Below are 288358 nucleotides of genomic sequence, written 5' to 3'. Positions count from 1 at the left end.
ATCTGAAGCATCAGCATTTGTGGGTTCGATTATAGGCTCAAAATGGCCAGAAACAAAACTTTCTTCTGAAACTTGTCAGTCTATTCTTGTTCTGAGAAATGAAGGCTATTCCATGCGTGAAATTGGCAAGAAACTGAAGATCTTGTACAACGCTGTGTACTACTCCCTTCACAGAACAGCGCAAGCTGGCTCTAACCAGAATAGAAAGATGAGTGGGAGACCCCGGTGCACAACTGAGCAAGAGGACAAGTACATTAGAGTGTCTAGTTTGAGAAACAGATGCCTCACAAGTCCTCAACTGGCAGCTTCATTAAATAGTACACGCAAAACACCAGTCTCAACGTCAACAGTGAAGAGGCGACTCCGGGACTCTGGTCTTTTCTTCACTGAAAAACAACCCCTGGAACTAAGGGAACCATGAAAACAGCCCCAGACCATTATTCCTCCTTCACCAAACTTTACAGTTGGCACTATGCATTCGGGCATCCATCAAACCCAGATTCGTCCGTCGGACTGCAAGATGGTGAAGCGTGGTTCATCACTCCAGATAATTAGTTTCCACTACTGCTCAGCCATGGAAACCAATTTCATGAAGCTCCTGACTAACAGTTTTTGTGCTGACATTGCTTCCATAGGCAGTTTGGAACTCGGTAGTGAGTGTTGCTGCGTGCTTTAGCACTTGGCGGTCCAGTTCTGTGAGCTTGTGTGGCCTACCACTTTACGGCTGAGCTGTTGTTGCTCCTAGACGTTTCCACTACAAAATAACCGCACTTACATTTGACCGAGGCAGCTCTAGCAGGGCAGAAATTTGACGAACTGACTTGTTGGAAAGGTGGCATCCTACGACGGTGTCACATTGAAAGTCACTGAGCTCTTAAGTAAAGCCATTCTACTGACAATGTTTGTCTATGGAGATTGCATGGCTGTGTGCTCAATTTTATACAGCTGTCAGCAACGGGTGTGGCTGAAATAGCCGAACCCACTAATTTGAAGGGGTGTTCATTATTTCTCATTCCCAAGACCATTCAAAGCGATGTATTCCCTTTAAATAGTCATAACAGGGACCCTGATCCTGCCTTTCTTCATGCCAGCTCTATGCAGCTGGAATGTACAATTTCACACCACACTAATTGAGATGTGCCTGTGTATGGCGAAAAGCGACACCCAACATTAATTGACATCATTTCCTCCTTCACTTTCTACTTGATGACATTTTTTTTCTCCACCATATTCTGATTGTCAATTACAGTAGCCTACAATCGGACAGCATGAACAGTTTTGTATCATTCTAAACTCCTTTGTTACCGCTTATTGTAACATCAAAAAGGCTCCCCTTTTCAATACTACAACATTACATAAGAGAGCTTTGAGACAATGATTGATTTGTGTCGCAGAACAAGCCCTTCAAATTAGTTTGGGAAAAATTAACCACAGCAGCCTCTGTTTGTTGTTTCTTCTCCCTTTCTCAACAGACTGTTGTTAATTGGTGTTTGAGGAGCCTTCCTAATTACATGATAAGACTGTAAGCAGTTTGCCCGCTTTTTGCCTGCAATTATCTGCCATGATAGCCGGTTCTTGAAAAGAGCCATTGTGCTAGGCATGGAGGTGAAACAAAGGGGCTTGTTTAATTCAGCAGAGTCAAGAGACAGGGAAGTGAAGTTAACGATTCAAAGCTTTCGTTCAGGGCATCCAAATTCATCATCCACCATGAAAGAGTGACGAGCTAGACCAAACACAGACAACTCTAGTCCATGGTGACCTGATTGGTGACCCACTTTTCCCCCATCCACTGTTGTCATACCTGACTCCAATAATCAACAAATCAGTTTTAGAATGCAATATGTTTAATCTGGTGTGTTGGCTATATGTCTGAGGGAAAAGTGTGACACCAATCAAGACCCCGAGGACTGTAGTTGCCCATTCCTGAGCTAGGCTATATGGAAGATAAAGATAAGGTACAGTGAATGTACAGCGTAGGTAAGTACATTGTACATATGCTCCTGTGCAAGGGTTTTTCGAATATGTCACACTTAATTGAAACGGCACTGTCCTCCCAACTTAAGCCACACTTTCCTACTCTAGTCTTCCCCAGCTTTACACGATCCATATTGAAATGAGTCCCCAAATGGCAGGATACATGTTCGTTTCTCGTGGCTGGGGAGCCCAGTTCTGGGGCACATGAATTCCCAACTATCGAGGCTGACTTTTATGAATGCAGGGCTCAGGGAGATGGATGAGCTAGCATTCCACCCACTACCAGAGAGGCAGCAGTGCTGAGGTCTAGCCTAGTTTTGGGAATGAGATGGAGGCAAAAGCAGCAAGCATAAGCACGCACGATGACCTACTGGCAATCTATTGTGACGGAATCCATAGTAGCATTACTGTACGTTAATTGCTTAGCCGGGTTTATGCAGCTGAATAGTGAAAGTCGACACTGGAGCGCACTTCGGGGACCTAATCCAGTCTCTTTATGAGGGATACAGTACATTATCACAATCCAAGGTACTGTATAATGGGAGAAAATAAAGCTACCAATCTGGAACAGGTTCTGACCCTAGCTACCGGTCTTGACCCATGTCCGACCCTCAAACACCAATCACTACCATTTGCAAATGTGTGTAACATCGCCTTTACAATACTCAATTGTGATGTATCTTTCAAAAGCACATTTGCTGCTTGTTAGAGACTTCCAGGAATGACAACACCTCTGTATCATGGCTAATGATCTGTAACGGTTTTCTTGTGTCGAAGGAGAGGAGGACCAAAATGCAGCACGGTAGTTGTCCATGGTTTTTTTAATTCAAAAACTGAACACATAACCAAAACAACAAAGTGAAAACCCGAAAACAGTCCTGTGTGGCACAAACACTAACACAGGAAACAATCACCCACAAAACCCAACACCAAACAGGCTACCTAAATATGGTTCCCAATCAGAGTCAATGACTAACACCTGCCTCTGATTGAGAACCATATCAGGCCAAACACAGAAACAGACAAACTAGACACACAACATAGAATGCCAACTCAGATCACACCCTGACCAAACAAAACATAGAAAAATACAAAGCAAGGCTCTGGTGCTGGACGTGGCCCCCACTTCACCATAGTCTTAGTCCGCCCCATTGTCCGCTTCCGTGGCCTCCTAACCACGGCGACCCTTCTAAATGAACCCACTGGACAGAGGGGCAGCTCGGGACAGAGGGCCTCTGGCTGCTCCATGCAGACTGGCGCCTCTGGCTGCTCCATGCAGACTGGCGCCTCTGGCTGCTCCATGCAGACTGGCGCCTCTGGCTGCTCCATGCAGACTGGCGCCTCTGGCTGCTCCATGCAGACTGGCGCCTCTGGCTGCTCCATGCAGACTGGCGCCTCTGGCTGCTCCATGCAGACTGGCGCCTCTGGCTGCTCCATGCAGACTGGCGCCTCTGGCTGCTCCATGCAGACTGGCGCCTCTGGCTGCTCCATGCAGACCCCGGCAGCGCTGGACAGGCGGGAGACCCCGGCAGCGCTGGACAGGCGGGAGACCCCGGCAGCGCTGGACAGGCGGGAGACCCCGGCAGCGCTGGACAGGCGGGAGACCCCGGCAGCGCTGGACAGGCGGGAGACCCCGGCAGCGCTGGACAGGCGGGCGACCCCGGCAGCGCTGGACAGGCGGGAGACCCCGGCAGCGCTGGACAGGCGGGAGACCCCGGCAGCGCTGGACAGGCGGGAGACCCCGGCAGCGCTGGACAGGCGGGAGACCCCGGCAGCGCTGGACAGGCGGGAGACCCCGGCAGCGCTGGACAGGCGGGCGACCCCGGCAGCGCTGGACAGGCGGGAGACCCCGGCAGCGCTGGACAGGCGGGAGACCCCGGCAGCGCTGGACAGGCGGGAGACCCCGGCAGCGCTGGACAGGCGGGAGACCCCGGCAGCGCTGGACAGGCGGGAGACCCCGGCAGCGCTGGACAGGCGGGAGACCCCGGCAGCGCTGGACAGGCGGGAGACTCCGGCAGCGCTGGACAGGCGGGAGACTCCGGCAGCGCTGGACAGGCGGGAGCACCTGTAGGGATGAGACGGAGAGACAGCCTGGTGCGGGGGGCTGCCACCGGAGGGCTGGTGCGTGGAGGTGGTACCGGATAGACCGGCCCGCGCAGGCGCACTGGAGCTCTTGAGCACCGAGCCTGCCCAACCTTACATGTTTGAATGCTCCCGGTTGCCCTGCCAGTGCGGCGAGGTGGAATAGCCCGCACTGGGCTATGCAGGCAAACCGGGGACACCATGCGCAAGGTAAGCCAGCCCAAGGAGACGCACTGGAGACCAGATGCGTAGAGCCGGCTTCATGGCACTTGGCTCGATGCCCACTCTAGCCCGGCCGATACGCGGAGCTGGTATGTACCACACCGGGCTATGCACCCGCACTGGGGACACCGTGCACTCCACAGCATAACACGGTGCCTGTCCGGTCTCTCTCGCCCCCCGGTAAGCACAGGAAGTTGGCGCAGGTCTCCTACCTGGCTTCGCCACACTTCCTGTGTGCTCCCCCCGAGAATTTTTTGGGGCTGACTCTCGGGCTTCCATCCACGCCGCCGTGCTGCCTCCTCATACCAGCACCTCTCCACCTTCGCCGTCTCCAGCTCTTCTTTGAGGCAGCGATATTCTCCAGGCTGTGCCCAGGGTCCTTTTCCATCCAACTCATACTCCCATGTCCAGTACTCCTCACGCTGCTCCTGCTGCCGCTGTCTGTCACCACGCCGCTTGGTCCGGTTGTGGTGGGTGATTCTGTAACGGTTTTCTTGTGTCGAAGGAGAGGAGGACCAAAATGCAGCACGGTAGTTGTCCATGGTTTTTTAATTAGAAAACTGAACACATAACCAAAACAACAAAGTGAAAACCCGAAAACAGTCCCGTGTGGCATTAACACAGGAAACAATCACCCACAAAACCCAACACCAAACAGGCTACCTAAATATGGTTCCCAATCAGAGACAATGACTAACACCTGCCTCTGATTGAGAACCATATCAGGCCAAACACAGAAACAGACAAACTAGACACACAACATAGAATGCCCACTCAGATCACACCCTGACCAAAGAAAACATAGAAACATACAAAGCAAACTATGGTCAGGGTGTGACACTATCTGTGCTCTGATATCGGTAAAATATTCATAGCAGTACAAAAGTGGGGGCACATATGCTGAAACTGAAGAGAAAAAAAATAGTTCAGAAAGGATTTGTAGATACTGAGGAAGACTACCCTTTGGTTGACTTACTGGCTGCATTAAGAGAAATGGTTCAATCAGCGGTTCAATCAGCAAATCAATCACATATTTGTAAAAGCCATTTTTACATCAGCAGTTGTCACAGAGTGCTGTTAGAGTAACCCAGCCTAGACACAAAATAGAAAGCAGGAGCAGAGACAGTGTCCATGAAAGACAACCTATAGAGGAACTACATGTGAGCCCTGCCTGCACACAAGTATGGCCTTCGCCTCTGAGCCATAACTGGGGTGAGTTAGCTACATGTTTGTTGTTAAAAGCTGGTTATGTCACGTTGCACTTGGCATCTAAGAACATCCTACGAAAGCATTCAAGTGAAAATGACAGATGGAACATTGCTGTGTTATTAAAGTGACAATTCATCTCGCACGCTACAATATCCTTCTAGAATCACTAATTGTGATGTACAGTACCAGGCAAACATTTGGACACACCTACTCATTCAAGGGTTTCTCTTTGTTTGCACCATTTTCTACATTGTATCAAATTACACATATGGAAGCATGTAGTAACCAAAAAAGTGTTAAACAAATCTAAATATATTTTAGATTTGTTTTACACTTTTTTGGTTACTATATTTTAAATTCTTCAAAGTAGTCACCCTTTGCCTTGATGACCGCTTTGCACACTCTTGGCATTCTCTCAACAAGCTTCACCTGGAATGCTTTTCCAACAGTCTCACACACACACATTGGAATGATAAGTAATGATTTAATACTTTTAATGTACAACCGTGAGTCATTATAAAACAACACTCCAAGTCACATAGCAACACACCGATCACATAGCAACACATCGATCACATAGCAACACACCGATCACATAGCAACACATTTCAAACCCCTCAAGTCATTCTCTCTCATCCGAGTATCATGTCAATAATCTCATTATTGTGTTGTGGAGTTAAAACTGGGACCGTTCTCTGGCTTCGTCTCAAAATGGCCCTCGATTCCCTATATAGTGGACTCCTGGCCCCCTATTCCCTATATAGTGGACTACTGGCCCCCAATTCCCTATATAGTGGACTCCTGGCCCCCTATTCCCTATATAGTGGACTACTGGCCCCCTATTCCCTATATAGTGGACTCCTGGCCCCCTATTCCCTATATAGTGGACTACTGGCCCCCTATTCCCTATATAGTGGACTACTGGCCCCCGATTCCCTATATAGTGGACTCCTGGCCCCCTATTCCCTATATAGTGGACTACTGGCCCCCTATTCCCTATATAGTGGACTCCTGGCCCCCTATTCCCTATATAGTGGACTACTGGCCCCCTATTCCCCATATAGTGGACTCCTGGCCCCCTATTCCCTATATAGTGGACTACTAGTAGTGAATAGGATGGCATCTGGGACTGCCATTCCAACAACCACATATGGTTGAGCACTTGTTGGCTGCTTTTCCTTCACTCTGCAGTTCAAACCATCTCAATTGGGTTGAGGTCAGGTGATTGTGGAGGCCAGGTCATCTGATGCAGCACTCCATCACTCTCCTTGGTCAAATAGCCCTTACACAGCCTGGAGGTGTGTTTTGGGTCATTGTCCTGTTAAAAAACTAATTAAGGTCCCACTAAGCGCAAACCAGATGGGATGGCGTATCGCTGCAGAATTCTGTGGTAGCCATCTGGTTAAGTGTGCCTTTAATTCTAAATAAAATCATTGACATTGTCATCAGCAAAGCACCCCCACACCATAATACCTCCTCCTCCATGCTTCACGGTGGGAACCACACATGCAGAGATCATCCGTTCACCTATTCTGCATCTCACATAGACATGGCGGTTGGAACCAAAAATCTCAAATTTGGACTCATCAGACCAAATGACAGATTTCCACCGGTCTAATGTCCATTGCTTGTGTTTCATGGCCCAATCAAGTCTCTTCTTCCTATTGGTGTCCTTTAGTAGTGTTTTTTTTGCAGCAATTTGACCATGAAGGACTGATTCACGCAGTCTCCTCTGAACAGTTAATGTTGAGATGTCTGTTACTTGAAGCATTTATTTGGGCTGCAATCTAAGGTGCAGTTAACTCTAATGAACTTATCAAATCAAATCAAATGTATTTATATAGCCCTTCGTACATCAGCTGATATCTCAAAGTGCTGTACAGAAACCCAACCTAAAACCCCAAACAGCAAGCAATGCAGGTGTAGAAGCACCTTATCCTCTGCAGCAGAGGTAACTCTGGGTCTTCCTTTCCTGTGGCGGTCCTCATTCGAGCCAGTATCATCCTAGCGCTTGATGTTTTTTGCGACTGCACTTGAAGAAACATTCAAAGTACATTTTCCGGATTGACTGGCCTTCATGTCTTAAAGTAATGATGGACCATTGTTTCTCTTTGCTTATTTGAGCTGTTCTTGCCATAATATGGACTTGGTCTTTTACCAAATAGGGCTATTTTCTGTATAGCACCCCTACCTTTTCACAACACAACTCATTGGCTTACACGCATTAAGAAGGAAAGAAATTGCACAAATTAACTTTTAACAAGGCACACCTGTTCATTTAAATTCATTCCAGGTGACTACCTCATGAAGCTGGTTGAGAGAATGCTAAGACTGCAAAGCTGTCATCAAGGCAAAGGGTGGCTACTTACTCTGCAATATAAAATAGATTTTGATTTGTTTAACACTTTTTTTGGTTATTACATGATTCCATATGTGTTATTTCATAGTTTTGATGTCTTCACTATAATTCTACATTGTACTGTATTTCCAAACAGTAAAATGACAGAAAATGCTATGGCATTTCTGTCCGTTTATCCATGAGTGGATCCATAATGTCCATAATCCATAATTTACCCTTGGAACAGCAAATCAATGTGTTCATCTACCGCTGACCAATAATCCACCACCAATCCATTTTAACATCAGCAGTTGTCACAGAGTGCTTTTACAGTAACTCATCCTAGACACAAATGAGCTGACCAATAATCACACTGATCCACCAATCCATTTTTACATTAGCAGTTGTTGCAGAGTGCTTTTACAGTAACCCAGCCTAGACATAAAAGAGCAAGTAGAAGCAGACAGTGTCTATTAAAAACTGTCTAGAAAGACAAAACCTATAGAGGAATTATGTGAGCCCTGCCTACATACATGTATGGCCTTCGCCATACTGTGTGCTGTATCATTCCAGAGTATAGGCTATTATATATAATTAATGATAATGATTAATGATGAGTGAATATCTGGCATTAGAAGGCACTTGAACCATGAAAGAGCTTGGGGAAACCCTGATCTAGACTGCATCTCCTACAGATGTTCTCTTCAGCTTAAGCATCTCTATCTCTCTCTCTCTTTCTCTCTCTTTTTCTCTCGCTCTTTCTCTCTCTTTTCTTTCACAGAGTATACCAAACATTAGGAACATCTACTCTGATTGAAGTGAATTTAACAAGTGACATCCACAGACTACTGTACCACAGTATGAGTCATAACCTAGCAGTCAAACAAGGAAATGCCATGATGATCTGGAAGAGACTGCTGAATCAAGGCAAAGGTAAGAATCTCTGGATTAACTGTTAGCCAAATTTAGTAATACATAAAATAGTTACATTTCTTTAAATTGATGAGCAGGAGCTGATGTCTACTTTGATGCTAATTAGCATTTTAGAATCTGAAAGTAAATAGAGCCGACTATATTGAGAAAGTCTTTAGTCTTCCTATGTATTCTCAAAGGATATTCTGCTTACTCGACAGTATACTATTCTAACCTCTTCAAGCCCTTAACATGTGCATGGTCGTGTCTGTGCTTTGAATTTAGTCAGCTATTTTAGTTAATCAATAGTTTGATTGGATACTTGCCTCTTAGAAGTCTTTTAAGGATGTCTGTATGTGATGTCACAGGATATAAAGTTGCACAATCTTCACGTTTAATGCGAGCTATATCTGTTTTTTCTCTCGTCCAAGAGCAGTTGTCCAGACCCTTATTATTTTGCCCCTCTGAGAACTGTTGAAGCGTATTCTATTGTGTCCAGTTGGCCTTGAGTTTTGACCTAGGTATTGTATTGCATTTGTGGCCTGAAGAGGCAAACGTACCAAAACCAACTCAGCTCGTTTGTCAGGATATCAATTGATCAAAAAATCTAAACGAGTTGCGGACCTCCAATGGTAGAACGCTTTATCAAAATAGTGTCCTACACCTCTCATAATTTTCACACAAATTTTAACAAATCAAATATTCACCAAACGCTGACCAATAAAAACACACATAGTTGATACAGCTATTACATCTCATGTTGAGCAGAAATCATTGGTGGGTCACACCAATGATTTCTGCTCAACATGAGATGTAATAGCTGTATCAACTATGTGTGTATTATCCTCTTCCCCAAGGCTGTAGTAACCTTTGAGGACTTCAGCGACATCAAAAGCACTTCAGTAAATAAATCTGTCAGTGAACGTTTAAGGTACTCTACCCCAGGGTCATGTTCATAAACGATTTTGTTATAGAAAACAAAAACCAGCCATTTCAGATAGAATGTCATAGTTCCAGACCTGTTTCGTGTCCACTTAATATGACCAAGAAATTGTCTTAGTTGGCAAACATCGCATGGACAAAAACAAAGGTACACTATAACGTTGACAACGAACATTGTTTTCCAAACTGGTATTTCCGAAAGCTCTAACTGGCTTCAAATGGCTCACCTGGTTGACACATTTGCTTCCAACACCAAGTCGTGGGTTTGATTCTGGCTTGCAACACTTAAATTAAATTGAGGTTTTTGTGTCACTGATCTCCACACAATACCCCATAATGTCAAAATAGAATTGTGTTTGTGGAACATTTATGAAAAAAATTAAATGTATTCAACCCCTTTGTCAATGTAAGCCTAAATAAGTTCAGGAGCAAAAATGTGCTGAACAAATCACAGAAGTTACATGGACTTATTCTGTGTTCAATAATAGTGGTTAGCATGATTTTGAATGACTACCACATACCCCACAATCGAGTAATGAATTTCAAACAGACTTAACCACAAAGACCAGGGAGGTTTAACAATGCCTCGAGAAGAACGGCACCGATTTTTATTTATTTTTTATTTCACCTTTATTTAACCAGGTAGGCAAGTTGAGAACAAGTTCTCATTTACAACTGCGACCTGGCCAAGATAAAGCATAGCAGTGTGAACAGACAACAACACAGAGTTACACATGGAGTAAACAATAAACAAGTCAATAACACAGTAGAAAAAAAGGGAAAAAAGAGTCTATATACATTGTGTGCAAAAGGCATGAGGAGGAAGGCAAATAATTACAATTTAGCAGATTAACACTGGAGTGATAAATTATTAGATGGTCATGTGCAGGTAGAGATACTGGTGTGCAAAAGAGCAGAAAAGTAAATAAATAAAAACAGTATGGGGATGAAGTAGGTAAATTGGGTGGGCTATTTACCGATGGACTATGTACAGCTGCAGCGATCGGTTAGCTGCTCAGATAGCAGATGTTTAAAGTTGGTGAGGGAGATAAAACTCTCCAACTTCAGCGATTTTTGTTCCAGTCACAGGCAGCAGAGAACTGGAAGGAAAGGCGGCCAAATGAGGTGTTGGCTTTAGGGATGATCAGTGAGATACACCTGCTGGAGCGCATGCTACGAGTGGGTGTTGCCATCGTGACCAGTGAACTGGACTTGTAGATGACCTGGAGCCAGTGGATCTGGCGCCGAATATGTAGCGAGGACCAGCCGACTAGAGCATACAGGTCGCAGTGGTGGGTGGTATAAGGTGCTTTAGTAACAAAATGGATGGCACTGTAAAAAACTGCATCCAGTTTGCTGAGTAGAGTATTGGAAGCTATTTTGTAGATGACATAGCCGAAGTCGAGGATCGGTAGGATAGTCCATTTTACTAGGGTACGTTTGGCGGCGTGCGTGAAGGAAGCTTTGTTGCGGAATAGAAAGCCGACTCTAGATTTGATTTTAGATTGGAGATGTTTGATATGAGTCTGGAAGGAGAGTTTACAGTCTAGCCAGACACCTAGTTACTTATAGATGTCCACATATTCTAGGTCGGAACCATCCAGGGTGGTGATGCTAGTCGGGCGTGCGGGTGCAGGCAGTGAACGGTTAAAAAGCATGCATTTGGTTTTACTAGCGTTTAAGAGCAGTTGGAGGCCACGGAAGGAGTTTTGTATGGCATTGAAGCTTGTTTGGAGGTTAGATAGCAGTGTCCACGGAAGGGCCAAAAGTATACAGAATGGTGTTGTCTGCGTAGAGGTGGATCGGGGAATCGCCCGCAGCAAGAGCAACATCATTGACCCGAGAATTGAACCTTGTGGCACCCCCAAAGAGACTGCCAGAGGACCGGACAACATGCCCTCCAATTTGACACACTGAACTCTGTCTGCAAAGTAGTTGGTGAACCAGGCAAGGCAGTCATTAGAAAAACCGAGGCTACTGAGTCTGCCGATAAGAATATGGAGATTGACAGAGTCGAAAGCCTTGGCCAGGTCGATGAAGACGGCTGCACAGTACTGTCTTTTATCGATGGCGGTTATGATATCGTTTAGTACCTTGAGCGTGGCTGAGGTGCACCCGTGACCGGCTCGGAAACCAGATTGCACAGCGGAGAAGGTACGGTGGGATTAGAGATGGTCAGTGATCTGTTTGTTGACTAGGCTTTCGAAGACCTTAGATAGGCAGGGCAGGATGGATATAGGTCTGTAACAGTTTGGGTCCAGGGTGTCTCCCCCTTTGAAGAGGGGGAAGACTGCGGCAGCTTTCCAATCCTTAGGGATCTCAGACGATATGAAAGAGAGGTTGAACAGGCGTTGCAGCAATGGCGGCGGGTAGTTTCAGAAATAAGAGGGTCCAGATTGTCAAGACCAGCTGATTTGTACGGGTCCAGGTTTTGCAGCTCTTTCAGAACATCTGCTATCTGGATTTGGGTAGAGGAGAAGCTGGAGGCTTGGGCGAGTAGCTGCAGGGGGGGGGCGGAGCTGTTGGACGAGGTTGGAGTAGCCAGGAGGAAGGCATGGCCAGCCGTTGAGAAATGCTTGTTGAAGTTTGGTAGATGTGTTAAAACAAAACGAAGACGTTGAATATCCCTTTGACCATGGTGAAGTTATTAATTAGGCTTAATCCACCCAGTCACTACAAATACAGGCGTCCTTCCTATCTCTGTTGCCGGAGAGGAAGGAAACTGCTCAGTGATTTCACCATGAGGCAAATGGTGATTTTAAAACCGTTACAGAGTTGAATGGTTGTGATATGAGAACAGAGGATTGTTCCACAACATTTTAGTTACTTCACAATACTAATCTAAAAGACAGAGTGAAAAGTAGGGAAGCTTGTACCGAATAAAAATATGCCAAAACATGCATACTTAAGTAATTATGCAAAAATAATTGGCAAAGAAATTAACTTTATGTCCTGAATACAAAGCGTTATGTTTGGGGAAAATCCAACACAACACATCACTGAGTACCACTCTTCATATTTTCAAGCATGATGGTGGCTGCATCATGTTATGGGTATGTTTACTATCAGCAAGGACTAGGGTTTTTATGATAAAAAGAAACAGAATGCAGCTAAGCACAGGCAAAATCTTAGAGGAAAGCCTGGTTGTCTTCTTTCCAACAGACACTGGGAGAATAATTCACTTTTCGGCAGAACAATAACCTTAAAACACAAGGCCAAATCTACACTGAAATTGCTTACCAAGACAACATTGAATGTTCCTGAGTGGCCAAGTTACAGTTTTGACATAAATCTGCTTGAAAATCTATGGCAAGATTTTAAAATGTCTTTCTAGCAACGATCAACAACCAACTTCACTGTGCTTGCAGATTTTTAAAAGAATAATGGGAAAATATTGCACAATCAAGGTGTGCAAAGCGCTTAGACTTACCCAAAAATACTTACAGTTGTAATTGCTAACAAAGGTATTGTTTCAGTAGGGTGAATACTTATCTAATCAAGAAACTAGTGTTGTATTTTTCATAAAATATTAATGTCATAATTTCTTTACACTTTGACATTGAGTATTTTGTGTAGATTATTGACCAAAAATGACAATTAAATCCATTTTAATCACAATTTGTAACACAACCAAATCTGAAGGCATCGTAGAGTGTAGTATATACTGTACTCTACCAGTGTAGAAGATGCAGTGGCAGAGATGGGAGAAAAGCCCTATAAGAAAGCAATACCACTGTACCTGAAACAAACCTTATAGAATGACGAATAAGACAATCTATCAAACCATTGCTTGATCTGACTACACTAAACAATGTCTCTCCATTGTGGCATAAGATCTAAATACAATCAGGCATCTACAGTTGAAGTCGCAAGTTTACTTACACCTTAGCCAAATACATTTAAACTCAGTTTTTTTTTTTTTACAATTCCTGACATTTAATCCAAGTAACAATTCCCTGTTTTAGGTCAGTTAGGATCACCACTTTATTTTAAGAATGTGAAATGTCAGAATAATATTTCTTTCATCACATTCCCAGTGGGTCAGAAGCTTACACAGACTCAATTAGTATTTGGTAGCATTGTCTTTAAATTGTTTAACTTGGGTCAAACGTTTCGGGTAACCAAGCTTCCCACAATAAGTTGGGTGAATTTTGGCTCATTCCTCCTGACAGAGCTGGTGGAACCGAGTCAGGTTTGTAGGCCTCCTTGCTCGCACATGCTTTTTCAGTTCTGCCCACAAATTTTCTGTAGGATTGAGGTCAGGGCTTTGTGCTTCAATATCTCCACATAATTTTCCTCCCTCGTGATGCCATCTATTTTGTGAAGTGGATCAGTCCCTCCTGCAGCAAAGCACCCCCACAACAATGATGCTGCCACCCCCGTGCTTCACGGTCGGGATGGTGTTCTTCGGCTTGCAAGCCTCCCCCTTTTTTCCTCCAAACAGAACGATAGTCATTATGGCCAAACAGTTCTATTTTTGTTTCATCAGACCTGAGGACATTTCTCCAGAAAGTACCATCTTTGTCCCCATGTGCAGTTGCAAACCGTAGTCTTGCTTTTTTATGGCGGTTTTGGAGCAGTGGCTTCTTCCTTGCTGAGCGGCCTATCAAGTTATGTCGATATGGACTGGTTTTACTGTGGATATAGATACTTTTGTATCTGTTTCCACCAGCATCGTCACAAGATCCTTTGCTGTTGTTCTGGGATTGATTTGCACTTTTCACACCAAAGTACGTTCATCTCTAGGAGACAAAACACGTCTCCTTCCTGAGCGGTATGACGGCTGCGTGGTCCCATGGTGTTTATCCTTGCGTACTATTGTTTGTACAGATGAACGTGGCACATTCAGGCATTTGGAAATTGCTCCCAAGGATGAACCAGACTTGTGGAGGTCTACAATTATTTTATGGCTGATTTCTTTTGATTTTTCCATGATGTCAAGCAAATAGGCACTGAGTTTGCAATACATCCACAGTTACACATCCATTTGACTCAAATTATGTCAATCAGCCTATCAAAAGCTTCTTAAGCCATGACATCATTCTCTGGAATTTTCCAAGCTGTTTAAAGGCATAGTCAACTTAGTGTATGTAAACTTCTGACCCACTGGAATGGTGATACAGTGAATTATAAGTGAAATAATCTGTCTGTAAACAATTGTTGGAAAAATTACTTGTGTCATGCACAAAGTAGATGTCCTAACCAACTTGCCAAAACTATAGTTTGTTAACAAGAAATTTGTGGAGTGGTTGAAAAATTAGTTTTAATGACTCCATCCTAAGTGTATGTAAACTTCCGACTTCAACTGTATGCTCAGACAATGCCTGTTGCATAATCATGTTGTCCAGCAGATCAAATATACTATCTGAAGAGTCACTCCCAAAATTCATGAGGGCTGATTGATGTTGGATCAGGAAGACATTGTTTACAATGCTTCACTTCCTTAATTAAATCCACTTTTATTTTGCTACAATAAATAACAAAATAAGCTGCCGGCAAGCGTATACTTTGTTGTCCACTTTATTGTCCACTTTACTAGTGACGAATGGATGCATACATTTTTTGCTTGGAACCAAACCCCCTGAGACCAAACCTGAGGGGTGTTCCACAGTGCAGCGTAGTTACAGTCTTGTCTCATTGCTGCAACTCCCGTACGGACTTGTGAGAGAGCCGTGCATCCTCCGAAACACAACCCAACCAAGCCGCACTGCTTCTTGACACAATGCCCACTTAACCCGGAAGCCAGCTGCACCAATGTTTTGGAGGAAACACTGTACACCTGGTGACCTTGTCAGTGTGCACCGTGCCCGGCCCGCCACAGGAGTCGCTAGTGCACGATAGGACAACGAAATCCCTGCCAGCCAAACCCTCCCCTAACTCGGACAACGCTGGGCCAATTGTGCGCTGCCCCATAGGTCTCCCGGTCGCGGCCGGCTGCGAGAGAGCCTGGACTCGAACCCAGAATCTCTAATGGCACAGCTAGCAAATATTTTTTTTTAAATTGATCAAATTAATCCCCAAATCACGGTCAGAGAAACATTTGAAAATTCTGAAAGGGATCAGCAGTTTTACTAAGTCTGCACATTTGACAATGCTGTATGTTGCTGGTTCTTCGCTGAAGTTTCACGGGAAACATTGAACGCATTATTTCATTAACCTTATCTAACACTTCCCAAGTGTAGCTCTCAAAAGTATTTGGATGAGTTTCAAAGAGCATGCACTTGTTGTTACAAATGGGACAACATTAGGGATATAGCATGGCGTATGTACAGTATACCCTATTGTTAATCTGGCTGTTTAGAATAAATAATCAGGATTAGAGAGATGGGCAAAAGGGGGGGTTCTATCAGATTTTCAACAATTCTGTTTTTGCCAACCGATGAGCCTACCGAGACAGTATCCATGGCTGTACACTGGGTATCAAATGCTGTACACTGGGCCAATATTGAGAACAGGACATTCTCACACCTATACCAAGACAAAATATTGAATCCGCAATACACTCTCATCGGTATATCACAATCCATGGCAATAAGAGAAACAGCTGGGTCCCATTATGCATGGACCGATGCCGACGTCTTTTGGACGTCTTTTTGGTCCTGTCCGGACCTGCCTTGATTTCAATGTCCATGCGTAGATTTTTGGTCCGGACCGTACCAAATCTGAACCAATCATAGGGTTGGGGAGTAACATGTAACGGATTACAAGAACAAACTTAATGATGGTGTTTGAGTCGTGCCTAGCCATGCATTCGTGGGTGAACAGGGAGTGTGTTGCTACCTACCCTCACCACCTGAGGGCGGCCCGTCAGGAAGTCCAGGATCCAGTTGCAGAGGGAGGTGTTTAGTTCCAGGATCCTTAGCTTAGTTATGAGCTTTGAGGATACTATGGTGTTGAACGCTGAGATGTAGTCAATGAATAGCATTCTCACATAGGTGTTCCTTTTGTCCAGGTGGGAAAGGGCAGTGTGGAGTGCAATAGAGATTGCGTCATCTGTAGATCTGTTTGGGCGGTATGCAAATTGGATTGGGTCTAGGGTTTCTGGGATAATGGTGTTGATGTGAGCCATGACCAGCCTTTCAAAGCACTTAATGGCTACGGACGTGAGTGCTACAGGTGTGTAGTCATTTAGGCAGGTTGCCTTCGTGTTCTTGGGCACAGGGACTATGGTGGTCTGCTTGAAACATGTTGGTATTACAGACTCAATCAGGGACATGTTGAAAAGTGAAGACACCTGCCAGTTGGTCAGCACATGCCTGGAACACACGTCCAGGTAATCCGACTGGCCCCTCAGCCTTGTGAATGTTGACCTGTTTAAAGGGCGTACTCACGTCGGCTATGGAGAGCGTGATCACACAGTTGTCAGGAACAGCTGATGCTCTCATTCATGCCTCAGTGTTGCTTGCCTCGAAGTGAGCATAGAAGTGATGTAGCTCGTCTGGTAGGCTTGTGTCACTGGGCAACTCGCGGCTGTGCTTCCCTTTGTAGTCTGTAATGGTATGAAATTCCTTCCAGATAAGACGAGCATCGGAGCCGCTGGAGTACGATTCAATCTTAGCCCTGCATTGACGCTTTGCCTGTTTGATGGTTCGTTGCAGGGCATAGCAGGATTTCTTATAAGCTTCCGGGTTAGAGTCCCGCACCTTGAAAGTGGTGGCTCTACCCTTTAGCTCAGTACGAATGTTGCCTGTAAACCAATGGCTTCTGGTTGGGGTATGCACGTACTGTGGGGACGACGTCCTCAATGCACTTATTGATAAAGCCAGTGACTGATGTGGTGTATTCCTCAATGTCATTGGAAGAATCCCGGAACATGTTCCAGTCTGTGATAGCAAAGCAGTCCTGTAGTTTAGCATCTGCTTCATCTGACCACTTTTTTATAGACCGAGTCACTGGTGCTTCCTGCTTTAATTTTTGCTTGTAAGCAGGAATCAGGAGGATAGAGTTTTGGTTGGTTTTACCAAATGGAGGGCGAGGGAGAACTTTGTACGTGTCTCTGTGTGGAGTACAGGTGATCTAGAATTTTTTTACCCTCTGGGTGCACATTTAACATGTTGATGGAAATTAAGTAGAACTGATTTAAGTTTCTCTGCATTAAAGTCTCCAGCCACAAGGAGCGCCGCCTCTGGGTGAGTGGTTTTCTGTTTGCTTATTTCCTTATACAGCTGACTGTCTGTGGTGGTAAATAAACAGCCACGAAAAGTATAGCTGAAAACTCTCTAGGCATGTAGTGTGGTCTGCAATTTATAACAAGATACTCTACTTCAGGCGAGCAAAATCTAGAAACTTCCTTAGATTTCGTGCACCAGCTGTTGTTTACTGAGTTTGGGTAATCCAAAAGTTACATTATTGATTATAATTTTGGATAGGTAACTAGTAACTAACAAGATTACATTCAGAAAGTAACCTACCCAACCCTGGACGTCTATGTTTGGTTCAGATTTGGTCCGGACTGGCCTTGATTTCAACGTCTAAACATTGGCCCAAACATAGATGTCTATAATTGGTTCAGATTTAGGCCTTGATGTGGCCTAAACATAGATGTCAGTGGAGGCTACTGAGGGGTAGACGGCTCATAATGGGTGGAATGGCGAGAATCTAATGGCATAAAACACATGGAAACCATCTGTTTGATGTATTTTATACCATTCCACTGATTCCGCTCCAGCCATTACCACGAGCCCATCCTCCCCAATTAAGGTGCCACCAACCTCCTGTGATAGATGTCTATGATTGGTTCTTCTGTTTCACAAGTTTGGACAGCACAGCACTGTACAATACAGTAGAGCACAGTAGAGTACAGTACAAGAAAAGTCAAGTAGAGTACAGCACAGTAGTGTATAGTACAATATCATGTACTGTATACCCTAGTTTACTCTAATCTACTATACTCTACTGAATAAAACTCTACTGTCCTGTACCATTCCATACTGTACTCTACTGTACTGAACTATGCAGTACAGTGCTGTTCAAACTTGTGTCCTGTACCATTCCATACTGTACTCTACTGTACTGAACTATGCAGTACAGTGCTGTTCAAACTTGTGAAACAGGCTAGACTTCTATGATTCATTCAGATTTAATTTGGTCCTGACCGACCAAATGTGTACTTGTTTAGAATAATACCCAGCATGCTTTGCAAGTGTTTGTTTTCCCAAATCCATTTTTGTCATTCAGAGCGACTTACAGTCAGTGCAACCAACTAAGGTAGATAAATAGCAAGAAAAAATAATGCTGTAACCGTTACTAAGAATGTTATTGTAGTGTAATTGGTATGTTGGTTTATTCTGTAGGGTGGACTACTCATTTTGGTCGTAAAGTCAGTCTCGTCTAAAACAGAGTTTGGATCCTCAGTGCGTCACAATGAGTAAATTAAGGTTGGGTATGGATTACAACTATGTCAACAAATCATGTACCCTTTTGCCAAGCTCCACATGCAAATCACCACTCCGCCCACTTCCCTTCATTCCCTTCTTTGTTGTTTCATCGCCCCCAACGCAATCAAAGGATGGTAGACTGAAAAGCCCTATATGGATTGACCATGCCTCCACAGCCAAAGTTCCTTGTTTGCATACCCTGACAAAGGATCCTAGTACACGGTGGTTGGGGTTAGTAGGTCCCCAAATCTGCACCAGTAATGCTAGCTTGGTGTGCAACGACCAGAGGTTGTGAGTATAATCAGAAAAACAGGAATATAATGACCTCTCTGGTATAATTTAGCTAACAACTTTAAATAACCACTTACAAAACCAGCAATAATGTTATCTTTTGATAAATTGAGGCAGGCTAGCGAATGTTAGCTAGTGAGGCAGGCTAGATAACTAGCTAGTTTGCTACCTCATTACAATTTAGGTCGTAGCATATACAAAATTATTGTGTGTTTAAATAAAGTTCCCGTGTGTTATAAAAGTAGTAGAGTAATTTTGGTTGTGAAGTGCATTATCAACATTTTGCTATTTATTACTTGGCTATCTACTGTATCACCATGTCACAGGCCCTCTCAGTCAACACCACCTCATAAGATGAGGAAGTACATTGTTTATGAGCATTGTGTGCTGCAATTGTTCGAGAGATGACCAGTTTGCAGCCGGACATGCAACAGAGAAGACCAGCAAGGGGACCCTCAGCATCATGCAGACTTGCCCTCACTGTGAGAATTCCAATAAATGGAACAAGTAGGACACTTGAATCAGGTTGGTGACATTGGACATGGTCAAAGGTCAAAACAGTTTAGAGTTTTTTTCCAATTCCCCTTCATAACCTAGACTGGTGGAACCAGCCTGATCACTGTGTTTTATCATTTTATTTTTTGTCACTTATCTTGATATCTGAAGTGAAATAGAAAGGTGAATGCAGCGATCAGGTTGGTTCCACCATGCTAATCATAACCACCATTGATAATGTAATCAGTGCTCTGTGTGACCGACCAGTATCACTGATGAGGGGCCATGAGCTGATCTACGCTGCCAAACCCATCAATGGGGCGCTGGCAAAGACCTTGCCGCCAGCCTCACCTCTTGTCTGCTCACCAACGGTCATTGATGGGGAGACCAGAATTAGGTAGGTTAAGTCTGTTCAGACTTCAACATAGTACCTGTCTGACATTGGTAATAGAACTGTGACTGTGTTTTCACAGAAACATGTATAGCCAGCACATGGAGACTTGCAAGATGATGTGGTGAAGTCCAGACTGATAGACGGGCTTGATACTGATGTCTCTAAATGAAAGACCTGGCACTCTGCATTAAAATGTACCAGATATAACTTTTACTTGTATTGTCTTTTTTATTATTGAATTGAAAGGTATCGGTCAATATGGGAAGGGAGAAATCCTGTGTATTCTGCACCAGGATCAGGCAACTCCTGATGTATACGGGACACCACTCTGTTATGTTTGCCAGGGTAGCCTCATTATCACCAGACAAAATGCAGATAGGCACAGTATCTGTACCGGCTGGGAATGACAATGAAAAGGTGAACAGTGCACATTGTTATATTAGCAGAACACTGCTTCTATGGGATTATGTAAAGGGTTGTTTGTTCTAAATGGACTTGTTACTACATTTGAAAGGTATAAAACAAAACTTTCAAATAGGCACATTCTGTTCTACCCTGCAAGTCTTCCCTGAGTTCCTGGTGTACAAGATATGCGTTTTCTGTCAATAATATACCTTGTAAAATAATTGCTAATAAACAACTCAGCGGCTCTTGTGTTTTCCAGAATTCTGTTTTCTCTGAATTTTCCTGTTTTTTTTGTTTCTTCTTTTTTTACTCTGAATATTACAATTATTCCTAGAGAAACAACAACCCGCTAGAGAATGTAGCCAGGTGTTTCCTTTAGCATATGCATTAGATTGTAACGCCTTTCGTTGGTTGAAGGAAGAGTGGACCAAAGCGTATCGTGGAAAGTGTTTGTGATATTTATTTTCAGGAAACACTCAAACAAAAATAACAACTTCAAAAACTAAAGCGAACAGTTCCGTTAGGCACAGACACTAAACAGAAAAAGGCACCCCACAAAACCCAAACGGAAAATTACAACTTATATATGATCCCCAATCAGAGACAACGATATACAGCTGCCTCTGATTGGGAACCACACTCAGCAAAACAACAAAGAAATAGAAAACAGATGTTCCCACCCAAGTCACACCCTGATCTAACCAGACATAGAGAATAAATAAGGATCTCTAAGGTCCGGGCGTGACCTTACATCTCCCCCCCAAAAGGTGCGTACTCTGGCCGCAAACCTGAACCTATAAGGGAGGGTCCGGGTGGGCATCTACTCTCGGTGGGGGCTCTGGTGCGGGACACAGACCCAGCTCCGCTTTAGGCTCCCCCCACTTCGGTGGCGCCTCCGGTGCAGGGATCGTCGCCGGGACCTCTGGACCATAGATCGTCGCTGCAAGCTCTTGACTGGGGACCGTCGCTGCAGGCTTCGAACGTGGAGCAGGAAAAGGTCTCACCAGACTGAGGAAATGTACTGGAAGCCTGGTACGTGGAGCTGCCACAACGCATCCTGGCTGGATACCCACTTTAGCTCGGTGAGTGTGGAGAGCTGGCACAGGACGCACTGGGCTAAGGCGGAGCACTGGAGGCATAGTGCATATAGCCGGCGCAGGATATACTGGGCCGTGGAGGCGCACTGGAGGTCTGGAGCGTAGAGCTGGCTCAACGAGTCCTGGCTGAATACCCTCTGTAGCACGGCATGTGCGGGGAGCAGGCACAGACCACACTGGGTTGTGCTGGCGAACTAGGGATACCGTGCGTAGAGCTGGAGCAGGATATCCTGGGCCGAAGAGACACACCGGAGGCCAGGAGCGCTGAGCCGGAACAATCCGTCCTGGCTGAATGGCCACTCTAGCACGGCAACTGCGGGGAGTTTGCACAGAGCGCACTGGGCTGTGGATGCACACTGAAGGCACGGTGCGCAGAACCGGAAAACGTGGCACTTGAACCGTGACCAACTCCTCATTCTATTGACAGGGAGTTGGTTCTCGTTCACCCCTTAGTTCCGCTCGCTCCGCTCGCCAACCCGTGTGCCGTCGCTGCCTCTCGTGCTTCCGTCGTTGAGCTAACTCTTCGTATAGTCGCCGTTCCGCTCTTGCTGCCTCCTTCTGCTCCCTTGGATGGCGATACTCCCCGGCCCGTGTCCAGGGTCCTTCCCCCTCCAGGATTTCCTCCCATGTCCAATCCTGGCCACGCTGCTTGGTCCTTTTTTGGTGGGGTGTTCTGTAACGTCTTTCGTTGGTTGAAGGAAGAGTGGACCAAAGCGCAGCGTGTAAAGTGTTCATGATATTTATTTTCAAGAAACACTCAAACAAAAATAACAAAATCCAAAAAAACTAAAGCGAACAATAGACAGCTGGCTCTGATTGGGAACCACACTCGGCAAAACAACAAAGAAATAGAAAACAGATTTTCCCACCCGAGTCACACCCTGACCTAACCAAACATAGAGAATAAATAAAGATCTCTAAGGTCAGGGCATGACACAGATGCTTATCAAGGTGCGCAAACATGCTTGATAAATAAATGCTTGATAAATAGTACATAAACTATTGCATGAAGAAATATTTGTGGGAATATATCAATTTAAAAAACAACAACAATTTGTTACAAGGACATGTTTTGTTCAACTCTACAAAGTTGTTTCCCTAACAATAAAAAACATTACAGTGAAATCCAGTCAATCAACTTTATTTGTAGATTTGATTAGTAATGGTTATAGTAATTAATAAAGTCCAGTTAGCTTATTTTGACCAAATAGAAATAAAAAAGATTTTGATAATAATAATATAACCAGCAAGGTGTGTAGGTTAATTTATTTGCTGTATTCAAAAACAAAAGCACCTGTGCATGAACAATTGCAAAGGATTAATTGCAGAAAGAAATATCAATGGAAATATATTCATGACAAAACAGTCATTTGTTGATTACATTGGACACTGTATTGTGCTGTTTTACCCATGCCTTTACACATGAATCAATCACGTCTTCTCTTTATGCTTCGGGTCCACAGTCAGCACACAGCTTCCGGGCTTTGTGTGAGCAAGCCTCACAAACAAATCGGTTGCACTGCACACAGTTTTCATAGGCCTTGTTTTGTGTGCACCTGCCAACTTGACATTGTCTTATTTTTCCCGAGTGGAAGCTGTGGTGCTTGGGGAAGAGGGAGAACAGGATCGGCCTGCTTGGCGGCTCACAAAGCTTACATGCCAGATCCAGTGGGATGCATGGTGCTGAGGATGCAAACACTCTTATTTATATTACATAAATTTGTTGGTAACATATGTAAGATGTTTCATATTCATCATATGTTTGTAAGTTACTTCTCATCAAGAATGTTATTTTTGTATAATACTGTGGCAGGGTTGCAGTATCTGTTCTATGTCAAGACTAAGTTGCATGGGCCGCAGAGAGGGGAGAGGTCAAGGGGTCATCATGTGTAAACATATATTTTGCTCCACTGTGTTTGTGTGCCAGTTCACTCCCTACTTTTCCCATCGGGGAAAGGAGGATGGCAGTGTCTGGAATCATTCTATCCTCTCCGTGAGTTTGTCCAGGATTGGTTGTATTTAGAGTTGGTTGTATCTAAATGACAATTTGATATATGCCTGTTGATATGGAGGATTGGTTTATGGTTCTGGGGTTTGAGTAAGGAGACAAAGCTGAACGATTTATTATGTCTATGCTGTCTGACTATGTGTGTTCTTTGCTATTAAAGGATGGCAGTTGCAATGCAGAGGGGGCTCTCAGAGAATTCATGGTTAGACACTGAATTGCCTGAGAGTCACGGGATTGTGATAGAGCTGATATAATTAAAGATGGACTTTGATAACTAACTCTGACTTGTGTGTGGTTTGCACTCATGATTTGGTAAATAGAGGAAATTTCCACGACATGTTTTGCGCAGAGGGGGTACCTCCCGCCTTTGTTTGTTCACTGTTCCTAGCAGGCTAGTCTCCTTTGCAATCAACTTGTCTGCCTGGAAAATTGATTTGAAGAAGTTGTCCAATAGTCACATTTCTGTCTTTGCCAATATAAGGCTCCATGAGTCTCAAAACCACAATCTTAGAAAGTCGCCGTTGAGCAAGTACTTTTTTTGTGTATTTTTTATTTTTTATTGAATACCCGAAACAAACAATATACTTGCAGTGAAACCACTCAACAACTACACCACACCAGTCATCCAACAGACTCCCATTCAGAGCGACACACAGAGGCACCCAGGGTCAGCCCAGCTCAAGGGCACGTTGACAGATCTCCCACCAGGCCAAAAAATATGAACCTGAACCCCCCAGGTTCCCCCCACAGTTCCCCAATAGCTGTCCCTCAACCATCCGAGACCCCTCCCACAGTCCCCCCACCAAAATACAATTAATTCCTTTCCCCACCCCCAAGAACCCCCCAATGCACCAACACCAATAAAATGAACTAAAGTGAAAAAAGAAAAAGACAGTAGAAAACAGCAAACAACAATGCAAAAAAAACAAAGGACATCAAGGACAACTAAAATCATAACAGCAATGCCAACTGTATATGTTTGAGTGCATGTCTGGCACTATAACGTGTGTGTGTGTCTGTGTATGCGTGTATTTGAATGAGAGTGGTGTGTACATGCATGTGTACAAACACCTGCACGGCATCAGCCTCAGGCAAACATGCATTAGTGGTAAAAACCCTGCCATTCAAACATGCTTTTTAGTATGTTTTATTTTTACTTTATTTTTTACTTTTATCATTGACATTGAGCAAGTACTTGGTTTCAACATCGGCGGCTAACCAAAACTTAACTGAAGTCACATGCACCATTATCAACCTGCAAGGTGCGCATGATTAACATGAGCGCCAACGCTGATGAATAGGCATAACACAAACTCATCATTTACACTTTTGTTGTTCTAAATTAAACCAACCTCTTCACCCCCATCATTCAGTTAGGCCTTATTTAAATCAGATTGTGAAGTAACTTGCACAATGATGGCATTCCATCCATTTTCATTAATTCAGTGGGCTGGCGTCGTTTGCGTCGCTGGATAGAGCCACGGATATGTTTAGCGTTATTCTAAAGGCCTATTGCAACATGTAGCATGTTCTCATTTCCCTAACAATATATTTGATTAGTAATAAGAGTTATAGTAAATAAAACAGTCCCATAACTGCTTCTTTACAAAGTAAAACATAAAAGAGAATGGTATCAACCTGCAAGGCGTGCAGTCAAATTATTTGCTGCTGATAAATAAATTCATCATTACACTATTGTCTTTCTAAATTATTCAACCTCTTCACACTCCTTGTCATTCAGGCCTAATTTAAATGAAATTGTGAAGTAAGGTGCACAATTATCTCCCATTCATCCATTTGTCAGTCATTCAGTGAGGAGAGAGAGACGCATTAACGCATGGCTGGGTACCAACGTCCTACAGCACATTGTCTTGGTGGATTAAGTTAGGAATAGGTGTGAAATACTTTTCTGTTTGTGATTTCAAAATTGACAAATGAGTATTGTAAAATACAAACATTTAGGAAAAGTCAGGGAAGGAGCAGGACATAGATTTTTATTTGTCAAAATCAAATGTCAGTGGCCTATGGCGGTTCTAGTGTTAAATATCATCAGAAGATGTGGTCTGGAGATTTTTTTTTTGTGCAATTCCCCTTTAATTGAGCATTTAGAAGAGGGGAATGTGTTGGTCTAGCGATGTTTATGTTGGGCCTACTGCTGCAGCACATCATGGCTGAGTTTGTAAAACAATGGCCATCAACTGATACAAATAATTATAATATTTTTCTGTTACTTAAGCCAACTTTTCAGTTGACATTTAATTAAGGGGAAATAATTTGTGTACACATAAGATGCATACGGTTGTCATTAGCATCACTAACTGACTACAAGAGGACGGTGACATTCTGAAGGATCAGGTTACAGGGGGGTCCGCTCTACAGCGTGCTCTCTCTCATAAGAGGGGGAGAGCGGGAAGTTGACTGTTTTATGGTCGGTTATAAAATATGCTGCCCCTATGCTCTGTAGTGTTCAAGATTGGAATGTAAACTTTGGAACACAGAGAGACCCTTGAACATCAAAAGTTTGAATAATTAAACAATATTTCTATTTTTGAGAATGTGGTAGTGGTCCGTGGACACTTAAGGGACAGTCATGTCAAGTGTGTTTCATTTGGTGATCTCATGAGGGACAGGAAACACATAACTGTATCTCTTAAATTGTACATTTCTCAGCTGTCAGGTTTACATCTAAATATTGTGAAACGTATGTGATTAAACATTAAACTATTTGTGAAAAGATGTAATGTGAGGTTAACCTTCTAAATGAGAGTATGGATTTTCATATAAAGATTAACTAGTTAGTGGCCACACCCCCGTGAGCCCAGACATCACAGTAGAACCACCCCTTCATCCACAGAGTATAAAACCCACTTCCTACAAAATGTACATTAAGTCAGAGAATGCCAGGATGGAGATCCACACATTGGAATGGCTACAATTCTATTGGCCACGGAGACCATACAGCGTGTAGTTTTGGCTACACGGCTGTAAATGGTTAAACTCTGAGACTATCGATGACTGCAGAATAAGAGCAAATCTTAGACGTACAATTACTAGTCTGCAGCTGGAAATTGTACTAGACGAGAAAACCGACAACCGCGGAAGCCTCTGTTCTATGCAACAACCATCTGTAGGCCTGACATATCCATTACAACAGACACTATCCAGAGCCGCGGAGAAAGATACAACCAGGAAGGACATTGTTACTTCTGGGGAAGTTAACCAGAGACTCTCTGATGAACTGACTCTCCAGCAGACGGACCGGTGATTCCAACAGAGAAGACAACAACAACATACGGGCGTAAATACAGACATTGCAATTATTCTCGAATGAGCGGCCGTTCATGTGCAAAGGATTTGCATTTCAATTAATATAATTATTAACTGTATGTAGTTAATCCATTTTGTCTTTCCCGCTCTCTCAGTCCCCACCCCTTTCCTTTGTCTACCAAGCCGTCATATCGGCTTCGTCCGCTAGGGACCTTTTCTTTGTATCATGTAGTAACCCAAATATCTACTGTTTGTTTATTATATAATTTTGTGTGATTATTTAGTTAGTAAATAAATAATTAAGCCATATTGTATATTGCTGGTTCATGATTTAGGCTAGGGTTTGTGCAGATATCCAATGGTTTGAGATGCTCAGTAATGAGAACTGATGAGGTAATAATTCATTAATAGAAGACTGCAATTGATCAGATATTAAAAAATCTGAAGAGTTATGTTTGGGAAATCTTAACATTTGGTGCTACGACTTCCTAGTTAATTAACGTTTACATGATTAGTTTAATCACTTAATCATTAAATCTAGAGAACTGATTTGATAGAAATCAGTCTTCACATTTAATGATAGTCCAGACACGACAAAGGGCTCATAGGAGGATGGGCTCATTGTGATGTCTGGAATCGAACAAATGGAATAGCATCAAGCACATCAAACATCTGGAAACCAAGTGTTTTACTCCATTGCCAAATTCCATTCGAGCCATTACAATGAGTCCATCCTCCTATAGCTCCTCCCACTAGCCTCCTCTGATTTCCAGGTATAGGGAAGGTAGACGATAGGTCTGACTAGAGAACCCACTGAAAGGTTCTGCGCTACTGCAGTTACTTACCAGTATGCAATCTTCTTAAGAGTCTGAGCTACATAATGCAGACAGCACAAGAAAACACAGCATACAACTCACAATGATTTATTCTGAGTCTCAAGACTCTATCCAAAGGTCACATCCACTCTATGAATTGTTAAAAAGCAGGCATATCCTGGCATCTATTAACTTTATATCCAGATAGATGAATACAGTGCCCAACTAAATGTGTTCAAGACTTGGCTGTCAGGCATAAAGTAAAGTGAAAAATATATACTTTACCATGTAAAAAATTACTTTTAATTCCACACATTTTGCGAGTGATTTGTAAACAACATCTTCACAATCAAGCCACTGTAGTATCATCCACATCCTTCCATGTTAGAAATTGAGTTCACATAAATGTCAGAACAAAAGATAAGGTACAGACAGCACAGTTTGTGCTGATGGCATTTACAGCACCCTTTAACAAAGGAATAAACAGCATAGACTGGAAATTGGCTTATAGGAGAAAAGTGTTGTCATTCGTGAATGAAGTGCTCTCTTTGAACAGATCTTTTTAGTTTTGCAGCTAAATTAACTTCATAAACAAACATGGAAAATGTGTTATCCTGTATTGCTTACTTGCTATGATCTAAAAACAAAGCCATAGACAAATGTGTTCCAACCATGAGATGGGACACTTAGAAAGTATATGATCATTCAAAACAGAAACAGCTTGGATTCACACTATCCCTAAGTAGTATGTCACTGTCCTGGCTGTTTTATCCTATCGAATATATTCAATTGTATCTATAAATAAATGTTACAATACATTGTTTGACTAACCCTATTACTCTTGACAGATATGTGACATTATCCTGAATAGAATTTGCCGGGAAATTATCTAATAACATATTAATGATTTGTTATAGGGATTAAGAATATAGGTTGTAAGGATGATTACAATTATAAGACGTCAGTCATGAGATGAGACCAAGCAAGAGTTGGACTACTGTGGCCTTTTTCTGCCTCAAAACACTAACAAGATTATAGATATAATATGATATGAACCGTGATATTAGTTGTTCATTTCCAACATTTTCTGAGGGCTATACTGTTGTTTGCCAAACTCTCCAACTAAAGCAAATACTCAGTTTCTCTACATAAGAAAAGAAAAAACAGACTACCCATATGTTTCAGATCAACACAGCTGCTTGAGTATTACATTATGGAATATTTAACTGGTCCTTAATGCCATAAGCTATGTTTGGAGAGGGCCTTTGTTACACAACCAATAACTGTAGAATGAACGTGAATCTCTGAATCAACTGGCTATATCTATCTGACGAAGATGTTAAAATTGGGATTTGTTATGCAGACAAAAAGATGACCATGAGATAGGTCTAGTATAACCATCATCAACTGAAAATTCAGTTTTGTTACTTTCTTGCTAAGGAACTATTCATCTTACAGATATTATCACTGTAGGTCCTAGCCTATAATATATCAAGACAAAGGAGATGATTGTGGACTACAGGAAAAAGTGGACCGAGCACGCCCCCATTCTCATCGACGGGGCTGTAGTGGAGCAGGTTGAGAGTTTCAAGTTCCTTGGTGTCCACATCACCAACAAACTAACATGGTCCAAGCACACCAAGACAGTCGTGAAGAGGGCACGACAAAACCTATTCCTCCTCAGGAGACTGAAAAGATTTGGCATGGGTCCTCAGACCCTCAAAAGATTCTACAGCTGCACCATCAAGAACTGGTTGCATCCCTGCCTGGTATGGCAACTGCTCGGTCTCCAACCGCAAGGCACTACAGAGGGTGCATACGGCCCAGTACGTTACCTCGACTAACCGATGCTCCCACACATTGACTCTGTACCGGTACTCCCCTTTGTATAGTCTCGCTATTGTTATTTTACTGCTGCTCTTTAATTACTTGTTACTTTTATTTCTTATTCACATTTTATTTTTATTTTTTAACTGCATTGTTGGTTAGGGGCTCGTAAGTAAGCATTTCACTGTAAGGTCTACACCTGTTGATTTCGGTGCATGTAACTAATAACATTTTATTTGATTTTGATTTGATCTCTTTCCCAGTTTCACTGTCTCAAAATCAATCAATTGCATGTGGGTAGAGCTCTCTTGAGGTAAAATTAACCACTGACATGAGCTATGTGTAATGAACTCTGTATTTGCTTGATATGGCTTAATTTAGGACCATATAAAAAAGTCACAAATTAACTATATTGGGTGAGCAAAGCCTATATTCCCAAATAATTTGACATCAGGTTCCTATGTCTCCCATACTACTGTTTCCAGTCACCTGGACATACTTGGCATAATTGTTTGAGGTTAGAGAAATCCCGAATAACTGTGCCGCCCCTACCCTAAAACCTGATCCCAACCCTTACCTTAATCATAACAATTACCTAACCCTAACCTTGACTCTGAACTTAACCATGTTTGCAGAGCTGGTTAATGATACTTTGAATTGAAGGATCCTGGGCGTGAAATGAGTTCTTGTCATATTGGTCGTTTCCTCAAGCCCAGGTACTGTTCCAGAACTAGACTAGATAAAGAATGTTATACTGAATTGCCATGTAGATTACTGGTATACACCCTCACATACAAATCGAATGCATTTATGTTAAAAGGAACAAATCATCTTACCTGCAAATGTCCCTGGTACATATTGAGCTCAAAGTCAGTTGCTGATTCTCCGACGATGGATTTGGAGGTTACTTTTAGGCGTGCAATACAGATACACTAGGCTACACTGGAAGTGTTCATATGTGCAAAGAGTTCTGGAAAAAGGAGCGGAATGTTTCAATTGCCCCCTCTAGTTGAGGCGTTGAAGGTTTCGCGAAAGGAAAGGAACTGTCCTTGTTTTAGGTGCTGAAACGCAAGAGTTCTTGCCATGTATTTTTTGCCGGTGTTTTAACTGAGGTAGCCCGCCGCGATAAGTGCGCTACCAGACCCCACTTCAACGCGAAGCGCCCAACAATCTTCACTGCGCTGCAAAAAGCTTCAGTGTCCTCAGCTTCAAATGGACAACAATTCAGTCAGTCAAGTAAAATCCCCCTTGTTATGTCTTCATTGTGCACACTGACTGCACTGCAATTGACCTACACAAACTGGTTCAGAGTACACTTAGTGCCAGTCAGTGCTATCATGCAAGCAACAAGTTCTCACAGCCTCACGTCAAAATTGGACGTTCATCCATGTTTCTCAACTGTAATAATTTGAAGTTCTTCCAAATGTAAAATGTTGACGTGTTTACGGTTAAGTTCAGGCATTAACTCCGAATGTTCAAGGTTTGGTTTAAGTTAAGGCATTAACTTCAAATTCTTAAGGTTAGTCATTAACTCTGAATGGTTAAGGTAAGGATTAAGGTTTGGGATAGGCTTAAAACAAAGTTATCAATAAAAACTTTATATCGCTGGATTCGACCTTCCAACCTTAATTTAGAATAAAAGGCAGATGCTTACGCCCATCCGCCATCCCCATCCACAACCCCCTAGCAAAACCGAAACCGACTTGAAGGTAACTGCGCTCACTGATGCCACTAGTGGCCAGGCTGCATGCACTCACAACCAAATCTGGTATCAGGCTAGGTTCAGAGACATTGAAAGATACAAGTTGCATCACACATTTCAACATGTTGAAGTCATATTGGATACTTTAGAAACGTTTTTGTCACAATCATGTTAGGCTAATAACTATTTTCCTGGTAAACATGTTTCTGCTAAGGTGCAAGTGTTGCTCCTAACTGTTTATTGATATGAAACAGATCTCCTTTGATGCCAACCCCCATGAACACTGAATAAGGTATGTAATGTATTCGCATTAACCCCACAAAATCACAGCCCCACTGATGATAATAATAATAATAATGAAAATATGAGCTATAAGCTATAATTACATAAGGATGAAAATGTATATGCAAACTTCATGTAAACAAGTGATGCTAAGGTTGATTGGGATGACACCCTTGAGTCTATACAGTGCATTTGGAAAGTATTCAGAACCCTTGACTTTTTCCACATTTTGTTACGTAACATACTTATTCTAAAATGTACTAAATAAAACATTTTCCTCATCAATCTACACACAATACCCTATAATGAATGATTTAAAACAGGTTTTTTGAAAATTTTCCACATTAAAAACAGAAATATGTTATTTACAGTACATACAGTACGTTTTCAGACCCTTTGCTATGAGACTCTAAATTGAGCTCAGGTGCATCCTGTTTCCGTTGATATTCCTTGAAATGTTTCTACAACTTGATTGGAGTCCACCTGTGGTAAATTCAATTGATTGGAAATTATTTGGAAAAGCACACACCTGTCTATATAAGGTCCCACAGTTAACAGTGCATGTCAGAGCAAAAACCAAGCCATGAGGTCGAAAGAATTGTATGCAGAGCTCCGAGACCGGATTGTGTCAAGGCAGAGATCTGGGGAAGGGTACCAAAAAATGTCTGCTGCATTTTTATTTATTTCACCTTTATTTATCCAGGTAGGCTAGTTGAGAACAAGTTCTCATTTGCAACTGCAACCTGGCCAAGATAAAGCATAGCAGTACGACATATACAACAACACAGAGTTACACATGGAATAAACAAAACATAGTCAATAATACAGTAGAAAAAAAGAAAACAAAAAGACCATATACAGTGAGTGCAAATGAGGTAAGATAAGGGAGTTAAGGCAATAAATAGGCCATGGTGGCGAAGTAATCACAATATAGAAATTAAACACTGGAATGGTAGATGTGCAGAAGATGAATGAGCAAGTAGAGATACTGGAGTGCAAAGGTGCAAGATAAATAAATAAATACAGTATGGGATGAGGAAGTTGGACGGTTAGCCAGATTGGCTATGTACAGGTGCAATGATCTGTGAGCTGCTCGGACAGCTTGTGCTTAAAGCTAGTGAGGGAGATATGAGTCTCCAGCTTCAGTGATTTTTGCAGTTCGTTCCAGTCATTGGCAGCAGAGAACTGGAAGGAAAGGCGGCCAATGGATGAATTGGCTTTGGGAGTGACCAGTGAGATATACCTGCTGGAGCGCGTGCTACGAGTGGGTGCTGCATTGAAGTTCCTTAAGAACACAGTGGCCTCCATCATGGCTCTTGCTGCCACAAACTGCAATTTACCTTACACATTTTGCCGACTTGCTTGTTCTATTTGTGTGCTGTGAATTGCTTTAATTAACATGCTGCTCCCCACGCCATAGGCGTGTGTTCTCTGCTAATTACCCTGCATTTTTTTATATCTTGTTCTTTCCCCTGCAGAGGGTCAAGGGTCAACACCCTTTCCCCTGGGTGTTGTCCACAATGATCGAGGGGTACGGGCGTGCTTCCTTCGTCTCACCACGGTGGCCGACACCCTGAAGAAGAAAACCATGCGACTGGAGATCCCCTCATGAGACATCAGAACGACTAGGTGGGTTCTATCGATTCTGGACCTCCGCAACCTCAATGGGTACCTGAAGGTGCTGAGGTTTCACATGCTGTCCCCAGCCTGTGTGTTGCAGGCCATGTCCAGGGACCAGTGGTTTGTGACACTGGACCTGAAAGATGCGTACTTCCATGTTCCTGTTCACCCAGCTCATTGGCAGTACTTCCGATTCGCTTTCGAAGGGATGGCTCATCAATTCATGGTTCTTCCCTTCGGCCTCTCCTTGGCACCCCACACTTTCACAGTGCATGGACGCTGTCCTGTCACCTCTCATGTCCCAATGATTGTTGATCCTCAATTACCTGGATGATTGACTGATTTGTGCCTCGACCAGGACCCAGGTCCTGTCAGACAGAGACATGCTCCTGACCCACATCGGCGGGCTGGACATTACTATAAATAACAAGAAGAGTCATCTGATGCCCACCCAGAGGGTGCCATTCATTGGCATGGAACTGGACTCAGTCCTCATGAGAGCAAGCCTGTAGACCAGAAGGGTTCAGGCGATCTTATCTTGCCTCGACCACTTGCGGCAGGGGTGGGTGGTATCTGCCCTGACCTGCCAACTCCTGTAGGGCTTGCTGACGGCGGCCTCGTTGCTGGTTCCCATGGGCCTGCTCCATCTCCCGCCTCTTCAAAGGTGGTTCAGCTCCCACCAGCTCCACCCGAAACGCCACCGTCACTGCCAGCTGTGGGTGACCGCACAGTGCCTCAGGGCATTGTTGAGGTGGAGCTGTCACTCCTTTCTCTCAAGTGGGGTGGTGATGCTGAGGATGTGCCGCCGGGAGCTGGTCAGCACAGACGCCTCCCAGATTGTCTGGGGGGGTGTCACCAAGGGCAGGTCGGCCAGCGGCTGTTGGCTACCCCCTTGGAGCGGAAGGCACATCAATACACTAGAGCTCCGAGCTGTACTGCTGTACATGTGGTCTTTCCTTCCACATCTGAAGAGAAGACATGTCCTAGTGAGAATGGACAACATCACAATGGTGGCATACATCAACCATCAGGGTGGACTGAGGTCCCACCGGCTCCATCTTATAGCACGGGAGCTCCTTCTCTGGGCTCAGGGACGTCTAGCATCTCTACGCAGAGCGCACGTACCTGGCATCCTGAATGTGGCAGCAAATATGCTCTTGAGGGAGGGCCCGCCACCTTGGAACACTGGAGCCTACATCCCCAGGGGGTGCAGCACCTGTGGGACAGGTTCGGGAGGGTGCAGGTGGACCTGTTTGCCTCCCTGGACAATGCACACTGCCCCTTGAGGTACTCCATGTTGGAGCCACCAGGGCCTCTGGGTTTGGATCCCCTGGTTCACGATTGGCCAGGGTTGGAGCTTTACACATTCCCTTCCTTTTCCCCTGATCCAGGCTGTGCTGGACAGGACCAGGATGTCGGAGCATTGTCTGCTGCTGGTGGCCCCATACTGGCCCAGGCGACCCTGGTTCAGCCTTATCCTGTCCCTGTTGTCTGGGACACCTTGGCAACTACCCCTGAGACCCAACCTGGTGTCTCAGGCTGGGGGAACTCTGTGGCATCCGAGACCGCACCGCCTCAGTCTGTGGGCTTGGCTGCTGAACGGAAACCAACAGTACATGATAGGACTACAGGAGGGTGTAATGAACACCATGTAGAGCGCAAGGGCACCGCTACCAGTTGCGCTGGCAGTTGTTCTGCTCTTGGTGCACTGGTATTGAGGTTGTTCTTGAGTTATGCAGGGTGCAGTATGTCCTCCAATACCTGCAGTCTCGCTTGGATCAGGGCTTGGCAGCCTCTATACTGAGATGGCCGTTATATCTTCCTGCCATGTGGGGTGGATTGACAGGCCAGAGGGGCGACATCCCTTGGTCTTCAGGTTTATGAAGAGAGTTTGTCGCTTGCGTCCAGCTAGGACCAGCTCAACGGCGAGCTGGGATCTGGATGTGGTTTTGGCAGCTTTGGCAAAGCCGCCTTTTGAACCCTTGCAATCGGCCTCCCTGAAACACCTCTCTATGAAGGTGGCTTTCTTGGTAGCGATTACTTCCATGAACCTCGCATAACCGTATCTGTCTCTCTGTACCAACCCTTCATTCCTCCCGAAGGTTCTGTCAGACAGGCATGTGAACATCCCTTTTGTCCTGTCTGCTTACGAACCCCCGGCAGTGGCGGGGGAGTCTGAGCCTCCCTCCGGCATGCTGTTCCCTGTGCGGGCACTGGCTGCCTGTGTGGAGTAGACACGGTCAGTGAGAACAACAGACCAGTTTTTTGTCTGCTATGGTGAGAGAGTCCTGGGGGCTGGGCTATCAAAGCAGAGGCTCTCCCACTGGATCGTGGACACGATTACGACAGCATACCGCCTGGCTGGCAGGCTAGTGCTGGGATCGGTGGTGGCACATTCAACACGAGGAGTGGCTGCGTCCTGGGCTCTACTGAGAGGAGTGCCCCTCGATGATATCTGTGCTGCCCTTCCTCTTGCGCCTTTGCTAGGTACTATAGGGTAATGTGGCACCTCTCTCTGCAGTTGGTTTAGCGGTCCTGGGTGTTGCCTCCCCGACTGTGCAAGGACCCCCTGCCTGCGTCTTGACCCCGCGCTGGGACTTCGCCGCTTGCTGGCCAGGTCTCTCTACTGTAGCACTGACTAAATCTGGTACGGGCATACCAATATATTGGAGTGATCCAATATAGTGAAACATAACGAAGGTTACGTATGTATATGGATCACTCCAATCTATATGGATCACTCCAATCTATATGGATCACTCCAATCTTCTACGGGGCTAGAGGCGCCTCAAAAATGATGTAGTGTCGCGGCCATGGGGTCTATATATGGAGGCGGACCCAGCCGTGACACAGGTAACTCCTCAACTCGGATGTATCCCTCCGCCACGGAGTGATACCAATAGCTCACATAACCGTGGTTACATACGTAATCTTCATTCTCAAGTCTGACTCCTCAAAATAAGTAACAAATGACATGAAAAAACATACACAATAGCACATTTGGTTAAGGGATCGTAAAATGGCAACCATCTCCTTCAGCGCCACTCTTCAGCAGTAGGATCCATTGCTAAAGGGCTAGCTAGCTAGATACATGCAATCCATTCAGAATGACACTATTAGGCCTGACATCTCTGACAAAATTAACAGTCCCTGCAATTTTGTACATTATTGTCGTCGGCACACAAACTCCACTCGTTGCACAAACAAAAGCAGAAGGTCAGAGGATTTCTATCCATCAACACACTCCTATGATCTGTTTTTTGATGAATGGGAAATAGCTCTCACCTTGAACCCTTTTCCCATCTCACCCCATCCCCCTTGTATGCTTTAACGCCAGACTTCTTTTTGTTAGTGGAGTGGCATGATAATGTTACGGATGTCCCTCCAACGTTTATCTGACATAGACATTCAAACCTGAGTGAGCGCTTTCTGGAGAGTGTACGAGAAAATGAAGGTTTTGACAAATAAACCATTCAGAAGATGGATGAGATTAAAGGTTGTTTGGTTTCCTTGTAGTCATCAAGGAAAAATGAGGAGACCTTAGTTTTGAGGTTATATGTAAAAAATTAAAAAATAACTAATTAAAAACAGACCCAGGCTTTCATCATAATGACGTAAACAAAGTCTACATACTGCAAATTGGATTTGATTGATTTGGATTTTCCTTGTTATATAAAACACACAAATAGGAAGAACATTGTAATGTCACTTTTTAATTTGAAAGATGTGTTCCTTTGAGTTGGAGCTGTGTACTGTATGGGTGAGCAATAACCATAGACATTAAATGGCAATTGCACTCCATCAAAGTATTTTGGATAAGTGTTATTTCCTTTTTTTGGGCGGCTAAAACCAGACCTCTTAGCCGTAAGCCAACCAAAATTGAACTGAGGGTGATAATTACAACGAGGTAATGGTGCATACAAATCCTGGCAAATGATCTCAAATGAAGGCGGGCGATATACTACTAGCCTCAGTGCACCATCTAGCTAATAAAGACCTTTCCAGCTGACAAAACTGGGCAAAACTGGTTGTAATTACAAAATTTCAACTGCTGGGATGCTTCATCCCTGGTATTTGACCAGTGTATATGGTTGTTTATAGCACTTTTACTCATTTACACACCACAGGATGAGACTTCTGGTTCCGGTTTACACAGTGAAACACTGCAGCTTCTTTCTTGGACCAAACTCTCATCTTTTTAATGTAAAAGTTTTCTTGACTTGCACAAAATAATTGTGTGTGTCAAATGTGTATGTTGAAAACACTGTATGTTAAAAGCGTTGTTTGTGTGAGTGTCCATTGCCAACATAAAAGAGCTGTGAATGGATCAGTGGTTCACCAATCAGAGCATTGATGGGTTCGGCCACAGTAATAAGGGGTGATGTGTAATGATGAAAGTTTAAAACATAAAGATCGGCCCATAAATGGAGGCAGCTGAAGTTTGAATCCTGTGAGGTTGAAAGACAGTCAACTGACAGACCTTTTGGGGATTGCTTGATGAGCTACAGTAGCTGGCTAGCTAGCCTAGGTGCAAACTAAGCTAGCTACCTTGAACAGCAATAACAAAAACACCCAGCCGCTAAAACACGTGGACTCCTGAGACTACGCAGTGGTGAAAAAAACATGGAGCAGAATTTATCAAAGAAAGTACCATCCGCATGGCTAATCTCATTATGGAAATAAAGAGCCTAAGTACAAAGATGGAAAAAAAGATGGACGAATTGAAGCTGAGCATTGAAAAAATAGCAAAGTTGACAGCTTATGTACATCTTTGGAGAAAGCCATCCAGGGCAATCACACAGCTTGGCTGACTAACCTGGAGAATAACATGAAGCAGTTACGAGACCACATAGCCCTCGATGTCTGGAGACCTGTGTAGAATCCTTATAGTCTGGGAGAACATGCGCTGCCAAAACAACAACGTTTGACGCAGATGTGTCCATTATAGTGACAGGACTACCAGCCGATGACAATGAGGACCTCATCTCCAAAGTGAACCAGCTGATATTGGCAAGCGTAGGCTGCGATACAGAGATGACCGGGGCTGAGAGGTTGTAGTCCCAGGATTGTGAAGGCGTAATGTTGCTCCGTCGAGGAGAAAGTGGCCCTGTTACGGAAGAACAAAAGCTGCGAGGCCTTCCTGATTATGACAGTCTTCCTTTGATCAGTCCCACACCAATTGCGTTATAGAACTGAACTTCAAGGCTTCTGAGGGAAATCCCAGGAGGAATGGACAACTTCGTGATGGGAAGTGGATGGATCATGAAACGAGACCACCTAGAGGGCCAAAGCTTACAAGGACATTGAGTGGACAGGCCTACTACGTACTGAGGGGCTTCCCATCCCCTACGGCAGTGCTATTCAAAGTTGGCGTCGCTATCCCAATTAGGGTCAAGGGGAACTGCAGTGGGGTCGGCAAAATTCAATGTATATTTAAAAAATTAGGAACATAAAAATAAGAGTACAGATTATTGTATGGGACAATATACAAACATTTTGGGGAAAGATAATTAGAAAAATACAATTGAATTAAGTTAAACCACGTGTCTGTTTTTCCCCTATGTCTGACTTGTGAAAATGTCAAGTGATTTTTTGGTTTGTAAGGGTGTGGCCCTTGTTAAGGTCAACAGCATCATGAACTTTACCCAGTACCAGGACATTTTTGCCAAAAACCTGTTTGCCTCTGACAGGAGACTGGAACATGGCTGCAAGTGGATCTTCCAGCATGACAATAATCCCAAGCACACATCAAAATTCACAAAGAAATGGTTAATTGGCCACAATCCAGTCCCCGGACTTGAATCCCACTGAAAACCTGTGGTTTCAATTAAAAAGGGCAGTCCATAAGCGCAGACGAAGGATCTGGAATAATTCTGCGTGGATGAATGGTCTAAGATCCCTCCCAATGTGTTCTCCAACTCATAAAATATTTTAGAAAAAGGATCAGTTATCCACATGTGAGGTATTGAAAGGTATTGAAAACGGGGGTGTCAATAATTTTGACCTCTACCTTTTTGAGAAAAAAAGTATAACGTGTTAAACTAAATCTCTTTATCTGAGCAATTGTATTGGTATAAAATAATATAATTTCCCAATTTGTTTGGAGCATATAACATAGATAAGTATTTGAGTAATACATTTTATACAGTCATTTTTTTGTCATCTTTATCAAGGGTGTCAATCATTTCTGACCCGACTGAATGCACATGCAGAAATCCTCCCACTCATATCTCATGCAAATGTAACATGTTTGTAATCGGAATAGATTAACCAAACCAAGAATAATCCAATGCATTTGTGATGGCATGTTTTTGTTTGTAAATATAGCTCATTGGGGGTAGCATTTTGAGACGATAGAAATGATAAAACACATATAGTGGTAGCTACTGTATTCGGTTGAACGTAAAGATCAAGTTTTGAGTTTTTATTCATTTATTTGTTTTTATTCGTTTTTATTAGTCGTATGAACGAGATACACATGATTGTATAAAATAACTTATTCAAATACTCAGCTATATTATTTGCTAAAAAAAAGGGAAATTATATTATCTTATACTAATAAAATTGCTCAGAGAAAGATATTTAGTTTAACACGTTATACTTTCTTTCTCAAAAATGTAGGGGTCAAAATTATTGACACCCCTGTTTAATGCAAGGAAACTTAAATATGTTTTACCAAATTTCTATCAGCATGTAACTGTGCAACCAGAGGGGAAAAAAACTCTAGACCACCTTTATTCCACACACAGAGACGCGTACAAAGCTCTCCCTCACCCTCCATTTGTCAAATCTGACCATAATTCTATAAAAAATTAAAGCAGGAAGCACCAGTGATTCAATACAAAAGTGGTCAGATTTACCTTTATTTAATTAGGCAAGTCAGTTAAGAAATAATTCTTATTTTAAATGACGAAGCAGATGCTAAGATGAAGCAGATGCTAAGCTACAGGACTGTTTTGCTAGCACATATTGGAATATGTTCCGGGATCCTTCCTATGGCATTGTGGAGTACACCACACCAGTCATTGGCTTCATCAATAAGTGCATCGATGACATCGTCCCCCCCAACCAGAAGCCATCGATTACAGGCAACATCCGCACTGAGCTAAAGGCTAGCGCTGCCGCTTTCAAAGAGCGGTACTTTAACCCAGAAGCTTATAAGAAATCCCGCTATGCCCTCCGACGAACCATCAAACAGGCAAAGTGTCAATACAGGACTAAGATCGAATCATACTACACCGGCTCCGACGTTCGTCGGATGTGGCAGGGCTTGAAAACAATTACACACTACAAAGGGAAGCTATCCGGAAACAAGGTAAGACCCAGATACAGACACATCGAATTGACAATGGTTTAATATTCCAACAGGGGCAGGCAATAGACAGGTCAAGGCAGACAGGGGTCAGTAAACCAGAAGTGGTACAACGGTACAGAGGTCAACAATCCAGAGGTGGGGGGTGAAGGCATAGGTCGGCAGGCAGGCTCAGGGTTAGGGGCAGGCAGAGTGGTCAGGCAGGTAGGCTCAGAGTCAGGACAGGCAAGGGTCAAAACCAAGAGGGCGAGTGTAGAGAGACTGGGAAAAGTAGGAGCTGAGAACAGAAAAACGCTGGATTACCAGGAAGTGTACTGCGAACATGCGCTGACCAACTGGCAAGTGTCTTCACTGACATTTTCAACCTGTCCCTGTCCGAGTCTGTAATACCAGCATATTTCAAGCAGACCACCATAGTCCCTGTGCCCAAGAACACTAAGGTAACCTGCCTAAATGACTACAGATCCGTTGCACTCACATCTTTAGCCATGAAGTGCTTTGAAAGGCTGGTCGTGGCTCGAATCAACACCATTGACAAAAGGAACACCTATGTGCGAATGCTATTCATTGACTACAACTCAGCGTTCAACACCATTGTGCCCTCAAAGCTCATCAATAAGCTAAGGCCCCTGGGACTGAACACCTCCCTCTGCAACTGGATCCTGGACTTCCTGATGGGCCTCAACAAGGAGGTAAGGGCAGGTAACAACACATCCGCCATGCTGATCCTCAATACAGGGGCCCCTCAGTGGTGCGTGCTCAGTCCCCTCCTGCAGTCCCTGTTCACTCATGACTGCATGGCCACGCACGACTCCAACACCATCATTACATTTGGTAGGCCTGATCACCAAAACGACAAGACAGCCTATAGGGAGGAGGTCAGAAACCTGGCTGTGTTGTGCCAGGACAACAACCTCTCCCTCAACGTGATCAAGACATAGTAGTTGTGGACTACAGGAAAAGGAGGACCGAGCACGCCCTCATTCTCAATGACGGGGCTGTAGTGGAGCTGGTTGAGAGCTTTAAGTTCCTTGGTGTCCACGTCACCAACAAACTAACAAAGCACACCAAGCACACCAAGACAGTCGTGAAGAGGGCACGACAAAATCTATTCCCCCGCAGGAGAATGAAAAGATTTGGCATGGGTCCTGAGATCCTCAAAAGGTTCTACAGCTGCACCATCGAGAGCATGACTGCCTGGTATGGCAATTGCTTAGCCTCTGACTGCAAGTCACTACAGTGGGTAGTGCATACGGCCCAGTACATCACTGGGGCCAAGCTTCCTGCCATCCAGGACCTCTACACCATGCTGTGTCAGAGGAAGGCCCTAAAAATTGTCAAAGACTCCAGCCACCCTGGTCATAGACTCTTCTCTCTGCTATCGCACGGCAAGCGGTACCAGGTGTTCCATGTTTAGGTCCAAGAGGCTTCTAAACAGCTTCTACCCCCAAGCCATAAGACTCCTGAACATCTAATCAAATGGCTACCCAGACCATTTTCATTGCCCCCCCCCCCCCACCCCTCTTTTATGCCGCTGCTACTCTATGTTATTATCTATGCATAGTCACTTTAATAACTATAGCTACATGTTCATATTACCTCAATTACCTCGACTAACCAGTGACCTCGCAGATTGACTCTGTACAGGAACCCCCTTTATATAGTCTTGCTATTGTTATTTTACTGCTGCTCTTTAACTACTTGTTACTTTTATTTCTTGTTCTTATTCGTATTTTTTTAACTGCATTGTTGGTTAGGGCCTTGTAAGTAAGCATTTCACGGTAAGGTCTACCTACACCTGATGTATTTGGCGCATGTGACTTGATAGACCGTCCAACAAAATTCTTACTTGCAGGTTCCTTCTCGAAAATGCAACAACAATAAGAAATAATCAAAGATAAGAATACAAATAGAAAGTAAATGGTTCAGTAGAATAGAATACACATTTTAGCATACGTACAATACAGAAAGGCACAATTTATAGTCTAGTATTTATACGTGTTTTGGGGAAGGGGGGATTGGGGTCAAGAGTTTAATTTGTGCAATCATAACAATAGTCTGGTAGCAGCAGTTGTGGTGTGTGTGTGTGTGTGTGTGTGTGTGTGTGTGTGTGTGTGTGTGCTAGCGTGCGTGCCAGCGTGCATGCTAAGGTGCGAAGATCAGAGCATGTGGTCAGTCCAGATCAAGTGCTCAGCAGTCTGACGGCTTTTAGACTGAAACTGTCTCTGAGCCTGTTGGTATCAGCCTCATGCTCCGATACCATCTGTCCGGCAGTAAGGGAGTGAACAGCTCGTGGCTGGGGTGTGTTGGGTCCTTGATGATGCTGCAGGCATTCCTCAGGCACCGTTTCGAGTAGATGTCCTGGATGTGTCGGAGCACAGTCCAAGTGATGTACTGGGCCATCTTCAGTGATGTACTGGGCCTTGTGGTTGTGGACAAAGCAATTCCCATACCAGGTCGTGATGCAAACGGTCAGGAAGCTCTCGATGGTGCAGCGGTTGTATTTGGAGAGTACCCGGGATGGCATGACAAATTTCTTCAGCCGCCTTCGGAAGTAGAGACGCTGTTGTGCCCTCTTGACAAGAGTGGTGGTGTTGTTCGTCCATGACATGTCCTTGGTGCCTATGCCCACCTATGTCTATTCTCAAATACTTCTCACATATTATCACATACTTTTAGCTCATATTGCTCTGTTTACCCTCAGGTTTGCATTTTAAACAAAGAATGATGTCTGATCAGAGGTTAGGATTAGACAATATTGAACCCTGAACAAGAATGCTAACTAAGACAAGGGGTCCTTGTTCTGAATTTATGTACAGTAAAGAAAATATAGGAAGGGAGGAAGTCCAAACACTATCTGTCAATGTAATGAAGGCTGTCGACTTTCCAGACCATATTGTGGGAACTAATTTCAATCTCCCACTGATGCTTTAAATTACTACCTATGACAAGTACAACAACAGGCCTGAAAAGGCCCCTGGAAATGGGTGTGTGGTACCATATAACAATTTATCAGATTGAACTCAAATTGATCATTCATTGCATATTACAATACACTTGCACTGTAAGAATATCAACTAGCTCTCACAGTCTCACTTCAGAATTAGACGTTCATCCATGTTTCTCAAAAGGTTTTAAGATTACTTTTAGGCATTAACTAACTCTAAAATATTAAGGTTGGGCATTAATGGTTAAGGTAAGAGTTAAGGGATAGGCTTAAACCAAAAATAACATTATATTGCTGGATTCAAACTTGCAACCTTTGGAATCAGAGGGAGATGCCTACGCCCATCAGCTATCCCTGTCCACAATGCCTTAGCATACCAAAACCTACTTGAACGTAACTGCGCTCACTGTTGCCCCTAGTGGCCTACGTCCTCAAACATGGATGGACATCGAATACTGACTTGTAATCATGGGTGACCTGGCTGAAGAATAGACAGAATGGTGTATCACTTTCACTTCATTGACTTCTACTTCTAATTTATTAACAAGGGAAGATGTAGCTATATCAAATGCCACTAAAATGATAACTGTGGATATTGACCAAATAAATACTATACTTAAACCGGTAGTTCATCCAAAATTATTTGGATCATATTCCTCTTACCTCGAGTTGTGTCTGTAAGCTAGTAGTGACAGCATCCACAATACTCACAGAGGGAGTTTCGGCCTGCTGTGCAGCTTTGCTAACATCGGTACCATAGATTACATATATTTTTGGGGGAAGATGCTAAGCATGCTCCTGGCTGTGGCAAAAGTAAACAACGGATTATTGTGGATGCTGTCACTACTGGCCTACAGACACAGCTCAAGGTAAGATTAATTAAACCCAAACATACATTTCTGATGAACTATCCCTTTAAATAAATGTGTTTTATTGATAAGAAGATTCAAACAAATCTGACATCCTATTCAGTGTTTCTCAGCCTTTTTGTACCAGGAACCAGCAAGCTATGGTCCTCCTTGAAGCACCCTGTACATTATAACTAACACTTTAGGCTACTATGAATAGGAAAGTGGACATTGCTCCAAAAAATCTGACCCCACCTGCTGCATTCGCATACACGTGTACACATGCTAAACTTGAATAAACCGTTAAGAGGACAACTTAGATTAAAAGAGGAGCACTAAACAACACCTGAGAACTGAATTAATAGGGGTCAAACAACTGTCTGAGGATCCAGTCAACAACACCCCAGGGGTGGAGCTAGTGCCATTAAAAACTGTATGGATGAAATACTGTTACTTGGCAAGTATATCCCCTTTATCTGTCTTCATCCAATACGTTGTGCATTTGATATGAAAAACAATGACAGTATTTTTGTTAAGATATGAATGTGATTTTAGGAGTCATAAGAGATGACTTCCGATCATATCCTTTGCACATTAGGTAGCCACGCCCCAAGTGAGGTCAGAAGAGCGTGTCAGCCTGATGGACCCGTTCTTTTCGACCAGAGTGCTTGAAAGGACTGACTAAGAATTAACATTTCAGACCGGAACATTGCCAGGTTGCAGCAGTGCGTGTGAAGTGGTCTGAATCTTGAAACCTGAATAATCAACACGAGGTGTAGGCAAAAAGCTCACCTCAGACAATCATTGGTGTAGCTGATTAGCTGTCCTGAGACAAATATCTCAAACATTTCAAACCATCCTACTACTCTTGTCAAATCACCGTAGTACGCTACTCTCACCACCCCACTGGAACCATCAGCAGTGCTGGCTAGCTTATCTTCAAATAATCAGCTTCAGGAGCGAATGGAACAGAGTGAACTCTATAGTTCTGGTTAGGACTACACGATGGACAAAAACGCTCACACGTAAATACATTCAACATTTCTTATTCCAAATGGGCGGCGGTTCGTATACAAAGTATATGATTAATGTGAGAATATTTCTAAAATATATCCCCGATAAGTGTCCCTTTTTCTCTCTCTCTTCCCCACCGTCTTCATTCGTTGTGTACAAGCCGCCATATTTTGTCAGTCCACTAAGGACCTTTGACTCATGTAAAGGGTGTTTGTTTATTCTGTGTTATTATTTATTTAGCTAGTAAATAAACATTTAACAAATTTGTGTAGTACTGAATCATGAGTAAGACTGGGGGTTTTGCTTATGCATGAGGTTACGACTGTTCAGAATGATGATATGATAAGAAGTAAGGATTAATACGTTGACTGTTTTATGAATGTGATAGGTAAAAACCTTTTAGAGTTTAATTCGGGAGATGGTCAATCTTTAAACAACCTCTTCCGTGATGCCCCAAATTCCTAATGAGTTAGTTGTTACATGATTAATTTAATCGGGTAACAATTAAACATAGTCAGTGAATTAAATAAATAACAGTCATCAGATTAATGAAAGTAAAGTCATGACAAAGCATTCTGTCCACAACAACGTGATACCAATACTTAATGCTCCTGGTGACTAAGCTATCTATAGAAGATGAACAAGATGGAGATCTATCACCGGAGCGCACGGACGCAGAGTGAGGTGGTGTCTTTCCCTCAGCTCTGGACCATTGGCAGGCTGGTGCCTTTGATCATTAGCTGTGAGGCCATTTCCCGTCACATCTTGCAGACTTGCAGACTTGTTTACGTGTTGCTGTGTGTTTTGTGCGTTTTGTTGCCAACCTTACTTTGCCAGCTGACAACTTTACGGTTTTTACTTTTTAATTACCGTTTATATTTTTGTTTTTTCCCTCACTCAACTTTTTGTCATTCAACTTTTTCACTCCGGACGCTTTATCTGGACGTGGTTTGTCAGGACCTCCAACAGCCGAAGCTAAGTAGTAACATTAACATGATACCTTCAAAATGCAGTCGCTGTACTCATAATATACAGGAGAACGATCACCTTACGGCGAGGATAGCTGTGCTGCAAGCCCAGCTTCAGACGCAATCGGTAGGCAAGGGTAATTTCAGTGTAGGAAAGGATGAAACAGCGTCTGTGCCACCAGTAAGTACAGATAGTAACGTTAGTATAAATCCCCTCGCACGTCCCCGCAGCCGGACAACTTTCTCATGATTTCTGGAGGGAAATGCTGTAGGAATGCTCAACCGGTGTCGCTTTTTCAGCCGACAGAAACTTTCAACCGGTTTTCCCCATTAAGCAGCGAGTCGGAGTCTGAGGCCAAGCCTTCTCTTGTCTCTACTCCTCCCGTTACGGGGTCTGAGACACCGAAGCTTCCCACCATTAGCTCTGACAAAATGAAAACCCTGGTCATTGGCGACTCCATTACCCGCAGTATTAGACTTAAAACAAATCTTCCAGCGATCAAACACTGTTTACCAGGGGGCAGGGCTACCGACGTTAAGGCTAAAGATGGTGCTGGCTAGCGCTAAAACTGGAACCAACAATGTTAGGATGAAACAGTCAGAGTATCACCAACATAGCTTCAGCGTGTAAATCAGCTAGAAAGATGTGTCGGCATCGAGTAATTGTCTCTGGCCCCCTCCCAGTTAGGGGGAGTGATGAGCTCTAAAGCAGTCTCACAACTCAATCGCTGGTTGAAAACTGTTTTCTGCCCCTCCCAAAAGATAGAATTTGTAGATAATTGGCCCTCTTTCTGGGACTCACCCACAAACAGGACCAAGCCTGGCCTGCTGAGGAGTGATGGACTCCATCCTAGCTGGAGGGGTGCTCTCATCTTATCTACCAACATAGACAGGGCTCTAACTCCTCTAGCCCAACAATGAAATAGGGTGCAGGCCAGGCAGCAGGTTGTTAGCCAGCCTGCCAGCTTAGTGGAGTCTGCCACTAGCACAGTCAGTGTAGTCAGCTCAGCTATCCCCATTGAGACCGTGTCGGTGCCTCGACCTGGGTTGGGCAAAACTAAACATGGCGGTGTTCGCCTTAGCAATCTCACTAGGATAAAGACCTCCCCCATTCCTATCATTATTGAAAGAGATGGTGATACCTCACATCTCAAAATGTGTCAATGAACTAATCACTGATCATAATCTTGATGTGATTGGCCTGACTGAAACATGGCTTAAGCCTGATGAAGCCTGATGAATTTACTGTGTTAAATGAGGCCTCACCGCCTGGTTACACTAGTGACCATATCCCCCGTGCATCCCGCAAAGGCGGAGATGTTGCTAACATTTACGTTTTCGTCTTTTGAGCTTCTAGTCATGAAATCTATGCAGCCTACTCAATCACTTTTTATAGCTACTGTTTACAGGCCTCCTGGGCCATATACAGCATTCCTCATTGAGTTCCCTGAATTCCTACCGGACCTTGTAGTCATAGCAGATAATATTCTAATTTTTGGTGACTTTAATATTCACATGGAAAAGTCCACAGACCCACTCCAAAAGGCTTTCGGAGCCATCATTGACTCAATGGGTTTGGCCAACATGTCTCTGGATCTACCCAATGTCAGAGTTATACTCTGGACCTAGTTTTGTCCCATGGAATAAATGTTGTGGATCTTAATGTTTTTCCTCATAATCCTGGACTATCGGACCACCATTTTATTATGTTTGCAATTTCAACAAATAATCTGCTCAGACCCCAACCAAGGAGCATCAAAAGTCATGCTATAAATTCACAGACAACACAAAGATTCCTTGATGCCCTTCCAAATCAAATCAAATCAAATTTATTTATATAGCCCTTCGTACATCTGCTGATATCTCAAAGTGCTGTACAGAAACCCAGCCTAAAACACCAAACAGCAAGCAATGCAGGTGAAGAAGCACGGTGGCTAGGAAAAACTCCCTAGAAAGGCCAAAACCTAGGAATAAACCAAGAGAGGAACCAGGCTATATGGGGTGGCCAGTCCTCTTCTGGCTGTGCCGGGTGGAGATTGTAACAGAACATGGCCAAGATGTTCAAATGGTATCCATGTTTCTCAAAAGGTTTTAAGATTACTTTTAGGCATTAACTAACTCTAAAATATTAAGGTTGGGCATTAATGGTTAAGGTAAGAGTTAAGGGATAGGCTTAAACCAAAAATAACATTATATTGCTGGATTCAAACTTGCAACCTTTGGAATCAGAGGGAGATGCCTACGCCCATCAGCTATCCCTGTCCACAATGCCTTAGCATACCAAAACCTACTTGAACGTAACTGCGCTCACTGTTGCCCCTAGTGGCCTACGTCCTCAAACATGGATGGACATCGAATACTGACTTGTAATCATGGGTGACCTGGCTGAAGAATAGACAGAATGGTGTATCACTTTCACTTCATTGACTTCTACTTCTAATTTATTAACAAGGGAAGATGTAGCTATATCAAATGCCACTAAAATGATAACTGTGGATATTGACCAAATAAATACTATACTTAAACCGGTAGTTCATCCAAAATTATTTGGATCATATTCCTCTTACCTCGAGTTGTGTCTGTAAGCTAGTAGTGACAGCATCCACAATACTCACAGAGGGAGTTTCGGCCTGCTGTGCAGCTTTGCTAACATCGGTACCATAGATTACATATATTTTTGGGGGAAGATGCTAAGCATGCTCCTGGCTGTGGCAAAAGTAAACAACGGATTATTGTGGATGCTGTCACTACTGGCCTACAGACACAGCTCAAGGTAAGATTAATTAAACCCAAACATACATTTCTGATGAACTATCCCTTTAAATAAATGTGTTTTATTGATAAGAAGATTCAAACAAATCTGACATCCTATTCAGTGTTTCTCAGCCTTTTTGTACCAGGAACCAGCAAGCTATGGTCCTCCTTGAAGCACCCTGTACATTATAACTAACACTTTAGGCTACTATGAATAGGAAAGTGGACATTGCTCCAAAAAATCTGACCCCACCTGCTGCATTCGCATACACGTGTACACATGCTAAACTTGAATAAACCGTTAAGAGGACAACTTAGATTAAAAGAGGAGCACTAAACAACACCTGAGAACTGAATTAATAGGGGTCAAACAACTGTCTGAGGATCCAGTCAACAACACCCCAGGGGTGGAGCTAGTGCCATTAAAAACTGTATGGATGAAATACTGTTACTTGGCAAGTATATCCCCTTTATCTGTCTTCATCCAATACGTTGTGCATTTGATATGAAAAACAATGACAGTATTTTTGTTAAGATATGAATGTGATTTTAGGAGTCATAAGAGATGACTTCCGATCATATCCTTTGCACATTAGGTAGCCACGCCCCAAGTGAGGTCAGAAGAGCGTGTCAGCCTGATGGACCCGTTCTTTTCGACCAGAGTGCTTGAAAGGACTGACTAAGAATTAACATTTCAGACCGGAACATTGCCAGGTTGCAGCAGTGCGTGTGAAGTGGTCTGAATCTTGAAACCTGAATAATCAACACGAGGTGTAGGCAAAAAGCTCACCTCAGACAATCATTGGTGTAGCTGATTAGCTGTCCTGAGACAAATATCTCAAACATTTCAAACCATCCTACTACTCTTGTCAAATCACCGTAGTACGCTACTCTCACCACCCCACTGGAACCATCAGCAGTGCTGGCTAGCTTATCTTCAAATAATCAGCTTCAGGAGCGAATGGAACAGAGTGAACTCTATAGTTCTGGTTAGGACTACACGATGGACAAAAACGCTCACACGTAAATACATTCAACATTTCTTATTCCAAATGGGCGGCGGTTCGTATACAAAGTATATGATTAATGTGAGAATATTTCTAAAATATATCCCCGATAAGTGTCCCTTTTTCTCTCTCTCTTCCCCACCGTCTTCATTCGTTGTGTACAAGCCGCCATATTTTGTCAGTCCACTAAGGACCTTTGACTCATGTAAAGGGTGTTTGTTTATTCTGTGTTATTATTTATTTAGCTAGTAAATAAACATTTAACAAATTTGTGTAGTACTGAATCATGAGTAAGACTGGGGGTTTTGCTTATGCATGAGGTTACGACTGTTCAGAATGATGATATGATAAGAAGTAAGGATTAATACGTTGACTGTTTTATGAATGTGATAGGTAAAAACCTTTTAGAGTTTAATTCGGGAGATGGTCAATCTTTAAACAACCTCTTCCGTGATGCCCCAAATTCCTAATGAGTTAGTTGTTACATGATTAATTTAATCGGGTAACAATTAAACATAGTCAGTGAATTAAATAAATAACAGTCATCAGATTAATGAAAGTAAAGTCATGACAAAGCATTCTGTCCACAACAACGTGATACCAATACTTAATGCTCCTGGTGACTAAGCTATCTATAGAAGATGAACAAGATGGAGATCTATCACCGGAGCGCACGGACGCAGAGTGAGGTGGTGTCTTTCCCTCAGCTCTGGACCATTGGCAGGCTGGTGCCTTTGATCATTAGCTGTGAGGCCATTTCCCGTCACATCTTGCAGACTTGCAGACTTGTTTACGTGTTGCTGTGTGTTTTGTGCGTTTTGTTGCCAACCTTACTTTGCCAGCTGACAACTTTACGGTTTTTACTTTTTAATTACCGTTTATATTTTTGTTTTTTCCCTCACTCAACTTTTTGTCATTCAACTTTTTCACTCCGGACGCTTTATCTGGACGTGGTTTGTCAGGACCTCCAACAGCCGAAGCTAAGTAGTAACATTAACATGATACCTTCAAAATGCAGTCGCTGTACTCATAATATACAGGAGAACGATCACCTTACGGCGAGGATAGCTGTGCTGCAAGCCCAGCTTCAGACGCAATCGGTAGGCAAGGGTAATTTCAGTGTAGGAAAGGATGAAACAGCGTCTGTGCCACCAGTAAGTACAGATAGTAACGTTAGTATAAATCCCCTCGCACGTCCCCGCAGCCGGACAACTTTCTCATGATTTCTGGAGGGAAATGCTGTAGGAATGCTCAACCGGTGTCGCTTTTTCAGCCGACAGAAACTTTCAACCGGTTTTCCCCATTAAGCAGCGAGTCGGAGTCTGAGGCCAAGCCTTCTCTTGTCTCTACTCCTCCCGTTACGGGGTCTGAGACACCGAAGCTTCCCACCATTAGCTCTGACAAAATGAAAACCCTGGTCATTGGCGACTCCATTACCCTCAGTATTAGACTTAAAACAAATCTTCCAGCGATCAAACACTGTTTACCAGGGGGCAGGGCTACCGACGTTAAGGCTAAAGATGGTGCTGGCTAGCGCTAAAACTGGAACCAACAATGTTAGGATGAAACAGTCAGAGTATCACCAACATAGCTTCAGCGTGTAAATCAGCTAGAAAGATGTGTCGGCATCGAGTAATTGTCTCTGGCCCCCTCCCAGTTAGGGGGAGTGATGAGCTCTAAAGCAGTCTCACAACTCAATCGCTGGTTGAAAACTGTTTTCTGCCCCTCCCAAAAGATAGAATTTGTAGATAATTGGCCCTCTTTCTGGGACTCACCCACAAACAGGACCAAGCCTGGCCTGCTGAGGAGTGATGGACTCCATCCTAGCTGGAGGGGTGCTCTCATCTTATCTACCAACATAGACAGGGCTCTAACTCCTCTAGCCCAACAATGAAATAGGGTGCAGGCCAGGCAGCAGGTTGTTAGCCAGCCTGCCAGCTTAGTGGAGTCTGCCACTAGCACAGTCAGTGTAGTCAGCTCAGCTATCCCCATTGAGACCGTGTCGGTGCCTCGACCTGGGTTGGGCAAAACTAAACATGGCGGTGTTCGCCTTAGCAATCTCACTAGGATAAAGACCTCCCCCATTCCTATCATTATTGAAAGAGATGGTGATACCTCACATCTCAAAATGTGTCAATGAACTAATCACTGATCATAATCTTGATGTGATTGGCCTGACTGAAACATGGCTTAAGCCTGATGAAGCCTGATGAATTTACTGTGTTAAATGAGGCCTCACCGCCTGGTTACACTAGTGACCATATCCCCCGTGCATCCCGCAAAGGCGGAGATGTTGCTAACATTTACGTTTTCGTCTTTTGAGCTTCTAGTCATGAAATCTATGCAGCCTACTCAATCACTTTTTATAGCTACTGTTTACAGGCCTCCTGGGCCATATACAGCATTCCTCATTGAGTTCCCTGAATTCCTACCGGACCTTGTAGTCATAGCAGATAATATTCTAATTTTTGGTGACTTTAATATTCACATGGAAAAGTCCACAGACCCACTCCAAAAGGCTTTCGGAGCCATCATCGACTCAATGGGTTTGGCCAACATGTCTCTGGATCTACCCAATGTCAGAGTTATACTCTGGACCTAGTTTTGTCCCATGGAATAAATGTTGTGGATCTTAATGTTTTTCCTCATAATCCTGGACTATCGGACCACCATTTTATTATGTTTGCAATTTCAACAAATAATCTGCTCAGACCCCAACCAAGGAGCATCAAAAGTCATGCTATAAATTCACAGACAACACAAAGATTCCTTGATGCCCTTCCAAATCAAATCAAATCAAATTTATTGATATAGCCCTTCGTACATCTGCTGATATCTCAAAGTGCTGTACAGAAACCCAGCCTAAAACACCAAACAGCAAGCAATGCAGGTGAAGAAGCACGGTGGCTAGGAAAAACTCCCTAGAAAGGCCAAAACCTAGGAATAAACCAAGAGAGGAACCAGGCTATATGGGGTGGCCAGTCCTCTTCTGGCTGTGCCGGGTGGAGATTGTAACAGAACATGGCCAAGATGTTCAAATGTTCATAAATGACCAGCATGTTCAAATAATAATAATCACAGGCAGAACAGTTGAAACTGGAGCAGCAGCAAGGCCAGGTGGACTGGGGACAGCAAGGAGTCCTCATGTCAGGTAGTCCTAGGGCTCAGGTCCTCCGAGAGAGAGAAAGAAAGAAAGAGAGAATTAGAGAGAGCATACTTAAATTCACACAGGATTTGAATGCTTCAGTCTGGTTTTAGACCGCATCATAGCACTGAGACTGCACTTGTGAAGGTGGTACATTACCTTTTAATGGCATCAGACCGAGGCTCTGCATCTGTCCTCGTGGTCCTAGACCGTGGTGCTGCTTTTGATACCATCGATCACCACATTCTTTTGGAGAGATTGGAAACCCAACTTGGTCTACACGAACAAGTTCTGACCTGGTTTAGATCTTATCTGTCGGAAAGATATCAGTGTGTCTCTGTGAATGTTTTGTCCTCTGACAAATCAACTGTAAATGTTGGTGTTCCTCAAGGTTCCGTTTTAGGACCACTATTGTTTTCACTATATGTTTTACCTCTTGGGGATGTCATTCGAAACATAATGTTAACTTTCACTGCTATGCGGATGACACAAAGCTGTACATTTCAATGAAACATGGTGAAGCCCCAAAATTGCCCTCGCTAGAAGCCTGTGTTTCAGACATAAGGAAGTGGATGGCTGTTCTAGGTCCCAAGAAACAAAGAGATGTTCTGTTGAATCTGACAATTAATCTTAATGGTTGTACAGTAGTCTCAAATAAAACTGTGAAGGACCTCGGCGTTACTCTGGACCCTGATCTCTCTTTTGACGAACATATCAAGACTGTTTCAAGGACAGCTTTTTTCCATCTACGTAACATTGCAAAAATCAGAAACTTTCTGTCCAAAAATGATGCAGAAAAATTAATCCATGCTTTTGTCACTTCTAGGTTAGACTACTGCAATGCTTGACTTTCCGGCTACTGGATAAAGCACTAAATAATCTTCAGTTAGTGCTAAATACGGCTGCTATAATCCTGACTAGAACCAAAACATGTGATCATATTACTCCAGTGCTAGCCTCCCTACACTGGCTTCCTGTCAAGGCAAGGGCTGATTTCAAGGTTTTACTGCTAACCTGCAAAACATTACATGGGCTTGCTCCTACCTATCTCTCTGATTTGGTCCTGCCGTACATACCTACACGTACACTACGGTCACAAGACGCAGGCCTCCTAATTGTCCCTAGAATTTCTAAGCAAACAGCTGGAGGCAGGGCTTTCTCCTATAGATTACCATTTTTATGGAATGGTCTGCCTACCCATGTGAGAGACGCAATCTCGTTCTCAACCTTTAAGTCTTTACTGAAGACTCATCTCTTTAGTGGGTCATATGATTGAGTGTAGTCTGGCCCAGGAGTGTGAAGGTGAACGGAAAGGCTCTGGAGCAACGAACCGCCCTTGCTGTCTCTGCCTGGCCGGTTCCCCTCATTCCACTGGGATTCTCTGCCTCTAACGCTATTACAGGGGCTGAGTCAATGGCTTACTGGTGCTCTTTCATGCCGTCCCTAGGAGGTGCGTCACTTGAGTGGGTTGAGTCACTGATGTGATCTTCCTGTCTGGGTCGGTGCCCCCCCTTAGGTTGTGCCGTGGCGGAGATGTTTGTGGGCTATACTCGGCCTTGTCTCAGGATGGTAAGTTGGTGGTTGAAGATATCCCTCTAGTGGTGTGGGGGCTGTGCTTTGGCAAACTGGATGGGGTTATATCCTTCCTGTTTGGCCCTGTCCGGGGGTATCATCAGATGGGGCCACAGTGTCTCCTGACCCCTCCTGTCTCGGCCTCCAGTATTTATGCTGCAGTAGTTTATGTGTCGGGGGGCTAGGGTCAGTTTGTTATATCTGGAGTACTTCTCCTGTCTTATCCGGTGTCCTGTGTGAATTTAAGTATGCTCTCTCTAATTCTCTCTTTCTCGCTTTCTTTCTCTCTCTCGGAGGACCTGAGCCCTAGGACCATGCCTCAGGACTACCTGGCATGATGACTCCTTGCTCTCCCCAGTCCACCTGGCCATGCTGCTGCTCCAGTTTAAACTGTTCTGCCTGCGGCTATGGAATCCTGACCTCTTCACCGGACGTTCTACCTGTCCCAGACCTGCTCTTTTCAACTCTCTAGAGACAGCAGGAGTGGCAGAGATACTCTTAATGATCGGCTATGAAAAGCAAACTGACATTTACTCCTGAGGTGCTGACTTGCTGCACCCTCGACAACTACTGTGATTATTATTATTTGACCATGCTGGTCATTTATGAACATTTGAACATCTTGGCCATGTTCTGTTATAATCTCCACCCGGGACAGCCAGAAGAGGACTGGCCACCCCTCATAGCCTGGTTCCTTTCTAGGTTTCTCCCTAGGTTTTGGCCTTTCTAGAGTTTTTCCTAGCCACTGTGCTTCTACACCTGCATTGCTTGCTGTTTGGGGTTTTAGGCTGGGTTTCTGTACAGCACTTTGATATATAAGCGGATGTACGAAGAGCTATATAAATACATTTGATTTGATTTGAGTGTGGTAGACAGAGAGTGTAAGTGGTGCGTACTGGCGGCAGAGAGGGGTGCGTACTGGCAGCGCGCCGACACCGGCCTCGGGGACGACCCGGAAGGCGAGGCGCAGGGCCATCCGGATGGAGATGGTGGAACTCCTGCAGCAATGAAGGGTCCAACACATCCTCCACCGGAACCCAGCATCTCTCCTCCGGACCATACCCCTCGTAGTCCACGAGGTACTGACGGCCCCTCGACCGACGCCTCGAATCCAGTATGGAACGAACGGAGTACACTGGTGCTCCCTCGATGTCCAGAGGGGGCGGGGGAACCTCCCGCACCTCAGACTCCTGAGGAGAGACACATGGAAAGAGGGGTTAATGCGGTAATCTGGGGGAAGCTGTAACCTGTAACTCACCTCGTTGACTCTCCTCAGGATTTTAAATGGCCCCACAAACCGAGGGACCAGCTTCCGGCAGGGCAGGCGGAGGGGCAGGTTTTTGGTCAAGAGCCAGAATAGGTCCCCTGATGCGAACACCGGGGCCTCACTGCGGTGACGGTCTCCGCCAACTTTCTGGCGCAGCACGGCGCGCTGAAGGTGAACATGGGCGGTGTCCCATGTTTCCTCCGTGTGCCGGAACCAGTCGTCCACTGCAGGAGCCTCGGTCTGACTCTGATATCAAGGAGCCAGAACCGGCTGATACCCCAATACACACTGGAAGGGGGAGAGGTTAGTGGAGGTGTGGCGGAGCGAGTTCTGGGCCCAGGACAAGAACACTGCCCCCCCCCCCCCCCCCCCCCCCCCCCAGGACCTCAGAAACCTACCCACATCCCGGTTAACTATCTCCACCTGCCCGTTACTCTCGGGGTGAAAACCCGAGGTAAGGCTGATCGAGACCCCCAGACGTTCCATGAACGCCCTCCAGACCCTCAAAGTTAACTGGGCACCCGATCAGACACTATATCCTCAGGCACCCCATAGTGCTGGAAGACGTGCGTAAACAAGGCTTCCGCAGTCTGTAGTGCCATAGGGAGACCGGACAGAGGAAGGAGACGGCAGGACTTAGAAAAACGACCCACAACAACCAGGATCGTAGTGTTTCCCTGTGATGGGGGAAGATCGGTCAGGAAATCGATCAACAGGTGTGACCATGGCCGTTGTGGAACAGGTAAGGTGTAAGTGTAGCTTACCTCTGGGCAGATGCCTAGGTGCCTTACACTGGGCGCACACCGAGCAGGAGGAAACATAAACCATCACGTCCTTAGCCAAAGTGGGCCACTAGTACTTCCCAGTCAGACAGCGCACTGTCCGACTGATGCCTGGATGACCAGAGGAGGGTGACATGTGGGCACAATAGATCAACCGGTCATGAACAGCAGACAGGACGTACAGACGCCCAGCGGGACACTGGACGTAACTCCTGCTCAATGTCTGCGTCAGGCTCCCAGACCACTGGCGCCACCAGGCAGGAGGCGGGGTGTATGTGGGATCCATGGGACGCTCCTCTGTGTCATAAAGCAGGGACAATGCGTCTGCTTTCACGTTCTGGGAGCATGGTCTTGTAGGAAAGGGTGAACACAAAACGGGTGAAAAACATGGCCCACCTTGCCGGGCGAGGGGTCAGTCTCCTCGCTGCCCGGATGTACTCCAGATAGCGGTGGTCAGTCCAGATGAGAAAAGGGTGTTTAGCCCCCTCAAGCCAATGTCTCCACGCCTTCAAGGCCTCGACGACAGCCAACAGCTCCCGGTCCCCCACGTCATAGTTTCTGGGCTGAGCTTCTTTGAGAAGAAGGCACAGGGGAAAAGCTTCGGTGGCATACCCGAGCGCTGAGAGAGCACAGGTGACCAAAAGCCCTGTCCACCTCAGCCGACCACTGCAAACATACCGGGGCCCCCTTCAGCAGTGAGGTAATGGGAGCCACTACCTAACCAAAACCCGTTTTTGGCAAACGCAAAAAAACGCTGCACCTCCTTTACCATGGTGGGAGTCGGCACTGCTGAAATGCAGTCACTCTCCATCTCCACCCCTGAGGTTTATCGCACAATCGCCCCATCGATGAGGTGGTAATTGAGTCTCCTTCTTTTTGGAGAAGGCTAGAGCCAAAGCAGCTTATTCAGGGGGAATGTATACGGTGGAGACCTGTTCTGGACTTTCCACCGTAGTAGCACCAACGGAAACTCCTAAACACCTCCCAGAGCACTTTCGCGACCACCCCGTGAGAGCCCTCTGCTGCCAGGAAACAGTGGGGTCATGACAAGCTAACCAGAGTAGTCCTAGCACCATGGGAAATGCAGGAGAGTCAATGAGAAAGAGACTAATTATCTTCTTGTGAACCCCCTGTGTCACTATGCCCAGAGGAGCGGTGGCCTCCCTAATCAACCCTGACCCTAATGGTCGACTATCTATGGTGTGAACGGGGAAGGGCACAGCCACAGGAACAATGGGGATCCCTAAACTATGAGCGAACGATCTATCTATAAAATTCCCAGCTGCGTCTGAATCGACAAGTGCCTTATGCTGAAAATGCGGGGAAAACTAATGAAAAGTCACATACAATAACATATGTGGTAACAGAGGGCTCTTGGTGAGAATGGTGCCGGCTCACCTGGGGTGACGCCGGAGCACCCTGCCTGCTGCCTTGATACCCAGAGGAACCAACCCGGCACCGACCGGCAGTGTGACCACTGCGGCCACAGATGGTGCACGAGCTGGAACCCCCTCCATGCGCACCGCCCCTCCCAGCTCCATGGGTATTGGAGAGGGGGTGCGGGGGGATGGAAACAACAGACCCCGATCTGAACGTCTGCGGGTAGCCAGCAGGTTATCCAGCCGGGTGGACTTGTCCACCAGCTGGTCGAATGTTATGGTGGTGTCTCTGCAGGCCAACTCCCGACGGACGTCCTTGCACAGACTGCAGCGATAATGGTCGATCAGGGCCCTGTCGCTCCATCCCGCGCCAGCAGCCAGGGTCCGAATCTCCAGAGCGAACTCCTGTGCGCTCCTCGTCCCCTGCCTCAGATGGAAGAGGCGCTCACCCGCCGCTCTACCCTTGGGCGGGTGGTCGAAGACTGCCCAGAAGCAGCGGGTGAACTCCTCAAACTGGTTCAACGCCGCATCTCCCTCTCTCCACACGGCATTGGCCCACTCCAGAGCTCTCCTGGTGAGGCACGAGACGAGGGTGGACACCCTCTCATGGTCCGAAGAAGCCAGGTGGACGTTTGCCAGGTATAGGTCTAGCTGCCAGGTATAGGTCTGCAGTTCGCAGCCGTCTCATCGTATTCCTGGGCAAGGGAGAGACCAATCCCACTGGGAGTAGGAGAAGAAGGGGCGCGTAATGGAGACCCCGGTTGTGCTGGTAGAGGCGCTGGTGGAACTCCCTGTCTCTCCCAGTGGTCCATTATCTGGACAACGCGGTCCATGGCGGTGCCAAGATGGCGGAGCATTGCTGCGTGCTCCCGGAGGCGCTCATCCACCCCTATACCCGGCATACATGCTCCTGCTGATTCCATATACAGTGGGGAGAACTGTTAATTAATTAATTCACATTTTTTTTGCATGACATAAGTATTTGATACATCAGAAAAGCAGAACTTAATATTTGGTACAGAAACCTTTGTTTGCAAGTACAGAGATCGTACGTTTCCTGTAGTTCTTGACCAGGTTTGCACACACTGCAGCAGGGATTTTGTCCCACTCCCCCATACAGACCTTCTCCAGATCCTTCAGATTTCAGGGTTGTCGCTGTGCAATACGGACTTTAAGCTCCCTCCAAAGATTTTCTATTGGTTTCAGGTCTGGAGACTGGCTAGGCCACTCCAGGACCTTGAGATGCTTCTTACGGAGCCACTCCTTAGTTGCCCTGGCTGTGTATGTCATGCTGGAAGACCCAGCCTTGACCCATCTTCAATGCTCTTACTGAGTGAAGGAGGTTGTTGGCCAAGATCTCGCGATACATGGCCCCATCCATCCTCCCCTCAATATCCCCAAAGAATGATGTTTCCACCTCCATGCTTCACGGTTGGGATGGTGTTCTTGGGGTTGTACTCATCCTTCTTCTTCCTCCAAACACGGCGAGTGGAGTTTAGACCAAAAAGCTCTATTTTTGTCTCATCAGACCACATGACCTTCTCCCATTCCTCCTCTGGATCATCCAGATGGTCATTGGCAAACTTCAGACGGGCCTGGACATGTGCTGGCTTGAGCAGGGAGACCTTGCGTGCGCTGCAGGATTTTAATGCATGACGGCGTAGTGTGTTACTAATGGTTTTCTTTGAGACTGTGGTCCCAGCTCTCTTCAGGTCATTGACCAGGTTCTGTCGTGTAGTTCTGGGCTGATCCCTCACCTTTCTCATGATCAATGATGCCCCACAAGGTGATATCTTGCATGGAGCCCCAGACCGAGGGTGATTGACCATCATCTTGAACCATTTTCTAATAATTGCGCCAACAGTTGTTGCCTTTTCACCAAGCTGCTTGCCTATTGTCCTGTAGCCCATCCCAGCCTTGTGCAGGTCTATAATTTTATCCCTGATGTCCTTACACAGCTCTCTGGTCTTGGCCATTGTGGCGAGGTTGGAGTCTGTTAGATTGAGTGTGTGGACAGGTGTATTTTATACAGGTAACGAGTTCAAACAGGTGCAGTTAACCTGTTGCGACTCTAGGGGCAGTATTTTCATTTTTGGAGAAAAAAAAAACGTTCCCGTTTTAAACTGGATATTTTGTCAGGACAAGATGCTAGAATATGCATATAATTGACAGCTTAGGATAGAAAACACTCTAACGTTTCCAAAACTGTAAAGATATTGTCTGTGAGTATAACAGAACTGATGTTGCAGGCGAAAGCCTGAGAAAAATCCAATCCGGAAGTGCTCCATATTTTGAAAGCGCTGCATTCCAATGAGTCCCTATTGAGCTGTGAATGTGCTATAAACCAGCTTACGCTTTCTACGTATTCCCCAAGGTGTCTACAGCATTGTGACGTAGTTTTACGCATTTATGTTGAAGAATAACCGTAGGCGGCTACATTGCGTAAGTGGTCACCTGATGGCTCCCAGGGTGACTCTTGCGTAAAATACAGAGGTAGCCATTACTCCAATCGGTCCTACTGAAAAATGAATTGTCCCGACGGATATATTATCGAATAGATATTTGAAAAACACCTTGAGGATTGATTATAAACAACGTTTGCCATGTTTCTGTTGAATTATGTAGCTAATTTGGACTATTGTTGGCCGTTTTCGTGACTGCAATTTCCGGGCGATTTCTCAGCCAAACGTGAAGAACAAATGGAGCTATTTCGCCTACAAAAATAATATTTTTGGAAAAAAGGAACATTGGCCATCTAACTGGGAGTCTCGTGAGTGAAAACATCCGAAGTTCGTCAAAGATAAACTATTTAATTTGATTGCTTTTCTGATTTCCGTGACCAAGTTACCTGCTGCTAGCTGGACAAAATTATATGCTAGGCTATCGATAAACTTACACAAATGTTTGTCTAGCTTTGGCTGTAAAGCATATTTTGAAAATCTGAGATGACAGGGTGATTAACAAAAGGCTAAGCTGTGTCTCAATATATTTCATTTGTGATTTTCATGAATAGGAATATTTTTTAGGGATATTTATGTCCGTTGCGTTATGCTAATTAGTGTCAGGCGATGATTACGCTCCCGCATGCGGGATGGGGAGTCAGTAGACGTTAATACAGGTAATGAGTGGAGAACAGGGGGCTTCTTTAAGAAAAACTAACAGGTCTGTGAGAGCTGGAATTCTTACTGGTTGGTAGGTGATCAAATACTTATGTCATGCAATAAAATGCAAATTAATTACTTAAAAATCATACAATGTGATTTTCTGGATTTTTATTTTAGATTCCGTCTCTCACAGTTGAAGTGTACCTAAGATAAATAATTACAGACCTCTACATGCTTTGTAAGTAGGAAAACCTGCAAAATCGGCAGTGTATCAAGTACTTGTTCTCCCCACTGTAGTTGGTGCGTACTGGGGGGGTGCGTACTGGCGGCAGAGAAGTCAGGCGCAGGAGAGCAAAAACTGACTTTACAACGGTTTCATAAGAAAAACCACCGTTAACAGAACAATAAATCAAATGGGTACAAAACCCATCACACACCAGCATAACGTGCACAAGCACTTACAACAAACAATTCCGGACAAAGACATGGGGGGAACAGAGGGTTAAATACACAACATGTAATGATGGAATTGAGAGAGAGCGAGAGAGAGCGCGAGAGAGAGGACGAGAGAGAGCGCGAGAGAGAAAGAGAGAGAGAGAGAGAGAGAGAGAAATCATGAGCTCCCACATTTTTCAGCATGTTTTTAAAAATAAAGATAGATTTGTATTTTCCAACAGGGACATATACAGGATGCTACCCTAAACAACATAACCTTCACTCCAAATCAAAGCTCCAAACCTACAACCTGATTTTGGATAGAATTACCTGGAATTACCTGGAATGCTTCCTACACCCAAGGATTATTATTCCCAAACTATACAGCAAATGCTCTGTCAAACAAATAGAAACCTGAAAACACCATCCAACCTGGAACGGAGACTGAATGCTAATGATACCAAGCTTGCCAGGACAAAGAGATACAACTTCAATTAGCACTGTGAAGCGCGAGTTGTCAAAGCCCTTGAGCCCAACAATGACAGGAGAGCCTCAACCAAATGGAGAGGCCTTAGATGCACCCTGCTGCTCTTCAGAGGTAATTAAAATACAGTACCCTCTGTATGTAAAGAATAATAAGACAAGAAAAGAGTACAAAATTAAGTTTCTTATTGATAATCAAGAGACATTGACTATTATAAAAATGGGAACATAAGCAACCTTATCTTCCACACAGACCATCCCCTGGCATGGCACAGTGCTATATTAACACACTACCCCTCTGTTAAGGGGGGGGGGGGGTGTTACCGATGGGTGGAAACTCAGGATACTAGACAATGAGGACTTTGAGTCAGCTAATATAAATCTCTATAAGTGTGGAACAGTATTGGTACTGGGCAACCACAAACAGTTTCAGCTGGACTTTCACCTAATCAAAGAAATAGCTCAGCAGGAGAAGCTCTCCCTTGAGAAAGATAACCCACCCCGAGCAGGTCAGACCAGACCTCTTCATTACATAACCCCAAAGACGAGCAACCCCAAGCGGAAAGTCAACCTCTCAGCACAGAATACTACTCCCTCATTGAAATGAGGGATACATTCCACCCAGCTGGAGGTAAGGCAGGTGGAGCTGAAACAGCAGGTGATTACACTCCAGTCAGCACAGACCCAGATAACAGTCCAGCACAACAACACCCCCTTAACTAGATCTGGAGGGCTGGAGGTGTAGAGAGACATATCTGCACTCTGGACTGTAGTAAGACAACATCTACAGGAGAAAAACAGAGCACTAGAGTAGAGGATCAGACTGCTGGAGGAGAGGGTGAGGGGGATGACGTGTGACAGAGAACCACCCGTTAGAGAGGTGGCCACCCCCGCAGAGAAGCCAGCATAACAGCTCACCTCAGCTCCCGACAAAAGCCTTGACACCACAGCAGAACAGTCCACTCCAGACCCTGACCACATCGACAACACAGCGGGACAGACAAACGAAGAACCCCAAGCCCAGGGCATCCCACCCCTCTGAGCACCCCCCCCCCCCCCCCCCGTCAGCCACCCTGGCAACCCCCCCACACCCACTGAGGACACAGATTGTACTACTTATTGACTCAAATGGAAAATATATACAAGAAAAAATACTTTTTCCCAAACACAGTGCCTAAACTCTGGTGTCCAAACACCCAGCTTGCCCTAGACCTTCTGTCTGAGGACCAACAAGGGTCACCCAGCCACATAATAATACACCCAGGCACAAATAACCTGAAAGCACAGCAGGAAAGGGTGACCACAGCATTCAAGGGAGTGATTGAAAAAGCTTCTTCTACTTTTCCCAATGCACAAGTGGTTATCTCCATCTTGCTACCATGAAAAACTTCCATCCTGCTATCATACAGCGGGTAAACGCAAGTATTTCCCATGACTGTGCCTCAAAACCAAATGTTTACCTGGCCTACCACTCCATCCTGGATTTGAACAGCCTTTACGACCAGGTCCACCTATACAAGGCAGCATTGCCCACCTTCGCCCGGATCCTAAAGGACATCGTTCTCAAATGCAGCCCCAACACTTCACACAGGAGCAACAGATCAATAGACACCCCGCCCAGACCAGCATGACACTCTCCCAGACCTGCGGGACCCCCTCCCGGACCTACACATAGAGGATCTACATCCAGACCACCAGCCACATCCACACCCCCACCCCAATCAATCAACACCCCCCCAAGTCAACCATGCCCACACCCCATTTAGGCCCCTCAGATCAGACATTTCCTCCTCCTGCCCACCCCATGCCCCCCCCCCCCCCTCCCTCAAAGAGGGCCTCAACATGGAAGTCATACATACGCCCAGGCTGTGAGCAGGCAAACAGGCCCAACCCCCACTCTTACACTAGCCCAAGCCAATGGCATGTACCAGATGCTCAGCAGGCTCTGCTCACACTTACTGGCCCAAGGCCAAACCACACGACCAACAACATTGCGCACTTTATGGAACACAAAGCCTTCACTATCTCATCCTGGAATATCCAAGGCCTGAGGTGATTTGCCTTTGGCCTAAAGAGCAGGAACCTGGACTTCACCAAAGATTTCGGAAATACAGACATTGTCAGCCTACAAGAAACATGTTATCGAGGAGACGGACCCACAGGTTGCCCTCTAGGTTACAGAGAGCTAGCTGGTAGTCCCATCAACCAAACTACCAGGTGAAAAACAGGGAAGGGACTAGAGCAGACCTAACTCACTCCATTCAAGTAATCCAAACAGGAACATTTGGTTATAAATTCAAAAGTAAATTATCTTCACAGAGAAAAAATGTCCTCCTGTGTGCTACCAATAGAATCCCCCATACTTTAATGAAGACAGCTTCTTCATCCTGGAGGGGGAAATCAATCATTTCCTAGCCCAGGGACATATACAGTGCCTTGCGAAAATATTCGGCCCCCTTGAACTTTGCGACCTTTTGCCACATTTCAGGCTTCAAACATAAAGATATAAAACTGTATTTTTTGTGAAGAATCAACAACAAGTGGGACACAATCATGAAGTGGAACGACATTTATTGGATATTTCAAACTTTTTTAACAAATCAAACACTGAAAAATTGGGCGTGCAAAATTATTCAGCCCCTTTACTTTCAGTGCAGCAAACTCTCTCCAGAAGTTCTTAAATTTCTTAAAGATATCCATAAAAAGTGTCGTTTAAAGTTTGCCCTGGGAGACACACCAAACATGTGGAAGAAGGTGCTCTGTTCAGATGAAACCAAAATTGAACTTTTTGGCAACAATGCAAAACGTTATGTTTGGCGTAAAAGCAACACAGCTCATCACTCTGAACACACCATCCCCACTGTCAAACATGGTGGTGGCAGCATCATGGTTTGGGCCTGCTTTTCATCAGCAGGGACAGGGAAGATGGTTAAAATTGATGGGAAGATGGATGGAGCCAAATACAGGACCATTCTGGAAGAAAACCTGATGGAGTCTGCAAAAGACCTGAGACTGGGACAGAGATTTGTCTTCCAACAAGACAATGATCCAAAACATAAAGCAAAATCTACAATGGAATGGTTCAAAAATAAACATATCCAGGTGTTAGAATGGCCAAGTCAAAGTCCAGACCTGAATCCAATCGAGAATCTGTGGAAAGAACTGAAAACTGCTGTTCACAAATGCTCTCCATCCAACCTCACTGAGCTCGAGCTGTTTTGCAAGGAGGAATGGGAAAAAATGTCAGTCTCTCGATGTGCAAAACTGATAGAGACATACCCCAAGCGACTTACAGCTGTAATCGCAGCAAAAGGTGGCGCTACAAAGTATTAACTTAAGGGGGCTGAATAATTTTGCACGCCCAATTTTTCAGTTTTTGATTTGTTAAAAAAGTTTGAAATATCCAAAAAATGTCGTTCCACTTCATGATTGTGTCCCACTTGTTGTTGATTCTTCACAAAAAAATACAGTTTTATATCTTTATGTTTGAAGCCTGAAATGTGGCAAAAGATTGCAAAGTTCAAGGGGGCCGAATACTTTCGCAAGGCACTGTATCAATGAATTGGCGAGGGCACTAATACAGTCTGCAGCACCCGGCCTCACCCTACTAGAATCTAAAGTCAAATGTCCACTGTTTGCTGATGATCTGGTGCTTCTGTCACCAACCAAGGAGGGCCTACAACATCACCTAGGTCTCCTGCACGGATTCTGCCAGACCTGGGCACTGACAGTAAAGCTCTGGTGTTCCAAAAAAGGTCCAGTTGCCAGGACCACAAATACAAATTCCATCTAGACACCGTTGCCCGAGAGCACATACAAAAACAACACATACCTTGGCCTAAACATCATTGCCACAGGTAACATCCACAAAACTGTGAACGATCTGAGAGACAAGGCAAGAAGTGCCTTCTATGCCATCAAAAGGAACATAAAAATTTGACATACCAATTAGGATCTGTCTAAATATACTTGAATCAGTTATAAAACCCATTGCCCTTTATGGTTGTGAGATCTGGGGTCTGCTCACCAACCAAGAATTCACAAAATGGGACAAACACCAAATTGAGAATCTGCATGCAGAATTCTGCAAAAATATCCTCTGTGTACAACGTAAAACATCAAATAATGCATTCAGAGCAGAATTAGGCCTATACCCGCTAATTATCAAAATCCAGAAAAGAGACGTTAAATTCTACAACCACCTAAAAGGAAGCGATTCCCAAACCTTCCATAACAAAGCCATCACCTCCAGAGAGATGAACCTGGAAAAGAGTCCCCTAAGCAAGCTGGTCTTGGGGCTCTGTTCACAAACACAAACAGACCCCACAGAGCCCCAGGACAGCAACATAATTAGACCAAACCAAATCATGAGAAAACAAAAAGATAATTACTTGACAAATTGCAAAGAATTCACAAAAAACAGAGCAAACTAGAATGCTATTTGGCCCTAAACAGAGAGTACACAGCGGCAGAATACCTGACCTCTGTGACTGACCCAAACTTAAGGAAAGCTTTGACTATGTATAGACTCAGTGAGCATAGCCTTACTATTGTGAAAGGCCACCGTTGGCAGACTTGGCTCTCCAGAGAAGACAGGATATGTGCACACTGCCCACAAAATGAGGTGGAAACTGAGCTGCACTTCCTAACCTTCTGCCAAATGTATGACCATATTAGAGACACATATTTCCCTCAGATTACACAGATCCACAAAGAATTCAAAAACAAATCCACTTCTGTTGTGTGCAGTCACATCAGCAATATTTGTGACCTGCTGCCTCAAGAAAAGGGCAACCAGTGATGAACAAACACCATTACAACCCATATTCATGTTTATTTATTTATTTATTTATTTATTTTCCCTTTTGTACTTTAACCATTTGCACATAGTTACAACACTGTATATATACAGTGTTTTAACTATGTGCAAATATATATATATATATATATATATATATATATATATATATATATGTATATATATATATGTATGAGAATGACGCAAATATTAATTTCCACAAAGTTTGCTGCTTCAGTGTCTATATATATTTTTGTCAGATGTTACTATGGAATGCTGAAGTATAATTACAAGCATTTCATAAGTGTCAACGGATTTTATTGACAATTACATGAAGTTGATGCAACGAGTCAATATTTGCAGTTTTGACCCTTCTTTTTCAAGACCTGTCAATTTTCTTCTGGGCCACTGATGGCAGCCCATTCTTGCATAATCAATGCTTGGAGTTTGTCAAAATGTGAGGGTTTTGTTTGTCCACCCGCCTCTTGAGGGTTGACCACAAGTTCTCAATTGGATTAAGTTCTGGCGAGTTTCCTGGCTATGGACCCAAAATATCGATGTTTTGTTCCCAGAGCCACTTGGTTATCACTTTCGGAGGATATGTTGGAACCATTCTTTATTCATGGCTGTGTTCTTAGGCAAAATTGTGAGTGAGCCCACTCCCTTGGCTGAGAAGCAACCACACACATGAATGGTCTCAGGATGCTTTACTGTTGGCATGACACAGGACTGATGGTAACGCCCACCTTGTCTTCTCCGGACAAGCTTTTTTCCGGATGCCCCAAACAATCGGAAAGGGGATTCATCAGAGAAAATGACTTTACCCCAGTCCTCAGCAGTCCAATCCCTGTACCTTTTGCAGAATATCAGTCTGTCCCTGATGTTTTTCCTGGAGAGAAGTGGCTTCTTTGCTGCCCTTCTTGACACCAGGCCATCCTCCAAAAGTCTTCGCCTCACTGTGCGTGCAGATACACTCACGCCTGCCTGCTGCCATTCCTGAGCAAGCTCTGTACTGGTGGTGCACCGATCCCACATCTGAATCAACTTTAGGAGATGGTCCTGGTGCTTGCTGGACTTTCTTGGGCACCCTGAAGCCTTCTTCACAACAATTGAACTGCTCTCCTTGAAGTTCTTGATGATCTGATAAATGGTTGATTTAGGTGCAATCTTACTGGCAGCAATATCCTTGCCTGTGAAGCCCTTTTTGTGCAAAGCTATGATGACGACATGTGTTTCCTTGCAGGTAACCATGGTTGACAGAGGAAGAACAATGATTCCAAGCACCACCCTCCTTTTGAAGCTTCCAGTCTGTTTTTCGAACTCAATCAGCATGACAGAGTGATCTCCAGCCTTGTCCTCATCAACACTCACACATGTGTTAACGAGAGAATCACTGATATGATGTCAGCTGGTCCTTTTGTGGCAGGGCTGAAATGCAGTGGAAATGTTTTTTGGGGATTCAGTTCATTTGCATGGCAAAGAGGGACTTTGCAATTAATTGCAATTCATCTGATCACTGCATAACATTCTGGAGTATATGCAAATTGCCATCATACAAACTGAGGCAGCAGACTGAAAAATAATATTTGTGTCATTCTAAAAACTTTCGGCCATGGCTGTAGAGATAATATGACATTTGAAATGTCTTTATTCTTTTGGAACTTCTGTGAGTGTAATGTTTACTGTTCATTTTTATTGTTTATTTCACTTTTGTTTATTGTCTACTTCACTTGCTTTGGAAATGTTTCCCATGTCAATAAAGCCCCTTGAATTGAATTTAATTGAATTGAGAGAGAGAGAGGCTGAAAGACATAGAGAAAGGCAAGTTGGGAGAGAAAGAGAGAGGTAAGAGCGGGAGAGAGAGAGAAAGGAAAACAAGAGAGGGAAAAAGAAAGAGAGGGTAAAGAGGAGGACTAAAGGGCAAGAAATAGAGAGAGAAAAAAGGAATGAGATAGAGGGTAGAAAAAGAAAAACTGGCCACAAGAGAGAAACCGAGTCCATGCATCATGGCTGTTTCCCCACAGTGGAACTGATAGTGGCTGACACTCTGATACTGTGAACCTCTCTGAGGCTGTCAGCTGGGAGAGCCTGTCACTCTGTCTCAATCCCTTGACCTCCCCACCAGCACTGTCACAGAGGGATAATTTGTTTGGGTAGACTTAGCCCTCCCTCCCTCCCTCCCTCACACACACACACGGCAATAACCTATACACACCAAGGTAGTCACACACACACAACCGCACACACACAAATGCACACATAAGATGTATGAACAAACTAAAGGTACACGCAGTGCAGACACATTAATTGAAAAGTGCAGACACAATTCCAACACCAATTAAAAAAAAACGCATGTTAAATTTGCAGTATAACATGCAAATTCACATGTGGTGGTAAAATAGTTTTATTCTCTTCACATGTGAAAAGGTTGTGTTGGAATAATTTTTTCCACATATGGAATGGCACATTTTGTAATGCCATTCTGTAAAAAGGTAACTTAGCCTACCTGAGTATAATTATTCAAGTGTATTAAAAATATTTATTTCTTATTTCTGAGCCAACCATTCGGAGTGCTGCAGGTGCACGCCTCTCTTCTTCATATGTTGGTCAGTGACCATTGGAAGAAGCCCAGTGAAAAGAGCAGAGAAGCTAGCACTCTGTGTCTCCTTAATTATAATTTGTAGCTCAGTTGGTAGAGCACGATGCTTGTAATGCCAGGGTAGTGGGTTAGATTCCCTGGGACCACCCATGCGTAAAATGTTTGCACCCATGACTGTAAGTTGATTTGGATAAAAGCGTCTGCTAAACGGCATATATATTATCAAGTTTAACATGTTAAAATTAGCACTGTTGGCTTGTCCTTTGGGAGGCCCAGGTTCTAATCCTACCACTTACAAAGCATGTTTTTTGATGCTGTTGTAATGGCACACAGGTGGCTTCACTCCATCTATTTTCTCACTGGAAATTATTTCTATACAATGCATTCAATTATGGCATGAGTTGCTTTATAAAAGGGTGTAAATCCTTGCATCCTTGAGGCTCAATAAATGAATCCACTGTACAGTCTTGTTCCAATCCACTGGCTTTCAATTCATTCTTGTGAAATTATGATTGATTTGAGTTTAGGTTCATGTTGACGATGCTCAAATCAACCTAGTTTCCACAAAAATCTCCTGCTTCAAATCATCACAGACAAACACCATCGGATCTTTTCTTCTGCTTGCTTTACCTTAAAGAATTCAGATAAAACTCTTCACAACATTTATTTTTTGAGATTTCATAGGATTTAGAGTGCATGCCGTCGTTCCCTATCCCCAATGCCATTTCTCACCTCAAACAATTCCCGGCTTTAGCCCATAAATTCCATGAACGGAAAGGAAACAGTTGGCAGAAATGAGTGGACGTGGAGAGCCCCACGACGGTGTTAATGAACATTGAAATGACAGCGGCAAGGACTATCCATTATGCTAAAAGCCCCCTCTGGTCCAGAGCCTGCCACATCCATCCCCATTAAAGCCTGTCCAAGATGAGCTTCATTAACCAGGCCTCCCCCTCCATAAAACCAAGAACAGGGTCCAGGGTATGGCCTTATCACAGGCTCCTACTGTGCTCAATGGACAATCAACTTTTGTCCTGCTCCTTCCCCACCACAAATTGGTATTGCTTGTTATTAGTGGTTGGCATTGATGGGATGATCTAGTATGAGCAAAAGGATGAAAGTCAATGGCTGAGATGAGGGATTTATTGAGAAAAGGCTAAAAGAGTATAATCTTTATTTGATTAGATGTGAATTTATATTGTCGAAATTTAGATGAAGCAACATACTGTAGATTGCAGCAAAAGGTGTGGTATGTATGTATTATGAATGTAATGATGAAGTCCACGTGTAATAATTCAAAATAAGCCAATTACATTTTATATATCACTAATAATGAACCTGAGTCAGTCTATGTGAGGACAGATGCTGGGAGACGAGAAGCAAGTACAGGGAGTGAATATTTAATAAATAACAGACATGAAACAGAACACAGACAGCGTCTGGACAAGGGAAACTGAGGAAGTGACAGATATAGGGGAGGCAATCAATAAGGTAATAGAGTCCAGGTGAGTCCCATGAAGTGCTGATGGTGACAGGTGTCATGATGGGGCGCCTGGCGCCCTCGAACGCCCTCGAGCGGGAGCGGGAGCAGGCGTGACAGTCTATGATCCAGAGTTTTGTAATTCAGACAGCAATGGAATGTTTCCTCCCTTACAAAAAAATATGAACAAATAATCTGAAAAACTATATATGTATTTGTTTTCAAAAGAGTCTGACACGTGGTTTTCAGACACATGTTATTCTATGTGCCATGTGCGTTTTTGTAACCGGCAAGAGGTTTAAAAATGTAATATTGAAGTAATAGCAGGATTTGGTGTGTTTAATCACAATTCATAGCAAAATCAGAATTTGCTCATATTGAGCTGTAATTTAAGACATATATTTTTTAAAGCATTAAACGAATATTGACGTCTTGATTTGGTCCAAAGTAACAGTTCGCAAAATCAGGTAAATTGATGAACGCACACTTTCTTTGACCTCAAAGTCAACCTGTTTTGAGATCGCACTGTTGTTTTTAGCTGTATAGGGGATATTTTCTGCGTATTTTGAACGCTTTCAGACAATGCAAAATATCACAATATTTTATTTTTTACAAAAGTTAACTTGAGTTAACTGATTACCTCTGATTATCTCTATCAGCCCTAATTCAAAATAATCTATTTGTAGAAAAGTGTCTGTTTACATTCATTCCAAAAGCAAAAACATTCACATGCAGTGCCTTCAGAAAGTATTCACACCCCTTTTTCCACATTTTGTTGTGTTACAGCCTGAATTTAAAATGGATTAAATTAAGATGTTGGGTCACTGGCTCATAGACAATACCCCATAACTTTCAAAGTGGAATTATGGTTTTCGGAATTTGTACAAATTGATTAAAAATTAAAAACTTAAATGTTTTTAATCAATAAGTATTCAACCCATTTGTTAAGGCAAGCCTAAATAAGTTCAGGAGCAAACATTTTCTTAACAAGTCACATAATAAGTTGCATGTACTGCAATAGTAGTGTTTAAAATTATTTTTGAACGACGACCTCATCTCTGTACAATTGTACATACAATTGTCTGCTTTTCTTTCAAAAACAAGGACATTTCTAAGTGACACCAAACTTTTGAACGGTAGTGTATATTTTTTATCTATTTTGAATTCAGGCTTTAACGCAAAAACATGTGGAATAAGTCAAGGGGTATGAATACTTTCTGAAGGCACTGTATTTACCACATTTTGATAGAAATCTATCTCCATAGATGTGGTGGATTGAGACGCAGCCCATATAGAAAAAACAGGCATCTCTAGCTTAAACTGGTGCGTCAATCAACTCTAGGGTGTAAATACCCTCTTACACCAAATGTAGACTACCTCCTACATTATCTCTAGTGTGCTTAACATTTTCCTTTGAAAGTGTAGTGATTGAGGGTTGAACAGCTGGCAAGGGAATTGAACCAGAAACCATGATTTTATAGGGTGGGTGCCCTTCCCCCTCTGCCATAAAAACCCAGGGTCTGAATTCACAAAGCATCTTAGAGTAAGAGTGCTGATTTAAGATCAGTTTTACCTTGATACACCATAAGGAATAATGTTACATGTACAGAGAGGGACCTGATCCTAAATCAGCGCTACTACTCTTGAGATGCTTTATGAATACAAGCCCAGAGTCTACAGTACGCTTAAATATAGGGAGGCGAAGTTTCACTCCAGCCACCTCTGATGAATCATCATTGCAGAGGCTAATTCGGATGCCTTTAACGCACATTCTGTAAATTAGAATGCGTCCTGGAGAGGACTCACATGCAATACCTACTAATTGCTCTGCATCTCTCCCCTGTCAATGCTTGGGATGCATTAGCAGCCAATTGGCGGATGACCTTCTGCGACCTTGCGTAACAAGTGTTGAATTTCATGTTGTATAATTACACAAAATCTGAATAGTTCACATGCCTGATATTAATGTACATTCCTTTTGTTGTTGTAAGTGCTCTTTTTAACGTTGCATACTTCCTTCTCCTTCATAAACATCATGTGCACCCCTTTATATTGTCACTGACATAGAAATATTATGGTTTCCTACTAGTATATTGTGGTATTTATGCATGTCATGCCTTTATGAAATGTGTATCTGTTGATTTTTGAATACTGTACATGCTAGATAGTTACTGTACTTTTCTCTGTACATGTCGTCATTGGGCTAGCATCGCTACTACGACGGTCGGTGCCATTAACGAAGATGGAGGATACTTGTTTTTATGAGAGTGGCCTTAATTCCATTACACCATATTGGATGACTGTCATTCATATTCAATTCACCCAGCTCAATGTAACATTGATAAGTTTAGGCTTCTACATGATACTCAAAGTTTTCCTACACCCATCATTAGGTTGCTACAACCTAGCCTATTTCACTAATCAAGGTGACAGACATTGACACATTCAACACCACCTTGCACACTATTTTCTGCATTTAGCTGATCTAGGGTGTAATCAATAGTTCAATAGCTGCAAACAAGAGTTTCTATTGGACAAATTCAGAATATCCGCGTTTCGTTCCATTTGCTTCGATTATAGAAATGTTTTTCAACACAGTCGGTGGAAGGAATACACCCCTGATCAAACACAGTTCACTATCATAGCAGCCACATATAAACAACATGATCCATTTGAACGTTGTTTAATTCCATCTCGCTTATACGCACTATCCTCCTCTTACATTTTCCCTTTGCTTGTAAACTTCAGCGAAAAACACATCAGCTGTCTGTGACCAGGCGTAAAAACCTTTCCAAGTCAAACCACTACACACCGCCTACACCGTTGTCACCGCGAACGTCGTAATCAATATAGCTACTAGAACTAACGTGTTAGGAAGAGTACAGGTGTTGGATATTAGCCATAGCCAGCTGCATCCCTCTCTGTTTGAGCCGGGTGTTTGAGTAGGCTAAACTAGCTAGCTGCATTCTCTATCTAGGTAAGTGAAAGTGAAAAAGAATATAACGAAATATAGCTAGCTCTCAAATTAATTTGTTCAAAACTGTTCGACTATTGTCTTTCTCTTTCTCAGTCAACTACTCATCACATTTTATGCACTGTAGAGCTAGCTAGCTGTAGCTTATGTAGCTTACAGATTTCCTACCCGATTCCACTCAGAACAGAGAGCGAATTTCCAAAGTGAACTCATCGCCGAAATCCTGGAGTTGGCCGAGAAGCCTCGGACCTCCCCTACCATCCTATGGGGAACGGTGTCATGGAGAGGTTCAACAGGACACTAGGCAACATGCAGAGATCCTTGAACCAAAAGTCAAAGCAGCAGCGGCATCAGATGATCCAGAACATGACCTTTGTGTATAACTGTACTGCTCATGAGACCACAGGCTTCGCACCCTTCTACCTGATGTTTGGTGAGTACCCAGGCTGCCTGTTGACCTGATGTTCTGCAGTGGAACAAAGACACCACTCTGACCAGTACAACAAGAAAGTTACGGGCCATTCTCTTTCCATTGGTGACCAAGTTCTCATTGCTAACAAGGGACATAGAGGAAACGCAAGCTCACCGACAAGCAGTGGGGTAAAGTACTTACAGTTGAAGTTGGATGTTTACATACACCTAAGCCAAATACATTTGAACTCGGTTTTTCACAATTCCTGACATTTAATCATAGTATAAATCCCCTGTCTTAGGTCAGTTAGGATCACCATTTTATTTTAAGAATGTGAAATAGTAGAGAGAATTATTTATTTCAGCTTTTATTTCTTTCATCACATTCCCAGTGGGTCAGAAGATTACATACACTCAATTAGTATTTGGCAGCATTGCCTTTAAATTCTTTAACTTGGGTCAAACATTTTGGGTAGCCTTCCACAAGCCTCCCACAATAAGTTGGGTGAATTTTGTCCCATTCCTCCTGACAGAGCTGGTGTAACTGAGTCAGGTCTGTAGGCCTCCTTGCTCGCACACGCTTTTTCAGTTCTGGCCACAACTTTTCTATAGGATTGAGGTCAGGGCTTTGTGATGGTCACTCCAATACCTTGACTTTGTTGTCCTTAAGCCATTTTGCTTCAACTTTGGAAGTATACTTGGGGTCATTGTCCATTTGGAAGACCTATTTGTGACCAATCTTTAGTTGATGATGTCTTGAGATGTTGCTTCAATATATGCCCATAATTTCCCTCTCTCATGTTGCCATCTATTTTGTGAAGTGCACCAGTCCCTCCTGCAGCAAAGCACCCCCACAACATGATGCTGCCACCCCTGTGCTTCACGGTTGGGATGGTAATATAAATAAATAATATAAAATAATGACTCGGAATTCTAAGCAAATCTTGTCTGCTAAATGAACTAGTGTAGCCCACAGCCATATGGCACAGCCAGATCAAGGCCTAACATAAGGACAACTCAGAATATGCTATTCTGTTCTTCTGAAATAGGCTACATTTTCTTCATATCATATTTCTTTAGACCTGTCTAAAATAAATAATGGATTTATGGACATTTCACACCTAACAGTGCTGAGCTGTGAAACAGTGCTCCATCCCCCTGATTCCACTTCCTGTAGCAAAACCAGATGGACAAAAATAACCTTCCGGCTTTTTGGGCTCTCTTGTCGTCCCCCATGGATATGACTAGACCATGCGTCTCCAATGCTGGCCCTGGAGATCTAAGACATCTGATTCAGCAAATCATAGTCCAGATCGAAGACTGATTTGTTGATTCAGGTGTGTTAGTGATGGACTGGAGAAAAAGCCTGCAGAATTTGCGATCAGGAAACAGACTACAGTGTCAAATCTGCTGAATTGGAGAATCGCTTCTTGAATCGGGGCTACAGCGCTCAGGTCCTGAAAGATGCAGGTCTAAGGGCCGGACGACTTGACAGAGAGAACTTGTTGCGAAGGGGAGTGCCTCGTGATACATCAGAGAGAGTTTACTTTGTTACAAAATAAAGCACAGAAGCAGAGAACATTAAAATAATCATTAAAAATAATTGGGGAATGATTTAAAGCGATACGCTACTACGCCAAGTCAAATCAAATGTATTTATATAGCCCTTCGTACATCAGCTGATATCTCAAAGTGCTGTACAGAAACCCAGCCTAAAACCCCAAACAGCAAGCTATGCAGATGTAGAAGCACGGTGGCTAGGAAAATCTCCCTAGAAAGGCCAAAACCTAGTGGGGTGGCCAGTCCTCTTCTGGCTGTGCCGGGTGGAGATTATAACAGAACATGGCCAAGATGTTCAAATGCTCATAAATGACCATTATGGTTGAATAATAATAAGGCAGAACAGTTGAAACTGGAGCAGCAGCACGGTCAGGTGGACTGGGGACAGCAAGGAGTCATCATGTCAGGTAGTCCTGGGGCATGGTCCTAGGGCTCAGGTCCTCCGAGAGAGAGAAAGAAAGAAAGAGAGAAGGAGAGAATTAGAGAACGCACACTTAGATTCACACAGGACACCGAATAGGACAGGAGAAGTACTCCAGATATAACAAACTGACCCTAGCCCCCCCCGACACATAAACTACTGCAGCATTACAGTGCCTTGCGAAAGTATTCGGCCCCCTTGAACTTTGCGACCTTTTGCCACATTTCAGGCTTCAAACATAAAGATATAAAACTGTATTTTTTTGTGAAGAATCAACAACAAGTGGGACACAACCATGAAGTGGAACGACATTTATTGGATATTTCAAACTTTTTTAACAAATCAAAAACTGAAAAATTGGGCGTGCAAAATTATTCAGCCCCTTTACTTTCAGTGCAGCAAACTCTCTCCAGAAGTTCAGTGAGGATCTCTGAATGATCCAATGTTGACCTAAATGACTAATGATGATAAATACAATCCACCTGTGTGTAATCAAGTCTCCGTATAAATGCACCTGCACTGTGATAGTCTCAGAGGTCCGTTAAAAGCGCAGAGAGCATCATGAAGAACAAGGAACACACCAGGCAGGTCCGAGATACTGTTGTGAAGAAGTTTAAAGCCGGATTTGGATACAAAAAGATTTCCCAAGCTTTAAACATCCCAAGGAGCACTGTGCAAGCGATAATATTGAAATGGAAGGAGTATCAGACCACAGCAAATCTACCAAGACCTGGCCGTCCCTCTAAACTTTCAGCTCATACAAGGAGAAGACTGATCAGAGATGCGGCCAAGAGGCCCATGATCACTCTGGATGAACTGCAGAGATCTACAGCTGAGGTGGGAGACTCTGTCCATAGGACAACAATCAGTCGTATATTGCACAAATCTGGCCTTTATGGAAGAGTGGCAAGAAGAAAGCAATTTCTTAAAGATATCCATAAAAAGTGTCGTTTAAAGTTTGCCACAAGCCACCTGGGAGACACACCAAACATGTGGAAGAAGGTGCTCTGGTCAGACGAAACCAAAATTGAACTTTTTGGCAACAATGCAAAACGTTATGTTTGGCGTAAAAGCAACACAGCTGAACACACCATCCCCACTGTCAAACATGGTGGTGGCAGCATCATGGTTTGGGCCTGCTTTTCTTCATCAGGGACAGGGAAGATGGTTAAAATTGATGGGAAGATGGATGGAGCCAAATACAGGACCATTCTGGAAGAAAACCTGATGGAGTCTGCAAAAGACCTGAGACTTGGACGGAGATTTGTCTTCCAACAAGACAATGATCCAAAACATAAAGCAAAATCTACAATGGAATGGTTCAAAAATAAACATATCCAGGTGTTAGAATGGCCAAGTCAAAGTCCAGACCTGAATCCAATCGAGAATCTGTGGAAAGAACTGAAAACTGCTGTTCACAAATGCTCTCCTTCCAACCTCACTGAGCTCGAGCTGTTTTGCAAGGAGGAATGGGAAAAAATGTCAGTCTCTCGATGTGCAAAACTGATAGAGACATACCCCAAGCGACTTACAGCTGTATTCGCAGCAATAGGTGACGCTACAAAGTATTAACTTAAGGGGGCTGAATAATTTTGCACGCCCAATTTTTCAGGTTTTGATTTGTTAAAAAAGTTTGAAATATCCAATAAATGTCGTTCCACTTCATGATTGTGTCCCACTTGTTGTTGATTCTTCACAAAAAAATACAGTTTTATATCTTTATGTTTGAAGCCTGAAATGTGGCAAAAGGTCGCAAAGTTCAAGGGGGCCGAATACTTTCGCAAGGCACTGTAAATACTGGAGGCTGAGACAGGAGGGGTCAGGAGACACTGTGGCCCCATCCGAGGACACCCCCGGACAGGGCCAAACAGGATAGATATAACCAAACCCACTTTGCCAAAGCACAGCCCCCACACCACTAGAGGGATATCGTCAACCACCAACTTACCATCCTGAGACAAGGCTGAGTATAGCCCACAAAGACCTCCGCCATGGCACAACCCAGACAGGATGACCACATCAGTGAATCAACCCACTCACTGCGTCACGTACCCCCTCCAGGGACGGCATGAGAGAGCCCCAGTAAGCCAGTGACTCAGCCCCTGTAATAGGGTTAGAGGCAGAGAATCCCAGTGGAAAGAGGGGAACCGGCCAGGCAGAGACAGCAAGGGCGGTTCGTTGCTCCAGAGCCTTTCCGTTCACCTTCACACTCCTGGGCCAGACTACACTCAATCATATGACCCACTGAAGAGATGAGTCTTCAGTAAAGACTTAAAGGTTGAGACCGAGTTTGCGTCTCTGACATGGGTAGGCAGACCGTTCCACAAAAATTGAGCTCTATAGGAGAGAGCCCTGCCTCCAGCTGTTTGCTTAGAAATTCTAGGGACAATTAGGAGGCCTGCGTCTTGTGACCGTGGCGTACGTGTAGGTATGTACGGCAGGACCAAATCAGAGAGATAGGTAGGAGCATGTAATGCTTTGTAGGTTAGCAGTAAAACCTTGAAATCAGCCCTTGCTTTGACAGGAAGCCAGTGTAGAGAGGCTAGCACTGGAGTAATATGATACATTTTTTGGGGTTCTAGTCAGGATTCTAGCAGCCGTATTTAGCACTAACTGAAGTTTATTTAGTGCTTTATCCGGGTAGCCGGAAAGTAGAGCATTGCAGTAGTCTAAACTAGAAGTGACAAAAGCATGGATTAATTTTTCTGCATCATTTTTGGACAGAAAGTTTCTGATTTTTTCAATGTTACGTAGATGGAAAAAAGCTGTCCTTGAAATGGTCTTGATATGTTCTTCAAAAGAGAGATCAGGGTCCAGAGTAACGCCGAGGTCCTTCACAGTTTTATTTGAGACGACTGTACAACCATTAAGATTAATTCATTGATTCAACAGAAGATCTCTTTGTTTCTTGGGACCTAGAACAATCATCTCTGTTTTGTCCGAGTTTAAAAGTAGAACGTTTGCAGCCATCCACTTCCTTATGTTTGAAACACATGCTTCTAGCAAGGGCAATTTTGGGTCTTTCACCATGTTTCATTGAAATGTACAGCTGTGTGTCATCCGCATAGCAGTGAAAGTTAACATTATGTTTTCAAATAACATCCCCAAGAGGTAAAATATATAGTGAAAACAATAGTGGTCCTAAAACGGAACCTTGAGGAACACCGAAATTTACAGTTGATTTGTCAGAGGACAAACCATTCACAGAGACAAACTGATATCTTTCCGACAGATAAGATCTAAACCAGGCCAGAACTTGTCCGTGTAGACCAATTTGGGTTTCCAATCTCTCCAAAAGAATGTGGTGATTGATGGTATCAAAAGCAGCACTAAGGTCTAGGAGCGCGAGGACAGATGCAGAGCCTCGGTCCGATGCCATTAAAATGTCATTTACCACCTTCACAAGTGCCGTCTCAGTGCTATGATAGGGTCTAAAACCAGACTGAAGCATTTCGTATACATTGTTTGTCTTCAGGAAGGCAGTGAGTTGCTGCGCAACAGCCTTTTCTAAAATTTTTGAGAGGAATGGAAGATTCGATATAGGCCGATAGTTTTTTATATTTTCTGGGTCAAGGTTTGGCTTTTTCAAGAGAGGTTTTATTACTGCCACTTTTAGTGAGTTTGGTACACATCCGGTGGATAGAGAGCCGTTTATTATGTTCAACATAGGAGGGCCAAGCACAGGAAGCAGCTCTTTCAGTAGTTTAGTTGGAATAGGGTCCAGTATGCAGCTTGAAGGTTTAGAGGCCATGATTATTTTCATCATTGTGTCAAGAGATATAGTACTAAAACACTTGAGCGTCTCTCTTGATCCTAGGTCCTGGCAGAGTTGTGCAGACTCAGGACAACTGAGCTTTGAAGGAATACGCAGATTTAAAGAGGAGTCCGTAATTTGCTTTCTAATAATCATAATATTTTCCTCAAAGAATTTATCACTGCTAAAGTGAAAGTCATCCTCTCTTGGGGAATGCTGCTTTTTAGTTAGCTTTGCGACAGTATCAAAAAGGAATTTCGGATTGTTCATATTTTCCTCAATTAAGTTAGAAAAATAGGATGATCGAGCAGCAGTAAGGGCTCTTCGGTACTGCACAGTACTGTCTTTCCAAGCTAGTCGGAAGACTTCCAGTTTGGTGTGGCGCCATTTCCGTTCCAATTTTCTGGAAGCTTGCTTCAGAGCTCGGGTATTTTCTATGTACCAGGGAGCTAGTTTCTTATGAGAAATGTTTTTAATTTTTAGGGGTGCAACTGCATCTAGGGTATTGCGCAAGGTTAAATTGAGTTCCTCAGTTAGGTGGTTAACTGATTTTTGTCCTCTGGCGTCCTTGGGTAGACAGAGGGAATCTGGAAGGACATCAAGGAATCTTTGTGTTGTCTGTGAATTTATAGAACGACTTTTGATGTTCCTTGGTTGGGGTCTGAGCAGATTATTTGTTGCAATTGCAAATGTAATAAAATGGTGGTCCGATAGTCCAGGATTATGAGGAAAAACATTAAGATCCACAACATTTATTCCATGGGACAAAACTAGGTCCAGCGTATGACTGTGACAGTGAATGGGTCCAGAGACATGTTGGACAAAACCCACTGAGTCGATGATAGATTAGAATATTATCTGCTATGACTACAAGGTCTGATAGAAATTCAGGGAACTCAGTGAGGAACGCTGTATATGGCCCAGGAGGCCTGTAAAGAGTAGCTATAAAAAAGTGATTGAGTAGGCTGCATAGATTTCATGACTAGAAGCTCAAAAGACGAAAACGTCATTTTTATTTTTGTAAATTGAAATTTGCTATATGGATTTCTCAGCTTTTCTGTAGGGTCCTGAAAGGTCCATTTGCTGTCATTTAGTGTACATTTTGCTCTATTGCCCTCAGCTATGTTTAGACTTGTTTTCCATGTTTGCTGTGTTCTAGTGTACTATGGAATAGATTGCCCAGTCATATTTAAGGTTAGAACTACCTTTTTAGGCGTTCTGATGCTTCTAGCTTGGAGTAAAAAAAAATTGATAACATATCTACAGTATTTTACTTTTTAATGTGTATAGAATTGCTTACTAGGTGTTGTCCAATCAATTTGTAACCACTCCCTCTTCTAATTAGGGCTGATTGGAAAAAGCTGTTCAAAAGAGGACATTGTATTATTATTTCTTTGTACTCCCTGACGAAGGCCATGCAGTCGAAATGCATCATTTAAGAAAAACTTTGTTTCTATTGAACATGCCAAACAAACAAAGGCATTTTAATTAATTATATGAAGAGTGCCTTGGTCCTGCTTTTTTTATTATAATATGAGTGTTGGGTGAGATGAACATTAAAAGAACTCAACCAGCTGTCGCCTACTATTGACAACCAATTTCCCCCATGCCAGTATCTGGCTCAGTTAGCAGCCATAATCATTGTACGGCGGTAATTGAAAAGTAAAGCAGAACTACAGAATCAAAAGATAAACAAAACCATTACAGTATGCGGCTTAAACAAGAAGGGGTGAATTTACTCCACGGACAATAGCGGTAAAGACAAGAGAATAATACCAGCCATGTCATTTACATCAAGCCATTATTGTCACTGCTTATCTGCACAGTATAATTGTTTCTGAACTGTCCCATACTCCAAGTTGAAGAGTCTAATTTCCATTTATATTGCTACTTATTGTGACCGCCCAGCGCGAGGTCAACCCTAAACCCACACTTATACCACATACAGGACTTCTTCAGCATTGAGTGAACACAGTCACTCTCCACATTGGGCATGCAAGGTTTGTCACCCTAATTAATGAGTCCTCACGGGTCAAAAGACTCTCACTGTGAGTGAGGTGGTGGAGAGGTCAACATGGCAAACTATTAATCTCCCTGTGCTCTTATTCAGTTTTCGCTGTAACAATTTTTTCCATATTAGATCATAACTATAGAAACTATGCTTCAAGGTTATAGGCCCGCTACAGTTAAAAACGTGTTTTCCTTATTTTTAAAATGATAATTCCACACTATGAATGATTAAAAAAATTATAATATAATAATGATTATAGGGATATCCCTGTCTCATCGCACACTAGCGACTCCTGTGGCCGGCCGGGCGTGCACGCCAACCAGGTCGCCAGGTGCACGGTGTCTCCTCCGACACATTGGTGCGGCTGACTTCCGGGTTGGATGCGCGCTGTGAAGCAGTGCGGCTTGGTTGGGTTGTGTTTCTGCGGTAATTGTAAAGTAGAGCAGAACTACAGAATCAAAAGATAAACAAAACCATTACAGTATGCGGCTGAAACAAGAAGGGGTGAATTTACTCCACGGACAATAGTGGTAAAGAAAAGAGAATATGGCTTTCAACCTTTGTCTCTCCCGAGCCCGTACGGGAGTTGTAGCAATGAGACAAGATAGTAATTACTAACAATTGGATACCACGAAATTGGCGAGAAAAGGGGGTAAAATTAGGTCGTGGTGTGATTTGGGTGGGCATTCTAGTTTTTCTATTTCTTTGTTGGCCGGGTATGGTTCCCAATCAGAGGCAGCTGTCTATCGTTGTCTCTGATTGGGGATCATACTTAGGCAGCCTTTTTTCCACCTTTAGTTTGTGGGATCTTGGTTTTTGTGTAGTGCCTGTGAGCACTCCAGTCGTTACGTCTCGTTTTGCTGCTTATTGTTTTTGTTGGTAAGTTTCAGTTTAATAAACATGTGGAACTCTATGCACGCTGCGCCTTGATCCGCTCATTTCAACAAATGTGACAGTGTAAGAAAAAAACTCCTAGGATTTCCGCCTGTTCAGGTGGGTTGGTGTTTTTGGCCTGCCGCATAACATCACCCGGAAGTCGGATTGTAATAGACCAATGACAGTTCATCTTTGATTTGAATATCTCCTCCTACTGCTGCCACCCCGCCCAGTGGAATTGGTACTCCTCATGTTGAGGAGGTAGAGGTATCTAGTTATGCACTTCCAAGAGCAAGAGTAGCTGGCTGCAAGGCAGCAATTGTTTGTTTGCACATTCTTCCCATCCGAACAATCACTTCATCTGATTTGGCATATGTAAGCTACACTTACAATAGCCAGTGGATTTGCAGCTTTCATCCTCCATCAAGGTTCTGTCCCATAAATCTTGCATCCGGCAGCAACCTTTCAAAAAGTATCTAAATATGTATTATTCTAGGTAGCTATTATTATTCAAAGTAAAGGACATGATAGTGTGGTGCTGCTGCTAGCTAGCTAGCTAGCTAACTACTATCCTCGGTCGCAACTAGGATAGCTAGCTAGCCACCATTAGCTACTGACCTGACATTTATATTTACATAGCTAGGTACCTGTAGCTTGCTACATACAAAGTAAGGTCAGAATCATAAATGGAAAACTCTGCCCTAGGGCCCAGCCAGACGTTGCCTACCACAACTTTATTTGGATAGTCCATCGGTAGAAGCTCTACAGACTATCAGTAACATTTCAACTAACTAGTTACTAATCCTAACCTTAAACTTAACCCTTACCCTAACCCTTATTCTAAACCTTACCCTAACCTTAGGACTTGTCAATGGTCTATCTGTGTATGACTATTTGAAAACACATTTGTATTGTGTGTAGGTGCAGTGGTCACCAAGTATCCTCCTGTAGATCTATTCTCTGGTAGATTTTCACCATAACCATCACATTTCACAACAGATTCTGACAAACAAGTTCTTGTTGAGAAGCTAAGTGTAGATGTGTGTGTGCAATAAGTGTGCAATACAAACCCTTCAACCTTTCCTGTCACAGGAGGAGATTATAGTTGTGTATCATAATGTCAGTCTTCAAGAAATCTTGTGATGACAATGTAAATAAAAACACTACTTTTTTGTACTTTATACCATCGATGACTACTCTGTTGCTGCTCTATACCTGCTATCTTATTATGTTTGTCTCTTACTTTAGCTCTTACTTTCACCATGATTTGTTTTCCTCTCACAGGAACACCTTCCAGAGCTAGAGCACATAAAACAATAACTTGAAAAGACACTTGTATGCCATGATTGAGACTTTCATTATAACCCTCTTTATTGTCTGTTTATTATGTTATGTAATAACTGACAAGATAATTTATGAAAAATTACAACCTTTCATTGTAGTATGTTTTTTTAAAAACTTTCAACAGCAGAAAACATTCAAAAATGTGTAATTCATTTTTATAAGTTATCATCTGTATCATCAAAGTCTTTTGTCCTGCTTTAAATGAAGTGCCGCTTATAAAGGCTTCATAAAGCCTTCATAAACACTACAAAAATGTGTTACAAGTCATCTATAACCGTATGTCATGCTTTATAAATGGTTCATAAATGCATAACTGTGTGACATAACCACCAATGTCAAATGTGATTTAAAAAAGTATTTATAAAGGGTGGAATAAGCACTGCTTAATAAAGACCTTATAAATCATATTAAATTGAGGCTTCAAAAAGCATTTTACAACCCTGTCATGCATCTTGGTAGAGCATTGCAACGCCAGGATATTGGGTTTCGATTCCTTGGATCACCCATATGTAAAAATAGATCCATGCATGACTAAGTCTCTTTGGATAAAAGCGTCTGCAAGATTGTATATTTTATATTATATTTCACTAAAACATTTCTAGGATGGCCCAACCTTTGTCCCTCTTGGGTACATAGTCAATATTAGACCTTACCTCAATTTCCCCCATAATGCTGTGCTGCAGGATGACACCCACTATAAAGTGCAGGTTTCTGGTTTACCCCACAGTTTTTTCACACCTTTTTAATAGAAAAACAATATTGGATTTTTGGTATTCACAACAGTGCTTAAACCACATCAGGGGATGACTTCTGAGATCTGGGAAAACTCTAAGAAATTTGTGTAGTTGCCCTTTAATTCCGTGAGCATGTAGTGCAGTAAGCACACTTGTGATGTGATTCGGTCGCCAATGGAATGGGTGGAGTAAAAGGCCAGCAACACTCCGTATTATTCAGAGCCCCATGAAATGACACCATATATACATTCTACAGACTGAGTATCCTACTGAGTATTCCCTACAATTATTTTATTGCTGCACCCAAAATAGTTATTGGGGGCATTTATTTGACGTTAGAACATGTTTTAAAACCCAAATTCATTCAAATGTCACTTAAATATGAATCATTGCTAATGTTTACACAATTATTTTTCATATATCATTAATGGACATTTATGAACATGGGGGACATTTATTTTGAAAATGTTCTAATGAGGTTTGTAAATGAAAGAGGAATATAATAATAGAAACTGAATGGAGTTTCATATCTTCCCATTTAGAGTTTCTGGCACAGCACAGAAATGCCCTTATCCAGATGGTGTGACAAAGCCATTTCCTAACAGACCAGCTAACTTTCTTTGTTGTTACTTTAAGGTTGGAGCCAACATGCAGTACTTCCAGCAGGAAGAGATGCAAGAATAATTTGTCCGTGTCATGCCCTGATCTGTTTCACCTGTCCTTGTGATTGTCTCCACCCCCTCCAGGTGTCGCTTATTTCCCCAGGTATATTTATCCCTGAAAAGCACATTTTTTTGTCTGTTAAAATAACATCAATTTGATCAGAAATACAGTGTAGACATTGTTAATGTTGTAAATGACTACTGTAGCTGGAAACGGCAGATTTTTTATGGAATATCTACATAGGCGTACAAAGGCCCATTATCAGCAACCATCACTCCTGTGTACCAATGGCACGTTGTGTTAGCCTTAAAAAATTATAAACTTGGATTAGCTAACACAACGTGCCATTGGATCGCAAGAGTGATGGTTGCTGATAATGGACCTCTGTAAACCTATGTACAAAAATACTGCATGGGTGCTTTAAATGTAAAAACAAAATCATTGCAACAGTATGGTGCCTCAAACCAGGTGGCAAGTCAATAAACTGGCATTTTGAGTCAATGATAACAGTAGGAATGATGTCGTGATTTCATCCACATCTGCAAGACAGAGAGCTGAGACGGGTATAATCTGATTATGGTGACAGCTCTTTCACATAATTTGTAAACATCCTCCACTGCATTCTTTTTTTTCAGTTACCTTCTGGAAGAGGAATCTTCCTGACAAACATTTAATATCTGATGAGCAATTAAACAGTTGTTGGCATCCCAGGAAGCTGTGCGATTCTGGGCAGAGTTTGCCTTTTACTTGTAGGAATTGAAAACCCCAGGCATCTAGACTCCTCTGAACTCTCATTTTGGAAGACTGAAGAATGGAAGTCTGACACATTATTGGGCACAAAAGAGAAGTTCATATCAATATATCACATCATCATCTCTTTATCCGTGTAAAGACACTTTGCTCTGGCAGGCATCATTACGTAATGCCTCACAGGGCATGTGTTGCACGTGTGTCATGACTGTGGAGAAGGTGAATAAAAAGCATGGGTTTTGATGATGTAAGTCCTTTTGTGGTGGAAGCCGGAGGTCGGTATCTGCGCTGTGACATAACGTCTAGATGCGCTGCTTGCTAGCCCAGGATACCACCGCCAGGTGGACTCGCCACAGGTGATTGGCCAGTCTACTGGGCCCGCTGCTGCCCAGTAGGACAGCAAGGCGACTAGGCGCATTGACCAGTTCCACACACTGGGCAAAATCCCTGTCAGTACATTCTTGCAGCGGCTAAGCAACAACGCTCGGGCACAAAGTTGGTTTCTGACTACTAGACCTGTAGGTTACAGCTGAACATTTTTACAGAATTTCATGTTTTAAAAGACTCAGCATATTTTAATTTGTTTTATTTATTTTTGTTCTTGTATTTTTGTACAAATGGTTTTAATTGCTGTGCGCATGGGTTATGGCTCATTGCATAGTCTCAGTTATCACAAACAATCTCTTCTCCTTACCCCAGAGATACGGCCAATCCCTACTGTGACTAATGGTATAGCAGCTGTAGTCGTTCAGAGGGGATTGATTATGTTACAATTTGACTCCTACTGTGACATGCTCAAAAAACTTTCTCATCTACAGGGTTTGGTCTGGCTTAAAACTGTGTTTGTTGTATCAGATGAACGTAGTTTGGAATATTGTAAATCATCTAAGTGTAGAGAGATTTTAGGAAGCAACAAAACCAAGGTGTTTTATTTTTCTTCTGCTTTTGGTGTGAGGAAACATTCACAATGTTATTGCGGGTGTAGCGAAATGCTTGTGTTTCTAGTGCAGTGCACTAGAACAGTGCAGTAATATCTAACAAGTAACATCTAACAATTTCACAACAATACACACAAATCTAAAATAAAGGAATGGAACTAAGAAAATATAAATATTTGGGCCAGCAATGTGGCTGGCTAAGATCCAGTAGAACAGGATAGAATGATCCTTCCGCAGGTTCACCTATGGAAACCTTGTTAAAACTTTTACTTCCTCTAGTCAAATTGAAGTCGGAAGATTACATACACCTTCGCCAAATACATTTAAACTCAGTTTTTCACAATTCCTGACATTTAATACTAGTATAAATCCCCTGTTTTAGGTCAGTTAGGATCACCACTTTATTTTAAGAATGTGAAATGTCAGAATAATAGTAGAGAGAATGTTAATTTCAGCTTTTATTTATTTCATCACATTCCCAATGGGTCAGAAGTTTACATACACTCAATTAGTATTTGGCAGCATTGCCTTTAAATTGTTTAAGTTGGGTCAAATGTTTTGGGTAGCCTTCCACAAGCTTCCCACAATACGATGGGTGAATTTTGGCCCATTCCTCCTGACAGAGTTGGTGTAACTGAGTCAGGTTTGCAGGTCTCCTTGCTCACACACGCTTTTTCAGTTCTGATCACTAATTTTCTATGGGATTGAGGTCAGGGCTTTGTGATGGTCACTCCAATACCTTGACTTTGTTGTCCTTAAGCCATTTTGCCACAACTTTGTAAGTATGCTTGGGGTCATTGTCCATTTGGAAGACCCAGTTGTGTAACGGCTTTCTTCTATCTCCTCCTCTGACGAAGAGGTGGAACAAGGATCGGACCAAAATGCAGCGTGTAGATTGCGATCCATGTTTATTCAACAAACGAAACACGAATCTAAATACAAACACTACAAAACAATAAACGTAAAGAAAACCGAAACAGCCTATACTAGTGTAAACTAACACAGAATAATGACATCAAGACACTAAGGACAATCACCCACGACAAACTCAAAGAATATGGCTGCCTAAATATGGTTCCCAATCAGAGACAACGATAAACACGTGCCTCTGATTGAGAACTACTCCAGACAGCCATAGACTTTGCTAGATAACCCCACTAGCTACAATCCCAATACATACACACCAAAACCCCAGGACAAAACACACCACAATACAAAAAACCCGATGCCACACCCTGGCCTGACCCAATACATGAAGAAAAACACAAAATACTTAGACCAGGGCGTGACAATTTGTGACCAGGCTTTAACTTCCTGACTGATGTCTTGAGATGTTGCTTCAATATATCCACATCATTTTCCTCTCTCATGATGCATTTATTTTGTGAAGTGCACCAGTCCCTCCTGCAGCAAAGCACCCCCACAACATGATGCTTCCACCCCCATGCTTCACTGTTGGGATGGTGTTCCTCGGCTTGCAAGCCTCCCCCTTTTTCCTCCAAACATAACGATGGTCATTATGGCCAAACAGTTATATTTTTGTTTCATCAGACCTGAGGTCATTTCTCCAAAAAGTATGATCGTTGTCCCCATGTGCAGTTGCAAACCGTAGTCTGTTTTTTTATGGCAGTTTTGAAGCAGTGGCTTCTTCCTTGCTGAGGTTATGTCGATATAGGACTCGTTTTTACTGTGGATATAGATACTTTTGTACCTGTTTCCTCCAGCATCTTTACAAGGTCCTTTGCTGTTGTTCTGGGAATGATTTGCACTTTTCGCACCAAAATACATTAATCTTTAGGAGACAGAATGCGTCTCCTTCCTGAGTGGTATGACGGCTGCATGGTCCCATGGTGTTTATACTGTACGTGTGTAATATAACCTTTTTGACTTGAGATTATTGTTTGTAGGGGTGCCAGGTAGGTTGTGCCTACCATAGAAAATATTGATTTCTCCTTTTGGTTTGGTGGGGAATGAGTCCCGTCTGGTCCATCAAGTCTACACCAATACAAAGGACACCTGAGTTTGAAGGTAGGCCTTGAAATACATCCACAGGTACACCTCCAATTGACTCAAATAATGACAGTTAGCCTATCAGAAGCTTCTGAAGCCATTACATAATTTTCTGGAATTTTCCAAGCTGTTTAAAGGCACAGCCAACTTAGTGTATGTAAACTTCTGACCCACTGGAATTGTGATACAGTGAATTATACGTGAAATAATCTGTCTGTAAACAATTGTTGGAAAAATTACTTGTATCATGCACGAAGTAGATGTCCTAACCGACTTGCCAAAACTATAGTTTGTTAACAAGAAATTTGTGGAGTGGTTGAAAAACGAGTTTTAATGACTCCAACCTAAGTGTATGTAAACTTCCGACTTCAACTGTATCCATGAGGCACAAAAAAAATTCAGATCCAAGTTAAATGTCAAATAGACCCTTCAATTTTGAAACTGGTTTTGTTGAGTGAGAATAACCAGTTCTATAGCTAAAGCCGAATTCACGATTCTAACTCGGGAACCTCATAGTCAAACTCCGCGTTGCTGAAAAACGTGTGTCGAGGCGGCATTTTCCACAACACTTTTCAATCACACCAACTTTTGATTTAGTAAATCAAATATATAGACGCAAAGCATCAAAAAGAGGGTCAAAGTGCTGTTTTTTATACTGATTTGCTTCACGATTTCCGCGCTTTTAAACCCAGGGCCGTTACAATATTTTCAAAGCGGGCTATCTATACGCTATATATACATTTGGTTGAGTTTTTTTCTCTCGCCTGAGTAGCATCGTTTCACAGCAAAAAATAAAAACCATCTAGTGTTCAGCGAAATAACAACAACACAATGTCAAATACAAAAAAGATTAAAGTTTTCTTTACTGACCATAATTTTCATTTGTCTGACCGCTTGCATGATGTCGAGTTTCTCACACGACTGGCCTATCTGGGTGATGTTTTTTCTCACGTGATTGATTTGAATCTAAGATTACACCGCTACTATATTCAATGTGCGGGACAAAATTGAGGCTATGATTAAGAAGTTTGAGCTCTTCTCTGTCTGCATAAAAAAGGAAAACACACAGGTCTTTCCATCATTGTATGATTTTTTTGTGTGCAAATGAACTCAAGCTTACGGACAATGTCAAATGTGATATTGCGAAGCACTTGAGTGAGTTTGGTGCGCAATTACGCAGGTACTTTCTTGAAACGGATGACACCAACAACTGTATTCATTGTCCCCTTTCATGCCCTGCCTCCAGTCCACTTACCAATATCTGAACAAGAGAGCAACAAGCGGTTCTGTGATAATTTAATTAGAAGCCACTGACAGATTTCTGGATTGGGCTGCGCTCAGAGTATCCTGCCTCGCGCTGTTAATTAAGACCCTGATGCCCTTTGCAACCACGTACCAATGTGAGAGTGGATTCTCGAACCTCACTAGCATGAAAACGAAATACAGGCACAGACTATGTGTGGAAAAAGACTGAGACTCTCTCCAATACAACCCAACATTGCACAGTTATGTACATCCTTTCAAGCACACCCATATAATTAACCTGTCGAGTTATTCACAATTTTTGATCAGCAAATACGGTTTTATATGTAAGATGGTTAAGTAAAGAGCAAAATTATTGATTATTATTATATTATTATTTGTGCCCTGGTCTTATAAGAGCTCTTTGTCACTTCCAACGAGTCGGGTTGTGACAAACTCACACTCATTCTTATGTTTAATAAATGTATTGTATAGTGTGTGTGTTGCAGGCTTACAATGATGGCAAAAAACCTTTGAGAGTGTGCTGACCCTGGTGCTAGAGGGGGTACGCATTGATGTTGAACGTTTGAAGGGGCAAGGGACTATAAAACGTTTGGGAACCACTGTTCTAGGGCATCAGTGTGTGTAGGTACACTAGCTCGTGTGCAGGGTGTTATGTTATGAAACACTTTTGCATGTGCAGCTAGCTAGTACACACTAGCTAGCTAGCTAGTACACACTAGCTAGCTAGCTAGTACACGTTAGCTAACTAGTACACTAGCTACTTCACACTAGTACAGTAGCTAGTACAACACTAACTCCCAATGAAGTACACACTAGCTACCTAGCTAGTACAAGACTAGCTACATAGCTAGTACACACTAGCTGTTACTTAGCTTCTAATTCTAAATATAATTTCACCACCTGCTGTTGGTGGCGGTAACGTAACATCCTCTCTGGCACCATTAGACCTGTCTGAGTATATATGTCTCACAGCATCTGTGTCTTGATAAGGTATCCACTGGAGCCAGACCATATTGGGTCGCCCGGGCCAGGCGCAACGCAGAAAGCTCAAGGCACGCTCACCCCTTTCCTCCTGTATTTATTTAGCAAGCGTGATAACACATCACTCCCAACAGACAAGAACAACTTTTACATGAAGGTAGCAGCCTACACCTGAACATTAGTGATCTGACATTGGGTATTGCATGAAAACAAGACTATTTTTCAGTCTGTAGGCTATTAACAGCAGCAGCTGCATAGTCTAGCCTACTATGTGCCCTTTCCCTCTGGCCAGGGTAAGCAAAGTGGTAACGTTGTGTATTTATAGCCCATTTGTTTGTGAGAAAATGAAAATGGGATAACATTTGTTTTATATTCAAACTTGGGCTAACTAGGCTACCTAGACTTTTTCCAATCAAAAATGATTAACTTCTACTGCAGCGCCAGCTGTGCCACCAGAGACTCTGGGTTCGCGCCCAGGCTCTGTCGTAACCGGCCGCGACCTAGCGTCGCCCGGGTTAGGGAGTGTTTGGCCGGTAGGGAAATCCTTGTCTCATCGCACACTAGCGACTCCTGTGGCGGAATGGGCACAGTGCGTGCTAACCAAGATTGCCAGGTGCACAGTGTTTCCTCCGACACTTTGGTGTGGCTGGCTTCCGGGTTGGATGGCACTGTGTTAAGAAGCAGTGCGGCTTGGTTGGGTTGTGTATCGGAGGACGCATGACTTTCAACCTTCGTCTCTCCCGAGCCCGTACGGGAGTTGTAGCGATGAGACAAGATAGTAGCTACTAAACAATTGGATACCACGAAATTGGGGAGAAAAAGGGGTAAAAAATTAATACAAATAAAAATAAAAATGATTAACTACACGATGTTAACCAGCATAAAGCAAGCTCAGCCCTGTGAGTTCCATTGTCCAATCATGTTTTTTTCTCTGTGTCTGTGTATAGGAACCCCCCCTAGTCCTGCTTTAAAATCTAATTCATATGAACAACTACAAAGATGCTGCAGTTTGACAAGGGTTTTCATCCTCCCCAAGGCCAGGAGTTTTCCCAGGAGTTATTTTAAACCATGTGACCTGATTAGCAAAAACTCTGTTCATATCATAGCCCACATTAAACCTTTTTTTTTACAAAAGCAGAATTACGCCATACCATATAAGGTCCAGAGTTTGACCTGGTGAGGTTACTAGACTAAAAAACTATGGGCCCCAAATACATTTTTCCAACACACCACTCTGGGATCTGTGGTACCACCTCTGGTCATACCAATAAAGGCAACTAGACTGAGCTTCTTGGTAATATATTTAGACAAATAACCTGAATTCTCAAACATGCCAATTGATGAAGATATTACTACCCGCTGGGCACAGATGTAATTTCATTGTCTAGTTGTCCCCCACAATAAAATCGGGAGGAGGGGGGGGCTGTGGATCTGTCTCCGTCTGTCCATTCATGCGTAGTCACACACGATATTGATGAAACTTGGGTGAAATATGTGTCTTGTCATTACGCTGATTGGGGCGGTATGGCACAAGATTGAAAATGCAGACTTTGAAAGGTCACACCCCTCACCACGTTTGACCTAAAGTCATTAAATTCGGTACAAGGGTCCCTCTCCTCACAAGGAATAAATTTGCCTCAGTGATCCATCTGCCATGATGGATTTTGAGCCATTTTGAATTTTTGGAAAAACACTTAAACCACTACTCTTCTGGCACCAAATGACCAATCTCCACGAAACCTGTCCATAGATGTGGCGTCTATGGACAAAGGTCTCTCAACGCAATATTTTCCAGACTAGTACCTAAAACACTGTGGCCACTATTGATCAATAAACATTCAGATGGGTGTGGTCTGGCACATAAATACATATAAATCAGGCAATGATATTCTTATTGTACAGAGTTTGGTACACATGTTGTAAACACTGTCAAGACGCAACATATACAAGAACAATCATATCGACTTCACGGTGGCTCTATAACTGACACATGTTTATATCTCTAGATCTGTATGACTCCACACATGCTCATGGATGAGTCTAGTTAACCCACACGATATCGCCAACACTACTGGCCAATTTTGACAACTTAGGTGAATGATGCGTCTGGCCATAGAGATCTGGCATTTTACAAAATAACACTGATTGGCCCAAGGGGGGTGATGTAGTAATCAACTGTATGTACGTTAGTCACGCGTGGTATCTCAGACACCACTGGCCCGATTTTCACTAAAGTGTGAATGATGCAACAACATGTTTAGATTTTGTTTGGTTGAGTTGTCAACGCAAAATCAACAAAACATTTCACCATGTCATTGGATTTAGGTTAAAAGATGGTTGCAAATCCAATCAGTTTTCCACGTGGATTTAACTGATCACATAGATCTTTTTTTTATTATGACGTGGAAACAACCTTGCTTCAATCAGTTTTTGCCTATTGTTACGTTCCCCTATTTCAGGAAATGGCTTTCTGGATTCCTAAAGCAGCTGATTGGTCGTCCCCATCGCTGATTGGAGCTCTGACCCCTCCTTCTCGTCAGGGGATACAGAAAGTTTTTTTTATATTATTTTGTAGCCGCTCATTCAGAGGTATGTGTATGACAATTGGACTTAGTGTTAGTGGTTATTGAAATTTCACACAAATTATTCTGTGTTTCATTTTGTTCCCGGGGGGGACGCACCTTGGGAGTGTTAGGCAAGAGGCCTGCGGGCATACATAACCAGTAGTATTTAAGCTGTCTACAATTTAAGGAATCCCCTCATACCTTCTCTGCCTTTCCACTTCTAACCTAACCTTTAGCACCACCTGGCACGCTAACCAAAATACATGGGCTGGTCCGCCCAGGTCTAACCTTTAGCACCACCTGGCACGCTAACCAAAATACAGGGGCTGGTCCGCCCAGGTCTTACCTATGCACACTAGGTAAGACCTGGGCGGACCAGCCCCTGTATTTTGGTTAGCGTGCCAGGTGGTGCTAAAGGTTAGGTTAGAAGTGGAAAGGCAGAGAAGGTATGAGGGGATTCCTTAAATTGTATTTTCTTTGCTTTGTGTGTTAGGAATAATAAATTCCATGTAAACAGTATTTTTCTCTGCCTCTGTAGTCCTTCCCCCGCACCTACGATCACAAACTTTTTTCGCTCCACGAGGAGTTGAGATGTGGCGAGGTGTTGCATTCCCTCCTCCAAGAGGCATTTGTAACACCCATACATACAGTATTTGTCAAGAGTCAGTGTGAGGCGGTGAGGACGGAGTAAGGCGCAGGACATAGAACTGAGTAAAAAACATACTTTACTCGAAAAGGACCAACCATAATATCCACGCAGGGAAAAACACACCAGCAACACAAGTCTAGAACACTAAACAAAGAAAAAACACGCACAAAACATTGTGGGAACCAGAGGGTTATAAATAGGGAAATAATTATAACGTAATGGGAACCAGGTGTGTACAAACAAAACAAATGGAAAAAGAAACGTAGATCAGTGGCAGCTAGAAAGCCGGTGACCACGACCGCCGAACGCCGCCCGAACAAGGAGAGGCACCAACTTCGGCGGAAGTTGTGACAGTATTGCTGTGGACATAGTTTACTATAGTGGGTAAAATGAGACTGTGATAGCAGTCAATAAAGCTGCAATTATTGTTCAATAGCTAAATCTGTTTGATGTTGACTGCACCCTTTGTACCCAGCCACCAGCTGTTCCTCTCTCCCCTGCAGCGCAGCATCACAAAGACAAATGTGGAGTGACAATATGAATTACAGACCAGAGACATCTTCATCAGCACCATGTGTTCACATGTGTACCCATCCTTGCAGCTGTATAATACAATGAGCCAGATTTGCCATCCCATCAAAGGTAATTCAGATGAGATTGTTCAGAAAATGTGTATGTTGTGACAGAATGGCTCTTTAAGCTCAAGTGTTCTAGATAGCAATTTTGTCATGAAATGAGGCACAGTAAACAAGCACAGATTCGTCTTCATAGAGGTTAAAGGTTATCCCAGTATTGTGTGGGCTCTAATTCTGTGGTTCTCTCTCCAAAAGGCACTTGCCAGAATGCACTTAGTTTGGTTACTGCAGTGACGTGTAGTCAGGTGGCGTAGTGCAGTTTTTGCAGGGCACCATGCAAGGTCCGCCACAGGGCAGTTTTATAGCTAATTTCATGCTATTTTACAAATTTTGCCATTGCGCCGTGGGGTCGCCTAGGCAGAGAGCTCCTGTACATTTTGTATTTTTTTGTATATTTTCAGTTTTTCGTTTGACTTTTATTTTCTTTTTAGTTTTGCATAGCTAAATGAGTACAGATTAAGTCTGGATTACATCTATTCTCTTTGTTTCGTGACAGTGAATTTGATGGCAAATCAGCTCTTTCAACATACATTTGCAAAGTATTCAGACCCCTTTAATTTTCCACATTTTGTTACGTTACAGCCTTATTATAAAATTGATTTAAAAAAAAAAAAAAACTCCCTCATCAATCTACACACAATACTCCATAATGACAACGCAAAAACAGGTTTTTAGAATTGTTGACATATTAATAAATAAAGAAACGGATATCAAATTGACGTAAGTATTCAGTACTTTGTTGAAGCACCTTTGGCAGCGAATACAGCCTCGAATTGGGTATGACGTTACGAGCTGGGCACACCTGCATTTGGGGAGTTTCTCCCATTCTTCCGAGCAGATCCTCTCAAGCTGTCAGGTTGGATGAGGATCATCGCTGCACAGCTATTTTATAAAGGAATACACACAGAATACTTTATGCTCCATACATGGTGCCTTCAGAAAGTATTCCCACCCCTTGACATTTTCAACATTTTGTTGTGTTACAGCCTGAATTTAACATGGATAAAATTTAGATTTTGTGTCACTGGCCTACACAAAAATGTGTACCACTTAATAAAAATGTAAAAGCTTAAATATCAACCCTTAAGTTCAGGAGCAGAAAATTCCTTAACAAGTCACAGTTGCAAATTAATTTGTTTTTGATTTAACCTTTATATAACTAGGCATGTAAGGACCGACGCTGGAGACGAAGCAAATACAGGGAGTGAACATTTAATGGAAAACGGCCATCAAACAAAACAAGAACAGTGTCTGGATGGAGGGAACAAAACGACATGACACAAATAATGCTGACACAGGGAGGAAACAGACAGATATAGGGAAGGCAATCAAAACGGGAAGTCCAATGAGCGTGTAATGCGTTTAATGGTGGTGACAGGTGTGCGTAATGAAGGGCAGCCTCGCGCCCTCGAGCGCCAGAAAGGGACAGCGGGAGTGGGAGTGACAGTACAACCCCCGCCCAACGGGCTCGGCCTGTCATGTATTGTCATATTATGTCTTGTTCCTATTCTTTCTCTTCACTCCGTCTCCCTCTGCTGGTCGTATTAGGTTACCTTCTCTTCCTCTCCTTCCCCCAGCTGTTCCTCATCTTCTCTAACTACCTCGTTCACCCTTTTCCCACCTGTTCCTTTTTTCCCTCTGATTAGGTCTCTATTTCTCTCTCTGTTCCTGCTTCTGTCTTTGTTAGATTCTCGTTTTAGTTTCTCATGCCAGAACCAAACTATCGTTTTGTTTGCTTCACCCTTGTCCCATCCTGTCGGAATCTGCCTGTTCATCTGATGCTACGTGTGATCAGGTACCTCTGTCCTCTACGACCCGCGCCTACCCAGAGAGACCAGCAGTCTGTCGCCGCTAACCCAGCTATTCTCCTCTGCTGCTAAGAAGGGGACTCTAACCCAGCTATTCTCCTCCGCTGCTAAGAAGGGGGACTCTTCTGTAAATATCAGAAGGACTTTATGATTCATTTGTCGCCCTCTCTGCGGGTTGTCTATTTTGCCATTATATACATCTGAAGAGGATCTATGTCTTCCCTGTGTTTTGACATTAAAGGACTCTGTTTTTGTTAAACCGCTTTTGGGTCCTCACTCACGTGCATAACAGAAGAATCTGACCAAGAATGGACCCAGCGACTTCGGATCCTCTCCACTCAGCCGTCGAGATCCAGGGAGCGATGCTAGGCAGACACGGGCAGGAATTGTCTGCTGCTCAGCATGCCGTTGAGACCCTGGCCGCCCAAGTCTCCGACCTCACAGAACAGATTCACCATCTCCGCCTCGATCCACCGGCCACTTCCAGGGCTTTCGAATCTCCGGAGCCCAGAATCAATAACCCGCCGTGTTACTCTGGGGAGCCCACTGAATGCCGCTCGTTCCTCACCCAGTGTGATATTGTGTTTTCTCTCCAGCCCAACACTTACTCCAGGAGCACAGCTCGTATCGCCTACGTCATATCTCTCCTTACTGGACGGGCTCGTGAGTGGGGCACGGCAATGTGGGAGGCGAGGGCTGAGTGTACTAACCAGTATCAGGACTTTAAGGAGGAGATGATACGGGTTTTTGATCGTTCTGTTTTTGGGGAGGAAGCTTCCAGGGTCCTGTCTTCCCTATGTCAAGGTAATCGATCCATAACAGATTACTCTATTGAGTTTCGCACTCTTGCTGCCTCCAGTGACTGGAACGAGCCGGCTTTGCTCGCTCGTTTTCTGGAGGGTCTCCGCGCGGAGGTAAAGGATGAGATTCTCTCCCGGGAGGTTCCTTCCAGCGTGGATTCCTTGATTGAACTCGCTATTCGCATAGAGCGACGGGTTGATCTTCGTCACCGAGCTCGTGGAAAGGAGCTTGCGTTCTCCGTTGCCCCCCTCTCCGCATCACTACCATCTTCCTCCGCCGGCTCGGGTGCTGAGCCTATGCAGCTGGGGGGTATCCGCATCTCGACTAAGGAGAGGGAACGGAGAATCACCAACCGCCTCTGTCTCTATTGCGGTTCCGCTGGTCATTTTGTCACTTCATGTCCAGTAAAAGCCAGAGCTCATCAGTAAGCGGAGGGCTACTGGTGAGCGCTACTACTCTGGTCTCTCCTTCAAGATCCTGCACTACCTTGTCGGTCCATCTACGCTGGACCGGTTCGTCAGCTTCCTGCAGTGCCTTGATAGACTCTGGGGCGGAGGGCTGTTTTATGGACGAGACCTGGGCTCGGGAACATGACATTCCTCTCAGACAGTTAAGGGAGCCCACGGCCTTGTTCGCCTTGGATGGTAGTTCTCTCCCCAGGATTCAGCGTGAGACGCTACCTTTAACCCTCACTGTCTCTGGTAATCATAGCGAAACCCTTTCTTTTTTAATTTTTCGTTCACCTTTTACAGCTGTTGTTTTGGGCCATCCCTGGCTAGTTTGTCATAATCCTTCTATTAATTGGTCTAGTAATTCTATCCTCTCCTGGAACGTCTCTTGTCATGTGAAATGTTTAATGTCTGCTATCCCTCCTGTTTCCTCTGTCTCTTCTTCACAGGAGGAGCCTGGTGATTTGACGGGGGTGCCGGAGGAATATCACGATCTGCGCACGGTGTTCAGTCGGTCCAGGGCCACCTCTCTTCCTCCGCACCGGTCGTATGATTGTAGTATTGATCTCCTTCCGGGAACCACTCCCCCCCGGGGTAGACTATACTCTCTGTCGGCTCCCGAACGTAAGGCTCTCGAAGATTATTTGTCTGTAGCTCTTGACGCCGGTACCATAGTCCCCTCCTCCTCTCCCGCCGGAGCGGGGGTTTTTTTTGTTAAGAAGAAGGACGGGTCCCTGCGCCCCTGCATAGATTATCGAGGGCTGAATGACATAACAGTGAAGAATCGTTATCCGCTCCCTCTTATGTCTTCAGCCTTCGAGATCCTGCAGGGAGCCAGGTTTTTCACTAAGTTGGACCTTCGTAACGCTTACCATCTCGTGCGCATCAGGGAGGGGGACGAGTGGAAAACGGCGTTTAACACTCCGTTAGGGCACTTTGAATACCGGGTTCTTCCTTTCGGCCTCGCTAACGCTCCAGCTGTCTTTCAGGCATTAGTCAATGACGTCCTGAGAGACATGCTGAACATCTTTGTTTTCGTTTACCTTGACGATATCCTGATTTTTTTCACCGTCACTCCAGATTCATGTTCAGCACGTTCGACGTGTCCTCCAGCGCCTTTTAGAGAATTGTCTTTTTGTGAAGGCTGAGAAGTGCACTTTTCATGCCTCCTCCGTCACATTTCTCGGTTCTGTTATTTCCGCTGAAGGCATTAAGATGGATCCCGCTAAGGTCCAAGCTGTCATTGATTGGCCCGTTCCTAAGTCACGCATCGAGCTGCAGCGCTTTCTCGGCTTCGCGAATTTCTATCGTCGTTTCATCCGTAATTTCGGTCAGGTGGCAGCTCCTCTCACAGCCCTTACTTCTGTCAAGACGTGCTTTAAGTGGTCCGTTTCCGCCCAGGGAGCTTTTGATCTCCTCAAGAATCGTTTTACATCCGCACCTATCCTTGTTACACCTGACGTCTCTAGACAGTTCGTTGTCGAGTTTGACGCGTCAGAGGTGGGCGTGGGAGCCATTCTTTCTCAGCGCTCCCTCTCTGACGACAAGGTCCAACCTTGCGCGTATTTTTCTCATCGCCTGTCGCCGTCGGAACGTAACTATGATGTGGGAAACCGCAAACTGCTCGCCATCCGCTTAGCCCTAGGCGAATGGCGACAGTGGTTGGAGGGGGCGACCGTTCCTTTTGTCGTTTGGACTGACCATAGGAACCTTGAGTACATCCGTTCTGCCAAACGACTTAATGCGCGTCAGGCTCGTTGGGCGCTGTTTTTTTCTCGTTTCGAGTCGTAATTTCTTATCGTCCGGGCTCTAAGAACACCAAGCCTGATGCTTTATCTCGTCTCTTCAGTTCTTCAGTAGCCTCCACTGACCCCGAGGGGATTCTCCCTGAGGGGCGTGTTGTCGGGTTGACTGTCTGGGGAATTGAGAGGCAGGTAAAGCAAGCACTCACTCACACTCCGTCGCCGCGCGCTTGTCCTAGGAACCTTCTTTTCGTTCCCGTTCCTACTCGTCTGGCCGTTCTTCAGTGGGCTCACTCTGCCAAGTTAGCCGGCCACCCCGGCGTTCGAGGTACGCTTGCTTCCATTCGCCAGCGTTTTTGGTGGCCCACTCGGGAGCATGACACGCGTCGTTTCGTGGCTGCTTGTTCGGTCTGCGCGCAGACTAAGTCCGGTAACTCCCCTCCTGCCGGCCGTCTTAGACCGCTTCCCATTTCCTCTCGACCGTGGTCTCACATCGCCTTAGATTTTATCACCGGACTGCCTTCGTCAGCGGGGAAGACTGTTATTCTTACGGTTGTCGATATGTTCTCTAAGGCGGCTCATTTTATTCCCCTCGCTAAGCTCCCTTCTGCTAAAGAAACGGCACAAATCATCATCGAGAATGTTTTCAGAATTCATGGAATTCATTCCGTCAGACGTCGTTTCGGACAGGGGTCCACAATTCACGTCTCAATTTTGGAGGGAGTTTTGCCGTTTGATTGGGGCTTCCGTCAGTCTCTCTTCCGGCTTTCACCCCCAGTCTAACGGTCAAGCAGAACGGGCCAATCAGACTATTGGTCGCATCTTACGCAGTCTTTCTTTTCGTAACCCTGCGTCTTGGTCAGACCAGCTCCCCTGGGCAGAATACGCCCACAACTCGCTTCCTTCGTCTGCGACCGGGCTATCTCCTTTTCAGAGTAGCCTCGGGTACCAGCCTCCGCTGTTCTCGTCTCAGTTCGCCGAGTCCAGCGTCCCCTCCGCTCAGGCTTTTGTCCAACATTGCGAGCGCACCTGGAAGAGGGTCAGGTCTGCACTTTGCCGTTATAGGGCGCAGACTGTGAGAGCCGCTAATAAGCGTAGAACTAAGAGTCCTAGATATTGTCGCGGTCAGAGAGTTTGGCTCTCCACTCAGAACCTTCCCCTTAAGACAGCTTCTCGCAAGTTGACCCCGCGGTTCATTGGTCCGTTCCGTACTTCTCAGATCATTAATCCTGTCGCAGTGCGACTTCTTCTTCCGCGATATCTTCGTCGCGTCAACCCGGTCTTCCATGTCTCCTGTGTTAAGCCCGTTCTTCGCGCCCCCGCTCGTCCCCCCCCCCCCATCCTTGTCGAGGGTGCACCTATCTACAGGGTCCGTAAGATTTTGGACATGCGTCCTCGGGGCCGTGGTCATCAGTACCTAGTGGATTGGGAGGGGTACGGTCCTGAGGAAAGGAGTTGGGTTCCCTCTCGGGACGTGCTGGACCGTTCGCTGATCGATGCTTTCCTCCGTTGCCGCCAGGTTTCCTCCTCGAGTGCGCCAGGAGGCGCTCGGTGAGTGGGGGGGGACTGTCATGTATTGTCATATTATGTCTTGTTCCTGTTCTTTGTCTTCACTCCGTCTCCCTCTGCTGGTCGTATTAGGTTACCTTCTCTTCCTCTCCTTCCCCCAGCTGTTCCTCATCTTCTCTAACTACCTCGTTCACCCTTTTCCCACCTGTTCCTTTTTTCCCTCTGATTAGGTCTCTATTTCTCTCTCTGTTCCTGCTTCTGTCTTTGTCAGATTCTCGTTTGAGTTTCTCATGCCAGAACCAAACTATCGTCTTGTTTGCTTCACCCTTGTCCCATCCTGTCGGAATCTGCCTGTTCATCTGATGCTACGTGTGATCAGGTACCTCTGTCCTCTACGACCCGCGCCTACCCAGAGAGACCAGCAGTCTGTCGCCGCTAACCCAGCTATTCTCCTCTGCTGCTAAGAAGGGGACTCTAACCCAGCTATTCTCCTCCGCTGCTAAGAAGGGGGACTCTTCTGTAAATATCAGAAGGACTTTATGATTCATTTGTCGCCCTCTCTGCGGGTTGTCTATTTTGCCATTATATACATCTGAAGAGGATCTATGTCTTCCCTGTGTTTTGACATTAAAGGACTCTGTTTTTGTTAAACCGCTTTTGGGTCCTCACTCACATGCATAACACGGCCGAGGCGTGGGACCCCGACGATCCCGGCCGAGGCGTGGGTGCCCAATGGGCCCGCCCGAAGTATGGCGTGGGATGGGAGCCCGACGAGCCGGCTGAGGCATTACCTGGGATGGGAACCTGCCGATCCAATCGAGGCAAGGAAACCTCATGAGCCAGCTAAGGCGTGGAAGCCCGACGAGCCAACTGAGGCACCCCCAGTTCCATCGGCAGCGGCACCTGGATCCAACGTCACAACCAAAATACAAGAACTCCCTGATGCTTCAAATAGTGCCGTCAGTATTGTGTAAGGAACGGCGCTGGAGACGAGAAGCAGGTACAGGGAGTGAACATTTAATGGCAAACGGACATCAAACAAAACAAGAACAGCGTCTGGACGGGGGGAACAAAACGACATGACAACAATAATGCTGACACGGAGATGAAACAGAGGAAACAGACCGATATAAAGCAATCAAAACGTGAGGGAGTCTAGGTGAGTCCAATGAGCACAGATGCGCAGAATGATGGTGACAGGTGTGCGTCAATAAGGGCAGCCTGGCGCCATTGAAGATCAGAAAAGGAGAGCGGGAGCAGGCAAGTCAGTTAAGAACAAATTCTTATTTACAATGACAGTCTACCCCAGCCAAACCCTAACCCGGACGACGTTGGGCCAATTGTGCACTGCCCTATGGGACTGCCAATCACGGCCTGTTGTGATACAGCCTGGCCTCTAGCACTGAGATGCAACACCTTAAACCTCCGCGCCACTCAGAAGCCACTCACCTTGCTACCATGGAAAGGACCTGTCTACAGTATTTGTGGGAAAAATCACTCTGATAAATGTTTTTGTCATATCCCAATTTACCTATTTATTTATGGACCCGCCTACCACTAATCACTTGTTTTAAAAATTATATAAGCAAAAAAATATTCCACTGTATTTGGAATGGCAAGCCAGACAAAATTAAACGGGCCTATTTATCTTGAATATGAATTTGCAGGGCATATATTATTAAATATTAAAGCATTGGACCTCTCACTAAAGGCTTCAGTCATACAAAATCTATAATTAAATCGAAACTGGTTCTCCAAGAGGTTTGGAAAGAATGGCTCACCCAGTGTTCAAGAATGGCCTTTTTCCTGTAATTCTCACTTTCTTTTAGTTGAAAATCGAATAATCTCCAAAATATCTCTATTTTTAAAACAAGGCTAGAAAGCTGGTTGCAATTTCGGTTTTTTATTTATTTCACCTTTATTTAACCAGGTAGGCAAGTTGAGAACAAGTTCTCATTTACAATTGCGACCTGGCCAAGATAAAGCAAAGCAGTTCGACAGATACAACGACACAGAGTTACACATGGAGTAAAACAAACATACAGTCAATAATACAGTATAAACAAGTCTATATACGATGTGAGCAAATGAGGTGAGAAGGGAGGTAAAGGCAAAAAAAAAAGGCCATGGTGGCAAAGTAAATACAATATAGCAAGTAAAACACTGGAATGATAGATTTGCAATGGAAGAATGTGCAAAGTAGAAATACAAATAATGGGGTGCAAAGGAGCAAAATAAATAAACTAAATACAGTAGGGAAAGAGGTAGTTGTTTGGGCTAAATTATAGGTGGGCTATGTACAGGTGCAGTAATCTGTGAGCTGCTCTGACAGTTGGTGCTTAAAGCTAGTGAGGGAGATAAGTGTTTCCAGTTTCAGAGATTTTTGTCGTTCGTTCCAGTCATTGGCAGCAGATAACTGGAAGGAGAGGCGGCCAAAGAAAGAATTTGTTTTGGGGGTGACTAGAGAGATATACCTGCTGGAGCGTGTGCTACAGGTGGGAGATGCTATGGTGACCAGTGAGCTGAGATAACGGGGGACTTTACCTAGCAGGGTCTTGTAGATGACATGGAGCCAGTGGGTTTGGCGACGAGTATGAAGCGAGGGCCAGCCAACGAGAGCGTACAGGTCGCAATGGTGGGTAGTATATGGGGCTTTGGTGACAAAACGGATTGCACTGTGATAGACTGCATCCAATTTGTTGAGTAGGGTATTGGAGGCTATTTTGTAAATTACATCGTCAAAGTCGAGGATTGGTAGGATGGTCAGTTTTACAACGGTATGTTTGGCAGCATGAGTGAAGGATGCTTTGTTGCGAAATAGGAAGCCAATTCTAGATTTAACTTTAGATTGGAGATGTTTGATATGGGTCTGGAAGGAGAGTTTATAGTCTAACCAGACACCTAAGTATTTGTAGTTGTCCACATATTCTAAGTCAGAGCCGTCCAGAGTAGTGATGTTGGACAGGCGGGTAGGTGCAGGTAGAGATCGGTTGAAGAGCATGCATTTAGTTTTACTTGTATTTAAGAGCAATTGGAGGCCACGGAAGGAGAGTTGTATGGCATTGAAGCTTGCTTGGAGGGTTGTTAACACAGTGTCCAAAGAAGGGCCAGAAGTATACAGAATGGTGTCGTCTGCGTAGAGGTGGATCAGAGACTCACCAGCAGCAAGAGCGACCTCATTGATGTATACAGAGAAGAGAGTCGGCCCAAGAATTGAACCCTGTGGCACCCCCATAGAGACTGCCAGAGGTCCGGACAGCAGACCCCCCGATTTGACACACTGAACTCTATCAGAGAAGTAGTTGGTGAACCAGGCGAGGCAATCATTTGAGAAACCAAGGCTGTCGAGTCTGCCGATGAGGATGTGGTGATTGACAAGAGTCGAAAGCCTTGGCCAGATCAATGAATACGGCTGCACAGTAATTTTTCTTATCGATGGCGGTTAAGATATCGTTTAGGACCTTGAGCATGGCTGAGGTGCACCCAAGACCAGCTCTGAAACCAGATTGCATAGCAGAGAAGGTATGGTGAGATTCGAAATGGTCGGTAATCTGTTTGTTGACTTGGCTTTCGAAGACCTTAGAAAGGCATGGTAGGATAGATATAGGTCTGTAGCAGTTTGGGTCAAGAGTGTCCCCCCCTTTGAAGAGGGGGATGACCGCAGCTGCTTTCCAATCTTTGGGAATCTCAGACGACACGAAAGAGAGGTTGAACATGCTAGTAATAGGGGTGGCAACAATTTCGGCAGATAATTTTAGAAAGAAAGGGTCCAGATTGCCTAGCCCGGCTTGATTTGTAGGGGTCCAGATTTTGCAGCTCTTTCAGAACATCAGCTGAAATGATTTGGGAGAAGGAGAAATGGGGAAGGCTTGGGCGAGTTGCTGTGGGGGGTGCAGTGCTGTTGACCGGGGTAGGAGTAGCCAGGTGGAAAGCATGGCCAGCCGTAGAAAAATGCTTATTGAAATTCTCAATTATGGTGGATTTATCAGTGGTGACAGTGTTTCCTATCTTCAGTGCAGTGGGCAGCTGGGAGGAGGTGTTCTTATTCTCCATGGACTTTACAGTGTCCCAGAACTTTTTTAGTTAGTGTTGCAGTAAGCAAATTTTTGCTTGAAAAAGCTAGCCTTGGCTTTTCTAACTGCCTGTGTATAATGGTTTCTAGCTAGGTTTAATCCACCAGAAAATACTAAATGAATATTACAACAAATATTATGGTTAAACTCAAATATACTAATTGATAAAAACATATTTTTGGAACAAAACATTAAAAACAGTATAATCTTTGTAAGTGATAAAGTGATCATAAATATTACTGTTGGAGTTATGTCCCACATGCAGTTAACAAAAATATATGGAAATGTCTGTTCTATCCAAAATTACAACCAACTGATTGCAGCATTACCACAAAAATGGAGGAGGCAAATGGAAAGGGGAGAAGGTAAGGAACTTGTCTGTCGACCCTGCATTAAAGACCAAAATTGTCTAAAGAAAATTGTGATGAATAAAAAAGTATACCTGTTTCATTTCAGGATCAAAAAATGTACAGCTGCGCCATACAGGTTGCAAAATAGTTGGGAGGAGATTTGCGCAGTACCGATTCCATGGCACAAGAAATGTGTATCTTTAATTTTCAGAAACTATGACAATAGAAAGTTTCAGAACCTTTGAAACAGGACAGTGGAAAGGGGTGGTAGGGTCAGAGGGAAATAATAAAACAATATTTTTATATATACAGTACATGTAAATACTACCTCAATAAGCCTGACTAACCGGTGTCTGTATATAGCCTTGCTACTCTTATTTTAAAAAGTATTTTTACTGTGGACATACCTACTCATTCAAAGGTTTTTCTTTATTGTTACTATTTTCTACATTGTAGAATAATAGTGACGACATCAAAACCATGAAACAACACATATGGAATCATGTAATAACAAAAAAGGTGTTAAACTAATCTAAATATATTTTAGACTCTTCAAAGTAGGCACCCTTTACCTTCATGACAGCTTTGCATACTCTTGGGATTCTCTCAACCAGCTTCATCTGGAATGCTTTTCCAACAATCTTGAAGGAGTTCCCACATATGCTGAGCACCTGTTGGCTGCTTTTCTTTCCCAACTCATCTCAAACCATCTCAATTGTGTTGAGGTCGGGTGTTTGTGGAGGCCAGGTCATCTGATGCAGCGCTCCATCACTCTCCTTCTTGGTCAAATAACCCTTACATAGCCTGGAGGTGTGTTTTTGGGTCATTGTCCTGTTGAAAAGCAAATAATAGTTCCACTAAGTGCAAACCAGATGGGATGGCTTATCGCTGCAGAATGCTGTGGTAGCCATGCTGGTTAAGTGTGCCATGAATTCACCCCCACACCATCACATCTCATCCTTCATCTTTCACGGTGGGAACCACATATGCGGAGATCATCCGTTCACCTACTCTGCGTCTCACAAAGACATGACGGTTGGAACCAATCTCAAATTTGGACTCATCAGACCAAAGGACAGATTTCCCCCAGTCCAACATCCATTGTTCGTGTTTCTTGGCCCAAGCAAGTCTTTTCTTCTTATTGGTGTCCTTTAGTAGTGGTTTGTTTGCAGTAATTCAACTATGAAGGCCTGATTCACACAGTCTCCTCTGAATAGTTGACATTGAGATGCATCTGATGCTTGAACTCTGTGAAGCATTTATTTGGGCTGAAATCTGAGGTGCAGTTATTCTAATAAACGTATCCTCTGCAGCAGAGGTAACTCTGGGACTTCCTTTCCTGTGGCGGTCCTCATGGGAGCCAGTTTCATCATAGCGCTTGATGGTTTTTGCGACTGCACTTCAAGGAACTTTCAAAGTTCTTGACATTTTCCGCATTGACTATCCTTCATGTCTTAAAGTAATGATGAACTGTCGTTTCTCTTTGCTAATTTGAGCTGTTCTTGCCCTAATATAGACTTGGTCTTTTACCAAATAGGGCTATCTTCTGTATACCACTTCTGTATTCAAGGCACACTTAACCAGCATGGCTACCACAGCATTTTGCAGCGATAAGCCATCCCATCTGGTTTGCGCTTAGTGGGACGATTTGTTTTTCAACAGGACAATGACCCAAAACACACCTCCAGGCTGTGTAAGGGATATTTGACCAAAAATGAGAGTGATGGTGCTGCATCAAATGACCTGGCCTCCACAATCACCTGACCTCAACCCAATTGAGATGGTTTGGGATGAGTTGGACCACAGAGTGAAGAAAAATCAGCCAACAAGTGTTCAGTATATGTGGAAACCACTTTAACACTGTTGTAAAAACATTCCAGGTGAAGCTGTTTGAGGGAATGCCAAGAGTGTGCAAAGCTGTCATCAAGACAAAGGGTGGCTACTTACATACAGATTTTTCAAAGGTTTTATGGACAGATTAAATGAGAGTGACTCTTGATGGACCAGATGGATGAGCCCGTGTGTCACGACTTTCACCGAAGCCGGTTCCTCTCCTTGTTCGGGCGGCGTTCGGCGGTCGGCGTCACCGGTCTTCTAGCCATCGTCGATCCACTTTTCATTTTCCATTTGTTTTGTCTTGTTTTCCTACACAGCTGGTTCTCATTTCCCTCATTAAGTGCTGTGTATTTAACCCTCTGTTCCATCCCATGTCTTTGTGTGGAATTGTTTGTTGTAAGTGCTTGTGCACATGTTTCTGGTGCGCGTCAGGTTTTGTACCCATGTTGGGAAATTCTTTATGCCGTTGGATTTGAAATTAAACTGCACTGGCTATTACCTAGTTCTGCTCTCGTGCGTCTGAATTCACTGCCACCAGTTACGCACCCCATTACACCGTGGCATTTGAGAGGCTGTGGTTGCTGCTTCAGCAAAAGTTGATCGTGAACAGATGTTGAAGGAATTTCATTCCTCTGTTTTAATTCCCAATTAAAATTAAACACTCTGTCAATTCATAGGGATTTGTAAGACCCTCATTTTATAGGAATGGAAAGAGTCCCGGTCTTAAAGTCAAGTAACAGTCTTTATTTCAAGAGAGTACTGAGTTCATACACATTTTACCACAGGTTATAAACTGAAAATGACATCAGCGTTTTCTAAATGTTCCGTCTCTTCTTGACACTGGTAGAAAGGCCCTATAGCTCACAAGCCTTCCCTCCTTGCCTAGAGCCAAGGTCAGTCAGGGTAGATAAGCATTCTAGACAGTCTGGAGATAGTTCATTCATTTGTACCAAGGAACAGACCGTCATTGTTCTAACTTTTGCCCACGTTCACACACACACATTATTTTCAGTACTGAGATCAACAATGAAAACTCATACATATACAGTAACATTTAGTATTCTGATTAGTACATGTATAGTAACATAATAGTATTCGGATTAGTCAGTCCTGATTGAAATGTATACATAATTAGTCATCATTGATAAAAATTCCCTTAACAACAGATTAAGAAACTGACAGACTCCATGGATGGAAGGCTCATGGAAGTTTTTGAAAAGAAGGGTGGCTATATTGGTCACTGAATATTTTGGAAAGGCCAAAAATGTTATTTCATTGTCATTTTGTGTTACTTATTTGTTACACTTACTCTAACAATTGAGAATAAACAGTTGGGAGAAATTACTTTTGTAATTTAGTTGCCTAATAATTGTGCACACTAATAGTTGCCTAATAATTATGCACACTTATATATTTCCCTGAGAAAGACTAAACTCACTTTTCCTTTGTTAAACATTCAGGTTTGAGGTTCAATAACATTTTGGATTGACTGAGAGCATTGTGTTTGTTCAACAATAAAATTCATCCTGAGGAATACAATTTGCCTATTAATTGTGCACGCAGTGTAGTTTCTCTTTTATGAGGCAAATCTAGTGGGCATCCATGGTGGGTGTCTTTTAGGTCCCTTTCTAGTTGCTTTGCCGACATTCAGTGGAACCCCCCCATGAGTGTCTTTCAGAACCCGTTTTTAAATGCAGGTTGATGTTTGTTGTCATGAATCTTGCCCTGGAATCAGAAGTGAGCGATTTTCGCTACATGGGCCAGCTGCTAAGTCAAAATTGTCTATATCATATATATATATATATATATATATATATATATATATATATATATATATATATATATATATATATATATATATATATCGTACTGTATATATCGTGATACACATTTCAAACATGGACAATGCAGGGGCCTCATTTATCAAACATGCACAAATCTGTGTGTAAACCATGCGTGGGTTAACTTCCACACAAAGTTTGAGATTCATCAATATGAATGTTTAATTGAGAGAGTGCATAAATGCAGGGGTCAGCTTTGGTTATAGTAGTAGAGGGGACATTATCCAGTCGGATAAACACTCCAAACAAGCCTACCTGAAGCCCGGAGGTGTCCGCACAGTCCTAAAGCACACTGTTGCCTCGTTATGTAACAGCGAAAGTTGCGCCCCTGCATAAGTGTATACACAGCCATGACCATGCACATGCATAGTCCAAAGTGGTGTAAGGGAACTGCTTGTCAAGCCTAGAATGGAAAAAAATAATGTTGAAAATGTCTGCAATTGTGAGAGCAGTAATTCAATCATTTTCGATTTCATTGTATTTCCATTGTGAATTCATGCAATATATCTTGACGGGCATATCATTTGACCACATCAGTGCATTTTTTAATGATAATAATCCATATAAAGTACAGTTAGAGGCACGCACGTGGGAAAGTGAAATGGTTGTTGAAATACTATAACATATAATGGGAAATCGAATGAGGTGGATCTTGATCTGTTGTAAGATTTGGCACATGCTCCATTTGGCAGAGAGCACATTTTTTGAGACAGGTGGGACTTATGGGGTGCAGAAAGTACAGTTTGGGTCATCAGATATCTTTTCCCGAAACCAATCTGATGGGATTTTTGCATGGATTTCAGACCTACTTTAAAAAGGCAAACATTCCGGTCCAGTGCTATCCAACCTCATGTATTTGTCAACAGGCACTTTTCAGCTGGGCACTTTTCAGCGGGAGCTTGCAGATCGGCATCTCCCAGCCCTCGATGAGACAATGTTTTGGATCCAATCATCAGCAAAACAAACTGTAACATACAATTTCCATGCACCATCGCACAATGAGTGTAGGTCCCAAGTTTCATGAGCTGAAATACAAGATCCCAGAAATGTTCCATACGCACAAAAAACGTATTGCTCCCAAATTTTGTGCGCATTTCTCCTTTTCCAAGATAATCCATCCACCTAAAGTGTATTGTTTTGTCACACAACATAATGCCACAGATGTCTCAAGTTTTGTGGGAGAATGCATTTGGCATGCTGACTGCAGGAATATCCACCAGAGCTGTTACCAGAAAATTGATTGTTTATTTCTCTACCATAAGCTGCCTCCATTGTTTTAGAGAATTTGAGAATATGTCCAACCGGCCTCATAACTGCAGACCACTGGTTACCACGCCAGCCCAGACCTCCATATCCGTCTTCTTTACCTTCACTGACAGCAATTGGCTGTCAGAAACCATCTCAGTGAGCTCATCTGCGTGCTCATCGTCCTCACCAGGGTCTTGACCTTACTGCAGGTAGATGTTGTAATCGACTTCAGTGGGCAAATGCTGACCTTCGATGGCCACTGACATGCTAGAGAAATGTGCTCTTCACTGATGAATCCTGGTTTCAGCTGTACCAGGCATAGGGCAGACAGAGTGTATGGCATCGTGTGGGCAAGCAGTGTGCTGATGTCAATGTTGTGAACAGTGCCCCATGGTGGTGGTGGGGTTATGGTATGGGCAGGCATAAGCTACGGACAATGAAGACAATTGCATTTTATCGATGGCAATTTGAATGCACAGAGATACCGCGATGAGATCCTAAGGCCCATTGTTGTACCATTAATCTGCTGCCATCACCTCATGTTTCAGCATGATAACACATGGCCCCATGTCGCAAGGATGTGTACACAATTCCTGTAAGCTGAAAATGTCCCAGTTCCTCCATGGCCTGCATACTCACCAGACATATCACCCACTGAGCATGTTTGTGATTCTCTGGATCACCAATATCCAGAAACTTCGCACAGCCATTGAAGAGGAGTTAGACAACATTCCACAGGCCACAATCAACAGCCTGATCATCTCTATGCGAAAGAGATGTGTTGCACTGTGTAAGGCAAATGGTGGTCACACCAGATACTGACTGGTTTTCTGATAAGGTATATGTGACCAACAGTTGCATATCTGTATTCCCAGTCATGTGAAATCTATAGATTAGGGCCTAATGAATTTATTTCAATTGACTGATTTCCTTATATGAATTCTAACTCAGTAAAATATTTGAAATTGTTGCATGTTGCCTTTATATTTGAGGTGGCAGGTAGCCTAGTGGTTAGAGCAATGTGCCAGTAACCGAAAGGTTGCTATATTGAATCCCCGAGCTGACAAGGTAAACGTCTGTTGTTCTGCCCCTGAACAAGGCAGTTAACCCACTGTTCCTAGGCTGTCATTGTAAATAATAATTTGTTTTTAACTGACTTGCCTGGTTAAATAAACAAATATTTGATCTCCAACCGATGTGCGTATGACACTCATAGTATTATTTGATAAATCACACTTTTTCTATGCCTATGAACATTTTAAATTCCGTTTGTGTGTATATATATATATATATATATATATATATATATATATATATATATATATATATATATATATATATATATATGTTTTTATATATAAGAATAGCCTACACCAATAGTAGTTTTCCAATCATAAAAGGTGTCATGTAAATTGGCTAAGTAGATGTGTTGTGGTGAACTAGGAAATACTTTATTTCAGTTGTACTGAATGACTGTCAAATAGACAAATCGGCCTTAGATCAAATTGCAGGATGAAATTGTTCAGTTGAATATATCCATCAGAGGGCGAAATTGTCGTGAAAAATGTTGGTTGCAATGAGGACAAAAAAATCAGTGGCCAATACTAGTTGCAATTGAGATCAGTTTAGCGGGTGATTTTAGTGCGTATTGATGGTTTAACAAAAGTTGATGGTTTAACCAGTTTTTAAAAAGTTATCTTGCTTTTTCATTTCGGATAGGATTAAATGCATAAAAATTTAATAAATAGAACGGAAGTCCCCATTCAAGTCAATGATTCATCCGTTCTATAAATGTTATTTCAATGTATTTAATCCTATCCAATAGGCAAAATCCAGATAACCTTTTTTTTAAACTGGGCCCTGCCAATAATCTGATGGCTTTCGATGGTTGCAATTGGCCCTTTATGTTTGACCATGCATCCAGAGATAAATGGGGGAAAGTTGTGTCCTGTCTTCTAAGCAAATGTAACACGAAACCCTGGGGAACAAAATAACTGGGCTGAAACATCTCATGAAGAGTAAAAGACAAAAATATTTTTTTCCTTCTCATAACTGGTGATTAAGATCAGATTGTAAAGGACTGAAAATGTTGTGGATTGATAAGGCACTACTTTCATTGTGAAAGTTTGTAAAGGAGATCCAACATCAGGTGTAGGTATTCCACTTGATTGTAGTGCATTGTGCTGCTCTATGCCATCTTGTCTGTGTGATATCTGTATTTGGGGTATTGGAAAACTGTAGAATATTGTAAATAATACAGTAACTGTTTCTCTGACAGATTTGGTTTTTAAAATCTATCTATAATTCACATAATAAGTAATAATATGTAAATATTACTGTGTATTGAAGTAGAGTCAGCCGTCATTGGTTCATATTTAAATATCAGTGTCAGCTATTGCGTGCCCATATCCACTAACATTTTAGTGACACTCCTTCAATTATGAAAGGAGGACGTTTTAGAAAAGAGTCCAAAATGCGAAGTCTACCAGATCACACAAATCCCCCAAAACAAAATAACATGTAACTTTCAGAACAGAACAATGCAAAAACACCTTTTCACAAAGAACTGACGTGCAATCATGTTTCCGCTATGAAAATAGCTCCCTCGAAGTTTCCCTCTCTGAAGATTTACACAGTGACGGTTCACACTGAATTAGATTGATAAGACCTCCGTTTGGCTGTCAGCAGCAGTAATTCTCGTCTCGAATTAGAAGAGGGAGAACTGTAAAACTAGACACAGCTATTTTCCTGACAAAATATTTTGTTCCCTTTTGCTAATGCAGATCTCATCCAAAGAACAATTATTTCCTGTCACGGCCTCTCTCCCGCTTTGGCGCCCGAGGGTGCCTGACTGCCTTCATAACGCACACCGGTCACCGTCACGTGCAGCAGTGGATCATTGGACTCACCTGGACTCCTTTAACTTGTTAATTGCCCCTCCTATATCTGTTTGTTTCTTTGGTTAGATCCCTGTGTCAGCGTTGTTGTCATTGTTTGATCCGGTCCAGACGCTGTCCTGTTCCATGTCCGTGGTTAATTAAATGTTCACTCCCTGTACCTGCTTCTCATCTCCAGCATCATTCCTTACAGAATTCTGACACCAAAATAGGTAGCATCAGGGAGGCCTGTTTATTTGTTGGTGACGTCGGGTCCGTGTGCCGTCGTCAATGGAACCGGGGGGGGTGCCTCAGCTAGCTCGCCGGGCTTCCATGCCCTAGCTGGCTCTAGATGTTTTTCTTGCCCCGGTGGGCTCGGCAGGCGCCCACCCCACATCATGCTTCGGCCGGCCATCGGTCTCCCAAGCCTCAGCCGGTTCGTCAGGCTCCCACGTCTCAGCGGGATCGTCAGGCTCCCATGCCTCAGCCAGTTCGCCAGGCTTTCCACACCCCAGCCGCATTGTGCAGTGCCCATGCCTTGGCCGGCCCTTCAGGCTCGCCCAGGTGGGACGCCTGGTGGCGCCTCTGGGGGGGGTACTGTCACGCCCGCTCTCCTGCTCTGCCGCTCGAGGGCGCCAGACTGCCTTCATTGCGCAAACCTATCACCATTATTACTCGCACCCACGCTTCATCACCGGTCACATCATGCTTCGGCCGGCCATCGGTCTCCCAAGCCTCAGCCGGTTCGTCAGGCTCCCACGTCTCAGCGGGATCGTCAGGCTCCCATGCCTCAGCCAGTTCGCCAGGCTTTCCACACCCCAGCCGCATTGTGCAGTGCCCATGCCTTGGCCGGCCCTTCATGCTCGCCCAGGTGGGACGCCTGGTGGCGCCTCTGGGGGGGGTACTGTCACGCCCGCTCTCCTGCTCTGCCGCTCGAGGGCGCCAGACTGCCTTCATTGCGCAAACCTATCACCATTATTACTCGCACCCACGCTTCATCACCGGTCACCATAACATGCAGCAGAGCATCATTGGACTCACCTGGACTCCTTATATTTGTTGATTGCCCCTCCTATATCTGTCTGTTTCTTTGGTTAGAGCCATGTGTCAGCATTGTTGTCATTGTGTGTTCCTATCCAGACGCTGTCCTGTCCTGTTCCGTGTCCGTGGTTAATTAAATGTTCACTCCCTGTACCTGCTTCTCGTCTCCAGCATCAATCCTTACAATTTCCCCTTATTTTGGCAGCTGTGCCACAGATCACATTAGTCAGATGTGTCTTCAGCTTGTGTACTTTGGTCTCCCCACCCTTGAGGAACAAAACTGTGTACTGTGAACACAGCCCCTCAGTCTGGTGAAAAGTGTTGAGGTCATATTACCTTCAAAGGCTAATGTTGCTAAAGGTGAATGATGGATGCTGCAGGTGCCAGTGCCCCTAGTGGCTCAGTTTTGAGAATGCAGTCAGGACCAGCAACAAAGGATGCCTCACAGCTTGGCCCAGGAGTTTTTGTGTGTGACCATATTACTTAAAAATGAGGCCTTAGAGTATCAAAGTCAACACAGAGTAATACCTTTTTTATTTAACCTTTCATGTTTTGCAGGCAAGTCAATTAAGAACAAATAACAATTTACAATTTTGACTATAGAGAGCCCCTGTGCCCAGTTTTTCAAAACTTTTAATCTGGATCAGAATGTTCCGGATTCTGTAATCTTTTTTTTTGCCATACAGAATCCGATCGATCTGGCTGTGTCTGATCCGTTTTTGTTCTGAAAATAATAGATCATGATCATTCTGATCCAGATACCACAATATCAAGATTTTACGTGCTTTGAACAGGCTAGCACCTTGCTATCTACTGGAAAAGTTATGGTACTACTTCTACACTGTCATAGGGAACCAGAGATGAGTAAACTAATGCATGAATAAAGGTGCCTAGATTACTTCTAAGTACATACATTTATTTGTACTCAATATAACTGACCACATACCTATACTGCGGTCAATTTAACATAATTAACCTTCGTTTTTCAGATGTAAGAAGGTTTTTAAACCTTGTCACCTTAGTTACATTGACCTTTCTTGGTTGTAGAGCCTCTCACCTGAATCCGCCCTTCTAGTGGGATCAAGATAATCCTGATGTTCAGTATCAAAACTCTCCTAATCACCTGGAAAACGCAAAAACAACATTTAATCCCGAATAAATGTCAGATTGGATTACCAAATCTGAACCCAATTTTAACATTTAATCCTATACAATTGCCGAAATCTGATCAGATAACTTTCTAAAAACTTGGCCCTGGTGGCAGTGACAGAGAGGCACCTATCCAGGCAGATATTTTAGCTTAGGTGGCACTATGGCACAGAAGAACAGTGCATTGACAGTGCAGGCTCCCCGGAGGGGATGCATGAGCCAGGTGCCAAGCCCCTGCTACTCTCGAGGCAAGGCACCCCTCAACCAGGGGGGAGATGGCAGCTCTGAGTGCTGGCTTCCAAATCATCAGTCAGCGGCTGCAGAGGAGCTCTCTGAGAGCTGGAGGGCAGCAGTGGCATGGTTTTCTTGGCTGGAGGATGGTGGGTGGCAGGAGGACAGAGCCAGTAGTGGGAAATAATGTCGTTGAGTCAGATTGCCTATACCCCTGAGTCTAGTAGGACAACACACTTAAATTGAGGTTTCAATTGTGTTTCTTCCTTTGTCTATTCATCTGCTATTTGTTACACATGTTTGTTTATAATTAAAGATTTTGGAATAGATTTTGGAACAGAATTTTCAGCGATATTTAATATAGAAGGTTCTTTATTCGCATTCCATGCATTTTTTTTTACTTCACAGCACAGGGCTTTCCATAGAGCTTGTATTAAAATTATGAGACAGCTGCATAACCCTTCTTGAGGAAAGACTGAGAAGACGTTTCTGGTCAAGTTTCCAGTCCAATCACTTACAGTGGCATGTATTCATGGATACCAAGGGAAGCCAGGCTTCCCAGAAAAAAATTATAAAAAAACAACAAAAAAACATACATTATTTTATCTTTTGTCTCTCTGTGTTTCATGATTTTCCTTCAATTCACAAGAGGCTGGATGTCATTCCTATCAAATCCCATTGAGAGCATTCATCATTGACAGAAAAGTTGAATTGTTGCATGTTGTTGTCCTCCGGTGGCTAGCTTGCTAAAATTGTCCCTTTCCTAAATTAGCCATGGATGGAGATAGGGATTTGGACTTGGGGTTTTACTTAACTCTCTGGCTGGCTAATGATTATAACAGGGATTCTGATCCAACCATTAATTCATACATTGTTGTGCCCCTGACCTGAGACGATGGATGTTCCATAAGTAGCTAGAAGTCGAATGCTAATTTTAATTAGCTAATGTTGCCCATGAATATAAGTTAGGCTAGGATTTTAATTTTAACCAGGTAACCTAGGACAACAAAAAATAAAAGCGTGTACTGTATGACAGAGTGATAGACCATTTCGTCAACATGAAAGAAAGGAGGATGGCAATTGGCATTGTTCTACAAGTAGGGTGAGTAAACCTGTTTTCTACTTGCACGAACGGGCACGCACATAGATATCAGAACCATGGACAGCCAAATCATATGTCGCTTACGCTGATTAGGCTAAATTGTTTTGGGCATGTTTTAGTTGTCATTTTATTAGACTAAGCAGAGGTGATTTCATCAAATCATGTGGAAATGTTGAAGTTGAAATGGTGCTGGAATAGTGGAGGCAGCTCCTGTTTTCTTTGCGACTTGCAGTAACTATCTGTGGTTCTAAATCAATAGTTGTTTAGTGGTCCAAAAATGTCAAAAACATTAACTTCCTTGCCCATGCTGTAGGTCATGTAACTGTCTGTTACTGTACATGCAATATGCTTTGTGGACTTAATCTGGAGAAAGGTTGCTATCCGCTTTTGTGATAAAACAGGTGTATAAATAAAATAGGTGTATAAACAATGTCCTTGTACTATACTAATTTAATATGTTTGTTATATACTTGGATTAAATTAGAACATATCATGATGTAAATAAATGTCCTAAATTTGGAGACTTAAAGTAGAAGTTTGCTTTTTTCAATCAAATCTCAATTTTTTTATGTAAGTTGCATGTTATAGAAGGGTACAATTTCCCTTGTTTTTGAGAAACTTACCCCAACAGGAGAGGCTATACGGACACGCTTGGTTCCCAAATTGATTACTTATGTTGCACAGCTGAGAGTCGAGACGAATGGAAACAGTTCAGTCAGTCATCCTGATGAACCCTTCCCAGCAAGCTAATTTATGCTGGCTAGCTGGGAGTAACAGCAGCATGGCGCTAGTTAAAAGAAAGTGGTGTTTATTTCGATGGGCGAGGGAAAAATTACTTCCATCTGGATGTCACTGTGACATGCCAATTAGCTAACATAACGACAAGCCGTTGTGAATGATCAGTGCAACGGTGTTGTTTCAAGGTGCTTGTTAGCCTCTCTGCTCCTGCCGACAGATCGACTAGTGGTTTGCCGATCTGAGCAGCAGTTTTTTCCCACCACAAAGCTGTATCACATGTTGCCAGTGTCCCATTTGTTCCATACCATTTCATTTTAGGATAACAGCCTACACAAGAAATAACTTGTAATATTGGTATTTTGTACTAGTAACCATCTGGATGTCACCGTGATACAGTATACTCCTTTGCGCTGCAAGCCGGCAACACAACAACACAGCACAGTGTCCTTCACTGCCGCTTGCTGCAGTAAGGAGAGGGAAGTAGCTAGACAGGGTACCTACTATCAGGCCAGGGTGAGAGCGAAAGCACATTTATTGTAGTGATTTTCCCAGAAAATGTACAGCTATGGCATTAACGTCAACATGTTTCTAAAAAGAAAATGAACAATTATTCCTATACAAATTTAATGATTCTGAACATGCTCCAGGGCCACATCTATAAACTAGCTAGCTGGGAAGAGCTCATCAGGATGACTGACTGAACCAAATCCGTTTGTTGCCACTCGACTCTCGCTGCGCAACATGCAGTATGTCATCAATTTGGGCACCAGGCATTTCCATATAGTCTCTCTCTATCCCAACCAGCAATTTACTTCTTTATCCTCGTGCAGTACGGGGCTCTGAAAAAACATTTTAAAAAAATGTTTCATATTGTAATGCAGGTTTTTAGATATTGTACGCATCAGCTGTTTCCCCCTATCCAGCTGTTTCAATATCTGTGTAACCTGCTGCTAGAATGGACTGAGAGGTATCGCTCGATTCGCAACAAAATGGAATATAACTTTGCAGATAAAATTTGGAATGACAAAATTACGTGTACAACATCTAAAGACCTGCATCACTATATTGAGAACTTGTCTGTTTCTAAAATTATGTATTTGTGTGTTTTTAGAGTAGTTGGTCATGTTTTTTCAGAGCCACTGTACTGCACAACGAGGAAGGGAATCGGTGTTTGGAGTAAGTTTCTCAAAAACAAGTGAAATCACACAAAAAACTTCTATAACATGCCATTTACATAAAAAATAGATTTGGTTGTAAAAAAGCTCAATTCTCTTTTAAAGACCCACCTCTGAGGAAGTTTGGACATACGCATGCACACGGACATTATCAAATAGCTATATTCTTTGTTATCTCTGTTATTTTTTGTTCTCTCTGTTGTCATTTCAGCAAGCTAGCTAGCTATATATCAATGCATTATCTAAATTGCGGCCGCGAATCGGCTAATAGAAGTAGAAAGAATATAAGCTCTGGTAATATGGAAAGCCTGACAATTAAAGCAATGGCCGAGTTCGTTTTGCATGGCCCGGTGTCCTGGGTGAGTAGAGATTTATTTTTAGGATCAATGGAATGTTAACAACATCAGAGCATTCTCAACACTTTTTTTCAGACCAGGTAGCGACTGCTCTCTTAAAATTCAAGACATAACTAAATCTATTGATATGACAGGGAGCAGAATTTACCATCCTTCGAGTTAGACTCAACCATTATTTTCATGGTAATCAACCCAATCATCTACTGGCTAACAAGCTTCACCGTAGTAATCAATTAGCAGATATTGCAACTATTGATTCTGAATGAGTTGAATTACTATCAGAACACAAATTAATCAACCAAACATTCTCCCATTTCTATAAAGAATTGTACACCTCTGATTGTAAATCAACACCAAGCCAGATCAAGTCCTTTTTAAAATATATAAGAACTCCTCTTCTCTCAACTGAGGAAGCCGGCTTGCTAGGAGCCCAAATCTCTCTCAATGAACTCAAAAGGGCATTGGATAACATGCAAAAAGGCAAATCACCTGGTTGTGATGGTATTCCTCCTGAGGTCTATTTAGCATTTTGGAACCAATTAGATCCACTGTTACTTGAAATGGTTAACACAGCCATTCTCAAAGGTTCAATTTGCAGGGATAATTACAGCACTAATTTCGCTTTTATTAAAAAATGTAAGGATGCCACCCAGTGCTCCCATTGCCGCCCTCTATCTTTGATAAACACAGATATTAAAACCTGTTAAGGATATGGCAGACTTATGCCCCCTTTGGAGGAATTGGGTACCCCTAGTAAACTGAAAAAAAAATATATGCATATAATAATCATTATTGGATAGAAAACACTCTAAAGCTTCTAAAACCGTTGGAATTATGTCTGTAAGTATAGCAGAACTCACAGGGCAGGCATTCTTCCAAACTAGTTTTTGTGGTCATGAAAGTTGGAGCAACTTTGACGTCATCGCCCCCACCCTTCCCAACCAGTTATGATTCTGGGGAGACTTTCTATGTCTTCCACTAGATGTCCTGATTCAGTAGAGCTTTTAATCGTTCAAATCCCGCGAGAATTGGCCCTATGGGAGTGAAATTAGTGCGTGCCATGAGAAAATATGTTGTGCGTTGTGGCGCGAATTGGTCCCAGCCATTCCTTTGTTCCAGCACTCAAAAGAAGGACAGACGATGACCGGTTGAATTGAAATTTGTTTTGTGTGTTTAAAACATCATAAAGCTTGCTTCTGCACTTAGTTTGACCTGTTTAGTCGACATATAATATGCAATTTTGAAGTTTTGATGCGCAACTTTTCCGGACCAGAGGACATTTTGGGTGCATTTCAGCTGATGTTATTAGCAGTAGCTAATACAAAGACGCAAGACTTGAAACCAAACAATGTATTGGGTAAGTATGAAGCCTTCCAGAACATTCTGAACGAAGACCATCGAAGGTAAGGGAATATTTATGCTGAAATCTGTGTTTCTGTTGACTCCAACATTACGGAGAAATGTAGCTTGTATCTGAGCGCCGTCTCAGAATATTGAATAGTGTGCGATTTCTGTAACGTTAAAAATAATTGTAACAAAGCGATTGCATAAAGAAGCAGTGTATCTTTCTAACTATATGTAGAACATGTATATTTAGTCAAAGTTTATGATGTCTATTTACGTTATCTTGCCGCGCTACCTAGATTTCCTGCTGACATTTTTTAGTAATTTCTGAACATGAACTCAATGTAAATGGACATTTATGGATATAAATGGCATATTATTGAAAAAAAAAATGTACTGTGTAACATGTCCTATTACTGTCATCTGATGAAGATTTTCAAAAGGTTAGTGAATGATTTATTTTTTAATCCTGCGTTTGTTGATTGCATGTTTTGGCTATTCAAATGAGCTGTGTCTGGTGGTGGTTTGACATATATATGTGCTATGTTTTCGCCGTAAACATTTTAGAAATCTGACTTGCTGGCTAGATGAACAAGGTGTTTATCTTTCATTTGAGCTATTGGACTTGTTAATGTGTGGAGGTTAAATATTTCTAAGAATATTTTTGCGTTCCATGCGCCACCGTTCCATCTGAACATGGGAGGGTAGAGTCCCAAATGGGAACCAATATCTTAGGAAGGTTAAACTATTTTCCAAAATTCTGTCGTCCCATCTCAAAACTTACATACCCACATTGGTACATCTGGACCAAAGTGGTTTTGTTTTACATATCTTACATGCTTCATCAAAAACCAAATATCCTTGGGCAGTTCTAACCTTTCGACACAGAAAAAGCTTTTCATAGACTAGAATGGCCATATCTTTGGTCGGTTTTGGAACATATGTTCTTTGCTCCAATTTCATTAATATGATTCAAATACTATATGCCAATACCCCAATCATAGTAATAGCAGGAAATACCTGCTCTGTTCCGTTCAGAATAACTAGAAGTAGCATGCGAGGTGATCCCATTTCACCTCTGCTATTTTTATTGTCTCTGGAGCCACTGGCTCAGGCAATTCATCATTCGATAGAAATTACACCAATATCTCTCAATTCTATGGATAACTTCATCTCATGATACGCTGACGATATCTTACTTTATCTAGACAATGTATCTCAAATAGTGAAGACATCAAAACTATGAAATAACACATATGGAATCATGTAGTAACCAAAAAAGTGTTAAACAAATCAAAATATATTTTATATTTGAGATTCTTCAAAGTAGCCACAATTTTCCTTGACAGCTTTGCAAACTCTTGGCATTCTCTCATCCAGCCCCCTGGCTGAAAAAAAAAAAAATATATATATATAGAAATATGGTGTCTCCTATTGCCCTGGAATACGTGGTCTTTACAGATATATCCCTTAAACAATGTAAACTAAGCTTTGGTCCTATTATTGCTAACACAATTTATTTTTGTCGCAAAATTGAAAAACAATATAACTGGGAATCAAAATGGCAGCCCATACTCCAATATTTCACAATAATGCTTCGTGATCTGGAGGGCAGCCTTTTGCATCTCCCCAATGGTCTAAATGTGGAATTGGAACATTCCAAGATTTGAAAGATACATATACATTATAGAGTTTGACCGATTATGATTTTTCAACACCGATACCGATTACTGGATGACCAAAAAAAAGCAGAAACAGATTAAATGGACGATTTTTATATATATATTTGTAATAATGACAATTACAACAATACTGAATGAACACTTATTTTAACTTACTAAAATTATTTTATTGATGTATTATATTATCAAATAAATGATGAAACATGTTCAATTTGATTTAAATAATGCAAAAACAAAGTGTTGGAGAAGAAAGTAAAAGTGCAATATGTGCCATGTAAAAAAACGAACGTTTAAGTTCCTTGCTCAGAACATACGAAAGCTGGTGGTTCCTTTTAACATGAGTCTTCAATATTCCCAGGTAAGAAGTTTTTAGGTTATAGTTATTACAGGACTATTTCTCTCTATACCATTTGTATTTCATATACCTTTGACTATTGGATGTTCTAATAGGTACTTTAGTATAGCCAGCCCAATCTCGGGAGTTGATAGGCTTGAAGTCATAAACAGCGCAATGCTTGAAGCACAGCGAAGAGCTGCTGGCAAATGCACGAAAGTGCTGTTTGAATGAATGCTTACGAGTCTGCTGCTGTCTACCACCACTCAGAATGCTCTATCAAATCATATAATAATAATATAATAACACACAGAAAAACGAGCCTTAGGTCATTAATATGATAAAATCCGGAAACTATAATTTCGAAAACAAAACGTTTATTCTTTCAGTGAAATAAGGAACCGTTCTGTATTTTATCTAACGGGTGGCATCCCTAAGACTATACCCTGACTCTGCTTGCACAGAACGCAAGAGAAGTGACACAATTTCCCTAGTTAAAATAAATTCATGTTAGCAGGCAATATTAACTAAATATGCAGGTTTAAAAATATATACTTGTGTATTTGCCACGACTTCCGCCGAAGTCGGTCCCTCTCCTTGTTCGGGTGGTGTTCGGCGGTCGACGTCACCGACCTTCTAGCCATTGCTGATTCATTTTTCATTGGTTTTGTCTTGTCTTCCTTCACACCTGGTTCCAATCACATCAATTACATGTTGTGTATTTAACCCTCTGTTTCCCCTCATGTTCTTGTCAGTGATTGTTTGATTGTATGTTATGTGCAAGTTATGTTCTGGTGTGCGACAGGTTTTTGTACCCACTTTTATTATTCTGTATATTTTGGTTTTCTGAGTTTTGTGAGCACTTATTAAACGACTCTGTTTATACCAAGTTCGTTCTCCTGCACCTGACTTCCCTGCCACCAGCACGCACCCATTACAGATTCACCGACCCAAACTATGGAGTCAACATAGTAGTCTCTCTCTATCCCAACCAGCAATTTACTTCTTTATCCTCGTGCAGTACGGGGCTCTGAAAAAACATTTTAAAAAAATGTTTCATATTGTAATGCAGGTTTTTAGATATTGTACGCATCAGCTGTTTCCCCCTATCCAGCTGTTTCAATATCTGTGTAACCTGCTGCTAGAATGGACTGAGAGGTATCGCTCGATTCGCAACAAAATGGAATATAACTTTGCAGATAAAATTTGGAATGACAAAATTACGTGTACAACATCTAAAGACCTGCATCACTATATTGAGAACTTGTCTGTTTCTAAAATTATGTATTTGTGTGTTTTTAGAGTAGTTGGTCATGTTTTTTCAGAGCCACTGTACTGCACAACGAGGAAGGGAATCGGTGTTTGGAGTAAGTTTCTCAAAAACAAGTGAAATCACACAAAAAACTTCTATAACATGCCATTTACATAAAAAATAGATTTGGTTGTAAAAAAGCTCAATTCTCTTTTAAAGACCCACCTCTGAGGAAGTTTGGACATACGCATGCACACGGACATTATCAAATAGCTATATTCTTTGTTATCTCTGTTATTTTTTGTTCTCTCTGTTGTCATTTCAGCAAGCTAGCTAGCTATATATCAATGCATTATCTAAATTGCGGCCGCGAATCGGCTAATAGAAGTAGAAAGAATATAAGCTCTGGTAATATGGAAAGCCTGACAATTAAAGCAATGGCCGAGTTCGTTTTGCATGGCCCGGTGTCCTGGGTGAGTAGAGATTTATTTTTAGGATCAATGGAATGTTAACAACATCAGAGCATTCTCAACACTTTTTTTCAGACCAGGTAGCGACTGCTCTCTTAAAATTCAAGACATAACTAAATCTATTGATATGACAGGGAGCAGAATTTACCATCCTTCGAGTTAGACTCAACCATTATTTTCATGGTAATCAACCCAATCATCTACTGGCTAACAAGCTTCACCGTAGTAATCAATTAGCAGATATTGCAACTATTGATTCTGAATGAGTTGAATTACTATCAGAACACAAATTAATCAACCAAACATTCTCCCATTTCTATAAAGAATTGTACACCTCTGATTGTAAATCAACACCAAGCCAGATCAAGTCCTTTTTAAAATATATAAGAACTCCTCTTCTCTCAACTGAGGAAGCCGGCTTGCTAGGAGCCCAAATCTCTCTCAATGAACTCAAAAGGGCATTGGATAACATGCAAAAAGGCAAATCACCTGGTTGTGATGGTATTCCTCCTGAGGTCTATTTAGCATTTTGGAACCAATTAGATCCACTGTTACTTGAAATGGTTAACACAGCCATTCTCAAAGGTTCAATTTGCAGGGATAATTACAGCACTAATTTCGCTTTTATTAAAAAATGTAAGGATGCCACCCAGTGCTCCCATTGCCGCCCTCTATCTTTGATAAACACAGATATTAAAACCTGTTAAGGATATGGCAGACTTATGCCCCCTTTGGAGGAATTGGGTACCCCTAGTAAACTGAAAAAAAAATATATGCATATAATAATCATTATTGGATAGAAAACACTCTAAAGCTTCTAAAACCGTTGGAATTATGTCTGTAAGTATAGCAGAACTCACAGGGCAGGCATTCTTCCAAACTAGTTTTTGTGGTCATGAAAGTTGGAGCAACTTTGACGTCATCGCCCCCACCCTTCCCAACCAGTTATGATTCTGGGGAGACTTTCTATGTCTTCCACTAGATGTCCTGATTCAGTAGAGCTTTTAATCGTTCAAATCCCGCGAGAATTGGCCCTATGGGAGTGAAATTAGTGCGTGCCATGAGAAAATATGTTGTGCGTTGTGGCGCGAATTGGTCCCAGCCATTCCTTTGTTCCAGCACTCAAAAGAAGGACAGACGATGACCGGTTGAATTGAAATTTGTTTTGTGTGTTTAAAACATCATAAAGCTTGCTTCTGCACTTAGTTTGACCTGTTTAGTCGACATATAATATGCAATTTTGAAGTTTTGATGCGCAACTTTTCCGGACCAGAGGACATTTTGGGTGCATTTCAGCTGATGTTATTAGCAGTAGCTAATACAAAGACGCAAGACTTGAAACCAAACAATGTATTGGGTAAGTATGAAGCCTTCCAGAACATTCTGAACGAAGACCATCGAAGGTAAGGGAATATTTATGCTGAAATCTGTGTTTCTGTTGACTCCAACATTACGGAGAAATGTAGCTTGTATCTGAGCGCCGTCTCAGAATATTGAATAGTGTGCGATTTCTGTAACGTTAAAAATAATTGTAACAAAGCGATTGCATAAAGAAGCAGTGTATCTTTCTAACTATATGTAGAACATGTATATTTAGTCAAAGTTTATGATGTCTATTTACGTTATCTTGCCGCGCTACCTAGATTTCCTGCTGACATTTTTTAGTAATTTCTGAACATGAACTCAATGTAAATGGACATTTATGGATATAAATGGCATATTATTGAAAAAAAAAATGTACTGTGTAACATGTCCTATTACTGTCATCTGATGAAGATTTTCAAAAGGTTAGTGAATGATTTATTTTTTAATCCTGCGTTTGTTGATTGCATGTTTTGGCTATTCAAATGAGCTGTGTCTGGTGGTGGTTTGACATATATATGTGCTATGTTTTCGCCGTAAACATTTTAGAAATCTGACTTGCTGGCTAGATGAACAAGGTGTTTATCTTTCATTTGAGCTATTGGACTTGTTAATGTGTGGAGGTTAAATATTTCTAAGAATATTTTTGCGTTCCATGCGCCACCGTTCCATCTGAACATGGGAGGGTAGAGTCCCAAATGGGAACCAATATCTTAGAAAGGTTAAACTATTTTCCAAAATTCTGTCGTCCCATCTCAAAACTTACATACCCACATTGGTACATCTGGACCAAAGTGGTTTTGTTTTACATATCTTACATGCTTCATCAAAAACCAAATATCCTTGGGCAGTTCTAACCTTTCGACACAGAAAAAGCTTTTCATAGACTAGAATGGCCATATCTTTGGTCGGTTTTGGAACATATGTTCTTTGCTCCAATTTCATTAATATGATTCAAATACTATATGCCAATACCCCAATCATAGTAATAGCAGGAAATACCTGCTCTGTTCCGTTCAGAATAACTAGAAGTAGCATGCGAGGTGATCCCATTTCACCTCTGCTATTTTTATTGTCTCTGGAGCCACTGGCTCAGGCAATTCATCATTCGATAGAAATTACACCAATATCTCTCAATTCTATGGATAACTTCATCTCATGATACGCTGACGATATCTTACTTTATCTAGACAATGTATCTCAAATAGTGAAGACATCAAAACTATGAAATAACACATATGGAATCATGTAGTAACCAAAAAAGTGTTAAACAAATCAAAATATATTTTATATTTGAGATTCTTCAAAGTAGCCACAATTTTCCTTGACAGCTTTGCAAACTCTTGGCATTCTCTCATCCAGCCCCCTGGCTGAAAAAAAAAAAAATATATATATAGAAATATGGTGTCTCCTATTGCCCTGGAATACGTGGTCTTTACAGATATATCCCTTAAACAATGTAAACTAAGCTTTGGTCCTATTATTGCTAACACAATTTATTTTTGTCGCAAAATTGAAAAACAATATAACTGGGAATCAAAATGGCAGCCCATACTCCAATATTTCACAATAATGCTTCGTGATCTGGAGGGCAGCCTTTTGCATCTCCCCAATGGTCTAAATGTGGAATTGGAACATTCCAAGATTTGAAAGATACATATACATTATAGAGTTTGACCGATTATGATTTTTCAACACCGATACCGATTACTGGATGACCAAAAAAAAGCAGAAACAGATTAAATGGACGATTTTTATATATATATTTGTAATAATGACAATTACAACAATACTGAATGAACACTTATTTTAACTTACTAAAATTATTTTATTGATGTATTATATTATCAAATAAATGATGAAACATGTTCAATTTGATTTAAATAATGCAAAAACAAAGTGTTGGAGAAGAAAGTAAAAGTGCAATATGTGCCATGTAAAAAAACGAACGTTTAAGTTCCTTGCTCAGAACATACGAAAGCTGGTGGTTCCTTTTAACATGAGTCTTCAATATTCCCAGGTAAGAAGTTTTTAGGTTATAGTTATTACAGGACTATTTCTCTCTATACCATTTGTATTTCATATACCTTTGACTATTGGATGTTCTAATAGGTACTTTAGTATAGCCAGCCCAATCTCGGGAGTTGATAGGCTTGAAGTCATAAACAGCGCAATGCTTGAAGCACAGCGAAGAGCTGCTGGCAAATGCACGAAAGTGCTGTTTGAATGAATGCTTACGAGTCTGCTGCTGTCTACCACCACTCAGAATGCTCTATCAAATCATATAATAATAATATAATAACACACAGAAAAACGAGCCTTAGGTCATTAATATGATAAAATCCGGAAACTATAATTTCGAAAACAAAACGTTTATTCTTTCAGTGAAATAAGGAACCGTTCTGTATTTTATCTAACGGGTGGCATCCCTAAGACTATACCCTGACTCTGCTTGCACAGAACGCAAGAGAAGTGACACAATTTCCCTAGTTAAAATAAATTCATGTTAGCAGGCAATATTAACTAAATATGCAGGTTTAAAAATATATACTTGTGTATTTGCCACGACTTCCGCCGAAGTCGGTCCCTCTCCTTGTTCGGGTGGTGTTCGGCGGTCGACGTCACCGACCTTCTAGCCATTGCTGATTCATTTTTCATTGGTTTTGTCTTGTCTTCCTTCACACCTGGTTCCAATCACATCAATTACATGTTGTGTATTTAACCCTCTGTTTCCCCTCATGTTCTTGTCAGTGATTGTTTGATTGTATGTTATGTGCAAGTTATGTTCTGGTGTGCGACAGGTTTTTGTACCCACTTTTATTATTCTGTATATTTTGGTTTTCTGAGTTTTGTGAGCACTTATTAAACGACTCTGTTTATACCAAGTTCGTTCTCCTGCACCTGACTTCCCTGCCACCAGCACGCACCCATTACAGATTCACCGACCCAAACTATGGAGTCAACAGGAGATGGTACCCCGGCCAGTGAGGTGGAGGAGCGTGTCCAGGAGCATGCAGTTATGCTTCACCATCTTGGCGCCGCCATGGATCGCGTTGTCCAGACAATTGACCACTGAGAGAGACAGGGAGTTCTTTCAGCACCTTCACCAGCACAACCAGGTTCTCTCCTGAGCGCCCCTTTTCCGCCTGAACCCAGTGGGATCCGTCTCTCCTTGCCCCAGGAGTACGATGGGAGGGCTGTGAACTGCCAGGGGTTCTTATTGCAAATAGACCTCTATCTGGCCACTGTCCACCCAGCTCCATCGGGTCGTGAGAGGGTGTCCGCCCTCGTCTCATGCCTCACCGGGAAAGCCCTGGAGTGGGCAAATGCCATGTGGAGAGAGATGCGGCGTTGGACCAGTTTGAGGAGTTCACCCGCTGTTTCCGGGCAGTCTTCGACCACCTGCCCGAGGGTAGTGTGGCGGGTGAACGCATCTACCATCTGAGGCAGGAGACAAGGAGCGCCCAGGAGTTCACCCTGGAGTTTAGGACCCTGGCTGCTGGTGCAGGATGGAACAACAGGGCCCTGTTCAACCATTACCACTGCAGTCTGCGTGAGGACATCCATCGGGAGCTGGCCTGCAGAGACACCTGTCCATCCGGCTGGACAACCTGCTGGCTACTCGCTGAAGTTCAGTTCGGAGAGTGGTGGTTCCATCCTCCCGCACCCCCTATCCGATACCCATGGAGCTGGGAGGGGCGGTGCGCAAGGAGACCGGAGGGGGTTCCCGCTCGTGCACCATCTGTGGCCGCAGAGGTCACACTGCAGGTTGTAGCCGAGTTGGTTCCTCTGGGAATCGAGGCAGCAGGCAGGGCGTTCTGGCGTCACCCCAGGTGAGCCGGCACCATTCTCCCCCAGAGCCTTCTGTTGCACATATGTTTGTGTCTGTCACGTTTCCTGAGTATTCCCCCCATTCCCAGCATAAGGCGCTCGTCGATTCAGGGCCTACCCTGGTTAGCTTGTCATGACCCCACTCTTTCTTGGCCACAGAGGGCTCTCACGGGGTGGTGGCGAGAGTGCTCAGGTAGGTGTTTAGGGGTTTCCGTTGGTGCTACTACGGTGGAGAGTCCAGACCAGGTCTCCACCGTGTGCATTCCCCCTGAAAATGCCGATTTGGCTCTCACCTTCTCCAAAAAGAAGGCGACTCAATTACCACCGCATCGACGGGGCGATTGTGCGATAGATCTTCTGGTAGACGCTGCACTTCCCAGGAGTCATGTGTATCCCCTCTCACAGGTGGAGACATAGGCTATGGAAACATGTCTCCGTATCCCTGCTTCAGGGGTACATTCGGTCCTCCACTTCACCTGCCTCTTCGAGTTTCTTTTTTGTGAAGAAGGGAGGTCTGCGCCCATCTATTGACTATCGGGGTCTGAATCAGATCACTGTGAGGTATAGTTAGCCGCTACCGCTCATAGCCACAGGGATAGAGTCAACACACAAGGCGCGCTTCTTCACCAAATTAGGAGCGCTTACACCCTGGTGCGTATCCGAGAGGGAGACGTGTGGAAGACGGTTTTCAGTACCACCTCTGGGCACTATGAGTACCTCATCATGCTGTACGGGTTGATGAATGCGCCATCAGTCTTCCAAGCCTTTGCAGACGAGATTTTCAGGGACCTGCACGGGCAGGGTGTAGTGGTGTATATTGATGACATTTTGATATACTCCGCTACACGCGCTGAGCATGTTTTCCTGGTGTGCAGAGTGCTTGGTCGCCTGTTGGAGCATGACCTGTAAGTCAAGGCTGAGAAATGCCTATTCTTCTAACAGTCAGTCTCCTTCCTAGGGTATCGCATTTCCACTACAGGGGTGGAGATGGAGAGTGACCGCATTGCAGCCGTGCGTAATTGGCCGACTCCTACCACGGTAAAGGATGTGCAGCGGTTCTTAGGGTTTGCCAACTACTACCAGAGGTTTATGCGGGGTTTTGGTCAGGTAGCGGATCCAATTACCTCACTGCTGAAAGGGGGTCCGGTGCGGTTGCAGTGGTCAGCTGAGTCGGACAGGGCTTTTAGTCACCTGAGGGCTCTGTTTACCTCGACTCCTGTGTTGGCCCATCCGGATCCCTCTTTGGCGTTCATAGTGGAGGTGGATGCGTCCGAGGCTGGGTAGGAGCTGTGCTTTCTCAGCGCTCGGGTACGCCACCGATGGTACGCCACCGATGGTACGCCATCTTCTTCTCGAAGATGCTCAGCCCAGCGGAGCGAAACTATGATGTGGGGGACCGTGAGCTGTTGGCTGTCATCAAGGCCTTGAAGGCCTGGAGACATTGGCTTGAGGGGGCTAGACACCGTTTTCTCATCTGGACCGACCACCGCAATCTGGAGTACATCCGGGCAGCGAGGAGACTGAACCCTCGCCAGGCAAGGTGGGCCATGTTTTTCACCTGTTTTGTGTTTACCCTTTCCTACAGACCAGGCTCCCAGAACGTTAAGGCAGACGCATTGTCCCGGCTGTATGACACAGAGGAGCGGCCCATGGATCCTACTCCCATACTCCCTGCCTCTTGCCTGGTGGTGCCGGTAGTGTGGGAGCTGGACGCGGACATTGAGCAGGCATTACGCGTAGAGCCCGCTCCCCTCCAGTGATTTATTGGGCCCACACGTCACCCTCCTCTGGTCATCCTGGGATCGGTCAGACGGTGCACTGTCTTAGTGGGAAGTACTGGTTGCCCACTTTGGCTAAGGATGTGAGGGTTTATGTTTCCTCCTGCTCGGTGTGCGCCCAGTGTAAGGCTCCTAGGCACCTGCCCAGAGGTAAGTTACAACCTTTACCCATTCCACAGCGGCTGTGGTCGCACCTGTTGGTAGATTTCCTGACCGATCTTCCTCCTTCACAGGGTAACACCTCAATCCTGGTCGTTGTGGATCGTTTTTTAAAGTCCTGTCATCTCCTCCCTTTGCCCGGTCTCCCTACGGCCCTACAGACTGCAGAGGCCCTGTTTACACACGTCTTCCGGCACTACGGGGTGCCTGAGGATATAGTGTCTCATCGGGGTCCCCAGTTCACGTCGAGGATCTGGAGGGAGTTCATGGACCGTCTGGGGGTCTCGGTCAGCCTTACCTCAGGTTTTCACCCCGTGAGTAACGGGCAGGTGGAGAGAGTTAACCAGGATGTGGGTAGGTTTCTGAGGTCCTATTGCTAGGACCGGCTGGGGGAGTGGGCAGCGTTAGTGCCCTGGGCAGAGATGGCCCAGAACTCGTTCCGCCACTCCTCCACTAACCTTTCTCCCTTCCAGTGTGTATTGGGGTATCAGCCGGTTCTGGCTCCTTGGGATCAGAGTCAGACCGAGGCTCCTGCGGTGGACGACTGCTTCAGCGCGCCGTGCTGTGCCAGAAAGTGAGGCCCCGGTGTTTGCACTGGTGGACCGGGTCTGGCTCTCGACCCAACACCTGCCCCTCCGCCTGCCCTGTTGGATGCTGGGTCCGCGGTTTGTGGGGCCATTTAAAGTCCTGAGGAGAGTGAACGAGGTGTGTTACAGGTTACAGCTTCCACCCGATTACCGCATTAACCCCTCGTTCCATGTGTCTCTCCTCAGACCGGTGGTGGCTGGCCTGCTCCAGGAGTCCGAGGTGCGGGAAGTTCCTCCACCCCTCTGGACATCGAGGGGGCCCCGGCGTACATCATTCGTACCATACTGGATTTGAGACGTCGGGCGAGGGGCCTTCAGTACCTCGTGGACTGTGGGGGGTATGGTCCGGAGGAGAGATGCTGGGTTCCGGTGGAGGACGTGTTGGATCCTTCAAATGCTGCGAGACTTCCACTGTCTCCATCTTGATCGCCCTGCGCCTCACCCTCCGGGTCGTCCCCAAGGTTGGTGTCAACGCGCGGCTGGAGGCGCGTGTCGAGGGGGGGGGGGGGACTGTCACGACTTCCGCCGAAGTCGGTCCCTCTCCTTGTTCGGGTGGTGTTTGGCCGTCGACGTCACCGACCTTCTAGCCATCGCAATTGCATTTTTCATTGGTTTTGTCTTGTCTTCCTACACACCTGGTTCCATTCCCATCAATTACATGTTGTGTATTTAACCCTCTGTTTCCTGTCCTTTTCGGTGATTGTTAGATTGTATGTTATGTGCAAGTTATGTTCTCGTGTGCGACGGGTTTTGTACCCACTTATTATTTTGTATATTTTGGTTGTCGGAGTTATGTGAGCACTTATTAACTTCTTATGGCTGCAATCCCGTTTAACGGGAGCGATTTGACAACAGCCAGTCAAAGTGTAGGGCGCCATTTTCAAAACATCAAAAATCTCTTAATTAAAATTCCTCAAACATGTATCTCATACCATTTTAAAGCTATTATCGTTGTTAATCCCACCACAGTGTCCGATTTCAAATATGCTTTACAGCTAAATATATATATTTTTTTAAAATAAAAATATGAGTTTACATTGGCACGTTACATTCACTAGTTCCAAAAACATCCAGTGATTTTGCATAGCCACATCATTCAACAGAAATACTCATCATAAATGTGAATGATAATACAAGTTATACACATGGAATTATAGATATACCTCTCCTAAATGCAACCGCTGTGTCTGATTTCAAAAAAACTTTACGGAATAAACCAGCTATGCAATAATCTGAGACGGCGCTCAGAAAAATCTGTCACAATAGCCGCCTTGTTGACGTCAACATAAACAACGAATTACATGATAAATATTCCCTTACCTTTGATGATCTACATCAGTAAGCACTCCAGGAATCCCAGGTCCACAATAAATGTTTGTTTTGTTCGAAAATGTCCGTTATTTATGTCCAAATACCTTGTTAGCGCGTTTGGTATACATATCCAAACGCTCATTCTGGTCAGCGTTATATCGGACAAAAACTTCAAAAAGTTATATTACCGGTCAAAGAAACATTTCAAACTAAGAACAGAATCAATCATTAGGATGTTTTTAACATATAGCTTCAATAACGTTCCAACCGGAGTACTCCTTCTTGTCTTCGTGAGCAATGGAACGCAAGTGACTACCATGAGGAATAAGCATGATCAGAAAATGGCTGACTGCCAGACACCTGACTGATTCTGCTATCATTCACTCCCACAACATCATAGAAGTCTCATTATAATTTCTATTGATGGTTGACATCTAGTGGAACCCCTAGGCAGTGCAACATCATTAATATCTCAAGGGGATTTCATTGGGGACTTTGGTGAATACATACAAAGCTCAGATTTCTCACTTCCTGTTTTGATTTCAAATCAGGATTTTGCCTGCCATATGAGTTCTGTTATACTCACAGACATCATTTTAGAAACTTTAGAGTGTTTTCTATCCAATACTAATAATAATATGCATATACTAGCAACTGAGACTGAGGAGCAGGCCGTTTACTTTAGGCACATTAATCATCTAAGCTACTCAATACTGCCCCCCAAGTTTGTTCACCTGCGCCTGACTTCCCTGCCACCAGCACGCACCCATTACAGTATTGATTTTAAGAAAGGCTTAGGTACACATTGGTGCAATGACAGTGCTTTTTTCGCGAATGCGCTTGTTAAATTACCCTTTTGGGGAATTAGGCTGTGATTCAATGATAAATTAACAGGCACCGCATCGATTATATGCTACACAGGACAAGCTAGATAAACTAGCAATATTATCAACTATGTTTAGTTAACTAGTGATTATGTTAAGATTGATATTTTTTTTATAAGATCAGTTTAATGCTGGCTAGCACCTTACCTTGGCTACTTGCTGCACTCGCATAACAGGTAGTCAGCCTGTCACGCAGTCTCTGCAATTTAATTGGCCATAATCGTATGTCCAAAAATGCAGATTACCGATTATGAAAACTTGAAATCGGCCTTAATTAATCGCCATTCCGATTAATCGGTCAACCTTTAAACAGTACCCAGCAAGTACCCTCTTTTTTTTCTAGATTTAGTACCCTCTTTTTTTTCTAGATTTACAACTGAAGTCAGCTATGCTGGCCTATGGAGTCCCTTGGGAAACCCAACTACCGAACTATCCAATGATGGGATTTATAAATAAAGGATCTGGACTCACGAAAGGATTTCTATAATATATAAATTACTAAATGACATTTTCTGAGCTGGCTATTAAACAAGTATGGTCCCCAGATCTAAGTGAATCTGAACAACCCTTTATTTTGTATTTTTATTGAACCTTTATTTAACTAGTCAAGTCAGTTATTTACAATGACGGAATAGAGTACAGAAATATATGACCTTGGCATTCCATAATCGGAACCGTCCACTTACACACTTTAAGTTTGTCCAAAGACACCAAGGAAAGGTTTTACGATGAAATTGGCCCCAACTACTACAGGAAAAGGTGGGCCGTACAGGCACCCATTAACATCAACATGGCTTTAGTGTAGCGGGTCTTGAGTTTAAAATTCCTTGGTGTCCACATCACCAACTAACTATCATGGTCCAAACACCCAAACACACTAAGACAGTCATGAAGAGGGCATGACAAAACCTTTCCCCCTCAGGAGACTGAAAAGATTTGGCATGGGTCCCTAGATCCTCAAAAAGTTCTACAGCTGCACCATCGAGAGCATCCTGACCGGTTACATTACTGCCTGGTATGGCAACTGCTCGGCATCTGACCGTATAAGGCGCTACAGAGGGTAGTGCGTACGGCCCGATACATCATTGGGGCCAAGCTTCCTGCCATCATGGACCTCTATACCAGGCGGTGTTAGAGGAAGGCCCTACAAATTGTCAAAGACAACAGCCACCCTAGTCATAGACTGTTCTCTCTGCTACCTTTAGGCAAGCGGTACCAGAGCGCAGTTGTGTAAAATATTTAAGTAAAAATAGTTTAAAGTACTACTTTAGTAGTTTTATGGGGTATCTGTACTTTGCTATTTATATTTTTGACAACTTCACTTTACTTCACTACATTTCTAAAGACAATAATATACTTTTTACTCCATATGTTTTTCCTGACACCCAAAAGTTCTCATTACATTTTTAATGCTTAGCAGGACAGAAAAACTGTACAATTCATGCACTAATCAAGAGAACATCACTGGTAATCCCTTCTGCCTCTGTTCTGGCAGATTCACAGACTCACGAAACACCAATTCTTCATTTGTAAATTATGTCTGAGTGTTGGAGTGTGCCCCTGGCTATCTGAAAAATGTGTGTAATATAAAGAATTTGAAATTATTTATACTTTTACTTTTGATACTTAAGTATATTCCTATTACATTTACTTATGATACTTAAGTATATTTAAAACCATATACTTTTAGACTTTTACTCAAGTAGTATTGTCACGTTCGGAGTTGACCAAGGCGCAGCGTGAATAGAGTTCCACATATTTTGATAAACTGAAACGCACTGAAGAAAACAAAAAACAAACAAACAAACAAACAAACAAACAAACAAACAAACAAACAAACAAACAAACAAACAAACAAACAGTGACGCTACTTGTGTGCACACAGGCACCTAACTGTAGACAAGATCCCACACCAGAAAGTGGGGAAAAGGGCTGCCTAAATACGATCCCCAATCAGAGACAACGATAAACAGCTGTCTCTGGTTGGGAACCATATCATGCCAACATAGAAATACAAGACATAGAATGTACAAAACCCCTAGACATGCAAAAACCCTAGACATACAAAACTAGAGTACCCACCCTAGTCACACCCTGACCAAACCAAAATATATAGAAAAACAGAGATATCTAAGGTCAGGGCGTGACAAGTATTTTAATGGGTGACTTTCTCTTTTACTTGACTTTTCTTTTAAGGTATCTTTACTTTTACTCAAGTATGATGATTGGATACTTCTTCCACCACTGCTGGAGCAACAAATCTAGGTCCAAAAGGCTTCTTAACAGCTTCTACCCCCAAGCCATAAGACTCCTGAACAGTTAATCAAATGGCTACCCAGACTATTTGCATTGTCGTTGCCTCCCCCCACCGCTCCCCACCCCTTTTTTACTTTGCTGCTTCTCTCTGTTTATTATCTATGCATAATCACTTTAACTCTAAATACATGTACATATTACCTCAACTTCCTCAACTAACCTGTACCGCTGCAAATTGATTCTGTACCGGTACCCAATGTATATAGCCTCGCTACTGTTATTTTACTGCTGCTCTTTATTTTGTATTTTTATTTTTTACTTATCTATTTTTTTTAACTTAATACTTAATTTTCTTAAAACTGCATTTTTGGTTAAGGGCTTGTAAGTAAGCATTTCACTGTAAGGTGAACCTGTTGTATTCAGTGTTTGTTGCAAATGCAATTTGATATGATTTGATGAAGAATGCTTTTCCAACAGTCTTGAAGGAGTTCACACATATGCTGAGCACTTGTTGGCTGCTTTTCCTTCACTCTGCGGTCCAACTCATCCCAAACCATCTCAATTGGGTTGAGGTTGGGTGATTGTGGAGGCCAGGTCATCTGATGCAGCACCATCACTCTCCTTCTTGATCAAATAGCCCTTACACAGCCTGGAGGTGTGTTTTGGGTCATTGTCCTGTTGAAAAATAAATGATAGTCCCACTAAGTGCAAACCAGATGGGATGTCGTATCACTGCAGAATGCTGTGGTAGCCATGCTAGTTAAGTGTGCCTTAAATTCTAAATAAATCACAAACAGTGTCACCAGCAAAGCACCCCCACACCATCACACCTCCTCAAAGCTTCACGGTGGGAACCACACATGTGGAGATCATCCGTTCACCTACTCTGCATCTCACAAAGACACGGTGGTTGCAACCAAAAATCTCCAATTTGGACTCATTAGACCAAGGGACAGATTTCCACCGGTCTAATGTCGTTTGCTCATGTTTCTTGGCCCAAGCAAGTCTTTTCTTCTTATTGGTGTCCTTTAGTAGTGGTTTCTTTGCAACAATTCGAGCAAGAAAGCCTGATTCACGCAGTCTCCTCTGAACAGTTGATGTTGAGATGTGTCTGTTACTTGAACTCTGTGAAGCATTTATTTGGGCTGCAATTTCTGAGGCTGGTAACTCAAATTAACTTATCCTCTGCAGCAGAGGTAACTCTGGGCCTTTCTTTCCTGTGGCAGTCCTCATGAGAGCCAGTTTCATCATAGCGCTTGATGGTTTTTGCGACTGCACCTGTAGAAACTTGAAAAGTTCATGAAATTTTCCGCATTGACTGACCTTCATGTCTTAAAGTATTGATAGACAGTCATTTCTATTTGCTTATTTGAGTTGTTTTTGCCATAATATGGACTTGGTCTTTTCCAAAATCTTCTGTATACCACCCCTATATTGCCCACCTCTAACCCTACCTGATTGGCTCATACGCATTAAGATGGAAAGAAATTCCACAAATTTACTTTTAACAATGCAGACCGGTTAATTGAAATGTATTCCAGGTGACTACCTCATGAAGTTGGTTGAGAGAATTCCAAGAGTGTGCAAAGCTGTCATTAAGGCAAAGGGTGGCTACTTTGAAGAATCGCAAATATAAAATATATTTAGATTTGTTTAACACTTTTTTGGTTACTACATGATTCCATATGTGTTATTTCATTGTTTGATCTCTTCACTATTATTCTACAATGTAAAAAATTGTAAAACATAAAGAAAAACCCTTGTATGAGTAGGTGTATCCAAACTTTTGACTGGTACTGTACATCGTCCTGTTTTGTACGTATTTAATGTTGTTTTTATGTTTCAGTTTATACTTCAATTAACATTTAGCCACTGATAGTTAGTTTGAGAAACATTGTTCTTTCACTCAGGCTACCCATGCTTTTAATTATTTTAATTATCACAATAAAAAGGAGTTAAAAACAATGAGAAACCAAGAAATATGTACAAATGTTGTGCCTTAGTTCAGTCTAAAAATAATAGCAATTGCACTAATCCAACCATTTATGTGTTATGGGTTTACTCTAACTTGTATTTATGATTTTAAACTAATGGTTGTATAATTGCATATTCATCCAATATTAAATAAAAATATACTGAATTTAGTTGTTGGATTCTACTCTGTCTTTCATGATTCATTCATTGTTTTCAGGCAATTCATTCATAGTTTTGAAGCCGCTGCTTGTTAACCAATTACAATAACCAAATCCTTCAGTTAACCAACTACAATAGACTTATCAAACATATTTTATTTTGAAAGAGCAACAATGTAAGTCACACACATCAATTTTCATTTAAAATACGTACTAATGATGATACAAAACTCGTCTAAAATAAACATTCACTGTCATTATTTCTGACTGATGATTACTAATATTTTTTTTCTCTCCAGCGCTAGGGTTGCATAAAAACGTGTGTATGACATGAAAAATAACTGATTCATGCGAGACTGGCAGAATAGAAGCCGGTTTGTGGAAACAAAATCATACTGAAATGATGCATTACATTTCTATAAGATTCGAAATATGCAGTCTTTTGACACTGATTTAAATCATAATTTTTCTTCGCCCTTTTCAAGAATCAGCCAATTTGACAACGATGAGCAGTAATTTCACCAGGCACTAACTATATATACCTAACTATGGGTCTTTCGGAAGGGGGCTTTCATTATTGAGAAAAACAATTATTTTCAAGAGACAAGTGTCCCTCTTGAGAACAATGGACACTTTTACGGTCCTTTCAAGATTTTGATTTTCCATAAGTTCATTGTTGCTAACAAACGGTACCTGGGTTCTTGGAGTTGAGGGGGAGAATAAAGAACCAAACATGATAACATCTGCCGGTAAGCAGTAACGTTAGCAAATGTGAGCATGGAATACGGGAAAGATGCCGAGTCACATAGCTGGCTACCTATTTTACAAACTTTTCAAGCGAACTAACGTTACCAAACTAACTAGCTAGAAACGGACAAATGTATTCCAAAACATTATTGTTAGTTAGCGTTAGCTATATTGTTTCCTGACTATAGTCGGCATTAGCTGCTGGACAAAAATTTAGCTAACGTTACCTAGCTAGTTGGTTAACGTTAACTAATGTTAGCTGGCTGGCTATCCAAACTTGGCTACCTAAACTCAGCAAAAAAGAAACGTCCTCTCACTGTCAACTGCGTTTATTTTCAGCAAACTTAACATGTGTAAATATTTGTATGAACATAAGATTCAATAACTGAGACATAAACTGAACAAGTTCCACAAACATGTGACTTAACAGAAATGGAATAATGTGTCCCTCAACAAAGGGGGGGGTCAAAATCAATAATAACAGTCAGTATCTGGTGTGGCCACCAGCTGCATTAACTACTGCAGTGCATCTCTTCCTCATGGACTGCACCAGATTTGCCAGTTCTTGCTGTAAGATGTTACCCCACTCTTCCACCAAGGCAACTGCAAGTTCTCAGACATTTCTGGGGTAATTGCCCTAGCCCTCACCCTCCGATCCAGCAGGTCCCAGACGTGCTCAGTGGGATTGAGATCCGGGCTCTTCGCTGGCCATAGCAGACCACTGACATTCCTGTCTTGCAGGAAATCACGAGCAGTATGGCTGGTGGCATTGTCATGCTGGAGGGTCATGTCAGGATGAGCCTGCAGGAGGGTACCACATGAGGGAGGAGGATGTCTTCCCTGTAATGCACAGCATTGAGATTGCCTTCAGTGACAACAAGCTCAGTCCGATGATGCTCTGACACCGCCCCAGACGGACCATCCACCTCCAAATTGATCCCGCTCCAGAGTACAGGCCTCGGTGTAACGCTCAATCCTTTGACGATAAACGCGAATCCGACCATCACCGCTGGTGAGACAAAACCGCGACTTGTCAGTTAAGAGCACTTTTTGCCAGTCCTGTCTGGTCCAGCGACGGTGTGTTTGTGCCCATAGGCGACGTTGTTGCTGGTGAGGACCTGCCTTTACAACAGGCCTACACGCCCTCAGTCCAGCCTCTCTCAGCCTATTGAGGACAGTCTGAGCACTGATGGAGGGATTGTGCGTTCCTGGTGTAACTCAGGCATTTATTGTTGCCATCCTGTACCTGTCCCACAGGTTTGATGTTGTGTTGTTACACGTGGTCTGCCACTGCGAGGATGATCAGCTGTCCGTCCTGTCTCTCTGTAGTGCTGTCCTAGGCGCCTCCTTGCAGCATGCCTAAGGCACGTTCACGCAGATGAGCAGGGACCCTGGTCATCTTTCTTTTGGTGTTTTTCAGATTCAGTAGAAAAGCCTCTTAGTGTCCTATGTTTTCATAACTGTGACCTTAATTGTCTACCGTCATTAAGCTGTTAATGTCTTAACGATCCTTCCACAGATGCATGTTCATTAATTGTTTATGGTTTATTGAAGAGGCATGGGAAACAGTGTTTAAATCCTTTACAATGAAGATCTGTGAAGTTATTTGGATTTCTACTGATTTATCTTTGAAGGACAGGGTTTCTATTTTTGCTGAGTTTAGTTAGTACCTGCATCACATTAGCTGTTACCTTGTTGTAAGGTGTCAATAAAAAAACACATATTTTGACCAATGGGTAAAATATGTTAATTGTGTAGGCAGTGATCAACGAAAACCAATGGCCGAAACCTTACTTATCAGTCATAATTAGAGGTCAACCGATTATGATTTTTCAACGCCGATACCGATTATTAGAGGACCAAAAAAAGCCGATACCAAAAAAATTGGCAGTTTTTTAAATTTTATTTTTTATTTGTAATAATGACAATTACAACAATACTGAATGAACACCTATTTTAACTTTAATATAATACATCAATAAAATACATTTAGCCTCAAATAAATAATGAAACATGTTCAATTTGGTTAAAATAATGCAAAAACAAAGTGTTTGAGAAAAGTAAAAGTGCAATATGTGCCAAATGTTCTCATGAGTTCCTTGCTCAGAACATGAAAACATTTGAAAGCTGGTGGTTCCTTTTAACATGAGTCTTCAATATTCCCAGGTAAGAAGTTTTAGGTTGTAGTTATTATAGGACTATTTCTCTCTATACCATTTGTGTTTCATATACCTATGACTATTGGATGTTCTTGTAGGCTATTTAGTATTGCCAGTGTAACAGTATAGCTTCCGTCCCTCTTCTCGCCCCTACCTGGGCTCGAACCAGGAACACATCAACAACAGCCATCAAGCATGCAGAGCAAGGGGAATAACTACTCCAAGTCTCAGAGCGAGTGACGTTTGAAACGCTATTAGCGCGCACCCCGCTAACTAGCTAGCCATTTCACATCGGTTACACCAGCCTAATCTCGGGAGTTGATAGGCTTGAAGTCATAAGCAGCGCAATGCTTGAAGCACAACGAAGAGCTTCTGGCAAAACACACAAAAGAGCTGTTCTAATTAATGCTGGTGCCTGACATCGCTCAATCAGACTGCTCTATCAAATATAGACTTAATTATGACATAACACACAGAAATACGAGCCTTAGGTCATTAATATGGTCGAATCTGGAAACGATCATCTAGAAAACAAGACGTTTATTCTTTCAGTGAAATCCGGAACCGTTCCGTATTTTATCTAACGGGTGGCATCTGTAAGTCTAAATATTCCTGTTACGTTGTACAACCTTCAATGTTATGTCATAATTACGTAAAATTCTGGCAAATTAGGCGGCCCAAACTGTTGCATACACCCTGACTCTGCGTGCGATGAACGCAAGAGAAGTGACACAATTTCACCTGGTTAATATTGCCTGCTAACCTGGATTTATTTGAGTTAAATATGCAGGTTTAAAATATATACTTCTGTGTATTGATTTTAAGAAAGTCATTAATGTTTATGATTAGGCACACATTGAAACAAGGACAGTCCTTTTTCGCGAATACGCACCGCATCGATTGTATGCAAAGCAGGACACGCTAGATTAACAAGTAATATCATCAACCATGTGTAGTTAACTAGTGATTATGATTGATTGATAGTTTTTTTAGAAGATAAGTTTAATGCTAGCTAGCAAATTACCTTGGCTTCTTACTGCATTCGCGTAACAGGCAGTCTCCTCGTGGAGTGCAATGTAATCAGGTGGTTAGAGCATTGGACTAGTTAACTGTAAGGTTGCAAGATTGAATCCCCAAGCTGACAAGGTAAAAATCAGTCGTTCTGTCCCTGAACAAGGCAGTTAACCCACCCTTCCTAGGCTGTCATTGAAAATAAGAATGTGTTCTTAACTGACTTGCCTAGTTAAATAAAGGTGTAAAAAAAAAAAAAAGAATCTGCCAAATCGGTGTCCAAAAATACAGATTTCCGATTGTTATGAACACTTGAAATCGGCCCTAATTAATCGGCCATTCCGATTCCGTTTGATGTGTGAACCTGCATTGTATAAAAGTCTTCATTGCTTGCTAGTAAATCGGTCTGACTATTTATAAATTATTCAATAGCAGTCTAAAAAAGGTTGTTCAGGCTCTTAGGCCTGTAATGCGCTAATGTTTCAAATGAATAATGAGCCAATCCTCTCCAACCTAACATGTAAGTATGTTAATGGTTAATCGGTTAGCTGCAAATACATTTGATGGTTCAGGCTTATCGGTCTATAGGTTCATTTGTATAATTTTATGTAATGAAATTGCTGTGTGTGTGTTCGTTAGTCGTCATGCATCTTTTTTTTCACACGCACAGCATACAGAGCCTAATTTGAGGAGAGGAATAGCCTACCAGCTGTCAGACTGCGCAAGAGTAGCTCCTCTTAAAGCTTGTAGGCTACTGGAGTGAACCTACTTTTATAATCACAGTCATTACGCAACAAATAACAATTCTAAATGCAATCGCTTGTTAACTTTCGTGATGACAATGACAAAGGAGATTTTTATTTCTCAATCTCAACTCACAATTAAAGCGCTCCTCCCATTGACCTTTCGGGTGCATAGGCTATATATAGTCTACCTACCGCATCATCCACCACTTTGCAATGTGAGCTTCAGGCAGTATAATTCTTTGAAACCTGAATGTTTTACTTTACTTCAAATAATGAGACATTTCGTACTGGAGGCAATTATTTAATGCCATTAACCAGCATTTCTCTCCTGTTCTATTGGTTTTCATATCAACCCTCAATCTTTCATCATCCAGAAGCTAAAGTCACAATCCTAGTCGTACTAGCAACCCATTGTAGTTGTTGCTATTAGATTCCCCCTTTTCTAGGTTTCTAACTGAGATTTTCATCTGTCACAACTTCTCCTATTAGGTGCGCTGTTTAGAATGGTATTTTCCCCAAAATGCCTTTTGGCAAAATCTTTGAAAATGATATTTTTATTAGCTGCTTCATTACATGTTCAATAATAGTTTATAGCCTTTTGACTTTAAGATGATAGGCTTGCTATTGTTGCATTTTTCCATTAAGTGCTTAATGAAACATGTCCGGTCGTTGTATGCATGCATATATTTCGAGATTTTAGGGACAAGGTAATTTGGCCTTCAAGAGGTACCCAATCTGCCAGGGCACCAAGGCCATGTTCTATGGCACCAAGCCCATTAACCAAAATAGCCAATTATATTTATTTGAAAAACACTAGCTATTCTTTTATGAAAAAACTTTATGTAAATGTTGATAAATCATTTGCCTGTCAAAGTGTAGGTGATGTATGCATGTTGGCTACAGCTTCACTGATGCTGACATGAGGGAGGCACCAGAAAATGTAACCTAACTTTAATGAGACTTAATTTACAAATCGGCTTAAAGCCAGTCATGTTTCGCAAATATAATATAGGATAATAACTTCTAAAGGTTGGATTCTGTTGACATAGCTGCAGGGGTGTAGCCAGAAATGTGTTGGTGGGTGGGTTTGCAGAAATTTGGATGGGCCAACAGAGTATTTTTGCTCAATCTGATTGGATGGGCCTGTGCCCCCCCAGACCCACCCATGCCAACGCGTCTGCATGGGCCTACTGGAGGCACTGTTAGTTAGTAGAGAAAGGACATTGCTTGTTTCAAACCGCAAAATCACACACCGTGTAATCTGAGCGGATGCAGTCAACATTTTGAAACCATTTCGTCATTTCATGAGGCATGTCTTACCTTGTTCAAAGTAGATTAGCCAAATTCCAAATGTAGGGATATTGAGTGAATTATTAAATGAACACTTCTTCATATGCCATTGAAACCAGTAGGCTATTTATCTCATGTTCTATTGGTTTTCAAATCACTTTCTTCCATTGTCCAGCAGCCATGGACACAATCCTAGTCATATTAGCAACATATGCTAGTTGTAACATCTTTAGGTCTTCCCTCTTTCTAAATTTCTAAAGGATATTTTCATCTCTGTCACATGCAACAGCTCGTATTTGCGGTGGGCTTTTGAGAATGGTGTTTTCCTGCTAATTTGATTTTGGAACATTTGCACATATTTGTACATAATGCCGTGTGTGCATTGCTGCGCTTATGTGAAGAAGGAATAGTTTGTCAACATTTTAAGTTATATGTTTTGATCTGTTGCATCAGCCTCGTTGCTGTTATTAATAGTTTGTACAGTGGTTGTATGAATTAGGGATCTGTTTGGAATATTTATTTCTGGCACAAAACGTCAAGTTGGCCAGCTAAACTTTTGTACTACGGTGGATAGTAACTTGACATAAGCTAGTGCTTTTGTTGTTCGTTACTCATCTTGTTGGCTAAGGTAAAGTAAATGTGGACAGCTCTTCTAACACAGGGCTGTCAAATTCATTCCATGGAGGGCCTAGTGTCTAAAGGGTTTAAGACAGCAAAAAAAGAAACGTCTCTTTTTCAGGACCCTGTCTTTCAAAGATAATTAGTAAAAATCCAAATAACTTCACAGATCTTTATTGTAAAGGGTTTAAACACTGTTCCCCATGCTTGTTCAATGAACTATAAACAATTAATGAACATGCACCTGTGGAACGGTCGTTAAGACACTAACAGTAGACAATTAAGGTCACAGTTATGAAAACATAGGACAATATAAAGAGGCTTTTCTACTGACTCTGAAAAACACCAAAAGAAAGATGTATAAATATTTATTTATTTACACCTTTATTTAAGAACACATTCTTATTTTCAATGACGGCCTAGGAACTGCCTTGTTCAAGGGCAGAACGACAGATTTTTACCTTGTCAGCTCAGGGATTCAATCTTGCAACCTTACGGTTAACTAGTCCAATGCTCTAACCACCTGATTACATTGCACTCCACGAGGAGCCTGCCTGTGATGCGAATGCAGTAAGAAGCCAAGGTAAGTTGCTAGCTAGCATTAAACTTATTTTATAAAAAAGCAAATCAATCAATCAATCATAATCACTAGTTAAAACCTCTTGCGACGAGCAATCCCGGATCCGGGATCGTAATCATAGCCTCAAACGAATTAGCATAACGCAGCGGACATAAATACCCCTAGAAACTTTTCCTATTCATGAAAATCGCAAATTAAATGAATTAAATATATTCAAACACAAGCTTAGCCTTTTGTTAATAACACTGTCACCTCAGTTTTTCAAAATATGCGTTACAGCCAACGCTAGACAAGCATTTGTGTAAGTTTATCATGGCATAATGCTATGCTAGGCTCTGCTGCAGCAGGCAACATTTTCACGAAAATAAGAAAAGCAACCAAATTAAATAATTTACCTTTGAAGAACTTCGGATGCTTTCATTCAGGAGACTCCCAGTTAGATAGCAAATGTTCCTTTTTTCCAAAATTATTATTTTTGTAGGCGAAATAGCTCTCGTTTGTTCATCATGCTTGGCTGAGAAATCGACCGGAAAATGCTACCACTACAACGCTGAACTTTTTTCAAAATGAACTCCATAATATCGACAGAAACACGGCAAATGTTGTTTAGGATCCATCCTCAAGGTTTTTTAAACATATATATTCGATAATATATCCGTCGAGGCAATTGGTTTCTCATAAGAAGCGATTGGAAAAATGGCTACCTCAGTATTTTACGCAAGATTTTCTGCGGGAGACACCATGTGACCACTTGCTATATATGGTCCCTTACGGCTAATCTTCAATGGAAATGAGTAAAAATACGTCACAATGCTGTAGACACCTTGGGGAATACGTGGAAAATGTAAGCTCATTCGTAGCTCATGCACAGCCATATAAGGAGTCATTGGCATGAGGCGGTTTAAAAAAATGCGGCACTTCCTGGTTGGATTTGTATCTGGGTTTCGCCTGTAACATCAGTTCTGTGGCACTCACAGACAATATCTTTGCAGTTTTGGAAACGTCAGTGTTTTCTTACCAATGCTGTCAATTATATGCATAGTCAAGCATCTTTTCGTGACAAAATATCTTGTTTAAAACGGGAACGTTTTTCATGCAAAAACTTTAATAGCGCCCCCTAATGCATAACTGGTTTTAACTACACATGGTTGATGATATTACTAGTTTATCTAGCGTGTCCTGCTTTGCATATAATTAATGCGGTGCGTATTCGCAAAAAGGACTGTCGTTGCTCCTAACCATAAACAACAATGCCTTTCTTAAAATCAATACACAGAAGTATATATTTTAAACCTGCATATTTAGCTAAAAGAAATCCAGGTTAGCAGGCAATATTAACCAGGTGAAATTGTGTCACTTCTTGCGTTCATTGCATACAGAGTCAGTGTATATGCAACAGTTTGGGCTGCCTGGCTCGTTGCGAACTAATTTGCCAGAATTTTACGTAATTATGACATAACATTTAAGGTTTTGCAATGTAACATGATTATTTAGACTTATGGATTCCACCCGTTAGATAAAATACGGAACAGTTCCGTATTTCACTGAAAGAATAAACGTCTTGTTTTCGAGATGATAGTTTCTGAATTTGACCATATTAATGACCAAAGGCTCGTATTTCTGTGTGTTATTATGTTATAATTAAGTCTATGATTTTATATTTGATAGCGCAGTCTGACTGAGCGATGGTAGGCACCAGCAGGCTCGTAAGCATTCATTCAAACAGCAATTTTGTGCGTTTGACAGCAGCTCTTCGCAATGCTTCAAGCCTTGCGCTGTTTATGACTTCACGCCTATCAACTCCCGAGATTAGGCTGGTGAAACCGATGTGAAATGGCTAGCTAGTTAGCGGGGTGTGCGCTAATAGCGTTTCAAACGTCACTTGCTCTGAGACTTGGAGTAGTTGTTCCCCTTGCTCTGCATGGGTAACGCTGCTTCGAGGGTGGCTGTTGTCGATGTGTTCCTGGTTCGAGCCCAGGTAGGAGCGAGGAGAGGGACGGAAGCTATACTGTTACACTGGCAATACTAAAGTGCCTATAAGAACATCCAATAGTCATAGGTATATGAAATACAAATGGTATAGAGAGAAATAGTCCTATATTTCCTATAATAACTACAACTAAAGACTCATGTTAAAAGGAACCACCAGCTTTCATATGTTCTCATGTTCTGAGCAAGGAATTTTTTCTTTTTTTTTACATGGCACATATTGCACTTTCTTTTCCAACACTTTGTTTTTGCATTATTTAAACCAAATTGAACATGTTTCATAATTTATTTGAGGCTACATTTATTTTATTGATGTATTATATTAAGTTAAAATAAGTGTTCATTCAGTATTGTTGTAATTGTCAATATTACAAATAATTAATAAAAAAATAGTCTGGTTAATCGGTATCGGCTTTTTTGGTCCTCCAATAACCAGTGTCGGCGTTGAAAAATCATAAGCGGTCGACCTCTACCAGGAACTTGCAGGTGCCTTGGTGGAAGAGTGGGTTAACATCTCACAGCAAGAACTGGCATTTCTGGTGCAGTCCATGAGGAGGAGCAGGTGGTGGTGGCCACACCAGACACTGACTGTTACTTTTAATTTTTGACCCCACCTTTGTTCAGGGACACATTATTCCATTTCTGATGCTTGAGAAGGATCCGATCACGTGACTGGCATTGGCTTATAGGAAATTAGATATCTGAGCGAGCCATGTGAGTGAGAGATGGCTTCGGAGCACTGCAATTGGCAGCTAGGAGAAAGGATGTATAATGATTATGTTCAGCCCAAGGGCATAATGTCCAATTTGGCCGCAAGGCATGGAAATTCAAAGCCCTAAATTGCAGCCCTCCTATCCTCGTGAAGTAGAATAGTAGCCTAGGCTATACAGTGTCGCCCGGCAATACACTTTTATAAATGCCCATGTGGTAACCTACCGTTTGTATAACAGGCAATTTACCGTTAATCACGGTCATTTGGTTACATTAATTTCTGTTAATGCATTTATTAAGTACAGTAATTTACTGTTCTCATTCTCGGGGTGGAAATGTTATTTGCAGAGTTCACAACCTGCTATACTTATGAGAAATACGTTTTGGTTTGTTTCATATCATTTATGTGCTCCTTGTGGGTATATCTCTGTCCTGTTGATGGAGTGCACACACCTGAAATGCTGTACACACCACTTGCGTGCGCTGCAAAATAAATGTACACGTTATTCAATTATTGCACCCACACTGCTTGCGTGCGACAGCGAGCGCCTGCGTGGCCAGGCACTGAAATAGAAGTTGGTTCTATTTGTGACGTTTCTTTTTACTTCCATTTAAATTATAATAGTTCTTCACAATGTTTTAAAAATGTTTCCAACAACCTCCCCCTCGATAATCAGCATTGCTGATCAATAGGCTATGGACATGTTACGTGTATTTGTTTCAATTTTAGTGATGGTCAATTTCATCTTCATATTATAGCATAGCTGTCCCTTTCATGCTTTCCTTGTCAATTCATTATCTTCTAGGCTACATTCGGAAACTCTAAGAGATGCCTAGGTTTTTTAATACGTTTTAAAGAAAAAAATATTTGCTATTGTATCCGACATAGGCTGGTGGCTTTTGATCCTCTCCAACCTGGCATTTCTTAATTTGTTCATTAATATTTATAAGTAATAACTTGAATAATAATAGTAATGAAATGCCATAATGGTAACAAAGTGTAATGGCTTGTTTCAAATAGGTTTTATTAAGAAGCATATCCATGTAAACAAGTGTACAAACAGAATTTTGACCTCCCCTTTTTTGACCTCCCTTATTCTGTTGCCGCAGAGGGAGGAAATGGCTCAGGGATTTACCCATAATGCCAATGGTGACTTTAAAACAGAGTTTATAGGTTGTGATGGGAGATAACTAATGATGGATCAACAACATTGTAGTTACTCCACAAAAGTAACCTAAATGAGAGTGGGGGGAAAAAAGGAAGCCTGTAGAGAATATTCCAAAACATGCATCCTGTTTGCAATAAGGCACTAAAGAATAACTGAAAAAATGTGGCAAAGAAATTACCTTTATGTCCTGAATCCAAAGCCTTATGTTTGGGGCAAATCCAACACAACTCTTCACTGAGTACCACTCTTCATATTTTCAAGCATGGTGGTGGCTTCATTATGTTATCGGTATGCTTGTCATCAAGGACTAGCTTGTCCCGTCATACACAGGAAGACTTAAGGCTGTAATTGCTGCCAAAGGTGCTTTAACAAAGTACTGAGTAAAGGGTCTGAATACTTATGTAAATGTAATATTTATTTGTTAAATCTGAACCTGTTTTTGCTTTGTTATTATGGGGTATTGTGTGTTGATTATTTTTTTCATTTGGTTGGTTTAACATTTTCAAACAAACAAAATTCCTAAACAAAACCACGTGACCATGCAAGTCATTTGTTTATTGGACAAAAATGCTCACGTTAAATCCATTGATGACTATCATCACTTGTGTCCCAATCTTCATATTACTTTCGCTTTGTAAACTGCACAATAGTCGCTCTAACTGCGATGTGAATAGGCTATATTCAGTAGCCTATATCCCCGGGATATAGCTCTGTCTTCCCTAATCTGCATCAGATGCTCTCATAAATGCACCGCAACTCATAATGTTTCAGAGACGGGGCCTAAAACGAACACCCCCCACCACCAAATGCGGTTAGATTTTGGCATTGGCGGGTAAGAATGTTTAATATACCAGCCACGTTGACGGGTGGTCACACTCAGGGCTCTACAGTGAGCATTTCATAAAAATGGTCAAAAGTCAAGTATGAGCACGTGAGTTGTGTAGTTAAATAAATGCTACAGTAACTGTTTTCAAAGTATGTCTGTTAGGGGTGTGGGCGCAACTCAATATTAGGAAAGTGTTCCTAATGTTTGGTATATGCAATGAAATTATACAGAATTGCAAGGAATTATACGTTTATAGACTATTTTAATGTATTGTTTTCTCTTTATTCAACCCACCCTCCCTTCATCTACACAATATTTCATGACCCTAAGCCCGCCCATCCCGTGGATGGGGACAAAGGGGACATCGGCTGTGCTGGTACGCACTTGATCAATGAGACACATTTGACATAAGTTCCGAAAGTAACAATTCTCCTACCTAGCAGTTTTTCATGTTCTATTATTAAAAAAGTACCGAAGTTTCGGGATACGGTGCAGCAATAAGTTAGTACTTCGGTAAAATTGACTGAATGCTTCCAGAAACGTTTATTTTGATGATGTACCAGTAGTCACCAAAACTGGTTTGCCCTGCTCATCTAGCTAGTAGGCAAACTAGATAATGTAAAACAACATGCTGTATAATTTGTTTTCAAAGCCTGGTTAACGCGGCTACCATTTGACCTGTTTGGGCTTCACATGTAGCTGATAGCTAGGAAACTATGACAAACGTTAACTAGCTAGGTACACATATGTATCAGGTTTTATCCATGATGTTGAAACTGACTAGCTACATATTCTTTGATTTCAGCTGGAATCATTTCGCTCCTGGATGAGGAGGAGCCCCAGCTAAAGGTATCATAAACACAGCTTGTTATCCAGTGAGAATACACCAGGGGTCACCAATCCTGGACCTAGAGTACCTAAAATCCTATTAGACCATGATCTTTACATTTTATTCTAACGTTGGGATTGTTTTGCTTGTAGGAGTTTGCTCTGCACAAGCTGAACTCCATTGTCAATGACTTCTGGGCTGAGATATCAGGATCTGTTGACAAAATGTACGTATTTATTTTTTTTGATAAGGAAATGATGCACAAAGTTGTCCGTTTTATTGGAAGAGACGCATGACAAGGTAAACTTCTTCATGATAAATGGGTTTATTTCGAAATGGTGTTCTCTCCTCACAGCGAAGTCCTGTATGAAGATGAGACGTTTCGGAGCAGGGCGTTTGCTGCCTTGGTGGCTTCTAAAGTGTTCTACCACCTCGGGGCATTTGATGAGTCGTTGAACTATGCTCTAGGTGCAGGAGACCTTTTCAATGTCACAGACGACTCTGAGTATGTGGAGACCATTATCGGTGAGTGATGTCACAACTGCATGTGTCCCTAAGTACACAATCTTGATGATGACCTCAGGGTCCTGCTGATCTTTAGGCTTCCCTTTTGTTACATTACCCATAGACACCTCAATAACGTTAAATTGATGTATACCCACTGACCAGCATTGCTAATTCAGATATCAACTCACTGATACCACAAATCACAGCGGTTAATTATTCCTCAGCGGTATAAAGCAGTTATTTGATGACCTCTGTCTCGCCCTCTTAGTCAAATGTATCGACCACTACACCAAGCAACGGGTGGAGAATGCTGAGCTTCCCGAGGATGAGGAGAAGAAGAGCATCGATCCCCGGCTCGAGGGCATCGTCAACAAGATGTTCCTGCGGTGCCTGGGCGACCACAAGTACAAGCAGGCCATCGGCATTGCCCTGGAGACGCGGCGCCTGGACATCTTTGAGAAGACCATCCTCGAATCGGTCAGTGGTTCCCCTGGTCGTCTTCTGAAACAATTCTGTTTTGGTTACACAAATTAAGTTTAATTAGACTACTTAATGTAATTATTAAAAAATTATTATTAAAAAATTATTAGCTTCATGAAAATCCACAGATCATTGTCTTTTTGGTTTTGCCTACATTTGAATGGAATGTTGTGGTGTAAATTTATATCTTCCAGTAACAACTTGCAATCCTAACCCTCTTCCTTTTTTTCGTCTTCAACGGAATGACGTTAGTGGCCTACTGGCCTACAGCTTGAAGGTCTGCATGTCACTGATGCAAATTAAGAAGTTTCGCAATAAGGTACTCCGAGTGCTAGTCAAGCTCTACATGAATCTGGAGAAGCCTGACTTCATCAACGTTTGCCAGGTAACAGGAAGAAAGGACACTTCGATTTGGGCTTAGATTTTTTTTGGTATCCATTCAGCTTCCCACAGTTTGGTGGTAGGATGGTGGTTCTCTGATTTCACCAGCTGAAACTAACATCTTGACCCAGTGGAATTAGTCATTCAATGACAAATTACTTTGAAAATTAACATTATCACATGCACACCTTATTGTTAGGGGGGTTTGTGAGAAACTGCACGAGGAAACGAGAAGACAAACACTATAAAGAGAAGACAAACACATAAACCACTTTTATTTGTAGCAATGTTTTGGTCTGAGGTGGGTCTTCATCAGGACAAACAGGTTGCCCATACTCACATGTATTGCCAGCAGACTCAGTCGCTTTGAGGCTGACTAGAGATTACCGGTCTTCATTCCCCCACCTAAATCTCTTTTTGTTTTGGTTACTGCAATTCAGGTTTTAGCTGCAAATGTGTTCAATGTCAAATAAATACACTTTACTAATACAAGGAAGTAACCACTTGACCACCATGCATCACACTCAAACTTTGTCTCACTCCTCCACAGTGCCTGATCTTCCTGGATGACCCACAGGCGGTGAGTGACATCCTGGAGAAGCTGGTGAAGGAAGACAACCTGTTGATGGCCTACCAGATCTGCTTCGACCTGTATGAAAGCGCCAGCCAGCAGTTCCTCTCCTCGGTCATCCAGAACCTGCGCACTGTGGGCACGCCCATCCCTGCCGTGCCCGGCTCTACCAACACGGGCACCGTGCCCACCCTGGACAACGACAGGTAGGCGAGTTGGAGGGTACAGCCTCAAGGTCTGAAGGGTAGGTAAAGGAAATAAAAAAAGGTTACGGAAAGATTGAGGGAGCAGGGAAAATGGGTAGAAAATGTAGTAAGATGTGTTAAAATTGAACGTCGGTGTAGGCAGAATATCTTGACATTTCACAGATAATTTACTGTGAAACTAAGTTGATTTTGCCAATAAGTTGAAGTTTAGCCAATCAGGATTGTATTTTATCTTTGAAGTTGCATGGAAGTTATCATATTTTCTCCTTGGTCTCAGTGATGCTATGGAGACGGACGATAAGGCCGGCAGCTCCCCTGCAGGAAAAGCAGCAGACGTGAGTACGAAAGATCCAATGTTACCCCCACCTCTACCAGGTGGTTGTCTTTTGCAATTTTAAATGGTTGTTGTCACCCAAAATAATTGGTCAGCCCTGCCTCTGTTTGCATAGAACGATGAGCCAAAGGACCAGAATGCAAAGATGACAAAAATTCTCAGCGGCGAAATGGCCATCGAATTGCATCTACAGTTCCTCATCCGGAACAACAACACAGACCTAATGATTCTCAAGAACACAAAGGTAAAGGATGCCAGTATGAGTATTAGACATACAGTACCAGTCTCAAGTTTGGACACCTACTCACTCAAGGGTTTTTCTTTATTTTTTACTATTTTCTACATTGTAGAATACTGGGGTAGACATCAAAACTATGAAATAACACATGGAATTACGTAGTAGCCAAAAAAGTGTTGAACAAATAAAAATATATTTGAGATGCTTCAAAGTCCAACTCAACCCAAACCATCTCAATTGGGTTGAGGATGGCTGATTGTGGAGGCCAGGTCATCTGATGCAGCCCTCCATTACTCTACTTCTTGGTCAAATAGCCCTTACACAGAATGGAGTTGTGTTGGGTCATTGTCCTGTTAAAAAACAAATGATAGTCCCACTAAGCGCAAACCAGATGGGATGGCGTATCACTGCAGAATGCTGTGGTAGCCATGCTGGTTAAGTGTGCCTTGAATTCTAAATAAATCCGCAACAGTGTCACCAGCAAAGCACCATCACACCACCACCTACATGCTTCACGGTGGGAACCACACTTGCAGAGATCATCAGTTCACCTACTCTGTGTCCGACGAAGACACGCCGGTTGGAACCAAAAATCTCCAATTTGGATTCATCAGACCAAGGGACAGAGTTCCACCGGTTTAATGTCCATTGCTCGTGTTTCTTGGCCCAAGCAAGTCTCATTTTCTTATTGGTGTCCTTTAGTGGTTTCTTTGCAGCAATTCGACAATGAAGGCCTGATTTACATAGTTTCCTCTGAACAGTTGATGTTTAGATGTGTCTGTTACTTGAACTTAGTAAATTTGGGCTGCAATTTCTGATGCTGGTAGCTCTAATGAACTTATCCTCTGCAGCAGAGGTAACTCTGGGTCTTCCTTTCCTGTGGCAGTCCTCATGAGAGCCAGTTTCATCATAGTGCTTGATGTTTTTTGCAGCTGCACTTGAAGAAACTCAGTTGTTCAACTTTTCTTCATTGACTGACCTTCATGTCTTAAGTATTGATGGACTATCGTTTCTCTTTGCTTATTTGAGCTGTTCTTGCCATAATATGGACTTGGCCGTTTACCAAATAGGGCTTTCTTCTGTATGCACAACTGATTGGCTCAAACACAATAAGAAGGGAAAGAAATTCCACAAATGTACTTTTAAGAAGGCACACCTGTTAATTGAAATGTATTCCAGGTGACTACCTCATGAAGCTGGTTGAGAGAATGCCAAGAGTGTGCAACACTGTGAAGGCAATGGGTGGCTACTTTTTAGAATCTCAAATATAAAATATATTTTGATTTGTTCAACACTTTTTTTTTGTTGCTTACTACATGATTCCATATGTATTATTTCATAGTTTTGATGTCTTCACTATTATTATAATACAATGTAGACAATAGTGAAAATCAAGAAACTCTTGAATGAGTAGGTGTTCACACTTTTGACTGGTACTGTATATATTGGATATATACAGGATTTTTTTTTAACCTCTACCTATTCCAGGATGCAGTTCGAAATTCAGTGTGCCACACAGCCACGGTCATAGCCAACTCCTTCATGCATACGGGAACCACAAGTGACCAGTTCCTCAGGTATAGCCACTATGCTTTAACATCAACAGCTATAACATTAACAAATGGAGACTATCATCTTCTGTTTTGCCAGTCCAGTTTTACATTTCTCTTTTATTGTGAGGGTGGTAGTGGGGTACATTTACCTAGTGGTGTGAGGACATAAAGGAACAACGCTGTGTTTAAATGTGTGATGTGATTTTATTCATTATTTTAACAGAGAGAACTTGGAGTGGCTTGCAAGAGCCACCAACTGGGCCAAGTTCACAGCCACTGCCAGTCTTGGCGTCATTCACAAGGTAAACTTTTGCTGAAACAATTTTGGATAATAAATAAATAGATATCTGAGACCTCTTTTGTTTTTTTTATATAAAGAACCACATTTCACCCACATCTCTGTTTCAGGGCCACGAGAAAGAGGCGCTGCAGTTGATGGCCACATATCTGCCCAAAGACACCTCCCCTGGATCGGCCTACCAGGAGGGAGGTGGCCTGTACGCCCTCGGGCTGATCCACGCCAACCACGGGGGGGACATTATCGACTACCTGCTCAGCCAGCTCAAGAACGCCAGCAACGACGTGAGTGGCAACAAGATGCGTGACATTTATTGTGCCCAATTCCAAATCAACCCATAGCCTCCCTACCCCTTTGGTCACTTAGATTTGATCTTGTGTGTAAGCAGTATAGAAATAATTATCCGAAGCCCATCAGAGGGATATCATATCACATTTGAGTTGAATACAAAGTTGTCTTCGTGTCTGTGGTTTGCTTTGTTTCCTTCCACAGATTGTCCGTCACGGCGGAGGTCTAGGCCTGGGATTGGCTGCCTTGGGTACGGCCAGGCAGGATGTTTACGACCTGCTCAAGTCTAACCTGTACCAGGATGATGCAGTAACAGGTACATGAACCTGAACAGACAATAGGGAATTCAGTGCTATTCAAGTTTAAATGTAGCCAACTAGCATCTCTATGTAGCCTTTATAGAGTGTAACATGGGATGTCAAATCCCCATCGGTAGTGAATTCAGAAAAACATTTTGATAAGAGTTCAGTGATACTAGAAAAAACAACATAGGAGCACCGTGTTGTCCTATTGTATATCCTATAGGAGCACTGTGTTCTATATGTAGAGGGCAGAGATCATTGAGGCGTGGTCTGCATTTTTCATACAGACAAATATGGAAACGGTCATCTTTCTGTTTTGTATGCGTTCTCCAATATATTGTATTAAAAGCACATTTTTGTTGCACTATTCTCACACACACAAACACTCATCATTCGCTGCTTCAAGTTCAGTAGCCTATACCTCTCCTCTCCTAGTTGGGCATGCAAGATCGTGTGTGACAATAGGCTAAATGTGTGATCTCAATTAAATGCATGGGCAGAGAAGCATGGTACAGTTTCTTTCCAAGGAAATTCACTTTAATACGATTAGGCTACAGTTTACTACAGTATCTTGAAATAAATATTGATAATGGAAAGAAGTGGAGGGCGCTCAACCAACAGATATACTTTTGAGAAGTTGGGGAAATGTTGCCCATGCTCTGTCAATGGGTTGTGCAGTGCATTCTGGGCAATTCTGGGAAAAAAGGAGCGCTCTCCTTCAAGGGGTGAAGGGGAGTTTATTGGGCGCTAGCTCAAAAACCCAACATAAGCACGAATTTCGTCAACAAGAAGTACAACATTACAAATCTTTTAGTATTATCGTATAGCTTTATAATCGTGACATTACATACTTTTGAGGAAAATAGGCACGTTTATCGACATATACACTGACTTTGAGAAGGGGATTGTGTGACAATTAGCTTAACGACTACGTGACTCGCATGACAACTTGAACGCGATTGGTTGACAATCTGCTGCGTGGGGCGTTATACATTTCTTTATTCATTGTATTCCTATCTGCTTTCTATAATATATCTGGCAACAGCACAATGCAAATCACCCTGGACTAAAAAGGCAGACACAAATAGGAAAAATTAAGTTCAATTACACATTTCTCAAGGTAGGAATATCGCAAAAATATGATCAATGGCTCATTCGAGAGAAGAAATCCTTCTGAGTAAAGACATCGGCCAGTATTGAAATTTGACATGTATGATACATGTTTTTGCGATCTAAAAGTTGTATTCCTGTTAACTTCCAGTGTAGTCAATGACTTCATCATGGTGCTACGTCATACCGGATGGATTTCTGGCTGCTTAAACGCTGTTAAAACTTCTTGCTCCTACTTGAGACGCAGATGTCTCAACTAGGCACCTGGAAATGCAAATGCGCTACGCTAAATGCTAAATGTACTTGTTAAAACTCAAACGTTCATCAAAATACACATGCAGGGTATAGAATTAAAGCTACACTCGTTGTGAATCTAGCCAACAAGTCAGATTTTTAAAATGCTTTTTGGCGAAAGCATGAGAAGCTATTATCTGATAGCATGCAACACCCCAAAATGCCTGATTGCGACCTAAACAAAATATTTAGCGTAGCCGGCGCTACACAAAACGCAGAAATAAAATTAAAACATTCATTACCTTTGACGAGCTTCTTTCTTGGCACTCCTATATGCCCCATAAACATCACTATTGGGTCTTTTTTTCGATTAAATCGGTCCATATATACCCAAAATAGCCATCTATGGAAGCTGTGTAATTCAGAAAAAAACATAGTTTTAAAACGCAGCGTCATTTTTAAAAATTAAAAAAGTTGACGATAAACTTTCACAAAACACTTCGAAATACTTTTGTAATCCAACTTTAGGTATTAGTAAACATTTACAATCTATCAAAATGATCACTTGGCGATGTGTATTCAATAGCTCCTCGTCTTCAAATCAATGGCTGAAAATGTGCACTTCAAAACATCCTGGCGGAGACCGGAAGAAATGGAATCCAGTTAGTTGGATTTACCAACAAAAAACTCCCCGGATAATGACGACAATGGCGACATGTGTGGAATCTGTAGGAATTGCATGCAGGTCCATAATTAATTTTGTGCCCTTTTAACAATCCATGAAAGTGACGCATGGATATTATTTTTAGCTTTCAGTGAGCAGTTTTTCTTGCGCTTTTCGATGAAACACACGATCTGTTATAGTCACAGCCGTGATTTAACCAGTTTTAGAAACTTCAGAGTGTTTTCTATCCACACATACTAATCATATGCATATACTATATTCCTGGCATGAGTAGCAGGACGCTGAAAAGTTGCGCGATTTTTAACAGAATGTTCGAAAAAGGAGGGGGTAGGATGAAGAGGTTTTAACTCAAATACAGATGAAAACATGAAATGACCCAGGGAATTGATAGAACATCACTCAGAGATGCACAAAAACAATATAACATTCAAAATGGGTGAACCTTTCCTTTAAGGTAGGCTAGATTATGGAAAACGTAGCTGAAGTAAAAGCGCAAGTGTCCGTTCTCTTTCCAACTCTGGCTCTTTCAACCTGTCAAGCCTATTGGCTGATATAGCCCAGTAATACCGATAGCTTAATATAATTGGCCACGTGAGAATTTCTTGGTTATTTTTGCCCATTTTGGTTTTGACTATAAGGCACAAAAATTGCTGGGACCATGGCTGCCAAGCAAGCTGTGTCACATACGCCTAAAATAACAATTGCAGGACTGCGGTTTGGTACGGGACCAGTTCTTGCGGGTGGGAGTCGGACAAAAGGCCAGCGGGAGTAGGCACGTGAGGTATGAAAAGTTGTAGGAGTGGGTGGGATAAAGAAATCAGTCCCGCACAGACCTCTACCATCATGCGGTGCTCATGTCTGCGTCTGCCCTCTGTTCCCAGGTGAAGCTGTGGGGCTGGCCCTGGGGCTGGTCATGCTGGGCTCGAAGTCGGCACAGGCCATTGAGGACATGGTGGGCTACGCCCAGGAGACGCAGCACGAGAAGATCCTGCGCGGCCTGGCCGTTGGAATCGCCATGGTCATGTACGGACGCATGGAGGAGGCAGACACGCTCATCGAGAGCCTCTGCAGAGACAAGGTAACAGTCACACGCACACACTCTTCTTCAATTATACCTGGTGATGATGGGTATATGCATTCTCAGCACTTTGCATTGTAATTTATTCACATTTATTCCTTGGCTATGCACCCATGACAGTTAACCCTTTTGCCTATTGTTGCCAAATGTGGTTGCTTTTGCTTTTTTCCTGCCCGTATTCATCTGTATTAATTTACTGTGACCATGAATACCTCTCTTGAACTGTACAGCTCTGGAAAAAATTAAGAGACTGATGGATATTTTTCTTAAATCAGCATCTCTAAATGTATGGCTTCCATTCCAGTGTCTGTTGAATTCCAACACAGGCACACCTCATTCTACTGAATGAGGTACTAATTAGGTGATCATCTGAACCTTATTTAACTAGGAAAAGTATAAAAAACACTGCTGTGGTCATCACTCTCCTCTTGCAATAGGACCAGCTGGATGGCAAAAGCAGTGCTAGTAGTACCTCAAGTAATTGGAATTAAAAATAACAATTGACCATGCCAAAAGAGTTGAAAAGGAATGTTTTGAGTGAGCGAAATAAGGGTTCAATTATGGCTTTACTGGCAGAGGGATACAGTGAGTGTCAGGTTGCTTCCATCCTTACAATTTCAAAGACGGCGGTTCATAAGGACAAGGTCAAGCAGCAGACATTGGGGACAACAAAGCTACAGACCGGCAGAGGGCGAAAATAACTCCACTGACGGGGATGACCGACAACTCATTTGAATGTCACTCAACAACCGTAGGATGATATCAAGTGACCTACAAAAAGAATGTCAAAAGGCAGCTGGGGTGAAGTGCATGGCGAGGACGGTTCGAAACAGGCTCTTAGGGGCGGGGCTGAAGTCGTGCAAAGCTAGAAAAAAGACCAATGAGAAGAAAAGAGCCAGGCTGAGGTTTGCAAAAGACCATAAGGATTGGACTGTAGTAAGGAGTAAGGTCATCTTCTCGGATGAGTCCAATTTTCAGCTTTGCCAAACACCTGGTTGTCTAATGGTTAGACAGAGACCTGGAGAGGCCTACAAGCCACATTGTCTCGCACCCACTGTGCAATTTTGGAGGATCTGTGATGTTCAGGGGGTGCTTCAGCATGGCTGGAATCGGGCAGATTTGTCTTTGTGAAGGACGCATGAATCAAGCAAACAAGGTTGTCCTGAAAGAGAACATGCTTCCTTCTGCTCTGACAATGTTCCCCAACTCTGAGGATTGTTTTTTCCAGCAGGACAATGCCACACAGCCAAGGTGTGGATGGAGAACCACCAGATCAGGACCCTGTCATGACCAACCCTGTCAGGGCCTGAACTCCATTGAAAACCTCTGGAATGTGATCAAGAGGAAGATGGATGGTCACAAGCCATCGAACAAAGCCGAGCTGCTTGAATTTTTGCGCCGGGAGTTGCATAAAGTCACCCAACATCAATGTGAAAGACTGGCGGAGAGCATGCCAAGAAAATCCAGGTTATTCCACCAAATATTGATTTCTGAACTCTTCCTAAGTTAAAACATTATTGTGTTTTAAAAATGAATATGAACTTATTTTCTTTGCATTATTCGAGATCTGACAACACTGCATCTTTTTTTGTTGTTTTGACCATTTTCTGCAAATAAATGCTCTAAATGACTATTTTTATTTGGATTTGGGAGAAATGTTGTCAGTAATTTATAGAATCAAACAAAAATTTTCATTTTACCCAAACACATACCTATAAATAGTAAAACTAGAGAAACTGATCATTTTGCAGTGGTCTCTTCATTTTTTCCCAGGGCTGTCTATTTCTACACTGAGGTTGGAATAATATTGTGAAAATCCGCTTTTAGTGTAAAAGCTGTTCAATTGAAATAACAGCCTGTTTTGGTGGGTGTCGGCCTGCCCGGTGACGACATCAGACGGTAAATGAGTTAATAGACCAATAAGAGTGTTCAATACCACTGCCAAAAACAGCTAAATTTCAGTTTTCCCCTCCCCATTTAGACCACTCCCTGACAGTTCTATCAAAATGCTTGCTTGAGAAATGACTCTTTGCTAAGAAGTTGTTTTTTTTTCTTCTTTTTGGCTATTTTGATTGAGAACGATCACCGTAAGGTTCTTAATTGTTACCCAGAAATGATTTGATATTGAGATGAAAATGTCTGCAATGGACCTTTAAAAAAAAAATGTGCTAGATGTCAAATAAGATGTAGATGTTGTTGACCACACATTGTTGCCATGGCTAGACTTACTGCTGCAGACTCGTCTCTTAACTAAGGCTTTGTGTTCTGTCACTGTGTCTGCTCTAGGACCCGATCCTGTATGTACACAGTGGGCATGGCCTACTGCGGCTCCGGAAACAACAAGGCCATCAGACGTCTGCTGCATGTGGCTGTAAGTATCCTCCTTCCCCTTTCTCACGCAAGACACCGACAACCAGGTAACAGAGCACGCCATGGATAGCCAAGCTATTAAGTATTGTAATTGTGAGGATGGTTATGACAGTGTGTTGGTATACTATATACAAAAGTATGTGGACACCCCTTCAAATTATTGGATTCCAAACTGCCTCTGGAAGCAACTGAGAAAGCCCTTTCCTGTTTCAGCATTACAATGCCCCTGTGCACAAAGCGAGGTCCATACAGAAATGGTTTGGTGTGAAAGAACTTGACTGGCCTGCACAGAGTCCTGACCTAATCCCCATCTAACACCTTTGGGATGAATTGGAACGCCGATTGCAAGACAGGCCTAATCGCCCAACATTGGTGCCCAACTTCACAAATGCTCTTGTGGCTGAATAGAAGCAAGTCCCCGCAGCAATGTTCCAACATCTAGTGGAAAGCCTTCCCAGAAGAGTGGAGGCTGTTATCACAGCAAAGGGGAGACCAACTCCATATTAATGGCCATGATTTTGGAATGAGATGTTTGACGAGCAGATGTCCACATACATCTGGTCATCTAGTGTATATTTTTCACGATAATTAAATCCTTTGGTAGTACAGAAAGCCCAAATAGATTAATTAATGTTATTGTTACTGGGTCAGATGGTTGTTCCTACAGATGGCAGCCTGCATAAGTGAAAGTTGTGATTAAGCTTTGATATGAGCTGTTTATGAACAAAAGTATGGACTTCTCCCAAATCTTTGATATTTTGGCTGATTGGGAGTTTTTCGTTTTTGCTTTTGTGCAGCAAAATTATTAGTAGTGGATGTTACATTATCATCTTGCCCCAACGCATTCTTCCTGCTGTTAATTCATCATTCTCTACCTTTTCAGGTGAGCGACGTGAACGATGATGTCAGAAGGGCAGCGGTGGAATCCATTGGATTCATCATGTTCAGGTAAGGCCTTGGCTCTATACAAACCTGTATACCTCTATGTAATCCCCTTTTTGCCCAGCTGAGGTCCCCCTACTTTCAGCCTCTTAGTCCACTGTGAGTCTCAGCCAAGCGAACTCTGATTAATCAGCCCCTACTTGTATACACATAGATGGCATTCTTCCCATATCCCGGGAATACTTTCCAAATGCGTTTGGAGTATGTCCTCGAATGGGTATTGTTGGCCGTTTATGTAGCCTCCTCCCCCTTATCCCGACCGTTAAAACATCCAAAGCAAACAGTGAGATAGATATCTTCCGCCCAGACCTCAGATTAATAGATGGGGCTTTTCCACTTGTGAATGCCACTGGGGCTGTTACCCACCTTCTGCCCAGAGGTTAATCCATGTTCTCCCGTCAAGTATTAGGTTTTCACATGTCTTCACCACAGCCTGTGGAATTGTCTTCTTGCTTGGCTAGAGAGTTAATGTTGTCTGAACACTTGTTTTGGGTTTTAAGTAACCAAGGGCATGCAGTATAGTTACATTTAAGCCCAGTTGGAGCTCTGGGCTGATCTGTTTTCTTATAAACTGAATTGTTTATGTAAGTGATGGGTGTTAAATGTTTTGAAAGTGTGATTAAGTTTCTGAAATGTGAGAACTTGTTTGATGTTCAAGTTAAATCTATTGTGCATGAAAACCCTTTGAACCACCCTTGTGTTGGTCCGTGCAATGGTTTTCGGTAGTCTTATCCAATTATTAAGTATTAATCATGATCAAAGATATGACACATTTTGAAGTGATTTTACTCTTAAAGTATTTCATTGCATCGTTGTAGCTTAGCCTACCTCAAGGAGCTGAAACTATCCCTCACTTTCCTACAGGGTTGGCACTCTTAAGTGATCCCCATGTGATTGGTTTTCATGCGGAATATCAACATGACGTAATGACCAACATCTCCCCTGTCAACATCTCCCCTATCACTCATTCTCTGACGTGAATTTACCCATCAGGCAGCACTGCAGCATTAAACAGTGCGCTGGGCCAAGTGGAGGAACATGGCGGTCTATTTTAAGCCCAAAAAAGGTTATGTGATATTCCCATGATCAATTGGCTGTTAGATAAACCGTGTGTAAATCCTTCATGTGTTTAGAGAGCCTCCCGAGCAGCAACAACCCCCCCCCCCCCCCCCCCCCCCCCACACACACACACACACACACACTCCCTTCTCTGTCTTGGGAAGCCAGGATGTGGTGCTCAGAGCCGCTGTCTCTGAGTGGGCCTGAAGTCAAAGGTCAGCTCCAAAAGACCATGGGTATATTCTTCCCCATTGGCTGATCTCAGAACTTTCAATGCATATATCTGCAAAGGTTCTGTATGAATCAAATGTGGGCTTATTGCATTACATTTCAATGCAGGGTGGTACACCCTGTGTACTTAATAATATTATTATAGATTTTATGCTATGGACTCCAGAATTAGTTAAACTCACCCAAAAATAATACCCTTTTTGTTTTATTATGTCAATTCCTTCGTTGTTTTTGCTTAGTGACGTCACTTCATTCACTGGTATGGATTTTGTAATGGAGAATTTGTCAAAATGCCCTCTTTTATGGCCACTCCTAAAGTGATCATGACACTAGGCACTTAACTTCAGGATTTGGCCTCCCTGTAGTCGTTGTTTGGGATTATGAACTCCAGAGTTAGCGTGGGGGTTTATGGTGGGATTATTTTGGCTCCCCTATCCATTTAGCGAAATGTCCTTTCATAGGGTAGCCGGAGGCAAAGTCATTAATATTCCTGAGTTACTTTGGTTGATTGGTTGAGCCTTCTTGGATGTGACGTCACACAGATGCCCTGAAGAGCCATCTGTTTAGTTTGCTTACGGGTATGACCAGTCAGCACCGAACGACTTGGGAAACCCAGCTTCAGCTGAATTAATGAACTGGGAAATAAATGAAAGCCCCACCAGATAGCTACCAATCTATTTTAGTTTCATTGTCCGACCTTTCATAAAGAGTCCACTAATTGCTATTTGTACCTTCCCACAAACTGTTGGCTAGTATCTTCCCACAAACTGTTGGCACAAACTGTTGATTAGTTGGCTAGTAGCTTACTGGCCTGTCAGTAGCCACTATCTAACGTTAGCTACATTTCAGACAGTAGCTATCCTTCTAAATACGGTGGTCACTGGATAAACTAACTATGAATTGAACATTAACTACTAGTCAAAAGTTTTAGAACACCTACTCATTCAAGGGTTTTTCTTTATTTGTACTATTTTCTACATTGTAGAATAATAGTGACGACATTAAAACTATTAAATGACACATGGAATAATGTAGTAACCAAAAAGTATTAAACAAATCAAAATATATTTGAGATGCTTCAAATAGCCACCCTTTGCCTTGATGACCGCTTTGCACACTCTTGGCATTCTCTCAACCGGCTTCACCTGGAATAGTTTTCCAACAGTCTTGAAGGGGTTCCCACATATGCTGAGCACTTGTTGGCTGCTTTTCCTTCACTCTGCGGTCCAACTCATCCCAAACCATCTCAATTTGGTTTAGGTCGGGTATTGCGGAGGCCAAGTCATCTGATGCAGCACACCATCACTCTCCTTCTTGGTAAAATAGCCCTTACACAGCCTGGAGGTGCGTTTGGTCATTGTCCTTTTGAAAAACAAATGATAGTCCCACTAAGCGCAGACCAGATGGGATGGCATATCCCTGCAGAATGCTGTGGTAGCCATACTGGTTAACTGTGCCTTGATTTCTAAATAAATCAGACTGTGTCACCAGCAAAGTACCATAACACCACCTCCTCCATGCTTTACGGTGGGAAATACACATGACAAGATCATCAGTTCACCCACTTTGCGTCTCACAAAGACACGCCGGTTGGAACCAAAAATCTCCAATTTGGACTCCAGACCAAAGGACAAATTGCTTGTGTTTCTTGGCCCAAGTAAGTCTCTTCTTCTAATTGGTGTCCTTTAGTAGTGGTTTCTTTGCAGCAATTCAACCATGAAGGCCTGATTCATGCAGTCTCCTCTGAACAGTTGATGTTGAGATGTCTGTTTAACTTTTTGAAGCATTTATTTGGGCTGCAATCTGAGGTGCAGTTAACTCTAATGAACTTATCCTCTGCAGCAGCGGTAACTCTGGGTCTTCCATTTTTGTGGCGGTCCTCATGGGAGCCAGTTTCATCATAGTGTTTGATGGTTTTTGCGACTGCACTTGAAGAAACTTTAAAAGTTCTTGACATTTTCCGTCTTGACTGACGTCTTAAAGTATTGATGGACTGTCATTTATCTTTGCTTATTTGAGCTGTTCTTGTCATTATATGGACTATCTTCTGTATACCACCCCTACCTTGTCACAACACAACTGATTGGCTCAAACGCAATAAGAAGGAAAGAAGTTCCACAAATTAACTTTTAACAAGGCACACCTGTTAATTGAAATCTATTCCAGGTGACAACCTCATGAAGCTGGTTGAGAGAATGCCAAGAGTGTGCAAAGATGTCATCAGGGCAATGGGTGGGTTTTTGAAGAATCTCACACATAAATGGTGGCCATTTGAAGAATTTCATGATTTAACACTTTTGGTTACTACATGATTCCATATGTGTTATTTCATAGTTTTGATGTCTTCACTATTATTCTACAATGTAGAAAATAGTCAGAATAAACAAAAACCCTTTTGAATGAGTAGGTGTTCTTAAACCTTTGACCAGTAGTGTATTTTGGTGAATACTAACTAGTAGCCAGTTTGTTGTTGCCCATGGTGGAGTCATATCTAACTAGCTGGCTCCTGAAACCTGTTGTCGTGTTCCCCTGCTCAGATGTTGCATGCATCAACCAATGTTTGCGTGCCATGTCATGGACTGTCATCGAATGACCGATAGCATTAACTAACATATATGATGTGTTTAGCTGTTACTTAAAATACCTAAGTCTGTGTCCATGCATGAGCTCTTCAGTATACCTAACGTTATGGTACAGACACACCAATAGATCTGACTGCCAATAAGGACTTTGCACAGTAGGAGGCCATTTCTTCTCTTGCTAGAACAAAAAGTCTCTGCTGTGTACCGACCTGGTACCGACGAACCTGCCGTTTCTACTTAGAAGCTATAGAAGCTGATGCGTACCTTTGGAACATATTTAATAACAAAAAAAAAGTTAGACATCTGTTTAATATACACCATCACAATAAATCAATTTATATTAGGCAGGTCTAAAGAAACAATATGATTTTATTTTTTCTCAGAACAGAATATGAGTTGGCCTACTGTATGTTATCTGGCTATTTGCCGTATGTTCGTTCATTTAGTGGACTAAATATGCTTACGTGCCATTATTTTATATTTTATAGTAAGAACAATATAATTGAACTTTGCTGAAATAAAATAGAAAGGATATTTTTCCCCATTCTGGAGCGAGTGTGCATATGATGTGTCTGTCATAATTTCAAACAAGTCCTATATGCTAGATTTAGTTATTTGGGAATGATACAAACCGTAGTGTTTTAGAACTCCAAAACAAATATGGGCTGCATGATGCGACTATAAGCTTTTGATGATTTGTCGCAAAAAAGCTTGCACTCTGTTCTTGCCTCAGGCTACACACGCTGTTCTCTCATCAAGTGATCATACTTTCACACATCAGACTATTCTCAATTGAATCTTGTCTTTACTAGTATGTGAAATTTGTTTTGATTTAGAAAAGCCCATCCCATTATCAAATTTGCAGTGGAATAAAGACATGTAATCCGTATGCAACTCGAATAGCGAATGAAGACCGCTTTCTCGCAGTTAGTTTTTCAATCATGCCGGGTAGACTACTCCAGTTTTATAGCTGAGCATGTGCTTAATATGAGCAGCTGAGAAATAAATATAGTAGCCGGTAGGATCCTCCTTTTTAGTGGCAACTATCAAAGGTCTGCTTTAACACAGGATTGCAGATAGAAATGTCTGGGTTCATAAGAACCCTTACAGTACATGGCCAAAGTATGTGGACACCTGCTCGTCGTACCCCATTTGCTGCTATAACAGCTTCCACTCTACTGGAAAGGCTTTCCACTACGATGGAACATTGCTGCGGGGACTTGCTTCCATTCAGCCACGAGCATTAGGGCGGTCGTGCACTGATTTTGGGGGCGATTTAAGCCTGGCTCGCAGTCGGCGTTCCAATTAATTCCCAGAGGTGTTCGAGGTCAGTTCTCTCAGCAGACCAGTTAATTTCTTCCACACCAATCTCGCCAAACAGTTTCTGTATAGACCTCGCTTTTGCACAGGGGCATTGTCATGCTGAAACAGGAAAGAGCATTCCCTAAACTTTTGCCACAAAATTGGAAGCATGGAGTTGTCTAGAATGTCATTGTATGCTGTAGCGTTAAGATTTCCCTTCACTGGAACTAAGGGGCCTAGCCCGAACCATGAAAAATAGCCTCGGACCATTATTCCTCTTCCACCAATCTTTACAGTTGGCACTATGCATTGGGACAGGTAGCGTTCTCCTGGCATCCCCCAAATCCCAGATTAGTCTTGTCGGACTGCCAGATGGTGAAGCGTGATTCATCACTCCAAAGAATGTGTTTCCACTGCTCCAGAGTCCAATGGACTTTACACCACTCTAGCTGCTTGGCATTGGTCATGGTGATCTTAGGTTTGTGTGTGTCTTCTCGGCCATAGAAATCCATTTTGTGAAGCTCCTGACGAATACTTCTTGTTCTGACGTTGCTTCCAGAGGTAGTTTGGAGCTCGTTCTTGAGTGTTGCAATTGAGGACAGATAATTTTTTACGCGCTTCAGCACGTGGCGGTCCCATTCTATGAGCTTGCATGGCCAACCACGTCACGAGTGAGCCGTTGTTGCTCCTAGATGTTTTCACTTCACAATAACAGCACTTACAGTTGACCGGGGCAGCTCTAGCAAGGCAGAAATTTGATGAACTTATTTCGTTTGAAAGGTTGGCACGCTATGACAGTGCCACGTTGAAAGTCACTGAGGTCTTCCTTGCGGGCCGATCTACCGTAAATGTTTGGCTATGGAGATTGCATGGCTGTGTGCTCGATTTTATACAGGTGTTTTATATGTTTTATGTGCTCGATTTTATACGGGTTAAACGGGTGTGGCTGAAATGGCCGAATCCACAAATTTGAAGATGTTTCCACATACTTTTGTCCAACCACTGTTTTGAGTAGCATGTACAGTGCCTTGCGAAAGTATTCGGTCCCCTTGAACTTTGCGACCTTTTGCCACATTTCAGGCTTCAAACATAAAGATATAAAACTGTATTTTTTTGTGAAGGAAGAATCAACAACAAGTGGGACACAATCATGAAGTGGAACGACATTTATTGGATATTTCAAACTTTTTTAACAAATCAAAAACGGAAAAATTGGGTGTGCAAAATTATTCAGCCCCCTTAAGTTAATACTTTGTAGCGCCACCTTTTGCTGCGATTACAGCTGTAAGTTGCTTGGGGTATGTCTCTATTAGTTTTGCACATCGAGAGACTGAATTTTTTTCCCATTCCTCCTTGCAAAACAGCTCGAGCTCAGTGAGGTTGGATGGAGAGCATGTTGTGAACAGCAGTTTTCAGTTCTTTCCACAGATTCTCGATTGGATTCAGGTCTGGACTTTGACTTGGCCATTCTAACACCTGGATATGTTTATTTTTGAACCATTACATTGTAGATTTTGCTTTATGTTTTGGATCATTGTCTTGTTGGAAGACAAATCTCCGTCCCAGTCTCAGGTCTTTTGCAGACTCCATCAGGTTCTTCCAGAATGGTCCTGTATTTGGCTCCATCCATCTTCCCATCAATTTGAACCATCTTCCCTGTCCCTGCTGAAGAAAAGCAGGCCCAAACCATGATGCTGCCACCACCATGTTTGACAGTGGGGATGGTGTGTTCAGCTGTGTTGCTTTTACGCCAAACATAACGTTTTGCATTGTTGCCAAAAAGTTCAATTTTGGTTTCATCTGACCAGAGCACCTTCTTCCACATGTTTGGTGTGTCTCCCAGGTGGCTTGTGGCAAACTTTAAACAACACTTTTTATGGATATCTTTAAGAAATGGCTTTCTTCTTGCCACTCTTCCATAAAGGCCAGATTTGTGCAATATACGACTGATTGTTGTCCTATGGACAGAGTCTCCCACCTCATCTGTAGATCTCTGCAGTTTATCCAGGGTGATCATGGGCCTCTTGGCTGCATCTCTGATCAGTCTTCTCCTTGTATGAGCTGAAAGTTTAGAGGGATGGCCAGGTCTTGGTAGATTTGCAGTGGTCTGATACTCCTTCCATTTCAATATTATCGCTTGCACAGTGCTCCTTGGGATGTTTAAAGCTTAGGAAATCTTTTTGTATCCAAATCCGGCTTTAAACTTCTTCACAACAGTATCTCAGACCTGCCTGGTGTGTTCCTTGTTCTTCATGATGCTCTCTGCGCTTTTAACGGACCTCTGAGACTATCACAGTGCAGGTGCATTTATACGGAGACTTGATTACACACAGGTGGATTGTATTTATCATCATTAGTCATTTAGGTCAACATTGGATCATTCAGAGATCCTCACTGAACTTCTGGAGAGAGTTTGCTGCACTGAAAGTAAAGGGGCTGAATAATTTTGCACGGCCAATTTTTCAGTTTGATTTGTTAAAAAAGTTTGAAATATACAATAAATGTCGTTCCACTTCACGATTGTGTCTCACTTGTTGTTGATTCTTCACAAACAAATACAGTTTTATGTCTTTATGTTTGAAGCCTGAAATGTGGCAAAAGGTCGCAAAGTTCAAGGGGGCCGAATACTTTCGCAAGGCACTGTATACCTACTTACGTTTTGGAAGCTAATAGATTACAATTATTGTCGCATCTTTTAACTAAATGCAATCTGAAAATACTAATAACATGTAAATATTATTGGTAACAGAATAAATAGCAGAAGAATAACTGCAGATGAAATAATGCTGTAATTTATAATTATATTATATATACATTATAATTCCAGCGCACTGTGCGTCCTATTGTAGGCTATTGCCCCTTTTAAGAACTATAATTTATTTTGTAGGCAGACCTTGTGTTGTGATTCTTACCAAATATTTTGTATTTTCACCCCAATTAAATAAACAGCTGATGAAGCTATTTTAGCCTATAGTTCACATACTGCAAACAAATCATCTGAACTAAAGTCTTTACACATATTTTGGAATTTCTGTGCATTCTTGACAATCCCTAATCTGTATCTAAAAACGGCACGTTTTTTCCGCGAACCTGCACATCTTCTCTCTTGTGGCACCAATGTGAGGGTTTATGGCAGGGGAAACAGAATTTGGAGAGCATTTCGAGAGGTTGTCTGACCTGAACTCAGACCACCTCTTAATTGTATTTTCAGTTCGCTTCAGGATCTCTTTTGAGGGGTCTGAGTTCATACTAGACGTGGCGGTAATACTGTCACCGCAATCGCTCTAGTCTCATCTAGCTATTTTAAAGCGTAATCTACTCCCAGAAATTAAAATCATGAAACTTCTGTCAATTTGCTGAAAGCCTGTGTTTTATCAATGGGTAAAAAAAGAGAACTCCCCATGATTTAACTTCTAAGTGGTCCTTCTGTGAAATTAGGAAATTGTGTAGGAACGCGTCATAGCTACATGGTTCTCATCACTGGAGATGGGGGATAACACACTATCACATTTCATAGCCCTTTGAAAACAATTACCTGCACTCCAGATTGTCAAAAGGCCAATGGATGGTATGGGCATACTTGTCTAGAACACATCCATCCGTTTTATATCGTCATGACAAAGTATATATTTCACTTGGATGTGTTCAATATAAACAATGTACCAAATTATTCAACTCTGTTTGTCCTTCAAATACCACCTCGCAATGCGCCCTGTGCCTCTGTGGGAATGGGCCGTTGATGCCATAGCAACATACTCTGATTAATGACAAAAATGTCAATATAGTATCAAGGGCTTTCTAAAAATTCTAGCTAGCTAGCAACAAAATTAGCACAGCTTGCTAGTTAGCGTACATTAGCTACAGCAGGCACATGCTAAACAAGCTACTGCCATCTTGTGGCCTGGAGTATTCTAAAAACTATTCCACTGTAAAATGTCAATTTAACAGCCTTTGCGTTTTATTTGTTTAAATTACTGAACAAAACGGGCGCTTATTAGAGACAGGTTTCTATTTGAGCCTGGCGTCTGTTTCCTGAATGCACACATCTTTTGCTCATTTGCATAGTTAATTGTTTAATTCCAACATTCACCTCCAAGATTTTAAACAATTTCTTAATTATCATTTAGTGTCATTTTTTTTGTCTAAGTATGCCTCCATACAAATTATACATAAAAATGTTTTATTTTACCACTTGAGGGAGATCGGATGATTTCTGGGGGTCTGTACTCCAGAAGTTCTTACTGGCAATAAAAATTGATGATTGCCAGAACTTGGTGTAGTTTTTAAATGCATTGGGGCCTGTAGATTGCCATGCTTCTCTCTATATTCAGCTATTAATAGGCTACATCTAGTTATTAAAAAGCTGTGTAATATAATGTTGCAATGCAAGTCCTTTCTATATTCTTTAGAATTGTATTAAATGCATTCATTTTATTCTAAAGTATGTCATTTTGAGACGATTTTTTACATCCCAAAATAGGACACTGCCCCTTTTTAAGACAAACATTCCAAAATATATCAACTCGCTACAGTAGGCTAGCCAAGACACATGCTAGGTGTCTTTTTGTAGCTTTATTTTAGCAGACTATCAACAGTAGCCAGCATATTGCTATTGCTTGTAAATCCCTTTCCCTAAAGTAAAGGAGCTCAGCGAATGGATTAATTACCATTTATTTTGCTCAGGATAGCTCGTGTGTGTGTGTGTGTGCTGTGTAAAGGCCATCAGCTAATAAAACATTTTTTACATTTAATGTGCTGTAGTTGTGACCTGCGGGAACAAGTGGAGCTTCAATGAACGGTCAATCATATTGCTTGACTTTATTGCGTGTAGTCTTCAAGTTACTGGGCCAGTGACTGACGAGATCCATCGGGCATAGTCAATGTCAGACCCTGTTTATAGCTTCAAAACGTGGCTAAAACAATAGTTTGGATATCGTAGATGGTCAGTCCTTGCATCCATAGCTCTGCCTATGAATTTGAGTGGTTACATTTCTCCAGACCCATCCCTCAGCTTTTTACTGGAACAGGGGTGGGGATAACATTTTTTATGTTTCAACTGCTGATTGCCCCTTTAAGAACTGTAAAAAAAAAAAAAAAGACATACTTTTGGCTTTTCTTATAGCAAAGCACTGTTTTATCAATTTATGAACCAGGAATGTTATGCTAAATACATATCCATCTGTAGGCTATACATTTGTATTTTACAAGCTTCTCATTTGCAAAGGTTTTGTCTTTGTTGCATTTTATATATAATAATCCATTTGGATGCTATAACAGTTTGGGAAATAGGACCTGTGACTATACAATAAATCTGTTAATATTCATAAAAGCACTTACCAAAAAATTGCGATTAAAATGGGTGGTATTCATAAACTATTTTGTGTGAAGGTGAAGTGTTTGTCCTCTCAATAGGTAAGAATGCCATCTCCTCAATGGAAATTGTCCATAGCAGAGAACTAAATGGCCCAAGGTGACAGGATTAGCATTGGAATATACATTGTATCCACTGAGAGAGTTTCCAGACAGTCATATGTCTTCATTCCTTATGTATTTATCTCTCTGGCGGCTTTCTTAAGAACAGTCCGACCTGACCCTTGTCAGCTTATCTTTTACTGAGGGCAACCACCTCAACACACCTGTTTGATGTCTCATTTTACGCATAATGTTCATCTATCTCTGTACGGAGGACCTCTTATTTGTTTGACAGAAATCTACATATTTTTGTTTCCCCCCTGAGAGCACACTGTTTTCTTGACTAGAAAATAATCCATGTGATGCTCATGGAAGGTAATCCCCTGGGGAGCTCACAACTCAAGCCTTGGGTGCCTCTTACATCTGACTTTCTGGTTCTAATTGTTTCCCTTTTGCTGATTGCATTTTCCGAAAGGCCTTACAAGTAACTGACATGCTCTTCGGATTTGCAATCCTCATTCTCGGTAAGGAGCAGAGTGTCCAGTAGAACGCTGCCAGAGGACTGTATTGGTGCTTGCCTTCGGCTCAGTTGACTCTGATAACACACTGGCCCGATGCCGTTTTTCATTCCCCGCTTCATGAACAGCTTAGAGTTCTCCGCCACAGATGAACGGAAGGAGATCCTTGTTAGATTCCTGCAGCCATGCTGTTCCCTTGTATGGCTGGCTGGCCCATTACTGATGCTGCTGTAGTTAAAGGTGATGTAGCGTGTGAAGGCCTGGCGGAAAGTCTTGTTGAAGAGGGTGTAGACCAGCGGGTTGATACCAGATGACACGTAGCCCACCCACACAAAGATCTCCATCAGACGGCCGATCACATTGACGTTGCAGCTCGCACAAAGCACAGAGGTGATGTTGGTGATAAAGAATGGGCACCACATGACCACAAACAGCAGGAAGACGATGCCCAGCACCTTAGAGGCACGCTGCTCATTGGTCAGGTTTTGCATGGACTTCTTGCCCAAGGTGGACATGCGACGGATGGGGATATCTTCATTTGTCATGGGGTTGGTAGGAGCGGTGGGATTTCCTGGCAGTTTCTCAGTTGTGGGAGAGGCCATGTACTGCTCCCTCTGGAAGACTGTGGAGACTGTTGGGCGAGTGAAGCGCTGGGTGACCTTTGACCTGAGCAGAAAAGCTTTCTTGCGCAACACCTGAATGGTGAGCAGGTAGATGACCATCATGATGGTTAAAGGGATGAAAAAAGCTGTCATGGAGCCATACATGATGAACTCTCGGAAGCTGTCTGGTTTCAGTAGGCAGGTGTGGTTGCTGTTAAAGGTGACATTGTTTGGAAGATGGTAGTTTCTCAGCCCCTTGATGGGAATGGGGATTGCGATACCTGTGTAAGAGCGAGAGAGAGAAGTTTGGTTAATCAAATCATCAATGCAAACTTTGCATCCTACTCTTGGTGGTTTGAGATTCAATGTGTTTTGGGAGTAGATGCAGTATCTTCTCACAGCTTAGTTTTCCACTGTGGTCACTTTATGCTGCCTTTTTGTTTTTTGCATTTTATTGTTGACATGAACTCTTCATATCTGCTTTTCCTTTTGATGTTGCAGGCATATAAAACTGTATAAAGCCTCATGCTTTCACAACTGAGGACAGCAGAGGTAGCGCAAAAGGTTAGGAAGAAAAACTGCTTTCTGTGAGTCCTGGAAGTTATCATTCTTTGCTTAACAATCCAATAAACTAACCATATATCGCCAGCTATAATACAGTGACAATGAACACACACCCTGGACAAAGACACTCTTCCACAGTTGTGGCGTCTAAGTGCTGCCCCTGTAACTCTAAGCAATCTGGTTTTGCTCAGCGAAAGAAAGTAAATGTGTAGAACCTAGCCCTGAGTGAAAAGTAGGGGTGTGCTGTTGTGAAGATGTCCGAACGCTCCATAACTACCACTATTGCCAGGCTAAACTCTGCCAAGTCCTCACACCGCAGTCTCACAAATGCCTCAGCCAGAGGAACCGTCTAGGCTGACGATGTTAACGAGCATAGGGGTGTTTAATTTCATTTCCTAATGGAAAGCTAATATTTAACGGATAACAGATAATTTAAAAGCAAACCAGTATGCTTATATACTGAGGGTTCACTGGCCAGTCATCAGTAATACAGACTCGGGCAGTGGACTCTAAAGTAATATCATCAATCAGGAAAATAAAACGATGTTTGTCTCAACTGTCAAACTATCTCTTTGGACTATGGCAAATGACATTTGGGTCTAGGCTTACATTGGGCCAAAAATGGGAAACCAGTTTGAGTCTGGAATTCCCTCGTATGAAATATGCCCTGTGAGAAGAGGATTCCAGTGTTTCAGCTCCATCTGCACCTCATTTATAGTCTAATAATAGGCTAAGAAAATGGATGCAATGATCAGGGGCCCTTCGAGTTCATTAAGGTAGGGGCTATCAATGAGAAGGCTAAGCTATTCTACACACAACAGACCTAAGATTTGATCTGAGATTAATAGCAAAGAGAGAGGGGCAGACAGACCGACAGTCGGAACCGTGCGTATAGGTGATAACATGGTAATCTTTATCTCGCATTGTCTTCTCTTGCAATGCCTCAAATTCAGTCTATTAAAATATATACACTACCAGTCAAAAGTTTTAGAACACCTACTCATAACGGAGTCGCCTCTTCACTGTTCACGTTGAGACTGGTGTTTTGTGGGGGCTATTTAACTTCTTTGGGATAGGGGGCAGCATTTTCACTTTTGGATGAATATCGTGCCCAGAGTAAACTGCCTCCCACTCAGTCCCAGATGCTAATATATGCATATTAGTAGTAGTATTGGATAGAAAACACTCTGGAGTTTCTAAAACAGTTTGAATGTCTGTGTGTATAACAGAATTCATATGGCAGGCAAAAACCTGAGAAAAAAATCCATACAGGAAGTGGGAAATCTGAGGTTTGTAGTTTTTGAACTCACCCCTATTGACTACACAGTGGGATATTGGTAATGTTGCACTTCCTACGGCTTCCACTAGATGTCAACCGTCTTTAAAACATTGTTTCAGGCTTCTACTGTGAAGTGGGAGCGAATGAGAGCTGTTTGACTAAGGGGTCTGGCAGCAGCCTCGTTCTGTCACGCGCGTTCACATGAGAGGTATCTCTCGTTCCATTGCTTTTCTACAGACAATGGAATTCTCCGGTTGGAACATTATTGAACATTTATGATAACATCCTAAAGATTGATTCTATACTTAGTTTGACAAGTTTACTTTTTTGAGTAACTTTTTGAACTTTTCGTCCGACTGGATCTGAACGTTCGTTTGGATTTGTTTACCAAACGCCCTAACAAAAGAAGCTATTTGGACATAAATGATGGACATTTTCGAAAAAAAAACAAAAAAACATTTATTGTGGAACTGCGATTCCTGGGAGTTCATTCTGATGAAGATCATCAAAGGTAAGTGAATATTTATAATGCTATTTCAGACTAATGTTAACTGCGCAACATGGCGGATATTTGTTTTGGCTGGTTTGGCATAACACTTGAATTTTCATCAACATTTATAATGATTATTTCTGTGAATTCATGTGGCTCTCTGCAAATCACAGCATGTTTTTGAACTACTGAACATAACACACCAATGTAAAATGAGATTTTTGGATATAAATATGCACTTTTTCGAACAAAACATACATGTATTGTGTAACATGAAGTCCTATGAGTGTCATCTGATGAAGATCATCAAAGGTTAGTGATTCATTTTCTCTATTTATGCTTTTTGTGACACGTCTTTGGCTGGAAAAATGGCTGGGTTTTTCTGTGAGTTGGTGGTGACCTAACATAATCGTTTGTGGAGCTTTCGCTGTAAAGCATTTTTTAAATCAGACACAATGGCTGGATTAACAAGAATTTTATCTTTAAAATGGTGTCTAATACTTGTATGTTTGAGACATTTGATTTGACATTTCTGTTGATTGTTATTTGGCGCCCTGCAATTTCATTGGCTGTTGGCGAGCGGAACGTTCCTAGACAGGTTAATGAAGCTGCCAGTTGAGAACTTGTGAGGCGTCTGTTTCTCAAACTAGACACTCTAATGTACTTGTCCTCTTGCTCAGTTGTGCACCGGGGCCTCCCACTCTTTCTATTCTGGTTAGAGCCAGTTTGTGCTGTTGTGTGAAGGGAGTATAGACAGCTTTGTGTTGATGTAAAATTAATTTCCTTCCTGGAGGAATACTTCAATCTCTTATCATTTTTCATTTTCTGCTTCTTTTGGTCAAGTCTTTCAGGATCATTTACTGGGTTTTCCCACAGGTTACCTTGACTGCTATCACTCACTAGAAAAATTACAGACTGCTCCTGATCTCAACAGTCAACACAGGACAAAAAAACAGCACTGCTTACCAATGGATATGAGCCACACCACTGCTATCTTGGCCATGGCTTTGGACCTGGACTTATACTGGCTGTGCTGAATGGGTTTCTTGATGGCTATGTAGCGGTCCAGTGAGATGGCACACAGGTGCATGATGGATGCTGTGGAGAACAGGACGTCCAGGAAGAGCCAGATTGGGCAGAGGAACTCCGGAAGAGGCCACCCGGAATCTGAGAAACAGAAAAAAGATGGAAAGAATTGGATTGTTAACTGCTCTCATAGGCCAGTACAGAACCATTTGAGATGAAAAGAACACAGTTCTCAAACTTGATTACTGTGGTGCTGAATCTTTTGTTTTCACCTTACATCAGATAAGCCTTATTGAATTTAGATTTCAGTGACTAAGTCATGATGATTTTGTTTTGGATTAAATTGCTATCTATTTGGATTATTCCCATTGAAAACAGGACTACACTGAACAAAAATATAAACACAACATGTAAAGTGTTCGCTCATGAAACATGGGACCGAAATAAGATCCTATACATTTGCCATGCGCACAAAAAGCACATTTCTCAAGTGGTGTGTTGAGGATTTCTGTTTATAATAAAGCCCTTTTTTGTGGGGAAAAACTAATTCTGACTGGGTGGGCCTGGCTACCAAGTGGGTGGGCCTGGCTACCAAGTGGGTGAGCCTTGGAGGGCATGGCTACACCCCTGCCCAGTCATGTGAAATCCATAGATAAGGGTCTAATGAATTTATTTCAACTGACTGATTTCCTTTATATGATCTGTAACTCAGTAAAATATTTGAAATTGTTACATGTTGCGTTTTATATTTTTGTTCAGAAATTGTACTGATATGTCCTCAGCACACCTATTATATTCTAAATAGAGCTTGTGTTGTTGACCCCACCAGCATTGGGGAGATACGCTTCAATAGTGGATTAAAACCAGCTCTGATGTAATGAATTCTGTTTGTTTATTTTAGTAAAGCATGAATTCACAGCAGAGATGCTTCTCTTTTGACTGTGTATGGAGCTGAAAGCTCTATGCTTTTGATGTAGATGTGTTCAAGCACCCTTCTCTCCAGAACTGTTTATACTGGGTCTCGGATGTGAAATTAGCGAGTAATTGGGCTGGATTATATCCCATTGCACACCAGCATTATAAAAGATCCTGTTGTTGAAAAAGTTGTTGAATGATTTCTTTAGTGATTGCTTGTACTTCATAACGCAAGCATTAGTGAATACATCACATTTATTTTTGTATCGAAGTATTACTTCTAATATTGTATCTTCGTATACAATTATAAAAGAAATGCGCTTTTGAAGAAATGGTTCTTAAACACAATATTTGAGTGTCCTCCCTTCATGTTTTACATGCACCCTAGGACTGTAATGGACACTCCTTACCCACTTTATTGGGTTCCATGGCACACCATTTCAGGTGCTTTGTTCAGCTTGATGCACGATTTTGCCATTTCTCCTTATTTAATTCTTATATTTTTGTTTATATTTAAATAAACTTTTATAGGGACTTTCTAAGAGTATTTTTGTGGGCCGTTTTGTAATTCCTATCATCTGTCTACTTAACATGGACAAAGAGAAAAACAATTCTCTCATACACTCAACATATTCTATACATGTGGTGATTATTATGTGCATAGACCAGAGTTTAAATCTGGCTGCAGGCAAAGTTTCTGAAGATGTACACTGACTAATAATATAAATGCAGCATGCAAAACTGTACAGTTCATATAAGGAAATAAATACATTAGGCCCTAATGTATGGATTTCACATGACTGGGAATATAGATATGCATCTGTTGGTCACAGATACCTTAAAAAAAAGGTAGGGGCGTGGATCAGAAAACCAGTCAGTATCTGGTGTGACCATTTAGCCTCATGCAGCGCGACACATCTCCTTCTCATAGATTTGATCAGGCTGTTGATTGTGGCCTGTGGTCCCACTCTTGGCTGTGTGAAGTTGCTGGATATTGGCGGGAACTGGAACGTGCCGTTGTACAAGTCAATCCAGAGCATTAACCTTTATTTAACTAGGCAAGTCAGTTAAAAACAATCTTATTTACAATGACGGCCTATCCCGGTCAAACCCAGACGACGCTGGGCCAATTGTGCGCTGCCTTATGGGACTCACGGCCAGATGTGATGCAGCCTGGATTTGAACCAGGGACTGTAGTTGCACTTCTTGCACTGAGATGAAGTGCCTTAGACCGCTGTGCCACTCAGGAGCCCATATGTCTGGTGAATATGCAGTCCATGGAAGAATTGGGATATTTTCAGCTTCCAGGAATTGTATACAGATCATTGCGACGTTCTCATAGAAAACAGCTGGTTTCAATTGGGACAAGAATGTGCAATTTTGTGCATTATTATGCTGAAACATGAGATGATGGCGGATGATGAATGACACAACAATGGGCCTTAGGATCTCATCACGATATCTCTGTGCATTCAAATTGCCATCAATAAAATGCAATTGTGTTCGTTGTCTGTAGCTCATGCCTGCCCATGCCATAACCCCACCACCACCATGGGGCACTCTGTTCACAATGTTGACATCAGCAAACTGCTCGCCCACACGACGCCATACAATCTGTCCGCCATCTGCCCGGTTCAGTTGAAACCGGGATTCATCCATGAAGAGCATATCGAAGGGGAGCATTTGCCCACTGAAGTCAGGCAAAAGGTAGGCCGTCATTGTAAATAAGTGTTTTGTTCTTAATTGACTTGCCTAGTTAAATAAAGGTTAAAAAACATTCAATTCTCTTGCAACAGCTTTGGTGGACATTCCTGCAGCCAGCATGCTAATTTCCCTCACCTTGAGACATCTGTGGCATTGTGTTGTGACAACTGCACATTTTAGTGGTATTCTATTGTGCCCAGCACAAGGTACACTTGTGTAATGATCATGCTGTTTAATCAGCTTCTTTAATATGCCACAGGTGGATAGATTATTTTGGCAAAGGAGAAATGCTCACTAACAGGGATGTGCAAAAAATTTGAGGGAAATTACCTTTTTTGTGCATATGGAACATTTGTCATGGAGATTTTGTTTCAGATCATGAAACATGAGACCAACACTCTACATGTTGCATTTATATTTTTGTCCATTATATGTGTTGCCAATGCTATAGAGGTGTCCATCCAAGGCCACATTTCTAGGTTAAACTTATAAAGCCATTGCAGTGGACCGGCTACTCTGTGAGAGCGAATACTTTGAAAACCGAGCTACAAACCTCTAGTGTAGGGTGAGGTTATCATTCCAAAGTGGGAGAAAGCCAGTTAGTACTAAAACAAAGCTGAAAATGCTGTCTTATTAAAGGGCTGTCTTCTGAGTATTATTGTCTTAACGATAATTATTATTGCTTACTTTAGAAAATGTCTCCGTTCCAGCAAATACCAGGATATAAACGCTCTGTCCTGCGCCATTGATGTCTGTCAAGGCTCTCTGATTACACAAGACATGCACACAGTTCTTAAGGGGCTCCATACTTTATATGGGAATCCTTTTTTCCCTCCCCACTCTGAGTGCATCTGTAAACTCATCCTAAACCTTAAACACTCACCTGCCATCACAATTGTTTTAATTGGTCTTTCTGGACACCCGTATTAGTGGATTCGGCTATTTAAGCCACACAAGTTGCTGACAGGTGTATAAACTTGAGCACACAGCCATGCAATCTGAATAGCCAAACATTGGTAGTAGAATGTCCTTTCAATGTGGCACCGTCATAGGATGCCACCTTTCCAACAAGTCAGTTCATCAAATTTCTGCCCTGCTAGAGCTGCCCCGGTCAACTGTAAGTGATGGTATTGTGAAGAGGAAGCATCTAGGAGCAACAACGGGTCAGCCACGTAGTGGTAGGCCACACAAGCTCACAGAACGGGACATCCGAGTGCTGAAGCACTTAAAAATTGTCTGTCTTTGGTTGTAACTCTCACTACTGAGTTCCAAACTTCCTCTGGAAGCAATGTCAGCACAATGACTGTTCATCAGGAGCTTCATGAAATGGGTTTCCATGGCCAAGCAGCCGCACATAAGCCTAAGATCACATTGTCAAGTGTCAGCTGGAGTGGTGTAAAGCTCGCCGCCATTGGAGCAGTGGAAAACTGTTCTCTGGAGTGATGAATCACGCTTCACCATCTGGCAGTCCGACGGACTAACCTGGGTTTGGGGGATGTTACCTGTGCCAACTGTAAAGATTGGTGGAAGAGGAATAATGGTCTGAGGCTGTTTTTCATGGTTCGGGCTAGGCCCCTTAGTTCCAGTGAAGGGAAATCTTAACGCTACAGCATACAATGACCTTCTAGACTATTCTGTGCTTCCAACATTGTGGCAACAGTTTGGGAAAGACCATTTTCTGTTTCACCATGACAATGCCCCTGTGCACAAAGCGAGGTCCAAAAATAAATGTTTTTTTGAGATTGGTGTGAAAGAACTTGACTGGCCTACAAAGAGCCTTGACCTCCACCCCATTGAACACCTTTGGGATAAATTGGAACGCTGAATGCAAGCCGGGCGTAATTGCCCAACATCAGTGCCTGACATCACTAATGCTCTTGCGGCTGAATGGAAGCAAGTCCCCGCAGCAATGTTCCAACATCTAGTAGAAAGCCTTCCCAGAAGAGTGGAGGCTGATATAGAAGCACAGGGGGTACCAACTCCAAATTTGATTCCCATGATTTTGATATGAGATGGATGACAAGCAAGTGTCTACATACCTTTGGTCATGTAGTGTTGCTAGATACTTTGTTTGACAATGGAGGTCCCACAGATGAAAGCAATTAATTGTAGTTTTTTTGAAGGCTGTAAGAACTTCCAGAGTTTTCTGTTTGCACTGAGGTACTTTAAGGCAGCATTCATTCATAAAAGGTATTGTTCTTGTTTTAAGCTCTCCACTGGAGCACTAATTTGATATTCTGGAGGTGTCTCAAAGCTTTAAATCTAGCATGTTTTGACCCAGGATTCTCCAAACGAATTATGGTTAAGCCTAAATTAAAAGACAGCTCTGGTTGAGTGGGAAATATATATCTATGCCTACCTGTTGTGTGTGGGTAGACTGGGTGAGTCTGGGACCGAGGCATGCCTTCTAAAAGCGTGACCTCTCCCTGAAACAGACAGTATTGAGCTCATTAGTGAAGAAGGATAAGAATGGTCTGTCATCCCCTTGGTTCAGAGGAGCATCGACCATAGTGACACTTGTGGGCTATTTCGTGAAATCTTAATCATCACTCTACTTTTAGAAAAATGTACATAGTTTCTGGAATGTCAGGTCTTGTGACCCAGTTGTCCCAAGGCCCAAACATATTTAAGTAAGCATTTATCTCTGTCCTCAATATAAACACATCTCGTCGTGCTACCTCGCAAACATGGCACTAGGGTAGGCGCCTCCCTGCCCGAATCGTTCAAATAGCTTTTCTTAATGGGTCTCTATGGTTTCCCGAGACTTATTCAGCTGTATATTTAGGTTTACTCTGTAGTGTAGTCAGTTTAAAGTGCACCTTTTTAAGCAGTGCAACCATTACATTTTTCAAGGTGTTGACTGTAAGCCTTAAATTCATCTGCTAGGCAGATGTGGAAAAGGACCTCAAGGACACTAGCCATGCCCTCTTTCTCAGTAAAATGTTTAATTTTTGAGGAAGGTCTAACTATGATTGGGTTCACCATCTCATTAATATTGGATGTTTGATGCAATAGCTAGGCTAATTGTGATTTAGTCTGGCACTTCCTCCACAGCCAGGGCTTGGGATGGAGAGGAGATATTTATCCAGCCAGACACAGAAGAAAGTGTTCAACAACCATCTCTACGCTATGTAGTTGTGGTTTATTTGGAGTTTAGAGAGTCTTAGGTTTAATGGCAGTGGTATATTAGCGGTCACGATACTGTGGTTATATAACATGTAGCTGCTACAACATGTCGTCTCTGTCCTCTGGTAAATGTCTTGTATTATTTTGATGTGAACAGTTTGCCTTCACACACTGTTCATAGCGCCGCTGGGCCTGGATGTACACACGCCTTAACTGGCCCACTGTGTCGAGAGGCTCTAAAGGCTCGGCGTGAAGCACTAAACTCTGTTTATGTGTGTTTATGTCTCCCTGACCCCCCCCCCCACTGTGTGCTCGGTCTCCAGCCAGGAGAGAAATGACAGCTGCCTCTGCACAGTCGTACTTTGCATCCATTCCGTACATTCACACATTGACATACTCTTACACGTGCGTACGTATACTCACACACACACACACAGCCCCCCTCCATCCTCTGAACAAAGGCTACTTCTCTTCAAAAGCCACTAGCTGTTTAGTCTTGGCCCTTTCTGTCAACTATAAACTATGGTCACTGGAGACAATCTATCCATCTGCTCATGTTCTCCAGATTTAGAACTAAGACCCTCGAAAAAGACACAGGGATTGTCTGACATGTTAAGCATGAGGACATGGCTTTGACTTTGTTTATCCCCTCCTTTCCATGTGTCTAGCCCCGAAGACTGCATTAAGATGTGATGGAAGGAAGCAGCTTCCCCCCCTTAGCAGTTTGCCTCATTCCCGCAGTTTGCACGGCACATTATGCAAAGAAAGTGCTTGTTTTTTGAAAGCATGACTTTTCCTTTCAGAAAGGTTGGTTTGTGATTTGGAAAATTGTCTGTGAAAGTCGTGCAGAAATCATGATCATTGGTAGCTGATAGGGTTGTGCTACGGTCGTGATTACATAGCCCAAGGAAGTAGTTTGTTTATTGTCCATTATCTTGTGTATTTGTCATCTGCTATAATTTGTTTATAGCTGGCGGAGTTTCAGCAGCATCTCTGTTAGTGTCCTATTAAACTCTAGCGCTCTTGAATTATCGTAAATATGCATGCCTATTATTTTTTTGTTCTGTTAACAAATGAACACAATTCTTGTGGTCAACAGATGAGTCTGCTTGATGCAATTTCCATTTTTAGGCAACCTACTGTAATGGCTTTCTGCGTTGCAATGCACATTTATTGAACCGGTGCGCTCAGGTGTTTACCGAGGCTCTCGACTGACAGCAGCTTTATAATGGCAGCTCCATGGGGACTGGGCTATTTAGACCTAATTTATAGGAGCCAAGCTAAGCATACAGTGGGGCAAAAAAGTATTTAGTCAGACACCAAAAAATCCAGAAAATCACATTGTAGGATTTTTAATGAATTTATTTGCAAATTATGGTAGAAAATAAGTATTTGGTCACCTACAAACAAGCAAGATTTCTGGCTCTCACAGACCTGTAACTTCTTCTTTAAGGGGCTCCTCTGTCCTCCACTTGTTACCTGTATAAATGGCACCTGTTTGAACTTGTTATCAGTATAAAAGACACCTGTCCACAACCTCAAACAGTCACACTCCAAACTCCACTATGGCCAAGACCAAAGAGCTGTCAAAGGACACCAGAAACAAAATTGTAGACCTGCACCAGGCTGGGAAGACTGAATCTGCAATAAGTAAGCAGCTTAGTTTGAAGAAATCAACTGTGGGAGCAATTATTAGGAAATGGAAGACATACAAGACCACTGATAATCTCCCTCGATCTGGGGCTCCATGCAAGATCTCACCCCGTGGGGTCAAAATGATCACAAGAACGGTGAGCAAAAATCCCAGAACCACACAGGGGGGACCTAGTGAATGACCTGCAGAGAACTGGGACCAAAGTAACAAAGCCTACCATCAGTAACACACTACGCCAGTACATGTCCAGGCCCGTCTGAAGTTTGCTAGAGAGCATTTGGATGATCCAGAGGAAGATTGGGAGAATGTCATATGGTCAGATGAAACCAAAATATAACTTTTTGGTAAAAACTCAACTCGTCGTGTTTGGAGGACAAAGAATGCTGAGTTGCATCCAAAGAACACCATACCTACTGTGAAGCATGGGGGTGGAAACATCATGCAAGGGACCAGGACGACTGATCCGTGTAAAGGAAAGAATGAATGGGGCCATGTATCGTGAGATGTTGAGTGAAAACCTCCTTCTATCAGCAAGGGCATTGAAGATGAAACATGGTTGGGTCTTTCAGCATGACAATGATCCCAAACACACAGACCTGGGAAATGAAGGAGTGGCTTCGTAAGAAGCATTTCAAGGTCCTGGAGTGGCCTAGCCAGTCTCCAGATCTCAACCCATTAGAAAATCTTTGGAGGGAGTTGCAAGTCCGTGTTGCCCAGCAACAGCCCCAAAACATCACTGCTCTATAGGAGATCTGCATGGAGGAATGGTCCAAAATACCAGCAACGGTGTGTGAAAACCTTGTGAAGACTTACAGAAAACGTTTGACCTCTGTCATTGCCAACAAAGGGTATATAACAAAGTATTGAGATAAACTTTTGTTATTGACCAAATACTTATTTTCCACCATCATTTGCAAATAAATTCATTAAAAATCCTACAATGTGATTTCCTGGATTTTTTTTCTCATTTTGTCTGTCATAGTTGAAGTGTACCTATGATGAAAATTACAGTCCTCTCTCATCTTTTTAAGTGGGAGAACTTGCACAATTGGTGGCTGACTAAATACTTTTTTGCCCCACTGTAAGTACTAGGCCAGCCTTTTCACTCGAATCAGCAATATGTCGCCGTATTGAGGCTGGAAGGGAATCTTAAGGGAATTAAGATGATGAGACAATCATCGGGTCACAGTTCTATTCACACTTGTAGGACCAGTAGATTTGAGTATAAGCAGTGTCTTGAGTTTCAAGTGAATGTACCAGATCTTTTCTCATGGCAAGACGAACAGGCAGTCATGTTGGGGTGACTTACTGTATAGCACAGTGATGAGGGCGATGGGCATCACCAGGAGTCCCACCAGCAGGTCGGCCACTGCCAAGGACATCAGGAAGTAGTTGGTGGCGTTCTGCAGCTTCCTCTCCAGCGACACGGCCAAGATGACCAGGATGTTGCCCCCGATGGTGGGGATGATAACCATGATGATGAGCAGAGCAGCCCAGTGCAGCTGAGCCCCGGCCACCTCCCCGGCCCCAGAGTCGTTGGTCCCCAGCGGGACCGCATCTGGCTGGGACATCCTGCTGTGGAAGGGATGGCTGACCTGGGCACGGATCGTGGTTCTGCTCTGGCTGGCTCAGGGGGCTTGGCCAGCATGGTCACAGGGTCCCACAGGCACGGGGGAGGGCAGTGGAGGGCAGCTCAGAGCCAGCACACAGGGCGGTAGCTCATCCTCAGACTCCGCGTACAAACCAAAAGGGCCACGTCACAATCGACAAAGCCCCGCCGCTCCAAAACTGAACAGATCGCCTTGAGCTTGTTCCAGGCAGTAATCCAAGCACAGATTGTACCACCACAGTAAAGGGGATGTTAGGTGAAGAGTTGGTTCTCTGACTCGTAGTCGAGGCGCCGGTGTCTTTTGGTTTGTGTACTCCCTAGAACATACCAGTTTCTACTAAAAGTTTTAAAAGGAAACAAAAGTGACAATGTTAAACCCCTTGCTCTAAAGAGGACATTAGTTTCAGTTTGAAGACTTAATGATGATTGACATTTATGGTAACAAATGTTATGTATTTTTCCTGTATATTCACTAGTATTGGGTTCCAGTCCATGGCTAAGCACTTAACCAAGGAAGCAGATATCAGCTGTAATCAGTGCTTGCATTCTTAACTCTGGCATGTTTGTGTGTGTGTGTGTGTGTTGGTTAAAAAAAATATACTGCTAATATGTTCGTTCTAGGTCTATTTCTGTAGTTTTCAAACGACTAACTTACAAAACAACTTTTAACCCATGATGTTTAAAACCAATTGCATGTCATTTAAAAAACAGCAAACTAATATTAAATTATGCATGGTTTACTTTTGAACATACAATTTAATTCAGCTTTTATTTTTGTTTTCAAATGCGATTTTAATTGGCTTATTTCCTTAATTTCCCTATGTTTATAGGAACTTAAAACTTTGCTTATTTTTGCATATCCTAGTGGCTTTTTTTCCTTTCATATTTCTAGATCAAAGTCATTGTTTCATTGGCAATAATATTACTCTAAATAGATTCATTGCATTCTCTAAATATACATACTTTTCCCAACAATTTATCTTAGAACTTTTAATGTTAATTTGTACATACTCCAAGAGTCTTTTTGAAGTGTAGAAAAATTATTTGACCCTCCTTAGCCTCTAGTCCTCTAGTTGAACCCGCTCTCTAGAAACAAACTGCTTATCCCTATTTAATTTGTCACTGTTTTATCATTTGTCTACAACAGTCGGTGCACCTATGTTGATAACAGAAAAGACTTCAGGGTCTTAGCAAAAATAAACTGTTTTTTTTAGACGTGAACTGGAATGGTATAGTCCAACGTTAGAATGAACAAAGCTCAGAAGTTCTTACAAATTGTACACTATTTGAACACATTAACAATTTTCTGTAGATTTGCGATTATTTTTTTTATTTTAGAATTATGAACAAACAGTAAGTGATTTTACTGAGTTTCTCTTTCTTACCTTCAGCTAACGCAGAAGCCTGTGTGTTCTCCTTTAGTTTGTCCAGTTCATTTGCATCGCATTCAGAGCTGCTAAATCCTTACATTTCAATCACGCAATACCTTGCGCATTGGATGAACAGTGCTGTTCATCACCAAACAACTCAATCCTCAGACTCCTTCTGTGGCAGCTTTTTTTTCTTGTCCCTGCTCTCGTTTTAATATACGTAGAACCCCTCAAAAATCATAAAATGTCATAGGCAGCCCTCCCCTTGTGGAAAATAATTGGCTAATATTATCTCACTTCGGTGCATTCCATTCTGAGGAATTTCCTTTATCCCCGCATGTTGGATGAGCCCCTGGTTTGGATTCGCATCACCTACCGTTATCACAGGTTGAAAACATTCAGATGTCCTCTCTCTGTCTCACGCTCTGTCTCACGCTCTCTGTCGGTCTTTCGCTCTCTCAGGTTCTCTGTCTTGCTCTCTCAGGTTCTCGCTCTCGCTCTGACGCTGTCTGTCTCTTTCTCTTGTCTCGCTCTTGCTCTCTCTGTCTTTGGTCGACTTGCTATTTCTCACTGTTTCTTCCTCCCACCTCCATGCTTACCCTTGAGTCATGCTAAGGAGAAAATAGATGAATGTCTCAGAGTTGGCCAAATGCCAATGGTTCTGGGAGGTAATTTCCTTCAACACAGTCGTCCTACTGTTTATTTGTCACTTTCTGCTCTCCTCCAGTAGGGACTGGGGATGGAATTTGGAGGAGGAGGGAGTTGTTAGTGATGTCCTATTGAAACTGCATTTTCACTTCTTGAAAATATTTTTGTCTGCCTAGTCTCAAACGTTCATTGACATTTTTATTTTTTATCAAAGATAAAATTATAGAAAAAATTGCCTTTATATTAGAAATTGCAGAGCTAACCATTATTGTTAGTATTGATATACATAAACCTAGCATCTCCTTGCATGCTTATTACTTCCACTGCTGTCTCATTGCATTGCTTTTAAAACCAGATGAAAAGCCATGAAGATGAGTATACATTTGATGTTCCTGAAGTATACTGTGCTCCTAATGCACCTCAGGTGTCTAGACAGGAGTTGGACCAGACAAGGTATTTTATAAGCTCCCTTTCAGTGCCTGTTTAGCGTCTCAAATCACGGGAGCCAAGAACATTTAATCTCAGTCAGATACCAGGCAGATACATTTTTGATAGTGCTCTAATTCATGACCACTTGTGTTAAGGACTGCCCTACCTTCACTGGCCAAGCGATTGCCTTTTAATTTCAGCTAAAGGTCATTCCTGATTCCTGTGTGGATCACTTGGATGCTCCTGATCCTCTGATGTAAGGAGTTGCTGAGAGACTTGCTGCTAGCACCTCAGACATCTGTTCTCCACTTTGCTAGGCCAACACTGCGGATGCTACTAGAAAACATTCTTGAAATAAATGCAATTTGAAGTTTCAGCTTACTTAGATATTCAGACTATGACATGCCCAATTCTTTAGATATCTTCTAGCTATACAGGATAACAATGGACATGTTTTCACTTAGATTTTCAGCCCTTTCAACTCTTGATTAAGTCTGCAGGCATTTCTAATTGGAGTGGGATTGATGGTGCACAAAGAGAACAGCTACAAAAGTTTCTTATGTCTGTTTGTGGAAAGAAACACTACACAGGTGCTTTTCATGGCACATTTTAATCATATGGATTGACAAAGCGAATCAAATCTGCTTTTTGGCATTGCAAAAATGAACTGGTACTAGTTTCATTAACCTTAGTGTTTCCCTGCTTCCTTCATCTACTATGTTTGCCACTTCACTGGCCATCTCTGGAGGCTGAGAGTGGAAGGGACAGGGTGGATTGATCTGGCGCTATTGTGCTTTTTTGTCTTTCCTTTTCTCTAAGCGTCAGACACCGTCTGGACGTCTGGTGAAATTAAACATGAGGTGTGCACTAGGGTTGGTGCGATGTCATTCAAAATAAAGCTGTGCTAGAGAATCACCTATAGACTCTGACTTTCACAATTGTTCCCATTTGAAAGCTGCAACTTTAGGGCAAACACTTATCAAATAAGCCTATTTGGGAAATACTTTTCATAACTTGTCTTAAAGGGATACTTTGGGATTTTGGCAATGAGACCATTTATCTACTCCCCCAGAGTCCGATGAACTCTTGGATACCACTTTTATGCCTGTGTCCAGTATGAAGGAAGTAGGGGGTAGTTTTGTGAGCCAATGCTAATTAGCATTATCGCAATGATTGGAACTCTATGGGTATCTGCTAGCGTGACGACTGTACAATTATTCTATAATGATATTATAAGCCATGGACCTGGTGCAATTGGATGAATTCTTCTAGAATGACCCGCAATGTTGTTATGACCCCATTCTCTTCAAAGATGGCCCCATTCAAAGATGGATGAGACGGGTCAGAGAAAAAAATATTATATTTTTGTTAAGCCTATTTATGTTGTTTGTGTGCAAGGCACAAGACCATGGCTCTGATAGCACTTCCAGTCCGGGGCTTGACATAAACCTTTTTTGCCATTTTGGACAAGTAGGACAGATTCTTTACTTGTCTGAAAGCTGAAGTCGCCACCCCAAAAATAATACTTTAACACCATTGCACAAAATGGTGACTAAAAATGTGTGAAGTACATAGGAGGGATCTGAAAGAATGTTCTGCACTTGCCCATCGTCCCCTAGATGCATATACGGGCAAGGGAGGAGAGGAATCATGACCCTAACCAGGATTTCATCCAACCTTTTTATGATAGTAAAGTACACGTCGGATAAAAAAAAGTTCTGATGGAAACAGAAACATTTTCGGTAAAATTCCCAAATGTTCCTCAAAACAAAATACGCTAAACAGGATGGGATCTTTTTGAGTCTAAAATTATGTGAAAAATGTTGGTGGAAAAGCTTTCATGCTCAAATATTGATATAAAAACCATCATATCGAAGTAAACTTGAAGTCATGTGATGCCGTGTGATCCACCCACTACCACTGATTGGGAAAGCATGTTTTCTGTAAGGTTACAGATTCAATAAATTAGGATGAACTTCACAGGGTGATGCTTACTGATGTTCATTCCCAGTAAATATCGAGGGTCTTATTCTGGTGACATGATAATCGATGCTTGGCTGCCGTATGACTACGAAAATTATCTTTCTTTTGTTCATAATCTCATCATGTAGGATATACTTGCACTGTAACCAACCTTTCCTTTCCTGCACCAGGTCCATAGTAACCTTTTATCTGCAACAAGAGAAACGTGGATTTTAGAATACTTGCACAAAAATCTGTCGCCAATTGGATGGAAACCTAGCTTGTGACATATTTAATGCAGCTAAATCTTTTTGAATAACCTATTCCACTCTGGTGGAGCTGTGGCACAAAGGCCTAGGCTACAACACATTTCCTATCTGGTTGTATTTGTGTCTGTGTGGAATGAAGCGCGCAGATTGAGCAAGTGACAGTCAGCGAGGCTTGCTGGCAGTGCGGCTTGTGATGGGTTGTAAATCATCATGGGCTGCAGAGCAACTGTGCCGTCTTCAACACTGGATAATTATGAACTGATTTGCATGTTTTAATCATTTTAAACTGATTCACATATTTGCCTCACCCTGCTCTGTCTTTAGGCCTAGGCTACTAAACTCAGCAAAAAAAAGAAACATCCTCTCACTGTCAACTGCGTTTTTTTTCAGAAAACTTGTGTAAATATTTGTATGAACATAACAAGATTCAACAACTGAGACATAAACTGAACAAGTTCCGAACAAGACTAACAGAAATGGAATAATGTGTCCCTGAACAAAGGGGGGGATCTAAATCAAAAGTAACAGTCAGTATCTGGTGAGGCCACCACCTGCATTAAGTAATGCAGTGCATCTCCTCCTTATGGACTGCACCAGATTTGCCAGTTCTTGCTATGAGCTGTTACCCCACTCTTCCACCAAGGCACCTGTAGGTTCACAGACATTTCTGGGGGGAATGGCTCTAGCCCTCACCCTCCAATCCAACATGTCCCAGGCGTGCTCAATGGGATTAAGATCTAGGCTCTTTTCTGGCCATGGCAGAACACTGACTTTCCTGTCTTGCAGGAAATCACGCACAGAACGAGCAGTATGGCTGGTGGCATTGCATGCTGGAGGGTCATGTCAGGATGAGCCTGCAGGAAGGGTACCACATGAAGGAGGAGGATGTCTTCCCTGTTACGCACAGCGTGGAGATTGCCTACAATGACGACAAGCTCAGTCCGATGATGCTGTGATACACCGCCCCAGACCATGACAGACCCTCCACCTCCAAATCGATCCCGCTCCAGAGTACAGGCCTCAGTGTAACGCTCATTCCTTCGACAATAAACGCGAATCCAACCATTTCCCCTGGTGAGACAAAACTGCGACTCATTAGTGAAGAGCACTTTTTGCCAGTCCTGTCTGGTTCAGCGATGGTGGGTTTGTGCCCATATGTTGTTGCAGATGATGTCTGGTGAGGATCTTCCTTACAACAGGCCTACAAGCCCTCAGTCCAGCCTCTCTCAGCCTATTGCGGACAGTCTGAGCAGAAGATGGAGGGATTGTGCATTCCTGTTGTAACTCGGGCAGTTGTTGCCATGCTGTACCTGTCCTGCAGGTGTGATGTTCGGATGTTCCGGTCCTGTGCAGGTGTTGTTACACATAGTCTGCCACTGCAAGGACGATCAGCTGTCCGTCCTGTCTCCCTGTAGCGCTGTCTTAGGCGTCTCACAGTACGGACATTGCAATTTATTGCCCTGGCCACATCTGCAGTCCTCATACATCCTTGCAGCATGCCTAAGGCACGTGCACGCAGATGAGCAGGGACCCTGGGCATTTTTCTTTTGGTGTTTTTCAGAGTCGGTAGAAAGGTCTCTTGAGTGTCCTAAGTTTTCTTAACTGTGACCTTAATTGCCTTCCGTCTATACGCTGTTAGTGTCTTAACGACTGTTACACAGGTGCATGTTCATTAATTGTTGATGGTTCATTGAACAAGCATTGGAAACAGTGTTTAAACCCTTTACAATGAAGATCTGTGAAGTTATTTGGATTTTTACAAATGATCTTTGACAGGGTCCTGACAAAGGAACTTCTTTTTTGCTGAGTTTATATGCTTTGTAGGTAGGTTGCATATTGCTAGAATAATATAATAATAATAATAATAATAATAATAATAATAATAATAATAATAATAATAATATTCATATTCATATATTTTTCTCAACTATAGCCTAAGTTTTCATTAGAATCTTTGTTATATTTTTCCATCTTGGTATTGTTTGCTCAATTTTAACTTCTTGTGGCCTAAAATATGTCATTCAAAATACATCTGTGATTGAGAAACAGCCTACTCTGATTTACGTAATTATTTACATTTTTAAAAGCTACAATTTTAAGGACATTATAAACACCTTTTCTAAGAATAATTTTGGGAAATAAATTACTTCAATGTGTCTCAATGCTTTTATGATATTTCATTTCGGCAAGGAGAGATTTTCTTTCGGCCTCGCATGCATAATTTCTTTTTTATGCTCGACTGTAAGGTTTGTTCATATTTTTATATCTTGCTATTGTTTCTTCTGTCTCATGATTTGGGGTTATTCAAAAACAACAACTTTCTGAACTCTGTTAGATTCATTCATTGTTTGATCATGACGGGGGTGAGAAGGTGATGAAGCGTACTCCATGAGCTGTAACCGAAAAACAACTGGCATTTTAAACGTTTGAGGTGAGGGAGAAAGTGTGGTGGAACAAGTATTGTTAGCATTGTTAAGTATCTTGCTAGCTGGATTGAATTATCCGTTTGCTAGACAGAGAAATGTTGAGCAACATTAGGCAATTTAACTGATTAAATAATTGAGTTGAAAATTAAAATGAGCTGGTAATAAAGTCCAACAGCAACATCAGATGAGCTAACTTTAGTAACCTAACCAATTCTCTATAGTATTAACTGGTAACATTATATTACTTATATTATATTACTGCCTTTCCTCAAGTTATAACACGTTAGTTGCTTACTGGACCATGGCAATCTGTGTGAAATGTTAACTAGTTAACGAGCTATCTGTGAACTCATCTTTTTCCTCTACAGTATTAGGCTAGACACTACATTTTTAACAATGCTTTTTTATGATAAAAAATGTGCATCCACCGTGGAGCCCAGTTTTATAATATTACTATATGTCCCAGCTGCCTGCCATAATTTTGAAGTAATCACGAAAACACAGGCCTTATTTTAGGGAATTTTCCACCCTGCCAGCTCCTATTAGCTCTATTGAGCACCGTGGCACTAACTCGCCTTCCGAACGTTTGATTCCCAGTTTATTGTCCCCAATTTCGTGGTATCCAATTGTTGTAGTAGCTACTATCTTGTCTCATCGCTACAACTCCCGTACGGGCTCAGGAGAGACGAAGGTTGAAAGTCATGCGTCCTCCGATACACAACCCAACCAAGCCGCACTGCTTCTTAACACAGCGCGCATCCAACCCGGAAGCCAGCCGCACCAATGTGTCGGAGGAAACATTGGTGCACCTGGCAACCTTGGTTAGCGCGCAGTGCGCCTGCCACAGGAGTCGCTGGTGCGCGATGAGACAAGGACATCCCTACCGACCAAGCCCTTCCTAACCCGGACGACGCTAGGCCAATTGTGCGTCGCCCCACGGACCTCCCAGTCGCGGCGCGAACCCAGGGACTCTAATGGCACAGCTGGCGCTGCAGTACAGCGCCCTTAACCACTGCGCCACCCGGGAGGCCTGGATACCATTTTAAACATGACAATCTCCTCTTTCAAATTATGTAAGGCTGGGCAGTGTGTTCCGTTGTCATCAAACGCTAGCCCCGAAATACCTTTTGCCCTTGGAACGCTGAGTTCCCGCGGTTGTTTTCCTATGGAGAGGCATGCTAGTGTATTTCGCGAAATATCTCGCAATGTGTATATTTAGCTGTTTTTCAAGTTGGACACCATTTTAATCATGATAATCTCCTCTTTCTAATTATGTAAGGCTGGGCAGAGTATCTCGTCGTTAAACGCTAAACCAGAAATAGTCAGAAGTTGCCATTTTATTCCTACTTCCTCATTATGCAGACATAATCACACTTGGCACCAATGAGGTGCGGATGTTTACTTTCTACACAAGTTATTTTTCAGTTTCGTCCTAAGAACAGATTGTAGTGGTAATATAAAAAGGGATAAAAAAATGTTTGTGCCATTTAGGCGAAATGGAGTTCTAAGCGTCGCTCCAGTCAAAACGGGCTCTGCAAGCTTTTGATTCCATGAATTTGCTTTGGGCTCGCGCTAGTGTTACAGTTTTGCCAACATTCTTTTGCCATTTTCAGCCTTGGGTGAATGTTGACTCGTTCTATTTTCCAGCCTAACAGTATGTGGTTATTTTTCAGAATGAGAGAATTAGGTGAAAATTAGGTATTGCTTGTTAAACAGTGTAGCTGGAGCCGGGCCTGGCTTAAGCTGGATGCCACTATAGAGGTGAAAGGAACACCACACACTTTCCCTCTTTCTCAATACATTGGATAAAGAGGGGTATCCCAGGTGTACTCTGCCTGAAAGAGATAAATTATGCCAACAAATGGTATCATGCTCTGCTGGCACATTGTAGAACAGATGTCCACAGCAGGCAGAAAGTGTACAATGTAATAGTGTAGCCCAAAGATATTGCTTTTGTTGTGTTGAACTTGACAGTAACACTTGTGTGAGTGAGGGGGAATTATTACATTTTTTTACTCAGTGAATTATATTTTTGCACACATCGATGTCTACTATAGTGGCCACTATAATAGAGCAAAAATAGAATGCCTATTTGTTTCATTCTATTTCTACTTGAGATGGGTTTTTTTTTTCCCTCAAGTGCAATATTTAGATGTATGTGTGTGTGTGTGTGTGTGTGTGTGTGGTCACAAGTGTTATATTATAAAGGCTGTCATGGCTAACTGCAATATTAGTGTATTGTTTTTTTTTTCTCAAGACTTGTGTCATTTAGTAATGTCTAGGCGAAAATAACATTGCTTTCTTTACATTTTTTAGCTGAGAGTTAGGTTCACATGAACCACTTATTTTACACACAGAGACTGATCATGTAGATCATATTCTTTGTTTAATTAGTTAACCTGCATTTCCCCCTAGCAGGGATTTTTTGCATGTTTCAGTGCAACAAAAAATGTGTCACCTTTTTGGGCCCGCACTTGATTAAATTGAAAGAGTAGTGTAATAGGCCAGTCATCATATCAAATGGAGAGGAAATTGACTTTGGCTATTGGCCCAGATCATTTGAGAGAGAGAAAAAAAACAACTTATTTACTGACAACATATTTTGCGCTGCTTTGTTGAAACTCTTCGCTCTCTCTACCTTCTGCTTTGTGTAAATATATTATGTTTATTGAAATAAGCTATAGGAATATGGGCAATTTACTCAATGTCAACCATGCACTGCCACATTACTGGAGTAATTATTTGATATTTATGTGCAATTGTGTATAAAAAAAAATCTATTTTCTAGTTGTCCAGCAATTTATACATTTTTTACTTGCCCCGGACAAGCCTTAATGTCATGCAGTCATTACCCGACTTCTTTCAAACTGCACACAGAGACATAAAAATGAGATCATTGGGCTTCATTGCCAAAATCCCGAAGTATCCCTTTATTGCTTTTGATAAGCTATTTTGATTAGTATGTTTTGTATGTTTTGTATGTTCTTCAACAAGTAGGAGGGATGCATACATTTATCTTGTAATAGACTAAGCTTTGATCAACTGTAAAATTTGTTCAAAATACTCGTTAGAAAAATCTATCTTGCTATTGCTTGTTCTACCTCTCTCATTATTACCTTAGCCCTATCATGTTTTTAAGTTACAGTAATAACCTAAAACTTTCTGAGAGACCGTAGATCGCCGTTGGCTAAAATGATTGTTTAATCATGAAGTAGCACCTTGGGAGAAAGCCAGCATGCATAAAAATTGTCATTCATATCAAATGGACAGAAAATACAAAATGGGGCTTTTATAGAGTGTCAGCTATATGGACCAGATCATCTGACATTGAGAGAAAAAAATATATATATATTTTCTGACTGGACATTTTACACTGCTTTGGTGAAAATCTTAGCTTTGTCTACATTCTTCTCTTGCATTTGTAAATTGTTTAACATACAGTGCCTTGCGAAAGTATTCGGCCCCCTTGAACTTTGCAACCTTTTGCCACATTTCAGGCTTCAAACATAAATATATAAAACTGTATTTTTTTGTGAAGAATCAACAAGTGGGACACAATCATGAAGTGGAACGACATTTATTGGATATTTCAAACTTTTTTAACAAATCAAAAAATGAAAAATTGGGCGGGCAAAATTATTCTGCCCCTTTACTTTCAGTGCAGCAAACTCTCTCCAGAAGTTTAGTGAGGATCTCTGAATGATCCAATGTTGACCTAAATGACTAATGATGATAAATACAATCCACCTGTGTGTAATCAAGTCTCCGTATGAATGCACCTGCACTGTGATAGTCTCAGAGGTCCGTTAAAAGCGCAGAGAGCATCATGAAGAACAAGGAACACACCAGGCAGGTCCGAGATACTGTTGTGAAGAAGTTTAAAGCCGGATTTGGATACAAAAAGATTTCCCAAGCTTTAAACATCCCAAGGAGCACTGTGCAAGCGATAATATTGAAATGGAAGGAGTATCAGACCACTGCAAATCTACCAAGACCTGGCCGTCCCTCTAAACTTTCAGCTCATACAAGGAGAAGACTGATCAGAGATGCAGCCAAGAGGCCCATGATCACTCTGGATGAACTGCAGAGATCTACAGCTGAGGTGGGAGACTCTGTCCATAGGACAACAATCAGTCGTATATTGCACAAATCTGGCCTTTATGGAAGAGTGGCAAGAAGAAAGCCATTTCTTAAAGATATCCATAAAAAGTGTTGTTTAAAGTTTGCCACAAGCCACCTGGGTCAGATGAAACCAAAATTGAACTTTTTGGCAACAATGCAAAACGTTATGTTTGGCGTAAAAGCAACACAGCTCATCACCCTTGGGCCAGCATCATGGTTTGGGCCTGCTTTTCTTCAGCAGGGACAGGGAAGATGGTTAAAATTGATGGGAAGATGGATGGAGCCAAATACAGGACCATTCTGGAAGAAAACCTGATGGAGTCTGCAAAAGACCTGAGACTGGGACGGAGATTTGTCTTCCAACAAGACAATGATCCAAAACATAAAGCAAAATCTACAATGTAATGGTTCAAAAATAAACATATCCAGGTGTTAGAATGGCCAAGTCAAAGTCCAGACCTGAATCCAATCGAGAATCTGTGGAAAGAACTGAAAACTGCTGTTCACAAATGCTCTCCATCCAACCTCACTGAGCTCGAGCTGTTTTGCAAGGAGGAATGGGAAAAAATGTCAGTCTCTCGATGTGCAAAACTGATAGAGACATACCCCAAGCGACTTACAGCTGTAATCGCAGCAAAAGGTGGCGCTACAAAGTATTAACTTAAGGGGGCTGAATAATTTTGCACGCCCAATTTTTCAGTTTTTGATTTGTTAAAAAAGTTTGAAATATCCAATAAATGTCATTCCACTTCATGATTGTGTCCCACTTGTTGATTCTTCACAAAAAAATACATTTATGTTTGAAGCCTGAAATGTGGCAAAAGGTCGCAAAGTTCAAGGGGGCTGAATACTTTCGCAAGTCACTGTATTTATTGATATGTCATGCAGGCTGCAAAGGAATAGGCCACTTTGCATGGCCCTGCTTTGAGCTACCAGGTCATATCTCTACTGCGTGGTGCTAGTCAAGTTGAAATAGGTTATAAAGTGCATCGTCTGTCACATCACAATGTCGTCACCATCGATGATGGCTGTCAATCATCTTCGATATCCGATACTATCGTAAATATCGCTGAACCCTAGTTTGTGCACGCACACACAGACATATCCTGGAGCATTCTGTTTAACTGTTTATGAATGGCTCTAAATTATTAGTTATTTATCTGCAGTAGCAAAGCAAAAGGCACATTCAACCTCAAGCCATTGCATTGCCACAATGGTCGTAATCCTTACATTTAGAAAGCATTGGATCATTGGCAAGTTCTTATTTTACCACACCCTCATTCATATTTTGTAAACATTAGCTTGATGGATGAGAATTGTGGCATTGACAATTTTGGCACTGGCAGGAATGTTTTGTTTTGCCATACAATAGACTTTACAGGCTACCTGACGACCCTATCCACAAAGCCTGTGTTTGGCTTCACAGGTCTCGCTCTACTCTCTACAAGTTGCGGTTGATCCAAGAATAGATTAGTGGTAGTCATATATGTACCAGAGTAGCATCTCATATCCCTGCTGGCGAAATTGAAAGGCAATCCAGATCTTCTAGAGATTTGCCATTTGTGATCAATGAAAGCCCTGGTTGGCCAGTTGAGATGAGATGCTAAATCCAAACAGGCCAGTTGACATTAGGCCGCCGGAATTCACCACTGCATTAATGGAGAAGACTGAATGAATGACCCTGGGAGGTTTATCGATTTCTGTGCATAGAACCTTCTGGGCTTTATCATTGACACTGAAACAGTGTTTCAGACCCTTTCCGAGTACCCTAAGGTGCTTCATTTAGCGTTTGATTACAGCGAGCCAATTCTACTCTGATAAAAGCTGAAGTCAAATCACTCTATTTTTCCTGCTTGTGTGTAATTGTGTGTAAAATCAAGACGGCGCAACTCACAAACATCAACGCATTCTGACGGTTTTCGTGAACTACTCCTATGTTGTTTTCATAAGTCTGTTTTTATAAGTCTAATCAGGCTAAAATATGTTCTGAGTGGGAGCGCAACCATATGAATGTGTACATTGTATTCAGTGTCTGGCAACAGGGATCCATCTTTATTCCTCCTTACCTCTTCACTCCTTCACTCCAATAAGGTTTTGTTTTCTCTGAGAAGCAAAGGACCTCTTCAATTGCAGCAAAGCGTCACATTTCTGGGAGAGAGTGGCAAATGTGACATTTTGTGAGTTAGTGGCATGGGAGTCATCGACGATGATGCCTGTTTTTTGGAGAAAGCTTAGGAGTCTGTTTTATAGAGGATTGGTTTACCTCCTAGCGTTTTTTTTGAGTGAATGACGATTAATACCTGACTGATAGACTCCCAATTACCATTACAAGGAACTGAACCTTTCTGGGAAATCTGAAGACGCATGGTAATCTGTTTCACTGTTCATGCCGAGGCAATGTTGGTCTTATTAACCTCCTTTCACAGCATAGCAAGCTGTATAACACGCTCAATATGATGTGCTTACCTCATCCCATTGTCAATTATTTGCTCCTCTATGGTTTCAACCATGTCTGTGCCTGAGAGACTCCCTAATTCAAGACATTACAGGCTATACCGTAATACATTTCCAACACTGGTAATATAGCACACATTATACTGATTTGAGTGACTTGTACAGTTATGTCATTACTTCAGAGGAAATCCCTCTCTTTCTCAGGCAGTATTATTCCATGCCAGTTGTAATTTATTGCATTCCTTTTTTGTGACCAAATATGATTCATTAAACATTTAATTTAGCTGACAGGTTTGGCTAACTGTCGGCAGGAATTTTCACTAAAAGATACACTGGAACACACAGTACAGCCTACAATCGACAGCACATTTGTATTTTTTTTTTAAATGTCACTTTAATTTCCCCTCACGTTATGAGTGGTTCAAGGTTGAAAGCCATCCGCAACTTTAGAAGAATTGGGAAAGCTGGAGACTGCTCGCATGTGATGGTTGGCCACCGACTGTTTTTGGCAGATCGTCGTTCATGTGTGTCCTCTAAGACCTACCTGTCTTGTCCCAGCAAGAGTCCCAGCAAGAGTCGAGTAGCCCAGATTTTCCTCTATCTGGTCCCGCTTCATTCCTCTTAGAACAGAGCCCATTAAATTCAATTCACATCTCAAGCGCCTAATTGCAAATGGCCCTTACCCTAACGGCACATTAAGTGCTACGTAAAGATGCAGTTACAAGAGGTTAGGGTCCCAAATCTACATCCCCTGGTCTCTGCCCGTACACCCCACACTGCTCTTACCTCTATATTCTCACACCATACTCCTGTAAGGGTTCTAATGTCCCAACCTGAACAGGGAAGGCAGCGGGTTAGGATGGGAGGAGGATTGACCATAATCACCTTGTGTAAATTGTTTAAAGAAACCATCTTGACACAGCTGCCTGGACTTGGGAGAGTTTGTAAAAGGTTTTTGAGTCTTGGTTCAAAATGAACATGTGAGGAGGCTCCTCATAGTGAGACGGTTGGGCCCGTGGAAGCCAGGAAAATGTGATGGGGAAGAAGCCCTGGCAGTTACACGTGAAACACAAGATGGTCGAAGGTAGTGGAGTGGAAGGGTTAGCCAGAATATTCACTTCATTACCACTTCATTACCACATAACCACATTATCACTTCATTGGTGTTAGACTTGGTGTAATATTCTGCCAAAATACACTAAGTTGGCAGTTTTCTGCAAAAATCCCATCACCTAAATGAGGGTGTCCTTTATTATTATTTAATAAAAAACATTATTTTATTAACTTTGACTGTTGGGTGGATGTTTGTGTGCTTGTTCTTTTTGTAAGACTAAAAGGGATTTTGACAAAGTGAACGAGTTAAGAGCCTGGCGTCGCCCCTGCTGTACGTCTTAGTTGACTTTGCTCAGTCCTCACTTAAGTAAGCAAAGAAATAACAATTTATACTTAGCAGAGAATTTTTGTTCTCCATTCTGCGCTAGACTCATGCCATTATACTTCAAGCCATAGATTTCAATCTAGCAAAATGGTTAAGCACAATGTTTTCCCTTTCCCATGCAGCACAGATAAAATGCATGAGGACTTTGAGAGGTGTCAGGCCTATAAATCACTGCCCCTATTTCACACAGCACACATGCCCCCCAAGTTCCCCCCTCCAACACCGGTTCAGGGTTAGGTTGTGACAATTCCTTATGATGTGCTGTAGCTTTGAGCCACCTGTCACCTATACAATTATTCTATAATGATATTAAAGCCTTGGACCTGGTGTCAATTGGATTAATTCTTATAGAATGACCTGCAATGTTGATAAAACCCCAGTCTCTTCAAAGATGGCTGAGACGGTTCATCATAATAATAATAATGATGGTGATTGGTAATGGATTTTTATTAGGCCTATTTACATTGTTTGCAAGGCTCAAGACCGTTGCTCAGATGTTTGATGTAAATAACAATGAGCGTAACTGAATTACAATGTCTTTCTCTCTCTTTGTGTGTACAGGACCCCAGAGCAGTGTCCTAGTGTGGTGTCCCTCCTGTCAGAGAGCTACAACCCCCATGTGCGCTGCGGGGCCGCAATGGCCCTTGGCATCTGCTGTGCCGGGACAGGCAACAAGGTGAGTACCTCTTCCACCTCATGTACTGTACATCCTTTCCCGACCTCCCTCCCTTCCCACTCTGTGAACAAACTGCACATTCTATTCTCCAGTCCAAAATCAGCCCAGAGGCTTACCTGTAGACACTTAATGCAGCTTCATGGATCTAAAATAAAGGGTCTATGAAGTATTGCAAAAGCTCCTCCTAGCCTACCACAGGGCTGTGTTGTATCCCTCCCACACACAATGAGTGTAGCAAAATAACGGACACCACCGAATGAATACCTGAGGCTAACCGAGACTAACTACTAGAAAACTCAACCTCTGCTAGGAACATACGGAGAAGGAACTGCCAGATGTGTCATAATAGCCCGGAGGTAAAGCTGCACTTGGAGCCAAATTTGAAATTGAATACATGGAGCAGGTTGGAAAAAATGTAAATGTATTTTCAGAAGGGCTGTGGTCAACGTTCAAGGAATACATTCAATGTAAACATTACATTGGTAGTGGGGAGCTATTTTATACTTTTTTCACAGATCCATTATTTTCCCATTTGTCTTATAGCAACCTTATATTTTTGGCAGCCCTGGTTTGAAGGGGAGAAATGGCAGAGCAGACCGTCATATGACCCTAAATATTTTTGCTACTTGGAATTACAGTTTAAGAGGACCAGTGCTTCTACAGTGAAAAATAAAATCTTACATCTGTGCTGTTTGGGAGCAGGTTCTGAAGGTTTGCATTAAAAGAGTGTGTAGGCTAATTATGTTCTGGCCTGCCGACTAGCTACATACAAGCTCAGGAAAAAAATGAATGGCTGCCAAACCTCGTTGCCAACCCTGTTGTATATTGTATTCAATCACCCCCTTCATCACATATTTTCCAAGATGGTGTAGCAGAAAGACGTGTTTGTTTTTGTCCCGTGTAAATATTAAGCTTTTTGGGGGGAGTTTTTTTTTCTTATTATTTTTCTTATTTCAATCTTATTTTTTTACCTTTATTTAACTAGGCAAGTCAGTTAAGAACAAATTGTTATTTTCAATGACGGCCTAGGAACAGTGGGTTAACTGCCTGTTCAGGGGCCGAACGACAGATTTGTACCTTGTCAGCTCGGGGATTTGAACTTGCAACCTTTTGGCTGCTAGTCCAACGCTCTAACCACTAGGCTACCCTACCGCCCCATTAAATATACCTTCCAACATGGTCAGATCAGAAGCTAGCCTTCAGGAGCTAGCCAGCTAATTAGCTACTAGCTATTCAGTCATTGTTAGCCACTGCTAGCAGTCTTTAACACAGACACCAGCCGCTTTAGCCCGGATAATATCTGCCAGTCTGCACAGCGTGATATAATCCCTGAGCATATCGGACGGCTTTTTCCCCCCCACTACATCACCGGATTCCTGCCGCAGGCTCTGGACCATTATTCATTAACACGGTACACGGTACTTCATTTTTATTAGTCGGCCACAGCCTCGAACTCAGGCCCTGTGTGTAGCTAACTGACCCCCCTCTGCCCATTCATCGCAGCCTGTCTCATTGTCACTCAATGCCTAGGTTTACCTCCACTGTACTCACACCCTACCATGCTCTTGTCTGTGCATTATGCCGTGAATCTATCCTACCATGCCCATGTCTGCTCCTTTTACTCTCTGTTCCGAACGCACTAGACAATCAGTTCTTAAAGCCTTTAGCCCATACCCTTATCCTACTCCTCCTTTGTTCCTCTGGTGATGTAGAGGTTAACCCAGGTTCTGTGTGTCCCCAGGCGCTCTCATTTGTTGACTTCTGTAACTGAAAAAGCCTTGGGTTCATGCATGTTAACATCAGAAGAAGTTTGCTTTATTCACTGCTTTAGCACACTCTGCCAACCCTGATGACCTAGCTGTGTCTGAATCCAGGCTTAGGAAGGCCACCAAAAATTCTGCAATTTCCATTCCCAATTACAACATTTTCCTTCAAGATCGAACTGCTAAAGGGGGAAGAGTTGCAATCTACTGTAGCGATAGCCTGCAGAGTTCTGTCCTACTATCCAGGTCTATGCCCAAACAGTTCTAGCTACTACTTTTAAAAATCCATCTCTCCAGAAATAAGTCTCTCACTGTTGCCACTTGTTATAGACCCCCCTCAGCTCCCAGCTGTGCCCTGGATACCCTATGTGATTGCCCCCCATCTATCGTCAGAGTTTGTACTGTTAGGTGATGCTTAACACCGCGGCCGTCCTACAATCTAAGCTAGATGCCCTCAATCTCTCAAAAATTATCAAGGAACCTACCAGGTACAACCCCAAATCCATAAACATGGGCACCCTTATAGGTATCATCCTGACCAACTTGCCCTCTAAATACACCTCTGTTGTTTTCAACCAGGATCTCAGCGATCACTGCCTCATTGCCTGCGTCCGTTATGGGTCCAGGGTCAAACGACCACCCCTCATCACTGTCAAACGCTCCCTAAAACACTTCTGTGAGCAGGCCTTTCTAATCGACCTGGCCCGGGTATCCTGGAAGGATGTTGAACTCATCCCGTCGGTAGAGGATGCCTGGTTGTTCTTCAAAAGTGCCTTCCTCACCATCTTAAATAAGCGCCCGCCCGCCTAGCATCACTACTCTGGACGGTTCTAACTTAGAATATGTGGACAACTATAAATACCTACGTGTCTGGCTAGACTGTAAACTCTCCTTCCAGACTCAAATTAAGCATTTCCAATCTAACGTTAAATCTAGAATCGGCTTCCTATTTCGCAACAAAGCCTCCTTCACTCATGCTGCTAAACATACCCTCGTAAAACGGACTATCCTGCCGATCCTTGACTTCGGCGATGTCCTTTACAAAATAGCCTTCAACACTCTACTCAGTAAATTGGATGCAGTCTATCACAGTGCCATCCGTTTTGTCACCAAAGCCCCATATACTACCCATCATTGCAACCTGTATGCTGTCGTTGGCTGGTCCTCGCTACATATTCGTCGCCAAACCCATTGGCTCCAGGTCCTCTAAGTCTTTGCTAGGTAAAGCCCCGCCGTATCTCAGCTCACTGGTCACCATGGCAACACCCACCCGTAGCCCGCGCTCCAGCAGGTATATTTCACTGGTCATCCCCAAAGCCAACACCTCCTTTGGCCGCCTTTCCTTCCAGTTCTCTGCTGGCAATGACTGGAACCAATTGCAAAAAACACTGAAGTTGGAGACTTATATCTCCCTCAATAACTTCAAGAGTCAGCTTACCGATCGCTGTACACAGGCCATCTATAAATAGCCCATTCAAACAACTACCTACCGTATCCCCATATTTGTTTTTTGTTTTTTTCTGCTCTTTTGCACACAAGTAATTCTACTTGCACATCCTCATCCTCACATCTATCACTCCAGCGTTAATTGCTAAATTGTAATTACTTCCTCTATTGGCTTTTTTTATTGCCTTACCTCCTTACTTCGTTTGCACTCACTGTATACAGATTTTCTCTTGTCTTATTGACTGTACGTTTGTTTATCCCATGTGTAACTCTGTTTTTTTGTCACTGCTTTGCTTTATCTTGGCCAGGTCGCAGTTGTAAATGAGAACTTGTTCTCAACTGGCCTACCTGATTTAAATAAAGGTGAAATAAAAATACATTTAAAAAAATTCAGATCATTAAAACATTGGTGGATAAAGTGCTAAACTTTAACTCGTGGATGTCTCGGTGAAGTGAAATTATTTTGTTGCTCACCACTGCGCTCTGAAGAAGAAACAACGATACAATGTAGCCTAACATCGCTCGCAAACTGGACTTATGTGAGATTTGTTTCACTTTAGAAGCACTGGTCCTCCTTAATTTTAATTCCAGGTTCATATCAAAATATTTCCAGGTGTATCGGATGGTCTCCTCTTCCTATAACAGTCACACCAAGCATAGGGTTGCTATAAGACTGAAATGGGAAAATAATATATCTGTGAAGAAACTATGAAATATTTCCCCAATAACTTCTGATGTATATATTTGCATACGTCTGGTGTGTGTGTGTGTGTGTGTGTGTGTGTGTGTGTGTGTGTACACTGCTCAAAAATATAAAGGGAACACTTAAACAACACAATGTAAATCCAAGTCAATCACACTTCTGTGAAATCAAACTGTCCACTTAGGAAGCAACACCGATTGACAATAAATTTCACATGCTGTTGTGCAAATGGAATAGACAACAGGTGGAAATTATAGGCATTTAGCAAGGAGTGGTTCTGCAGGTGGGGACCACAGACCACTTCTCAGTTCCTATGCTTCTTGGCTGATGTTTTGGTCACTTTTTAATGCTGGCGGTGCTTTCACTCTAGTGGTAGCATGAGACGGAGTCTACAACCCACACAAGTGGCTCAGGTAGTGCAGCTCATCCAGGATGGCTCATCAATGCGAGCTGTGGCAAGAAGGTTTGCGGTGTCTGTCAGCGTAGTGTCCAGAGCATGGAGGCGCTACCAGGAGACAGGCCAGTACATCAGGAGACGTGGAGGAGGCCGTAGGAGGGCCGCTACCTCCGCCTTTGTGCAAGGAGGAGCACTGCCAGAGCCCTGCAAAATGACCTCCAGCAGGCCACAAATGTGCATGCGTCTGCTCAAACGGTCAGAAACAGACTCCATGAGGGTGGTATGAGGGCCCGACGTCCACAGGTGGGGGTTGTGCTTACAGCCCAACACCGTGCAGGACGTTTGGCATTTGCCAGAGAACACCAAGCTTGGCAAATTCGCCAGTGGCGTCCTGTGCTCTTCACAGATGAAAGCAGGTTCACACTGAGCACGTGACAGTCTGGAGACGCCGTGGAGAACGTTCTGCCGCCTGCAACATCCTCCAGCATGTCCGGTTTGGCAGTGGGTCAGTCATGGTGTGGGGTGGCATTTCTTTGGGGGGCCTCACAGCCCTCCATGTGCTCGCCAGAGGTAGCCTGACTGCCATTAGGCACCGAGATGAGATCCTCAGACCCCTTGTGAGACCACATGCTGGTGTGGTTGGCCCTGGGTTCCTCCTAATGAAAGACAATGCTAGACCTCATGTGGCTGGAATGTGTCAGCAGTTCCTGCAAGAGGAAGCCATTGATGCTATGCACTGGCCCGCCCGTTCCCCAGACCTGAATCCAATTGAGCAAATCTGGGACATCATGTCTCGCTCCATCCACCAATGCCACGTTGCACCACAGACTGTCCAGGAGTTGGCGGATGCTTTAGTCCAGGTCTGGGAGGAGATCCCTCAAAAGACCATCCGCCACCTCATCAGGAGCATGCCCAGGCGTTGTAGGGAGGTGATACAGGCACGTGGAGGCCACACACACTACTGAGCCTCATTTTGACTTGTTTTAAGGACATTACATCAAAGTTGGATCAGCCTGTAGTGTGGTTTTCCACTTTAATTTTGAGTGTGACTCCAAATCCAGACCTCCATGGGTTGATACATTGATTTCCATTGATAAGTTTTGTGATTTTGTTGTCAGCACATTCAACTATGTAAAGAAAAAAGTATTTAATAAGAATATTTTATTCATTCAGATCTAGGATGTGTTATTTTGGTGTTCCCTTCATTTTATGGTGGAAAATAAGTATTTGGTCAATAACAAAAGTTTTTCTCAATACTTTGTTTATATACCCTTTGTTGGCAATGATGAGGTGAAACGTTTTCTGTAAGTCTTCAAGGTTTTCACACACTGTTGCTGGTATTTTGGCCCATTCCTCCATGCAGATCTCCTATAGAGCAGTGATGTTTTGGGGCTGTTGCTGGGCAACACGGACTTTCAACTCCCTCCAAAGATTTTCTATGGGGTTGAGATCTGGAGACTGGCTAGGCCACTCCAGGACCTTGAAATGCTTCTTACGAAGCCAATCCTTCGTTGCATGGGCGGTGTGTTTGGGATCATTGTCATGCTGAAAGACCCAGGCACGTTTCATCTTCAATGCCCTTGCTGATGGAAGGAGGTTTTCACTCAATCTCACGATACATGGCCCCATTCATTCTTTCCTTTACATGGATCAGTCGTCCTGGTCCCTTTGCAGAAAAACAGCCCCAAAGCATGATGTTTCCACCCCCGTGCTTCACAGTAGGCACGGTGTTCTTTGGATGCAACTCAGCATTCTTTGTCCTCCAAACACGACGAGTTGAGTTTTTACCAAAAAGTTATATTTTGTCATATTGTCAAATGAAACCATTCTCCCAATCTTCTTCTGGATCATCCAAATGCTCTCTAGCAAACTCCAGACGGGCCTGGACATGTACTGGCTTAAGCAGGGGGACACGTCTGTCACTGCAGGATTTGAGTCCCTGGCGGCGTAGTGTGTTACTGATGGTAGGCTTTGGTCCCAGCTCTCTGCAGGTCATTCACTAGGTCCTCCCGTGTGGTTCGGGGATTTTTGCTCACCGTTCTTGTGATCATTTTGACCCCACGGGGTGAGATCTTGCGTGGAGCCCCAGATCGAGGGAGATTATCAGTGGTCTTGTATGTCTTCCATTTCCTAATAATTGCTCCCACAGTTGATTTCTTCAAACCAAGCTGCTTACCTATTGCAGATTCAGTCTTCCCAGCCTGGTGCAGGTCTACAATTTTGTTTCTGGTGTCCTTTGACAGCTCTTTGGTCTTGGCCATAGTGGAGTTTGGAGTGTGACTGTTTGAGGTTGTGGACAGGTGTCTTTTATACTGATAATAAGTTCAAACAGGTGCCATTAATACAGGTAACGAGTGGAGGTCAGAGGAGCCTCTTAAAGAAGAATTTACTGGTCTGTGAGAGCCAGAAATCTTGCTTGTTTGTAGGTGACCAAATACTTATTTTCCACCATAATTTGCAAATAAATTCATTAAAAATCCTACAATGTGATTTTCTGGATTTTTTTTCTAATTTTGTCTGTCATATTTGAAGTGTATCTATGATGAACATTACAGGCCTCATCTTTTTAAGTGGGAGATCTTGCACAATTGGTTTCTGACTAAATACTTTTTTGCCCACTGTATGTGTGTGTGTGTGTGTGTGTGTGTGTGTGTGTGTGTGTGTGTATTACATGAATAGTGACCACATCCCTTCCCGAAAATACATTTAAATGTTGTTTTAATGTGATTTTTTTCTTTTCCAACCTGCTCCATGTATTCGATGTATTCCATTTCAAATTTGATCCTCCTTGATGTTTCTACAACTTGATTGGAGTCCACCTGTGGTAATTTTGGAAAGGCACTAACCTGTCTATATAAGGTCCCATAGTTGACAGTGCATGTCAGAGCAAAAACCAAGCCATGAGGTCAAAGGAATTGTCCATAGAACTCCGACACAGGATTGTGTCTAGGCACAGATCTGGGGAAGGGTACCAAAAAATGACTGCAGCATTGAAGGTCCCCAAGAACACAGTGTCCTCCATCATTCTTAAATGGAAGAAGTTTGGAACCACCAAGACTTTTCCTAGAGATTACCGCCTAGCAAAACTGAGCAATCGGGGGAGAAGGGCCTTGGTCAGGGAGGTGACCAAAACACTGATGATCACTCTGACAGAGCTCCAGAGTTCCTCTGTGAAGATGGGATAACCTTTCAGAAGGACAACCATCTTTGCGGCACTCCACCAATCAGGCCTTTATGGTAGAGTGGCCAGAGGGAAGCTACTCCTCAGTTAAAGAAAGGCACATGACAGCCTGCTTGGAGTTTGCCAAAAGGCACCTAAATACTCTCAGACCATGAGTAACAAGATTCTCTAGTTTGATGAAACCAAGATTGAACTATTTGGCCTGAATGCCAAGCGGCACGTCTGGAGGAAACCAGGCACCATCCCTACGCTGCCAAAAGTGCTTCAACTAAGTACTGAGTTATGTACAGTGCCTTGCGAAAGTATTCGGCGACCTTTTGCCACATTTCAGGCTTCAAACATAAAGAAATAAAACTGTATTTTTTTGTGAAGAATCAACAACAAGTGGGACACAATCATGAAGTGGAACGACATTTATTGGATATTTCAAACTTTTTTAACAAATCAAAAACTGAAAAAATGGGCGTGCAAAATTATTCAGCCCCCTTAAGTTAATACTTTGTAGCGCCACCTTTTGTTGCGATTACAGCTGTAAGTCACTTGGGGTATGTCTCTATCAGTTTTGCACATCGAGAGACTGACATTTTTTCCCATTCCTCCTTGCAAAACAGCTCGAGCTCAGTGAGGTTGGATGGAGAGCATTTGTGAACAGCAGTTTTCAGTTCTTTCCACAGATTCTCGATTGGATTCAGGTCTGGACTTTGACTTGGCCATTCTAACACCTGGATATGTTTATTTTTTAACCATTCCATTGTAGATTTTGCTTTATGTTTTGGATCATTGTCTTGTTGGAAGACAAATCTCCGTCCCAGTCTCAGGTCTTTTGCAGACTCCATCAGGTTTTCTTCCAGAATGGTCCTGTATTTGGCTCCATCCATCTTCCCATCAATTTGAACCATCTTCCCTGTCCCTGCTGAAGAAAAGCAGGCCCAAACCATGATGCTGCCACCACCATGTTTGACAGTGGGGATGGTGTGTTCAGCTGTGTTGCTTTTACGCCAAACATAACGTTTTGCATTGTTGCCAAAAAGTTCAATTTTGGTTTCATCTGACCAGAGCACCTTCTTCCACATGTTTGGTGTGTCTCCCAGGTGGCTTGTGGCAAACTTTAAACAACACTTTTTATGGTATCTTTAAGAAATGGCTTTCTTCTTGCCACTCTTCCATAAAGGCCAGATTTGTGCAATATACGACTGATTGTTGTCCTATGGACAGAGTCTCCCACCTCAGCTGTAGATCTCTGCAGTTCATCCAGAGTGATCATGGGCCTCTTGGCTGCATCTCTGATCAGTCTTCTCCTTGTATGAGCTGAAAGTTTAGAGGGACGGCCAGGTCTTTGTAGATTTGCAGTGGTCTGATACTCCTTCCATTTCAATATTATCGCTTGCACAGTGCTCCTTGGGATGTTTAAACTCCGAACTCTTCATTGAGACAGTGCTGAAACATCAATCCATGGTTGAGTCAGTACCACATTTTCATTTGTGCCGAAATCAAAATGAAAGACGAGTAATCTTGCAAATTCTGCAGGCTACGGTGTGAATAAGGCTTTTAGAAGTGCCATCTTTATTATTTATCGTTAATGCCGTGTTTTGTGTGCTTATCAATGCACAAGTACCTTTTTTCCCCCACTCTTATCGATACTTTTTTATTTATTATGTCATACAAAAGTTTAATTGGGTGAAGTTTTAAATACATTCTGCCATTACTAAATATGTAATGTGAAATATCTTAACATTACTAATTTCTATCACAAAAAAAACATTTGATTAATAAAATATTAAATCAGTCATCTTCAAATGATGGGGACAGTGGTGATGCGTAATTCAGGGCAGGTAGGGCAGTACTAGTGAAAAACATTTGATTAATAAAATATTAAATCAGTAATCTTCAAATGATGGGGACAGTGGCGACCCAGTAATTCAGGGCAGGTAGGACAGTACTAGTGAAAATTTGGAGACTTACTCATTCAATTTTTTTTTCTACATTTTCTACATTGAAGACATCAACACTATGAATTAACACATTTGGAATCATGTAGTAACCAAAACAAGTGTTAAACAAATCAAAATATAAAAAATGCCTTGATGATCGCTTTGCATACTCTTGGCATTCTCTCAACCAGCTCCACCTGGAATGATTTCTTGAAGGAGTTCCCACATGTGCTGAGCACTTGTTGGCTGCTTTTCCTTTTATTTTGCGGTCCAACTCATCCCAAACCATCTCAAATGGGTTGAGGCCGGGTGATTGTGGAGGCCAGGTCGTCTGATGCAGCACTCCATCCCTCTCCCTCTTGGTCAAATAGCCCTTACACAGCCTGGACATGTTGGGTCATTGTCCTGTTGAAAAACAAGTGAGCGCAAACCAGATGAATGGCGTTTCGCTGTAGAATCGCTGCGGACTTGGTGGTGCGCATGTAGCCTATAGCCTGTTTTAGAGAGATGTAAATCATCGAATATTGTAAGTCCTTTCATTGTCTGCTTATATACCCCCTTTATTTATCCTACGGTTCTGACTTGGTGAATACTGTAAGAACGGTCCATGTTCTGAATTCTGTCGCTGTACATTTCAAAAGTGCTGAACAAATAGTTATATTGACCACGTCCATCTTAGCTCGCTCATTATTGTCTTAATAAATATTAATGATTGCCTCTTATCAGCTCATCGTTCCCATGCCAAAGTTTGTACATATCAGTTGTCAGTAGAAACTACATTTGTTTAAGCAAGTCACCTATGTTTTTAAAAAAGGCAGTAAATGAGGCAGAATTAACTGTTTCGCTGTGACAAATGCTTTTTAAATTGTCAATATGAGCATTTGACTTTGTGCCGTTATCAATGAAAACACTTACATCAAAAAGACAAGAGAAGACCTAAATCAAGTATGCTAGCTAGTTTCCTTGTCTCGTTTAGGCTGATTCAATTGTCTAACGTTACTCGGCTTGTTATCAAAAGTGAATTTCACAGACTCATCAATCGGAAAAGTACTCAAATAATTAACATAAAAACAGATTGTATACAGTTTCTTACCTTAATATTGTTGTTCTGGTCTCCATGACAGAGCTTTAAAAGATGTGAGAAACATTACTGGTCTAGTAGAGGTGTGGCAGCATTCACTTTCAGTCTCCGCGCAAACATTCACAATTTGCGCAGTCCTACCAATGACCGATTGGCATCAGTTGTTACTATGGCAATTCAAGATGGCGCTACCCATACCTCTAATAGTAAATGTTCACAATCTAAACACAAAAAATGCGTATGTTTCCATGTTAAAAACACTTGTTTCGTATTAGTGGATTGAATACATCTCTTTGAAAACACTTTAGAAAGTAAAGCTAAGCAATCTATGAATCTGATAGAGATCTCAAGTGTAGGCCTCATCTTGGGTCCTCACTGCTGAGTGCTGAGGTTTGCCCTGGCACAGCTGAGCCCGCCCTTCCTCAGAAGCCCCTGGTAACTTGTGCCAAGCGGCTGAGCTGGCACCCTCTGCCAGGCTTACTTCTTAATACCCAGGAGAGCGCTGGTCCAAACACAGGCCTAGAAGTTCCTAACTGGACTAAGAGAGCTCACTGTTTACCCACCTGAGCCTCTTCTCCCTTAAGGAGCTGGAGCTTATCCTCCTGTAGAACAGCAAAGTACTGTGCTCGTACTTAGCGAGTAGCATCTAACTTTATCTATGCATTTATTTGGAGTCTAAACAACACGATAACCTCGTCTTGTTTTCTGTTCAAGTGGTCATCCTAGGTATTTGTTTAGTTTGTGTATTGTATTATCATTGAAAAGTTATTTTGTTCTTTCTCTCTTCTCAGGAGGCCATCAACCTGCTGGAGCCCATGACTAATGACCCGGTGAACTATGTGAGACAGGATGCCCTCATCTCATCAGCACTCGTCATGATCCAGCAGACCGAGGTCACCTGTCCCAAGGTGAGTGGAAGTGAAACAGTCCATCCCATTCACAGCCCACATTTAGGAGAGAAATTGGCGACCAGTAACTTTGTTATTCACTGACTTTAATATATCTTTGTTGTATCGCTGATGGTGGAATCATCTGTTTGCATGGTATGCTACTGTAGCCTATTGAAATGTTCTCAACATTGTCTAGAATGTTACTTTTCGTTGCCTGGCTTGCTAGATTGACATACAGTGCCTTGCGAAAGTATTTGGCCCCCTTGAACTTTGCGACCTTTTGCCACATTTCAGGCTTCAAACATAAAGATATAAAACTGTATTTTTTTGTGAAGAATCAACAACAAGTGGGACACAATCATGAAGTGGAACAACATTTATTGGATATTTCAAACTTTTTTAACAAATCAAAAACTGAAAAATTGGGCGTGCAAAATTATTCAGCCCCCTTAAGTTAATACTTTGTAGTGCCACCTTTTGCTGCGATTACAGCTGTAAGTCGCTTGGGGTATGTCTCTATCAGTTTTGCACATCGAGAGACTGACATTTTTTCCCATTCCTCCTTGCAAAACAGCTCGAGCTCAGTGAGGTTGGATGGAGAGCATTTGTGAACAGCAGTTTTCAGTTCTTTCCACAGATTCTCGATTGGATTCAGGTCTGGACTTTGACTTGGCCATTCTAACACCTGGATATGTTTATTTTTTAACCATTCCATTGTAGATTTTGCTTTATGTTTTGGATCATTGTCTTGTTGGAAGACAAATCTCCGTCCCAGTCTCAGGTCTTTTGCACTCCATCAGGTTTTCTTCCAGAATGGTCCTGTATTTGGCTCCATCCATCTTCCCATCAATTTTAACCATCTTCCCTGTCCCTGCTGAAGAAAAGCAGGCCCAAACCATGATGCTGCCACCACCATGTTTGACAGTGGGGATGGTGTGTTCAGGGTGATGAGCTGTGTTGCTTTTACGCCAAACATAACGTTTTGCATTGTTGCCAAAAAGTTCAATTTTGGTTTCATCTGACCAAAGCACCTTCTTCCACATGTTTGGTGTGTCTCCCAGGTGGCTTGTGGCAAACTTTAAACAACACTTTTTATGGATATCTTTAAGAAATGGCTTTCTTCTTGCCACTCTTCCATAAAGGCCAGATTTGTGCAATATACGACTGATTGTTATCCTATGGACAGAGTCTCCCACCTCAGCTGTAGATCTCTGCAGTTCATCCAGAGTGATCACGGGCCTCTTGGCTGCATCTCTGATCAGTCTTCTCCTTGTATGAGCTGAAAGTTTAGAGGGACGGCCAGGTCTTGGTAGATTTGCAGTGGTCCTTCCATTTCAATATTATCGCTTGCACAGTGCTCCTTGGGATGTTTAAAGTTTGGGAAATCTTTTTGTATCCAAATCCGGCTTTAAACTTCTTCACAACAGTATCTCGGACCTGCCTGGTGTGTTCCTTGTTCTTCATGATGCTCTCTGCGCTTTTAACGGACCTCTGAGACTATCACAGTGCAGGTGCATTTATACGGAGACTTGATTACACACAGGTGGATTGTATTTATCATCATTAGTCATTTAGGTAACATTCAGAGCTTCACTGAACTTCTGAATTCACTGAACTTCTGGAGAGAGTTTGCTGCACTGAAAGTAAAGGGGCTGAATAATTTTGCACGCCCAATTTTTCAGTTTTTGATTTGTTAAAAAAGTTTGAAATATCCAATAAATGTCGTTCCACTTCATGATTGTGTCCCACTTGTTGTTGATTCTTCACAAAAAAAATACAGTTTTATATCTTTATGTTTGAAGCCTGAAATATGGCAAAAGGTCGCAAAGTTCAAGGGGGCCGAATACTTTCGCAAGGCACTGTATCTTAAATACATTTTTTTACTTTTTTTTGTTGTAGCTGGTGGGGGTGCAAAAAATTATGCAGACTGCTGTTTTTGTGATTATACTTTTTCATAATGACAAAGACAAGTTTTATGTCGGACAACAAAAATAGAATGTTCATGATTTAATCCATGCCAAAGATGGTAAGATGAAAGGCAATGTTGATACTGAGGGGTTGGCGAGACTTCGAAATTCCTTACCGCAATCATGACTATGCTGGTTGGCGGAAATAAAAGTACAGGCTTTGTCGCCAGTAATACCTTTCAGATATAAAGAAAAGTTGGCAGGTTTTCGGTTCTTTTTGAAAGGGATATCAGTCAGCAGAGGGTAGGAAAGAGAAGGGTGGGGAGGCTAGCTAAAAGGAGCTGCTCTCTCTCTCCCCGTTTTGCACAACAAGCTCTGTCACAGCCGTTTAAGAAATGCCAGACTCATTTTCAAAGCGTCCTCTGGTCTCGGCCTGTACATCAACAGCCTTTGAGCTCGGGGCGGTGTGAAAGATTGTGCAAGAGACTCTTAAATTGGAAACGGCAGGAGGCACAACACGTGTGCCTGTGTAATTTTCAGCGTCTTTCCAGATTTTGTTTGGTGTGCTCTTACACTGGTGATGGTGACATGCAGCTAGCGTGACAGTGCGGCAGGTGTGTCAGTACACCTTGGGCATAAAGGTTGTTTATGTAGGCCTACACTGCCATACTGTTATGGACTGCCCGCCTGCTGTTTTTTTTTCTCAGCACTTTTACTTTGTGCCCCACACACGGTATATATGTGCCAATAACGTAAACGCACATGCTCAACTAAACTTTTCTTTCACACCCTCTCTGGGTTATTTCGTTGCATGACATTTTTTATGATTGAAGCCACGCTGTCATTAATTGCGGTGGGCCTGTTTAAATGTGAAGCCACACTGATGTTTTCAAGTGTTCTCGAGACAGGAAGGCGATTCGGTGCAGTTGTGTTAAATCGTGTTCGTCGAGTATGTGCCCCGGTGCCTCACACTCCCAGGTGGGCCACTTGCTTTACAGGACTCATTTTTTAAATATCTTACATGGAATTATAAATGGTAATGTTTTAACCATATAACCCTTCTTAAATCTTTATTATCGAGAAGTGTGGCTAGTGAGTTTTTAACCAGCTAATAGTGGCTCTCACTTCATGTCAGTTCCAAATGTGGGCCTTGGCATGCATATTGGCTTTATCAAAGCCAAAGTGACGTGGCAGCCAAAAGGTCTCCCATATGCAGCTGAAAAACCGGACAACAAAGAATTTAAGTATATTTCATCGAATACGAGTGCTAGATTGTATTGTGGAGGCCCACAAAATAAACTGAACAATGAGTTTGAGTCATAATGGTTTTCGTTGCTTTCCCGGCACAGGTGAACCAGTTCCGGCAAATCTACTCCAAGGTCATCAATGACAAGCATGATGACGTCATGGCCAAGTTCGGGGCCATCCTGGCCCAGGGCATCCTGGATGCAGGTCAGTGTTTTGTGTCAAGTGTGTGTGTGACTGATATTTGGTTGCAGCGGTGGGATTTCTTCAGAAAACTTGTTGGTGTATCTGTTTCAGTCTGCTCTTTAGGGGAAGTGTGTGTGTGTTGGCAATATTTACAAGGGGTCCAGTTCCAGCCGCCCTACTGGGCTTGACCACCCCTGTGTCCTGCAGTTTCTTGTCATTCTTGCTAGTAATCTGGCCATCCGGTGTCACAACAACACACTGACTTCTGCCCCATGGGAGCGCGCATGTCGTTTTCGTGACGTTGTAAGCTAACCCATCTAATGGTTTTCAAGTCCACTTTCTTTCATTGTCCACTAGCCAAAGGCACAATCCTAGTTATATTAGCAACCCATGCTAGTTGTTGCAACTTAAGCTCTCCCCTCTTTCTAAATTTCCAATAGATATTTTGATCTCTGTCACATGAAACTGCATAAGTACTCAAACCTTTTACTCATTACTTTGTTGAAGCACCTTTGGCAGAGATTAAAGCCTCAAGTCTTCTTGGGTATGACGCTACAAGCTTGGCACACCTGTATTTGGGGAGTTTCTCCCATTTTCTCTCTGCAGATCCTCTCAAGCTCTGTCAGGTTGGATGGTTACCCTTTTCAAGGTAAAAATTGAGGGGGCTGGTAACTAAATCAACAAAGCCACCAGTTTCACTAAATCACAATGATTTCTCTTAATCCCAGACCAAGGGCCTCGCTAACGTTTCCATTAGTAATTTATGACAATTTTAGCTTAACAAGCTTTTAAACGTGAAAAGGGAACAAATGTCAGTAAAACAATGACCTGGCACAGCTAGTATAAGAGAAGAGTGGGTGGTGTTTGCTGTGATTAGGCGGTCAAGGGCTGGGGGTGCAGAGTTAGAATAATAGACTGCCATTGCCCTCTGGGAGACAAATACGGAGAGGAGGATGGAGGGAGTGGGAGGAAGAGGTGCGGAGGAGTATCAGGATGAAAGAAAAAGCAGGGTGATTGGAATCAGTGTTGGGAGAAGGGGAGGTCCTTCCCCATATAAATAATGTAAAAAGTCCTTTCAAAACGAGTTACTTTGGAGGAATCCTTTGATTTAAAATACATTATTACACTGGAAATGGTTCCAATGTAAAATCAAATCAGACAATAGTGGTTAAATCACGTGCCGCTTCAGACCAGTTTTTTTTCTATGTAATTACAGTGATGATGACTTGTTGGTCATTTAATTCCTTTATTTTGACATCTGAAATGGCCCCTCCTAATGCCCGAACAAATGGATTTTGTCGCCAGAGTGACTCACAGATTCGAGTTGCTGCGCCTAAATGAGTGTCACACAAGTCTCTTTTAAAATTTAAGACACCTCTGGAAGGAGGGGTATGCTCTGTTTTTATCAACCTATATGGAATTGAATTGTAATTTTCCTTGGGGAGGGGACTTCTTTTCCCAGAGTGTTATGTGATTACTAGCTAGATCAACTACCATTTTTTTTTGTGGTGGCATAAGGTCCTTTGGCAGTACAGAGCAGAGGGATTTCTTTAGAAAGTTGCCCTGGATAAGCACATCTTCTACATTATTTTCAAAAAAAAAAAAAAAAAAAAAACGTTTTGGAGGAGCTTTGAGAACTGAATACATGAGCAGACACTGAAAAGCTTCACATTTAGGGCCGAGATTAAAAGGAGTATAATTCTACGTAATGAATGAGGGAACGTCTGGCGAGACGGAGGGAACGGTTGGGTGTGCGGTTTCTTGCGAGAGCTGCTTTCGAAAGCTAAACCCTCAGTAATGAGCACCAGAGATCATGAAATGGAACCCTAATGGTTTCCGCATGTCACATTTCATATGATTATCCAACCCCACTCATAACTTTGACTAATACTCCACATCCACATCTGAAATCAAAGTGATACACTAGAAGTGAAGTGATGGTTCTTTAGGTGGAAGCTGCCTTTACAGTACTCAACACATAGCTGTCAGCATTGGCCTGACAGTTAAGGGTTGTAGAGGAAGAAGCGATAGCTTCAGTGTGCTATCTGGCTTACGATCCCATATTACGATCTTGTCTGGGCGGTCTAATGCGACAGAAAACAGAGGGGACTTGGGAGTTCTTTATCTTGGCAAGAGAATGGGGGATCCCGGTTTGATCTTGTCTGTTGCTGTAGTGGCACGGATCGGCTAAAAGCATTATGGGAACACGAATATTGCAAAAGCCCCACTGCAGTATGAGTGCAATATAGGCTCCTTTACTCTGACACACACACACACACACACACACAAACACACACAAAGTGCACATGCACAGCATAATTCTGATTTACACTTGTTGCCAGTGTTAAATTTGACTAAGTATTCTTCAAAATGAAACAAGGCTTGGTTGTGTATACACCAGGTTGTATACACCCTCACCTGATGTGTATTTAGACATCATTTAACACATAGAGGGACCTGCTGGTCTCGATCGAGGTAATACACAAGGCCCAATGTTAGCAGTGTGACGTATGCCTTTCTGCTCCAGCCTGTGTTTGGGGTATGCGTATACACATCTGTGAGTGTGTGTGTGTGTGTGTCAAGTGTTTGATGTGCAGCTCTCTGGGACCCCACACACAAACACACATGTAGACTGTATGCTTGCACGCACACACAAAAGCACTCACTTTACCCTTGCGGGCACAACAGAGTTTACAGACGTTTGACCAAAAGCATTTTTATTTCACGGATATTTGAGAAATTTACCGCACCCATATGAGCAACGTGGGCATCCACACAAGGTGCTCAGAATGACAGAAATAGTGCAAGTTGTAGATTCCTGTCACGGCCGTCCTCCTCTTCATCTGAAGAGGAGAGGCGAGATGGATCTGAGGACCAATACGCGGTGTGGTAAGTGTCCATGGTCAATCTTTAATAAAGAAAGTAGTGATAACTGAACACTATACAAAACCAGTAAACAAAATAACAACCGTGAAGCTAATCATATGGACTGTGCTGAAACAAGCCATCAACATAGACAAACAAACATAGACTGCCCACCCAACTCACGACCTGACCATACTAAATAAATACAAAACAACGGAAATAAAGGTCAGAACGTGACAGTACCCCCCCCCCAAAGGTGCGGACTCCGGCCGCAAAACCTTGACCTATAGGGGAGGGTCTGGGTGGGCGTCTGTCCGCGGTGGCGGCTCTGGCGCGGGACGCGGACTCCACTTCATCATTGTCTTAGTCCGCTTTATTGTCCGCCTCCGTGGCTTCTCCACCATGGCCACCCTACTCAATGACCCCACTGGACAGAGGGGCTGCTTGGGACAGAGGGGCAGCTCGGGACAGAGGTGGGGCAGCTGCTCGGGACAGAGAGACAGCTCGGGACAGAGGTGGGGCAGCTGCTCGGGACAGAGGTGGGGCAGCTGCTCGGGACAGAGGTGGGGCAGCTGCTCGGGACAGAGGGACAGCTGCTCGGGACAGAGGTGCGGCAGCGGCTCTGGGCAGAGGGGCTCCGGCAGCGGCGCCGGACAGGCGGGAGGCTCCGGCAGCGGCGGCGGGAGGCTCCGGCAGCGGCGCCGGACAGGCGGGAGGCTCCGGCAGAGGCGCCGGACAGGCGGGAGGCTCCGGCAGAGGCGCCGGACAGGCGGGAGGCTTCGGACAGGCGGGAGGCTCCGGCAGAGGCGCCGGACAGGCGGGAGACTCCGGCAGAGGCGCCGGACAGACGGGAGGCTCCGGCAGAGGCGCCGGACAGGCGGGAGGCTCCGGCAGAGGCGCCGGACAGGCGGGAGGCTCCGGCAGAGGCTCCGGACAGGCGGGAGGCTCCGGCAGAGGCGCCGGACAGGCGGGAGGCTTCGGACAGGCGGGAGGCTCCGGCAGAGGCGCCGGACAGGCGGGAGACTCCGGCAGAGGCGCCGGACAGGCGGGAGGCTCCGGCAGAGGCGCCGGACAGGCGGGAGACTCCGGCAGAGGCGCCGGACAGGCGGGAGACTCCGGCAGAGGCGCCGGACAGGCGGGAGTCTCCGGCAGAGGCGCCGGACAGGCGGGAGGCTCCGGCAGAGGCGCCGGACAGGCGGGAGACTCCGGCAGAGGCGCCGGACAGGCGGGAGACTCCGGCAGAGGCGCCGGACAGGCGGGAGACTCCGGCAGAGGCGCCGGACAGGACTCCCGCAGACGCGCCGGACAGGCGGGAGACTCCGGCAGAGGCGCCGGACAGGCGGGAGACTCCGGCAGAGGCGCCGGACAGGCGGGAGACTCCGGCAGAGGCGCCGGACAGGCGGGAGACTCCGGCAGAGGCGCCGGACAGGCGGGAGACTCCGGCAGAGGCGCCGGACAGGCGGGAGGCTCCGGCAGAGGCGCCGGACAGGCGGGAGGCTCCGGCAGAGGCGCCGGACAGGCGGGAGACTCCGGCAGAGGCGCCGGACAGGCGGGAGACTCCGGCAGAGGCGCCGGACAGGACTCCCGCAGACGCGCCGGACAGGCGGGAGACTCCGGCAGAGGCGCCGGACAGGCGGGAGACTCCGGCAGCGGCGCCGGACAGGCGGGAGACTCCGGCAGCGGCGCCGGACAGGCGGGAGACTCCGGCAGCGGCGCCGGACAGGCGGGAGACTCCGGCAGCGGCGCCGGACAGGCGCCGGTCAGGCGCCGGACAGGCGGGAGACTCCGGCAGCAGCGCCGGACAGACAGGACCACCTGCAGGGAGGAGACAGAGAGACAGCCTGGTGCGTGTGGCTGCCACAGGAACCACCAGGCTGGGGAGACCTTCAGGAGGCTTGGGGTTAGGAGGAGGCACCTGAAGGACCGGGCTGTAGGGGAGCACTGGAGCTCTGGTGCGCAACCTTGGCACCACTTCCCGAGGCTGGATAACCACTCTAGCCCGGACCCTCCAGAGTGCAGGCACAGGTTGAACCGGGCTGTGGGTAAGCACGCGAGATCTAGTGCTTACTACATGCACCTCTCCCTTAGGCTCCACTCCCACATTCGCCCGGCACGAGCGGAGCGCAGGCAGAGGACGCACTGCACCCTCCCAGCGCCCCGGAGACACAGCACACAGAGCCGGCGCAGGATACCCTGGACCAAAACTGCGTACCGGCGACCAGACCCGCTGAGCAGGCACCATACGCCCTGGCTCGATGCTCGCACTCGCATGACACTCTCGGGGGGCTGTCCTATAGCGCACCGGGCTATGGACACGTACTGGCGACACCGTGCGCTTAACCGCATAACACGGTGCCTGCCCAGTATCACGCTGCTTATAATAAGCACGAGGAGTGAGCGCAGGTCTGCTACCTGGCTTAGCTCCACCCCTCGTGTGCCCCCCCCAAAACAATTTTGGGGCTGTCTCTCGTACCTGTCGCACTGCCGTGCTGCCTCCTCATATCGCCGCCGCTCAGCTTTCGCTGCCTCCAGCTCTGCTTTGGGGCGGCGATATTCCCCAGCCTGTGCCCAGGGTCCCTCTCCGTTCAGTATCTCCTCCCATGTCCAGGAGTCCTGTGATACCGGCCGCTGTTGTTGCTGCTGCTGCTGCTGCTGTCGTCGCTGTTTTCTACCACGCTGCTTGGTCCTTGGTTGGTGGGTGATTCTGTCACGGCCGTCCTCCTCTTCATCTGAAGAGGAGAGGCGAGATGGATCTGAGGACCAATACGCGGTGTGGTAAGTGTCCATGGTCAATCTTTAATAAAGAAAGTAGTGAACACTGAACACTATACAAAACCAGTAAACAAAATAACAACCGTGAAGCTAATCATATGGACTGTGCTGAAACAAGCCATCAACATAGACAAACAAACATAGACTGCCCACCGAACTCACGCCCTGACCATACTAAATAAATACAAAACAACGGAAATAAAGGTCAGAACGTGACAATTCCATCAATGTAATTGTCGGCATTATTTCCAATTCCCCATATATTTATGTAAAAGTGATAATTAAATTTGCTAACATTTCGAAAAACCTGTTTTTGCTTTTTGTGTGTGTGGAGATCAGTACTGGACAATTATTTTCCATGGAGGGCCATATTAGAATATATTTTTGCCATCGTGGGCCAGAATCATATTACAGGATTATACATCATGTGTATGACTGTGTTGACAGATATATCTACTGTAAATCACGTCCAGATATGCTACTTTTTAACATGCACAGAAATAAACCACATCCATGTTCTCCTTTTGGTAGGTATTTTCATTATTAAACATGCAATTAACTACACGGAGGGAAAAGTACACTGTGCATTCAGCACCACGGACAGAACTCTTGTTAACAGGTATGCACAAAACACAAAGAGAGCGCTCAACACTACATTTAAACTACTCAATCAGTGTGAGGAGTGAAGTCTCTGATGGGCATTGACTAGAGCAGTGAAGTCCGGTATAGTTTCTGATGTTGCTATGCGCAGGATTGGTGAGAGTCTATAAGAGATGATCTGTGCCTTGACTTGTTATATTTCATCACTGAAAATATCTGTTCACATACATAGGTTGACCCAAACAGTACAAAAATCTTCTGCGCATTACTCCTAATCTTTGGGAAGTTTTGTTCATCGAGAGATGCATAGAACCTCGTCAGTGACATTGTTTTGAATACTTCTCCAATCATTGCATCAGACTGAAGATCGATAAGGTCAGTGGGAGCGTTATCCACATTGAAGGTGAAAGGAGAGGAAACCAACAGCATGTCATTTTCCAACACTTTGAAACACTCAAAACGACTAGAAAACTCAGTTCAAAGCAGCGTTGTATACTTCTCCCGCTTGTCATCTGATAGGGAACAGACTAGAGTTTGACCGATTAATCGGCATGTCCAATTAATTAGGGCCTATTTCAAGTTTTAATAACAATCGGTAATCAGCATTTTTGGATGCCGATTATGGCTGATTATATTGCTGACCACTTGTTACGCGAGTGCAGCAAGGAGCCAAGGTAAGTTGCTAGCTAGCATTAAACTTATCTTATAAAAAACTATCAATCTTCACATAATCACTAGCTAACTACACATGGTTGATGATATTACTAGGTTAACTAGCTTGTCCTGCGTTGCATATAATCAATGCGGGTCCTGTTAAATTATCATTGAATCACAGCCTACTTTGCCAAATGATTTAACAATAGCGCATTCGCGAAAAAAGCACAATTGTTGCACGAATGTACCTAACCATAAACATCAATGCCTTTCTTAAAATCAATACACTGTAGTATATATTTTTAAACCTGCATATTTAGCTAAAAGAAATCCAGGTTAGCAGTTTGGACCGCCTGGCTCAATGGAAACTAATTTGCCAGAATTTTACATAATTATGACATAACATTGAAGGTTGTGCAATGTAACAGCAATGTTTAGACTTATGGATGCCACCCGTTTGATAAAATACGGAACTGTTCCGTATTTGACTGATAGAATTAACATTTTATTTACGAAATGATAGTTTCTTCATGATTTGATGATATTAATGACCAACGGCTTGTATTGCTGTGTTTATTATAATTACGTCTATGATTTGATAGAGCAGTCTGACTGAGCATTGGTAGGCGGCAGCAGGCTTGTAAGCATTCATTCAATCTTTAGTGTTTGCCAGCAGCTCTTAGCAATGCTTGCTTCACAGCGCTGTTTGGGACTTCAAGCCTATCAACTCCTAAGATTAGGCTGGCAATGTTAAAGTGGCTATTAGAACATACAATAGTCAAAGGCATATGAAATACACATGGTATAGAAAGAAATAGTCAACGCGTCATAATTCTTATAATAACTACAACCTAAAACTTCTTAACTTAACTGGGAATATTGAACCACCAGCTTTCATATGTTCTGAGCAAGGAACTTAAACGTTAAACGTTACCTGGCACATATTGTACTTTTATTTTCTTCTCCAACACTTTGTTTTTGCATTATTTAAACTAAATTGAGAATGTTTCATTATTTATTTGAGACTAAATAGATTTTATTTATGTATTATATTAACAGCATTGTTGTAATTGTCTTTATTACAAATGTATATATAAAAATCGGCCAATTAATCGGTATCTTCTTTTTTTGGTCCTCCAATAATCGGTATCGGTGTTGAAAAATCATAATCGGTCGACCTTTAGAACAGACTAGTAGTGTTGGAAGTTGGGTGAGATTGTTGACTTCTACTTGGCGGGTCAGGAGGAGTAAGTTTCCCTTGAAGGCTTTGACAAGGCTGTACATCTGATGTGCAAAAAGACCCTTCCCTTGTAGTTTGGAATTCAGTTCATTCATGGGGGCCACGGTGAAGGCAAAATCAGCCAACCATTCTTTATCTTGTAACTGAGGGAAATCCACATTTTCCTTTCATTTGCAAAAACTCAGCAATCTCTGACTTCAGGTCCCACACCCTTTTAAGCACCTTCCCCAAACTCAGCCATCTCACATTTGTGTGGCAGGGGAGATCTGCATGACCTGACTGTCTCATCCAACAGTGAGACAAACTGTCTGTGATTTTAAAGATTTTGCTCTTTTGAAGTTTACCACTTTACTGACTGTATCCACAACATGGCTAATTTTCAGAACACATTTACAGAGCAGCACCAAATGAATAATGCAATGCAGGAAAATAATTTTCTTATCTGGTTTCAGCTCAGCTGCTTGATCTTGTATCCTTTTCAAAAGACCAATGTTTTTTCCTGTCAAGTTTGGGCACCCATCAGTGGTCACACTGGATAACTTTTCAAAACCTCTTCCAATAAATGTTTCCCTGCGGTTGTGCTCTTCATTGACTGCACTGAAGCAAGCTCCTCTGTAATTTTAAAGTCTGGGGTTATGTCTTGTAAGAATATCAACATCTGCGTCTTGTCACGTGCATCACTGCTCTCATCCAGGGCCAAGGAGAAATATGTGAAATCCTTTACCTTGTCTTTCAACTGTTGTTCCATATTCTCTGCAATGTCCTCAACACGCCGTGTCACTGTTTGTCTTGACAGGGAAACATTTTCAAACCGCTCTTTCTTGTCGGGGCAAGTATTGCTGCAGAGTCAATTAAACATTCTGTAATGATTTCATTTTCAGTGATTGGCTTGCTATGTTTAGCAATTTTGTGGGACAGTACATAGCTAGCTCTCGCAATTCTGTCGTTTGCTGAATGCAGTTTTGTGAAAAGTCCTTGCTGATTTTTCCAACTGAGAAAGCAACTCTTTCAATGCACTTGCCCTCTGCTCAGAATACCATATTCCTATATTTTTCTGCATGCTTCATCTGGAAATGTCGGGACAAGTTGTCTTTCAAGACAGCGATGCTCTCTTTGCACATTAAGCACACAGCTTTCCCTGATACCTCAATAAATAAATATTTCGATGTCCACTCTTGCCTTCAAAATAAATGTCCCACAAGCGGTGGGCCTTAAATCGTTACGCAAAGGCGAGTATTCATTGGGCTTTTAATTTGACTAACATACGTTTTTCAAAACTTTACTATCGCAAATTCTCTATGTGATCTGAGCATGATTCCGTGGCCCGTATTGAATCATGTCACTGACCGTATACTTTCCCCGGGCTGGCCTTTGCCCAGGCTTGGTGTAGATTGATGAGTGGGGGAAAAACTATTAAATCCATTTTAGAATAAGGCTGTAACGTGGAAAAAGTCAAAGGGTCTGAATACTTTCCGAATGCAACTGTAAGCCTGGGACATCAACAATTAAAAGTTGGCATTAGTTGGAGTGACTATAGAATTCTGTATTTGTCCATTTTTGCAAATCACACTACTGTGAAGCGTGGCTCCATAACCGAGGTGCACAAGACACATACTGGGGAAGATTAGGGGAAAGATGTTATAGGAGATGGTTGGTTGGTAGATTAAACCAATTCTCCCTGTCTTTCTGTATTGGCTGATGAAGGCCAAGTTTGACTCTTTGGTCCACCAGACACTTAGCGCATTTGGGTGGAAGTGTCTGAGAACGAGATTAGTTTCATTGTATCCCCCTTTTGCACCTAATTCTGTCTTTTTGTCTCTCTATTTCTCTGATTTATGGTTGACTGAAGTGGAAGATCATTGCTGCCAAAGCACAAAGATTATCACAACTGTATTATCACGAATATGTCAAAACTCTCCTTCGTGTGTGTGTGTGTGTGTGTGTGTGTGTGTGTGTGTGTGTGTGTGTGTGTGTGTGTGTGTGTGTGTGTGTGTGTGTGTGTGTGTGTGTGTGTGTGTGTGTGTGTGTGTGTGTGTGTGTGTGTGTGTAGGTGGCCGTAACGTCACCATCTCGCTGCAGTCGAGGACGGGCCACACCCACATGCCATCAGTGGTGGGCCTGCTGGTATTCACCCAGTTCTGGTTCTGGTTCCCTCTTTCCCATTTCCTCTCCCTGGCCTTCACCCCCACCGCCATCATCGGGCTCAACAAGGACCTCAAGGTAAACAACGTGTGTGAGTGGGGTGCATCTGAAGGATGCAGTTGAAGTCGGAAGTTTACATATACCTTAGTCAACTACATTTGAACTCAGATTTTCACAATTCCTGACATAGAATTCAGTGAGGATCACCCCTTTTTTATTTTAAGAATGTGAAATGTCAGAATAATAGTAGAGAGAATTATTTATTTCAGCTTTTATTTCTTTCATCACATTCCCAGTGGGGCAGAAGTTTACATACAGTACACTCAATTAGTATTTGGTAGCATTGCCTTTAAATTGTTTAACTTGGGTCAAAAGTTTTGGGTAGCCTTCCACAAGCTTCCCACAATATGTTGAGTGAATTTTGGCCCATTCCTCCTGACAGAGCTGGTGTAACTGAGTCAGGTTTGTAAAGGCCTCCTTGCTCGCACACGCCTTTTCAGGTCTGCCCACACATTTTCTATAGGATTGAAGTCAGAGCTTTGTGATGGCCACTCCAAAACCTTGACTTTGTTGTTCTTAAGCCATTTTGCCACAACTTTAGAAATTGTCCATTTGGAAGACCCATTTGCGACCAAGCTTTAACTTTAACTGATGTCTTGAGATATTGCTTCAATATATCCACATAATTTTACTCCCTCATGATGCCATTTATTTTGTGAAGTGCACCAGTCCCTCCTGCAGCAAAGCACCCCCACAACATGATGCTGCCATCCCCGTGCTTCACGGTTGGGATGGTGTTCTTCGGCTTGCAAGCCTCCCCCGTTTTCCTCCCAACAAAACGATGGTCATTATGGTCAAACAGTTCTATTTTTGTTTCATCAGACCAGAAGACATTTCTCCTATATATAGATGTATAGGTATGTTTACAAATTAGCTATGACATAGCCAATGAATGTATAAGCATCTTTTGGGATTTCACCCCCAACCCAAAATCAAATTGTTTTGACTATTTGGAAGTTTTTAGTGAGATTATTTTCCCCTCCAGCTTTGGCCATGCATTGCGCCTCGCAAAGGGATTGCTGTCCTCGTTATACAGGGTAAAGTTGATCATTTCATATCTAAAAATGACCATATACTCTGATTGTTAATAACCTCTTGCAGCTCCCCCCTACTTTGTGCAATTTCCGCCTAAAGACATACCCAAATCTAACAGCCTGTAGCTCAGGCACAGCACCATGCATATTCTTGGTACCATTTGAAAGAAAACACTCAGAAGTTTGTGTAAATGTGAATTGAATGTAGGAGAATAACACACAAGAGATCTGTTTTAGATAAAACAATGAAAAAAACACGTTTTTTATGTTTGTCATCTTCTTTAAAATGAACAAGATAAAACAAACATTCAGATAGGATTATGGGGACACTTTCAGTGAACAATATAAGAGGGCAACAGTACTTGTGCAAAGTTTCAGAATGATAACTTCCAAAATGAGTGCTACATGACATTTATCATGAAGTCACCCAGGTGTCCCACACAAGTAGCCCAAATGTACCCAAGTGGCCAAATTGAAGGTATACATTTTGAAACAAATAACTATATACAAAATACCAAAATGGTATTCTAACACACACCCCCAAAAAATGGAGAAAAAAAAATGAAAAATAAAAAAAAATGGAAAAAATGTATATATATACATTTACAAAATAACATGGGTAACTATTTACATACTTTCAATATTTGGATGACACTCAGTCCTCTATCAAATCAAATCTATTTATATAGCCCCAGCCTAAAACCCCAAACAGCAAGCAATGCAGGTGTAGAAGCACGGTGGCTAGGAAAAACTCCCTAGAGAGGCAAAAACCTAGAGAGGAACCAGGCTATGAGGGGTGGCCAGTCCTCTTCTGGCTCAGCCGGGTGGAGATCAGTGGTTGTAGAGGTTGCAACAGGACAGCACCTCAAGAGTAAAAATGAACAGTTTAGGGTTCCATAGCCGCAGGCAGAACAGTTGAAACTGGAACAGTGGCAAGGCCAGGTGGACTGGGGACAGCAAGGAGTCATCATGCCAGGTAGTCCTGACGCATGGTCCTAGGGCTCGGGTCCTCCTCCTCCGAGAGAGAGAATTAGAGAGAGCATACTTAAATTCACACAGGACACCGGATAACACTCCCATTCGGAGTCAGTGTCACTGTGAAAGAAAATGTTCAGTTAGAATAGTTTCACATATGAGCCCTGTATCAACAGGTATAATAAACAGATATATATAGAGAGTTGAAGGTTGTGTATATATATAATATATTATTATATTATTATTACCTGCTAGATCTACTGTCTCTTTTATATTATGACATTTCAGCTAGATCTACTGTCTATTATATTATGACAGACCAGCTGTATCTACCGTCTCCATTTCACCTTTGGCCATTGATGTGGTCCTGCCCTCTCCTCAACAGCCTCAAATAGGCTATTTCATGTGGGTTGGGGTGGGGCGGCAGACACGCATCTCACATTTCATGACATTAAATGTTTATATATTGCTTCTAAAATAAATAAAAATCACAAATAATATTTTATATTATTAATTTCAAACAAGGGCATTAGCAGTCCAAAACGATGTCCTCTCCAGTTCAAAAAATATTCCTCCACAATCGCTAAATTAAGCGTCCTACAACAATCTCTGTCTCTGTCAGGTGCGTGAATGAGGACCCAAAAGCGAATTAACAAAACAGAGTTTCTTTAATGACGAAACACATGTAGGCTCAGATGGACAGGCAGATTCCGACAGGACAGGACAAGGTTAGATGAACTGGCAGATTCCGACAGGACAGGACAAGGTTGCAGCAAACACGACGATAGTCTGGTTCAGGCATGAGAAACACAAACGAGAATCCGACAAAGACAGGAGCAGGAACAGAGAGAGATATAGAGACCTAATCAGAGGGAAAAAGGGAACAGGTGGGAAAAGGGGTGAACGAGGTAGTTAGAGAAGACAAGGAACAGCTGGGGGAAAGAGGGGAAGAAAAGGTAACCTAATACGACCAGCAGAGGGAGACAGGGTGAAGAGAAAGAACAGGAACAAGACACAACATGACAATACATGACAGTACCCCCCCACTCACCGAGCGCCTCCTGGTGCACTCGAGGAGGAAACCTGGCGGCAACGGAGGAAATCATCGATCAGCGAACGGTCCAGCACGTCCCGAGAGGGAACCCAACTCCTTTCCTCAGGACCGTACCCCTCCCAATCCACTAGGTACTGATGACCACGGCCCCGAGGACGCATGTCCAAAATCTTACGGACCCTGTAGATAGGTGCGCCCTCGACAAGGATGGGGGGGGGGGGGGGGGAGACGAGCGGGAGCGCGAAGAACGGGCTTAACACAGGAGACATGGAAGACCGGGTGGACGCGACGAAGATATCGCGGAAGAAGAAGTCGCACTGCGACAGGATTAATGATCTGAGAAATACGGAACGGACCAATGAACCGCGGGGTCAGCTTGCGAGAAGCTGTCTTAAGGGGAAGGTTCTGAGTGGAGAGCGAAACTCTCTGACCGCGACAATATCTAGGACCTTAGTTCTACGCTTATTAGCGGCTCTCACAGTCTGCCCCCTATAACGGCAAAGTGCAGACCTGACCCTCTTCCAGGTGCGCTCGCAACGTTGGACAAAAGCCTGAGCGGAGGGGACGCTGGACTCGGCGAACTGAGACGAGAACAGCGGAGGCTGGTACCCGAGGCTACTCTGAAAAGGAGATAGCCCGGTCGCAGACGAAGGAAGCGAGTTGTGGGCGTATTCTGCCCAGGGGAGCTGTTCTGACCAAGACGCAGGGTTACGAAAAGAAAGACTGCGTAAGATGCGACCAATAGTCTGATTGGCCCGTTCTGCTTGACCGTTAGACTGGGGGTGAAAGCCGGAAGAGAGACTGACGGAAGCCCCAATCAAACGGCAAAACTCCCTCCAAAATTGAGACGTGAATTGCGGACCCCTGTCCGAAACGACGTCTGACGGAAGGCCATGAATTCTGAAAACATTCTCGATGATGATTTGTGCCGTCTCTTTAGCAGAAGGAAGCTTAGCAAGGGGAATAAAATGAGCCGCCTTAGAGAACCTATCGACAACCGTAAGAATAACAGTCTTCCCCGCTGACGAAGGCAGTCCGGTGATAAAATCTAAGGCGATGTGAGACCACGGTCGGGAGGGAATGGGAAGCTGCCTGAGACGGCCGGCAGGAGGGGAGTTACCGGACTTAGTCTGCGCGCAGACCGAACAAGCAGCCACGAAACGACGCGTGTCATGCTCCCGGGTGGGCCACCAAAAACGCTGGCGAATGGAAGCAAGCGTACCCCGAACGCCAGGGTGGCCGGCTAACTTGGCAGAGTGAGCCCACTGAAGAACGGCCAGACGAGTAGGAACGGGAACGAAAAGAAGGTTCCTAGGACAAGCGCGCGGCGACGGAGTGTGAGTGAGTGCTTGCTTTACCTGTCTCTCAATTCCCCAGACAGTCAACCCGACAACACGCCCCTCAGGGAGAATCCCCTCGGGGTCAGTGGAGGCTACTGAAGAACTGAAGAGACGAGATAAAGCATCAGGCTTGGTGTTCTTAGAGCCCGGACGATAAGAAATCACGAACTCGAAACGAGCGAAAAACAGCGCCCAACGAGCCTGACGCGCATTAAGTCGTTTGGCAGAACGGATGTACTCAAGGTTCCTATGGTCAGTCCAAACGACAAAAGGAACGGTCGCCCCCTCCAACCACTGTCGCCATTCGCCTAGGGCTAAGCGGATGGCGAGCAGTTCGCGGTTTCCCACATCATAGTTACGTTCCGACGGCGACAGGCGATGAGAAAAATACGCGCAAGGGTGGACCTTGTCGTCAGAGAGGGAGCGCTGAGAAAGAATGGCTCCCACGCCCACCTCTGACGCGTCGACCTCGACAACGAACTGTCTAGAGACGTCAGGTGTAACAAGGATAGGTGCGGAAGTAAAACGATTCTTGAGGAGATCGAAAGCTCCCTGGGCGGAAACGGACCACTTAAAGCACGTCTTGACAGAAGTAAGGGCTGTGAGAGGAGCTGCCACCTGACCGAAATTACGGATGAAACGACGATAGAAGTTCGCGAAGCCGAGAAAGCGCTGCAGCTCGACGCGTGACTTAGGGACGGGCCAATCAATGACAGCTTGGACCTTAGCGGGATCCATCTTAATGCCTTCAGCGGAAATAACAGAACCGAGAAATGTGACGGAGGAGGCATGAAAAGTGCACTTCTCAGCCTTCACAAAAAGACAATTCTCTAAAAGGCGCTGGAGGACACGTCGAACGTGCTGAACATGAATCTGGAGTGACGGTGAAAAAATCAGGATATCGTCAAGGTAAACGAAAACAAAGATGTTCAGCATGTCTCTCAGGACGTCATTGACTAATGCCTGAAAGACAGCTGGAGCGTTAGCGAGGCCGAAAGGAAGAACCCGGTATTCAACATGCCCTAACGGAGTGTTAAATGCCGTCTTCCACTCGTCCCCCTCCCTGATGCGCACGAGATGGTAAGCGTTACGAAGGTCCAACTTAGTGAAAAACCTGGCTCCCTGCAGGATCTCGAAGGCTGAAGACATAAGAGGAAGCGGATAACGATTCTTCACTGTTATGTCATTCAGCCCTCGATAATCTATGCAGGGACGCAGAGACCCGTCCTTCTTCTTGACAAAAAAAAAACCCCGCTCCGGCGGGAGAGGAGGAGGGGACTATGGTACCGGCGTCAAGAGCTACAGACAAATAATCTTCGAGAGCCTTACGTTCGGGAGCCGACAGAGAGTATAGTCTACCCCGGGGGGGAGTGGTTCCCGGAAGGAGATCAATACTACAATCATACGACCGGTGTGGAGGAAGAGAGGTGGCCCTGGACCGACTGAACACCGTGCGCAGATCGTGATATTCCTCCGGCACCCCTGTCAAATCACCAGGCTCCTCCTGTGAAGAAGAGACAGAGGAAACAGGAGGGATAGCAGACATTAAACATTTCACATGACAAGAGACATTCCAGGAGAGGATAGAATTACTAGACCAATTAATAGAAGGATTATGACAAACTAGCCAGGGATGGCCCAAAACAACAGGTGTAAAAGGTGAACGAAAAATCAAAAAATAAATGGTTTCGCTATGATTACCAGAGACAGTGAGGGTTAAAGGTAGCGTCTCACGCTGAATCCTGGGGAGAGGACTACCATCCAAAGCGAACAAGGCCGTGGGCTCCCTTAACTGTCTGAGAGGAATGTCATGTTCCCGAGCCCAGGTCTCGTCCATAAAACAGCCCTCCGCCCCAGAGTCTATCAAGGCACTGCAGGAAGCTGACGAACCGGTCCAGCGTAGATGGACCGACAAGGTAGTGCAGGATCTTGAAGGAGAGACAGGAGTAGTAGCGCTCACCAGTAGCCCTCCGCTTACTGATGAGCTCTGGCTTTTACTGGACATGAAGTGACAAAATGACCAGCGGAACCGCAATAGAGACAGAGGCGGTTGGTGATTCTCCGTTCCCTCTCTTTAGTCGAGATGCGGATACCTCCCAGCTGCATAGGCTCAGCACCCGAGCCGGCAGAGGAAGACGGTAGTGATGCGGAGAGGGGGGCAACGGAGAACGCGAGCTCCTTTCCACGAGCTCGGTGACGAAGATCAACCCGTCGCTCTATGCGAATAGCGAGTTCAATCAAGGAATCCACGCTGGAAGGAACCTCCCGGGAGAGAATCTCATCCTTTACCTCCGCGCGGAGACCCTCCAGAAAACGAGCGAGCAAAGCCGGCTCGTTCCAGTCACTGGAGGCAGCAAGAGTGCGAAACTCAATAGAGTAGTCTGTTATGGATCGATTACCTTGACATAGGGAAGACAGGACCCTGGAAGCTTCCTCCCCAAAAACAGATTGATCAAAAACCCGTATCATCTCCTCCTTAAAGTCCTGATACTGGTTAGTACACTCAGCCCTTGCCTCCCAGATTGCCGTGCCCCACTCACGAGCCCGTCCAGTAAGGAGAGATATGACGTAGGCGATACGAGCAGTGCTCCTGGAGTAAGTGTTGGGCTGGAGAGAAAACACAATATCACACTGGGTGAGGAACGAGCGGCATTCAGTGGGCTCCCCAGAGTAACACGGCGGGTTATTGATTCTGGGCTCCGGAGATTCGAAAGCCCTGGAAGTGGCCGGTGGATCGAGGCGGAGATGGTGAACCTGTTCTGTGAGGTTGGAGACTTGGGCGGCCAGGGTCACAACGGCATGTCGAGCAGCAGACAATTCCTGCTCGTGTCTGCCTAGCATCGCTCCCTGGATCTTGACGGCTGAGTGGAGAGGATCCAAAGTCGCTGGGTCCATTCTTGGTCGGATTCTTCTGTCAGGTGCGTGAATGAGGACCCAAAAGCGAATTAACAAAACAGAGTTTCTTTAATGACGAAACACATGTAGGCTCAGATGGACAGGCAGATTCCGACAGGACAGGACAAGGTTAGATGAACTGGCAGATTCCGACAGGACAGGACAAGGTTGCAGCAAACACGACGATAGTCTGGTTCAGGCATGAGAAACACAAACGAGAATCCGACAAAGACAGGAGCAGGAACAGAGAGAGATATAGAGACCTAATCAGAGGGAAAAAGGGAACAGGTGGGAAAAGGGGTGAACGAGGTAGTTAGAGAAGACAAGGAACAGCTGGGGGAAAGAGGGGAAGAAAAGGTAACCTAATAGGACCAGCAGAGGGAGACAGGGTGAAGAGAAAGAACAGGAACAAGACACAACATGACAATACATGACAGTCTCACCGTCCCAATCAATTTATTCTAAAGTTGTGTGTACATCTGTATATCTAGACTTGACTTAGTCGCCATAATGATTGATATATAAACAGCTGAATCTGTGCGTTCACCAAACAATGCAATGCGTAATATGTGTTTCTCCTTCCGGTATGAAAATTCAATAGCGCATGACTCTCTTTACGCTGGAGCTTACTACATGGGTTGGTCTTGCAACACATAAACATGGCGTATTGCCGTGTCCTGCATTGCATATAATCGATGCAGTGCGCATTCGCGAAAAAGGACTGTCGTTGCTCCAACGTGTACCTAACCATAAACACCAATGCCTTTCTTAAAATCAATACACAGAAGTATATATTTTTCAACCTGCATATTTAGCTAAAATAAATCCAGGTTAGCAGGCAATATTAACCAGGTGAAATTGTGTCACTTCTCTTGCGTTCATTGCACGCAGAGTCAGGGTATATGCAACAGTTTGGGCCGCCTGGCTCATTGCAAACTAATTTACCAGGATTTTACCTAATTATGACATAACATTGAAGGTTGTGCAATGTAACAGGAGTATTTAGACTTAGGGATGTCACCCGTTAGATAAAATACGAAACGGTTCCGTATTTCACTGAAAGAATAAACGTCTTGTTTTCGAGATTATAGTTACCGGGTTCGACCATATTAATGACCCAAGGCTCGCATTTCTGTGTGTTATTATGTTATAATTAAGTCTATGATTTGATAGAGCAGTCTGACTGAGCGATGGTAGGCACCAGCAGGCTCATAAGCATTCATTCAAACAGCACTTTTGTGTGTTTTGCCAGCAGCTCTGCTGTTTGACTTCAAGCCTATCAACTCCCGAGATTAGGCTGGTGTAACGATGTGATGAGAAATGGCTAGCTAGTTAGCGGGGGTGCGCGCAAATAGCGTTTCAAGCGACACTCGCTCTGAGACTTGGAGTAGTTGTTCCCCTTGCTCTGCATGGGTAATGCTGCTTCGAGGGTGGCTGTTGTCGTTGTGTTCCTGGTTCGAGCCCAGGTAGGAGTGAGGAGAGGTACGGAAGCTATACTGTTACACTGGCAATACTAAAGTGCCTATAAGAACATCCAATAGTCAAAGGTATATGAAATACAAATGGTATAGAGAGAAACAGTCCTATATTTCCTACAATAACTACAACCTAAATCTTCTTACCTGGGAATATTGAAGACTAATGTTAAAAGGAACCACCAGCTTTCATATATTCTCATGTTCTGAGCAAGGAACTTAAACGTTAGCTTTCTTACATGGCACATATTGCACTTTTACTTTCTTCTCCAACACTTAGTTTTTGCAATATTTAAACTAAATTGAAAATGTTTCATTATTTATTTGAGGCTAAATTGATTTTGATGTATTATATTAAGTTAAAATAAGTGTTCATTCAGTATTGTTGTAAATGTCATTATTACAAATACATTTAAAAAATTGGCCAATTAATCGGTATCGGCTTTGTTTTGTCCTCCAACAATCGGTATCGGCGTTGAAAAATCATAATGGGTCGACCTATAATACAGTTATCTGCAAGGGCCCTCAGTCGAGCAGTGAATTTCAAACACAGATTCAACCACAAAGACCAGGGAGGTTTCCCAATGCCTCGCAAAGAAGGGTAGATGTGGTAGATTAAATTGGTAGATGGGTAAAAAAACATATTGGATATGTTCCCTGTGAGCATGGTGAAGTAAATAATAACACTTTGGATGGTGTATCAAATCACTACAATGATACAGGAGGCCTTCCTAACTCAGTTAGTTTAATGGCTGTGATGGGAGAAATCTGAGGATGAATCAACAACATTGTAGTTACTCCACAATACTAACCTAACTGGCAGAATGAAAAGGAAGCCTTTAAATAATACACATATTCCAAAACATGCATCCTGTTTGCAACAAGGCACAAAAGTAATACTACAAAAAAATTGCCAAAGCAATTCATTTTCTGTGCTGAATAAAAAGTGTTATGTTTGGGGCATATCCAATACTGAGTACCACTCTCCATATTTTCAAGCATAGTGGTGGCTGCATCATGCTATGCACAATAATGGAAAACAATGAATGTGTTTAAGTGCAGGAATTACAGTCTTGACTTAAATCTACTTGGAAACCTATGGCAAGACCTGAAAATGGTTGTCTAGCAATGGTCAGCAACCAATTCAACAGAGCTTGAAGAATTTTGAAAAGAATAATGGGAGAATGTTGCACAATCCCAGTATGGAAAGCTCTTAGAGACTTACCCAGAAAGACTCACAGCTGTAATCGGTGACGTACCTTCTACAAATTATTCACTCAGGGGTGTGAATACTTATGTACTGACAATGAGATATTTCTGTATTTCATTTTCAATAAATTTGCAAAAATGTCTGTTTTCACTTTGTCATTATGGTATTGTGTGTAGATGAGTTAAAACAAAAATCTATTTAATTTTGAATTCAGGCTGTAAAACCACAAAATGTGGAATAAGTCAAAGGGTATGAATACTTTCAAGGGGTATGAATACTTTCAAGGCACTGTAGACAATGATCCCTCCTGCCTCCACCTGTTCCAGCCTTAGCAGTTGCCCAGATCAGCAGTTGTGCATGGTGGCTTTGTGCGCCTTAAGGAGAAGACGTTGTTTACCAGCACTCATATTGCGCCACCCTACTGCAGCCATGGCATTCCATGCCAGCCTTTTATCGCAGGTGAAGTCACCCACTGCTTTGACAGCCAGAGAAGCACTTTATGTTCCCCTTCCCTCTCATACTTACCACCCTGCAGAGAACAGAAGTGAGTTATGACATGACATAAACTAAATGAAAGCCTCTCTGGTCAGTGGTGGCTCCCTACATGGTGCTGTTTAAGAATTTGACGGGAAATGTTAACACATTAATTTCCTGTGGGCATTATCAATTGGCGACAAGAGAGTAGGCGCTATACTATTTTGTTCCTGTGAAATAAATCATTTGTATTATTTACAGCTGACTTTCCATGAAAACGCATTTCAGATACAACGCTCAATGCGCTCGTATATACACACACACACACACACACACACACACCGTAACTACAATGCTCACCAATAGCTTTTTCATTTTTGTTTAAATGCTGAGTGGTATTCGTATCAATGTGGCCAAAGGAAGAAGGTGGTGTTTTCAGCGTTTCTTGTTGTCAAACCAGTCTATGAATAAGTCAAACGGAACATCCCTTTTCAATGAGTGATGGGTCGGACTTTACAATCATTGCTTTTTTTTGGTGTTTGACCACACTCTCCCCCCCTATCCAGATGCCCAAGGTACAATACCGCTCCAACTGTAAGCCCTCCACCTTTGCCTACCCTCCGGCCCTGGAGGTGCCCAAGGAGAAAGAGAAGGAGAAGGTGAGAGTTCCCCAACGGCGAAAGGATGTCACATTGTTTTGATCAGTTGAAGTCATATTTGCTGCTACTCTGAATGCTGCCATTCTGAAGTTTCCTCAGCCGAGATCAATTTCTTGGATGGTTTTGTTATTAGTGTCCCTTTTTGAAGTCTTTGTCATCATTTTAATTTCATTGCCATGTTCGCAGTCTGAGACCAAGTTATTTTAGCTGCTCAGTCTAGGGCCTAAATTTGGTTTCATTTTAGAACCGAGGTACAATATAATAACGTAATAAAAAAACGGGGTATTTTGTGGTTCATGCGTTTTTTTGGATCGGCCTCAGTGCCTAAAGTATTGCAATACTCCCTTCATTTAGTCTCTCACTCCCTCTTTCTCCATGAAATGTGTCTACTGCTCTTCTCTCCATCACAGCTAAAGCTAAGAAGAAGGAAAAGGAGAAGAAGGAGAAAGAGGAGGATAAGATGGAAGTGGTGAGTGTGTGGAAACAAAACCCATCCTTTTACGACGGCGAGACCATTTAGAGACCACATTCTATTTTTATATTATTTTTTAACTTCAAATGAAGTCTTAGTTTCTATGTAGTTGTTTTCAACTATCCTCAAGCAAGAATCCTGTAGCCCCCGTATCAAACAGAGCTCTGCTCATATTGAACAGCCTAATTGAGGAACGGTCCGTGTAATTGATAGTGAGGTGCTAATGCTTCACAGACCTGAACCACAGTCTGAGACGTTTTGGGCCCGGTACCAGGGCTCTTTAAAGGGGTAGTTCACTCCAAATCCATAAACTGCTCGATCGATTTCTTACCTCAGAAGTCATTTCCAGGCACATAGACTAAATCAAATCTAATCACATTTTATTGGTCACATACACATGGTTAGTAGATGTTAATGCGAGTGGAGCGAAATGCTTGTGCTTCTAGTTCCGACTACTGCAGAGAAGACCATTTCAAAGGTAAGAAAACGATAAATTAAAATGTGAGTGAACTATCCCTTTAAAGGAGCAGTTATTACAAAATATGAAATGAGGGAACTATCCCTTTAAGGAGCAGCTATTTCTCAGCATTGGCAGGGTCCCACAGCCCCTCTCTCCACTGATGTGACCATTGATGTGACCCATGAAGCACACAGCTGGAATACACCAAACAAATCAAATTGTATTTGTCACATGCTTCATAAACAAATGCTGAAATGCTTACTTGCGGGTCCTTTTCCAACAATGTAGAGTAAAAAAATATATGTATTTTGGAAAAGGACCCGCAATAGTGAAGACATCAAAATTCTGAAAAAAAACATATATAGAATAATCTAGTTACCAAAAAAAGTGTTAAACAATGTTTTTTTTAAAACAAAGTAGCCACCCTGTGCCTTGATGACAGCTTTGCACACTCTTGGAATTCTCTCAACCAGCTTCATGAGGTAGTCACCTGGAATGCATTTTATTTAACAGGTGTGCCTTGTTAAAAGTTAATTTGTGAATTTCTGACATGGAGTTTTTCTGTCAATTTCTGACATGGTTGGGGTAGTATGCAGAAGATAGCCCTATTTGTTAAAAGACCAAGTCCATATTATGGCAAGAACGGCTCAAATAAGCAAAGAGAAAAGACAGTCCGGGGCGGCAGGGTAGCCTAGTGGTTAGAGCGTTGGACTAGTAACCGTAAGTTTGCAAGTTCAAACCACCGAGCCGACAAGGTACACATTTTTCGTTCTGCCCCTGAACAGGCAGTTAACCCACTGTTCCTAGGCCGTCATTGAAAATAAGAATTTGTTCTTAACTAACTTGCCTGGTTAAATAAAGGTAAAGTAAAAAAATTTATTAAAAAAATTAAGACATGAAGATCAGTCAATGCGTAACATTTTAAAAACTGTGGAGTCGCAAAAACCATCAAGTGCTTTGATGAAAAATAGCTCTCATGAGGACCGCCATAGGAAAGAGGATGCAGAGGATAAGTTCAGTAGAGTTAACTGCACCTCAGATTGCAGCCTAGATAAATGCTTCACAGAGTTCAAGCAACAGACACATCTCAATATCAACTGTTCAGAGGAGACTGTGTGATTCAAGCCTTCATGGTCGAATTGCTGCAAAGAAAATACTACAAAAGGACAACAATAAGAAGAAGAGACTTGCTTGGGCTAAGAAACACATCAGACCGGTGGAAATCTGTCCCTTGGTCTCATGAGTCCAAATTGGAGATTTTTGGTTCCAACCGCTGTGTCTTTGTGAGACGCAGAGTAGGTGAACGGATGATCTCCGCATTTGTTGTTCCCACCGTGAAGCATGGAGGAGGTGTGATGGTGTGGGGGTGCTTTGCTGGTGACACTGTTGCTGATTTATTTAGAATTCAAGGAACACTTAGGCACACTTAACCTACCACAGCATCCTGCAGCAATATGCCATCCCATCTGGTTTGCGCTTAGTGGGCCTATCATTTGTTTTTCAACAAGACATTGACCCAAAACACACCTCCAGATTGTGTAAGGGCTATTTGACCAAGAAGGAGAGTGATGGAGTGTTCCATCCGATGACCTGGCCCCGACAATCACCAGACCTCAACCTTGAGAGGGTTTTAGATGAGTTGGACCGCAGAGTGAAGGAAAAGCAGCCAACAAGTGCTCAGCATATGTGAGAACTCCTTCAAGACTGTTGGAAAAGCTTCCTCATGAAGCTGGTTGAGAGAATTCCAAGAGAATGCAAAGCTGTCATCAAGGCAAAGCGTGGCTACATTGAAGAATCTCAATATAAAAAATATTTTGGTTAGTTGAACACTTTTTTTTGGTTACTACATGATTCCATATGTGTTATTTCATTGTTTGTCTTCACTATTATTCTACAATGTAGAAAGGAAAAAAAAGAGGAAAAAATAAGCTTTTGAAAGAGTAGGTGTGTCCAAACTTTTGACTGGTACTTTATAAATAAAAAAAATGTGGGTTCACAGTGCAGATCGAACCGAGGTCCCAGTACCGAACGGTACTGATACGTGTACCATTATGCACCAGTATTGCTTTTAGTAGGATGTCGACCACAGGGTATTATCGCCATGTTTGGTTTCATGTCCTCGTTGAGGAATGGCTTTGCGATCTAAAGCGAAGTTGGATCGTCTTATTTTGATTGATTGGGCTTGCTGTCATCAAGGTTAACGAGAAGGGCCTTATGTTATATCAGTGTTTTAGTTTAGCCATTTTCTCACACAAACACTGTATGGGAGTGCTTGTTCAGCAGTAAACACACACACAGACAAACAGGTGTGCTGATTGATACGAGTCGCTGCACCCACTAGCGTCAGACAGTGCAGGGCTTCCTGGTAAGCAGCCGGTTCCACACATGCAATGGTAGAGGCCTGGGCAGGGAACAGATGAGAGGCAGGGATAGGTAACACCGGGAGGGCATACATAGAATGACAGGCCAGGTTCTGATAAGTGCCACAAGGTTTGTTTGTTTATTTGGATCTTTTACAGAAGCATCAGCTACTCTTCCTGGGATCCACAAAAATGCTAAATATGACAAGTAACAAAACACTGATGCACTGATAGACTAGGACATTCACACAAATGTAAAATAGGATATACAAACAATACAGAAAAACAATTATACAAACAATGCATAAAACAATTGTGTGTGCATGCATTTGTGTGTGTTCTCAGTCCCTGCCATACCATTAGATATTTAATCTGTTTTTTAAAGGCAATTTTGCTGTTTGCTTGAGTAATTGGAGACGGAAGGAAGTTCCGTACGATCATGGCTCTATATAATACTGTGTGTTGCCGTGAATTCTGTTTGGACTTGGGGACTGTGAAGAGACCCCTGGTGGTATGTATTGTGGGCTATGTGTGGCTGAGCTGAATGTTCTTTGATTATGTAGACAATCTGGAATATTCAATGCAGTAATATTTCTCATGAAAACTAGCATGAATGTTGTTAGTTCTGTTTGTGCAGTTAAGGGCAAGACGTGCTGCTCTGTTTTGAGCCAGCTGCAACTTTACTAGGTTTTTCCATTGCTGCACTTGACCATATTACCAGACAGTAATCAAAATGGGACAGATCAGAGCCTTAACATTTGGTGCAGTTGATTTGTGTCAACTTTTGATAAGACATACCCCTTCCCATCTTCACAACAAATTTGTCAATATGACTTGACCAATATAATTGAACATTCAATGTTATATCTAGGAGTTTAGCTTCCTCTATTTGCTCAATGGTTACACCCTTTATGCACAACATGGGCTGTAGCGGTCACAACATTTCTTCAGCCGGTGATGGTCAAGCAAATAACTGTCGGTCTCACTGTAAATTATGTTAATTAACAAACACATTTAGCATCTCCTGGCTTCCACACACCGATGTCGACCTTTGAAACATCTACATTTTAAAATATCTAATACATCCATGTAATATAGCCTACCCCTTCACAATAAATCCATTATTTATTTTAGATGGTTCGAGGGAAAAATAATGTGGTCTATTTCAGAACAGAATAGCATACTCTGAGTTGTCCTTATGTTTTGTCCTGATCTGGCTATGCCATATGGCTGTGGACTAAACAAGTTAATTTAGCAGACAAGCTATGATTTGAAAAAGTAAAAAGAAATAGGCTTTGTTTCTTGCCTTATGCTGGGCGTCATTCACAAGTGATAATATATAATTCACATGACATGATAGGCTAATATTGTCACCCATCAGACTATTGTTGATTTAATATTGTCTTTATATATACTAAATAATATGTGTGAAATGTGTTTTGATTTAGAATGGACCATTATCATGCACCTGTCTCGAAACAGGGGCAGTGGGAAAAAATGCATGTCATCTATGCACTTAAATAGGTAATGGAGGACGCTTTCCCGTAGTTCATTTTCATGCCAGCCAGGTAGGCTATACTCCTGTTGTAAAGATAAGCAATGTGCTTAATATTAGGAAAGTTGAGAAATAAATATATTAGGCCTAGCATATAGAAAGCTGTTGGGATCCTCTTTTTAAATGTTTTATTGTCCATCACTCTGTTTTCTCTCACAATTGCATAGCCTATAGAAATGTTGCACAACATGAGCTCATGGGTTCTCATGAAGTGTTTGATTAGATTTTCGATTACATTTGCATTGATGTCAGAGTGATTGGAGGGACAATAGAGTGCTGAGTACCAGGCAGTTAGCAAGTTTGGTAGGCTACTAATGACCATCAGCAGCATCAGAGCTTGGAGAAGCCTATTTGCCGTGACTAAGCGGTCACGTGGAATTTGACTGCCTACATGACAGGTGTGGGGGTAATACGGTCACCGCAACAGCCCTATGCACAACTCCAGTTGAGGTTTAGGTCTTGGAGAATATTTTGAACCAAATAAACTCAGCAAAAAAACAAACATCCCTTTTTGAGGACCCTGTCTTTCAAAGATAATTCGTAAAATTCCATGCTTCTTCAATGAACCATCAACAATTAATGAACATGCACCTGTGGACACTAACAGCTTACAGACGGTAGGCCATTAAGGTCACAGTTATGAAAACTTAAGACACTAAAGAGACCTTTCTACTGACTCTGAAAAACACCAAACAGAAGATGCTGCTCATCTGGTCCCTGCTCATCTGCGTGAACGTGCCTTAGGCACGTATAAATTGCAATATCCGTACTGTGAGACGCCTAAGACAGCGCTACAGGGGGACGGGACGGACAGCTGATCGTCCTCGCAGTGGCAAACCACGTGTAACACCACCTGCACAGGATCGGTACATCTGAACATCACACCTGCGGGACAGGTACAGGATGGCAACAACTGCCCGAGTTACATCAGGAACTCACAATCCCTCCATCAGTGCTCAGACTGTCTGCAATAGGCTGAGAGAGGCTGGACTGAGGGCTTGTAGGCATGTTGTAAGGCAGGTCCTCACCAGACATCACCAGCAACAACGTTGCCTATGGGCACAGACCCACCGACGCTGGACCAGATAGGACTGGCAAAAAAAGCTCTTCGCTGACAAGTCGCAGTTTTGTCTCACCAGGGATGATGGTCAGATTCACGTTTATTGTTGAAGGAATGAGAGTTACACCGAGGCCTGTACTCTGGAGCGGGATCGATTTGGAGGTCGAGGGTCCTTCATGGTCTGGTGCAGTTTGTCACAGCGTCATCAGACTTAGCCTGTTTGTCATTGCAGGCAATCTCCACGCTGTGCGTTACAGGGAAGACATCCTCCTCCCTCATGTGATACCTTTCCTGCAGGCTCATCCGGACATGACCCTCCAGCATGACAATGCCACCAGCCATACTGCTTGTTTTGTGGGTGATTTCCTGCAAGACAGGAATGTCAGTGTTCTGCCATGGCCAGAAAAGAGCCCGGATCTCAATCACATTGAGCACGTCTGGGACCTTGAATCGGAGGGTGAGGGCTAGGGCCATTCCCCCCCCTGAAATGTCCAGGAACTTGCAGGTGCCTTGGTGAAAGAGTGGGGTAACATCTCACAGCAAGAATGGGCAAATCTGGTGCAGTCCATGAGGAGGAGATGCTCTGCAGTACTTAATGCAGCTGGTGGCCACACCAGATACTGACTGTTACTTTTGATTTTGACTCTCCCCCCCTTTGTTCAGGGACACATTATTCCATTTCTGTTAGTCTTGTTCAGAACTTGTTCAGTTTGTCTCAGTTGTTGAATCTTATGTTCCTACAAATATTTACACATATTTTGCTGAAAATAAACGCAGTTGACAGTGAGAGGACATTTCTGTTTTTTGCTGAGTTTACAATGCTTTTAGTTTTATATGTATTTAACACCTATGCTGATACTGATTAACTCCTTATTTAGAATTTCAGTGAGCTCACTGTCTGTAGGTGCTGACATGTTGTGTGGATTCATTCTAGCTTTGCGTAAGACCAGTGGCAAAACATTTGTAAAAAATTAAGAGTGCTGTACATATCTGATGTTCGAAGAACTTCAATTGACGAACACTCTCCAACCATGTGATGGCAGGTGATGTAAAGCCAATATTATTAAAGGCTACCCTGAAATCTAACAATACAGCTCCAGCTATCATCTTATTATCCATTTATTTCAACCAATCATCTGTTATCTTAGTCAATGCAGTACAAGTTGAATGCCCTTATCTATATGCATGTTGAAAGTCAGTAGTTGTTCTCTGAAACATAGCATTTTGTTTGGTCAAACACAATTCTCTCCATCAGTTTACTAAGAACAGACAGCAAACTGATAGGGTGGCTGTAGAGCCAGCAACAGGTGCTTTGCTGTTTTTTTGGGGCAGTGAAATTTCTTTAGCTTCCTTCCACACCTGTGGACACACTCCTTTAGATTTTGGTTAAATATATAGCAAATAGGGGTAGCAATACAGCTGTCATCAAGGTTGTTTATACCTGGTGGCTGATCATTATTGATGGATAACAATAGTTTTCCCACCTCTGCCACACTAACTGGACCAAAGGAAAGTGTGTCCATTTCAGAGAAACGGAAAGTCACCAATTAAAATAAGGCAGGCCAAAGAAGCTTGTAATAGGAACTTAATTTTCATGTCGCTCCCCTCACAGGACCTTGTACCATTCAATAACTCAGACCTGACACAGTGTCTTATAGAGGGGGAGTTTGTTGTATTGTTTGGATAGCCGAACAGTGAGATTGTCTTGCGCGGGGCGCTGCAAATAGCCTAACAAATCACTGTCCACCAAGTGCAACAGATAAGGAGTATGTATCACACATCTCAAAATCAACACATCTTCCAGAGTTGAAACTTTTTGGTTGTCGGGAAACGTGTGACATGAAAAGCCCACTTTATTTTGGGGTTACGCTCATTGACATCTATTGTATCATCCAATGCATTTTGTAGTCACTGAGTCATGGGTTTTCCTCAGGAAGAGAGGGGGGGAAACGCTAGCATTGTTTGGCATTGTTTGGGCTTGTTTAGCATTGTTTGGGTTTGTTGGACTCTCAGGAGGTACAGGAGGCTGAGAAGGAGAAGAAAGATGAGGAGAAAGCGAAAGAGAAGAAGAAGGAGCCCGAGCCCAACTTCCAGCTGATGGAAAACCCAGCCAGAGTGATGCCCGCCCAGCTCAAAGTGCTCAACATGCCCGAAACGTGCCGCTACCAGCCCTTCAAACCGGTATGTACTGTTGGTGTGTGTCCAGCAATGAAGCTGTCTTTTTATCAGCCATCTTTTATTTCTATTCAGTCTGAGATTATAACCCCTGGTTGTTTGGTTTTGGACCTTATATCTGACCCCTATGAGTCTTAACGTTGCCGGCATTAAACCACTGAACTCTGGCCCCGCGCAAAGTGTTGACAGGTTTCCACAATAAATAAAATGAGATCTATGCATTATGCAGTCACCCGCACACTTAACGTAATCCCACTCCTATAACACGGAGCATTGTCTGGTTACGTATAAAATCAACACAAGTCGAGCTAAGACCAATCATCATGGGTCATATCATGTGACACAGGTGCCTCTTTGCTCTCGTCGATCTTCTAAAACATTACACATTTTGTTTTTTTCTATGCAACCTTGAGAGGTATTTTGTTTTTAAAATGTAACCTTTATTTAGCTAGGCAAGTCAGTCAAGAACAAATTCTTATTTACAATGGCGGCCTACCCCGGCGACGCAGGGCCAATTGTGCACCACCCTATAGGACTCCCAATCACAGCCAGATGTGATGCAGCCTGGTTTTGAACCAGGGACTGTAATGATGCCTCTTGCACTGAGATGCAGTGCCTTAGACCATTGCACCACTTGGGAGTATTGTTTCTTAATCTATTGTTGCGGGGTCAGGGTGTGCCTCCGACAGAATGTCCCTCCATATCGTGACTATTTAATTTCACCTGTTCCATAGAAGGCAATCAGGGCACTGTTCCAAAGACCTTGTAGTGTGGTCTGTAAGTAGTTTAGTGTTAGCTTAGCTGCCCAGTGATAATGTAGGCATTAGAATCAAGCCTGTGCATTGCTCACCATGCCAGAAGCTTTAGTGTGGACCTGAAACGCATCATATCTTAAACAACCATATCTATAACACTAATGCACAGTGATAACAAAGCTGCTTGATGTACAGTACAACCACTGCGATGGCAATTTGATAGCTGTGTATGACTGAGGCAACCATCTCCTCAAAATCCTCACAGGCAGACCGAGAGACTGAAAAAATACCTGTTTCTTGCAGCCACGATAAATCCCTTCACTGTTATCCATCACCTCGTCTGTGGATCGTTTTGAGAATTCCTCTCTCACTTCTCGGCTTCAGAGATTTACGTAGACATGAGCCTTCGGTGAAACCTTGTCAAATGTGTCCAATTATTGCATATGCCTGCTAGTCAAGTGTTGACAGTGGAGAGTGGGTGAGATTTAAACAGTATGACAGTGTTCTCTTGAGTTGAGATTATTGTGGGGCAGGTGGGTGATGTTTGATGGGGTGTACTGATCAGTCGGGGAGGCAGACAAGGTGTTGGGTGTTAACACAGCACGACACCACCCTTGAGATCAAAAAGACGGTCGTCATTGGTCAAACAGCCTACAGTTGCTCATGCCATTGGTCCATGTCCCCTGTCTGTCTTCAGCTGCACACTGGTGGCATCATCATCATGAAAGACACCAGTGAGGAAGATGAGGAGCTGGTGGAGTCCGTTTCTGCCCACGGCCCAAAGATCGAGGAGGAGGAACAGGAGCCAGAGGCCCCTGAGTCCTTTGAGTACATCGATGAGTGAATGCCCTCCGCGTAAAAGGTATGTATGTGTTTTACACCAGTGTTTATCAAATGATGGATCTGGATCCATTGATGGTTCGCAGGTAATTCGTAATGGGTTCTCTCTGAAAGAGTGGGTGCTGGTTAGAAACCGGTCTTGTTGACCAAAATCTGTAGATGGGTCACGTTGCTAAAAATATTTTAGAACCGCAACCCCATTGGATCTGTAGCCTAGTGGTACATACATTGACCATTCTTCCCCTCAAACTTTCTTTTGTAATATGTAATATGTAATATTACCTTGTAATTTGCTATACAGAGCAGTGAGGCAGTCTCAGACAGAGTGTCTCTGCCCCATCGCTGGTACAGAGATAGCAGAGAGAGGTAATGGTACAGTGCAGGTCTTTGGGTTTTTGTTACCATGCCTAACTTGGCTCGCACCCATCGGTGCATATGGAATGTAAACAATACTGCCATTTTCCCTGAGGGCAAACCCTCCATCTGTAATGGCAGTATTTGCACAGCAAAGAGTGAGCCGAGATAGATTGTTTTGTCCGTTTTGGCCATCAGCACACTTATGTTTGTCTTGGTCCCAATTACTTCCCATGAAGGCTTGTACAACGTAAAAATAAATAAAAAATACAATTAGGGGATTTAGATAGTGTCATGCCTTTTGGGATTAGAAATGCTCCTGCTCTGCATGTAAGAGGATTTGAAATACACACCACAGTGGTTATCTTAATGAATTGTCATAATGAAAATCTTTAAATTATCACATTGAAAAGAATAATTTAAGGAAAAGAAAGGAAAACAAATCTGAACAAAATATAAACGCAACATGCAACCATTTCAAAGATTTTACTGCATTACAGTTCTATATAAGGAAATCAGTCAATTGAAATAAATCATTAGGCCCTAATCTATGGATTTCACTTGACTGGGAATACAGATATGCATATGTTGATTAGAGGTCGACTGATTAATCGGAATGGCCAATTTCATTTGGGCCGATTTCAAGTTTTCATAACAATCGGTAATCAGCATTTCTGGACACCGATTATGGCCAATTACATTGCGCTCCATGAGGAAACTGCGTGGCAGGCTGACTACCTGTTATGCGAGTGCAGCAAGGAGCCAAGGTAAGGTGCTAGCTAGCATTAAAAGTATCTTATAAAAAAAAACAATCAATCTTAACATAATCAATAGTTAACTACACATGGTTGATGATATTACTAGTTTATCTAGCTTGTCCTGATGTAATTCTCCATATAATCGATGCGGTGCCTGTTAATTTATCATTGAATCATAGCCTACTTTGCCAAATGGGTGATTTAACAAGCGCAGTCTCAAAAAATGCACTGTCGTTGCACCAATGTGTGCCTAACCATAAACATCGCCTTTCTTAAAATCAATACACAAGTATATATTTTTTACACCTGCATATTTAGCTAAAAGAAATCCAGGTTAGCAGGCAATATTAAACTAGGGAAATTGTGTCACTTCTCTTGCATTCATTGTGCGCAGAGTCAGGGTATATGCAACAGTTTGGGCCCTGGCTCGTTGCAAACGAATTTGCCAGAATTATACGTAATTATGACATACATTGCACAACCTTCAATGTTAACAGGAATATTTAGACTTATGGATGCCACCCGTTAGATAAAATACGGAACTGTTCTGTATTTCACTGAAAGAATAAACGTTTTGTTTTCAAAACGATAGTTTCCGGATTTTACCATATTAATGACCTAAGGCTCGTATTTCTGTGTGTTATTATGTTATAATTAAGTCTACGATTTGATAGAGCAGTCTGACTGAGCGGTGGCAGGCAGCAGCAGGCTCGTAAGCATTCATTCAAACAGCACTTTTGTGTGTTTGCCAGCAGCTCTTCGCTGTGCTTCAAGCACTGAGCTGTTTATGACTTCAAGCCTATCAACTCCCGAGATTAGGCTGGTGTAACCGATGTGAAATGGCTAGCTAGTTAGCGGGGGTGCGCGCTAATAGCTTTTCAATCGGTGACGTCACTCGCTCTGAGACCTTGAAGTAGTTGTTGCCGTTGCTTTGCAAGGGCCTCGGTTTTTGTGGAGTGATGGGTAACAATGCTTCGAGGGTGGCTGTTGTCGATGTGTTCCTGGTTCGAGCCCAGGTAGGGGCGAGGAGAGGGACGGAAGCTATACTGTTACACTGGAAATACTAAAGTGCCTATTAGAACATGCAATAGTCAAAGGTATATGAAATACAAATTGTATAGAGAGTAAAATAGAAAAATAGTCGACGCCTCGTAATTCTTATAATAACTACAACCTAAGACTTCTTAACTTAACTGGGAATATTGAACCACCAGCTTTCATATGTTCTCATGTTCTGAGCAAGGAACTTAAACTAGCTTTTTTACCTGGCATATATTGCACTTTTATTTTCTTCTCCAACACTGTGTTTTTGCATTATTTAAACCAAATTGAACATGTTTCATTATTTATTTGAGGCTAAATGGATTTTATTAATTATTAAGTTAAAATAAGTGTTCATTCAGTATTGTTCTAATTGTCATTATTACAAAGACATTTTTTTTTAATCTGCCGATTAATCTGTATCTGCTTTTTTTTGGTCCTCCAGTAATCGGTATTGGCATTGAAAAATCATAATTGGTTGACCTCTAATGTTGATCACAGATACCTTTTAAAAAAAGTAGGGGCTTAGGTCAGAAAACCAGTTAGTATCTGGTGTTACCGTCATTTGGCTCATGCAGCGCGACACACATCTCCTTTTGCATAGTTGATCATGCTGTTAGATGTGGCCTGTCCCACTCCTCTTCAATGGCTGTGCGAAGTTGCTGGATATCGGCGGGAACTGGAGCGTGCTGTCATACACGTCAGTCCAGAGCATCCCAAACATGCTCAATAGGTGACATGTCTGGTGAGTATGCAGGCAATGGAAGATCTGGGACATTTTCAGCTTCCAGGTATTGTTTACAGATCCTTGAGACATGGGGTCGTGCATTAAGTTTGCCGATGACACAACAGTGGTAGGCCTGATCACCGACAAGGATGAGACAGCCTATAGGGAGGAGGTCAGAGACCTGGCAGTATGGTGCCAGGATAACAACAACCTCTCCCTCAATGTGATCAAGACAAAGGAGATGATTGGGGACTACAGGAAAAGGACAACCGAGCACGCCCCCATTCTCATCAACTGGGCTGTAGTGGAGCAGGTTGAAAGCTCCAAGTTCCTTGGTGTCCACATCACCAACAAACTATCATGGTCCAAACACACCAAGACAGTCGTGAAGAGGGCACGACAACACATATTCCCCCTCAGCAGACTGAAAAGATTTGGCATGGCCTCAGGAGACTGAAAAGATTTGGCATGGGTCCACAGATACTCAAAAAGTTCTACAGCCGCACCATCGAGAGCATTCTGACTGGTTCTACAACTGCTCGGCCTCCGACCGCAAGGCACTACAGAGGGTACTGCGCACGGCACTGGGGCCAAGCTTCCTGCCATACAGTACCTCTATACCAGGCGGTGTCAGAGGAAGGCCCTAAAAATTGTCAGACTCCAGCCACCCTAGTCAGAGACTGTTCTCTCTGCTATCGCACGGCAAGCGGTACCGGAGCACCAAGTACAGGTCCAAGAGGCTTCTAAACAGCTTCTACCCCCAAGCCATAAGACTCCTGAACATCTAATCAAATGGCTACCCAGACTATTTGCATTGTACCCCCACCCCCATTTTTACGCTGCTGCTACTCTGTTTATTATCCATGCATAGTCACTTTACCTCTGCCTGCATGTACATATGACCTGTTACCTCGACTAAAATTGACTCTGTACCAGTACCCCCTGTACCCCCTCTCGCTACTGTTATTTTATTGTTGCGCCTTAATTATTTTTTATTTACTTCTGTTTATTTTAGTAAATACTTTAAAACTTTTCTTAACTGCATTGTTGGTTAAGGACTTTTATTATTATGCTGAAACATGAGCTGATGGTGGCACAACAATGGGCCTCAGGATCTCATCACGATATCTCTGTGCATTCAAATTTCCATCAATAAAATGTGATTGTTTTCGTTGTCCGTAGCTTTTGCCTGTCCATACCATAACCCCACTGCCACCATGGGGTACTCTCACTCTCACAAAGTTGACATCAGCAAACCGCTTGCCCACACGACGCCATACACATGGTCTTCGGTTGTGAGGCCGGTTGGACGTACTGCCAAATTCTCTAAAACGCCGTTAGCTTATGGTAGAAAAATTAACATCAATTCTCTGGCAACAGACCTGGTGTACATTCCTGCAGTCAACATGCCAATTCCAGACTCCCTCAAATCAAATGTTATTTGTCACATACACGTGTTTAGCAGATGTTATTGCAGGTGTAGTGAAATGCTTGTGCTTCTTGTTCCGACAGTGCAGCAATATCTAACAACTAATATCTAACGATTTCACAACATTTCCAATACACACAAATCTAAGTAAAGGAATGAAATTAAGAATATATACAGTGCCTTGCGAAAGTATTCGGCCCCCTTGAACTTTGCGACCTTTTGCCACATTTCAGGCTTCAAACATAAAGATATAAAACTGTATGTTTTTGTGAAGAATCAACAACAAGTGGGACACAATCATGAAGTGGAATGACATTTATTGGATATTTCAAACTTTTTTAACAAATCAAAAACTGAAAAATTGGGCGTGCAAAATTATTCAGCCCCCTTAAGTTAATACTTTGTAGCACCACCTTTTGCTGCGATTACAGCTGTAAGTCGCTTGGGGTATGTCTCTATCAGTTTTGCATATCGAGAGACTGAATTTTTTTCCCATTCCTCCTTGCAAAACAGCTCGAGCTCAGTGAGGTTGGATGGGGAGCATTTGTGAACAGCAGTTTTCAGTTCTTTCCACAGATTCTCGATTGGATTCAGGTCTGGACTTTGACTTGGCCATTCTAACACCTGGATATGTTTATTTTTGAACTATTCCATTGTAGATTTTGCTTTATGTTTTGGATCATTGTCTTGTTGGAAGACAAATCTCCGTCCCAGTCTCAGGTCTTTTGCAGACTCCATCAGGTTTTCTTCCAGAATGGTCCTGTATTTGGCTCCATCCATCTTCCCATCAATTTGAACCATCTTCCCTGTCCCTGCTGAAGAAAAGCAGGCCCAAACCATGATGCTGCCACCACCATGTTTGACAGTGGGGATGGTGTGTTCAGCTGTGTTGCTTTTACGCTAAACATAACGTTTTGCATTGTTGCCAAAAAGTTCAATTTTGGTTTCATCTGACCAGAGCACCTTCTTCCACACGTTTGGTGTGTCTCCCAGGTGGCTTGTGGCAAACTTTAAACAACACTTTTTATGGATATCTTTAAGAAATGGCTTTCTTCTTGCCACTCTTCCATAAAGGCCAGATTTGTGCAATATACGACTGATTGTTGTCCTATGGACAGAGTCTCCCACCTCAGCTGTAGATCTCTGCAGTTCATCCAGAGTGATCATGGGCCACTTGGCTGCATCTCTGATCAGTCTTCTCCTTGTATGAGCTGAAAGTTTAGAGGGACGGCCAGGTCTTGGTAGATTTGCAGTGGTCTGATACTCCTTCCATTTCAATATTATCGCTTGCACAGTGCTCCTTGGGATGCTTGGGAAATCTTTTTGTATCCAAATCCGGCTTTAAACTTCTTCACAACAGTATCTCGGACCTGCCTGGTGTGTTCCTTGTTCTTCATGATGCTCTCTGCGCTTTTAACGGACCTCTGAGACTATCACAGTGCAGGTGCATTTATACGGAGACTTGATTACACACAGGTGAATTGTATTTATCATCATTAGTCATTTAGGTCAACATTGGATCATTCAGAGAACCTCACTGAACTTCTGGAGAGAGTTTGCTGCACTGAAAGTAAAGGGGCTGAATAATTTTGCACGCCCAATTTTTCAGTTTTTGATTTGTTAAAAAAGTTTGAAACATCCAATAAATGTCGTTCCACTTCATGATTGTGTCCCACTTGTTGTTGATTCTTCACAAAAAAATACAGTTTCATATCTTTATGTTTGAGCCTGAAATGTGACAAAAGGTCGCAAAGCAATGTATGAGCGGCGTGGAATAGAATACAGTATATACATATGAGATGAGTAACGCAAGATATGTAAACATTATTAGGGTGACTAGTGTTCCATTTATTAGTGGCCAATGATTAAGTCTGTGTATGTAGGCAGCAGCCTCTCTGTGCTGTGATTTAACAGTCTGATGGCCTTGAGATAGAAGCTGTTTTTGATGCACCTGTTTTTGATGCAGCTTTGATGCACCTGTACTGATCTCGCCTTCTGGATGATAGCGGGGTGAACAGGCAGTGGCTTGGGTGGTTGTCCTTGATGATCTTTTTGGCCTTCCTGTGACATCAGGTGCTGTAGGTGACCTGGATGCAGGGAGCTTTAAGTTCCTGTGACATTATATTGTGTGGCAAAACTGTACATTTTAAAGTGGCCTTTTTATTGTCCCCAGCACAAGGTGCATCTGTGTAATGATCATGCTGCTGAATCGGGGTTATCTTGGCAAAGGAGAAATGTTCATTAACAGGGATGTAAACAAATTTGTGCACAAAAGTTGAGAGCAATACGATTTTTGTGCGTATGGAACATTTCTGGAATCTTTTATTTCAGCGCATGGGACCAACACTTTACATGTTGCGTTTATATTGTTCAGTATAAAAAAAAAAACATTTGACACATTGAATTTGGCATTACTGCTATTAGCCAATAGAAACACATTGCATAACAGATTCACTACATGGAAGAACAGATTGTCCCAAATAAAACAAAATAAATTGTTCTGAAGTGTCTGTCCTATATCTGAGATATAACAAAGATCAGGAAGCTATTTGTATTTATTTGTATTTATATTTATTTAACCCATCTCCATATATACTTACATTCATTTTTAAAAACTGGTACAGGGGACATTCAGACAAGTTTTGTGGGCGTCCTAGAACAAAACAACTGATATGTCTGTGTTCGTGAGAGATTAGTGTGTAACCCAAACTGTTCAGACACTACAGACAGAAGTTGGCAGACTGGCTGAACCGACTTCAGAAGAGTCCAGTGATGCTTGTGGGGGTCTTAGAGAGCAAAATGGAGAATACCATCGTGTTCATGGGGATTCTCATAATAGTTTGTAAGGCCAAACCGTTTGGACCAGGACACGTTCCTGTCCTGGCCAGACAGGGAATGTCCTGTCCTTGTCAATGTTTTACATTATCTTGTTAAATGGTCTAATTTTCTGTTAGTACAATAAAATTAAAATAAAATATATATATAATGGAGAATGGAGCATGTGTGCTTATTTTTGTTCCTGCATGTGCTGCATGTACATAGCGCAATCCCTCTAATCCTACACATTTAGGCTGGTTTACATTCTCTCAGCAGTTTTTCCTCTAAAGCCTGCCATTATTTCCACCCAGTTTAGCTTATTCCTTACCATACCAAGTGCTTGATGATACACACAGTCACATTGAATTTACAAGGACATACTCACCTACGCTTAGACATACAGGTCTAATTAATAAAAACAGACATCACGACTGAGGTTTTTGGCTGCATAATGCAAGCTGTTAACACTTGTTGATGGAAAGACAACTAACTAAATGAGGCTGTTTCTAATTGAGTTTAAGTGGCATAGGGTATTGCTATTTCCCCAGTTGGTTTTGGTTTTATTTGTTTATATGGAAGACTGTGGAATTCCAGTTGGGGGTATGGAGGCAACGTTTGATATTTAACATGAGAAGCAACTGTTAAGACTTAAAGGTAATTTGTATTTAATGAGTGGCTGCTGTTAAAATGTGCCCTCATTCCATTGCCATCAGGGGAAGAGTCAGGGGAAGAATGAATGAAGCAAGTGTGGAAAGAAATTCCACAAATGAACTTTTAACAAGGCACACGTCATAATTGAAATGCATTCCAGGTGTCTTCCTCATGAAGCTGGTTGAGAGAATGCCAAGAGTGTGCAAAGCTGTCATCAAGGCAAAGTGTGGCTGGCTACTTTGAAAAATCTAAAATATATTTAGATAACACTTTTTTTTTGGTTACTACATGATTCCGTATGTGTTATTTCATAGTTTTGATGTCTTCACTATTATTCTACAATGTAGAAAATAGTAAAAAAAAAAAGAAAGAAAAACCTGTGAATGAGTAGGTGTCCAAACTTATGACTGGTACTGTATATTTCACCTAATTTTAATGTTGTCATAAAGAGCACATGTTCACCTTCATAAAAAAAAAATGTTTTCCCATGAAGAGGTAAAAAATAAAAAATAAAACTAAGTGCCAAATTAACATGGTTGATGATTTAACCTTAAATCACCAATAAATCCACTTGTGACAGGGAATGGAAGCTTGTTGTGTGCAACAGTGGGTGGCAATTGAATGCAAGCTTCACAAAAACATGTAATTGTAAAACCCAGCTAGCACAGTGGATCTGGGCCGATTCAGGCTGAGAGTCATGTGGCTCAAGTCTGGGCTGCCTTCGGCAGTATTACTTATGGCTAGGATGCGGGGAGAGAGCTCAGGCCGATTCCGGTGATAGTTATCTCAGCCCAAATGTAGTTGGAAGTTTACATACACCTTAGCCAACTACATTTAAACTCAGTTTTTCACAATTCCTGACATTTAATCAGAGTAAAAATTCCCTGTCTTAGGTCAGTTAGGATCACCACTTTATTTTAAGAATGTGAGATGTCAGAATAATTGTAGAGTGCTTTTATTTCATCACATTCCCAGTGGGTCTGAAGTTTACATCCACTCAATTAGTATTTGGTAGCATCCCACAATGAGTTGGGTGAATTTTGGCCCATTCCTCCTGACAGAGCTGGTGTAACTGAGTCAGGTTTGTAGGCTTTTTCAGTTCTGCCCCAAACTCTTCTACAAGATAGAGGTCAGGGCCACTCCAATAACTTGACTTTGTTGTCCTTAAGTCATTTTGCCACAACTTTGGAAGTATATGCTTGGGGTCATTGTCCATTTGGAAGACCCATTTGCGACCAAGCTTTAACTTGCTGACTGATGCTGTGGTGGGCAAAATACAGGATCCGCATCGGGAAAGTCGTATCAATATATCCGCACAATTTTACTCCCTCACGATGCTGCATATTTTGTGAAATGCACCAGTCCTGCAGCAAAGCACCCCCACAAACATGATGCTGCCACCCCCGTGCTTCACGGTGTGGATTATTTTCCTCCAAACATAACGATGGTCATTATCGCCAAACAGTGCTATTTTTGTTTCATCAGACCAGAAGACATTTCTCCAAAAAGTACGATCTTTGTCCCCATGTGCAGCTGCAAACCGTAGTCGGGCTTTTTTATGGCAGTTTTCGAGCAGGGGCTTCTTCTTTGCTGAGCCTTTCATCATATGACGATATAGGACATTCACAGGTACACCTGCAAAAGACTCAAATTATGTCAATTAGCCTATCAGAAGCTTCATAAACCATGACATTTTCTGGAACTTTCCAAGCGGTTTAAAGGCACAGTCAATTGGAATTGTGATATATGGAATTATAAATAAAATAATCTGAAATAATTTGTATGTAAACAATTGTTGGAAAAATTACTTAATTACTTAATTACTTAATTACAAAGTAGATGTCCTAACTAAAACTAGTTTGTTAACAAGAAATTTGTGGAGTGGTTGAAAAACAAGTTTTAATGACTCATACTTAAGTGTATGTAAACTTCCGACTATTACCTGGGGCTCGGGCCAATTGGGGCTACTCTCTGGCAGATGATTACATGGGCTGCTTTATTTAATTAACTTTTATATTTAAATACAATTAACATTTAAATTAAATTATTTAGGAGTCCTGTGTAGTATTTTAGCATTTTGATACTTCGTGCAAGGCAATTGATAAGCATTACAAAAGCATTACAAAAAAAAAAATACAGTCGCAGTGCAAATGCTGGTTCAAGTTCTGTTCCCGTCGCAATCGGGAGACCCATGAGGCGACGCACAATTGGCCCAGCTTCGTCAGAGTTAGGGGAGGGTTTGGCCGGCTAGGATGTCCTTGTCCCGTCGCGCTGTTGCAACTCCTGTGGCTCATCTTGTTAAGTGGGAGAACTAGCACAATTGGTGGCTGGCTAAATACGTTTTTGACCCATTGTATGAGATGATTAATGTAGGGTTTGTAAACATAAAAGTGGCATAGTTTAAAGTGGCGAGTGATTATACATTTTTTACATCAATTTCCATTATTAATGTTGAGTCAGTATGTTGGCAGCAGCCACTCAATGTTAGTGGTGGCTGTTTAACAGTCTGATGGCCTTGAGATAGGTGTTATTCAGTCTCTCGGTCCCTGCTTTGATGCACCTGTACTGACCTCGCCTTCTGGATGATAGCAGGGTGAACAGGCAAGTGGCTCCCTATGCCGTTTTCTCAAGTCCACCATCATCTCCTTTGTTTTGTTGACGTTGAGTGTGCGGTTATTTTCCTGACTCCGAGGGCCCTCACCTCCTCCCTCGTAAGGCCGTCTCGTCATTGTTGGTAATCAAGCCTACCACTGTAGTGTTGTCCGCAAACTTGATGATTGCGTTGGAGGCGTGCATGGCCACGCAGTCGTGGGTGATGGGAGTACAGGGGAGGGCTCAGAACGCACCCTTGTGGTGCCCCAGTGTTGAGGATCAGCGGGTGGAGATGTTGTTACCTACCCTCACCGCCTGGGGGCGGCCCGTCAGTACCCAGTTTCACAGGGCGGGGTCGAGACCCAGGGTACTATGGTGTTAAATGCTGAGCTGTAGTCGATGAACAGCATTCTCACACAGTTATTCCTCTTGTCCAGATGGGTTAGGGCAGTGTGGTAGCGATTGCGTCGTATGTGGACCTATTTGGGCGGTAGGGAAATTGGAGTGGGTGTGACAAGGGATTGACTAGTCTCTCAAAGCACTTCATTGATGACAGAAGTGAGTGCTAGAGGTAGTCGTTTAGCTCAGTTACCTTAGCTTTCTTGGAAACAGGAACAATAATGGCACTCTTGAAGCATGTGGGGACAGCAGACTGAGATAAGGATTGGTTAAATATGTCCGTAAACACACCAGCCAGCTGGTGTGCACATGCTCTGAGGACGCGGCTGGGGATGCCGTCTGGGCCTCCAGCCTTACGAGGGTTGACACGTTTAAATGTTTTCCTCACGTCGGCTGCAGTGAAGGAGAGTCCGCAGGTTTTGCTAGCAGGCCGTGTCAGTGGCACTGTATTGTCATCAAAGCCAGCAAAGAAGTTATTTAGTCTGTCTGGGAGCAAGACACCCTGGTCCGCGACCGGGCTGGTTTTCTTTTTGTAATCCGTGATTGACTGTAGACCCTGCCACATACCTCTTGTTTCTGAGCCGTTGAATTGCGACTCTACTTTGTTTCTATACTGACGCTTATAGCATGTTTGATTGCCTTGCGGAGGGAATAACTACACTGTTTGTATTCGGTCATGTTTCCGGTCACCTTGCCCTGGTTAAAAGTAGTGGTTCGCGCTTTCAGTTTCTAGGGAGTGGTGTGCAAGTCTCCGGAGCCTGACCAGAAGACCGTTTGCTCCTTTTACGACGACGTTGTTTAGGTTCACCGGCTGGGGTCCGATCCATTGTCCTGGGTGGTGGGAAAAATACATACATCGGGAAAGTCGTATTCCTGGTCGTAATGATGGTGAGTTGATGTTGCTCTTATATTCAGTAGTTCCTCCCGACTTTATGTAATGAAACCAAAGATTACTTGGGGTACCAATGTAAGAAATAACTCGTAAAAAAAACGAAATTACTGCATAGTTTCCTAGGAATGCGAATTGAGGTGGCCATCTCTGTCGGCGCCGGAAGTTTTACGTTTGAGGCAGACACATTTCATATGCTCAGAATGACAAAATGGATCCCTTTATATAGCCGTTCTCCCCTTGTCTATAGGAGGGACGCACGCCTTTTAAATGGCCCAATTGTTGATTTAGACGTTCACAGATTGACTATCACTAATGTATGTTTGGTAAAGTAATAAAGGTGAAATATTTTAGGTAGATGTTCCTAAAACAGATTATAACTATATATGGACATTTTCTAAAGTATGAAATGCTTGTTTTTTTCTTCTCAGACGTAAATGAACAATTCCAGGTGAAAGCCAAAGGTCATAGCTTTCTAGGGGGCGGGGGAACACTACTACATTAATAAAATATTACCCTATCCCTATTGCTAGATTGATGACTAAAGCCATAGCGAAACCTTGCAAAAAAAAAAAAAATGACTCATTATTCACATGTAATGTCATCTTCAGAAATGACAGTCAAAACCCCAATATAGGGCTTACAATGGGCTTTACAATGATTAGAAGTCAGAGGGTACACGGAGGGAAATGTCAAAATGCTGAATTTTGATTTATTGAGTTCTAAATTTTAATGGACACTTCATGTAATATAACAGGCTTTTTAAAATGCAATATTGGAGCACAGTTTATACTTAAAATATCAAAGGGATGCAAAAGGCACTCTTTTTGTGGAACGACTGAAATGCATGTTTATTATGGAGGGAATGTTAAGCTTTTGGGAAATGATAATAATGGGCAGTTTTTCTGCATGATATGGAACTCTGGGGATAAAAGTATTGGTACTTACATTTTTATCCATAAAAACTAGTGGAAGAGTCCAGTGCTACTCGTTAATTTTTTGTAGCTGTCAATTCCCATTAATGAAATGGATTGTCAGTAATATTACCAGTATGTTTTTGGCCCAGATATTGAGTCATGGATGTCTTCATAATAGCCTTTTATTGAGAGTGAGAGTTCCTCATTCCTAAATCTTTACTCATGTGAATCCGGTCTCTATTCTTTTTGAGGTACAGTTGCTATCATCATTCACCATCTTGGAATACACAACTAATGAGATTGTAGATGCCTCCCTTAAATAATGGACTATCGAAAGCCTGTTCTGATTATAGACTGAGCTAGTTACATGGGCCAAATTGTGGGTTTGAGGGGTATACCTAACCTCAAACAACACAGGACTCTATAACACCCTGTACTCCCCAACTGTCAGGAGGAACTGTTTAGTCACACTATGAGCCTGCCTTCTCTCCACCCGGTTTCCCAAAGATGAGCGGACTGCCAACGTTTCACTTCCCGTATGTCTGTGCTATGCGGGTGGGATATTGTAGATTTATGGGAAAAAAAGTGGAAAATCATCTCAATTCCTGAAAGAAACTCATACAGTTTAAATAGTTAACATTGACTTTGATGTTTATTTCAGCTTTGCTTCTTGTTTTCTTCTGCCACAACATCCTGTACTTGGCGCTCACTTGTCTGACCAAGTAATTGAACAGAGTAATGACGTGCGCACAAAAACCCTCTCCATCATCACTTAAGTAATCAACCTTTTTATGACCCCAGTATTGCCACATGGAATAATTCTATAGGTTCTATAATTCTATATCAACTCTAACCATGACCTTGTTCTGTGACTTCATGAACTCTTCCTGTAATCTTAACAAGTTCTAAACAAGTTCTAAACTTGTCTTTATGAATCAATATCCAGAGCAACAATCGGCCTTTTCTAAAATTGGTTGGTTATGGGGCCAAAATCACAACCATCACAATCACAACCATCACACCATAACAAGGCGAAAAAAAATAATTCTGAGGTTGTGTCCAGCCAGGCCAAGCTGTGAACCCTGGGGAGAAGTTATGGGCAGGCAGTAGACCGGTGCATCCAGTGCCTGTCAGCAAACTGACAAACAAATGAGGGCAGGGGAGGAGAAATCGAAGGAAGAGTAGCAATGTGCATACCTTCGCCCATGTAGTCACCGTCTGCTGGAACATTGGTGAGTAGTAAGTGTCGATGAAAGGATGGCGGCTCAACAGCATACTCATGTTGTTTAGGCAAACGAGCAGACCCACCAGATCAGTATGGGCCAGTAGTCTTCGGAGAGGAGGGTTGTGAAATTGAGTGTGTGGCTATTCACTTGACTTATGGGCCAGCAAGTGACGTGTAGGTGGTTCATGGGACTCTGGACAGGGCAGACTGTTTTGACTCCTCTTGACGATGTGACCTGGTTGATGACTTGAGATGGGGTGGGATGTTGTGGATCTTGGCTGATGTGGCCTGGTATCTCTGATAACTAGAGGGCAGAGTACATCGGACATCATCAAGAAAAACATGAGAAGATGACACATCATGAAGTGATGATAGCACGAAACGGCATGTTCATCATGCTGAGGTTTGTTTGCATGCCTGCATCATCATTTCTTCTGAAGGACTTGGCTTGTGTTCTTCACATGAAAACAAAATCGAGCCACTTTATCCCCAGTTACAATAAAGTGCAACTGAGTTCAGTGCTCTTCTTTAACCTGCAGCTTTTTCACTGGAGGTTACGGCCTAGTCACAAGAGTGGCTGTGCTCACGCGAGCTAGCTTTCCCTTGTTTATGAAGGTCATTTTCTGGTGTTTTGTGGTGGAAAACTGAGTGTGTCGAGCCAGTCTCTGCCCAGATAGCTGTAATCCCTGGCAGGCTCAGTGTACCGAGGAGACCCTTGGATGTTGTGACTGGGTGAGTGACATTAATGGAGCTTGGCCTCTTTGCGTTTGTGCACATTTCTCTTTTATGGAGAGGAAACGTCTCCAGCAGCGGCCCTCTGCCTCTCTGCAGGGGAGTCGAGCGCAGACTTCTCCAAAAAAAGCCTAGGATCTAGGACCAGTGGCTGGGTACAGACTGGAAAGATGGCCTTTACCACCACAAACTTTGTCTAGAGCTCGACAGGTACATCTATACAGGCTGAGTCTGCATTATGGTATCATGCTCTTAAATAACAGTTCCCCCAGGCTCATAAATTCAGGTTTTGTTTTTTCAAAATGTGATTTATTCTTTATTTGAAACTTTTTTTTTTTTTTTTTACATACAGTACCAAAGAATGAACTATGAGTAACAGGCCTACACAGCAGATGTAATTCCATTGCCAATAGCACATACATGTGACCAGGATAGCAGTACATATTGTGATGTGTTCCAGGACAATGGTTTTGGAACAGACTAAACACACTCATCAGAGGAATAGAGGACTGGATGACTTACATTTTTGCACAAGGTGAAATAAACAAAGTAATTATTTAAGTGGTTAAGCCATCAGGGATGTACTGCCAAAGTAAAGGAAATCTCAACCGGAAGTGTCTTTAAAATGGCATTGGGCCACCACGAGCCACCCGAACAGCTTCAATGAGCCTTGGCGTAGATCAACAGGTGTCAAACTCATTCCACTGAGGACCGAGTGTGTGTGAGTTTTTGCTCCTCCCTTTTACTTGATTGATGAATTAAGGTCACTAATTAGTAAAGAGCTCCCCACACCTGGTTGTCTAGGGCTTAATTGAAAGTAAACACCTGCAGACACGAGACCCTCCATGGAATGAGTTTGACACCCCAGGCATAGGTTCTACAAGTGTCTGGAACTCTATTGAAGGGATGCGACACCATTCTTCCACGAGAAATTCCATTATTTGGTGTTTTGTTGACGGTGGTGGAAAAGGCTATCTCAGGTGCCGCTCCCATTACATGCTGACCACATAAAATAAATGTGCACGTTATTCAATAATTTCATCCAAATTGCTTGTGTGTCCTCTAAGCCTGGCGCTAAAATAGAACTTGGTTCTATTTTTGACGAGTGACACGCTGCAAGTCCCACCTTTTTAGGAGAATATACCCACGTGGGTAGATGAATTGAGACCCACACTCCAGTCCAATTGGTAGTGATAATACAACTTAAAGTTGGTTGCCAACCGCCATATAAAGTCCACAGAAGAAGACTGAAGGAGGAGAGATTACTAGAAACGAACTACGTTTCCTGTTTTATCTTTGCATTAATTGTCAGAGTAGAGAAAACTAAATGGTTAAAAAATCTACAAATGACCTTGTGGATTTCAGGTAAAATAACAACCCAATGTTTATATCCCAGGACAAATTGGCTAGCTAATTGGCCATGAATGTTTCATGTGTTTCGACCTGTCCCCAAATTAATATAGGTGGTTCAAAGTTTGTTTTGATATTTCAACCTGCGTGTCCTAGTTGCGTCTGGTGTTAATAGACAAAATCAACAAGCGCGGGATGGCAAACGTGTGCCCGGTCTAGTCAGGCATGACTCCAAACACCCAGAAAAGGCTACTCTTCTTGATGTTATCCTCACAAATAATCCTGATAAGGTATCAGTCTGGTGTTTTCTGTAATTGTTACGCCCCTGAAAACAGGGGATAAATAATCACGAGTGTGATACGGTGTTGTATTCTCAATTCAACGTTTAGTGTAATGAGAAAAGACCACGATTTTCCCCAGGAATATGGGTCTCTGGCTCATAGATTAAGAGCATTTCGTAGATCACAGATGAACATTTTTAGGCACCACAAAATAAAGTAATCAATATAACGTTTACACATTACTCTCACAATTCGTACCCTTTGACAGATTTTAACTTTAACACAATTATATGAATGTTATCAATCTCTATCAACTAATACTGAATGCATATTTTTAACCTTAGATGTTTTAAGATCCTCACATACTATAAACTTACTAATACTTTTTAATGTATAACAGGCTATGAATATTCCCTTTAACCTGTCACATAATGACCTTAGTGATCAGTTTTACAGCCTGTGTTCGTAATGGCTGCTCAGTGAAACGACCTGTCCTGATTTGTCATAGATGCTTGCTAAGAAACTTTAATGAGCAAGCCTTCCTTCATGAACTGGCCTCTGTCGAAGACGCTTGGACCTTCTTTTTTGATATTTTCAGTGTTATTGTCAAACACACCCCCAAAAAGAAAATGAGAATTAAAAACAGGTTCAGCCTCTGGTTCGCCCGTGATCTTGCAGAGTTACTCCACCTCAAGAATTGCATTTGGTGAAAGGCTCGGCACACGCATATTCAGGCTGACTGGCTTTCGTTCAGGCAAATGACAAATAAGTGCACTCGGGCTATCTGGAAGGCCAAAGTTAGTTACTTTAAGAAGCAGATCTCTCCACAAAGGTAATGTGGTTCAGTAGAATGCCCCTCTCCCCATGGTCTGATTACTATCTCTGAGGGTTTAAAGCTTGAGGTAGTCAACTCATACAAGTTGGGAGTATGGCTAGATTGTACACTGTCCTTCTCAGCACATATCAAAGCTGCAGGCTAAAGCTAAATCTAGACTTGGTTTCCTCTATTGTAATCACCCCTCTTTCACTGCCAAACAAACCCCGATTCTGTAACGATTCTCTTCTTGTGAAGTAGAGGCGGACCAAAGCGCAGCGTGGTGGTTGTTCATTGTATTTATTGACGACACTATACATGAACAAACTAACGGAAAAAAACAAGAAACGTGAGAACTCAAAACAGCCCTGTCTGGTGCAAACACAAAAACAGGAACAATCACCCACAAACACACAGTGAAACCCAGGCTACCTAAATATGGTTCCCAATCAGAGACAATGACGAACACCTGCCTCTGATTGAGAACCATATCAGGCCGAACATAGAACTAGACCAAAACATAGAAAAACAAACATAGACTGCCCACCCAACTCACGCCCTGACCATACTAAATAAATACAAAAACAAAGGAAATAGAGGTCAGAACGTGACAGTACCCCCCCCCCAAAGGTGCGGACTCCGGCCGCAAAACCTTGACCTATAGGGGAGGGTCTGGGTGGGCGTCTGTCCGCGGTGGCGGCTCTGGCGCGGGACGCGGACCCCACTTCGCCATTGTCTCAGTCCGCCTTATTGTCCGCCTCCGTGGCTTACTCACCATGCCCACCCCTCTCAATGACCCCACTGGACAGAGGGGCTGCTTGGGACAGAGGGGCAGCTTCTCGGGACAGAGGGACAGCTGCTCGGGACAGAGGGACAGCTGCTCGGGACAGAGGGACAGCTGCTCGGGACAGAGGGACAGCTGCTCGGGACAGAGGGACAGCTGCTCGGGACAGAGGGACAGCTGCTCCGGGCGGAGGGGCTCTAGCGGCCCCTGGCTGACTGGCGGCCCCTGGCTGACTGGCGGCACTGGCGGCCCCTGGTTGACTGGCGGCGCTGGCGCTGGGCTGACTGGCGGCACTGGTGGCCCCTGGTTGACTGGCGGCACTGGCGGCCCCTGGCTGACTGGCGGCACTGGCGGCCCCTGGCTGACTGGCGGCACTGGCGGCCCCTGGCTGACGGGCGGCATTGGCGGCTCCTGGCAGACGGGCGGCACTGGCGGTGCTGGGCAGACGGGCGGCACTGGCGGCGCTGGGCAGACGGGCGGCACTGGCGGCGCTGGGCAGACGGGCGGCACTGGCGGCGCTGGGCAGACGGGCGGCGCTGGGCAGACGGGAAGCTCCGATGGCGCCGGGCAGACGCGAAGCTCTGGCAGAGGCGCCGGGCAGACGGGAAGCTCCGGCAGAGGCGCCGGACAGGCGGGAGGCTCCGGCAGAGGCGCCGGACAGGCGGGAGGCTCCGGCAGCGGCGCCGGACAGGCGGGAGGCTCCGGCAGCGGCGCCGGACAGGCGGGAGGCTCCGGCAGAGGCGCCGGACAGGCGGGAGGCTCCGGCAGAGGCGCCGGACAGACGGGAGGCTCCGGCAGAGGCGCCGGACAGGCGGGAGGCTCCGGCAGCGCTGGAGAGGAGGAAGGCTCTGGACGGATGGGCCGGAGAGACAGCCTGGTACGGGGAGCTGCCACCGGAGGGCTGGGGTGTGGAGGTGGTGACGGATAGACCGGGCCGTGCAGGCGCACTGGAGCTCTTGAGCACCGAGCCTGCCCAACCTTACCCGGTTGAATGGTCCCGGTCGCCCTGCCAGTGCGGCGAGGTGGAATAGCCCGCACTGGGCTATGCAGGCGAACCGGGGACACCGTGCGCAAGGCTGGTGCCATGTAAGCCGGCCCAAGGAGACGCACTGGAGACCAGATGCGTAGAGCCGGCTTCATGGCACTTGGCTCGATGCCCACTCTAGCCCGGCCGATACGCGGAGCTGGAATGTACCGCACCGGGCTGTGCACCCGCACTGGGGACACCGTGCGCTCCACAGCATAACACGGTGCCTGCCCGGTCTCTCTAGCCCACCGGTAACCACAGGAAGTTGGCTCAGGTCTCCTACCTGGCGTAGCCATACTCCCTGTTAGCCCCCCCCCAATAAATTTTTGGGGCTGACTCCCGGGCTTCCATCCACGACGCCGCGCTGCCTCCTCATACCAGCGCCTCTCCGCTTTCGCCGCCTCCCGTTCTTCCTTGGGGCGGCGATACTCTCCTGGCTGAGCCCAAGGTCCTTTACCGTCTAATTCGTCCTCCCATGTCCATACCTCCTCGCGCTGCTCCTGCTGCTGCTTTCTCCTTTGCCCATTACCACACCGCTTGGTCCTGTTGTTTCCATGGGTGGTGCGGGATTCTGTCACGATTCTCTTCTTGTGAAGTAGAGGCGGACCAAAGCGCAGCGTGGTGGTTGTTCATTGTATTTATTGACGACACTATACATGAACAAACTAACGGAAAAAAACAAGAACCGTGAGAACTCAAAACAGCCCTGTCTGGTGCAAACACAAAAACAGGAACAATCACCCACAAACACACAGTGAAACCCAGGCTACCTAAATATGGTTCCCAATCAGAGACAATGACGAACACCTGCCGCTGATTGAGAACCATATCAGGCCGAACATAGAACTAGACCAAAACATAGAAAAACAAACATAGACTGCCCACCCAACTCACGCCCTGACCATACTAAATAAATACAAAAACAAAGGAAATAGAGGTCAGAACGTGACAGATTCAGATGACCATGCTAGATGACGGAAACGTAATTTATAGATCGGCTAGATGTTCTTTACCATTCGGGCATCAGAATTGCCACCAAGGCTCCTTATAGGACACATCACTGCACTCTATACTCCTCTGTAAACTGGTCATCTCTGTATCCCCGTCGCAAGACCCACTGGTTGATGCTTCCGTATTACACCCTTAGCCCTCACTCCCCCGAGATATCTATTGCAGCCATCATCCTCCACATACAACACCCGTTCTGCCAGTCACATTTTGTTAAAGGTCCCCAAAGCGCACACATCCCTGGGTCGCTCCTCTTTTCAGTTCGCTGCAGCTAGTGACTGGAAACGGATGCGACACTCAAACTGGTCAGTTTTATGCAATCTCTTTAATCATGGACACTCTGACAGTTGTGGCTGCTTTGCGCGATTTATTGTCGCTACCTTCTTGCCCTTTGTGTTGTCTGTGCCCAATGTTTGTACCATGTCGTTGTCTTTAGGTCTCTCTTTATGGTTTTGTCCTATTTATAATCCCTGATCCCGTCCCCGCAGGAGGCCTTTTGGTAGGCATCATTTTAAATAAGAATGTGTTCTTGACTGACTTGCCTAGTTAGTTTAATAACAAATTAATTAATTGTAGGTTTTCAATTAGGTTGAGAGCTGGATACTGACACACCCCCTATATGCTCCTCTTTCAAAGTCAGCTCTTTTTATAGCCATTCTCAGCAAAAAATAATGGGCAACTGGGCATTTTTATACATGACAAAGCATGATGGGATGTTAATTGATTAATTAACTCAGGAAACACTTGTGTGGGAGCACCTGCTTTCAATATACTTTGTATCCCTAATTTACTCTATTATTTCCTTTATTTTGGCAGTTACCAAAATGTGTTCACTATGTTGCTGACTGTAAGGACGGCTGGTGAGGATGCGACGCATGCAATTGTTTGTATTCGCCCGCCTTCCATGGAGGAACATAAATCCTTCATGAGGTAAGGACTCTGCTTGGAAGAGAGTGGGTGACATTTCTCAGAAGGATCCGATAACATCAATGTATCAGAGATAAAATGAGGACAGGACATTTAATATGGAAGCCAAACTCAATTTTGTGTATAATAAAGTCCTTAATTATTGCTGTAATTGATGTTGAAATTCATTAAGACAAAATCGCAACGGAAAATGCATTTATAAAATCAAACAAACAATCCAACATTCAGCAATACGTTTTCAGTCCACTATTTGCAGTTAATATAATATAGTCCTTAATTACATGGATAGTATACATATGAGTTGTATAGGGAGAGAAAATATAAAAAGACAATTTCAGAAAATGAACAGCTATATGTTGTATTTAAGTATAGTCCCGTTTATACCTGCACATAACATGTCAAGACCTTATCTTGTCCACATTCTGATTGTGCTCACATTTTTAGACAGGTATAGACAATTTAAAGAACAGATCTTCCTGACCACCTCCAGACAGTCAGGGATGAATTGATTGGTTGGATGAAAGCTCAGTGGGCGCGTTTTTACAGGTGAGAGTCAAAGCAATGTTACATCCAGAGGTAAAAAAATTTGATCACACTCCGTTATTTTAATCGTTTTGGCAGGTATAATTAGGTATAAGGTATAATTAGAATGAGGATCTGTGTCCGATCTGATACAGACACAGAAAGCATGTTAGCACCAGGTATAATGGGCTGAAGAGCTCTTCGTATTGTAAATGCAATTCCGAAAAGATTGACAGAATATTGAGTTGCCCTCAGAAAAGACTCAATTTTTCGGGGCATGGACTCTACAAGTTGTCGAAAGCATTCTACAGGGATACTGGCCCATGTTGACTCCACTGCTTCCCACAGTGGTTGGTTGGTGGACGATTCCTGATACACACTGGACATTTGTGTGTGAAAAACCCATCAGCATTGCAGGTCTTGACACACTCAATCCGGTGCGCCTGGCACCTACAGTACTACCATACCCCATTCAAAGGCACTTAAATCTTTTGTCTTGTCCATTCACCCTCAATGGCTCCTTGTCTCAAGGCATAGAAATCCTTCTGTGGCACTTTCCTGCAGTCTATGACCAAAATAACCTTTGGCCTCATGGGTGGAATGTTAATTATTTTCATAATTCGAAACAAAAATCTGGTGTATCTCAAACAGTTATATTCAAAGTCTTCTGTGATGTGTATATAAAGTTAAATATTGGGATACAAACACAATTTAATACTTTTAAACTCTGACATGGTACAGGTGTATTTTTTTAAAGTCCATAACCATGAGGTGTATACTCTTGTTTAAGGTGACCATGATTTTGCCCAGTACAGTAAAAGGTTACCGGTCTCCTCCTCTTCATCTACCTACACTGATTGTTTGTAGGTGTTGTTTTTTGCTATCCAATGAGCAGGAGTCAAAAATACTTGAGCTTGAAATATAATAGTGAGCATTTCAGAAACAGCGGGTACTTTAACTCAAACATGAACATACAGAAACGGACAAACACAGGGCCTCCCAAGTGGCGCAGCGGTCTAAGGCAGTGCTAGATGCGTCACTACAGACCTGGGTGGCAGCCGGTTGCGACTGAGATGCGGCGCACAATTGGCCCAGCATCGTCCGGGTTAGTGGAGGGTTTGGCCGGCCGGGATGTCCATGTCCCATCGCACTCTAGCAACTCGTGTGGCGGACCGGGCGCATGCACGCTGACTTGTTTCCTCCGACACATTGGTGCGGCTGGCTTCCAGGTTCAATCCCAACATGAGATTGAATATGAAATGATACTCTTAAACAACATACGGCTTGTTTTCCCCTACAAAACAAAAACACTACTGACTACCCCCCAATCCCCTCACAAACAGATAACTAGTCTGGTGTCAAACATGGAGAATCTGACAATACATTTTTACCCCTAAATATAGAAAGTTGTCCATACCTGTTAGTGTCACTGTGGCTCAGTAGAGAGAAAGCAGTGACAGAATGAAAGAAAGAAGCAGCACCACAATGTTTGAGCAGTGTGAAGGCCTGAAGCAATACCAAGATAAGGAGCCCTCTCTTTGCAGTGAATTGTGATGCGGGAAAAAATTATCACAAGATTAGTTTTTGTTAGCAACTGTATTGTATTTAAAGTGCAGGGTTTATGTACAAAAATACAGCTGTGTTGGCCTCAGCACACAAAAGAAACAAGAGAACAGAAGAAAGGCACAAACTCCGGGGAGGAGAGAGGAAAAAACAGAACAGTACAGAACAAAGAAAAGTGAAGTTAAAGAAAGACTAAGTAACAAGACAGCCTCGTTCCACACTTCAATTGGATCCCTTCCCTACAACACTTCAGGTTCCTTCACTAACAAAGTGTAAAGCATTGTCTTTGTAATCAACACTACTGTATTTGCTCTTGACCTTAAGTTAAGGATATGGCAGACATATGCCCCCTTTGGAGAGATTGGGTACCCCTAGTAAACTGAAAAAAAAATCTGTCAAAAATTGCTAATATATGCAAATAAAAATTATTATTGGATAGAAAACACTCTAAAGATTCTAAAACCGTTGGAATTATGTCTGTAAGTATAGCAGAACTCACAGGGCAGGCATTCTTCCAAACTAGTTTTTGTGGCCATGAAAGTTGGAGCAACTTTGACGTCATGGCCCCCACCCTTCCCAACCAGTTCTATCTCTTCCGCTAGATGTCCTCTTTCAGTAGAGCTTTGAATCGTTCAAATCCCGCGAGAATTGACCCTATGGGAGTGAAATTAGTGCGTGCCACGAGAAAATAGGCTGTGCGTAGGGGCGCGAATTGGTCCCAGCCATTCCTTTGTTCCAGCACTCAAGAGAAGGGCAGACGATGGCCGATTGAATTGAAGTTTGTTTTGCGTGTCTAAAACATCATAAAGCTTGCTTCTGCACGTAGTTTGACCTGTTTAGTCGACATATAATATGTAATTTTGAAGTTTTGATGCGCAACTTTTCCGGACCAGAGGATGTGCATTTCAGCTGATGTTATTAGCAGTAGCTAATACAAAGACGCAAGACTTGAAACCAAACGATGTATTGGGTAAGTATGAAGCCTTCCAGAACATTCTGAACGAAGACCATCGAAGGTAAGGGAATATTTATGCTTAAATCTGTGTTTCTGTTGACTCCAACATTACGGAGAAATGTAGCTTGGAACTGAGCGCCGTCTCAGCATATTGAATAGTGTGCGATTTCTGTAACGTTAAAAATAAATCTAACAAAGCGGTTGCATAAAGAAGCAGTGTATCTTTCTAACTATATGTAGAACATGTATATTTAGTCAAAGTTTATGATGTCTATTTACGTTATCTTGCCGCGCTACCTAGATTTCCTGCGGGCATTTTTGAGTAATTTCTGAACGTGAACTCACTGTAAATGGACATTTATGGATATAAATGGCATATTATTGAAAAAAAAAAATGTACTGTGTAACATGTCATATTACTGTCATCTGATGAAGATTTTCAAAAGGTTAGTGAGCGATTTATTTTTTAATCCTGCGTTTGTTGATTGCATGTTTTGGCTATTCAAATGAGCTGTGTCTGGTGGTGGTTTTACATATATATGTGCTATGTTTTCGCCGTAAAACATTTTAGAAATCTGACTTGCTGTCTAGATGAACAAGGTGTTTATCTTTCATTTGAGCTATTGGACTTGTTAATGTGTGGAGGTTAAATATTTTTAAGAATATTTTTGCGTTCCATGCGCCGCCGTTTCAGCTGAACGTGGGAGGGTAGGTTCCCAGCTGGGAACCAATATCGTAGACAGGTTAAATTAAGGCAATAATAATCACTCACATCGCATTTTTAAAGCATGACAGAAGTTATATTGAAGAAAACGGTACGTGGACAGTCGTATTCAATCAAGTATCCTTGTTACAGGTCCAATCTATGGTCATTGACTGAATCTACATAGTGAGAAATTGCCAAACACATTTGAAATGGAGGAACAATATCCAGTAGCCTACATTACATCAAGTCCAAAGAGCAACATGCTGTCACCTAGGCTGCTTTTCAAACGCAACTGTTAGCCCTCAGTATATTCCACTCATTCAGAGAATAATTTCTAAATGCAGCACTCTTGAGGCCACCAGAGTTATTTGCACAAGTTGTTTCCTTACCCTGTCAGACTCACACTGCAAACTCTGCACAAACACTGCACACTTTAAGGCCTTTCCAGACAGTACGATTTTACTCATCTTATGTCATGATTTTGTCGGGAAAAGGGGAGATTTTAACAAAAGTTAAGAGATTGATATGGGGAAAGAACAGTCACTGAATTCTTTCATCTTTTGCCAACCTGTGTACAATACAATTTTAATGATGCAAACACTTTTATTTAAAGGTTACAGGTATCCATTATACCATTTAAAAAGAAATGCACTATCTACTGTATATATTCTATTAAAAAAGGCCAACAGGCACAACACTCACAATGTGACAATGTCTGCATTGGCAGCGTCCACTGCCATGGATAGTGGCGTTTTCTCTTCAATGTCTGCCGCTTTCTGATTGGCTCCTCGTTTCAGGAATAAACATTGGAGAAAGAAATTCAAAAGGAACCAGTCAATTTTACCCTAACATTAACTAAGACTGTCAACTTGGGTCACCACAATTAACCTCAAATACTACCCTGGTCTATTATGGTCAAATATTTTACAAACCGCCTTAGCGGAGGCTCGACACAATGGCTAAACCAAAACACAAAAAAAAGGTCAGATGATTGAGATGGAGTCAAAGAAGCAGTATAATTGTATTAAGCCAAGTGAAATCGTCTAGGAATAACAGACTTTTAATGCTAGAGCTGTTTTTTTTGTACAGGCCTGTATAAGAGCAGTCATTGTATGGGTCTTTAACGGGCCTAGTAAAAAAGATTTCAGATTTTTTCACGATTTTTTTCAGATTTTTTTTCCGAATTTTTTCAGATTGTTTTTTTTCAGATTGTTTTTTTTCAGATTTTTTTTTCAGATTTTTTTTCAGATTTTTATTCCGATTTTTTTTCCCTATTTTTCTTCCCTATTTTTTTTTCCGACTTTTTTTCGATTTTTTTTCCGATTTTTTTTCGGATTTTTTCCCGATTTTTTCCGATTTTTTTTCCGATTTTTTTCCGATTTTTTTTCCCGATTTTTTTCAGATTGTTTTTTTTCAGATTTTTTTTTTCAGATTTTTTTTCCAGATTTTTTTTCAGATTTTTATTCCGATTTTTTTTCCCTATTTTTCTTCCCTATTTTTTTTTCCGATTTTTTTTCCGATTTTTTTTCCCGATTTTTCTCCGATTTTTTTTTTTCAGATTTTGTTCTAGATTTTTTTTCTAGATTTTTTTTCTAGATTTTTTTTCTAGATTTTTTTCTAGATTTTTTTTCTAGATTTTTTTCTAGATTTTTTTTCTAGATTTTTTTTCTAGATTTTTTTCTAGATTTTTTATCTAGATTTTTTTTCTAGATTTTTTTTCTAGATTTTTTTTCTAGATTTTTTTCTAGATTTTTTTTCTAGATTTTTTTCTAGATTTTTTTTCTAGATGTTTTTTCTAGATTTTTTTCTAGATTTTTTTTCTAGATTTTTTTTCTAGATTTTTTTCTAGATTTTTTTTCTAGATTTTTTTTCTAGATTTTTTTTCTAGATTTTTTTCTAGATTTTTTTTCTAGATTTTTTTCTAGATTTTTTTCTAGATTTTTTTTCTAGATTTTTTTTCTAGATTTTTTTCTAGATTTTTTTTCTAGATTTTTTTTCTAGATTTTTTTCTAGATTTTTTTTCTAGATTTTTTTTCTAGATTTTTTTTCTAGATTTTTTTCTAGATTTTTTTTCTAGATTTTTTTCTAGATTTTTTTTCTAGATTTTTTTCTAGATTTCTTTCTAGATTTTTTTTCTAGATTTTTTTCTAGATTTTTTTTCTAGATTTTTTTTCTAGATTTTTTTTCTAGATTTTTTTTCTAGATTTTTTTTCTAGATTTTTTTTCTAGATTTTTTTCTAGATTTTTTTTCTAGATTTTTTTTCTAGATTTTTATTCCGATTTTTTTTCCCTATTTTTCTTCCCTATTTTTTTTTCCGATTTTTTTTCCGATTTTTTTTCCCGATTTTTTCTCCGATTTTTTTTTTCAGATTTTGTTCTAGATTTTTTTTGTAGATTTTTTTTCTAGATTTTTTTTCTAGATTTTTTTTCTAGATTTTTTTTCTAGATTTTTTTTCTAGATTTTTTTTCTAGATTTTTTTTCTAGATTTTTTTCTAGATTTTTTTTATAGATTTTTTTTCTAGATTTTTTTCTAGATTTTTTTTCTAGATTTTTTTCTAGATTTTTTTCTAGATTTTTTTTCTAGATTTTTTTTCTAGATTTTTTTTCTAGATTTTTTTTCTAGATTTTTTTTTCTAGATTTTTTTCTAGATTTTTTTTCTAGATTTTTTTTCTAGATTTTTTTCTAGATTTTTTTTCTAGATTTTTTTTCTAGATTTTTTTTCTAGATTTTTTTCTAGATTTTTTTTCTAGATTTTTTTCTAGATTTCTTTCTAGATTTTTTTTCTAGATTTTTTTCTAGATTTTTTTCTAGATTTTTTTTCTAGATTTTTTTTCTAGATTTTTTTTCTAGATTTTTTTTCTAGATTTTTTTTCTAGATTTTTTTCTAGATTTTTTTTCTAGATTTTTTTTCTAGATTTTTATTCCGATTTTTTTTCCCTATTTTTCTTCCCTATTTTTTTTTCCGAATTTTTTTTTCCGATTTTTTTTTCCCGATTTTTCTCCGATTTTTTTTTTTTCAGATTTTGTTCTAGATTTTTTTTCTAGATTTTTTTTCTAGATTTTTTTTCTAGATTTTTTTTCTAGATTTTTTTCTAGATTTTTTTTTCTAGATTTTTTTTCTAGATTTTTTTTCTAGATTTTTTTTCTAGATTTTTTTCTAGATTTTTTTTCTAGATTTTTTTTCTAGATTTTTTTCTAGATTTTTTTTCTCGATTTTTTTTCTCGATTTCTTTCTCGATTTTTTTCTAGATTTTTTTTCTAGATTTTTTTTTCTAGATTTTTTTCTAGATTTTTTTTCTAGATTTTTTTCTAGATTTTTTTTCTAGATTTTTTTTCTAGATTTTTTTCTAGATTTTTTTTCTAGATTTTTTTTCTAGATTTTTTTTCTAGATTTTTTTTTCTCGATTTTTTTTCTCGATTTCTTTCTAGATTTTTTTCTAGATTTTTTTTCTAGATTTTTTTTCTAGATTTTTTTCTAGATTTTTTTTCTAGATTTTTTTTTCTAGATTTTTTTCTAGATTTTTTTTCTAGATTTTTTTTCTAGATTTTTTTCTAGATTTTTTTTCTAGATTTTTTTTCTAGATTTTTTTTCTAGATTTTTTTCTAGATTTTTTTTCTAGATTTTTTTCTAGATTTTTTTTCTAGATTTTTTTCTAGATTTCTTTCTAGATTTTTTTTCTAGATTTTTTTCTAGATTTTTTTCTAGATTTTTTTTCTAGATTTTTTTTCTAGATTTTTTTCTAGATTTTTTTTCTAGATTTTTTTTCTAGATTTTTTTCTAGATTTTTTTTCTAGATTTTTTTTCTAGATTTTTATTCCGATTTTTTTTCCCTATTTTTCTTCCCTATTTTTTTTTCCGATTTTTTTTTCCGATTTTTTTTCCCGATTTTTCTCCGATTTTTTTTTTTCAGATTTTGTTCTAGATTTTTTTTCTAGATTTTTTTTCTAGATTTTTTTTCTAGATTTTTTTCTAGATTTTTTTTCTAGATTTTTTTTCTAGATTTTTTTTCTAGATTTTTTTTCTAGATTTTTTTCTAGATTTTTTTTCTAGATTTTTTTCTAGATTTTTTTCTAGATTTTTTTTCTAGATTTTTTTTCTCGATTTCTTTCTAGATTTTTTTCTAGATTTTTTTCTAGATTTCTTTCTAGATTTTTTTTCTAGATTTTTTTTCTAGATTTTTTTCTAGATTTTTTTTCTAGATTTTTTTTCTAGATTTTTTTCTAGATTTTTTTTCTAGATTTTTTTTCTAGATTTTTTTCTAGATTTTTTTTCTAGATTTTTTTTCTAGATTTTTATTCCGATTTTTTTTCCCTATTTTTCTTCCCTATTTTTTTTTCCGATTTTTTTTCTAGATTTTTTTTCCCGATTTTTCTCCGATTTTTTTTCTAGATTTTTTTTTCTAGATTTTTTTCTAGATTTTTTTTCTAGATTTTTTTTCTAGATTTTTTTCTAGATTTTTTTTCTAGATTTTTTTTCTAGATTTTTTTTCTAGATTTTTTTCTAGATTTTTTTTCTAGATTTTTTTCTAGATTTTTTTTCTAGATTTTTTTCTAGATTTCTTTCTAGATTTTTTTTCTAGATTTTTTTCTAGATTTTTTTCTAGATTTTTTTTCTAGATTTTTTTTCTAGATTTTTTTTCTAGATTTTTTAACTAGATTTTTTTCTAGATTTTTTTTCTAGATTTTTTTCTAGATTTTTTTTCTAGATTTTTTTTCTAGATTTTTTTTCTAGATTTTTTTCTAGATTTTTTTTCTAGATTTTTTTCTAGATTTTTTTTCTAGATTTTTTTCTAGATTTCTTTCTAGATTTTTTTTCTAGATTTTTTTCTAGATTTTTTTCTAGATTTTTTTTCTAGATTTTTTTTCTAGATTTTTTTTCTAGATTTTTTTTCTAGATTTTTTTTCTAGATTTTTTTCTAGATTTTTTTTCTAGATTTTTTTTCTAGATTTTTATTCCGATTTTTTTTCCCTATTTTTCTTCCCTATTTTTTTTTTCCGATTTTTTTTCCGATTTTTTTTCCCGATTTTTCTCCGATTTTTTTTTTTCAGATTTTGTTCTAGATTTTTTTTCTAGATTTTTTTTCTAGATTTTTTTTCTAGATTTTTTTCTAGATTTTTTTTCTAGATTTTTTTTCTAGATTTTTTTTCTAGATTTTTTTCTAGATTTTTTTTCTAGATTTTTTTCTAGATTTTTTTCTAGATTTTTTTTCTAGATTTTTTTTCTCGATTTCTTTCTAGATTTTTTTCTAGATTTTTTTCTAGATTTCTTTCTAGATTTTTTTTCTAGATTTTTTTCTAGATTTTTTTCTAGATTTTTTTTCTAGATTTTTTTTCTAGATTTTTTTCTAGATTTTTTTTCTAGATTTTTTTTCTAGATTTTTTTCTAGATTTTTTTTTCTAGATTTTTTTTCTAGATTTTTATTCCGATTTTTTTTCCCTATTTTTCTTCCCTATTTTTTTTTCCGATTTTTTTTCTAGATTTTTTTTCCCGATTTTTCTCCGATTTTTTTTCTAGATTTTTTTTTCTAGATTTTTTTCTAGATTTTTTTTCTAGATTTTTTTTCTAGATTTTTTTCTAGATTTTTTTTCTAGATTTTTTTTCTAGATTTTTTTTCTAGATTTTTTTCTAGATTTTTTTTCTAGATTTTTTTTCTAGATTTTTTTTCTAGATTTTTTTCTAGATTTTTTTTCTAGATTTTTTTCTAGATTTTTTTTCTAGATTTTTTTCTAGATTTCTTTCTAGATTTTTTTTCTAGATTTTTTTCTAGATTTTTTTCTAGATTTTTTTTCTAGATTTTTTTTCTAGATTTTTTTTCTAGATTTTTTTAACTAGATTTTTTTCTAGATTTTTTTTCTAGATTTTTTTTCTAGATTTTTTTCTAGATTTTTTTTCTAGATTTTTTTTCTAGATTTTTTTTCTAGATTTTTTTCTAGATTTTTTTTCTAGATTTTTTTCTAGATTTTTTTTCTAGATTTTTTTTCTAGATTTTTTTCTAGATTTTTTTTCTAGATTTTTTTTCTAGATTTTTTTCTAGATTTTTTTTTCTAGATTTTTTTCTAGATTTTTTTTCTAGATTTTTTTTCTAGATTTTTTTTCTAGATTTTTTTCTAGATTTTTTTTCTAGATTTTTTTTCTAGATTTCTTTCTAGATTTTTTTTCTAGATTTTTTTCTAGATTTTTTTCTAGATTTTTTTTCAAGATTTTTTTTCTAGATTTTTTTCTAGATTTTTTTTCTAGATTTTTTTTCTAGATTTTTTTTCTAGATTTTTTTCTAGATTTTTTTTCTAGATTTTTTTCTAGATTTTTTTTCTAGATTTTTTTTCTAGATTTTTTTTCTAGATTTTTTTTCTAGATTTTTTTCTAGATTTTTTTTCTAGATTTTTTTCTAGATTTTTTTCTAGATTTTTTTTCTCGATTTTTTTTCTCGATTTCTTTCTAGATTTTTTTTCTAGATTTTTTTCTAGATTTCTTTCTAGATTTTTTTTCTAGATTTTTTTCTAGATTTTTTTCTAGATTTTTTTTCTAGATTTTTTTTCTAGATTTTTTTCTAGATTTTTTTTCTAGATTTTTTTTCTAGATTTTTTTCTAGATTTTTTTTCTAGATTTTTTTTCTAGATTTTTATTCTAGATTTTTTTTCCTAGATTTTTCTTCCTAGATTTTTTTTCTAGATTTTTTTTCTAGATTTTTTTTCCTAGATTTTTTCTCCGATTTTTTTTCTAGATTTTTTTTTCTAGATTTTTTTCTAGATTTTTTTTCTAGATTTTTTTTCTAGATTTTTTTCTAGATTTTTTTTCTAGATTTTTTTTCTAGATTTTTTTTCTAGATTTTTTTCTAGATTTTTTTTCTAGATTTTTTTCTAGATTTTTTTTCTAGATTTTTTTCTAGATTTCTTTCTAGATTTTTTTTCTAGATTTTTTTCTAGATTTTTTTCTAGATTTTTTTTCTAGATTTTTTTTCTAGATTTTTTTTCTAGATTTTTTTACTAGATTTTTTTCTAGATTTTTTTTCTAGATTTTTTTTCTAGATTTTTTTCTAGATTTTTTTTCTAGATTTTTTTTCTAGATTTTTTTTCTAGATTTTTTTCTAGATTTTTTTTCTAGATTTTTTTCTAGATTTTTTTTCTAGATTTTTTTTCTAGATTTTTTTCTAGATTTTTTTTCTAGATTTTTTTTCTAGATTTTTTTTCTAGATTTTTTTTCTAGATTTTTTTTCTAGATTTTTTTTCTAGATTTTTTTCTAGATTTTTTTTCTAGATTTTTTTTCTAGATTTTTTTTCTAGATTTTTTTTCTAGATTTCTTTTCTAGATTTTTTTTCTAGATTTTTTTCTAGATTTTTTTTCTAGATTTTTTTTCAGATTTTTTTTCTAGATTTTTTTTCTAGATTTTTTTTCTAGATTTTTTTTCTAGATTTTTTTTTAGATTTTTTTTCTAGATTTTTTTTCTAGATTTTTTTTCTAGATTTTTTTCTAGATTTTTTTTCTAGATTTTTTTTCTAGATTTTTTTCTAGATTTTTTTTCTAGATTTTTTTTCTAGATTTTTTTCTAGATTTTTTTTCTAGATTTTTTTTCTAGATTTTTTTTCTAGATTTTTTTTCTAGATTTTTTTTCTAGATTTTTTTTCTAGATTTTTTTTCTAGATTTTTTTTCTAGATTTTTTTTCTAGATTTTTTTTCTAGATTTTTTTTCTAGATTTTTTTTCTAGATTTTTTTTCTAGATTTTTTTTCTAGATTTTTTTTCTAGATTTTTTTTTAGATTTTTTTTCTAGATTTTTTTTCTAGATTTTTTTTCTAGATTTTTTTCTAGATTTTTTTTCTAGATTTTTTTTCTAGATTTTTTTCTAGATTTTTTTTCTAGATTTTTTTCTAGATTTTTTTTCTAGATTTTTTTTCTAGATTTTTTTTCTAGATTTTTTTTCTAGATTTTTTTTCTAGATTTTTTTCTAGATTTTTTTTCTAGATTTTTTTTCTAGATTTTTTTCTAGATTTTTTTCTAGATTTTTTTTCTAGATTTTTTTCTAGATTTTTTTTCTAGATTTTTTTCTAGATTTTTTTTCTAGATTTTTTTTCTAGATTTTTTTTCTAGATTTTTTTTCTAGATTTTTTTCTAGATTTTTTTTCTAGATTTTTTTCTAGATTTTTTTTCTAGATTTTTTTCTAGATTTTTTTTCTAGATTTTTTTTCTAGATTTTTTTTCTAGATTTTTTTTCTAGATTTTTTTTCTAGATTTTTTTTCTAGATTTTTTTCTAGATTTTTTTTCTAGATTTTTTTCTAGATTTTTTTCTAGATTTTTTTCTAGATTTTTTTCTAGATTTTTTTTCTAGATTTTTTTTCTAGATTTTTTTCTAGATTTTTTTTCTAGATTTTTTTCTAGATTTTTTTTCTAGATTTTTTTTCTAGATTTTTTTCTAGATTTTTTTCTAGATTTTTTTTCTAGATTTTTTTCTAGATTTTTTTTCTAGATTTTTTTCTAGATTTTTTTTTCTAGATTTTTTTTCTAGATTTTTTTTCTAGATTTTTTTTCTAGATTTTTTTCTAGATTTTTTTTCTAGATTTCTTTTCTAGATTTTTTTTCTAGATTTTTTTCTAGATTTTTTTTCTAGATTTTTTTTCTAGACTTTTTTTCTAGATTTTTTTTCTAGATTTTTTTCTAGATTTTTTTTCTAGATTTTTTTTCTAGATTTTTTTCTAGATTTTTTTTCTAGATTTTTTTTCTAGATTTTTTTCTAGATTTTTTTCTAGATTTTTTTTCTAGATTTTTTTCTAGATTTTTTTTTCTAGATTTTTTTTCTAGATTTTTTTTCTAGATTTTTTTTCTAGATTTTTTTCTAGATTTTTTTCTAGATTTTTTTTCTAGATTTTTTTTCTAGATTTTTTTTTCTAGATTTTTTTCTAGATTTTTATTCTAGATTTTTTTTCTAGATTTTTTTCTAGATGTTTTTCTAGATTTTTTTTCTAGATTTTTTTTCTAGATTTTTTTCTAGATTTTTTTTAGATTTTTTTCTAGATTTTTTTCTAGATTTTTTTTCTAGATTTTTTTTCTAGATTTTTTTTCTAGATTTTTTTCTAGATTTTTTTCTAGATTTTTTTTCTAGATTTTTTTTCTAGATTTTTTTCTAGATTTTTTTTCTAGATTTTTTTTCTAGATTTTTTTCTAGATTTTTTTCTAGATTTTTTTTCTAGATTTTTTTTCTAGATTTTTTTTCTAGATTTTTTTTCTAGATTTTTTTTCTAGATTTTTTTTCTAGATTTTTTTCTAGATTTTTTTTCTAGATTTTTTTCTAGATTTTTTTTCTAGATTTTTTTCTAGATTTTTTTCTAGATTTTTTTTCTAGATTTTTTTTCTAGATTTTTTTCTAGATTTTTTTTCTAGATTTTTTTCTAGATTTTTTTCTAGATTTTTTTTCTAGATTTTTTTTCTAGATTTTTTTCTAGATTTTTTTTCTAGATTTTTTTCTAGATTTTTTTTCTAGATTTTTTTTCTAGATTTTTTTTCTAGATTTTTTTTCTAGATTTTTTTTCTAGATTTTTTTCTAGATTTTTTTTCTAGATTTTTTTCTAGATTTTTTTTCTAGATTTTTTTTCTAGATTTTTTTTCTAGATTTTTTTTCTAGATTTTTTTCTAGATTTTTTTCTAGATTTTTTTTCTAGATTTTTTTTTCTAGATTTTTTTCTAGATTTTTTTTCTAGATTTTTTTTCTAGATTTTTTTTCTAGATTTTTTTCTAGATTTTTTTCTAGATTTTTTTCTAGATTTTTTTCTAGATTTTTTTTCTAGATTTTTTTTCTAGATTTTTTTTCTAGATTTTTTTTCTAGATTTTTTTTCTAGATTTTTTTTCTAGATTTTTTTCTAGATTTTTTTTCTAGATTTTTTTCTAGATTTTTTTTCTAGATTTTTTTCTAGATTTTTTTTCTAGATTTTTTTTCTAGATTTTTTTTCTAGATTTTTTTTCTAGATTTTTTTCTAGATTTTTTTTCTAGATTTTTTTTCTAGATTTTTTTCTAGATTTTTTTTCTAGATTTTTTTTCTAGATTTTTTTCTAGATTTTTTTTCTAGATTTTTTTTCTAGATTTTTTTCTAGATTTTTTTTTCTAGATTTTTTTCTAGATTTTTTTTCTAGATTTTTTTTCTAGATTTTTTTCTAGATTTTTTTCTAGATTTTTTTTCTAGATTTTTTTTCTAGATTTTTTTTTCTAGATTTTTTTCTAGATTTTTTTCTAGATTTTTTTTCTAGATTTTTTTCTAGATTTTTTTCTAGATTTTTTTTCTAGATTTTTTTTCTAGATTTTTTTCTAGATTTTTTTTCTAGATTTTTTTTCTAGATTTTTTTCTAGATTTTTTTTCTAGATTTTTTTTCTAGATTTTTTTTCTAGATTTTTTTTCTAGATTTTTTTCTAGATTTTTTTTCTAGATTTTTTTTTCTAGATTTTTTTTCTAGATTTTTTTTCTAGATTTTTTTTCTAGATTTTTTTCTAGATTTTTTTTCTAGATTTTTTTTCTAGATTTTTTTTCTAGATTTTTTTTCTAGATTTTTTTTCTAGATTTTTTTTCTAGATTTTTTTTCTAGATTTTTTTTCTAGATTTTTTTTCTAGATTTTTTTTCTAGATTTTTTTTCTAGATTTTTTTCTAGATTTTTTTTCTAGATTTTTTTTCTAGATTTTTTTTCTAGATTTTTTTCTAGATTTTTTTTCTAGATTTTTTTCTAGATTTTTTTTCTAGATTTTTTTTCTAGATTTTTTTTCTAGATTTTTTTCTAGATTTTTTTTCTAGATTTTTTTTCTAGATTTTTTTTCTAGATTTTTTTCTAGATTTTTTTTCTAGATTTTTTTTCTAGATTTTTTTTCTAGATTTTTTTTCTAGATTTTTTTTCTAGATTTTTTTTCTAGATTTTTTTCTAGATTTTTTTTCTAGATTTTTTTTCTAGATTTTTTTTCTAGATTTTTTTCTAGATTTTTTTTCTAGATTTTTTTTCTAGATTTTTTTTCTAGATTTTTTTCTAGATTTTTTTCTAGATTTTTTTTCTAGATTTTTTTTCTAGATTTTTTTTCTAGATTTTTTTCTAGATTTTTTTCTAGATTTTTTTTCTAGATTTTTTTTCTAGATTTTTTTTCTAGATTTTTTTTCTAGATTTTTTTCTAGATTTTTTTCTAGATTTTTTTTCTAGATTTTTTTTCTAGATTTTTTTTCTAGATTTTTTTTCTAGATTTTTTTTCTAGATTTTTTTTCTAGATTTTTTTCTAGATTTTTTTTCTAGATTTTTTTTCTAGATTTTTTTTCTAGATTTTTTTTCTAGATTTTTTTTCTAGATTTTTTTCTAGATTTTTTTTCTAGATTTTTTTTCTAGATTTTTTTTCTAGATTTTTTTTCTAGATTTTTTTTCTAGATTTTTTTCTAGATTTTTTTTCTAGATTTTTTTTCTAGATTTTTTTTCTAGATTTTTTTTCTAGATTTTTTTTCTAGATTTTTTTTCTAGATTTTTTTCTAGATTTTTTTTCTAGATTTTTTTCTAGATTTTTTTTCTAGATTTTTTTTCTAGATTTTTTTTCTAGATTTTTTTTCTAGATTTTTTTCTAGATTTTTTTCTAGATTTTTTTTCTAGATTTTTTTTCTAGATTTTTTTTCTAGATTTTTTTCTAGATTTTTTTTCTAGATTTTTTTTCTAGATTTTTTTCTAGATTTTTTTTCTAGATTTTTTTTCTAGATTTTTTTTCTAGATTTTTTTTCTAGATTTTTTTCTAGATTTTTTTTCTAGATTTTTTTTCTAGATTTTTTTCTAGATTTTTTTTCTAGATTTTTTTTCTAGATTTTTTTCTAGATTTTTTTTCTAGATTTTTTTTCTAGATTTTTTTCTAGATTTTTTTTCTAGATTTTTTTTCTAGATTTTTTTTCTAGATTTTTTTTCTAGATTTTTTTCTAGATTTTTTTTCTAGATTTTTTTTCTAGATTTTTTTTCTAGATTTTTTTTCTAGATTTTTTTTCTAGATTTTTTTTCTAGATTTTTTTCTAGATTTTTTTTCTAGATTTTTTTTCTAGATTTTTTTTCTAGATTTTTTTCTAGATTTTTTTTCTAGATTTTTTTTCTAGATTTTTTTTCTAGATTTTTTTTCTAGATTTTTTTTCTAGATTTTTTTTCTAGATTTTTTTTCTAGATTTTTTTTCTAGATTTTTTTTCTAGATTTTTTTTCTAGATTTTTTTTCTAGATTTTTTTTCTAGATTTTTTTCTAGATTTTTTTCTAGATTTTTTTTCTAGATTTTTTTCTAGATTTTTTTTCTAGATTTTTTTTCTAGATTTTTTTTCTAGATTTTTTTTCTAGATTTTTTTTCTAGATTTTTTTTCTAGATTTTTTTTCTAGATTTTTTTTCTAGATTTTTTTCTAGATTTTTTTTCTAGATTTTTTTTCTAGATTTTTTTTCTAGATTTTTTTCTAGATTTTTTTTCTAGATTTTTTTTCTAGATTTTTTTTCTAGATTTTTTTTCTAGATTTTTTTTCTAGATTTTTTTTCTAGATTTTTTTCTAGATTTTTTTTCTAGATTTTTTTTCTAGATTTTTTTCTAGATTTTTTTCTAGATTTTTTTTCTAGATTTTTTTTCTAGATTTTTTTTCTAGATTTTTTTCTAGATTTTTTTCTAGATTTTTTTTCTAGATTTTTTTCTAGATTTTTTTTCTAGATTTTTTTTTCTAGATTTTTTTTCTAGATTTTTTTTCTAGATTTTTTTTCTAGATTTTTTTCTAGATTTTTTTTCTAGATTTTTTTTCTAGATTTTTTTTCTAGATTTTTTTCTAGATTTTTTTTCTAGATTTTTTTTCTAGATTTTTTTTCTAGATTTTTTTTCTAGATTTTTTTTCTAGATTTTTTTCTAGATTTTTTTCTAGATTTTTTTCTAGATTTTTTTTCTAGATTTTTTTTCTAGATTTTTTTTCTAGATTTTTTTTCTAGATTTTTTTTCTAGATTTTTTTCTAGATTTTTTTCTAGATTTTTTTTCTAGATTTTTTTTCTAGATTTTTTTCTAGATTTTTTTTCTAGATTTTTTTTCTAGATTTTTTTTCTAGATTTTTTTCTAGATTTTTTTTCTAGATTTTTTTTCTAGATTTTTTTTCTAGATTTTTTTTCTAGATTTTTTTTCTAGATTTTTTTTCTAGATTTTTTTTCTAGATTTTTTTTCTAGATTTTTTTCTAGATTTTTTTTCTAGATTTTTTTTCTAGATTTTTTTTCTAGATTTTTTTTCTAGATTTTTTTTCTAGATTTTTTTTCTAGATTTTTTTTCTAGATTTTTTTTCTAGATTTTTTTTCTAGATTTTTTTTCTAGATTTTTTTTCTAGATTTTTTTCTAGATTTTTTTTCTAGATTTTTTTTCTAGATTTTTTTTCTAGATTTTTTTCTAGATTTTTTTTCTAGATTTTTTTTCTAGATTTTTTTTCTAGATTTTTTTTCTAGATTTTTTTTCTAGATTTTTTTTCTAGATTTTTTTTCTAGATTTTTTTTCTAGATTTTTTTTCTAGATTTTTTTCTAGATTTTTTTTCTAGATTTTTTTTCTAGATTTTTTTTCTAGATTTTTTTTCTAGATTTTTTTTCTAGATTTTTTTTCTAGATTTTTTTCTAGATTTTTTTTCTAGATTTTTTTTCTAGATTTTTTTTCTAGATTTTTTTTCTAGATTTTTTTTCTAGATTTTTTTTCTAGATTTTTTTTCTAGATTTTTTTTCTAGATTTTTTTTCTAGATTTTTTTTCTAGATTTTTTTTCTAGATTTTTTTTCTAGATTTTTTTTCTAGATTTTTTTTCTAGATTTTTTTTCTAGATTTTTTTTCTAGATTTTTTTTCTAGATTTTTTTTCTAGATTTTTTTTCTAGATTTTTTTTCTAGATTTTTTTTCTAGATTTTTTTTCTAGATTTTTTTTCTAGATTTTTTTTCTAGATTTTTTTTCTAGATTTTTTTTCTAGATTTTTTTTCTAGATTTTTTTCTAGATTTTTTTTCTAGATTTTTTTTCTAGATTTTTTTTCTAGATTTTTTTTCTAGATTTTTTTTCTAGATTTTTTTCTAGATTTTTTTTCTAGATTTTTTTTCTAGATTTTTTTTCTAGATTTTTTTTCTAGATTTTTTTTCTAGATTTTTTTTCTAGATTTTTTTCTAGATTTTTTTTCTAGATTTTTTTTCTAGATTTTTTTTCTAGATTTTTTTTCTAGATTTTTTTTCTAGATTTTTTTTCTAGATTTTTTTTCTAGATTTTTTTTCTAGATTTTTTTTCTAGATTTTTTTTCTAGATTTTTTTTCTAGATTTTTTTTCTAGATTTTTTTTCTAGATTTTTTTTCTAGATTTTTTTCTAGATTTTTTTTCTAGATTTTTTTTCTAGATTTTTTTTCTAGATTTTTTTCTAGATTTTTTTTCTAGATTTTTTTTCTAGATTTTTTTTCTAGATTTTTTTCTAGATTTTTTTTCTAGATTTTTTTTCTAGATTTTTTTTCTAGATTTTTTTCTAGATTTTTTTTCTAGATTTTTTTTCTAG

General features: G+C 41.7%; 2 protein-coding genes across 3 annotated transcripts; one reads left to right on the top strand and one right to left on the bottom strand.

Moving 5' to 3' along the window:
- The first annotated feature begins 114579 nt into the window (after positions 1-114579).
- Positions 114580-249394, top strand: LOC110522962 (26S proteasome non-ATPase regulatory subunit 1-like). The gene is made up of 26 exons (XM_036979048.1): positions 114580-115128; positions 133005-133095; positions 152053-152096; positions 152229-152302; positions 152432-152601; positions 152852-153059; positions 153304-153448; positions 153995-154221; positions 154499-154556; positions 154671-154799; positions 156282-156370; positions 156570-156648; positions 156755-156928; positions 157137-157248; positions 160145-160341; positions 161570-161592; positions 162628-162712; positions 163595-163659; positions 203406-203520; positions 214814-214930; positions 218169-218271; positions 228432-228601; positions 239607-239699; positions 240082-240168; positions 247620-247787; positions 249234-249394. The coding sequence occupies exons 1-26, from the start codon at positions 114580-114582 to the stop codon at positions 249378-249380; spliced, it is 3519 nt and encodes a 1172-aa protein (XP_036834943.1). The 3' UTR covers positions 249381-249394.
- LOC110524009 (5-hydroxytryptamine receptor 2B) lies at positions 172747-189791 on the bottom strand. Of its 2 annotated transcripts, none has more exons than XM_021603282.2 (4): positions 189473-189791; positions 187427-188063; positions 178659-178859; positions 172747-175640 (listed from the first exon to the last, which is right to left on the bottom strand). In XM_021603282.2, the coding sequence occupies exons 2-4, from the start codon at positions 187686-187688 to the stop codon at positions 174718-174720; spliced, it is 1386 nt and encodes a 461-aa protein (XP_021458957.2). In that variant the 5' UTR covers positions 187689-188063; positions 189473-189791; the 3' UTR covers positions 172747-174717. The 2 variants fall into 2 exon arrangements, with proteins under 2 accessions (XP_021458957.2, XP_021458958.2); XM_021603283.2 differs by lacking the exon at positions 189473-189791 and adding an exon at positions 189112-189466.
- Positions 249395-288358: the final 38964 nt, after the last annotated feature.

The sequence above is a fragment of the Oncorhynchus mykiss genome, chromosome 5 (assembly GCF_013265735.2).
Source record: "Oncorhynchus mykiss isolate Arlee chromosome 5, USDA_OmykA_1.1, whole genome shotgun sequence".
NCBI lineage: Eukaryota > Metazoa > Chordata > Actinopteri > Salmoniformes > Salmonidae > Oncorhynchus > Oncorhynchus mykiss.
The sequence above is the reverse complement of the archived record's forward strand: the minus strand, read 5'-3'. Positions and strand labels throughout refer to the sequence as shown.

Coding starts and splice junctions, on each gene's coding strand:
- LOC110522962 (XM_036979048.1), top strand. CDS start 114,580: ATGTTTTTCTTGCCCCGGTGGGCTCGGCAGGCGCCCACCCCACATCAT. Junction 156,929..157,136: donor TCAAGAACGCCAGCAACGAC/GTGAGTGGCAAC, acceptor TTCCTTCCACAG/ATTGTCCGTCACGGCGGAGG. Junction 161,593..162,627: donor GACAATGCCACACAGCCAAG/GTGTGGATGGAG, acceptor TGTCTGCTCTAG/GACCCGATCCTGTATGTACA.
- LOC110524009 (XM_021603282.2), bottom strand. CDS start 187,688: ATGTCCCAGCCAGATGCGGTCCCGCTGGGGACCAACGACTCTGGGGCC. Junction 178,860..187,426: donor CCTCATCACTGTGCTATACA/GTAAGTCACCCC, acceptor TCTGTTTCTCAG/ATTCCGGGTGGCCTCTTCCG. Junction 175,641..178,658: donor GGTGTGGCTCATATCCATTG/GTAAGCAGTGCT, acceptor GCTCTTACACAG/GTATCGCAATCCCCATTCCC.